This window comes from Saccopteryx bilineata, chromosome 2, assembly GCF_036850765.1.
Source record: "Saccopteryx bilineata isolate mSacBil1 chromosome 2, mSacBil1_pri_phased_curated, whole genome shotgun sequence".
Taxonomy (NCBI): domain Eukaryota; kingdom Metazoa; phylum Chordata; class Mammalia; order Chiroptera; family Emballonuridae; genus Saccopteryx; species Saccopteryx bilineata.
The window spans coordinates 5,262,219-5,533,500 of record NC_089491.1 but is presented as its reverse complement, the minus strand read 5'-3'; the positions used below and the strand labels follow the sequence as shown (position 1 = coordinate 5,533,500).

General features: G+C 54.6%; 4 protein-coding genes, 1 non-coding gene and 1 pseudogene across 8 annotated transcripts in view; 5 read left to right on the top strand and 1 right to left on the bottom strand.

Moving 5' to 3' along the window:
* FIBCD1 (fibrinogen C domain containing 1) overlaps positions 1-22,881 on the bottom strand; it is a 29,786-nt gene extending 6,905 nt beyond the window's left edge. Inside the window, exons 1-5 of the mRNA XM_066255935.1 lie at positions 22,603-22,881; positions 14,785-15,264; positions 11,494-11,653; positions 10,943-11,079; positions 1,330-1,426 (exon numbers count right to left, since the gene is read on the bottom strand). Of these exons, the coding sequence (XP_066112032.1) occupies positions 1,330-1,426; positions 10,943-11,079; positions 11,494-11,653; positions 14,785-15,264; positions 22,603-22,674 (946 nt within the window). The 5' untranslated portion in view covers positions 22,675-22,881. The remainder of the gene's footprint in view (positions 1-1,329; positions 1,427-10,942; positions 11,080-11,493; positions 11,654-14,784; positions 15,265-22,602) is intronic.
* A 45,761-nt stretch (positions 22,882-68,642) lies between these two features.
* On the top strand, positions 68,643-135,029 carry LAMC3 (laminin subunit gamma 3). The gene is made up of 28 exons (XM_066255938.1): positions 68,643-69,127; positions 83,560-83,864; positions 85,786-85,916; positions 90,722-90,888; positions 93,021-93,209; positions 93,287-93,404; positions 94,945-95,043; positions 98,032-98,168; positions 103,990-104,100; positions 106,997-107,189; positions 107,348-107,457; positions 109,531-109,749; positions 111,708-111,896; positions 114,056-114,301; positions 115,105-115,258; positions 115,929-116,071; positions 116,553-116,731; positions 117,013-117,154; positions 118,566-118,771; positions 119,133-119,209; positions 121,577-121,711; positions 122,792-122,939; positions 124,068-124,217; positions 126,298-126,400; positions 130,500-130,699; positions 131,561-131,707; positions 131,802-131,901; positions 133,448-135,029. The coding sequence occupies exons 1-28, from the start codon at positions 68,752-68,754 to the stop codon at positions 133,696-133,698; spliced, it is 4,725 nt and encodes a 1,574-aa protein (XP_066112035.1). The 5' UTR covers positions 68,643-68,751; the 3' UTR covers positions 133,699-135,029.
* Positions 135,030-137,964: 2,935 nt separating this feature from the next.
* On the top strand, positions 137,965-159,110 carry AIF1L (allograft inflammatory factor 1 like). The gene is made up of 6 exons (XM_066255934.1): positions 137,965-138,122; positions 138,333-138,394; positions 149,696-149,762; positions 151,533-151,574; positions 153,851-154,013; positions 156,921-159,110. The coding sequence occupies exons 1-6, from the start codon at positions 138,092-138,094 to the stop codon at positions 157,006-157,008; spliced, it is 453 nt and encodes a 150-aa protein (XP_066112031.1). The 5' UTR covers positions 137,965-138,091; the 3' UTR covers positions 157,009-159,110.
* Positions 159,111-160,871: 1,761 nt separating this feature from the next.
* On the top strand, positions 160,872-258,632 carry NUP214 (nucleoporin 214). Of its 4 annotated transcripts, none has more exons than XM_066255931.1 (36): positions 160,872-161,026; positions 165,154-165,346; positions 166,795-166,946; positions 167,760-167,958; positions 168,612-168,682; positions 169,898-169,961; positions 170,352-170,455; positions 174,518-174,624; positions 175,279-175,345; positions 178,125-178,251; positions 179,309-179,470; positions 184,420-184,882; positions 186,369-186,541; positions 188,933-189,027; positions 191,721-191,807; positions 192,014-192,163; positions 193,176-193,334; positions 196,496-196,599; positions 199,218-199,400; positions 200,059-200,144; positions 200,233-200,316; positions 202,246-202,506; positions 203,799-203,960; positions 209,251-209,350; positions 216,993-217,071; positions 217,764-217,842; positions 222,980-223,070; positions 224,805-224,866; positions 225,386-227,206; positions 229,483-229,553; positions 242,886-243,039; positions 249,922-250,074; positions 254,586-254,757; positions 256,703-256,842; positions 257,950-257,974; positions 258,405-258,632. In XM_066255931.1, the coding sequence occupies exons 1-36, from the start codon at positions 160,982-160,984 to the stop codon at positions 258,436-258,438; spliced, it is 6,279 nt and encodes a 2,092-aa protein (XP_066112028.1). In that variant the 5' UTR covers positions 160,872-160,981; the 3' UTR covers positions 258,439-258,632. The 4 variants fall into 4 exon arrangements, with proteins under 4 accessions (XP_066112028.1, XP_066112029.1, XP_066112027.1 ...); XM_066255932.1 differs by having other exon boundaries at positions 242,883-243,039; positions 249,922-250,065; XM_066255930.1 differs by having other exon boundaries at positions 242,883-243,039.
* LOC136327701 (U2 spliceosomal RNA) lies at positions 221,266-221,452 on the top strand. Its single transcript, XR_010729857.1, has one exon. It is a non-coding gene; the product is annotated as a U2 spliceosomal RNA (small nuclear RNA).
* On the top strand, positions 230,589-230,695 carry LOC136327731 (U2 spliceosomal RNA; annotated as a pseudogene).
* Positions 258,633-271,282: the final 12,650 nt, after the last annotated feature.

The following is a 271,282-nucleotide window of genomic DNA, read 5'->3' as shown; positions in this document are numbered from 1 at the left end:
CTGCAGTCCTGAAGTCCCCACTGGGGTGTCTGGCCTCCCCTGAAGCCAGCGCCTGGGTGCTGCTAGGGACACAGCAGAGGTCTGGGCAGAGAGGGTCCTGCCCTCAGATCTCAGGTCCAAGGAGACAGACATTAAGCGAATGACAGCTTAAATCACCACCCAGCTGCCTCTGCAAATGCCGGGGAGTGGGCACACACCTGGAGCCCATCCCAAGGCCAACCCGCCCCTTCTCCCAGGGGTTCCCCTGAAAGTCCTCACAGACTTGGGAGGCTCCAGGCCTTGGCACTCAGCTGTCCAGCTGGTGCTCACCACAGCGACACACCTCACACCTCTGCTGTCACCTCCTCTTGCTCCTGCAGGGCTGCTCCCACTCTCCCTGGGGAATGTTCCCAGGTGCCTGTGCCCAGGCAGCTGCAGTGGGACAGGTGTACCGTGGGGCGTGCCGGGCCATTCCAGTGATGGAGCGTGTCACTCCAATGCCGTGTGTTTGTTTTAACATATGTTACAATACACACGGGGGTGGCTGCTCGTGGGGGTACAGGGTTTCCTGATGGAGTGTAGAAAATGTTCTGGAATTAGATAGTGGTGATGGCCGCATAACTCTGCAGAGACACTAAAAGCCATTGAATTGTGCATTTTAACATGGCGATTAGAGCTCAAAGAGAAACCTTGAAACCTCACCTCGAGCCACAACCCACCCCCTCTCCAGACATGAAGGGCCTCCTCAGTCCTTGTGATTTAAATGAATGTTATTCCTTAGAATGCAATTATGTTAGGTATCCCAAATCTAAAACACTGGGTGAGTGTGAAGGTAAATAGTAGGTTAATGACAGTAGTAGTAATAATGTGGATCTAAGCTCCTTGAGCTGGTGGTGGGGAGCGTGTGGCTGCGCTTGGGACCGTTGGGAGCTGGGGCCCGGAGCTCTTTCGGGAGTCATGTCCTGAGCACAGCATCTGGCAACACTGACCTCCGAGGGCAGTTTTGGGAGTTGTCCTGGCTCTCCTGGTACATGGAACTGAACCCTATGCCTGCTCACAGCTCACCTTGACCCAGAACAGTGACCGGGTCCCAGGGCGTCCCCTACAGGAAAAGTCCACATCTCCATAAGACCCATCCTGGTGGCCACACATCCTGTGTCTTCCTGCTCCTTGACCTCGTCCACTCTCAATGTACTGACCCCCCTCCAACCCGAGCCTGTGAGCTGACCTGGGCGTGCCAGGCGAGGGAGATGAGCTGGCCATCTATCTGGGGAAGGCCCACTCCCCCGGTCTCCCAGTCCAGGATGGTGGGGGGGGGGGGCAGGCCACCTCTGCGGGCGGGGCTCTCACCTAACCAGTGCTCCCCGGTGAGCCTGCCGAAGCCGTCCCGGTAGGCCTCCCAGCCTCGAAAGAAGTTCACCGAGCCGTCCTCCCGCCGCTGAAAAACCTGCAACGGGAAGGGAGGCTAGCGAGCTGCCACCAGCCCCCCAGGCCCCTCCGTCCCCACATCTGTTTCTCTGTCCCACCTGCCCCCCTTCTGTCACCTGTCTGCTTGGGAGGGCAGGGACTGGGCCTCCCATTTTCCTCAGCAGCTCCCAGCATGGGGCCTGGGGCAGAGCTGGGATTCTGGAGTGTGGTGGCCCCAGGTGGGACTAGCTGAATGTCCCCAGGCCTCTTAAGATTTCTTCCCCGCAGGAAGAAATTGTGGGGTGGGGCGGGGCGGAGGAGACCCAGCTTCCAGGCCACCTCTGCTGCCTCACCGGGGGACCCTGAACCCGTCCAGTCCCTGCTTGGGCCTCAGTCTCCCAACTAGTCAAATAAGAGGGGTAGGCAAGGGTCCTAGTATCCTTCCCAGCTCAAAACCAAACTGGACAAAACCCCATTCTGGAGTTTTTGTACACCAAGGACACGAACACACATGCACATCCAGGCTTGGCCTCCAGAGCTCCCGCTCATCAAACACCTTTGCCAGCCCCCCACCCATAAAACAGCCCAGGCAGGGGTCCGTGGGCGCCTGGGAAACCGGAGCTCCAGCACCTCCCCCAGGAGCGCGGGAGGGTGCGGGTCGGCAGCAGCCTGCGGGCTGTGACTTGGGTGCCGACGAGCAGCCCAGCCGCCTCTGTTCGTCGTTTAATAACATGCCTGGTTTGGGAGTCAGGAATCCCATCGGTTAAATTGCTTTGAAATAAGTACCACGCTGGTCCCGGCCGGAGGTGCCCAGAGTGTTCACCAGATCCGCTGACAATCCCGTTCCCGCTCGCCCCCGCCCCGCGTTTTTCTGTTTAACAAGCCTTTTCCTCCCCATTTGCCGAGGCAGCACCACCGGCCGCCGCCGCCTCCATCTGGACCGTGCGCGCTGCTGGCGCTCTGGCCGCGGCTCTGGCGGCCGGCCGGTGTCATGACTCAGCAGCCCGACGCCAGCCGCCCGCAGCCGCCCCGGTGTGGGCCCTCCCGCGGGGGCTCGCGCCTGTCCCCGGGGCCGCTCTGACGTCGGGCAGCGGGAGGAAGGAGACCCCTCTTTCCCTGGCTCCGCGACCTGAAACCTCACCCGGCGCTGAAATGGGAACGCGGGCAGAAAGGGCCGGCGCGGCGGCAGCAGGGAATTCGATCAGGCTGGGAAGATCTGAGAGGAGCGGGAGCGTATTGACAGCTGCGGATTGCGACCCCGAGCACGCCCGCCCGCCCGCTGCCCGCCGCCCGCCCCCGGAAAGGCCTAATCCTGGCAGGAGCTCAGGCGCTCCCCCGAGGAGCAGGCAGCCTGTGTCTGTTGGGGCGGGGGATGGGCTGGGGCAGGAAGCTGGGGGTGGGGTGGGCACTGGTTAGGGACCTGGGCTCCAGAGTGCAGGGGAGTCGCTCCGTCCTCTGAACCTTGGTTGTCTCATCTGTGGAATGGGGATCCTAACAGCACCCCCCCCCCAGGCGGTAGCCATCCACTGATGATAATCTCAGGGCGGGCCTGGCACAGCCGGTCCTCGGTTAATGCCAGCTGGAGACAGCCCGGAGGCACAGGCTAGGCCATGGCACGGGTCTCCTCTCCTCCCCTTTCTTCTCAGCTCCTGCCCTTCCTTCCAGACCTGGGCCCTGTACCCTCTACGCCCTGAGCCGTCCCATCCGGGCCTGCCCCAGGCCTCTTTCTTTCCCTCAGACGTTTCCCTCAGCACCTCTGTACCACGTGCCCGCTGGGGAGACTGAGTCAGGGCCCTCAGGACAGAGGAACAGGGGAAGAGGCCTGGGCTCAGGGGACCCCCACCCAGAGGGGAAGCAGCACTGATCTGGGTGAGGAGGGAGGGACTCTGGGATGGGCTTGGAGGGGGGACAGGGTACGGGGTCCAATGTTTACCCACTGTGTGGCCGGGCAAGACACTTGTCCCTCACCCACTGAGAAGCCTCAGCTAGGAGTAAATTAAGGCACAGTGGCTGCTACCATTATTGCCATTGTTATTGTTTTCCTGTCACTACTATTAGGAAGTAGAAATTGGGGGTGCCAAGCTTCAGGCACGGGCAGGGGCAGGGCACAAAGCCCAAACAATGTGCCCACTGGGATGGACGGGCAGAGCGGCCGAGACCAGCTGGTGTCGAGAGCTAACCACAGCCGCTGCTCAGACAGGAGTCCTTCTTACCCCAACCCCCAGAGCCAAGGTTCTGTGTCCCCTGGCCCCCTCCTCCTTACTGTAGACAGAAGCTCGGACACTGGCCAGAGGCAGGCCACTGCAAGCGGCAAGGTGGGCAGTCGTGCCCTGAACCTAAGGCCCGGAAGAGCACCTGAAGGCCATTGTCCTACCACCCATGTCCACAGGCATGTTTGCCAGTGTTCGCCGTGAACCGGAACGTCCACTCGCTGGGCTGGGCCGGGCCGCTGTGTCTCCTTGCCAGCCCTCGCCTGCCAAGAGCTGGCCTGTCAGCCCACTGTCCTTGGCCCTCTCTTCCTACTGCCTTCCGGGCCTGGGCGCCCGTCACAGGCACGACCCCTCCCCAGGGGCCTGGTGCATGATCAGTGGGGGTGAGCGCATGTCTGGGGGCCCTGGACGCCCCGCCTGTCTCCCCCACCTGGGACAGGGCACAGCAGTCAGATCAGCGCGGCGGGCGTTCCTGACAATGTGGTTGGAGTCGACACCCCCTCAGAAGCCACAGCAGTTTTCTGCCAACATGGCCCCTTTAACCCGCGTGGTGACAAACTGCAGCCCCCCCCAAGGGGTTGAAACGTGCCTATGACATGGTTTTGCAGAAATGGCTCCAGACTTGTCACCTCAGGGAAGTGCACTTTACACGGTGACATACATTCACAGGTGTCTCTCCTTGAAACAGAAGCTTCCTAAAATGACCCCTGCCCTTCCTGAGAGGGATGGGCTCTAGCATTTCCTATCCTGTCTTATTCCATTCTTTAAAAACAGTGCTGAGCACAGCCCATTGAATTGATTTCACTGCCTGCCAACACATCACAACCTGTGGCCAACACTTCCCACAGGCTGTCCTTATTATCCCTTGGCGCAAACCCCAAGTGGCCAGGCGCGCTGGGTACGGGCTCAGATCTCAGACTTGGAACCCTGGCCTCGCTCTGGAGCCTGTGACAGCGCCATGTGCCAGCAAGTTCAAGTGCGAGCGCAGGCTGCCGCAGATCGGCCGCCGGGTCCCCGGTGTGCGGGGAAGTTTTCCCTGACTCCAAAGCTCAGGGTAGCCTGCACCCGCGGCTTCAGGTTTGTGGAAACCAGCTGGATTTCAGGGACACGAGATGGCAGGGTGCCACCATGCCCAAGGCCTCCACTACAGAGCGAGGGCCGGCCAGGAAGGCCGAACAGAGCGGGAAGTGAGTAGGGAATTCGTGCCTACTTCCCCCTTCCCTGCCCACCCACAGGACATAAATCCGGCTTAAGGGGAAAAGGAGAAGGGAAACAAAATAATGGCATTAATTTCGAGGCTAAAATATTCATCGGTCCAGCTCCTGGGGCATTACCGCCGTCGCGTTCTGGCTGGGAAGCAATTGATGGCGACGCGCGCACGGCCGCCGCGGCTGCCGCTTGGGCAGGTGCCACGAGTGGGAAGACAGACAGAGCCTGTTTTCTTGGTGCGGATTATTTCAAACCAGCTGCCCGGTGCGTCTTCCAAGCACAGCCGAGGGGGCCCAGACTCGGGAGCTGGGCCCACATGCTCCCACAGATGGCGCTCCGTGGTTTCAAAGGAAGCAGGACGGCCCTCCGGGGCGACGGGCAGGAGGAAGCGTGGCCGGCTGTCCCCCGTTCGTCAAACAGGCTCCAGGGAGCCATCTCACGCTCCGCAGGTCCGGCTCCTGCCAGGGTCCCATTCCCAGACCCGCCTGTCCGACCTGCTCCCAGTTGGCCTCCGTGCCTCCCAGGACCACCGCCCTCCTCAGCACAGACGGTCCCAAAGGGAAGGGTCCGCACTCCGCTCCTGCCTCTCATCGGGCAGATGAGAAAACAAAGGTTTGGAGAGGGGAGGCGAGCTCTGCAGAGCGGAGGCACCCCAAGGCTGGGGTGCGGGGGCTCGCTGAGGCCGTATAAGGGGGACTGGCGATGCACAAGTACAAAGACAGAGGGGTGACCTGTGGCTGAGGGGACTGAACATTGCTCCCCCACACCTGGGAGCCCACCTGGCCCACATCACAGCTGACCCAGGCCAGCCCACACTCCACAGTGGACTTGCGTCCTGGGCTGGCGCCTGGAGACCCGAACCTCTGTCCGGACTCCACTCAGCAGACGCTGTGGCCATCGAAGTCTCAGCTGTGTCTCTATAAAACTAAAGGTTGCTGCCTCAGGCCCTGTGTGCTGTCCCTGGGCTCACAGGGGTGACTCTGGCCCTTGGACAGCTCATAGCCCCAGGAGACATGGTTGAACAAGCCAGCAGTTACGGGGCAGAGCTACCTGGATCATGGCAGGTTCAATCTTTGTGCCTCAATTTCCTCGTCTGCAAACAGGAGATTATAACAGCCTTTGCCCACAAGGATTTGGTGCTGGTTACGTGTGCCGTGTGCCGGTTGATACATAGCATTCCGTAACGGTAACAGTTGTGGTTAAATCTGCTGGGAGCACTGGGGAAGATGAGCCATCACTGGAGTTGGGTGAGTGGTCCAGGAAAGCTTCCAGGAGGAAGAGGTGCCCAGTTAAACTGTTGATTGAGAAGGGCCTTGACAGGTAGAGCTGCTGTGGCCCAAAGAATGGAGGCTGGGTGGGTCCAGACCCTACAAGATGGGGAGGGGTTGTCTCTGCCACCTCAGAAGGGTCCTGAGGAGGCAGCGTCTGGGATTTTTCCTGGACTCTGATGGAGCCGCTGTGGAAACCAGGTACTGGCAGGGCAGTGTTGGTGGTGTGGCAGGGGCCGCCAGCCTCCGATTCTGGGGGGAGGCAGGGAAGGTTGTGGCAGAGGCCGAATCTTGTTTCTGGAGACCAAAGAACTGGGATGTGTGAGTGGAGGCAGCTCTTCCAAGGCAGCCCTTGGGGAGGCCCTGCCCGCTTTCCTGGGACGCAGCCACTCCTTAAATCCTGTCCAGACACCTCTAGGCATTGTTGGCCAAAGCACGAGTTCTAGAAAACCCCGGTTTTTCCACTCACAGGCCGTGTGGCCTCAGAGAAGCCACAACACTTCTGAGCCTCAGTTTCCCTCTCTATATAAAGGCACCGTCAGCAACCCCTTTGTTACTCTGCAGGGCTGCGGCAAAGATGCGGCAACATTAGCGCGTCAACCAGGCGGCACACAGTAGGTCCAACCATCTTAGTCTCCCTCCCCTCCTGAACCAGCTGCTGAGCTCAATGGGCGCCCGCCGTGTCTTTGACTGAAAACGGCGCCCCCCCAGGCACGGCTCCCCACCCACGTTTCCCGCCCTAGCAGCCAGTGCCGGGTACACGTCGCTCAGCACCATTTATCAGCTGTCAAAACACTGGCCACGACTTCACGGGCATTACTCCGGCTACCTTCAAAGTCCAAAATCTCCAGACCGCTCTGGACAGAGGCAGGTCGGTTGGTCAAGGGAAGGGGGGGTGGTTGTCACCACCGTGGTCATTATTAACATGCGCAGGCTCTGAGGACTCCCCACAACAGTGGCCGTCAGTGCCAAGCCAGCTGTGCGGCCTGAGGACACAGGAGCTCACTGATGTCACAGCAGGCCTCCCTGCCACCACACCCTCTGGGACAAGGAGGGCTGACCGCAGCCGCAACCCTCAACCCTCCGCAGGGAGGCGCTGTCACCCCCCCCCCCTGTACTCTGCAGTCCCGGGTCTCAGGCTGGGGGCTGGGCCAGGATCCGCCCGAGTGGTGAGGGAGCATTTCATCTCTGCCTGAGCCGATCCCACTTCTGGCTGGACTCCGCAGGCTGGTGGCTCCTTTGATGTTTTCTAAGCCAGGGAAGGATTTGCCTCCCCGCCTGGGGAGCTCAGGTAGAGGGGAATGGGGCGCTGCGAGGAGGGGAGGGTTTATCCCTTAGCGGAGCCAATTAGGGGTGTATCTGAGCCAGTGACCCTGCAGCAAGCAGGACGCCTGGCAGAGTGCAGTCACCATGCAGAAGGGGTTTTAGGCCACTTGGCTCATGGCATTGGGGGCCACTGGCTGCACTGGGGACCTGTGTAGGGGTGTGGAGCAGGGTTGATTCTACTTCAGGCCTCTGTGGTGAGGGGTGCTGAGCTGGACCCGAGTTCTGTGACCCCAACTGGTAATTTCACAAAGTGGAGGGTTTGGCAATCGCGTCTGCATGGCAGGGCCCCTACAGCAGATCTCGGTGGGGCAGACTGTGCCATGCCTCAGGGCAGAGAGGCAGGTGGTGGGGGCACCCCCCCAAGTAGGACCCTCCTTCGGACCACCCAAACCACTTCTGAACCCAACGCAGGCACCCATCCCGACCCTGCCCCAGAGAGGGGGGCCTTAACGATCAGCGTGACCCTGTGTGGCCTGGGGCACGGTGGCTTTCGGTGAGGTGAGCGTGGCGAGAAGGCTTGGGCTCAGCTAGGGCCAGCGGCCAGCGGCCGGATCGCTAAAAGGCCACCTTGAGGTGTGTGTCCAGCTGCGGCGGTGGCCTCCCCAGCCCAAGGAGGCCTTCATTCCTGGCCTCATTCCCATGTGGCGGCTCCCACTTTGAGGCAAGGACTCAGAGCCTGTGGAATTCACGCTCCCCACACCTGCTGTCCCCCTTGAGCCCACATTCTGGGTCATTCTCTCCCTGGGGAAATCCCACGGGTGGCCGGAGCCCCCCTGCCCTCCAAAGAAAGCCCAACCCCCATGTGTCCACACAACATGCGACCTCGCCCCTGTCCGCCCCCATCTTGTCCCGGGCCCCGCCAGCTCCATCGACCAGCTGCACAGGGTCAGCACGGTCCCAGAACGAGGTTCCCCATCTCCCGGCTCAACTCTGCACCTGCGTTCCCTTTGCCTGGAACGTGTTCTCACCTCACCCCCAGCATTTGCGCCCACACCTGGGAACCTCTCTTGGCCACCCCGGGCTGGGTTGGGGCTCTCTGGGCTCCCCCAAGCCCCCCAGTCCCATGGCTGACTTGTCCAGCTCCCGGCCAGGCCGGGACCTTGCTCTGGCCAGTGTGACCGTCAGTTCCACAGCCGTGCGTGAGGCTGGGCCTCAGAAGCCTGGGTGTGTGTGCTCCAGACAGGCCGCTCATTTGCTGGGTGCCCTTGGGCCAATCTCATGCCCGCTCCGAAGCTGCCCAGACAGCCTCCAGGGGTTGGCAGGGTCCTGGAGCTGTGCAGGGCAGGGCAGCGGTATATAGACTGTAACGTACCCCTGAGGCGGGCAGGGCTGCTGAGCCCTGTCCTCGCCCCCACCTGCCCCTGGTAAATGGTCTCAGTCGGAGTGTCTGGCCCCAGGCGCCCTGTCCACCAGGGAGAGCCATCCAAGGTCAGCACCCGAGGCCCAGTAGTCTGGACATGGCACCTAACGAGGACAGACGGTATTGGCAGTGGGGGAGTCCCCGGCAAACAACAATTGAGTTTCTGCGCCATTCGGTGTGGCAGGGAGGTGATCCTGACAGACGCCCAGAGGTATCGGGGAAAGGATTGCTTCTGACGGGGCCCAAATGGATATTAACGTTTATGGGCTGTGCAAGCACTTCTCAGCAGAGCTGGGCCTTTCTTCCTGGGCTGGGGTGGGTGTCTGGGTAACCCGCCCACCTCGTCCACTCCCCTCTGCTCACCCTGGAGCCCCGTCCCCAGGAATGGCCCGCCTCCTGGCCCATGTCTGAGCGATGTCCCAGGAGACTGACTTCGGTGCCCCCTCCGAGGGAAGACGCATGGCTCGGGTCAGCTCTCGATCTTCCATTAAATCTGTGCTAACCCTTAACTCTGATTTTTGGGTTCTGCCTGGTAGTTGGTGCTGTTCTTTCCGCCGAGGGCATCCCAGAGGCAAACACCATAACTCAGCTGTTCTGAGTCAGGGAAGCAAAAGTGCTTGGAGCCCCCCGAGGCGGATCCAGTGCAGTTAAAAGCTCTCCTCTGGAGCCTGCGCAGAGGTTGAGAGGTCCGTCCGTCTGTCTGGGCCTGCGCGGAGTCTCTGTGCTCTCACACCTCTGGCCCCTAACGGCAGACCCGCCCTCCTCCGGCACACACACCGTGCCCCCACCCGCCCGCCTCCCTGGGGCACCGCTGGGGCACTGGGGTTCTCACCACGTGACCCCTAGCCGGGCCTGGGGGGCTCTGTTTCTGGTTGTGTGGCCCTCAGCTGGTTCCCCAAACCGCCCCCCACACACACACACCGGCCTCCCTCTGCTTAAATCAGCCACTTTCTGATGCAGGTGGGTAGCCCCATTTCACAGCTGAGAAAACTGAGGCTCTGAGAGCTTCAGTAACTCATCCCAGATCCTACACCAGGCCTGTGCATGGATGTCGGAGCCCACGGTATACCCGCCGCGCTCTCCGCCTCCCTGGCCGCCCCAGCCCTGCCCCTGCCTGTCCGGGCCTCTCACGGTTCCCACGTCCCACCCAGGCAGGGGGCAAAGGCGCGAGGCGGCCAGGGAGGCACCGGCACCCCGCCAGGGGACCGGCGGGGTCTCACCTCCAGCAGCCACGCTGCCCCTTCCATCTCCTGCACACACCACGAGGATGACGCGACAGACGGTCAGCGTCCACGCGAGGATGACGCGGAAGACGGTCAGCGTCCACGCGAGGATGACGCGACAGACGGTCAGCGTCCACGCGAGGATGACGCGGAAGACGGTCAGCGTCCACGCGAGGATGACGCGACAGACGGTCAGCGTCCACGCGAGGATGACGCGACAGACGGTCAGCGTCCACGCGAGGATGACGCGGAAGACGGTCAGCGTCCACGCGAGGATGACGCGACAGACGGTCAGCGTCCACGCGAGGATGACGCGGAAGACGGTCAGCGTCCACGCGAGGATGACGCGGAAGACGGTCAGCGTCCACGCGAGGATGACGCGACAGACGGTCAGCGTCCACGCGAGGATGACGCGACAGACGGTCAGCGTCCACGCGAGGATGACGCGGAAGACGGTCAGCGTCCACGCGAGGATGACGCGACAGACGGTCAGCGTCCACGCGAGGATGACGCGACAGACGGTCAGCGTCCACGCGAGGATGACGCGGAAGACGGTCAGCGTCCACACATGCCAGATTTTGAACTCACATCAGCGACAGGCTCCCCGTTTCCTCCCATGGCCTGACCCCCAATGTGCCCGCCTTGCCCTGGAGCCGCTGCTCCGGGAGGACTCGCCCTCAGGAAGTGCAAGGTGGCTCCACAGACAGGCCACAGGTACCGGGTCTGGTGTCTGCTCCCAAGTGGCCCCCGAGGGTCAGCTCACACCTCCACTGGCCCCCCCGTGTGCAGGTGTCTGTTGGTGTGGAGCCCCCTGGTGAGATGACAGGCAGGTGAGTGTGGGCCAGGGGGCACCAGGCGGGGCTGGGCCAAGGGTGGGAGGCCGCCCGAGCTCCCAGGGCTCCCGGCCTTGGTCACCCCAGGGCCCGCCCTGCCCGGGGCTGGGCGGGGCTGGGGACTCACCGTCCAGCCACCGCCGTCCGTGCTCATGTCGCAGTAGACCTGGAAGCCGGCGGGGTCGTGCGTGGGGAAGACGGAGTAAACGCCGTCCTCCTGCCGACCGCTCAGGAGGACGTCCAGGCAGTCGCGGGGCCGAGAGCCTGCGACAGGGACGGCCTTCAGGGTGGCCCCCCCCCGCCGCCCGCGCCCCGCCCGCGCCCTCCTCCCCGGGCCTCTGACTTGTCTACCAGGCAACGTCCCGTGGGCTCCGCAGCCTCAGCCTTGGGGTCAGACCTTGGCTCTGCCACTCCCGGGGTGGGTTTGGGTATGTGAGCAGGCCCCCTGAACCTCGCTTTCCTCATCTGGAAAATGGGTGCAGTGAGCCCGCCTCGTCGGGCTGCGGGGCGGGGGGCTCAACAAGGGGGTGCCCTTGGGGTTCCCAGGGTGGCCGACTGCAGGAAGTTCATGGCAGACGGGCACCTGTGTTTCTTATCAGTGTGGCGGGTAGGGGACACGGGAAGTGGGGCAAAGCTGGAGCAAGTCGCCCAAAGGGGACAGCCCTCACCCTCACTCACCGTTGGCGCAGCCCCGGGGCCGCGACCCCCTGGCGGGCGCCCTCTGGAGGTCAGCCTTGACTCGGGGCCGGCTCAGCGCCCGGTCCCTGTGCAGGGCGTCCAGGACGTCGCTGACCAAGCTCACCAGGTGAGCCATGTGGCCTTGGCTGTCCGAGAGAAGCTGTGGAACACAGGGGTGGTCAGAGGGGGCAGGGGCTCCGGTGGGCACACGGCAGGACACCTGCTGGCAGGGTGGGCTCCCGGGGTGACAGCAGCCCCTGTCCTGCTCCGGCCCCAATCCAAGGCGGTCTGAGCCTGGGAGGCCAGATGATAGGGGCTCACATGGGAGGGTCTGGGGTCTGTCACCTCCCCTCCCCAGGATCCCGAGGGCTGCAGGACCACGAGGAGGGGAGGCCTGCCGTGGGCGGTCCGCAGCCAGCCAGAGGGCATGGAGCTTGCTGGGTCTTTATACAACGAGCCTGTCACCTGCCAGATAATAGCTTGTTTAAGGGAAAATAGGAATATACTGTGCCGTCAGTTTACAAAATGTGATTCCCGGCTGGTCAGGAAGCAGGGGCTTGCGAAGCTTTTAGCTTCCCTGTCAGTTTCTCCTCTGCTGAGCAGGTGATTCAGGGAGCACTGCGGCCCCAGGGCGCTAGGCAGAGCCGGGCCGGGGTGTCGGGCAAGCTTCCTCCTGATGCTGGTTTCTCCCTGGGCTTTAGCACAGCATGTAGTAGACAGGCCCATGGGAGAGCCCTGCAGAGGGGTGCAGGCAGCCCCCCAAGGGGCAGGGCATAGAAAGCAGGGTGTGTTGGGAGCAAAGATCACCGGGCTCATTGGTCAGGTCTCTAGGCTTCTGCCTGTGTTTCTCAGATGACACAAACACACAGGCACGAAAACCCTCCACTTAAACCAGCAAATGACTAAGGTTAGAAGGTACATATAAACATGCCCCGAATTAACGGGGAGAGGCCATCCCTGCGAGCTGAGCCACATGAATGCGTTAGAGAGGACTCGCAGCCTTCAGAAGCAGTGAAGCCAGAGCTGCTGCCGGCCACACGGAGCCTCCGGTTGCCCCTCCACAGAACGGGGTCGCAGTCCCTGCTCCTGCTTACTGACGAACACACAGGCAGGCCTAGCACGCGGGGGTCCCTCATGACTGCTGTGAGAGGGGCTCCCATGGCTGAAGCTTCAGGTGCGATTTCCACCGTAACAGAGACGCTGGTGGGCAGAGAGCACCTCAGGTGACCGCTGTGGGCCGAGCCCGCGCAGTCAGGACCCCGGCGCCCGGTCAGGGATGGACCACGTTGTCCTCATTGTACAGGTGGGGAGACCCACCCTGTGGAGGGCACCTGACATGCCCAAGGCCCCCAGGGAGACTGGAACCCTGAGCCAGGGGCGTCTCAGCCATCTGTGCACACGAGTCACCCTGGTGCTTCCTGAGCTGTTGGGACCTGGGGCGTTCGGGACAAGGTCCAGGGATGTGCCTTTGAACAAGCAGCTCTGGCAAGTCTGACAGGGTGCCTGTAGGCATTGCTTTGAGAATTGCAGGCCTGGGCTGACCGGCTGAGGTTCTGGGAAGCGTGGAGAGGAGCTAGCAGCCGGGTGACATGGCTCTGCGAGGCTCGCGGTCCCTGGAACCACCCCAGGTCTGTGGGAAACGAGTCTAATTAAACATTGCTCTGGGATGTAAATATATCAGGTGAGCCAAAGCACTCCTGGGCCCAGGAAAACTATCAGTCTTTTTTTTTTTTTTTTTTTACAGAGACAGGGAGAGAGTCAGAGAGAGGGATAGACAGGGACAGAGAGATGAGAAGCATCAATCATTAGTTTTTTGTTGCTCATTGCGACACCTTAGTTGTTCATTGATTGCTCTCTCATATGTGCCTTGACTGTGGGCCTTCAGCAGACCGAGTAACCCCTTGCTCGAGCCAGCGACCTTGGGTCCAAGCTGGTGAGCTTTTGCTCAAACCAGATGAGCCGGCGCTCAAGCTGGCGACCTCGGGGTCTCGAACCTGGGTCCTTGGCATCCCAGTCCGACGCTCTATCCACTGCGCCACCGCCTGGTCAGGCAAAACTATCAGTCTTGAAGGAGCAGCTCTAGGCCTCTCTTGGGCAAGTGGTAGAGACCCGAGGCCCCTCCCCAGCCCCTACTGCAGCCCTGAAGGCGGGGTGGCCGTGGGCCAGGCCTGGCTGACCAGGGGCTAAGCTGTGTGGAGAGCAAGGCGGGGGATCCTGGAAGTCTGGCGGTGGTGCCCTGAGCCTGCTGATGAGGGGCAGGGATGTGCAAACGTGGGTAGTAAGTCGCAGGGCCGCTGAGCACCCCACCCGGGAGAGGGAAGCCGCTTCCCATCAGTCACCCAGACAGGATGATGAGGACTATAATTCCTCCAGCTGCAGCCTTCAGAGGGAGGGGAGAGGCCCATTGCTCATATGCTGTTGGGTGACCGAGTGCCTGGTCATCCCCGGTGTCCGGAAGGGGCCGGGACTGCTGGCAGGCGTGGGGCTCAGTTCCTCGTCCCTCGGGACCTGAGTCACAGGGGTGATGGGGTGCAGGCTGGAGGCTGGGCCGGGCGTGACCTGGCTGGCCCCTGGGTCAATCACAGTCCTATTCTGGGCCTGTTTTTTTCCTAGTGGAAAATGGTGGAATCCACTGAGGTGCTCCAGATCCCTGGTCCCGTGAGGGGCAGTTCCTGCTGTGCTCCAGACACCGTCAGCGATGGAGACACTTCACCCAGGCCTGCCCAGCGTCTCCTAGGACCTGGCTGGCTCGGGCGCGGGCAGGGGGCAGAGGTGGTGGGGACAGGCTGAGGGGCTGCTGGGGCTCCCTCACTGGCCCCTCCTTCCCCGGAGAGCTGGGGCGTCGAACAGCAGTGAATGGGGGGCATCGGGGAGTGGGTGCAGCTCTCTCTCTGGCCATGTGCACCCCGGGGAGGGCTTGCCACCGGCCATGAGCCTCAGTTTGCTACTAAAGGTTGTGACCACCCCCACCGGCATCTTCCCTGCACTGGAGCCCTGTGAAGCCCCCCAAGCCTGGATCTGACCTGATGGCCGATGCCACGAGTACTACACAGCTAGTCAGGGGCACCAGGACAGTGTGTGGGAGACAGACTCCTGTCACCATCAGCCGGGTGGCGTTGGATAAGTGACCTCTCGGAGCCTCATCTGCTCATCTGTAGGAACAGCAACAGCCCCTGGTCCCGGGGCACCTGGGGACTTGGACCACAGACGTCTGGTGCGGGCACATGGCTGGCGTGCAGTGGCAGCCAGTCTAGCCTCCCACTGAGACCTCAAGCTCGACCTGCCCCTTACCTGGGTGAGGCGGGCGTGCTCGCTCTGCAGGACGCTGAGCCCCTGGCCCAGAGTGCCGTGCCCCTTCCGCAGTCCTGCGCACTCCGCCTGCAGCTCCGAGGCCCGGTCCAGCAGCCGGGGCAGCTGGTCAGCCAGCGTGTCCAGCAGCTCCCGCTCCTGCCCGCCCACCGGCTGAGGCTCAGCCTGGTGCTCGGTCAGCGCCTGCAGCACGGAGGCCTGGGCGCCCTCCAGGCGGGCAAAGCCATCAGCAAGGTCGGGGCAGCGCGGGTCAATGAGGATGCTGAGGCGTGAGCTCTCCGCTCTCTCCACGGTGACCAGGGCGCTGTTGGCACCAGCCGGCCCGGTGCTGACGACGGGCGGGGGCGCCGTGCCCGGCGCGGGAGCGTGGTTCAGGAAGAGCACGGTGCCGGTGACAGCCACGGCCAGCAGCACGGCCAGGGACAGCAGCACCGTGCACAGCACGTAGCCACAGCTCGGCCGCTGTGGGCCAGCCAGGGCACGAAGACACAGAGACGGACAGACAGACAGGAGAGAGAAGGAAGAGGCAGCGTCAGCAGCAGACCTGGCCCTCCAGCTCTGCCCCCTGAGGAGGACCCAGGCAGCCCCAGGTCGGGGCTCTGGACACAGCTCAGAGGATGCCCTTCTTGGGGACTGGGGGAAGGGAGTCAGAGAGACGGAGCAGGAGTGAGCGAGCCAGAGATGCTGGGAGATAGAGATGGAGAGGATGAAAAGAGAAACGACGGCAGACAGACAGATGCCAATGGACAGAGTGACCCCTGCCTTCTTCCCGGCCCTGCCCCGCCCCACTCAGCTGGCCCAAGGAGGGACTACCTTCCCCAGATGGGCTGGGCTATGGTCCCCACAGGGCGACCTTGAGTGAGGGACCTCACCTCTCAAAGCCTCCGTGTCCTCCCTGTAACATGGGGGCAAGGCTAACACGCCCCACCCTACCCCACCCCTGGGCACCCGCTGTGCAGACTCAGGGAGAGCTGTAAAAGTGACAGTAACAATGTTACAAATTGTCACTCTGTCTCAGCAGAATGAGCGCCCGTGAAGCTGCCAGGAGCCCCCGGCACAGGGGGGCCTCCGGAACACCCCTCTTCCCTCTCCTGTATCCTCCCCCTTCCCCCCACCCTCCACAGAGCAGCCCCCTCCCCTGCAGGATAAACAGAATAAACACCGAGGTGGGAAAGGGGCCTCCCCTGTTCTAAGGAGGCAGCTGTGCCTCCCAGAACAGAGAAAAGAGCGAGGCAGGCAAGAATGGAGGCACCCGGCCGGTGAGAACTTGAGCTAGGTCCGCACACGTGCTGGGGGCTAGCCACAAGGGAAGCTGGGACTCAAAGGAAGCACCGCGACACAGCAGCAAACCCAGACTCCCTGGATCGAATCTGGCACAGCCCAAAGGGCGCTTGAAGAACGCCACCAAGCATCTGACGCGTGGGGAAACTGAGACCCAGAGAGGGCAAGAGCCCTGCCCTGAGTCACACAGCAAATCAGAGGCAGAGCTCAGACTAGACTCCCAGCCTCCTGCCTCCTCCACCACTAACTAAATCCCGCCCCCCTCTCCGTTTTCAACTTTCTGGACTCCGATGAATCTCTAGATGAGTTAGTGTGCTGAAGCACTTAGCCCGGCTCCTGGCGCAACATGCGTGTGCAGTAAATATTAGCGGCTTTATTCTCTCGTGATCAATGTACCCAGAGCATGTGGAAGTGCTTGGTTTTTTATTATTTTCCACCCCAAGTGTTATTTCTGTGTGTCACTGATGCCAGGACGTGCCTTCTCTTTTTCACATTTTAACACCTCTGATGTTGGCAGCATCTTACAGCTGCAATTGACAACTTGCCTGCTTTCTTAGCGACACATAAAACAGTGGTTCCCCTTACCTCCTGTAACGGGTCTCCCTACGAGGAAATGCGGTGGAGCAAACAGCTCCTTTTCCATAAATGCCAATTCTCCAAGTAACCCCTGAGCATCCTGTTTGGCACTGCGGTGAGGGGAGAGGTACAGATAGACAGGCAGACCCCCAAGGAAGCCATCTGTGTTATTGGCGAGATGAGCGATTTTCAACCGGTGAGCCGCAAGAATTTTAACGCGTGCAATACCTGATCTGTGTAGTCAGGGGCACTGACCTCTTTCCCCTTAGGTTGTCAAATTAAACATGACAACAGCCGACACAACAACAGCCATCTGGTGTGAATGCCCTGTCTTGACCCATTAACATATAGGTCAGAAATAATAGAGTTGCATCTTATTGGTTACATCGCATAATAAGGTTGTATCTGATGGGTTCATTCTTGGTACCAGAAATCCTTATATACAAATAGAGGCACCTGGTTTTTTTAAAAAGTCCCTTTGGAGCAAAAAGGGTAGGCGATCATTTTTGGGGGGAGTGGAGGAGAATCAATCGAAATTATACATTTTGGGGGGGGTCAGATTGGCAAAAAATATATTTTTTGGTATGCGACAGTCACTGCAGGTCAGCAGCTTCCGGACCGACGGGCACCCCATTATCACCGCTGCTCTTTGAGTACATACCCTGTTCCTGCCACTGGAACTTCCGGATAACTCCCTGCTCTGGTTGGATTCACTTTGCAGATGGAAAAACTGAGGCTCAGAGAGCAGAAGATTCTGCCCAAGGTCACATGGAAGGCAAATGGTCCAGCCGATATTTGAACCAGGGGCCAGGTGACTCTGGAATTATACTGTGCCCAGGCTGCTCATTGAGCCATCCCACCACGCTTTGTCCTCTGCCTGAGTGTGACTGGGGTTTGAGAGACAAAGCCCTGTGTCAGCAAGTAGGTCTCTGTCAGGCCCCTCCGGGTCCATCAGGAGACACCTTGCCCGGAGCAGCTCAGAGCAATGTCCTCAAACTGAAGAGCACTAATGTCCCCAGCTGGTGAGGCAGAGTGGCCAGCTATGCTTCCCCCCAAGTGTCTCCAGGACCCTGGCCCACTTCTACTCAAGCCCCAGGTCCCTGGCGGGAAGGCAGGGGTCGTGGAGAAGGGGAGGGACTCAGGAAAGTTGCAGGGGGTCCCCTAGGGGCATGGGGACAATGGAACTTGGTGATGAAATGGGCCACTCAGCAGAGGAAAATTAGTCTTCAGAGATCACCTTAAACATGAAGTACTGCTCGCTTTTATAGGCTGCCGGTGACGTGCCTTGCAAAGAAATCTGCTCGAGGTAATAGGGGGGCTGTGGGCAGCGAGCAGCCCGACCCAGTGTGCCGCAGGGCCGGAGCTTATTAATCCGCGTTGGCTGTGGCGGAGCGCAGCGCCCACCCTGGAGTCTGCGCGGCGGCGGATGCACACAGGTCCCCCGTCCGGCTGCGAGGAGCCGGACACCGGGAAGTATCCCAGGAAGTCCGCGTGAGAGGAGGCCCCCTGCTGCTCCCACCATCTGCCTGAGCTCCCATCTGGAGTCATGTGGCTTCGTCCCCTGTGTGACCCCTCAGTGCTGGCCCACGGTTAGCCTGCCCAGGAAGCCCTGGCCGGTGTGCTGGGGTGTGCAGGGTGTAGGGAGACTCAGAGGTCCCTCAGCTGCAGGGTGACATCTGTCTCACCGCTTTCTTTGAGTCCCCAGTTTCTGGGAGTGGACACGGGGTCTAGCAGGGGGCAAGGAGACCTCGCTGCCTGGGTGCCCTGCTGACCCGTCCTGTCCAGCCCGCACCCTGCCTCTTCCATGTAATCTCAGGGAACTAGGTGACAGCTCTCCCCTGAGAGGGGCTGAGGCCGAACTCCTAGTCCAGCAGGACGAAGACGTCTCCCCGCAGGAAGGACAGGCAGCGTGAGACCCCGGTGCCGGCCACTCCCAACCCTCTCCTAGGCGCCGCCCCACTAGAGGCCAGGTGGCTGTTCAGGACCGGAACACGCCTCACTACGTCAGCTCATCAGCTCGAGAGCAACAGGACGGTGGGATGTGGCCTGTGGTCTGGCAGGGGCTCTCTGGTGGGCTGACGGGGTCAAGGGAGACAGTGGGAGGCCCAGCCCCGCCCCCAGCCCCTGGGGCAGTCCTCCTCGCCTCCCGGAAAAGCCCACCCCTGGGCATAGGGCTCCTGACCTGTACTGAACTCTGAGCCCCTGGCCCTGGAAGAGAGTGGTCCACATTCCCCTAGAGTGAGGGGCTGCTGTTATGCTCAAAGTCCTGGGAAGAGGGCCCGCGGCCTGTTCTACGAGCCCTTGGCCCAGGGAACCTGCAGGTGATGTACCCCCCCTTCCCCTCTCCGCCTCCCGGTCAGTCACAACATGGCTGGCTGACGAGCAAGAGGCCCCAAGAAGGGACCCCGAGGAGGGGCTCGGGAAGGGACAGGAGGAAGGAGTCCTTGACTTGTAGTCACCCCCCAGGGGGCTCTTTCTGCCTTTCTCCCTCCTCCTCTCCCAACCATGCCACACAGGCACCCCACCCCAACCCCCGGGGACCACGAGGAAAGAGGCGTCTTTTCATCGCTGAACCCATTATACTTTGTGACGACACCCGTCTGGTGAGTTTGTTCCCCCACGGGACTCTAAGCTCCCAGAGGCACCTCCTAGCTGAGCAGGGTCTCCAAAGTGTCATTCAGTGAATTCAATGCAGCGGGGTTTAGGTTAGACATCAGGAAGAACTTCTCAGTGAGAACTTGTCTTCTTTCTGGAATGTTTTTAGAAATTTTGAAAGTATCAAGAGAATGGCCTGGGCTAGGTCAGAGGTGGATTGCCCTCTGGGGTGACTTGGCTGGGGGGCTACTCAGAAGCAAGCCCCCCTCCACCCCAGGGAAGAGTTACATGGTGACTTCCTGCCCTGTACTCCAGGACTAGAAGAATCATGGCTATTTTTAGATCCTTCCATCTGAGCGACTGCAAACTCCCAGCCAACGTTCCAGCATCATCTCTCTCCCCAAGAGCACGCGAGCCCTTCTCTCCGCATGGAAGAAGGGAAACTCTGATGAAGTCGGCATCTTGCCCACGGTCACCCAGCAGAGCAGGAGCTGAGGCCAGAGGGGCCAGGACAGAGTGAGCCCAGGGCGTCCCCCCAAATGACGGATGCTCGGACACCAGCTTTTCATCGGCAGTGGACCTTGTAGTCTGGGGATCACGAGCAGCAGGCTGAGCAGAGAAAGGGTAGCTGGCCTGTCCTCCCTTCATCTTCCCTCCAAGGCTCAACGGCCACCTGGGAGAGACCCAGGTTCGAATCCCAGCTCCAGCCTCAGTTTTCTCTTAGCCTCAGTTTTCCCATCTGTCAAATGGGACCATCATCCCGGCCACCAACCTGCCAGGGTGGTTTTGACTAAGAAATGAGAGCTGTGGGGGTTAGGCCAGCTGGTACTCGGACTGTGGCGCTGGTGCCCCATTCTCCCAGAGAGAGACCCTCAGCCAGGCCCGGCTGGTGGGAGCTGGGTGGTCAGATCACTTTTCCTGGCGGGCAGAGGGGCCATCAGGACCCTGACAGCCTGCGAGAGGGGTCAGGCTGCTTTGAGAACCACCTTCCTGGAGGGTGCACCAGGCTTTACAGTTTGCAAAACACAAACACACCAGGACGTCACTTGACCCTCCTAACAGCTCTCCTCATGAGGCAAGGAGGGCGCGGGGACGGCGGTTCCATTTTATAGACGGCGAAGCCCAGGACCAGAGAGGGGGGTCACTTGTCCAGAACCACACAGCATGTCCACGGCCGAGACGCAACGGGAAGCAGGGCCCCCGGGGCCAGGCCGGAGGGAAGCGGGGCATGGGAAAGGCCTTCCTCCCCTCTGAAGCTTCAGACGAGCCGGGGGGCTGGAGCAGGGGGCAGCCTGGCAACACGCTGGGTCACCAAGGAGTTGCAAGGTGATGCAGTGTTTGATATTGGCCCAGGCCCCGGGGACTACAAACCCTCAGCCTCCTCTAATACCAAGGGGCAGACAGTAGGGCCCTGGCCCAGTGGCAGCTGGAAGATGTGTCCCTGGGGAGCAGCAGAGGCCCCGAAGCCACATTTCAAACAGATCCCCCAGAAGCCTCCTCCCTTTGAAACACAGCAGGACTTGCCGGCTCCTCTCCCACAGCACTTCCCACATGAGGCTCCGCGCAGTTCGACCCAACAAATATCCCTTAGCTCCCAACCCAAGCCACAGAAAGGGCAGGGGCCTGAGCCCAAGGGCGGACCCCAGGATGGGGGCCTAGAAGGAGCATGTGTCCAAAGGAAGCTCCTGATAGAGGAGAGACTCGGGGCTGGGGCACAAGGCAGCGAGATCAAAGCAGCTGAGCAGCACAGGGAAAATGCCAGTGGGACTTCGAGACACAGCCCCTGGGCATCAGGGAAAGCTTCCTGGAGGAGGTAGCGTTTAGTAGGTTTTCCCTGAGAGAAGGTGAGCACATGCTTATGTGCATTGAGGAGCCTGGTGTGACCCACAAGGTGGGACAACAAAGGGCGGAAATGAGTAGCTGGGTGTGGGACAGTACCTGAAAGGGGGCTCATCAAAAGGGAGAATGGGCCGGGCTGGGGACAGCCTTGAAGGACAAGTCTAGAAGGTAAGCCTGCTCTTGCTAAGAGGAGAGAAAGTCAGAGCAAGAGAAGACTATCTGGGGATGGCTGCGGCGTGGGCCTGACCTGGCAGGGAACAGACCTGTCCAGGAGGCACCCAGGAAGGCTCGGGTCAGACCTGGCTTCTAAGCCGGGCTGCGCTGCTAACATGCTGTGTGACTTGCGAATGTGTATCCCTGCCTTGTCCCCAGGCTTCTGCGGGAAGTGAGGTTGTGTGAATGGTTAGGAAAGAGCTTTGCAAACTGTAGAGGGCTGGGCCCCCACACCACGGCAGCCTCACTCCAACCAGAACGAGCAGGTTGCAGCTTCTGAGAGCAAGAGGCCGCCAAGGTCCGCCCCTGCCGCCCCCTCCTGCCGCTGCAAACACGAGCTGTTCCTTCCCCAATGACATCTGTCTGGGAGAAATTTGAAATTTAAAACGGGCAGCCCCATTAATTCCTCTCCTCGGTGAGCAGGCCTCCGCATCTTGCCTGCCTGCCCCAGTCCCTTGTCAGCCTGGCCTGGGGCGGCCCCAGGGCTGCACCTCCGCTCAACCTGCCTCCACTCTGGCCGGCCTGCGTCTCCAGCCTCCTCTCTGACCAGCCCTGGAGCTCTGCCCTCACCCTCTTTCGGTGCTCAGCCCTGGGCACCCCCCGGGCCTGCCCACTTCCATGGACCCTGAAGAGGCCACAGGAAGGGTAGAGTGAACAGAGCTGGAGCCCTCAGACCCGGGTTCAGATCCCAGCAGGGCTGTGTGGCCTCCAGCAGGAGCCACCTTCTCTGAGCCTTTCTCTCCTTGTCTCAAAGCTGGAGCATCCCCAACCTAGCATTCTCACAGGAGGCAAATATTTATTGATCTTCTACCGCGTGCGCGTGCGTGTGTGTGTGTGTGTGTGTGTGTGTGTGTGTGTTGGAGGGGGGGCTAGCTAAAGTGTGAGGATTCAGAGGAGATGAAGAGGAGGGTCAAGTCTTGGTCCTGAAGCTCAGGCTACCATGCCAGGCACCTGGCACAGGGTGACACACCGCTTAATAAGTGGGTAAAGGTTCCCACTGTAGAGGCGATGAAACAGGCTCAGCGAGAAGTCACTCAGCCAACTAAAGGGCTGGTCCCACTGTGAAATAACGGTCCCAAAGACCCATGGTAGCACCGGGAGTCTGCTGGAGGTGCAAGGGGGCCCTTCCTCCTGCAAGGGTACCGCCCTATTCCAAACCCCAAGTTCCATCCTCCTCTTCCAGAGGAGAAACGAGATTGCTCTCCAAACTCCAGCCCGGAGCTGGGTGTCCATCCCACCAACCGCAGCAGCCACCGCCCGGGCCGGAGTGTCTCCACGACCCTGGTCTGCGCGTACCTGAGGCTTGTCGCGCGGCCGATCCTCAAGTTGGGAAGCGCCGCCCATGGTCTTCCACCGGTCGTTGACCATCTTCTGGCAGGACGGCCAGGAACGGCGGCTGGAGCGCGCCGCTGCGGAGCGCAAAGGCGCCGAGGTGGGTGCAGGCTCGGGGCGCGTCCTTCCCGCCGGATCCCCGGCTTCGTGCCTCGCGCCAGGGAGGCCCGGGCCAGCAGGAGTGCGTGTGCAGGTGTGTGTGTGTGTGCGCGCGCGTGTGTGTGCACGGGCTTGTGTGCTGGTGGTGAGAGCGGGAGCGCGAGAGCCGCCCGCCTGCCCGCTGCTCGCGCTGCGCGCCGTACCCGCTCCCCGCTCCCGCGCCTCCCCTGCGCGCTCCTTTGCCTCCGCCCTCCCTCCTCCCTCCTCCTAAATCTCCGCTTTTTTTTTTCTTTTTTTTTGTCTCGGACTCTCTTTCCCTTTTATTGCTTCCCGGTCTCCCTCTGACACACACACTCACATACACACACTGCAGGCTTCGATAGTTACATTCCACCTCCAAAAGGCCAAGATAAAGGAGGCAGAACGGGACCCCGACATTGGGCCGGCAGGAGGGCAGCAAACGCCGCAAGCAGCCTGGCCGTCGCCCGCCCACATAAGGACCCGAGGACCCTCGTGGCGCCTCCTCACAAACTTCCTCCCGGGCCGGACTCGCACCAACTAACCGTGCGCCTGGGCGCGGCGCCGGGCTGGCCTCGTGGGCGCCCCCGCCCGGGCGTCGTGCGTCCCCCGGGAGCGGCGCGGCGGTCCTCGCGGTTCCAAAGGACGCAGAGCTCACCCCGGAACCCGGGCTGGGGGTAAGGGAAAGCGGCCGGCCAGAGTGCGCCCCCTGTGGATCTCCGAGGTCTCGTCCCGGGCCCGGGGTTTGTGCGCCCCGTCCGGGAGTCTCATGCCACGGGGAACAACTCCTGGGGACACTGCCGCACGAGGTTTGCCTTGGGGAAGGCTTGGCCAGAGCCCACAGACCTGCGTCCAGGCGCTCAGACGTGGCCAGACGGCCTGCGTGCTGAGCTGGGGTCCCCGCTGCCGCGACAGCCGCCCGCACCGCGGTCGCGAGTACGAGCCGCCCCGCGTTCTGCCCGCGCTCCCGGCGGATCGCCCGCGTTCCCCAGGCGCGCCCCGCGCCGTATCAGCCCCCGCCTCCTCCTCTGCAGGGCAGAAGAGGGATTTATGCCGGGAGGGGGCTTCTTAGTCGCCCCCTCCCACCTGCAGCACTTTTAAAAGCGTTGAGTCCTCCCGGAGCAGCCTTCTGAGGTAATTGACAAAGTCCCTAATCTGCCTCGTTAACAAGCTGCTATTGTGGCTTCTGACCGGGAGACGCCCACACGGCCCGACGCCGCGTTCCCCGCCAGCCGCGCTCTCCCCCGGCTGCCGCCAGAGCCAGGCCAACTGCCCCTCCCCCACCCCTCTCTGCAGCCCCTTATCTTCTGCTCCCCCAACTGCAGAACAGAACCCCCCTTGTCTCGCCCCCCGCTTCTCCCCAAAGCTGTTTTCCGGCTCCCGGAGCGCCTTGGCCCGCCACGCTGTTCCCTGGCACCGACTTCGTCTCTCCCCCACTGGCTGCCAGTCTGTCGTCACATCTTTGTCCCTCTCCCGGGTCCCGCACTGGTGGAGCAGGCTGCCAGGGGATGGGGGTTGCACCCTGGGGCAGAAAGCTGGGGTGGGAGGGGGGGGTGGTACGCTGTGTCCCATGCCATCTGAGTAGCCTGTTATTCACCCACTAGAAGCTGGGTTCACAATCCACCAGCTGTTTGTCCACAGCCTCTTGTTTCTTCCAAGGCTGCCTGCAGCCCCACTACACTGCCCACAAGGAGGCTGCCCAGTGCACTGCAGGATCCCATAGCACAGGCTGGGAGTCACCAGACCCGTTTGGAACCCTAATCCCGTGGCTCTTATTGGGCCCTGTTCCTATGGATTAAAGGGGTTGGCAGGTGACCTAGAGGGTTATTAGGGCAGAGAAATGTGGTGGGAAGCACAAGGCCTTGGCTGTGTGGCCTGGGGCAAGCTACTGTACCTCTCTGAGCCTCAGTTTCCCCACATGTACCAAGGGGTTATCAGCACCCTCTGCATTGGGGCTCTTGTGAAGTTCTGAGAGTTGATAGAAGCACCTGAGCAGGTTGCAAACTTTCCCGCTTTGACCTTGGGCAGATTTTCTGTCTTCTCCAGCCTCAGTTTCCTCATTGAACAAGAAATCACAGCCTCCCCCTTCTTAGTGGGGGATTGTGAGGTTGACAGGCACATGGCTGGGACTTTCTGTGATTCCAGTGTGAGGTGTAGAGGTAAGCCCCAGCGCTGTCTATGCACAGACGAAAGACCAACCGAGTGGGAGACCCTGAACCGAGATGCTGAGTGCGGGGAGGAGGATGCTAAGGCCAACAGAGGTTCTGGGCATGCACTCCAGGGAAGGCATCCTGGAGGAGGAGGGGCACATGCCAGACCCCCAAGGTGGGCACATCTGGATGTTGGGGAAGAAGGCACTGCGGGCCGTGAAGCCACACAGCCAAGGCAGAGAACGGAGAGCGACAACAGCCTGCAGCAGGTGCATGCAGCCAGGAGGACACTGGTTGGAGTATCCGCTCCCAGGCCTGCAGAGAGGTGGTTGGATGGGTAAGCGGGGGCCGCCTAGCGGCTCCTCCTGGCTCTGTTTGCTGTCGGGTTGTCTCACCTGTTCAGCCTCAGCTTCCTCACTTTCCTGCCTGCGGGGGTGCAGTAAACACACGTCTGGGTGGTGTTCACCCACCCCACCCCCAGCTCAGCACCCAGAAGAAGAGTCAGCCCTGGTGCAGCTTTAGCACGAGCCCACAGGTGTTTGGTCAGCGCTTTCCACGCAACACTCAGCCGACACACTTGGGGCACTGTCTGGGAAGAGGAGGGGGCCGCCCTCTGTTCACTGGCCCTAAGATCTAGGTGAACAAAAGCTTAGCTGACTCCACAGAGGGAACGGGGTTCCGCCCTCTGATTGCCTTTTGACATAGCGTGGGTCTGTCCTAGAGCCCCTGGGAGGAGCCCAGTTGTGCTCACTTGGCCAGGAGCTTCCGGCTTTCCAGCCAGCCCAAGACAAGACATTCAGGGACCAGCCAGGACCTGGGGGGGGGGGCGGCGGGAGCCTGGGACTTCCAGACTGAACCGCATTAGACCCAAGGCTGCCCTGGCACCTCTGACCGCCCTCTGCACTTCCACTCAGCCTCCTTTCTCTGGCTCCCCGATTCTGCCTGTGGCCACCTAGATGTGATGGCCCCAGCAGCATTTTTAGTTTAAATCTCAGAGAGAAGGTCTGTGACCCATCCTGCTGGTCATCCTGCTGGCTGACTCCCAGCCAGGACATGTCAATCATAGGTTATCAGCTGGCCAAAGACAGCTGACCTTGGACAGGTGCCCAGCGTATTGCACTGGAGGGCACAGCAGTGGGGGTCCTGATGCAGGCACATCCCTTAGCAGGGCATGGGTACAGGGCAGGCAGTGAGGCGTGCCAGCATCAGAGGGATGAAGGAGAGAGCCAGTGACAGACGAAAAAGAGCGGCCAGGGTTGTCAGATGACAACACTCAGCAGGCCTGCCCTTCGGCTGGCGTGGTCTGTGGAGCACCCCCCCACACACACTCAGCCCTGAGCTAGGCAGACACACTGCATCCTCGCAGCCACCTTCATGAGTGGGAGTGAGGGTTCTCCCCATTTTATGGATGAGAAACAGACACTGAAAGGTAAGTTACATAACTTGGATAACAGTGCTATTAGTAAAATGATATAATTAATAGCTACCCTCCTGTAAGCATTTTCATGTGCTGTATACCTTTCACTAATGATATATCTATTTCACCAAAAGCCTGTGGGTGTTATTAATATCCACATTTTATAGATGAGGCCGCTGAAGCTCAGAGAGGTTAAGTAACTTGATCAAGGTCACACAGCAACTAATGGGGCCAGAATTTGAGTTGGCACAGTCAGAGCCCTCCTCTCTTTCTCACTTGCTTCCTTCCTCTTGGTTGGCTAGAGCCGGGCCTGAGACATTCAGCGAGCATGGTGGAGCCGATGTGCAGCAGGGACACAGCGAATGTCGAAGGTGCTTGTCGCATTGGGCCTGGGGCACTAGCTGGTCAGGAGGTCGGGACCTCTGGCCCTCGTCCACTCAGCCTCGGCCCTGCTCTGCGAGGGGACTCGGCTCTCTCCGCAAAGCTGTTGCTACTTAACTCTGACAGTTGCATTTATCATTAAAAATAAATTTGTCTTGGCTTCCCGTGGCATGGAAAGCTACCGTGCGGTGATTCAATGGGCTTGTCAGCCCTCACTGTTAGGCACGAGGAGCTGAACAACTGGATGGTCTCCAACGCCAGCTCCTCATCTTCGGCAGCTGGAGCCAGAAATGTACAGTGGGCTGACATTTAATTTAGAATCCAACATACCTTGACATAAACCCATAATACAAAGACGGGGGTGGAGGGGGTGGGGCTGCCAAGCCCAGTGCCAGGGTTTGGGTGGGGGGAGTCCAAGTGACAGGATGGATTTCTTTCTTTCTTTTCATTTTTTATTTTGCTTTGTCAACACTGAGTGGGGCTGACAGATGAGAGGCCGTGCTCAAAGGCAAGAATTAGCGTGGAGAGAATGTGTGTGTGACCGTGGGCATGCACTTTTTGTGTGGATGCGCAGTGCATGGCAGGGGTGGTGGGTCTGTGCCCCAAGTCCACTAGGATGCGGTGTGTGGCATCTTCTGGCATGTTTGTCAGGTGTAACCAGAAAACCATGTGCCAAGGCTGGGGCCCTCCGGGCTCAGACTGGAGCCGGGGAGCAGGATGACTCAGCCGTGATGGTCAAGCCGGCACTGCCCATGTGTCTGTGTCCCCAGCCTCCCCACAGGCCCTCTGACACGTCATTGGTGCTCAATAAATACAGAGCAAGGAGGCAGTGAGTTCTTGTAAAAGCTAGAAGTGGCGTTCTGGTTTTTAATTCAGCAGAACGTCCAGGTGGACTAGGTGGGTGGAAAAGCTGAGACTTAAGGCTGATGGTGGCCGGGAGGGTGGGGTCCAGGAGGGAGGGGAGAAACCCGGGTGGGGGGAGGAGGTTAGGCTAACGCAGCTAGAAGGGGTGGAGTTGAGGGAGGAAGGGAAGAGAAGCAGAGGTAACATGGGAGGCAGAGGCTAGCAGAGCCCACCCAGCCAGGAGGGGCCAGAGGGGCTGGAGGAGTCCAGCATTCCGTCCAAGCAGGAACTCTGACCAGCAGGTGACACGGGCTCGAGCATTTGGCTGTCATTTCACCGAATGCTTGCCATGTACCAGGCACCCTGCAGGCAGCTTGGACTTTGTCACTGGCATCCTCAGGAGAACCCAGGAGGCAGATGCCATGATGATCCCGTTTCACAGACAAAGAAGCCACTCAGGTATGCGCAGGTCAACTACCTTGCTCAAGGCTACACGTCTCACAGACATCACAGCTTGCATTCACGAGCTCCGCTGTCTGATCCCTGAGCCCAGTTCTCCAGAACCCACAGGTGCAGAATTTGGGAAGCCCCACTCAGCGAGCACTCGGGTTGCAAGTACCTGTTATGAACGGAGGTGAGGGCTGGCTGTGGAAAACAAAAATGCGGTCGGTTTGGATGCAGCCAGTGGCCACCTCCCAGCCTCCACGTGGCCTGATGTTCAAACTGGCGTGTCTTCCGTGCACGGTTCCTTTGTATTCTGTGTGCTACAGCACACCGTGTACCCTGTCTGAAGTCTCAGGGCGCTGATCCTGTGTGTTGGCACCTCTGCCGGCTCTGACTCACGGTCTGTTTCCCTGCGTGTTTTGTAATTTTGGATGGTGCGCTCCATCTTTGTCAGCTTTTGCTGCGCGCCCGGTCTGTTCTGGCGTGTTTGTCCTGCCCCTGGGGGAGGCGCTTCTGTTTCCACTGGGCGTCGGAGGACAGTCTGGGGCCCCATGAGCGCTTGTGGTGCGCAGAGTCGATTCAGACCCCACATCTGCAGGAGAACGGGCCTGTGGTGGTTCGGTAATTGTGGAAACTCTTCCCTTACCGTCTTCCTTTCCTCCCTGCACGTGGAGTTCTCCCTGGTCTGCCCAGCTCGGCGCGGGTTCTCTGTCCTCCCCCTAATTGTTCTGTTTCTGGACCTGGTTGAGTTCCCTCTTTGTTTCCCCAGGATGCTTGTGAAACAGCGTATTTTGATTTTTGTAGGGTTTTTGTTGTTGTAGTTGTCTCGTCTACCATATTATTTAAAACGGAAGACCTTTATTCTCTCCTGTCTGACTTTAAGAACAAATGAAAGCCTCACTTACATATAATAACAGACCTTACGGGTAGGGCAGGATGAGTTTCAACTACCATGCCTGTCATTTCTGTGGCCCCCGAGAGCTCCCTCGGGTTCCTGCCCGGCCCACCACGACCCCCAGCCACACACCCCCTCCGCACGGTGCCCACTGCTCTGACTCCTATCACCACAGCTCCCTTTTGCCTTTTCTTAAACTTCTCCCAACAGAGCGAGGTGGCCTGTCCCCTTCCGGATCTGACTTCTCGCGCCCAAACCCAGGCTGGTGAGATCCGTCCGCGCGGTGAGTTCCGGCAGTGCATTCTTTGTCCTTGCCAGTAGTATTGCATTTACCGCGGCGCCACAATTTGTTTAACTCTTTTCCTGTTGATGGACGTCTGGGTTGTTTCCATGTGGGGCTGTTAGAACAGTGTTGGTGTGAACATTTGTACACAGGGCCTGGTGCACACATGGGCGCATTCCTTGGCTGTGTACTCAGGAATGGAATTGCTGGATGGCAGGGTGGGGGCACGTTAAACTTGGTGAGACGCCACTGAACGGCTTTCCAGCGTTGACACCACTATCGGTACATGGGGGTGCGGGTGCCCCGTAGCTCACACCTGGTTACCTCCCGGTGCTCCTTTGAGTGCCGGGGTGTGCGGTGGTGGCTCCAGTGTGTCTTCCGGGAACCCCTGTCCCTCACTCGCTCATTCGGCTCATTCATTCATTCACTTACTCGTTCCACAAACATTCACCACCGCCTCTCCCCCTCCCCCTAGTCCATCCAGGCTCTCGGGTTAGGGGATGGGCTGGGGTGCTTGTCTCCAGTGTCACACTGCCCACCACACATGTCCTGCCTTCCTATCACATCTGCCAGACAGCTGTCTTAAAACTGTGGCAGGGCCTGACCTGTGGTGGCGCAGTGGATGGGGCATCGACCTGGGGATGCTGAGGTCGCCGGTTCGAAGCCCTGGGCTTGCCTGGTCAAGGCACATATGGGAGTTGATGCTTCCAGTTCCTTCTCTCTCTCTCTCTCCTCTCTCTCCCTCTCTTTCTCTCTCCTCTCTAAAAATGAAAAAAAAAAAAAAAAAAACTGTGGCAGGGAGAAGCCACAGCGACTGGGTGGTTTAGTGGTTAGAGCGTCATCTCAGCATGCTAAGTTTGCGGGTTTGATCCCCCGTCAGGGCACATAAGGGGAGGCAACCACTGAGTGTGCAACTAAAATGGAACAACTAAGTGGAACAACGAGGTGAAGCTTCTCTCTCTTTCTTTTCCTCCTTTCCCCCTCTCTCAAATCAGTGGAAAAAGAAGCCCAGTGGCCGGGGAGGAGCTCGGCTGTCAGCTGTGCCTCTGAGGAAGTTGGTGTCTGGTCAAACCTCAGAAGTGTGCAGAAAGGCGTGTCAGTCTCTGCTATTCTAGTTCCCAGCCTGCTTCTCCCCATCTTTCCAGGTTGACCACCTGGCACCCACCAACAGCAAGGACCGAAGGGCTGGGACCCTTTGAAAACACAGCCGGATTGCTTCCCGATGTGGGGGGGGGGGGACACGGTGGGGGGGGGATGACTCACAGCCCACATCCTCATGAGAACAAGCCACGGTCATTCATCTGTAGGGAGAGTTTTTCCTCATCCTCCTCCTTCCCCTGCAGGTGGACTTTCCACCTGGCCCTGCCTTCCTAGGGCCCACAGCCCGGAGGGGCGGGGCTCCAGGTGCCTCCTATCTGGTGATGCTCCCATCTCACCTGGAGTGGCCGGTGAGGCTGGATGGAGAGGGCCTGGCAGGCAGGCAGGCCATGGCTCACACCCACCTGGGCTATTCCTCGGGGTAAGACCACCTCCAACCCCAGTGGGGATTTGACCGTCCCCCCACCACCACCTCACCCCGGTGCTCAAGAGCTGTGGCTCTCTCAGAATCCAGGCCCCTTCTGGAGCTACCTGGAGGCCCCCCCGCAACCAGCTGGGCTCGGGAGGAGGGCACTCATTCTCCCACTGCTTCCCCCACTTCCCGCCTCTCAAACACTGGTGAGTTCTTTCAACAAATATTTATTGAGTACTTGCTAGGTGGGGCTTAACTCCAGTGAGTCAACAAATGGTGATCCCAGCTCCCAGGGGAGAAGTAGGGGTGAAGGTCTGGAGGGAGCCTGCTGCAGGCAGAGGGGCTGGAGGTGCCAAGGCCCTGCGGTAGGAACAAGACTGATAACAGACGCACACGGTAGGCAGGGCGCAGAGGGGAGGCGGGGTGGAGGAGGAAGGGCAGGAGGCAAGTTTAGGTGCGGTGCCGAGCAATGGGAAGGCACTGGAGGATTGCAGGCGGGGCCGTGCTATGAGCTGATCCGCATTTGTACGGGTTCCTTTTGGCTGCTGTGTGGAGGACCGGCTCCCAGAGGGTCTGGGCGGAGGGCAGGGGCCAGCCAGAGGCTTTCCTGCAGTCATCTAGGCGAGAGACGGAGGCCGCTCAGGTCGAGGTGTTAGCAGTGGACACAGAGAGGAGGAGGCAGACAGGGGACACGTCTGCCTGGAGCCATTTGGCCTGGCCAATGGAGGGGGCTGGAGTGGATGTGGTGAGTGAGGTAGAGAGAGAGAGAGAGAGGGCCATGCTGAGGTCCAGGGCCCAAGCCCCAGGTGGAGGTGACACTGCTTACCGAGACAGGGCAGCCAGGGGAGGCGTGGTGGGGGGCTGGGGTCAGGAGTTCTGTCCGGGCCTGTTCGACCTCCCAGAAGGGCACGGAGCAGGTATTCATTGAATACCCGAGCCTGGGGTCCCGGGGAGAGAGGTCCAGGCTGGAGTCATCAGCTCGGAGCCCTGAAGACACAGGCACTCGGTGAACTCCGGGTAGATGGAGTCATTGCTCCCAGTTCCCCGCTCCCCGTTGGAGAGCTGCACACCCATGCCTTTTGCCCGGTGGCTCCACTATGCCTCCCGCTCCATCGACGCTGGACTTGGCTGTGTGACTTGCTTCGCAGTGAGGACGTGGGCAGGAGCAGAGCGCAGTGTTCTGAGCTGCCCTGCTCACTCATCAGCATGCCCTGCCCGGGAAGCCACTGCTCCCAGGAGGCTGAGAGACACGTGGCACAGGCTGAACTCAGCAGAGCCACACGCCGCTGGAAAGATGAGTGAGTGCTGTTGTCATAAGTCGGTGGCTTTTACACCCCATTATCGCAGGCACGGCCGACTAATACACCTAATACACAGGAGGGGACAGGACCCCTCTCTCCCGCTCCCAGGGCAGTAGGAAGGAGGGGATGAGGATTTAGCTCGGAATCTCGCCCACCGTAAGTGGTCAGCCAACACGAAATAGTATTACGGACGTGTAATTAACTGCGGATCTAAAGCACAGGTGCTTCCCAACTCCAGGCTCCCCGTGGTGGCCCCGCCCCGCAGCCTGCTCCCCTCTGTGTGTCTTCCTTCCATTTCATGTAGATATTTTTTTCCGGTGACAAAAATCACTATTCAGCACTGTGCCCAGAGGCAATCCTGGCTATCATGTTGGGGGGCTTCCTCCCAGTCCTTTTTCTATGGTAATTGCCAGAGACCCAGGACCAGCAGCGTCCCGGGAATCTAACTGTACCTCCTGACGCACGACGTGGACGAGAGGACGCTGGCGGTGTTTTTGTAAGCGGGCCCTCAGGGTCGAGATGGGGAAATAGCAGCAGTATTTATTCCACATTTGCCATGTGCCAGGGCAGCAGGCACCGTGGGATCTCCGCCCAAGGGGGCACCGGACACGGACCCTGGGACGTGCACTGATGGGGGTGCATGTGCCAGGGCAGCAGGCACCGTGGGATCTCTGCCCGAGGGGGCACTGGCACTCACCATTCTGGAACCTGCCAGGATTCCACTCCCCCTCACCCGCCTTGGCCAGTGAAGGATGGGAGTTGCAAAGGTAGAGGATAGATAGCCCTGCTCTGCCCCCTCGTCAGTGAGGGCGTGCCCACCTGTTCCCTTGAGTTGCCCTGGGGCGGGGGGGGGGGAGGGGGGGCTTGTGCCCCAGGTGCCCACAGCTGCCCTGAGACATAGCACATGGCTCCCTCCCTGCCCTCCCTCCCTGTCTCACCTCCTACCCCCCCCCTTTGCTGGGCTTCCTGGCCTCACCTCCAAATAAACCACTTGTATTTACATCTCCGCTTCTGGGGGGAGCCAACATAAAGCCACCAGGGGCGCATGCCAGCTCTCCTTGTGTCGCCCATTCTGTCACATCCGTCAGCAAATTCCAGGGCAACCCGTGTCTCTGTAGCGCCTGCGGCTTTATTGTGCACTGGACACGGACCCTGGGACGTGCACGGATGGGGGTGACAACGGGGTCTGTGTCCTGTCACGGGACCTGGCCCTCCATCTGCAGAAGGGCCTCAGGCTAAAGTGGGGACAGCCATTTCTGGCTCACATCGTCGTGTTTTACCAGATTAGGGTTATCCGATATGGACCATCTCCTAACCCAGTTGTGGGAATTTCCCTGTGGCCTTAAATACTCAACAACCCACTCTTTTTTTTCTTTTCTTTTTTTTTTTCATTTTTCTGAAGCTGGAAACAGGGAGAGACAGTCAGACAGACTCCCGCATGCGCCCGACCGGGATCCACCCCCCGGCACGCCCACCAGGGGCAACGCTCTGCCCACCGGGGGGCGATGCTCTGCCCATCCTGGGTGTCGCCATGTTGCGACCAGAGCCACTCTAGCGCCTGAGGCAGAGGCCACAGAGCCATTCTCAGTGCCCGGGCCATCTTTGCTCCAATGGAGCCTTGGCTGCAGGAGGGGAAGAGAGAGACAGAGAGGAAAGCGCGGCGGAGGGGTGGAGAAGCAAATGGGCGCTTCTCCTGTGTGCCCTGGCCGGGAATCGAACCCGGGTCCTCCGCACGCTAGGCCGACGCTCTACCGCTGAGCCAACCGGCCAGGGCCTCAACAACCCACTCTTAAGGCTAGGCCTATTCATGATGATATTAGCTAATCGGTAAGTACAGAAGGTCATCTGTGTGCCGGGACTTGAGCTTACGCGCTAGCTGTGCTGACTCGTCTAATGCTTACGGGGACCCAGAGCTAAGTCCTATTGTGTCCCATTGACAGAAGAGGAAACTGAGGCACAGAGGTTACGCAGCTGTAGATGGGAGATTTGTCCTCCAGGTCATCGGATTCCGGCACTGGGTGGGCGTCATGGTGTTTATAAACTTCTCTCATTTTTTGGACATTTATTTCTACTTTGTAGTTGTAAAGAATGCACAGCGAACAACCTTGCCCTCCCATCTCCCTCTGCCCTGCTAATTACTTCCTGAGGGTAGATTCCCAGGACAGGAATTACTGGGTCAAAGGGCAGGACCATCATTAAGACTCTTGATCCCATTGTCCTGGCCTGGCCTTCCCTTTGGGATCCCTCGCCTTCTTTCCCACACTGACTCGAGCCCAGCGTGGTTGTTGGGAAGTGTCCAGCCTTGGCCCCTGCCTGCCCGGCCCCTGATTGCCCGGGTCAGTACTTGACCTCCAGCCCAGTGTCCTGGCTCCTGTCCTGTGTCCCTGCAGAGGTGGTCTGAGGCTCTCAGTAAGGCAGCTTTCTCCCAGAAACAATGGGAAAGAGGATAATAATGGGGGGACTGTGATTGCTTCTGACACACAGTTGCTTGGTTATGATTTATGAATGAATGAATGAATGCGTGCATGCATGCCTGGGGGCCAGCTTCAGAGTGGCTCCTTGTGAATCAGCCAACCCACTCAGGAGTCCCCAGGGGCAGCCTCCCCCGCCCAGAGGGCAGCTTCCTTGTGCTGGGGGCGGGGACAAGTGGGGTGCACAGACCTGAACGGCTCCACCTGCAACCGAAGTCTTGTGGCCCCCCTGGTCTCAGCCCCTCTGTGGCCAGTACTTTCCTGCTGAGACGGGCGCTCCAGCCAGGGCCCCTTTGTTTAAGCCGAGGCCCTTGACTGGGACGCCTCAGAGCTCAGTTTCCACTTTGAACAAAAAAGGGAACAAAAGTGTGTACTTGTGCTGGTTATTGATCGCTACTTTACAGATTACCTCAGAGCTTAGCAGCTTGAAACAGCCGACATTTATTATATCATACAATTTATGAGGGTCAGGACTTCGGGAGCAGCTCGGCGGGGTGGTTCTGGTCTGGGTCCCTCAGGAGGCTACCATCAAGACGTGGGCCAGGGCCACGTCACCTGAAGGTTTGGCTGGGGCTGGAGGGTCCACCCTCAACATGGCGCACTCACGTGTCTGCTTGGCGGGAAGCCCCAGTTCCTTGTGTGTGGCTCAGGAAACCCTCACAGAAGCACTTGTCCCTGGGCAGGGACGCTGTGTCCCACCCAGACAGTGTGGACGGCGCCCCAGGTCGCTGTGAGGCTGCTGTCTTCATGCTGAGGAAGACACGCAGACATAGGTGGGGTGATGCTGGACGGACTGAGGGCCAAGTACTGAGAGGGTGGAGGAGAGGAAAGCTCCCTTTGGGTTTCCACGTCCACATCGCTGCGAGCAGTGGGGCCAGCCTGAGTCGTGGCCCCTCTCCTACTGTGTGGCCTTGAAGAAGTCACCCAACCTCTCTGAGCTCCGGGACAGTGAGCCTATTTCCTAAGAACGTCTTAAAGATTGTATGGGTTGAGCACATAAGGTGTCCTAGCCAAGCCCAAACTGGGGTCCAGAGTAGACCTGTTTGCAGCCCAATAGAGCTGGTGCCCCAGGAGCTCCAGGTGCGGGCACCTAATGCGGGAGGACTTGCTGCCCTAGGAGTCAGGAGGGTGAGGCGGGGTCGCCTGCAACAGTTGCTCAGGTTGTGCCCTGCACAAGGGCACCTGGCTGAGGAGGGTGGTGGGGGCAAAAAGGGGCACCTTCTTCTAACGCACCGAAGGCACCAGCAGGATGGTGGGTCCCAGAGCGTTGGGGTGTGGCTGGAGCCAAGGACGGGGGAGCATGGTGTGGGCTCGCCCGGGACAGTCACGTCAGCAGTGATTTCCAGGAAAGACTGAGACTCTACACATGAGCGCTTCTAAGGGGACGGTGGGTGGTTGCATTCGGCTCAGCAAAAGGAAGGAACCTTCTCTCTGTGTCAGATCTGAGATGTGATGGGAACTCAGCAGCCATGTGGATGTGGCTACCAAGGTCAGGTCCCCTCAGCAGCCACTGCCTCCTGAGGGCTGAGGAGAAGGCCAAGGCCAGGAGCCTGCACAGGAGCTTGTGGGTAGGACCTGCAGGTGCAGAACTTCAGCCACCTGCTCCTGGGGCCTTGAGAGCTGAAGACTCCAGCAGAGAACTCTGAGTGAAGGCTCGGGCCTGCTCTGCACCAGGTCAACCTCTAGAAGCACCTAGTTCATCCTGGGAGACCCATACATAGCTGCTATCCTCATCTTCCTTCTCATCACCATCGTCATCACCATCACCATCATCATCACCATCACCATCACCACCACTACCACCATCACCAACACCATCACCACCATCATCACCATCATCATCACCATCACCATCACCATCAGCACCATCAGCACCATCAGCACCACATCATTACCACCATCGTCATCACCATCACCATCACCACCACTACCACCATCACCAACACCATCACCACCATCATCACCACCATCATCACCATCATCATCACCATCACCATCACCATCACCATCACCATCACCACCACTACCACCATCACCAACACCATCACCACCATCATCACCATCATCATCGCCATTACTATCACCATCACCATCACCACCACCACCACCACCACCATCACCATCAGCACCACCAGCACCACATCATCATTACCACCATCACCATCATCATCACCATCAACACCATCACTACCACTATCACCATCATCATCATCATCACCACCATCACCTTGTTTCTGGGATAAAGGCAGTTCTCTGAACTGTTCTCCAGAGCAGCCTCCAGTAGACCCTGCAGCATCAGGGAGGGTGGTGGGCACAACCCCAGGTATACCACCACTGGGCCCCTTGCTCCTGGCTCTCCCCTTGGGGGCCTGCCATGCTACATTGGCTTGAGTTTAGGAGTGTTTGGAGCCCCCAAGGAATGTACCTCTAATAGAAGATTATGCTGCCAGCCCTGCCCACGTCTCAAAGCAGACCTTACATGTTACAAATGGTCCTGGGGCAAGGGAAGGGAGGTCCTGTCCCGGGCTCCTGCCGCGTCCCTGCCCTGTGCCTGTGCAAGGCAGACTGTTCCTTCTCTCCACAGTGCCCAGGTGATGGAAGACAGCCAGGAGTGTGGGGGCCATAGGGGCCGACTCAGGCTGTCAAGGGGTGCCAGGGGCCTCTCAGATGCCTCCAGCTCCTGGCACAAGATCTGTCCTGCCCAGATCCCCATGGTTGAGCCCTCGGCTCAGAGCAGACAGCCGTGCTAATCCCATCCAGGCTGGTGGCGGCCCCGGCCAGGAGGGGGAAGGGAGCTGTCTGGAAAACTGGGTTGGAGTCCCCATTAGTTGTGGATGTCACCGTGAGGCCACCAGGAGACTGTCCACACCCAGCTGGTCCCCGGGGGCCAGCCTTCGCACCCCAAAAGAAGGCAGCTGGCTATTAAAGAGATTCCTGGGAAGGGGCAAGGCAGCAGGAAGGCTAATCAAGCCATCCTGATTGTAATCGTCCGAAGGTGCTGGCCTCCCTCCTGAACGCGCAGCCCTGGGCCTGCCTCTGCAGCTCCCGCAGGGCTTCTCCCTGCTGGGGCCGTGCTGGGTAATGTTCTTTTGACATAACTCTATTTAAATTCACATTTCCATCATCCCCCAGAGGAGCCGGCAAGAGAGCTGAGCTGCGTGGTATAAGTCGGGAAAGGATTAGCCGGGGTGGGTGTTATTTTTTTACTTTCCCTCAGTGATGGGGATGGAGGTGCGTGCATGCGTGTGCGCGCGCGTGAGTGTGTGTGTTGGTGGGGGAGCTGTTCTAGAATCCTGTAGCATCGGAGTCCGTTAGAGCCGGTCAGCGCAAACCCCTCCGTGTGCAGATGGGGAGCGGAGGCCGCCCCACGCTCAGCACGCGCTGCAGAGCCCCCTCCGCGACTTGCCCTGACCAGAGCTTGGGGCAGGTGTCGCGGAAAGGCCTGGGGCCTGGGCCTTCGTCTCTCTGCTCGCAGGCGGCACCACATGGCGGCCGTGGAGGACCCCAGAGGCCAGCCCCTGTCCTGCTGCTCTGCTGAGCCTGGGGTCGGGGAGGGGAGCGGCAGCTCTGTCATGAGTCACCTTTCTCCGCAGCACAGCTGGGGCCTCATTTCCTCTGCGGGGGGCCTCTGGGGGCCGGCAGAGGCCGTGGCCTCTCAGGAGCAGAGGCGTGAGCAGGTGACGGGGGTTGGGGGGGGGTGCCCATCAGACGTGGGCCCAGGCACGGGGCCAGATCCAGCAATGTGGCTCTCGGGAGGCCAGGGCCCGAGTAGGGCTCTGTGGCCAGGGAGATGTGGCGTTGTGGGGACTGCAGGCGGGCTCCCGCCATGCCGAGGCCCCAGGGAGGCTCAGGCCCTCCCAGCATTCTGCTGCGGGGCCTGGAGGGCGGGAAGCTCGGGGCAGGAGACGGAGGCAGCGGGCGGTGGGAAGCTAGCTGCGTTTGGGATGAAACTCCCAGCCTTGCGAATGCCAGAAATGTTCAAAGAGGCATCTGGTTTTGTTTTTTTTCCAACTTCCCCCCTTATCAACAGCTTGGGTGCTGTGGAGGGGGCTGCAGCCCAGCCTGGATGTCCCCTCTGCCAAGAGGCTTTGCCACCATGATGACAGTGGTCCGTGTGTGAGCTCCTCCCCTCCTCCGAGCAGCCTGGCAGAACCCGGGGTGCCAGGTCCCCGTGGAAGCCCGGTGGCTCAGCCTCAATGATGTGTGGCTTCGGGCCAGTCCTTGTCTGAGACTGGTAGGAGGGGACTTCGGCTGTCCCTACGTGGGTTCCAGCCCAATGGATACATGGATCCTGTCCCCCAGGGCGAGAGGCATTCCTTCGGTGGCAGGGCTGGTGGGGTCCTCTCTTGCATGGATCCCAAGGCTCTGGGCTGCCACAACTTGTGTCCACTGTAGTCCCTCTCCTCTGCTCCCATAGACCCAAACTTTCTGACATGCCAGGGACTGTGCTGAGTCCTGATCAGGGCTCAGAGAGGCTGAGACAGTTACCTACTGTTGCACAGCCAAGAAGTATTCTCATCAGTACCTTGTGCTGCCCCCCATTCGGGTGTCCACCATGACCAGTCTGATGGCCCCAGGGAGGGTGGAGGACAGACCCTGGCTGAGTGTCAAGCACTCTGTGGTCTTGGTCAGTTGCCTCTCTGCAATTGTGCTCTGTGACTTCTATCAAGTCATGTCCTCTCTGTGGCTTCAGTTTCCCCTCTGCTACTAGGTCTGCCTCACGGGACCATTTCAGAGGTCACAGAAGAAAAAGGCTGTGCGGTCACTTTGCAAAGGGGTTGCACAGGCTCAGATGCTGATGGGCCGGCAGGGGTGCGAGGTGGCCCAGGGAAGGTGGATTGGTAGGGGCAGGGGGTCCCTCTATGCCACGTCCCTCTATGGGGCTGCCACTTTGTGTCCCTACCACAGGGGCCAGATATGAGGGTTAACATGGTGCAGTGCAGTCAGGCAGATGCGGGTTCCTGTGCTGGCCTTGCCACTTACTAACTGACCTTGAGCAAGTGACTTTGCCTCTCCGAGCCTCAGTTTCTTCATCTGTAAATGGGGTGATAATAATAATGCAAAAAGGCAAACCTCCTTGGTAGCCATGGAAATGGAATGAGATCAAGGTCTATCAACTTTTTAGCACAAGGCTTGGCACATAGCAGGGGCTCAATAAACATTGGCTGCTACTGTTATTATTATCAGTGCCATCATCACCACCATCACCACCACCACCACCATCACTACCACCATCATCATCATCATCCATCATCCATCATCATCATCATCACCACCACCACCACCATCATCTTCACCACCATCACCTTCACTACCACAACTCTCCACTACTTTTGCACAAAAGCCCTCATTTCTCCTCTTGAACCCTGACCCCACTCTCTCCATAGACCATTAGAGACACCCTGGCCCTGGGCTGAATCTGAGTGGGTCCTTGAGTGTGGGAACCCCCCACACAGCTCACGGGGCCCAGAGTTAATTCCTTGATATGAGGCGCTGGAGCCGTGCTGGACCAGGCCTGCCCCAAAGGGCCTGATTATGAAGCAGGTGCCCGTCGTCAGCTCAGACTTGCTGCCGGTGTCCCCTGCCTGTGCTCTGCTCCTCCTGACACCACGTATCACCCACACCAGAGCTGAGGGGCTCACGAAGTAGCTGGATGGGATGAACTCCCCATTGCCGCCTTCCGGGCTCTCGCCCCAGAGGTGCCCCAGGAGCCCCGGGCAGGTCCTCGTGGCAGAGCTGAGGACATGGGGAAGGGGTGAGGTTGCGGTTCTGTCAGATACAATTTGGCCGGGAACCCAGGAACCCTGTCCCAGACCCTGCTCTCACCCCTCAAGGCCCCCAAGGGAAATTGGTTCCAGAGATGATGATGGTGAATGGGAGGTGATGTGAGCCTTGACTGTGAATCCAATTCCAGAAGATTCCAGCTCAGGTCTAAGCTGCGCAGAGCAAAGTGGGCTGAGCGGCTGCTCATCTGACACCCAGGGGCCCATCTCGAGACTTTGCCAGGAAAGCCAAAGTCATTTGTCACCTCAGGCCCCAAGAGAAGGGGCCTTGGGACCAGGCTCAGATGTGGTTCCCTCACCCAGACGGCCTGCCGGGCCTCTGGGAATGGTGGAGCCTCGAGCCGGAGAAGAGAGGGAGAACGGAGCTGTCCGCGCGTGTGTGCTCTGACCCTTGAACACAGAGTGGCCTGCCCAGCAGGTGGCCTGCGTGGCAGACTTCCTCTGCCCCCTTGACAGGGAGAGCGGACACGAGGGGGCCTGAATCCTCTCCCCGGAAGCCAGAAGCCGGGACCCTGCCCTGGAACTGCCTGCCATTGAGCTCCCACGACTGGCTGGAGGGGCCAGGGCAGAAAGAGCAGGTGGCCTGAGGCCAGGATGGGCTTTGCTGCCCACGTGACCAGGGCCCGTGAACCTGCCCCTATCCCCGGACGCGGAATGAGAATCTCCCAGCTCCTAGAACCTTCCAACCACTGAGTCTCAAGACGAGAGAATCTTAGAATCATGAAATCACAGGCCTCCCAGGATGTTTGGGAGAAATTTTTTTTCCCCCTAAAAAGAGAGATAACAAATGGCAAAGGAATTTGGAAAGGCTTCCCAAACGCGAGGATGGCTGGTTCCTTTGTGCCATCTTGGAGGGTGGGTGTGGGGTGTCTGGTAGGGGGTGGGAACGCAGAGGGGGCTGGAGAGACTTCGAGAGGCTGCCAGGACACCTGCTTCTCCCTGAGAAAGAACACAGCCATGTGACACGCCCTCCAGATGTCTCCAAGCTCCCCTCCCTCCCTCCTCCTAACTCCTGTCCTTGCTGCTGCGTCCCTGCCGGCCGGGGACTGGGCTGTGACCAGGAGGAGACCCCTCCTCGGCTGCACTAGCCCATCTATCCGATGAGATCTCCGATTCCCTTTGAGCTGCAATGCTCTTGTTTAAATGCGATCTTGTACAGAACTGCTCAGTCTCACATCAGAGCTGTTCTGAGTGGGGTGTGAGGAGACTGAACGGGCCCAGGGCCCCTGCGGGGGCTCCCAGTGGCCTCCCTCAGCCCCTCCTGCCTTCAGCCCCCAAAGTTGCTGCAGAGCACCTGCGATTGTGAGCATGCCCGTAGCCCATGGCCGGGGGAGATGCTCTGTGGGCGCACCACCCGCACTTCTGCACATCGGAGAAGCCTCGATTCTAAGACGATGAGTTGAGCTCCTCAGATTCTAAGCGGGGTGGGCCTGGGCTCCCGCCGGCCTGGCCGGCAATGCTGCTCCTGTCCTGAGTACTGCTTTGGGGCCTGGGGGGCCAGAGCTGGGCCCAAAGCAGGTAATCAACAGAAGTTGAGGCAGTGGCACAGAATGGGGGTGCCCATCTGGTGTCTCCGCTGGAACCCAGGCCCCTGGGTGGTGCAGGGTCTGAGCCAGCACCCCTGGGCACTGGAGGGTCAGCCAGGCTTGTGTCTGTGGGGGAGGTGGGTCACCTGGGAGCCATCAGTGGCCTCTGTGATGTATGTGCTGAAGGAGAGACCCAGGCTGAGCCGGGACCCCCTCAGGGGTCTCACATGGTCAGGAAGGGTCCCCTGAGGAAATGACAAGGAAGGCTAACAGGTGTTACAGGTGAGGGAGGGAGCCATGGCTCTGTGATGGGGGCGGGGTGCCGACAAGGAGTACCAGAGGGCAGTGCAGCCGTGGGGGAGGGGAGGGAAGACAGTGTCGGAAACAGGAAAAGGAGAAGTGGGCATCAAGAGTGACCTCCCCCGCCCTGTGTCTAATCCAGGCGTTTTGATTCAGCTCAACAGGGAACCCCGGGCAAGGCCCAGGCTTGGGGACAGACCCTGGGGGAGCCCTCGCCACACGTCACGGGGAGGTCACGGAGGCAGTCAGCAGCCCAGGTGTGGGAAGCAGCTGACTGCAGTGCGGGTCGTGTGGTGCGTCATCTCTGTGTGGTGGGTACCCAGGCGAGAGACCCCAGTGAGGACAAGGAGGGGCAGGGGGCAGCTAGTGGCCCAAACGGGACATTAGTAGGCCTGGTGGGCCCCTTACTAGAAGCCCCCAGGGGCCCCCAGACATATCCAGGTGGCTCTGAGAGTCAGCTGAGGCCCCCAAGTCACGTGGCTGGCAAGGGAGCAGCAAAGTGAAGTCCTGAGGCTCATGTGACTTCATCAGAACTCCTGGCAGGCAGGCAGGCTGGGGCCCTTGGATTCAGGAGAGCCTGTGACAACCTCCCATGTCTGCCCCACGGCGTGGGGGCTCCCGGAAGCAGAGCCAGGCAGCCTGACTTGCGTCCCTGCGCACGCCGCGCCCCAGACAGCCCCGCGATACTGACGAGGAAGGGCGGCCCCCTTGCAGACCGCCCGCCTGCACCTGGCCCTGGCAGGAGCCTGCGGTGCCCAGTCACCCCCGGGGTGCCACAGCAGACAGATGAGGGAGCCCTGGCTGCCGTGGGCAGGGTGGCTTTCTGGCAGACCGCCCCCGCCCCCAGGGGGCTGTCTGGGACTTCTTTAAAGATGCTTTGTTAAGACTCATTAAATATGCATCGCCCCAGTTAAACTTTAATGTCCCACTTTGAGGTGTCACATTTTTCACCTCCTCCTGGGATGAGGGAGATTTCAGCCACCAAGAGCTGGTGTGTGGCTCTAGGGACCCAGGCAGGGACTGGGGGAGACGGCCTGAGCGTCCCCCGGCCAGTGCCTGGCAGTGACAAGCCATAGCTTGGCGATCGTGCCCCAGGCCTCACCCCTGTGTCCCCAGGCTGGTGGTTCCACCATTAATCAGAGTCACACCACGGGGGCACACGTTTCCCGGAAAGAGCCCAGCCTTGAGTCTTTTAGGCTTTGCCTGTTTGTCTCTGATTCCTTTTTTACAGCCCTTTAAAAGCTGTGAGCATTCCTCTTAGCTCACAGGCTGAACCAAAGCAGGCCAGAGCCGGGTTTGGCCTGTGGACCCTCTGAGCCCTGGGCTACAGTACTGTCCTGGGGCGGGAGAAATAAAGGGCTTTGGGGTCAGGCCACCCTGGCCCAGGAGCAGGAACCTTTAAAATAGCCACCTGCCTTGGCTCAGTGGTAGAGCGTCGGCCTGGCGTGCGGGAGTCCCGGGTTCAATTCCCGGCCAGGGCACACAGGAGAAGCGCCCATCTGCTTCTCTACCCCTCCTCCTCTCCTTCCTCTCTCTCTCTTTCCCTCCTGCAGCCAAGGCTCCATTGGAGCAAAGTTGGCCCAGGCGCTGAGGATGGCTCTGTGGCCTCTGCCTCAGGCGCTAGAATGGCTCCAGCTGCAATGGAGCAACACCCCAGATGGACAGAGCATTGCCCCCTGGTGGGCATGCCGGTGGATCCTGGTCGGGCGCATGCAGGAGTCTGTCTGACTGCCTCCCCGTTTCCAGCTTCAGAAAAATTAAAAAAAAAAAATAGCCACCTGCCTGCGCGCCTTCATTCCACCATCCGGGCAGGTGCCCACTGACCACAGTACAGGAGGAGACCGACCCTCCGCCTGGCCCTCTGACTCTGTTGTTCACCCCCGTCGCTGGGGGGGACCCCAACTCTCGGGGCTTCTGTTTTCTCTCTCTAAAGTGGAAGCACAAACAGGGCCTTGAAAACCTGTCCTGGGAAATCAGTGAGCCAGGGTGAGGGAGCACTGACCGGAGCAAGCCGGGCGGTCCTTCCACACGCTGCCCAGCAGCGGCCCGGGTCCGAAAACAAAACTACGGGCCAGGCCGCAGCGGACGGACACGGCCAGGCTGTCTGCCCTCACCGCTCGTGTTCAGCCTGGTGTCGCAAGTCCGAGCCAGAGCCGGTAGGCAGCAAAAGGAAGCGAGAAGCATCCGAATTGGAAAGGAAGAAGTAAAATGAACTCGTTCACAGGAGACAGGGACCGTGGACAACAATTCCAGGACAAGTGTGAAAAAGGAATAAAATACGTGCACATCGACTTTGCCAAGGAGATCGTAGACTTGTATACTGAAGACTACAGGATGTTGCTGAAAGGAACTAAAGAAGGCATACGTAAATGGAAAAACAACATCTAATGGTTATGGTTTGGAAGACCTGATATTGTTAAGATCGATACTACCGAAGGTGATTTACAGATTCAGTGTGTTTTTCAGAAAAAAAAAAAAATCCATCCTAAAATGTATATGGCATCTCAAGGGACTCCAAATGACTAAAAAATCTTGAAGAAGAAGCACAAAGTTGGGGGGCTCACAACTTCATACTTTCAAAAACAACCACAAAGCCTGACCGGTAGTGGCGCAGTGGGTAGAGCCCTGACCGGGCACTCCGAGGTCTCCGGTTCCAAGTCCCCAAGGTCGCCGGCTGGTGCAGTTGGAGTGTGTGATTCAGCTTGAGCACTGCCCCCCCCATGTCAAGGCACAAACAAGAAGCAACCAATGCACAACTAAAGTGCTGCAACTACAAGTTGATGCTTCTCTCTCTCTCTCTCTAAAAATCAATAAAAAAAAAAACTACTACAAAGTTACAGTAACCCAAACAGTGTGGTACTGGCATAAAGGACAGACCGGTGGGTTAGAATCGAGAGCCCGGAAATAAGCCCTCACACACATGACCAAATCATTTTGACAAAGGTACCAAGAGCCTTAAATGAAGGACAGTCTTTTCAACAAACGGAGCTGAGAAAACTGGATATCCACATGCAAAAAATAATAATAATAAAAAAGATATATATGTATATGAAATTGAATTCTTTACACCATACAAAGAGATTAACTCAAGAACTATTGAAGACCTAAAACTAGAAAATTCTTTTTTTTTTTTTTTTTTTTCTTTTTTTCTTTTTCTAAAGCTGGAAACTGGGAGAGACAGTCAGACAGACTCCCGCATGCGCCTGACCGGGATCCACCCGGCACGCCCACCAGGGGCGACGTTCTGCCCACCAGGGGGTGATGCTCTGCCCCTCCAGGGCGTCGCTCTGCCACCACCAGAGCCACTCTAGCGCCTGGGGCAGAGGCCAAGGAGGCATCCCCAGCGCCCAGGCCATCTTTGCTCCAATGGAGCCTTGGCTGCGGGAGGGGAAGAGAGAGACAGAGAGGAAGGAGGGGGGGGTGGAAAAGCAAATGGGCACTTCTCCTATGTGCCCTGGCCGGGAATCGAACCCAGGTCCCCCGCGCGCCAGGCCGACACTCTACCACTGAGCCAACTGGCCAGGGCCTAGAAAATTCTTAAAAGAAAAACCTAGGGCAAAATTTTCAGGACATTGACCTTGGCAATTACTTACTGGATATAACACCAAAGGCATAGGCAACAAAAGAAAAAAATAAACACTTTGCACTCCATGAAAAAAAGATTTTGTCTTATATTTTTCTGAAGTGAGAAGTGGAGAGGCAGAGAGACAGACTCCTGAATGCTCCCGACAGAGATCCACCCGCATGCCCACCAGGGGGCGATGCTCTGCCCATCTGGGGCATTACTCCATTGCAACCAGAGCCATTTTAGCACCTGAGGCAGAGGCCACGGAGCTATCCTCAGTGCCCGGGCCAACTTTGCTCCAATGGAGCCCTGGCTGCAGTGGGTGGTGGGGGGGAAGGTGAAGAGAGAGATAGAAAAGAGAAGGGGAAGAGTGGAGAAGCAGATGGGTGCCTTTCCTGTGTGCCCTGGTCACGAATCGAACCTGGGACTTTCGCACGCCAGGCCAATGCTCTACCACTGAGCCAACCGGCTAGGGCCTCCATGAAAAATTTTAAAATGTGCACTAAAAACATTCTGTGTCCTGTTCTCTGGGAAGGAGAAGGGGTGGTGACCACACGCTCCCCTGCCCGAGGGCCTGAGGACCAAGGACAGGGAGCCTGAGCCCCGTGGCCAGCAGCTTCACCCAGGATTCCCAAGGAGGCTCAGGCCCCCACCACGCTCCTCCTGGCCTCTTTGGATTCTCTCCCCAGGGCCCCCCATCACTGAAGTTGAAGTTCCCCATTCTCTGGGTGTGTCCCTGTGTCCCTGTCTCTCTCCGTCTCCGTGTGTCTCTGTTTCAGTGTATGTGTGTGGGGGGGTGAATGCCTCTCTCTGCATGTGCGTGTCTGTGTTATTATGTATTCATCTATCTGGGTCTGTCTCTTCCCTCCCCTCTCTCTCTGTCTTTCTGCCTGTATCTGTTCCTTCCCCCTCCCTCTCGCTCCCTCCCCTCCCATGGAATATCGACCAGCCTGGCTTATTAAGCCCCGTTATTTCTCAGAACATTTGCCTTTGAAATTTCGGCAGATGGGCCATGGCCTCGGCCAGCGCCTCGGACTGCCCAGGCCACACAGCCCGTGGGGGGCTCAACCAGAGGGGGCTGCCAGGTCCACCGCCCACACCCCATTTGTGCAGACTCCAGACCTGCCCTCCCGCAGCCTCTGCCAGCCCTGCCACTCCCAGGCTGTGGGCAGCCCGTGCCCGCGATGGCGGGTGGGGGGCAAAGCCGTCTGCCCTCTGGCTGGGAAGTCTCCGTAGGGGAAAGACTGTGCAAGTAGAGTTGATAGTCTCGCCACAGCAGCCTGGGGCCCGGGCCCCATTTGCCCAAGTCTGAACCCCCTTAAGGTTGTGCCATGGGAAAGGGGATCAACCTAGTTCTGTGAGCACTCAGAGGGTAAACTGAGGCACCAGAGAGTCAGGCCTGTCGTGGCTAACCCAGCCGTGCCGCAGAGGGGCGGCCTTTCTTCCAAAGCACTGCTGCCCAACCCCATGTGATGTCCCCTCCTCCAGTAGCCATCTAGAATCCCCGCCCTGGCCCCCATCTCCTGAGTGTCCCCTGTTTAAATGACAGTCCCTCCATCAGGTCTGGAGGCGGGGGGAGTAACTGAGGGCATTGGCCTGAGGCCTCCCCGAAGCCCTAGGACAACCCTTAGCATGGGTACTGTTTTACACCCATTTTACAGAGGAGAAGAGTGAGGTTTCCACCACACTGAACCGTGACTCGTCCAAGGTCACAGCCAGCACAGGTACTAGAAAGCCGAAGGTCTTTACCACCTGCCACCAGTGTGGGGATATGATCGAGGGCTCCAGGCCTGACTGCTGGAAGGGGGCAGGGATTTGGCACGTGAACCTCGGAGAGCCCAGACCCTGAGCCCAGGGCATCATGTGCAGCCAGGCCTCGGTGCAGGAAGGACCACCAGCTCTCAGTGATGCTGCCCTATGAGGGTCAGCGGCCTGTTCATGGGGGCGGGGTCTTTGTTGTTGTTGTTTAAGGTGGGTGTGGACCCCAGGAAAGGGGCTGCTTGCTCTGTTCCCCAGCTGAGCTGGCAGAGAAATTCAAATGTCTCTTTACGGACTCATGGCCACCCACGGTATCACCAATGCAAAGCATTCCCTCAGTCCTTCAGTGTCTGCTTACTTACTGCCTGCATTGTGCGAGGCACGGACAAGACTCAGGACACACAGTACCAAGGCACGGTCGTACCTGCATGGGGTTCTGTTCCTGTAGGGCGGGTGGCCAGTGAACAAGCAAATCACAGGTGGCCTGAGGCAGGAGGGACAGGGACCTGGCAGAGACTAGGGCATCTGAGGGAGGGTATGAAGTAAGGGGGCTTGCACGTGCGCGCGCACGCACACACACACACACACACACACGTACACACACTGTCCCCGGGCCCTGACTCTGAGCTCCAGAGCTCCTGGGCCCCCTCCACCCTCACACCTGCTGCTTAGTGCCACAGAGCCCTCTTCGATGTCTGAGGTGAGGCCCGAAGGAAGCGCGGGAGCCAGCCGGGCCAGGGTCACAGGGATGAGCGTTGTAGGCATCGGGAGCATCCGTGCAAAGGCCTGCAGCGGGAGTGTGGGTCTGAGGGGCTGAAGGAAGGCCGGTGGGTAGAGCACCTGGCCCCGAAGGGCGGCAGGCGTGGTGGGGCAGGGCGGCCCGCAGCCAGTGCACAGGGGGCTCTGTCCTCGGGGCGCTGAGGGGTGGCACCGGGTGGTGTAAGAGGCCTTGTCCCTGTGTGAATGGCCCTGTGAGGAGCAGGAAGGGGAGGAAGAGCCCGGGGCGGCCACCCCAGCCAGGTGTCCAGCCTGCGCAGAAGGAGGTAGGGGAAGAGGTTTGGAGGACAGTTAGGAGGCCGCCAGGGCCCACGGATGGGCTTTGTTTGTGAGAGAGGAAAAGGGGGAAGAGAGAGAAGCATCAACCTGTGTTCCACATGGTTGTGTACCCATTGATTGCTCCTCATATATGCCCTGACCGGGCCTCAAACCAGTGACCCCAGGGTCGAGCCAGTGACCTCGGCACTCCGGGAGGATGCTCCACCCACTACACCACCCACCAGAGTGACAGTTTGGTCTTTTGAAAAAAATCAATTGTCCCAGGGAGAGAAGAGAGCTGGTGTGTGTGTGTGTGTGTGTGTGTGTGAGAGAGAGAGAGAGAGAGAGAGAGAGAGAAAGTGCACGCATGCATGCACAGTGGGGGTGACAGGACTGGGTGTGAGTCTTTGAGTCCTGGCTGCCCCACTCCCAGGTGGCATGACCTGAGGTGGTGCCCTCATGCCCCCGAGCCTGCTTGCCTGTCTGCAGATGCCCTGCCAGCCCAGCAGGCTGGGAACAAGCCCAGCAGCCCAGTGGCTTAAAAGCACCAGGGTTGTTCCTCACTCGTACCTCCCGTCCACACGCGTGTGGGCCCCTGGAGCCAGCCCCACCGAATCGCTACCACACGCGGGGCCCTACACCCCCATTTCAATGTTCCGGCCCGGAAGTGACCCACACCCTGCACCGTCCTGTCCCCTTGGTTAAAACAAGTCACATACATATTTGAATCTAATTTGGAGAGGGCTGGGAGGTGAAAACCCCAGAGGAGGGTTCCAGGACACCCCCCCCCCAGCGCTGTGAGGGTTGCTGTGGACTTGTGTGTACTGACGCTCAGTACAGGAAAGGACCCCGGAGCCCGCCCCGCTGCACCCCCTCCCCCACCCCGTACCTCTGACCCCCCCTCCAGAGGGAGCTTGCCCTGGGGCTGCCTTTCCCAAACCCCAGTCTCCCCACAGATCCGTCATCAAATAACATCATTGGTAGAGCCCATTTGTTTTTTTTCAAATCAACTTGTGTTTGTTTCCTTTGCCACCCAAGGAGAGGGGCCCAACCCGAATTCAGGAGTGTCTAATTGTTCCTCTGCACGGGGAGTCTCCATGCTGCCCCCACCCCCCCACCCCACCCTGCCCCCAGAGTCCCGTTGCATGAATAATACATGAGTCACTGTGCTGTGTTTTCTGTGCTGAGTCCGTGTGCTAGAACATGAGACACTGTGGCGTAATAAAGGCCTGTGGTGTGTGTGTGCTGGGGTCACTTTGGCGCCTAGGAGATGCCTCCTGGCTTCCCGGCAGAGAGCAGTGGGTACAGGGAACCAGGCTCTGAGTGAGGACAGCGCCAGCTCTGGGGCAGGTGTGTGGCCTCCGTTGAGAGCCCAGGGCCTGGTGTCCGGCAAGGGCTTGGGTCCTGACTCTGTGACTTGCCAGGTATGTGACTTAGAGCAAGTGTGGAAGAGACTTCGGGGTCCTGACCAGGTCCCCTTGTGTCCCCTTACTGCTGCTGTAGCCCGTGTGCCCGCTTCTCAGACTTTGCTGCTAACAGTTCACGGGCACCGGCAGGTGGGGGGGTATGAAAGCCCAGTGCCGCAGCCCTGGGATGGGACATCCGCCAGGGGTACTCTCTGTGCTCCGGCGCCCCTCAGGGCATCAGGCTGAGCCCAGGGCCACCGGAAACCACACCCTTGTTGGGCTCTGTGCCTTGTCTGTCCTGCTTCTCCCATTCCTTCCACTTCTCCTGGGAGAGTTCCATCCCAAAATCACTGGCCCTGAAATCCGTGACTCGGGTTGGCTCCTGGAAGAACGTCCTACGATAACAGGTGACTGCCCCTCTGAGCCCCACCTACCTTGTCTGCAAAGTGGACATAACGCTCTCTAGAGCTCGCAGTTAGCACGAGGGTGTCAGCATTGGGGGGCTGGCACACAGTAAGTGCTCACGAAGTGAAACTCTTCCCATTCATATGGATCACATAGGAGCCTTTTTTTTTTTTTTTTTGTATTTTTCTGAAGCTGGAAATGAGGAGGCAGTCAGACAGACTCCCGCATGCGCCCGACCGGGATCCACCCGGCATGCCCACCAGGGGGCGATGCTCTGCCCATCCGGGGCGTCACTCTGTCGAGACCAGAGCCACTCTAACGCCTGGGGCAGAGGCCAAGGAGCCATCCCCAGAGCCCGGGCCATCTTTTGCTCCAATGGAGCCTCAGCTGCGGGAGGGGAAGAGAGAGACAGAGAGGAAGGAGAGGAGGAGGGGTGGAGAAGCAGATGGACGCTTCTCCTGTGTGCCCTGGCAAGGAATCGAACCCGGGACTTCTGCACGCCAAGCCGACGCTCTACCACTGAGCCAACTGGCCAGGGCCAGGAGTCTTTTTTTGACAGAGAGAGAGAGAGAGGGACAGACAGACAGGAAGGGAGAGAGATGAGAAGCTTCAATTCTTCGTTGCGGCGCCTTAGTTGTTCACTGATTGCTTTCTCATATGTGCCCTGACTTGGGGGGCTACAGCAGAGCGCGTGACTCCTTGCTTAAGGCAGTGACCTTGGGCTTCAAGCCAGTGACCTTTGGGCTCAAGCCAGTGACCATGGGGTCATGTCTATGATCGTATGTTGGAGCCAGTAACCTCGTGCTCAAGCTGGCAACCTCGGGGTTTCAAACCTGAGTCCTCTGTATCCCAGTCTGATGCTCTATCCACTGCGCCACCGCCTGGTCAGGCTAAGGAGTCTTGTCTGTCATGATACCGAGGAAGGAAACATTGCTCCTCAGATAGGGAGGGGTGTCCTGGGTCTCCTGCACAGTGGCAGGAAATGGCTTTAGAGAACATCTGTAGAGCCCCCTGGGTCCTATCCCACCTTGCCTTTCCCATCAGAGAAGTTCTCGTCCTTGGTTCTGTCCTTATAACACAACCCCCTTGACTCTTGGTCAAGGATTGATGCCTTAGAAGGTGGTCAGTTATGAGGCTGGTTTGGCCTCTGATGTGGTCATTTCCTGGCGATGTGGCCTAGGCCACATGGAGCTGTGAGTTAGATAGTGTGGCTGGTTTACTGTGAACCATCCTCACTATGGGGGTGGAGGGCAGGACACTCAACTGTCTCTCTACACAGAGGGCAGGGCCATGAGCGAGGGCAGCCTGGCCCCCTCCCCTGGGCCACCCACTTCTGCCAGGAAAGACCCAACTGGCTAGGCAGCCTGGAGCAAGTGACTCCACCTCCCTGGGCTGGCGTGGCCCCGTCTGTAAAGGAGGGACGTCCTGGAAGAACGGGTCCAGGCAGGATGACTCTCTCCCAAGAGCGGGGCGCACCAGGCCTCCCCTTCTGTAGCTCCTTCCAAGTTCAAGGGAGATGATTCCGCCATTTTAGAAGCTGGTTTAGCCTGACCAGGCGGTGGCGCAGTGGATAGAGCGTCGGACTGGGATGCAGAGGACCCAGGTTCGAGACCCTGAGGTCGCCAGCTTGAGCGTGGGCTCAACTGGTTTGAGCAAAAGCTCACCAGCTTGGACCCAAGGTCGCTGGCTTGAGCAAAGGGTCACTCGGTCTGCTGAAGGCCCGCGGTCAGGGCACATATGAGAAAGCAATCAATGAACAACTAAGGTGTTGCAATGTGCAACGAAAAACTAATAATTGATGCTTCTCATCTCTCCGTTCCTGTCTGTCTGTCCCTGTCTATCCCTCTCTCTGACTCTCTCTCTGTCTCTATAAAAAAAAAAAAAAAAGAAGAAGCTGGTTTAAAAAAGAAAAGGAGGAAGAGAAAAAGGAAGCTGGCCTGCCCCATAACCCTTCATAGTTCATTGTGTGAACATCTCAGTGAGGACAGGGTGAAGCCAACCCCCCGGTCCATGATATAATGGTGACATCAGCCCGTTGAAGGGGGCTGTCCACCAGAGCGAAGGGCTTCACGGCATCTCATTCGCCTCCCCAGGGGCTTCCTGTGACTCCACTGGGACTGAGGAGGAGAAGGCCACCCCTCAGCCGGGGAGCAGAGGGGACTCCAGCCAGCCCAGGGCTGGGCTAACCATTGGGCTGCTGTGCCCACCTCTTAGGAGCCTCAGGCCCTCCTCACTCGGAGCGTCAGACCCACGCTGGGTCCTTTGCCTCCGCCCCAGGCGGGGAGGGCATTCGGGACCCCAGGCCTCTCCCTACGGCATCCAGGCTTCAGGGAGCCGCCGTCCCCTCCCGGGCCTGGCTTCCCCACCCACTGGCCACTTCTCAAACCAGCAGTTGATTTTTCCTGCCGAAAAACATCCTTGGAGCTGCCTTTGCCTCTTATTAAGTCAGCAGCCCGAGGAAGGGGGGCCGTCTGCCTCTCCTCCCCTCACCTCTTCGCTGCCCCTTTCATCCCGGGGAAAACATCCCCATAGATGACTGACGGCAACCCAGCCCCAGTTACCATGACAACCTTCCCTCCAGCAGAAAGAAAGGAGAGGCTGGAGGGGATACCCCCACCCACTCCCACCCCCACCCCCGGCAGTCCCCACCACCTCCTGGGCCCCTCCAGGACAGGCCCACGCTGCGGCCAGGGGCCTGCCGGGCACCCCTGCGTGGGCGCCTTTCATCCGAGAGATGCCGCCTTCACGGTGGGTTTGACTCACTCGGGTTCCCAGGGGCGAGATAATTGAGGAGGGAGTGACGCTGAGACGGAACAGAATCCTGTCCGCTGTGGAGAAAGCGCAGTCACAGCTGCCTCCTCCTGCCGCCCGCCCACCGCCTCGTCAGGCCCCGCTCGGATCGGATCTGGGGGCCCGGCCCGGAGGAAGGACGGCTCAGGGGCCAAGACAGGGTCCTGAGGAATCAGACCAGCCTGGCTCTCTACCTTTTCTAAGCTGTGGGGCTTTCAGCAAATTACTTAACCTCTCTGAGCCCCAGCACTGACCTTCATGGGGTTGTTACTTCCTTCATGGGGTTGTTAAGACATGCAACAAGAGAGTGCAAACAACACCCGGTGGACAGGATGCCTGCGAGCCTGGCATCCAGAGGTTGCCTAGTAATGAGAAGTGCTGGCATGAATGGCAGGACTATTTCCTGCCCCAGCCCGGGCCTCCTGGGGGCGGAGCTCAGGAGGAAGCTGGCACTGAAGGGGACTGTCACTGAGGCTGAGCCTGCTGGGAACCAGGTCTTGCTCAGCGCCGGCTGCCACGCTGCCCGGGAGGGAGCATAAAGGCCCCCTTTGGTTTGACAGGTGAGGCTCTGAGCCAGTGCACCTGCCCGATAGCACTCAGCAGAGAGGGCAAGTCTGCGGGACTCCCTGGCCGGTGGGATTCACAGCCCAAGGTCGTCCACCTGCCCGCCTTCAAGTCGCCTACTTGGTGTGGCTGCTGGCAGCAGCGGGTGCAAGGCCTGCAGCAAACGCCGGGAGACGGGAGCATCCTTGTCGCCTGCGGCCCTTGGAGAGACCGTGCCTCTCATGGCCACCCGTCCTCCGGGGCTCTCCCTGCCAGAGACTGTGCTGCCTACCCCTCCTCCTGTCCTTGTGGTGACCTCAGAACTGTGGCAAAAGCCCCGGGAGTCGCACAGAATCCAATCACCTGTCATTAAGAGCCCTCCACAGCGGCCACCCTGACGGAGGACATGAAGAGCTCGGGACAGAAGGACTCAGTAAACCAATTAGCTGAATCCAATCAACGGGGGGTGGGTGGGGGGGATGGGGAAGGGAGCTGTGCTGGAGGGGGTCAGGCTGGCACAAGCCGAGACTGAATGAGGGGCCTGGCCACCCCCCCCCCCCCAGGGCTGCGGCGCTGCACAGCCCAGGAGGTGACAACGAGTAGCAAGGTGGGCATCCCAGCCGTGCTGGTCGGGAAGACACTCAGTCAGCGGAGAGGTTGACCCCCAAGTCTCTGGGCATGGCAAAACTGTTTCTGTATTAGGTTGGCATCTGTCATTCCCAAGAAGGGGTATAATTAATGGGCACATTCAAGAGAATCAAAACAGTCACATCAATACCTGTGTCTCAAGTGTGTGCAGTGGCCTATATTAAGTTGGGTGGTTTACGTATTTGTAACATTCAGGGAATTTTGCTGATGAAAGGAGCTGTCCAGACTTGTAACTCGCATTTAAACTATGAAATTGAGCGCTGCGCTTGATTAGGACATGGGATGGTAAGGTGCGTGCTCAGGAGGTTTGTAGCCATTGCTGGACACCAGCGTGTTCCTAGAGTCAGTGCGTTGGGCGTACAAATAATGCGCTAACCCACTCAAGAGGCAGGCTTCACCACCAGACCACTGAAGCCCTTAAAAAAACACCGAATATACTCAATGTGCTTATGCAGTTTCAGATATTGAAAGGAACTTGATTAACTAGTTTTGGACATGGGACCAAGCAAAAATCAAATGGCCCTTTAAAGGGTTTCAGCTGTGCTAAATTTATAAACAGAAATAGAACAGTAAGCTGGAAAGTAAATGTAAAAACTTAGAGAGCATAGCATTTTGGGGCCCTGGCCGGGTAGCTCAGTTGGTTAGAGCGTCATCCCAACATGTTGATGTGACATTGCGGGTTCGATCCCCGGTCAGGGCACATACAGGAATCGACCAATGACGGCATTAAGAGGTGAAACAAGTTGACATTTCTTGGTTTCTGTCTCTCTCTTCTCTCTTTTCCTCTTTCTCTAAAAAGCAATAAATTAAACAAGAAAGAATGGCATTTTTGAATACGTTACATTCACAAATAGAATGTTAATGTTTGAAAGCAACGCCATTGTCTGAGCAACCTTCTCTGGGCACAAAAGCCAGCCCAGGGGTGTCTATATACTCACAGGTACATTCCTATCTGCATTCAAAACTTACCCTTCCGTAAAATAAAAAAAAAAAAAAAAGGTATCCTTCTGTGTACCCCACCTGCCACGTCTGTTCCCAAGAGGTGATCTCTGGCGATGACAGTCTTGATGTACAAACAGGTTTGTGGTTAACAGGCCAAGGTCTGGCTTCGGTCAGAAACACTTGAGTCCTTTGATCCAGGCCTTGACCTTTGATCAAAGTCTCTAATGGTGGGGCCTGAAGTCCTTCCCATTCAAGGGGGGAGGGCTTGTCGAGTTCCAGAGATATTCAGAGAGTGTGCAAGGTCCCCAACAAGCTAACACTGCGATGGTGCTCGTTACACACCAGGAGTATAGCTGTTAACCTGGGGAACCACCACAACAACCCATTCCGCAGAAGAGAAACCCGGGGCAGACCTGGACACTGGCAGAGCTGGGTCTCGGCCCGAAAAGAGTCTGGCTGCGGAACCTGTCCCGTCCTTCAGCATCTTCCTGGACCCTCCTGCCACCTCTCAGAGAGTCGACGTTACTGTCCCGTGTGCAGATCAGTCAGCCGAAGCTTGGGCACCTGGAACCTTGCCCAAGGCCACCTGGTCTGCACAGGACAGAGCCACTGCAGCTTCTGGCCCTTCTGACATCTATCTGTGCGGCCCAAACCCAGTGGGGGAGGTGGGCTTGGGACGGCACTGGGGTGGTTTTACACTGAGTCAAGGCCAGTGTTTTGCAGGCGAAGGGCAGGGGCTCAGAGTGCATGTGGCGGTGGGATCCGGGCTGGTCTGGGGACCGGGGAAGGCTGTGTGGGTGCGGGGACCAGGGAGGGAGGTGTACCCTGACTTTGAACTTTCTCCAAAGAACAGCTGGAGGTGATTGAAGAGTTCTGAGCATGGAGGAGACATGTGTGTGCTTAGACTCAGGTTTGTAACCATTTGTGATGGAAGGGCAGCAGGAAGACGCAGGGGCTGCCACAGGCGTCCAGGCAGGGCGAGAGCCGGGCTGGTCTGGCGGTCCGCGGATTGATCCAGGCGGGTACGTCGCGAGCTGTTCAGGAGACAGCGGCGACAGGGTGTGTCAAGGATGGGCACTGGGGGTGGACCAGGTACGGAGGGATGCTTCTCTGCGGGGAGCCCCCTGGCCAGACACACCCGGCGTCCCACCCCAGGGGCTTCCACGGGCCTGGGCCGCTGCCCGTCCGAGGGCCAGAGGAGTGTGGCCTCAGGGGCCGACTGCGGCAAAGTGGCCCGCCAGGCCCCGCAGCCTGGCCCGAGGTGCCCTCGCAGCGACCTGAGTCGCTTAACTGCCGGCGGAGGAGTCCGGATAATTCGGTCTCTGTTTACGCCCACGGTGAGCGCCTCTGAATCTTTCATCTTGACTGCTGACTGTATCAAAATTCCCGTGGTAATTGGATCAGGTGCAGCACTTTCCATGAGGATATTAAATCAGGCCTTCTGCCCGCGTCCAGAACGATCCGTTTCAGAATATAAAGACGCGGGAGATGGCATTACCCAAGGTATTTTTCCTCCGTTAAACGCTCTCCCCCCCCCCCGCCCCCACCTCTTAATCATGGCAGCTCTTTATTTGTCGCCAAATAAATTGGGTCGTTCTCCCATCCCCCCAGTTATTAGCCAAAGGAGAGGAGCGATTCTCGTGGGTTGAGGAGGCAGAGCAGGGACCGTGCGGGAGATAGGCAGGCGTGTGGCATGGCCGAGCCCAGGTTTGCCCGGCTCTGTCCCTCGTCTAGGGGACCTGTGGGCTCAGGCGGAGTGGCCAACAACGTGGGATGCGGGGGGGGGCAGGGGAGCCCAACAAGCCCCTTCCCCCCAGTTTCTCCCTCGGGCCCCTGGGAGAGCCACGAGGGTGCTGGGCCCCCCGCGGGGATGGAGCCCTCATCAGCCGAACTCGAGGTGAAATGTGCTGACCGTCTGTAAAGCAGGGTGGGAGAGAAGCCCAAGGTCACAGCCGGAGTCCTGGGTGGGAGCGGGAAAGCAGCTCAGGGGCATTTAGTTGTTAAAATAAGTAAAAAGGAGGGGACGGTATTAAGGTCACATTAGAGGTTGAGGAGGCCGGGCCCAAACAAACAGCGCGCTGGAGCAGGACAGGGACTGCGGCCGCACAGCGTGCACGTGCGGAACGCCGCGGAGGCGTGCATGTTTAAACGGTAACTTTTATGGGAATCTCACCTCCGTTTTAAAAAAAAAGTGGCTCTGTCAGAACGCTGTGCTACTGACGCATTCTGACCACTCGCCCGATATTGATTGAGCCTCTGCTCCGTGCCAGGCACTGGTCTAGGCCCCAGGGTGTGACTGGGAACCAAGCACAGGGCTCAGCCTTGGGGAGCTGATGTCAGGGGTGCGGGGACAGACGACCACGCGGTGAGTGGGCTGGGGAGAAAAATGCAGCAGGCGAGGCAGGGAGGAGATGGGCAGCGGGTTCAGGGATGGTGGCCTTGAAGAGACCTCTGAGCAGTGACCGAAGGGGGCAGAGCAACCCTGTGGGCAGGGCAGCCAGGGAATGGCCGGAGGACAGCAAGGCCCAGACTCTTAGCAAGCCAGGTGCTGTTGGAGGGTTTCAAGCAGAGAGGGTCTTGACCCAACAACAGGGTCCCTCTGACTGCTTGGTGCAAGGGCAGGGGCCAGCTCAGGGGCCCCAAGTGCTTTTGGTAAAAGGTAGTGGTGGAAATGCAAATGAAACCTCAGAGGGATCTTAGAGGACATACCTACTAGAATGGCTAAAATTAAGAACAGAAAAAGCCACGTGTTGGCATGCCCCAGGAGCAGCAGAAACTCTCACACAATGCTGAGGGTGTATAAAAGGGCATGGATACTTTAAAGACATGCTTGGAAGTCTCTGGTAAAGGTAAACATACATCTACACCAGTGGTTCTCAAAGTGTGCGCCAGAGCACACTGGTGCACCCTAGAAGATTTCCAGGTGCACCCTATGGTATTCCAGAGAAATATGTGCCTGTCGGGGACCAAAATACCAACAGGGTTTTTGGAGTTTAGATTTTTTTTTTTTTTTTTCTGAAGCTGGAAACAGGGAGAGACAGTCAGACAGACTCCCGCATGCGCCCGACCGGGATCCACCCGGCACGCCCACCAGGGGCGACGCTCTGCCCACCAGGGGGCGATGCTCTGCCCATCCTGGGCGTCGCCATGTTGTGACCAGAGCCACTCTAGCTCCTGGGGCAGAGGCCACAGAGCCATCCCCAGCGCCCGGGCCATCTTTGCTCCAATGGAGCCTTGGCTGCGGGAGGGGAAGAGAGAGACAGAGAGGGAAAGCGTAGTGGAGGGGTGGAGAAGCAAATGGGCGCTTCTCCTGTGTGCCCTGGCCGGGAATCGAACCCGGGTCCTCCGCACGCTAGGCCGACGCTGGAGTTTAGATTTTTGAGGGACAGAAGTGTGGGGAATTGGCTGTAAGCTGACAGTCTGCCCAACCCCCCACATCACTTGCCTGATTAGGTTGCAAAAGGCTGTTAAGCTGTGGTGCTGGATTGTTTACACTACCCCCATGTTCCCCAGAAAGACTGGAGGCAAGTTTCTTCTATCCTTTGTTTGGTGGAAAGTTAAGATGATATATATGGTGGGGGTTTTCTGCACTCAACACAATTAAGAGTAAAAAGAGAGGAATTCTTCAATGTATTGACGAGGAAATGAGAGTTTGCCTTTCAAATATATGCCCAAACATTGAAGAAATCTCTAGGACACATCAGGCTCATGTTTCTCATAAACACAAGAATGAAAGAAACTTAACACATTTGTGCCAGGACCTGCCGAATTTACTAAATCTTACTAAGAATGTATTTATATATATATAAAGATAACTTTTTTGTTATTTAAAAATTTTTAATCCCTCTTTTTTATGAATTCTAAGAAACATAACTCAAAAAATGTAACAAAAAATGTTTTTTAATTCAGAAAAAATTTAATTTTGTTGTATTTATTTTGTTTAATTACCATAAAAGCATGCTTGGACTTTATTTTTTTCTTTGGTATTTGACTTACTCATTATAACATAGTTCTCAGAAATTTGTATATAGCGTGCCTACAATTATTTGTAGGATTTTAAATGCGCCCCGACTTCAAAAAGTTTGAGAGCCACTGATCTACCCTGTGAACACAACAATTCCACTCCCAGCTGTATACCCGAGGAAGATGAGCGCTTATATTCACAAAAAGAAACCCACAGCAAAAAGGACCTTCACAGCAACTTTCACAAGAGGCCCCAATTAGAAACAGCTCAGATGCCCGACCACAGGAGACTGGATGGACAGATCGCGGTGTATTCACACACTGGAATGCCACACAGGAACAGAAACAAGGAACCCCTGGTACACACAAGGACACGGACGGGTCTCATATACATGGATGTCCGACAAACAAGAGAACAGACACACAAGTTATAGGACGGCACTTTTCTGAAGTTCCCAGAACCTGCTAAGGGGTCTCCGGTGACAGGAGGGCAGCTCCCTTGGGAAAGGGGGTGATGACAAGGGAGGGAACATAAAGGGACTTCCTGGGGTGACCACGTGTTCTTGGCTCGATCCTGGTGGTGTTCCCCCATGTCCGTATGCATGTAAAAGTTCATCGAGCTAGACTTACTTGTGCATTTCCCTGAACGTATAATAAATTATACCTTGGAAGAATGGCAGAGAGAGATAGAGAGAAAGAGAGAGAGGGAGAGGGGGGAGAGAGAGAGAGAGAGAGAGAGAGAGATGTGGTAGGTGGGCAGAGGGCCTGGGGAAACCTTCCTCCCTGGGCTCTCTGCATCTGGCCGCAGGCCCTGGGATGCCGGCCACCTCCAGCCCTTTGCCGTGCACCCCGCCCCTTACCTCGGGCAGAGACAGCCAGGGTGAGCAGATGCCTCTCAGTGGGGGCAGGTGGCCTGAGGAAGCGGTTATTTCTTTTGGGGACCCAGCCCTGTTTGTCTAGCGGGGGAGGGGCCGGCAGCAAGCATCGTGGGACCAGACTCCTGATTATAACTTCATCACAGGCACTGGCTATTCCGGACGCACTGATATTTATGGAATAAATACGACGGGATTTATGGCCGTATCTCCCTCTGATGTCCCATCTGATATGCAATTCAATTTCTTTTATTGTCTTTGGGCTTTCGCCATGGAGGGGAATGCATAAATAAATAAATATATAGGCAAATGGCAGCCGGCAGGCCAGGCTGGGGCTGCCAGCCGGCCGTCTCTAGTCCCATATTAGGCCCATCGATCACGCGTTATGAAGCCGGAGCCTGTCCCCTGGCTGGGACGGGGAGCAGACGAGCTGGTCACTCTTCATTATTTAGGGGCTTCCACTGGCAGGCTGCCCTGCCTGCCCTCCGCCTGCCACCAGGCCATGGCATCCCAACTTGGGGCCCGAGCCGTAACTCTCTGCTGCTCTCTTGAAGGAGCCTCAGAGGCCCAGGTGTGCCCGTTCTCCTGTCACAGGCTGGTGACACGTGCCCCTGACTGGCTCCCCCGTAGGAATCCCCTGCCGAGTGGCCAAGCCGTGCTTCTGCTCTTCAGTCAGACCGGGTCTTCAAAGCTACCCACTGGCACCATGAGCTCTGGGAGCCTGGGCGAGTCACCCGACTCTGAACCTCACGTCCTCATCTGAGACCGGGGCGTGGGGGGCCTCAAATACGGGGGAAGCCCTACACACCGCCGAGGACACGGGGCCGGGCCTGCACTCCACACGCGCAGGCGATGACCACGCGCTTACCGTGTGAGGTGCCGAGGGAACCGACAGTGTCTGTCCTTGGCGAGGCCCCGTCCTGGGAGGACAGAGGGGCTAAGTGGCTGGAGCCTGGGGTCACCACGGATCCCCAGAACTGACCCAGGCCCCTGCCCCCTGTGGAGAAGCAGAACCCTGGGCTGTGGGGGGGATATCCAGAGTGGCCTGGGGGAGCTTCCAGACTGGCCTCCGTAGTCACTCCGTGCCCCCCACTGCGTGCCGACTCCCATGCCCAACTTGAGTGGCTCACAGTGCCCCTCCCCGTGCCTCTTGAAACTGTACCCAAGAGGCTAGCCTCCAGCCCAGGCCCCCGCCCCCAGTGCTCCCACATCTGTGTCTCGCCATCCCAGTGTCTCTGAGCCCTGCCGCAGCTCGAAGTTCCAGGCCCTGCACAGGCCTCCCTCCCCACCAGGCCCAGTGTCCCTCCCCCAGCTCAACTGGGCCACCCGCTGCTGCCCCAGCTCTCAGGTCTCCGGGCTCAGGAGAGTTCTGTACGAGGCCCAGCCCGGGGCCTGCCACACGCGCACACACCACACACATGCACCCCACATGCACACACACCCCACACGTGCACACACCACACACATGCACCCCACATGCACACACCCCCACACGTGCACACACCACACACATGCACCCCACATGCACACACACCCCACACGTGCACACACCACACACGTGCACACACCACACACATGCACAGACCACACACATGCACACACCCCACACGTGCACACACCACACACATGCACCCCACATGCACACACACCCCACACATGCACACACCCCACACGTGCACACACCACACACATGCACAGACCACACACATGCACACACCCCACACGTGCACACACCACACACGTGCACACACCCCAATACATGCATAGACCACTCACATGCACATGTACCACACGTGCACACGCACCACACACATGCATAGATCACGCACATGCACACACCCCACACACATGCACACACCCCACACACATGCACACACCCCACACACATGCACACACCCCACACATGCATAGACCACACACACCATACATGCATATGCACCACACATGCACACACACCCCACACATGCATAGACCACACAATGCACACACCCCACACATGCACACACCCCACACACAGATCCAGACAGAAGCCTGGCAGCTCCCGGCACATGCCTATGACACAGCATTGTGTCAAAGGTGACTTGGGAGACAGTTCCATTGTAGAGACGAATTTCCCCGCCAGCCAGTGGACAGACAGTAGGCCGTGAGCACACTGGTCTGCAGTGGGGTGGGATGGGAAGGGAGCTGCAGTGGAGGGCACGGCGTGTGTGAGTGCGCCACAGCCCCCGCAGAGCGCCAGGGATGCCACCGAAGGAACTCTAATCAGAGACTGTGGACTGTCCTAAACGAGGTTTACCCGGGAAACAGGGAGGTGGGGGAAGGCAAAGCAAGGGGGCTGCTAAGAAAATCAGAGAGAACTGGGTTCAGATCCTGCCTGGCTCCTCCCGGCCATGTCACTCTGGGTGGGTGACTTTGCTTCCCTGAGCCTCAGTTTCCCCAGGGGGCTGATGCCCTCTCCCCTCGGGATGATTCTGTAGTCAGGTGGGAGGGACAGAGCCTGTCCCAATGTGGGGGAGGGGGAGGGTCACCCCTTCAGGGGAGCGGCCCAAGGGGGTCCACCTGTGGGGCTCTCCATCCGCCTGCCTGTCCTCCGGGGGGCCCCCACAGCACCCCACGCCCTCCTGGGGGAGGCATAGATTTGGCAGCCCCCGCCGTTTTATTTTCCAGGCGCTCTTGCCTGGGCCTTGCATGGGCCCCAGCAGGCGGCATAAATTTCCTGCCTGCCGCCTAGGCAGAGAGGCATTAGCTCAGGCATCGGAATGCTAATGGGCTCCACGGGGTCCCAGGCCGAGAATCCCGCCTTTCCCTGACATTTGTAAAGTTCACGTTTTCCAACTGGAGCCACGTGAAGGGGGAGGCGGACTCCCACTTGTAGGTCGTCTGCATCTTGGGCCTCACCCCTCACCGCTCCTCCCTGCCCTTGGCCTTCACCCCTCACCCCTTTAAAGAGCCAGCACCGGGAGAAGAGCCCTCAGGAGCCTGAGTCTCGCTGCCAGACTCCTCCCTCCCACCTGCTCTCACACAGCCACTCAGCCACTTCACTGTTTATGGAGCACCGAGTGCTACACCTGCCTGGGTGGATGTCAGGGACAGAGCAGGAAGCCACAGGACTCTTGTCCTTTGGGACTGACAGTCTAGTGGGATAGAAGGACATGAGACTAATACGTGTTGGAAGTGCCGTGAAGTCAGGGGGCAGGGCATCAGGGAGGGCTTCCTGAGGAAGTGACATTATCCTGAGGTCTAGAGGAAGAACAGGTGTCAGTCTGGTAAGAAGAACATGTCAGGCAGAAGGACTGTCAGGAGCAAAGGTCCTGGGGTGGGTAGGAGGGGGCCTAGCCTGTCTGAGGGTCTGGAGGAGGCTGGCTGTGAGGCAGGGGTTCTGGGGTCTTGGAGTGAAGGTCCAAGCAGCCGCCATTATCCAAGGGCAATGGAACCCCCTGTAGGGCCCTGCCGGAACCCAGGGACAGACGGGGCTCTAACTTAAGCTTGGGGGTCCAGATTAAGAACCCCCAGGGCAGCCCTGGCCGGAGAGCTCAGTTGGTTAGAGCTTCATCCCAAAGTGCTGAGGTTGCTGGTTCGATCCCCAGTCAGGGCACATCGATGTTCCTCTCTCTCTCTCTCTCTCTCTAAAAGCAATAAATTAAAAAAAAAAAAATCCCAGGGCAGCTGGAGTGCAGAAGTTGTCACTTTCCTGAGCCTCCCCCTCCCTTGTCGGGCTCTGCTGCTGACTTATAATTGTTGTTTCCTTGTCCTCAGCAGAAAGAGCTCAGAAACGAAATTACTGTTTAAAGACAGCTTCCCTGCAGGGGGACCCGCTGGGGCGGACCAATGTCGGCGTCCAGCCGGTCACTCTGCCAGGCGTCTCTGTGCCCTGCTCCGCTGCTTTGCGCCCCGTGGGTAATGCATCTCCATTTATTCCCCCCACGAGTGTCTCTGCTGCCCACTCAGGCAGGGCGGGCAGCGCAGCAGTAAATGAGGCCAAGCCAGCCCCCATCCCCAGGGAGCTCACACAGTCTGGCGGGGGAGACAGACCGCAGACGAACAAGCAAGCACAAATGTGCGGAGTCAGGTGTGGCAAAGGTTGGGGCGGAAATGACTGGGCTGGGCTCAGGGGTAGGAAGGCGGGGAGGGCGGGGAGGAGGGCCCAGGAGAGCCTCTCCGTTCAGGGACACCGGGGCAGTGAGGGATGCCCACATCGGTGGGAACAGCGCCCCAGGCATCAGGAACGGCATGTGCAGAAGTCCTGAGGTGAGAACACACTTGGCTGTGTGGGAGAAGGAGGTCGGCGTGGCTGGATCCAAGTGGCCAAGGGGAGAGGGTAGTAGGTGTGGTCAGGAAAACGGAGAGGGGAGCGGTCAGGTGGGGCCTCCCGCTGGGAGAGTTGGGGGCGCAGAGCTGGGGGCAGAGGCTGTTTGAGGAGAACCCCGGGCAGGAGGAGCCCTCGCTCTAAGCATTCCTTCACGATCATTCATTCATACTCTCCACTTCTTATTCCATTCATCGTCATTCCTTCGTTTGCATTTAATCAGATTCGCTCATTTTAAAATTTATTATTTATTCAATCACCATCCATTTATTATTCACTCATCATCCTTTATTCATTTAGCAGGTGTTTTGTGGACCCCCCCCTCTCCTGCCTGCCAGGGGATGGGTCTGACCCCCCTGCCTGCCTTCAAGGGGCCCCTAATCCAGGGTGGGGGCAGCTGCACTGGGTGGGGGCAGCCGCACTGTTTATTCTTCTCACAGGATGGGTTCCACTGCTCTGGCATCCCTGGCTGGCCCCGTCTGTGGGCAGCACGTGGGGGCACTCGGGCTGTGTGTGGGCAGTGTCTGGGCATGGCAGGGCCACGTCTGTGCGGACCTGGCCATGGCGTGTCCTTGGGGGGTGCCAGGCCTGAGGGTTGCTGCCCTGGGCCCTGGGTATCCAGAGGAAGTGGGAGGGGCTGAGCAGGGGCCGGAGGCTGGGCCCAGAGCTGGACCCTCCCCGCCTCACTCTCCCAGCCCTGGGGCTTACTCACTCTGCTCACCCTGGGTTGTAATTGCCAGTTTATCACCCGGGCCCCCAGGGGCAGGGCCGGTGTCACCATTGTTCATCATCCTCTCCTCTGTGTCCAGCCCAGGGCCTATCAAATGGACTCGGTCAATGTTTGTCCAGTGAATGAATGAACGATGGACAGCCGCTGTTAACCTCCTCTGCAGCCCGGCCTCTGGCCCTGGCACCACCCAAAATGGGGGCGTTCTTTACCTGTCTGGGCCCCTCAGTGTCGAGGCCGCCGAGACTGACTCATCCACGCAGTTGCTGGACTGAGTGGTGGCAGGCCCCGAGGCCAGCCTTGTCCCTTGTCCTGTCCGAACTTGTTACCTCCAGGGAGAAGCTGTGCCGTGAAGGAGACAGGCGAGGAGCCCCTGTCAGCTCCCATCAGCCCTGCCTCCCATCCCGCCACGCAGGTCTCCGCTGTGCTGTCACCTTCGCTGGGAAGCCTCCCCTGATTGCCCAGACTCATCTGTTTCCAGTGTGGCTCTGATGATGACCTGTCACTGCCTAATTCATCATTTTGTTGCCTGGGTCACTGTCTCCCTAATTCCCTGAGGAGCCCTGTGAGGTTGTGGTGGGCACGCCGCCTGCAGCATGCCAACCCCGGTGCCCGGCACCGGGCAGGCCCAGAGCGGGAGCTCCCTGAGGGAAGGCAGGGAGGAGATGGGAGTGGAGGGGACAGAGGCTGCGGGGCCCGGCAAACTGTGGTGTGAATCCTGGCTCTGTTGCTAACTCGCAGGGTGGTCTCGGGCAAGAGCCTGCCTCTGGCTGAGCCTCAGTTTCCCTGTCTGCGCTTGCTCATGCAAGTGGTGAGCTCAGCCCAGGCCTGGCCCCCAGGAAGTCTCTGTGATGATCAGGTGGTCCTTGCTCAGAGGTTCAGGATGCCTCACGAGGCCATCACAACGCAGACAGAAGGGCTTGGGCCTGGCAGCAGAGTCCTGGGGGCCACGTGGAGCCAGTCGGTACACTCCCTCTCCCACGGTTCCCCACACAGCCTCGGAAGGCCCCCAGTGCTGACTTCCTGCTCTGCCCGCCTGTCTTCCGAGCGCATGACAGAAGGGTAGACTGAGGCCCAGGCGTGCGAACTTACAGCGCCTTGGAGCCAGGCAGGCATCGTGAGAAACCACCTGGACCAGCGCTTCGGCTGTCCGGATGGGGAAGAGGAGGCGTCCCAGAGGGGCAGGGCCCGCAGGGTGCCACAGTGAGCCCCGGCCAGCTGAGTCCCCTGCCCGTCCTCCAGGGCAGGACGCCAAGGCCCGGGGCGGGAGCTCCTCTCCCCTTGTGCTGGTGCCCCCATCCTAGGGCTCCAAAGAGGCCGTGGAGCTGTCAGGCGGGATCAGCAGGGCCCTGGCCCACTCTCCCCAGATTTAATTAACAGGCCTTTCATCTCTGGCTTGAAAAAAATCCACTATCTTCTGTCTTCTTAATTAATGTTCACTAAGCAAATCAGAACAGGGTTTTTCTCCTTGCTTTCCTCTCCTGGGTTTTAACCCGTGGTAGGTGGACTGGAAGGAAGGTGATGGGCACCTCGGTCGGCAGCCCCAAGCCAGGGGCCAAGCCTCTGCTGGGAATCCCCAGTCCCCAGGGTAGGCGCATCCCCCCATCAGCCACACAAAGACACCAGCCCCCTTCTCTCACACCGCCTCCATGCTGGTCCCCTGGATTACACCCCAGCCATCTTCCCAAAGGAAACTGACAGGACTCTGCTGCTCCAGAGCCTTCCCGAGCTCCCTGCCACCATTAGGATAACGAGTTAGGACAGGGGGAAGATTGTGGGGTTGGGTTCAACATTACAGGGAAACTGAGGCCATGGGTTTCAGGTCCTAAGTGTGCAGAGGGGGCTCCTGGCCCCAAGGCATACATGCCTTGGCTGGGGTCATGGTGGGTCCTGCTGGGCAGTGACACTCAGAGCCTTCTCTCAATGGAGAGCTGTCTTATTGGCCACTGTCCCAAATGGTGACTTCCAGTTCTCCTGGCTTATTCTGAGCCCCTTTCCTGCACTTACAGAACTGTTTACTGCCCTTTGTCACACAGATTTTGGGAGTTATACTGAGACTCTATGGGTGCACAGACACGCCCATGCCTAGTGGCCACCTAGATGACCTCAAGGATGAGAGAGACCAGGACACGTCTTGCTGTGGATGTTTCATTAGCAAACCACTTTCCCTCTTTGGGCCTCAGTTTCCCCATTTGTACAACCAGTGCCCTGGACCCAGTGAGTTCTGGTCTCAGGTGCATCGGCAATGCAGGGATGGCCAAGGTTTCGTTGGCCGCCAGGGGGCAGAAGGGCCAGTCTCGTAATGCGGCCAATGTCGCCACCTGGTGGTAGAATCTGGGTGAACACTTACAGCTGGACGGGGAGCGCTGGGAGGAGAAACTGGAAATGCAGGAAGCTCAGGGGGACCTGGAAGGAGACCTCCTGCAGCTCCGGACTAAGGCGGCCAGCAGGGGCAGGATGGCCCCCTCGCGGGTACCTGCCAGGAGCTGGGCAAGTTCAGCCAGCACCCAGCTGGCGCCTCTTGGAGGAGCCATCATCTCCCGCCCAGCCCCTGTAGAATCAGCCTTTGCCAGCCACGTGCTGGTTCCTACTTTTTCCCAGACATCCCCTGAGACACACTCAGTACAGGCCCTGGGGACACCCGGGTGAAGCACATGAGGTCCCTGCCCTACCACAAACTTACAGCCCTCAGTTCCCGCAGACCCCTCTCTAGGACGAGCTAGCTGGTCCCCCGCCTCACCCCCGAGGACCAGCTCCCCACCCAGAGCTGCAAACACACAACAGACCTGCCTACCTATTCACACCTCTGGACTTCTGCACGCTGTGCCTCCTGCCAGAGGCGCCCTTTCCCCTCCACAGCCTTTATGACTCAGTTTACTCCTCTGGGAAGCACCCTCCAGGCTGAACTAGCCACCCTACCTTCCCTGCACCCCAATACTCCCATGCACCTCCTTCTGTTACATCCTCTCAGCCTGCTCATTGAAATCGATGCTAAATTTTATCTTGTGTTTTTTCTGGCATATCTTGATAAGAACATATGGCTTTTCTCCTTTGATTTTCTAACTTTAATAAATGAGAAAAAAAGAGGCCTCCTCTGAGAAGGGGGCAGGGAAGGCATCTCAATGGTATCTGGGATGGGGTCGGGAACTGTCAGTCACAAATATCAGGTTAGAATCTCTTTGCTTTGATTGCGGAGAGAGTCGAGCAGCAGAAGCACTTTTCAGAGTTAATGGAGCAGTAGAAACGTGAGGAGCCATCCACGTTACTGCTAGACGGAGGCGTGCTAGGGAAAGACCCTGATGTCCCCTTTTATCTCGGGACTGAAAGGGGCCAGGTGAGCGGCTTCCCTTTAAGGAGCAGCTGTTGAAGCCTCACAATAGCAGAAATGAAGCTGCATGATGAGCAACCCCGTTTTGCAGACGGGGCGCGGAGGCTCAGAGGCTAGGGACCCCGAGCAGAGCCCGAGCGAGGCAGCTCGCGCTGCTCCCAAAACGGGCATTCCCGGGCGCGTCCGCCAGGTGGGGTCAGCGCCAAGGGACGGAGCGGCCGGGCGCTGGGTGTGCTGTCCGCCGTCGGTCCCTCCCGTCGTCCCTCCCAACCCGGCCTGGGTCCCGCCCGCCGGGGGAGGCGGTCTCTGGCGCCCCGCGGGATCCGCGCCCACCAGAGCCGAGTCAGGTTGGAGAGCCGGGCACGCACGGCCCGGAGCGCAGGGCGTCGAGGCCCTTGACCATGGCGGCGGCCGCGCTGCTGCTGGGCCTGGCGCTGCTGGCACCGCGGGCGGCCAGCGCGGGCATGGGCGCGTGTTACGACGGCGCGGGGCGCGCGCAGCGCTGCCTGCCGGTGTTCGAGAACGCGGCGTTCGGGCGCCTGGCCCAGGCCTCGCACACGTGCGGCAGCCCGCCCGAGGACTTCTGCCCGCACGTGGGCGCGCCAGGCGGCGCCGGGCCGCAGTGCCAGCGCTGCGACGCCGCGGACCCCCTGCGCCACCACAACGCCTCCTACCTCACCGACTTCCACAGCCAGGACGACAGTACCTGGTGGCAGAGCCCGACCATGGCCTTCGGCGTGCAGTACCCCACCTCGGTCAACATCACTCTCCGCCTGGGTGAGTGGGGCTGGAGGCACCTCCGCCATCTCACCCTCTGTCCCCACCCCATCGCGGGCCAGACGCCAGAGGCCGCCGCTGCTAGTGCTGCGCGCCCTGGGCTGGCTGCAGAACCCAGATGTGGGGGCTTCGGAATGGGACCTGGGCCCCAGTAGCTGGAAGGATAGACTGATGCGCGCCACCTGGGGTTGCAGGGGCGGGAAGCCTCCTGGGAGCCCTTTACAGAGCCGTGGACCAGGGTGCAAACACCATGCTCTGTAATGGTTGCTATGGGGAAGCAGGGGAGGTGACCTCTCACGCCGGGGTCTGCCCTCTAAGGCAGGAGCCCAATCTTGGGTCATAGACCCACCTCTGTGCCTCATTGAACCCCTGAGCCTGGGTGCAGTCTTTGGGGGTGTTCTGGGGTGGGAGCCCAGGAATTCGTCAGGGGGAAGGTTTAGCCCTCAGAGCAGGCGCATGCTTCATGCTGCTGTTGGGTAGCTGGACTGGATGGCGTGGCCTCTCTGCTCTGCCTGTGCCCCCCTCCACCCCACCCCATGCCAAGGTGCAGGGGTCTTAGATCCCCGGGACCAGAATCAAGAGTTCGGACCCAGTCCTTTGTTCCTGGGTTCTCCTCCATTGTGGGACTGGACTCCAAGTCCAGCCCAATCCAAGTCCTGCTGAAGCCCCCAGATGTCCCGGCACTGAGCTAAGCGTCTGACCTATTGTAGCCTCCACAACCTTTTCAGGGAGGGGATGTTTCCACTGGTCCGCACTCCCTTACCTGGGGTCCAAAATCTCCCTAAGCTTTGAAAACTCAAAAGTGTGTTTTTTAAATTTTTTATTGATTTTCATTTATTGTGCTTACATAGATTCAAGTGTTCCACCAAATATATCTCCCTCCCCCCACCCTCAAAGTATTTTTATAAAAACTTATTTTGGCTGCCAAATGTGACCCATGGCTGTTTATAGGCCTTGTTTATTCTACTTAGGGTGAATATTCATACATTTTGCTGCTGAGATCTCATTTGAGTGCAGCTTGTGGCCCCCAAACCCAGCTGGGGGGTGAACACAGTCCACGGTGAGAAGGGCTGGGTCACCTCTCTAAATTCTGAAAAGTCTGGCATGCAAAACACATCTAGAACCAAGCGGTTTGGAGAAGGGATTATGGAGCTGCATCCCCATTTTCCAGACGAGAACACTGAAGCTCAAAGAGGTTAGGTGTTTTCCCCAATGGCACGCAGCTGCTAAATGGCAGTCTGGATGGGAACATGTGTGTGCCATGTATCCAAGGTCAGAGCAAAAAGTCCTTGACAGAGTTCCATCAATGGTGTGGGCTCTCCCTAGCCCTGGAGTGCCTCGGGGAAGGTGGGAAGTGACATTCCAGTGGGGCGGGGGCCCTAAGCCCCTCAGCAGAGCATGTGGGTGCTGGTTGCCACTCCCAAGCCTTGTCCCCTTCGCTTGGCCTGTCCGGACCTCGATGTGGGACTTCTCCATGGGGTGTCGTCTCTACCCAGGCAGGCGACAGGAAACCAATGGGGGAGGAAGGCTGGGGGGGCTGGCTGGACAGGGCTGGCAGGACCCCAAGGCCACAGGGGAAAGAATCTGGGACAGGGTGGGGGTTGCGGAGGAGACGTGCTGTTCCATGACAGAGAGCGCGGGTTTGGCTGATTGGTTACATGTGTCGGTGGAATCCGGGGACAGGCAGAAGGCTCGGCCCAGGCACCAAGGTGGGAGGGGCGGGGAAGGGCCTGGATCTGGGGCAGTGCCCATCTCCCCAGCATGGGCTGTGTGCCCAGCCGTGTGCTTCAGTGTCCTTGAACTTGGCCTAGAGCACTGAGCAGCAGGTGGGTTCCATCCTTCGTAACCAGGGAACCTGAGTGTGAGACCTGCACTGAGCCAAGACCTCACACACACACACACACACACACACACACAGGTGTATCTCACTGAGCCAAGACCTCACACACACACACACACACACACACACACGTATCAGAGCACTGAGCAGCAGGTGGGTTCCTTCCTTCGTAACCAGGGAACCCGAGTCTGAGACCCGCACTGAGCCAAGACCTCTCTCTCTCACACACACTCACACACACACACACACACACATACGGGTGTATCTCACACACACACACACACACACTGGTGTATCTCACTGAGCCAAGACCACACACACACACACACACACACACACACAGGTGTATCTCACTGAGCCAAGACCTCACACACACACACACACACACACACACACTGGTGTAGCTCACTGAGCCAAGACCTCACACACACACACACACACACACACACACACTGGTGTAGCTCACTGAGCCAAGACCACACACACACACACACACACACAGGTGTAGCTCACTGAGCCAAGACCTTACACACACACACACACACACAGGTGTAGCTCACTGAGCCAAGACCTTACACACACACACACACACACACACACACAGGTGTATCTCACTGAGCCAAGACCTCACACACACACACACACACACACACACACACACACACACACAGGTGTAGCTCACTCTGCGCCAGTGCTCTTTGACTGTGTGTACCGCACGGAGCATATAGGAGGGCTCCACAAGCGTTTGTCCAGAGAATGAAGAAATGAATGAATGAATGAATGAATGACAATGTTGCCTCCTCCGTCCTGTGTTTCTGGGCCCAGCTCGGGGATCTGGGAGACAGCAAAGGATACAAATTACACCACGGGGCTTTGACTTGGCCCTGCACAGCCACTCGGTGGGCAAACGCCCTCCCTCTCCTGCCTCAGCTTCCCCCCTGGGAAGTGGGGATTAGAGCGGCCACCTCCCGGACGGTTTGCAGGTTCCATGAGCTCAGGTCAGCCAAATGCTCACCGGAGCTGTGACAGTCCTTGTGTGTGACCAGTGTCACTGCTGACAGCAGCTCGGGGCTGAGATTCCCTGGGGGAGGGGCTCTCCAAAGGGATTAAGAAATACTCGCCAAGTTGACCCACTTTTTTGTTCCATGGGACTTTGTTCCACACTAAGCCATGGATTGCGTAATATGGGGGAAGAAGACGTCTGGGGTTGTCACCGTATTCCCACTGGAGGCCCTGTGAACAGGGGAGGAGGGCTGAGGAGCCTCCTCTCCCCCCTGGTCCTCAGGCCACCTCTGCTGGCTCCATCCCCCTCTCCTCCACAGCTCTGTTCCTGGGAGGGGAGTGTGGGTGGCCGCCAGCCTCCGGGTCTCCTTGGGGGAGTGGGGGAGCTGCAGGGGAGAGAGAGGCAGTGGGTCAGCCCCCTGGTGGAGGTCGCTGCTTTCCCAGAGCCCCCTGCGAGCTCCAGCCATCTGTTCCAGATCCCGAGCTGCTGAGCCCGCCTTCCTGTCTGCGCTGAAAGGCGGCAGCGGGGTCTGGCGGCTAGCCGGTCACTGCGGGCCAGGGCAGAGGCGGCCTGGGCCCTGGGGGCGGGTCCGGGTGTGGATGGGGGAGGTGGATGGTTATCACGGGTCACAGACATAAAGCGGGGGGCTCTCACCACGTGCTGAGAACCCCACTGAGCTGGCACCCCCAACCCAGCACGATTCGTTCTTTTATAGACAGGGAAACTGAGGCTCTGAGGATGAAATCAGTTGCTGGGGTCACACAGCCATAAATGCAGACCCTGCCCCTCCCCCACCTGCCCCGCCCCTGGGAGTGATGCTGTCCCGGGCAGATCCAGGTGAGGAGGGTCCGAGCTTGGTGTTTGGCCAGGGTTGGGGGGATCTTTTTGTCCACTTTCTTGGATTCCTGAGAGCCTCCTGGGGTGACAGAAAGACCCTTGAGTTGCTCATCTCTGAGCAGATGAGTTCTGAGCCCCCGAGAGAAGGGGGTGTTGCGGGAGGGAGCTGGGGGGGGGGTCCCAGGGCAGCGCCCACTGCGCGTGTGCAGGCTGGCTTCACCGTGCATCGACTGGGTCACCTCCCTAGGCTGCGGGTGGCTGGGCCCCGGAACGATGTGGCCAGGGACTTGTGCTCTAGCAGCACACACAGGGGAAAGGGGCCTCGCTGAGATCTGGAGGCTGGCAGGAGCTGACAAGAACGAAGGGCATTTCAGGCCAAGGGGGCAGCAGGGGGAACCCAGGGGGCTGCGCGCTGTGTTCTCAGACCCGCACAGCCAGGCGGTTGGGGAGGGCGGGGTGAGGAGACAGTGGGACACTGCTCGGGTGACAGCCAAGGACCCGCCGGCCCCGAGGAGACCGAAGCCAGCTGGGTCCCCTGAACTCGGGCTTCGCAGCATCTTCCTGTGCAGTGGGCGGCCCTGTTTGCGTTGGCCGGGGCCAGCGCTCCGGGGCCAAGTCCTCCTTCCTGCTCCCTGGGGGTTCTGGCTGGAATGCTGGGCCCCAGGCAGGTCCGGGGGTCAAGGCAGCGGCCCTGGTTAGCCTCCAGCCACAGAAGCAGCCCCCCGTAACCCCGGGGCCTAGCCGGCCCTGGCTGCCTCCCCCCTCCTGGGCTTCCCAGGATTAACCCAGGAGCGGCAGGAGGGGGGCGTCCCAATGCCCAGGAAGAATGCAGACAGCCTCCGGATCGCCCCTACCCAGCGCCCACTCTGGCTGCAGCCAGCTGTCTCTCACGGGTGGTGGGATTCAAATAATTTAACAACCGGTTCTCCGCCCTAAGTATAAGAAAAGATATACCGAAATGTAGTTCATTATTTCATGCATTTAATACTTAAATAAGAGCAATAAAAGAGGTACACAAAACTAGGTTATGTTATAAGAAAGAGCTTTGAAATATTAATGAAAAAACATTAAATAATACCTGACAAAAAAAACAATAAAACTGTTATTTAAGGTATTTCCAGTGACAGCTTGTCACCCCCTGGTTGTCTGGCACTTTTTCTCTTGATGTTATATGTTTGTTTACTGAAGTAACAAATGCAAGTGAATTAAAATGTAGTATTTCATCAAAGGTATAATGAGTTTTATGAAATGAATAAATACTACAGGCGTGGTTCTGTCAAATTGTTTCCACCTGTGGACGGAACGAACATGACTGCCGGCTTAGGATACGCTGTTGCGCAGGTGAACGTTCAGAAAGAGTAAGGAATGTATCAATAAATGTGTGATTTCCACCTTGGGTGGCTGCCCGGGCGCCCACCTTAGACAGAACCCTGACGACAAGTGTCATTTTAACAACCGGTTCGCCGAACTCAACAAAAAATGAGGTATCGGTTCTGCCGAACCGGTACGAACCGGCTGAGGCCCCTGCCCGTCATTCAACAGGCTGGCAGCGAGCCATGACGGTCTCTGTTTCGTCCCGGGCTTTGTGTGTGTGGTCACACATTTGTCCTGTAGCGTGTCTCTCCCTGCCTGCCTCTGGATACCCCATGTCTCATTCGTGCACAGAGCAGCTGAGCACCTACTGTGTGCCTGTCCCGGTACCAAGCCCTGGTGACACAGCTGTTGACTGTGCTGTTGCCCCACTCGGCTTAGAGGCGACCTCCTCCAGGAAGTCCCCCGACCCCCAGGGTCAGGCAGAGGGCCCACCAAGGCGTTCTTGCAGCCCCTCGCCGTTCCCTGCCACCGTCTAGGCTGGGCTGCGTTGTGGCTTTGGCTTGTATGTGTCGGTCACGCTCCGAGCTGCAGAGGGGGATACCCGTGTCTGCAGCTGGACCCCCGTGCCCAGTGCAGGCCCCCTGTGCCGTGGTGCCCATAAATGCCACCTGGCCGGTGAATGCCATGCCAGCTAACATTTGGTCATAGGATTGTTTCAAGTACTTTGCAGGCGTTTGCTCATTAAACCGCTGTTACTGTTACGCGCTTTGTGCACATTGGGAAACTGAGTCACTACCTTCATGTCACGCGGTTCATCGGGAGGAGGTTAGGTGTTTTGGCCAAGGCCACAGAGCCTGGCCCTGGTGGAGCTGGGATACAAACCCCGGCACATCACCACTGCACCCCATTTCCCTGGAACAAGGGAGTAAACGGATGCGTGAACGAATGACTCCCTAGCTTTCCAGATACATCCAAACTCCTAAGCTGTGGCATTCACAAGGGCCCCAGCCATCCGCCTGGCCCTGCCCGGCGCCTGCTCCCCCAGGCTCCAGCCGCTCACCCACTCCCCTTCCCCGGCCCCCTTTCACCCCCATGCCAGCCTGCCACCCTCTGCCCCCTCCCATCGCATGCCCCTGACTTCGCCTGTTGGGATCGGTCGACAACATGTGGGACTCCACCTGCTTGTCTCGCCCAGACTCCCACCTGACAGGGTGACTCGAGCATCCTCTTGGATGTCAGCCCTCAGATGTCACCCAGGACCTCAAACTGAGGGTCCAAAAGTAAAGGCGCCCCTGTTCCGAGCAGCAGTGTTCACAATAGCCAAAGAGTGGAAGCCACCCCGTGTCCACTGATGAATGAAGAAGCAAAAGGTGGTCCGTCCACACCATTGACTATTACTCAGCCTCAAAAAGGAGAGGATCCTGACCCCGGCCACGACACAGGTGCACCTGGAGGACATGACGCTGGGTGACATAAGCCAGACACTGGAGCACACACGCTGCATGATTCTGCTTATACGAGCTCCCTAGAAGAGTCCAGATCACAGGCACAGGAGGGGGGAGTTGTTGAGTTGGTAGCGTTTCCTCTGGGGACCATGAAGAGGGTTCCGGAGATGGATGGCGGTAACCAGGGCCCAACAAGGTGAATGTACTTCATACCATGAACTGTGCACATCACGTGCCTGGCATTGTGGTCATGGGGTTCCCCGGCACCTAAATTGCCAAGCACTAGGGTGGGAGAGGGAGACAGGAGCTGTGGGCAGCAGACGACAGGGCTGGGGGCCCTGCGTGCCAGCCCTGCAGGCCAGGCACAGCTCCCCTCACCCTGTTCCGGTGCCCACAGTGGGCTGGGCAGCCTCACCCACACACTCCCAGCTCGACTTCCCGCCCTGCCCCCCTCCAGCCGCACCCTCATCCCCACCCCCACCCCCAGTCCACTGCTCTCCAGATGGCTTCAATTAAAGGGTTTTGTTTTGTTTCCATTTTCCCAAAATAAGCCTCCCTGTTCCGAGCTCATTCTGCTTGGCCAGTGCCGGATGTGGGCCGGCCTGGTTTTATGGCTGCACTGGTGTCTTTTTTGATGGGCTCTATGTCCCAGCTGGTAGGAGAGGACACGGCTCAGTTCTTGAGGTGCTGGCTTGGTGGCAGCCTTCTTGGGCACCAGCACGCCCTTCCCAGACAGCCCCTTCTCTCTGAGCACCCCAAGAGCCCTGAGTTGGGGCTCCGCCTCCCATGGAACGGAGAGGTTCAAGGCCTCGACTTGAGGGGCCGACAGGCCTGCATTTGGGGAGGCTCCGCAGTTTGCTGCATGACGTTGGGCGGGTCCCTCTTAGTAAAACACGCTAGGATGGGACTGCCTGGGGTTGTCTCGAGACACAGTGCGCGTAAAGCACTCGGCAAGGTGCCTGGCACGTAGTAGGCGCTCACTAAATGCTGGCTGTTGTTAAAAAGACTCGTTTGGGGGTCAGGACGCGCAGACACAGCCATGACTGTGTCGGCCTGCCTGTCGCAACGTGCCCATTGGATTATAAACTCGTCGAAAGCACAGAGCGCACCTTGTCTTTCTTCACGCATCCGGCCGGGCTTTAGTGAGCACCTACTATGCACCCGGCACTGTGCTGCGTGCGGAGCTCCACAGCCCTTCTCCCGGAGAGGTCACAGACTGGTGGGAGAGAGGCGCAGGTGTCTACACAGCAGCGCGAGGAAGCCCAACCTGGCTGGAAGAGCCCAGTGAGGCACCCAGACCTGCGGCTTCAAGGATGAGTAGCCATCAGCCAGGGAACGCGGGAGAAGGGCATTCAGCACTGGGCTGAGGCTGGGGCGTGGGGTCAGTCTGCTGAGCCAGGGGGGTGAGCAGGGTCACATGGGAGCCAGCCAGGTGAGGGGCAGGGTGAGCGGCGTTCCAGCTGAGGGGTCAGCTCGTGGGGCAGCAGGGAGGCGAGGTCCCTGTGCTACCAAGTAGCGTAGCCCCCAGGTGACAGTTGGGGATGACATTTTGGTCTAGTTTTCCTGCAGGGAACATAACCCATCCCAACATCACCCTGAAGCCTCATCCAGCCCCTGGGGTTTGCCAGGGTCTGGGTTGAAACTGCAGATTTAATTCTGTTGCTGTTTAGAAGATTTTATGTGTGTGGGGGGTGGGGGGGAGAGCGGGGAGGGAGGGTTCTTCCCCAGCCTTCAGGTCGCCTCTGGCAGAAACCGGTTTACCACAAAGCGAGGATTAAGCTGCATGCTTGGCTCTTCTAATTAACTCTTGTAACACGAAGTTCCTGCCGGGTCTCTGTGATGTTCCGGCACCTTCTCTCACCTCCTGGCTGGCGTGGAGGCGGAACAGCGGCGCCCGTGTTGCTTGTTTGCATGAAATCCCGGTGACTGTCTTTCTCCCCTCACTCTTCTAGCTGCCAGCTACCTTTTAAGTGGCTCCGGGCTCCCCTCCCGCGCGCGAGGCGGCTGGCTGTTAGATGTTTACGGAGGAGCCTGGCAGGCCCGCCTCCACAGCACCCTCTCCAGCCTCCTCTCGTGAGCCTGAGCGTGAGCGTGAGCGAGCCCACATCTGGGGCAAGTCCCTGCCTGGTTCCGCCCGCCCGACGCCTGCTGGCTCGAAGCAGCCACCAGGCTGCCCCCGGACGCTGGCTTCCTGAGCCACGCGCACTTTCTCCCCGAGGGCCGAGGGCTGTGGTGTTGCAGTGCCAAGCTGGCTGCAACAGAAGAACTTTGCAAAACATCTTAAAACAGAACGTGGCAAGGCGGTTGCTTAAAAAAAAAATAATTTTTTTTTTCTTAACTGTGTTTTCTCTGTTTTTTGTGTTTTTTTTTTTTTTTTTAAATGAAAGCAAGCTTCATGAGAGAAAATTGGGAAAATGCAGAACAATTAGGAAGGGAAGAAGTCACTCTGTGCTGAGGACAGTCACACTTTTTTGTTGGATGTCTTTTCTTGCCTATTTAGGGGTTTTTAAATATGATTTGATGGTTCTGAATGGTGGTGGGTCTTCTGTCTGTGGGTTTTTTGTTTTGTTTTTGTTGTTGTTTTTTTACAGAGACAGAGAGAAGGAGGGACAAATAGGGACAGACAGGTAGAAAGGGGGAGAGATGAGAAACATTAATTCTTCATTGCGGCACCTTAGTTGTTCACTGACTGCTTTCTCATATGTAGCCTTGACCAGGGGGCTACAGCAGAGTGAGTGACCCCTTGCTCAAGCCAGTGACCTTTGGGCTCAAGCCAGAGAGCATGGGATCATGTCTATGATTCCATGCTCAAGCCAGTGACCTCGTGCTCAAGCCAGCGACCTCAGGGTTTCGAACCTGGGTCCTCGCGTCCCAGTTTGATGCCCTCTCCACTGCGCCACCGCCTGGTCAGGCTCCTGTCTTTTTCGTTTTCAAACAACATTTTGACTCGAGCTTTCCCCCAGGATAGCGGACTGGTTGTCAGCTGTTACAGTGGCTTCAGTCATCCCCGAATTTCTGTCCTACAATTCACTGAACCCTTATGGTTTCAATTTTCCCCCTTATAGCGTCGCTGGGCGGAGACCAGGCCCAGAGCGGGTCTGCCTCGGGCCGGGCCGGGCCGGCCTGCCGTGCGTGGGTCCTGGACTTCCTGCAGGGAGGGTTTCACTGCACGAGTCTGGGTGATTTTGAGAGTGTGTTTATTACAGCTGGGGACAGTGTGCAGTGAAGGAAGGGCTCGGGGCAGAAGGGGCCGCAGGAGAGAGCCCGGGCAGGGCTGCTGTCCGCTCCCTGGGAAGTCTGAGAAAAGGGGACCTTGGAGACAGGGTCAGGGGGTCAGCCGGAGATGAGCCGCCGCTGCCCACTGCTCCCCTGGTTGCAAGTCTCCTGGGGTCCCTTAGAGCTTAAACATGTTCCAGAGCGAGCCTGCCCTGGGTCTGTCGAGGTCTTTCCTCTCCCTCCTGCGGGCCAGAGTCTCAGGGGAGGCCCCAGCAGAGCACGCACCGGCTTGCCAGGTGCGTCTGTAATGTGCTGACCCATCAGAAGGAGCATGCAGGGGTGTTTGGGTTGTTAGTCTTCGGTCCGCTTTACGGTTTTACTTTTATCTCGGGTCTGCCTGCCTCTAATCAGGTTTCTCTTTGTTATTTGTTGCCCCGACTTCGTCCGTCCTTGGGTGCGGCTGCCACAGATGGCGTTAATTGGTTCTCTGTCCTCTACCTTCCTGACCGGGGCGATTTATTCTCTGGTCAGGGAGGAGAGGTACAGACCATGTGTTCTCAAGTGTCCTTGGTTAGGGGAGATCACGTCAGGTTTTGGGGCCGTGTTTAATCGTCTTGTCTCAGTATTCCCACTCCCCTCGCCTAGCCGTTTCCTCGCTCCTCGCTGGCCTGCCTCGAGAGGAAGCGCCGTGATGAGCATTTTCCTGCTTGTAGGCTCCTTTCCGTGTTTGGATTCCCAGAAGTGGGATTCTTGTGCCCAAAGCCAGGGATCTTTTGTGGCTCTTGATCCATGTTGCCAAACCGCATTCCCAAAGGGCTGATATCCGTACATATATATAGCAATACATACAGCTATAAATAGATAGATATGCGTACATATTCAAATTTTTCTTTCATTGAGGTAAAATACGCATAACCTAAAATTTACCATCTTAACCATTTTTTTTTTTTTTTTGTATTTTTCTGAAGGGAGAAGCAAGGAGGCAGAGAGACAGACTCCTGCATGTGCCCGACCGAGCACTTTGCCCCCCGGGGGGCGATGCTCTGCCTATCTGGAGTGTTGCTCTGCTGCAACCAGAGCCATTCTAGTGCCTGAGGCAGAGGCCATGGAGCTGTCCTCAGCTCTCATGCCAACTTTGCTCCAATGGAGCCTTGGCTGCGGGAGGGGAAGAGAGAGACAGAGAGGAAGGAGAGGGGGAAGGGTGGAGAAGCAGATGGACGCTTCTCCTGTGTGCCCTGGCCGGGAATCAAACCCAGGACTTGCACACACCGGGGCGATGCTCTACCACTGAGCCAACCGGCCAGGGCCCCATCTTAACCATTTTTAAGAGTCCTATTCAGTGCCATTAAGAACATTCATTACTGCTGGCTGATTGGCTTAGTGGGCAGAGTGTCAGCCCAGCAGGCAGACATCCCAGGTTAGATTCTCGGTCAGGGCACACATGAGAAGCGACCATCTGCTTCTCTTCCCCTCCCTCTCCCCCTTCTCTCTCTCTTCCCCTCCTGCAGCCAGGGGCTCAGTTGGTTCAAGCATCAGTCTGAGGCATTGAGGATAGCTCGGTTGGTCTGAGTGTTGGCCTCAGGCATTGAAGATAGCTCGGTTGATTTGAGCATCGGCCCCAGACGGGGTTTGCCTGGTGGATCCCGGTTGGGGCACAGGAGTCTGTCTATCTCCCCTCCTTTTACTTCAAAAAAGAGAAAAAAGGCATTCACATTGTGGTGCCACCATCACCACCATTCATCCACAGAACTTTTTCATCTTCCCAAACCAAATCTCTGTGCCCATGAAATGCTAACTCCCATCCCCACCCCCGGCCCCTGGCGCCCACGGTCCCCCTCTCTGTCTCTGTGAATTTGACTCGTCCAGGGACTGCGTAGCAATGGGATCACGTCATATTTGCCTTGGCGACTGGCTGACTTCACTTAGCCTCAGGTCCTCAGGGCCCCGCCCTGTTGCAGGAGGGTCAGAGTTTCCTTGCGTTCTAAGGCTGAGAAAGAAATAGCCTGTGGTATGAACAGACCACATTTGGTCTGTCCGTCATCCGTGATGGACGCTGGGGTTGTTTCCCCTCCCCCCTCCTGGTGCATGTGAGCAGCGCTGCTGTGCACGTGGGCGTGCACATAGCCCTGCCAGGCCCTGCACCCCGTTCTTTTGGGTGTAGACCCTCAAGGGGCATTGCTGGATCGTGCGGGCATTCTATTTAAAAATTTTTGAGAAACCACCAAACTTTCTTCTTTGCAAATGCACCATTTTACATTCCCACCAACTGTGCAAATGGTTCCGATTTTCCCACATTCTCCCTAACACTTGTTATTACCTTTTTTAAAAAACGTATGATAACCGTCCTAATGGATGTGAGGTCCAGTGTGTGGAAATATATATAACAGCTGTATAGATACAATTAATTCACCATATAATTCACCTGTGTATAACAGCTATATAGATATGATTAAGTCACCTTATGTAACAGCTGTATGATAGAATTAATTCACCATATAATTCACCTACCATATTTCCCCATGTATAAGGTGCATCTTTATTCAAAAAGTTTGGCTTCTAAAACCTAGGTGCGTCTTATACAGTGGTTGTAGTTTTTTTACTTGCATTTCCCACTTTTTTGTGCTTGTTTTTACATTTATTATTGAAGACGGATTTGTCATCAGACACAGACGAGGGAGTTTTGACAGTGATGAGGAGTTGTATGAGTTCAATAACTTTATGTAATACTTTTTTTTTTTTCAAATTTCGGGCTCCAAAATTAAGGTGCATCTTATACACGGGAAATACAGTATATGTAACAGCAGTACAGAGATAGAATTAGTTCACCGTATCATTCACTCATTCAAAGTGCTCAGTTCAGTGGTTTTTGGGATATTTGTAGGGTTGTATGCCCACCACAGTCAGTTTTTGAACATTTTCCTCCCCCTCCCCCCACAAAGGAACCCTGTGCCCATTAGCAGCCGCGCCCTGCCCCCCGGAACCCCCGTTCCTTAGCCCTTGGCACCCACTCATCTACTTTCTGTCTATGGATTTGCCTGTTCGGGACGTTTAAGTGGAGTCACCTGCACCGCGTTGTCTTTGGTGATTAACTTCTCTCGTTTATTGTCACACCCTGGAGTCCCGCCCACGCTGTAGTGCAGGGGTCCCCAAACTGCGGCCCCCTGAGGCCATTTATCCGGCCCCCGCCGCACTTCTGGAAGGGGCACCTCTTTCATTGGTGGTCAGTGAGAGGAGCATAGTTCCCATTGAAATACTGGTTAGTTTGTTGATTTAAACTTACTTGTTCTTTATTTTAAATATTGTATTTGTTCCCATTTTGTTTTTTTTTAATTTAAAATAAGATATGTGCAGTGTGCATAGGGATTTGTTCATAGTTTTTTTTTTTATAGTCTGGCCCTCCAACGGTCTGAGGGACAGTGAACTGGCCCCCTGTGTAAAAAGTTTGGGGACCCCTGCTGTAATGTGTGTCTGGACAGACAGTCCCCGACCTCTGGCGGTTGGACTGACGCTTTGCCAGCTCTCCGAGGGTGCGAAAGCAATACGCATTGGGTGGAAACCCTAGTTTGAATTGCGAGTTTTGCCCTTGTCTCCGGGCTGACCATACGCACGCAGCAAGACGCCCTCGTGACGGCGGGCAGGGCGGCGAGGGCCAACAGCCGGCCCCCCACAGTGTACTGCGCTGCCAGCATTTGGGGGGGATGTTGTGTTGAGTGGTTTTACGTCGCACCATGTCTGCTGAGCACCCGGCTGGGCCTCCGGCTTCTGGTGAGATGACGAGGCAGGCGGTGACTCTTGAGATGAAACTCAAGATCGCAGCCCCGCTGTAGACTAACGTGCGTGCTCTGAGCCCACGGACGTGGGTTTGGCTGCGCTCTACGGTTAGGTGGCTTAGGTGTCGTACGTGCGTTTTTGACGTCCAATATTTTCAACTCGACGATGAGTTTGTCCGGACGGAACCCTGTCGTAAGTCGAGGAGCGTCTGTGCCGCATTCCTTTTTATTACCAAATATCGTTACATCGTCTGATACTCCTGGGGCAGGACGCTTCCAAGGCGACAGGACTCATCAGCGGCCCAGGAAGGAAGGCAAGGCGGGGTCCCCTGGCTGTGGCCACGAGGGGGTGTTTGGTGGAGACGGCGTTGCAAGAGCCGTTTCAGTGGAGTGGCCCAGAGAAGCTGAATTATCATGAATGGGGGGCGGGGGTTCAAGTTGGAGGATGAGGCCGTGGAGTCGGCAGGTAAATTTGGATCAGAAGAGAAGTTAGATGGATGTGGGAGGAAGGAGGGGTTCAGGGAGGACTGAGTTAGGATCGGGGGGTTTGGAACAGGGCTGTCTCCAGACACTGAAGACACTGGTCTGAGAGGGAAGGAGGTCAGAGCCACAGGTGGAAGGGTTTGGCTTTGTTGGGGCTTAGTCAAAGAAATAACTTTCTAACAGTAGAGTGGTCTTCTTCAGGGTGTGGCAGCATCTCATTGCTGGAGATACTTGAGCAGAGAGATGGCTGCCCGTCAGGGGTGCCGCCGTGCATATTCCTGAGCAGGGGGAGGCAGGGCGGTCTAGATCGGAGATGACAAGTACCTGGGAAGCCTGTCAGTGTTGTCCTATGTGTTGCCCTTAACAGGCATCACTAACGGATGGTGGCCCTCCCAGCACAGCGCTCCAGACAGCCTCCAACGACCCCAGAAAGCTTACACAGTGCCGCCGGGCTGCTCCTCCCGGGCCAGGACTCGGACTCTCCCTTCCCTTCTGTAAAGTGGGTCCGTGTCTTCCCGCTGCAGGGAAAGCTTACGAGATCACCTACGTGCGGCTGAAGTTCCACACCAGCCGCCCCGAGAGCTTCGCCATCTACAAGCGCAGCAGAGCGGGTGGCCCATGGGAACCCTACCAGTACTACAGCGCCTCCTGCTGGAAGACCTATGGCCGGCCCGAGGGCCACTTCCTGCGCCCCGGCCAGGACGAGCGCATGGCCTTCTGCACCTCCGAGTTCAGTGACATCTCCCCCCTGAATGGGGGCAACGTGGCCTTCTCCACCCTGGAGGGCCGGCCCAGCGCCTACAACTTCGAGGACAGCCCGGTGCTGCAGGTCAGAGAGGGGCCGGGCTGCGGGTGGGACATGGGGGGGGGGTGCCCGGGACCCCAGGAATGTCTAAAGTGGCCGCACACAGGGGTGCCTACGAGATCCCACGGTTTTCAGATTTTAAACAACAGAAGCCTTTTGTTTTGTGTCTAACCCTTCTGTGGACACCTGAGCATGGGCTGAGTAAAGGAGGGGCCTCGGGCAGGGAGAAGCGTCCCTCTCCAGGCCTCCTGCCTCAGAGCCCTGCTGCTCCCTGGAGCCGTGGGACAAGCACTGCCTCCCTTGATGACCCCTTCCTTCCTTTGGGGGTGGGGAAACCGAGGCCTGGAGCGGGGAGGGGGTTCTCCAGGGGCTCACAGGGTAGAAGGGGGCCCAGACCAGAACCCAGGTGTCCTGACTCCTGGCTGGTGCTCCTTCCAGAACCCCCGCTGAGGGCCTCGCTTCCTCTCTCTGTGAGCCCAGCTGGGCAACACGGAGCGGAACGCTGACCCTCCCTGAGCTTCCGTCTCCTCATCTGTTGAATGGCGGTAATCACAGTGCCTGCCCGTGAGGTGGATGTGAGGACCGAGCCACAGCCACCCCGTGTCAGCCACTGTTCCTCCCATAGACTGGTCTGAGTTCTGTAGCTAGCACTTTTTTGGGGGGGACAGAAAAGAATCTCAGAGCCCTCGGGGGCTCTGCTGCTGTGTTTCCCGCCCCCCCCCCCCCCGAGCCTTGGCTCCTCTGGGGCTCCGGGACCAGCAGCATCAGCAGCACCTGGGCCCTGGTGAGAAATGTGGAGTCTTGGGCCTCGCCCCGGACCTCAGAACCAGAAGGCCCTTTTTAACCAGATCCCTGAAGGCACCACTGACACTAGAGAAGTCACGTGGGAGAGATGGGGGGGGACACCTAAAACTCATCTGAGGCTCCCGCTGAGGGTTTCTGGTGCTGGGCCCCGCCTCCCCGGCTGAGGCATGCTTGGGCAGGGGCCCGAGGATCTCCGAGCAGGGGAGCAGCCAGAGGCCCAAGGCCCCAAGTCATGCCGGGGCGGAAGGATAAACTCTGCTGGGAAGGAGTTCGTGTTCTGTCCTGGTGGGCCTGATTGCTGAACCAGGAGCTCCTGGGCGGCGCTTAAACGCTAATTAAAATTCGGCCGGAGCGGCCTGATGATTATAACAAACAGCAGGCCGATGAAAATGTCAGCCTGCACGTGGGTTCTCTCCCCTCTCCCCACCGACTTTTCCGGGGGAAGCTGCTCATTCAGTGACCAGCAGGTATTTACTGAGCGCCTGCTGCGTGCGGGCAGAGCCCAGGGGCCGGAGATGCAGTGTGCAGAGGGTCCCCAAGTCCCTGCTCTTGTGGGGGTGTATGTTCTGGTGGGACCCACATCACCTGGGACAGGTGACCTGTCTGTGCGCGTCTGATCTTTGCCACGTGAAATGCCCATAAACCTAGGGCCTGCCCCATGCCAGGCCCAGCTGAGCAGGGTTGTGGGCTCCCCCTGCTGACCTCTAGAATGGGGGTGCAAGAGCCACTGGGAGAAGTCAGGTGGTCCCCACACAACAGGGTCACCACATACCGAGCACGTGCCAGACCCCACGCCTTGCTGCCGCCATCGGCCATCCTCCAAACGCCCTCTTGGGCCCAGCCCTGTTCCTTGTCCCATTTCACAGGTGGGGACAGGGCTACTCCAGGACATTGAGCAACTTCCCCAAAGTTGCACAGCCACTAAGTGGCCTGGCACCCAGGTTGGTGTCACACCCCCAACCCATAGGCTCCTGATTTCTGCAGTGTTCTTGGAATCTGTCTGAGCTTGGCCGGTCCCTGTGTCCCAGGAGACCCCCTAGGGCGGCCAGCTGGGCCTCTCAGCAGAGTGGGATGGGAGCAAGTACTCAGGAACCTGCTGACGGCAGCTCTTCCCCTTCCCTGTGCCCCCCTCCGACCTCAGGAGTGGGTCACCAGCACTGAGCTCCTCATCTCGCTGGACCGGCTCAACACGTTTGGGGACGACATCTTCAAGGACCCCAAGGTGCTGCAGTCCTACTATTATGCTGTGTCTGACTTCTCTGTGGGCGGCAGGTAGGTGGAAGGCAGGGCGGCAGGGACCGGGACCCCAGGACCCTGGTGCTGGCACAGAAGGTGGCTGCCATGTGGGTGTCACCCCACGTGGGTGGAGAGCGAAGAAGCTACTTCTGGTGCCCCGCAGAGAGTGAGAGGGTTCCTGGGCCTGGCATTCGAGGACTTCCTGGCTGCTTCCCGCCTCCCGGCCCGACTCCTGCAGTTTCTCCTGCAGCTTCTCCTGCATCAGCTGTTCCCACTTCCATGCGCGGGACACGCTGGGCCTTTGCACCTGCTGTTCTCTTCCTTGAAATCCCTTCCCTCTTCCTTTCTCTCTCCCTTCCTCCCTCCTTCCCTTCCCTTCCCTTCCCTTCCCTTCCCTTTCCTTCCTTCCTTCCTTCCTTCCTTCCTTCCTTCCTTCCTTCCTTCCTTCCTTCCTTCCTCTCTCCCTCCCTTCCTCCCTCTCTCCTTCCTTCCTTCCTTCCTTCCTTCCTTCCTTCCTTCCTCTCTCCCTCCCTTCCTCCCTCTCTCCTTCCTTCCTTCCTTCCTTCCTTCCTTCCTTCCTTTTCTTCCTTCCTTCCTTCTTTCCTTTCTCTCTCCCTTCCTCCCTCCTTCCCTTTCCTTCCTTTTTTCCTTCCTTCCTTCCTTCTTTCTTCCCTCCCTCCCTCCCTCCTTCCCCTTCCTTCCTTCCTTCCTTCCTTCCTTCCTTCCTTCCTTCCTTCCTTCCTTTCTCTCTCCCTTCCTCCCTCCTTCCCTTTCCTTCCTTTTTTCCTTCCTTCCTTCCTTTCTTCCTTCCTTCCTTCTTTCTTCCCTCCCTCCCTCCCTCCCTCCTTCCCCTTCCTTCCTTCCTTCCTTCCTTCCTTTTCTTCCTTCCTTCCTTCTTTCCTTTCTCTCTCCCTTCCTCCCTCCTTCCCTTTCCTTCCTTTTTTCCTTCCTTCCTTCCTTTCTTCCTTCCTTCCTTCTTTCTTCCCTCCCTCCCTCCCTCCCTCCTTCCCCTTCCTTCCTTCCTTCCTTCCTTCCTTCCTTCCTTCCTTCCTTCCTTCTTCCTTTCCTCCCTCCCTCCCTCCCTCCTTCCTTCCCTTTCCTTCCTTCCTTTCTTCCTTCCTTCCTTTTTTCCTTCCTTTCTTCCTTCTTCCCTCCCTCCCTCCCTCCCTTCATCCCTCCCTCCCTCTCTCCCTCCCCCTTCCCTCCCTCCATTTCTTCCTTCCATTTTTTCTTCTTTCCTCCCTTCCTCCCTCCCTCCCTCTCTCCCTTCTTTCCTTCCTTCTTTCCTTCCTTCCTTCCTTCCTACCTACCTACCTACCTACAGTTACCTTTATTCATGCCACAAAGTGGCACTTACACCGCGTGCAGCCCTGCTCCGTGTTCCCGTCTACCCGTCTACCGTAGCGCGCTCAAATCCCAGCCAGACTGACGCTCCTTGTGTCGTGCGCGTAAAGCCGGTTGATGGTGACCACGCACAGACTCAGGACTGAAACTTTCCAGGCTTTCCTTTCTCTATCAGCACTCCTGGCTTTATAAGCAGGGAATCCCATCAACCCCACTCCTGCCCAGCTCTCCTGGTAAACTGGGGTACAGTAGGGGTTCACAGGGACCCAAACATTTTTAAATGAGGCTTCGAGGCACCCAGCGCAGCTCAGAAGCGTTACCAGGACCCGGCCCTTGCTCATGCTGTCGGACTCCTGGTCCTGGTCCTGGTCCTGGTCCTGGTCCTGGTCCACCGTCTACTCCAGCGTCGCTCACTGCGTGTTGTTGGTCATCTATTTGAGCGTCTCCCCTCCTCAGGAATGAGCTGTTGACATTTTTAGGCCGGTCTCACTGGTGGCCACCGGGTACCGGGTATGCAAGGCGGGCAGCAGAACCAGGGGAGACAGAGAGGTTTCTTTTATTTATTTATTTATTGTATTTTTCTGAAGCTAGAAACGGGGAGAGACAGTCAGACAGACTCCCGCATGCGCCCGACCGGGATCCACCCGGCATGCCCACCAGGGGCAACGCTCTGCCCACCAGGGGGCGATGCTCTGCCCCTCCGGGGCGTCGCTCTGCTGCGACCAGAGCCACTCTAGTGCCTGGGGCAGAGGCCAAGGAGCCATCCCCAGTGCCGGGGCCATCTTTGCTTCCAATGGAGCCTTGGCTGTGGGAGGGGAAGAGAGAGACAGAGAGGAAGGAGAGGGGGAGGGGTGGAGAAGCAGATGGGCGCTTCTCCTGTGTGCCCTGGCCGGGAATCGAACCCGGGACTTCTGCACGCCAGGCCGACGCTCCACCACTGAGCCAACCGGCCAGGGCCGAGAGGTTTCTTCAACAGAAATGTCCGTCCGGTCCCTGCTCGGAAAGTAGAGGGGACGACAGACGTACCCTGCCCGGTCTTGTGGGGCAGCCGGCAGTAGTCGGTTTGGTCCCTGGTAAACACGGCAGCATGCCCCAGAATGACAAGGATGGAGGCCCGGGCAGGGTGTGCACAGGTCAGGGACGGTGCTCCGCAGACGGGGACCCGCCAAGGCTGGGGGAGGTGAGCACGTGTGGGACCTGGGACCTGGGACCTGAGGACCTAAGCGATGGCCCTGGGGCTGGAACGGAGGGCGGGCAGGTGGCCGGAAGGTTGTCAGGGCCGTGGAGGCAACTTCTTTTGATCCCACAATCCGAGGGAACTGTTACAGGTTGGGCCAGGGTCGGGCTGGAGTTATAAAATGCCCCGAGCCCCTGGCATCCGCGTGGGGAAGCAGAGGAGAGGGAACCGGCCGCCATGTTAGGTGGTGGCCGTGGGAGATGGCGGGAAAGTGTGTGATCGGAAAACCGTTTAGGGCGGGAAGTCAGTCTGACAGGGAGGGACGGCCAACGGGGTGGGAAGCAAGGGGCTTCCACAATTCAGGGACGCTTGGGGCGGAGAAGTCTGGGAAGGGACCTGCGGCCTGACTGCCTGCACGCTGCGTGTCTGCACCTTCATTGGAAGGCTGGGGCTTGGGGTGAAGGGGAAACGGGGGTGTCCGTGAGGGCCCCTCTGCTCCGCCTCCCCTGCCACTCCCGCACTTGATTCGGGTCAAACCACCCAGGAGGAGCGGTCTGCAAGGATGGCCGTGAACCCCAGTGCCTGCTTGCAGGGGGCTCTGGTGCAGAGGACTTCTGGGCCCCAGCTGCCAGAGCAGACCACCCTCAGTCCGGCAGCTGGCTGGGGACAGGTGGTCCAGCAGCCTGTGTTCCACCACAGCCTACACACATGTCATTTCTTCCTTTGGGGTCACAGGGCTTCGTGGGGAAGGGAAGTGTTTGCAGCAACCTCTCGGGGACATGGGTGGTCCCTTGTCCCAAGACTGCCTGGTGCCCATCTCACCCCTGCTGGAGATGCTGGGATGTGACCTATCTACCCGGGGCTCCCAGGGAGGCCTGGGGAGAAGGCAGTGCCCTGTGCCCCTCCCAAACCCTGAGTCCCCAAAGGAGAGAAAGCACCATGGCTGCTGGCAGGGGTCAGCGATTCTTCATCGCCCACTTGGGGCAGAGCGTGGGACACAGCTGACGGGGAGCCTCCAAGTGGCCTTAGGGAGCTGTCCAGGAACTCAGGGTCAGCGTGGAGTGGGAGAGAACGGCTCGGACTCTAGGTCTGCCACTTCACGTCCACCACTGCGTGGCCTGAGCCTCCGTTTGCTCATCTGTGAAATGGGGATAATTAGGGTCCCTCCCGCCACAGCAGGGGCTCCGGCGAGATGGGAACTAATGGCGGTGTTGTGGGCGGCACAGAGGGAGACTGGGAGCTGGAAGACATGCCGTCCTCTGAGGAGCTCGGTTGGGTGCTCAGGACGGCAGTGACGGCCCCTCCAGGCTGGGCTCAGCGGGGCACGGTCCCCAGAGCACCTCCTTGTTCCGGCCCAATTCCAGCTGTCTCCCGACCTGTGGGACACGAGCCAGGGTTGCCCTCCAAGGCGCAGACTCACTGGGGACGGGAGATGAGGGGGCTGTCCTCTGTCCGGAACAACCTCTTTTTTTTTTTTTTTTTTTTTTTTTTCTGAAGCTGGAAACAGGGAGAGACAGTCAGACAGACTCCCGCATGCGCCCGTCCGGGATCCACCCGGCACGCCCACCAGGGGCGACACTCTGCCCACCAGGGGGCGGTGCTCTGCCCATCCTGGGCGTCGCCATGTTGCGACCAGAGCCACTCTAGCGCCTGGGGCAGAGGCCACAGAGCCATCCCCAGCGCCCGGGCCATCTTTGCTCCAATGGAGCCTTGGCTGCGGGAGGGGAAGAGAGAGACAGAGAGGGAAGGCGCGGCGGAGGGGTGGAGAAGCAAATGGGCGCTTCTCCTGTGTGCCCTGGCCGGAAATCGAACCCGGGTCCTCCGCACACTAGGCTGACGCTCTACCGCTGAGCCAACCGGCCAGGGCCCGGAACAACCTCTTTCTCAGACGCAGAGGAGAAGGGCATGAGGCCCCTTCTACCCACCGCCCCGTGAGCTGCCCACTCTCAACCCGGGAGGCAGAGGACTTCCTCCTGCGTCCCTCTCGGCCCCTGGGGGGCTCTTTCGGGGCAGAAGCCTGCAGGCAGAGGCAGCCTCGCGAACTTGGCCATTACTAACCGGTGACCTTGGGCAGCCTCTCTGTGCCCCAGTGCCTCCGTCTGTGAGACGGGGAGGGGGGTTGTGGAGTGCACTGGGCTTGTATGTCAGCGGAGCTCAGCACTGCTGTGCTCGGCAGTTCTCGGTGACCCCCAGGCACGTAGAAGGGCTGGGTAAAGCGCCATGGTTGAGCGCACCGGGATGCAGGGCTCCCCGGTGATGATCCCCTCCTCGGCCGGAGCCCTCCTGGGCCCAGACCCCCGTCCTCCGTGTTCTTTCCCAGGTGCAAGTGTAACGGGCACGCCAGCGAGTGCGGCCCCGATGCGGCCGGCCGGCTGGTCTGCCAGTGCCAGCACAACACCACAGGTGTGGACTGCGAGCGCTGCCTGCCCTTCTTCCGGGACCGCCCGTGGGCGCGGGGCACGGCTGAGGCCGCCAAAGAGTGTCTGCGTGAGTGTCCTGGGACTCTGGGGCCAGGGCTGCAGGCCGGGAACAAACTCTCCGAGGCCTGGCTGGCGGGAAGGGGGGGGCTGCTCCTGGGTGGGCCCGGGGGCAGCTGTGCCCCTGAGTGCCCCTGGTGCTGCCGGGATGAGGAGGCACCGAAGGGAGTCAGGCGGTGGGCCCTGCTTCCCTGGCCCACCCCCACAGACAGCTCCCCCAGACTAAGTCCCCCACAGTGGAGGTGCCCATGGCGGGAGGGCGGGGAAGGTCCCCCAACGTGTTCCTTTGTTTCAGCTGCTCCAACCGCAACTGCTAATGAAAGCCAGGCCACCCTGGGTCCCAGAGGGTGCTGGGCTGCCCACCCAGCCTGTCCCGCAGACCCCAGCAGTTTTTCATGTCCCCTCCCCCTGTGATGTGGCTTTGACCACACGCTGGAGAGGGTGGGCTGTCATCCCTTCTCCGAGGAAGTGGGGCCGTGCATGGGGTGGGTGAGAGGACCCACCACCTTCCTCCCAGACTTCCCCTGTCCCCAAGCCGTGCCCTGTCTCCCAGACAGTCATCCGAGGGCTTCAGGCCCCCCGTGGAGCTGGCGTCACCGGGCCCCCGTCCCGGCTGTCACTGCCGCTGCCTGCAGGGGCATCTTCGTGTGCGGACTTGGCCTCTGGTTCCTCTGTCCTCCTGGGCTTGAGCCACTGGCCGCTGGAGCTGGGGTGGGGAGGGGACGGGCTGTTCCGTGGAAGGGTGCCATCGGCGGGAGCTGCCGAGGGCCGCCGTGACCCTAACGGATTCCTGCTGCCCGTGCTTCCTCCACCAGGAAGTCCTCCAGCACCAAGGACGCTGAGCTGGCTGGCTGGCTCACCCGTCCTGAGCCTGGGGCCATCTCCATGGTGGGGACACAAAAGGCCAGACTGCTTCTCTTGCCACATCCTCACCCCTGTTGTCACATCTCTGTCCTCCCAGTCAGCAACCTGGAAGCGGGGCTCCATGTCTGACCCCTCGCCGCCACCCCCAGTCCCGGCAGCCCCTGAGCCCCGAGAGCGGCCGAGTCCACGTCCCTCTGGCCCGTCTGCGTCCTCTGCAGCTGGTGCCCCCTCGCCCCTCCCCTGGGTGCTCCCTCCTGCCCGTGCCCGGCGCCCAGCCTCCTGCTGCCCCGGCTGCTTTCTGAAGTGCAGATATGGTTACATTCACCCCCGCTTACCCCTCGCACAGCGCCTGGCTCCGAGGTGAAGCCCGCTGCCTGGCCCCCCAGGATAGAGCTCTGCTGACCTCCTGACCTCATGACTGCCCCTGTACCCCACCTTGTCCTGCCACACTGCATAGCGTCCCCGTTCTCTTCCCTCCCCAGCACAGGACATGCTCTCCCCGGCACACGTTGGGCGAAGCTCGCTTCCCTGGCTGTCCACAGCTTATCCTCTGCTCGCACCTCCTGCCTGGGGCCCTCTCCCCATCCTCTCGCCTGCCCTCCTGCCCCGGCCAGCTCCTCCCTGCTCCTGCTTCAGAGGGCACTGCGGCTGTGACTTCCTCCAGGAAGGCCTGGCCCCTCCCCCTCCCGGGCCCCCTCCCTTAGCTCCCAGAGCCCCCACCTGCAGGATTTCCCGGGCTCGCTGCCTCTGGCCTCCATCCAACAGTGGGCGGCGCGATGTGGGAACTTGGCTCGTGCTGTTCGCTGGTTCCCCTGCTGCCCCCCCGGGCTCCCCACAGGAATTAAGACACAGTCCATTTGCAGTGCAATTTTTGGTGGTGTTTTTTTTTTTCAATGAATTAATGAGCAAATGAAGGGTGACGTGTGTTGTACATGGGTCTGAGCTACCTCATGATCACACAGTTAGAGGACCCACAAGAGATCCTGGGGTAAGCCACACTGCCCCTCTCGAAGGTGGCCTCTCTGTGACTCACAGCCGGGTGACTCTACTTCACAGACTGCCTGGAGGGTCCTGTGTTTTGGTTTACTTATTAATGGTGCCCCTTCTACTCATAAGAGTATCCTATTTCAATTGGTCTCTGTATGCTTGATCAAGCTGGGCCTGAACTCCATCTTTGGCCTTTCTCGAGCTGCCTGCTCACTCGGCCCAGGGAGACTGATTGGCATGGGTTCCACTCCAACCACGGCCACTGACACCCCCCCCACCTCCTGCCCACAGCTTGCAACTGCAGTGGCCGCTCTGAGCAGTGCGTGTTCGACCAGGCGCTCTTCCGCAGCACGGGCCACGGCGGGCGCTGCCTCCGCTGCCGTGACCACACGGCCGGGCCGCACTGCCAGCACTGCCAGGAGCACTTCTACCGCTGGACCCCGGGGACGCCCTGCCAGCCCTGCGACTGCCACGCCGCAGGTGAGTGGGCCCCGCTCCCCCGCTCCCGAGCCTCGCCCCGGTCCAGCCCCCGCTGCCTCCTGCCCTTCCTCCCTCAGGCTCCCTGCGCCTCCAGTGTGATGACTCGGGCACCTGCCCCTGCAAGGCCACGGTGACAGGCTGGAAGTGTGACCGCTGCCTGCCCGGGTTCCACTCACTCAGCGAGGGAGGCTGCAGGTGAGGGCGGCAGTCCTGTGGGTGTAGACGGCCCAGGAGAGGCTCCTGGAAGGTGTTTGGGCTGAGTGGGTGGTTGGCTGGAAGGATGCACGGATGGGTAAGTGAATAGGAGGGTGGGAGGGTGGATGGTGGCTGATGGATGGACAGGTGGACGGAAGGATGCACGATGGGTAAGTGAATAGGAGGGTGGGAGTGTGGATGGTGGCTGATGGATGGACAGGTGGATGGACGGATGCACGATGGGTAAGTGAATAGGAGGGTGGGAGGGTGGATGGTGGCTGATGGATGGACAGGTGGACGGACAGATGCACGGATGGGTAAGTGAATAGGAGCGTGGGAGGGTGGATGGTGGTTGATGGATGGACAGGTGGACGGAAGGATGCACGATGGGTAAGTGAATAGGAGGGTGGGAGGGTGGATGGTGGCTGATGGATGGACAGGTGGACGGAAGGATGCACGATGGGTAAGTGAATAGGAGGGTGGGAGGGTGGATGGTGGTTGATGGATGGACAGGTAGACGGAAGGATGCACGGATGGGTAAGTGAATAGGAGGGTGGGAGTGTGGGAGGGTGGATGGTGGCTGATGGATGGACAGGTGGACGGACAGATGCACGGATGGGTAAGTGAATAGGAGGGTGGGAGGGTGGATGGTGGCTGATGGATGGACAGGTGGACGGAAGGATGCACGATGGGTAAGTGAATAGGAGGGTGGGAGGGTGGATGGTGGCTGATGGATGGACAGGTGGACGGAAGGATGCACGGATGGGTAAGTGAATAGGAGGGTGGGAGGGTGGATGGTGGTTGATGGATGGACAGGTAGACGGAAGGATGCACGATGGGTAAGTGAATAGGAGGGTGGGAGGGTGGATGGTGGTTGATGGGTGGACAGGTGGACGGAAGGATGCACGATGGGTAAGTGAATAGGAGGGTGGGAGGGTGGATGGTGGTTGATGGATGGACAGGTAGACGGAAGGATGCACGATGGGTAAGTGAATAGGAGGGTGGGAGGGTGGATGGTGGTTGATGGGTGGACAGGTGGATGGACGGATGCACGATGGGTAAGTGAATAGGAGGGTGGGAGGGTGGATGGTGGTTGATGGATGGACAGGTAGACGGAAGGATGCACGGATGGGTAAGTGAATAGGAGGGTGGGAGGGTGGATGGTGGCTGATGGGTGGACAGGTGGACGGAAGGATGCACGGATGGGTAAGTGAATAGGAGGGTGGGAGGGTGGATGGTGGCTGATGGATGGACAGGTGGACGGAAGGATGCATGGATGGACGCGTGAGTGGATGGATGGGTGGATGGATGGATGGATGGATGGATGGGTGAGCAGAGGGATTGCTGTTCAGGTGTGGATGGAGCACTTCCTTGGCAAGGTGGGAACAATAGAGCGGGGCGAGGTTGCAGGCTACTGGGTCAGTGCCTCCTGGCCCTCAGGAACGACGAAGGTTGGAGAGATGCCTTCCGAGGAGGACGGGCCGTTCCTGTTCTGCAGCTGCTCATTGGACGCCTTTCTCCTGTCCTGTCTCTCTGGCAGACCCTGTACCTGCAATCCCGCTGGCAGCCTGGGCACCTGTGACCCCCACAGTGGGCGCTGCCCCTGCAAAGAGAATGTGGAAGGCGACCTGTGTGACAGGTAGGTGAGCGGATCTGCTGAGAAGCCTGGTGGAAGTGACCTCAGGGCTTGTGGTGGGGGGAGGAGCAGGGGGCGTGGACTGAGGCAACCTTACCACCTGGGACCCTTCCTGTAGCACCACGGATCTGCCACCTGGGAAGTTATCTAAAGGTTTTGTTCTACTTTTTGTGCTTTGATCTGTCACCACTGATGGTTCATAAGCCGTGAAAATACATCATTATTTCTAGCTCAGAATCCTGAAAAGAAATAGCTGGGAAGCATAGAAGAGAGCATTTGATCCAGGACAGCAAATACACGGTACTCATACCACACCCTCCCACCTTACACCCAGGGCAGACATCACTAGTGGAGTGCTACCGCAACCCTCCCACCTTACACCCAGGGCAGACATCACTAGTGGAGTGCTACCGCAACCCTCCCACCTTACACCCAGGGCAGACATCACTAGTGGAGTGCTACCACAAACTTCCCACCTTACACCCAGGGCAGACATCACTAATGGAGTGCTACCGCAACCCTCCCACCTTACACCCAGGGCAGACATCACTAGTGGAGTGCTACCACACCCTCCCACCTTACACCCAGGGCAGACATCACTAGTGGAGTGCTACCACAAACTTCCCACGTTACACCCAGGGCAGACATCACTAATGGAGTGCTACCGCAACCCTCCCACCTTACACCCAGGGCAGACATCACTAATGGAGTGCTACCGCAATCCTCCCACCTTACACCCAGGGCAGACATCACTAATGGAGTGCTACCGCAACCCTCCCACCTTACACCCAGGGCAGACATCACTAATGGAGTGCTACCGCAACCCTCCCACCTCATACCGAGGGCAGCCGTCACTCATGGGCACAGTGGTCTTTATTATGAGCCCTGTCATAACCTCAGAATCCCTCTCTGCCCTGCTCCAAGAAGCTCCTACTAAGCTGAGATTCAAGCCTATTTGCCATCCTATCATGGTACAAATGGAGCATCTAAAGCTCAACTAGGCAGAGGGCTTTCCAAAGTCTTCCTCCATGTGTTTGGGACCTTTGAGCCCCCGCAGTGCGGCTGGCTGACACACGTGCGTCTCCCCCTTGAGCACACACTATGTCTTCTCTCTGGCTTTGTCTCTGGCCTCCGAAGCCCTTGCAGCCAGCGCAGGGTCAGCCTGGGACACAGATTCTCTGGCCACAGTATTGCACTGTGGACTGTCCACTCTTGGCAGCCTGTGCCAAGCCTGCCCTGGTTCAGTGCCAAAGCCGCATGGCTGGCCCGGGCTTTGATCCTCACCATGGCCAGCCTCAGGTCACCCCCTGCCTTGTCCACTCGAGGCCTGTGGGCCCTGGGGTGGGAACTGGATTCCCTGTGCCTCTTCCTCCCGCTGAGACCCCTCAAGTGGAGGAGGCAGAGTGGAGTCGGAGAGCCAGAGCCCACTTGGGTCCCCCTCAGCTCTGCCGCACCCACCACCTGGCATCTTGAGCAGGTCCTCTCCCCGAGCCTCCGTCTGCCCATCTGTGAAATGGGAGTCCTGATGAGATGTGTTCCTCGGGACCTGCGGGGCATTGGGCCAGCAGTAGCTTCTCGGGAATCCGATTCCTCTATCAAATGGAGCCCCCCCGCCCCGGCTGCAGACCAGGAACCTGCTTGTAAAACACCTCCCTGGGGCTCCCTGGAGAAGTGGCTGGGCTGGGGCTGGGGTGGGGAAGGGCAGGATGAACCCGGGGAGTCTTGTCCTGCCAGATTAAAAACAAAAACAGACCAACCCCCCCCCCCAAAAAAAAACCAACAACCAAAGAAAACCAAACAAACAAAACCCAGCCTAGGATGGGGGGCTTGCGTCAAGAGGACACGGGCCAACCTGACAAGGCTCCCAGAGCTGGGACGACTTGGAAGACCAAATAAATAACGATAGTGCTGGATTATAACCCACAGTATAAAATAAATACCCACGAGTCCACACTGATATAAATAGATGCATGAATAAATAAATACACGCAGACAAGGGGACAAATCTTTGCAGAGGAATTCCTAAGTTATACAATGCAGAAGGAGCGAGGGAAATGTAAAATCACCGCTAGAATTGCGGAGTAGCGTCCCTGTGGGCAGAGGCTGCTGCTGAGTGCTGAAGTCAGTGGGCGGAACTTTAAGGAGAAGCAGGATATTGTCACAGCCCCAGAATATCTCCCTCTGCTGTGGATCCTTACTGTGGTGGGTCCAGGCCACATCCACCATCTTTGCTTCACCCTGCCCCCCCGGCAGGTGGAGCTTGATTCCCCTTGATTGACAGCCCGGCTGGATTCAGTGTCTTGCTCCTAACGACAGGATAGGACAGTTTTGCCGTGGAGAAACCTGGCCAGCAGCACCTGACACATGTGGGGAAGGTTAACGTGACCAGTGACGTCCCCTGGGTGTCACTTAACCCCGAAGTGTTGGGATGAGAAGGCCACTTCACCTCTGTTTCTTCCCCAAACCCATCACCCCGGCCTAATAATCATGAGAAAATGTCCTACATACAAACCCACATCGAGGGATGTTTGGTCTATTGCAAAATAGACCTGGCCGGTACTCTTCAAAAATGTGTCAGGGTCATGAAAGACCAGGGAAGACCGAGAAGCTGTTACAGATTGGGGGAGATTTAAGCCAGGACTAAGTGCAACATGGTGTCCTGGGTGGAATGTTGGCGAGAAAAAGACATTAGTGGGAAAGGAGGAGAATCCTAATAACGTCTGGAGCTTAGTAAGGAAGGTGAACCATGTGAGCTTCTTGGTTTTGATCAGTGTCCCGTGGAACCGGCTGGTGTTACTCAAGGGGGAGCTGGGGAAGGAGCCTATGGGACTCTGTGCTCTAGCTTTGCAACTCCTGGCTAAATCTGTGTGTGTGTGGGGGATGTTTGTAACATTTCTCCGGTGGGATCCTGAGCTTGCCTTAGTCCAGATGGGATCCCCGAACCTAGCACATGCGTTTGGCCCTGTGGGCATGTCCTGCTTCCAATTTCAGATGTCGCCCTGGGACCTTTAACCTGCAGCCCCACAACCCGGCCGGCTGCAGCAGCTGCTTCTGCCACGGCCACTCCAAGGTGTGCGCGGCCGCCGCGGGGTTCCAGGTGCTCCACGTTCTCTCCGACTTCCGCCAGGGTAAGAGGAGCCCCCACAGCCGCCTCCCAGGGGCCTCTCCCATCCCCCATGGAGCGCCCATCCTGCTCTGGGCAGTCCTGCAGGCTGCCTGACCCTGTGCCTCCCACAGGCCCACAGAGCCAGCCCTGCAGGGTGTGTCCCTCTGTGCCCCCACCCCGTGCTCCCAGCACCATCCTGCGCCCCTCGACTCCCTCCTGGCCCTGCCTCTTCCTCGGCCTCCAGCAGCCCCTATACTTGTGAGCAGGGTTGCGGGGCTGGGATTTGTCACCTTTGGATTCTGTGGGGAATTTCCAATCACTCAGGGGCAAGACTGGCCTCCTTAGTGTCCCAGTGCTGGGGATTTGGGCTCAATCCCCTGGCCTCCGTTTACTGGGCATATACATGCTCTACGCCAGGCCAGGCACCGTGCCCCTTTACAGGCAGGGGGCCTCGGGAGTGCCCGGCGGGAAGGTGGGGCCCCTGAGGCCCAGAAAAGGTAAGTCACAGAACCTGGTTGTTGGCACCGGGGTTTGTCAGCATCTGAATTCTGCTCTCAGCCGTTGGGCAGGTTCCCTCCCTGGGTCCAGGGGCTCCAGGGGCGTCACGGTGCCCTAGGTGCCCTAGGTCCCGAACTCCGGGCGGCCCAGGTGCATCTTTGGAGCAGGAAAGCGGTGGAGCTCTGAACTGCAGTAAATCCCAGCCTGTGTGGACCACTGCGGTGCCCCAAGGGCCCCCCCACCCCACATCTCCCCCCAGGGAGGAGGGCAGTGTCATCCAGGGATAGAAACGCAGACCTGGCTCTGGGGCGCCCCAGGAGTGGAGGCAGTGCGCCCTCTGCTGGACGCCCCCAGAAAGCAGGACAGAGAGGGGCTTGGAATGGGCCGGGTGGGGGTGGGGGTGGGGGTGGGGTGGGGTGGGGGTGTCACCAGGCTCAGGTGTGGAGGCAGTGCGCCCTCTGCTGGACGCCACCAGAAAGCAGGCCAGAGAGGGGCTTGGAATGGGCCGGGTGGGGGTGGGGTGGGGTGGGGGTGTCACCAGGCTCAGGTGTGGAGGCAGTGCGCCCTCTGCTGGACGCCACCAGAAGGCAGGACAGAGAGGGGCTCGGAATGGGCCAGGTGGGGGTGTCACCAGGCTCAGGAGTCCAGGATGTTAGTGTCACATGGGACTCATGTTATAGATTCTAAGAACAATACCATGGTCTGTTCTGACTTGGAGCAAGGCCCTAGGTTCATCTCACATTATCTCACAATCACCCTCGGACAGAAGTTCTCGAACTTTCTGCTCTCTGGATCCCTTTACCATCCTAAAAAATTTTTTTTTTAATTTTTATTTTTTTCATTTTTCTGAAGCTGGAAACAGGGAGAGACAGTCAGACAGACTCCCGCATGTGCCCAACCGGGATCCACCCGGCATGCCCACCATGGGGCGACGCTCTGCCCATCCTGGGCGTCGCCATGTTGCGACCAGAGCCACTCTAGCGCCTGAGGCAGAGGCCACAGAGCCATCCCCAGCGCCCGGGCCATCTTTGCTCCAATGGAGCCTTGGCTGCGGGAGGGGAAGAGAGAGGAAAGCGCGGCGGAGGGGTGGAGAGAGGGGAAGAGAGAGGAAAGCGCGGCGGAGGGGTGGAGAAGCAAATGGGCGCTTCTCCTGTGTGCCCTGGCCGGGAATCGAACCCGGGTCCTCCGCACGCTAGGCCAACGCTCTACCGCTGAGCCAACCGGCCAGGGCCCATCTTAAAATTTTTTGAAACCCTCCAAGTGCTTTTATTTATGTGGGTTGCTGATGTGACTATTTTCTGTATTAGAAATAAAAACAGTAGTTTGGAAATAGGTATATATACTAAAAAAAAAAAAAAATCCTACTAGTTGTAGTGAATTTATCATAAAAAAAATAATAGCCTGACCAGGCGGTGGCGCAGTGGATAGAGCATCAGACTGGGATGCAGAGGACCCAGGTTCGAGACCCCAAGGTTGCCAGTTTGAGCACGGGCTCATCTGGCTTGAGCAAAGCTCACCAGCTTGGACCCAAGGTTGCCGGCTCGAGCAAGGGGTTACTCCATCTGCTGAAGGCCCGCGGTCAAGGCACATATGAGAAAGCAACCAATGAACAACTAAGGTGTTGCAATGCGCAACAAAAAACTGATGATTGATGCTTCTCATCTCTCTCCGTTCCTGTCTATCCCTCTCTCTGACTCTCTCTCTGTCTCTGTAAAAAAAAATAAATAAATAAAATAATAATAATAATAATAACGCCCTGAAAAGTAACTTTTTAAAAGACCAAACATTTTGTGAGAAGAGTGCTACTCATTATGCATTTCTGCGTGTCTCCTGAGGGTCTGGCTTTAACAGAAGCCAGCTGACTCTCGCCGCGGCTTCTGCCGTGTCCGTTGTGAGATCACACGTCCTGTAGCCTCTGGAAAGCTCCACTTTGCTTCTGAGAGAGAGACTGAGAAATACAGGTAACAGCTTAGTGTTCCTAGGGAGACGGTTTGACTTCAGGGACCCCCTCCAGAGTCTCGGGGTTCTCCCGGGGTATTCAGACAGATTTTGGCTTCAGGGACCCCCTCCAGAGTCTCGGAGTTCTCCCGGGGTACTCAGATAGACTTTGACTTCAGCCTGACCAGACGGTGGCGCAGTGGATAGAGCGTGGGACTGGGATGCGGAAAGACCCAGGTTCAAGACCCCGAGGTCGCCAGCTTGAGCGCGCGCTCATCTGGTTTAAGCAAAAGCCCCCCAGCTTGAACCCAAGGTCGCTGGCTGGTCGCTGGCTCGAGCAGGGGGTTACTCGGTCTGCTGAAGGCCCGCGGTCAAGGCACATACGAGAAAGCAATCAATGAACAACTAAGGTGTCGCAATGCACAATGAAAAACTAATGATTGATGCTTCTCATCTCTCCATTCCTGTCTGTCTGTCCCTGTCTATCCCTCTCTCTGACTCTCTCTCTCTCTGTAAAAAATTAATTAATTAATTAAAAAAAAAAAAAAGATAGACTTTGACTTCAGGGACCCCCTCCAGAGTCTCGGGGTTCTCCCGGAGTACTCAGACAGACTTTGGCTTCAGGGACCCCCTCCAGAGTCTCGGGGTTCTCCCGGGGTACTCAGACTGACTTTGGTTTCAGGGGCCCCCTCCAGAGTCTCGGGGTTCTCCTGGGGTACTCAGACAGACTTTGGTTTCAGGGACCCCCTCCAGAGTCTCGGGGTTCTCCCGGGTACTCAGACTGACTTTGGTTTCAGGGACCCCCTCCAGAGTCTCGGGGTTCTCCCAGAGTACTCAGACAGACTTCGGCTTCAGGGACCCCCTCCAGAGTCTCGGGGTTCTCCCGGGTACTCAGACTGACTTTGGCTTCAGGGACCCCCTCCAGAGTCTCGGGGTTCTCCCAGAGTACTCAGACAGACTTCGGCTTCAGGGACCCCCTCCAGAGTCTCGGGGTTCTCCCGGAGTACTCAGACTGACTTTGGTTTCAGGGACCCCCTCCCAGAGTCTCGGGGTTCTCCCGGAGTACTCAGACAGACTTCGGCTTCAGGGACCCCCTGCAGAGTCTCGGGGTTCTCCCGGAGTACTCAGACTGACTTTGGTTTCAGGGACCCCCTCCCAGAGTCTCGGGGTTCTCCCGGAGTACTCAGACAGACTTCGGCTTCAGGGACCCCCTCCAGAGTCTCGGGGTTCTCCCGGAGTACTCAGACTGACTTTGGTTTCAGGGACCCCCTCCAGAGTCTCGGGGTTCTCCCGGGTACTCAGACAGACTTTGGCTTCAGGGACCCCCTCCAGAGTCTCGGGGTTCTCCCAGGGTACTCAGACGGACTTTGGCTTCAGGGACCCCCTCCAGAGTCTCAGGGTTCTCCCGGAGTACTCAGACAGACTTTGGCTTCAGGGACCCCCTCCAGAGTCTCGGGGTTCTCCTGGGGTACTCAGACAGACTTCGGCTTCAGGGACCCCCTCCGGAGTCTCAGGGTTCTCCGGGGTACTCAGACAGACTTTGACTTCAGGGACCCCCTCCCAGAGTCTCGGGGTTCTCCCGGAGTACTCAGACAGACTTTGACTTCAGGGACCCCCTCCAGAGTCTCGGGGTTCTCCCGGGTACTCAGACAGACTTTGGCTTCAGGGACCCCCTCCGGAGTCTCAGGGTTCTCCTGGGGTACTCAGACAGACTTCGGCTTCAGGGACCCCCTCCAGAGTCTCGGGGTTCTCCCGGGGTACTCAGACAGACTTCGGCTTCAGGGACCCCCTCCGGAGTCTCAGGGTTCTCCCGGAGTACTCAGACTGACTTTGGTTTCAGGGACCCCCTCCCAGAGTCTCGGGGTTCTCCCGGAGTACTCAGACAGACTTCGGCTTCAGGGACCCCCTCCAGAGTCTCGGGGTTCTCCCGGAGTACTCAGACTGACTTTGGTTTCAGGGACCCCCTCCAGAGTCTCGGGGTTCTCCCGGGTACTCAGACAGACTTTGGCTTCAGGGACCCCCTCCAGAGTCTCGGGGTTCTCCCAGGGTACTCAGACAGACTTTGGCTTCAGGGACCCCCTCCAGAGTCTCAGGGTTCTCCCGGAGTACTCAGACAGACTTTGGCTTCAGGGACCCCCTCCAGAGTCTCGGGGTTCTCCTGGGGTACTCAGACAGACTTCGGCTTCAGGGACCCCCTCCAGAGTCTCGGGGTTCTCCCAGGGTACTCAGACAGACTTTGACTTCAGGGACCCCCTCCCAGAGTCTCGGGGTTCTCCCGGAGTACTCAGACAGACTTTGACTTCAGGGACCCCCTCCCAGAGTCTCGGGGTTCTCCCGGAGTACTCAGACAGACTTTGACTTCAGGGACCCCCTCCCAGAGTCTCGGGGTTCTCCTGGGGTACTCGGACAGACTTTGACTTCAGGGACCCCCTCCAGAGTCTCGGGGTTCTCCCGGGTACTCAGACAGACTTTGGCTTCAGGGACCCCCTCTGGAGTCTCAGGGTTCTCCTGGGGTACTCAGACAGACTTCGGCTTCAGGGACCCCCTCCAGAGTCTCGGGGTTCTCCCGGAGTACTCAGACAGACTTTGACTTCAGGGACCCCCTCCCAGAGTCTCGGGGTTCTCCCGGAGTACTCAGACAGACTTCGGCTTCAGGGACCCCCTCCAGAGTCTCGGGGTTCTCCCGGGTACTCAGACAGACTTTGGCTTCAGGGACCCCCTCCGGAGTCTCAGGGTTCTCCGGGGTACTCAGACAGACTTTGAGAACTGGTACCGGGACCACACGTGCTTCACTGCCCGCAGTTTGCAGACGAGGAACCAGCTTCAGAGAGACTATGTAACTTACCCCATGTCACACAGCCAGGGAAGGGCAGAACTTAGTCTGGCACCGAAGAGCCTTGGACCTCTTCTTTCTGACCTCTTTCCCTTTCTTCATCCCGCTTTACCCCTCAGGTACCCCAAGGGGTTAGCCTCCACCCCGTCCCCCCCCCCCCGGCCCCTTGAGGTCCCTCGACTTTGCTTGGTATGACGGCTAGACGGCCTTCACCAGAGCAAGTGTGGACTGAACTGGGACTGGGGACCAGAGGCCTGGGTTCTCGTCCTGGCTTGACAGCTTCCTAGCTTCTCCTGGGGCTACCTCCCACCCACAGACCCCCACCCTGCCTCTGGGATGAGGGTCTGCGCTGGCCGGCTGTGGGCACCAAGCGTTTGCCGGCCCCAGCCAGCCCTCGTCCACACGCCGCACATGGCCTGTCTAGAGCAGTCTCTTCCCGCCCTGAGCCCGTGTTCAGGCTGTGCTCAGGCCTCCAGGCACCATCCTGTGGACCCAGAGAAAGGTGTGAAGGTGGAGGGGACAGAGGCCACCCTCCAGGGTCTCACGGGGGTCTCTGTGTGTGTTTGCTGTCCAGGAACAGATGGCTGGCGGGCCAGCAGCATGGGGAGTCGACAGCACCCTGCCCAGTGGAGCCCAGAGGGGCTCCTCCTGAGCCCAGAAGACAAGGAGGAACTCACGGCACCAGGTACCTCCAGCCAGAGGCAGGGCAGGACTGCCTTCTGTGTGTTTCCTATCGCTGCTCCGACAAACTGCCACCAACTTAGTGGCTGAAAACAGCACAAATTGGTCCTCTTCGTGTCCTGGAGGTCGGAAGTGTGAGATGGGTCTCACTGGGCTAAAATCCAGGTGTGGGCAGAGTTGTGTTTCCCAGAGGCTCTGGGGGAATCGGTTCCCTTGCCTTTTCCAGCTCCCAGAGGCCCCAGCAGCCCTTGGCTCACAACCTCTTCCTTTTGGCTTCAGAGCTGGTCTGGGCTTTCTCGTTTCTCATCATTCTGACGCCAACCCTCCTGCCTTCCTCTTCCTTTTTTTTTTTTGCATTTTTCTGAAGCTGGAAACGGGGAGGCAGTCAGACAGACTCCCGCATGCACCCGACCGGATCCACCCGGCATGCCCACCAAGGGGCAATGCTCTGCCCATCTGGGGTGTCACTCTGCCGCAATCAGAGCCATTCTAGCACCTGAGGCAGAGGCCACAGAGCCATCCTCAGCGCCCGGGCCATCTTTGCTCCAATGGAGCCTCGGCTGTGGGAGGGGAAGAGAGAGACAGACAGGAAGGAGAGGGGGAGGGGTGGAGAAGCAGATGGAAGCTTCTCCTGTGTGCCCTGGCCGGGAATCGAACCCAGGACCTCTGCACGCCAGGCCGACGCTCTACCACTGAGCCAACCGGCCAGGGCCTTTTTTTTTTTTTTTTTAAGTGACAGGCAAGGAGGCAGACTCCTGTATGGGCCCTGACTGGGATCCACGCAGCAAGCCCCTATTGGACAATGCTCTGCCCATCTGGGGCTGCTGCTCCGTTGCTTGGCAATCAAGCTATTTTAGTACCTGAGGCGAGACCATGGAGCCAACCTCAGCACCTGAGGCCAATTTGCTTGAACCATTCAAGCCATGGCTGCAGGAGGGGGAGAGAGAGAGAGAGAGAAGAGAGAGGAGAGAGAGGAGAGAGGGAGGGTGGAGAAGCAGATAGTCACTTCTCCTGTGTGCCCTGACTGGGAATCAAGCCTGGGACTTCCATATGCTGGGCTGATGCTCTACCACTGAGCCAACTGGCCAGGGCCCTTTTCCATCTTTTAGGGACCCTTGTGGCCACCTTGGGCTCAGCTGGACAATCCACATTAACCTCTCTGCTTTAAGGTCAGCTGATTAACAACCTGATTTCCATCTGCAGCCTTAATTGCCCCCACCATGCAACACAACATACTCTCAGGTCCCAGGGGTTGGGACATGGACACCCAGGGGGGTCGTTTTTCTTCCAACCATAAGCCCTATGGCACCTGCTGGAGTCCCTGCTTCCCGGGCACGGCACTGCCACCCAGTGCTCCTTCAGGCCACTGACGCGCCCAACACGACCCCTGTGCTCTTCTTATCGGCACCTCACCCTGCCAGGCACTGCACTCCATGCCTGGGTCTGTGGGATTCCTACAGAAGCAAGAAATTCTAGATTATTCTGAACCACACCCCCATCCACTAGGGAAGCTTTGGTCTCCTAGAAGCTATTAGCCCTAGAACCAGGAGCTTGGAGTCCATTCTTAGCTCTCCTGTGGCCAGATTTGGGGTCCACTGGCTCCCTGACCCAGTCCTGGCCTTTTCCTCCCTTTCCAAGAGGAGCCAAAGGTGGCAGACGGACATCTGAGGAGCTGTGTGGACGCCGTGCCCAAGGGCCCTGCAGCCAGGAAGCAAAGGATTGGGTCCTCCGGCTGCCCCGGGGGCAGGCGCTCCAAGCTCAGCAGCCCACGGACAGAAAACACGTTCTACTCCATGGATGCTTTGTTGACACCCTGGAGAAAAAGTAGTGATTCACTTGAGATAGGTTTGCTGGCTCTGTGCCGGGGCCGGGCGCACGGCAGTGGGCAGGGCCGGTGGACAAACTCTCCGTTTTCATCCACGTCTTGATATGCACACATTCTAGCAGCACCCCCCACCCCCCACCCCGTTCCCATGTGTCGGCGTCCGGAAGGACGGAGAGCAAGGGGCCTCGTGGTTCCCTTTCCTTCCGCGTCATGACTTCCAGCATGAGCTCCTCCAGAGGGCCAGCCCTCGAAAGGAAGGCGCTGATGCGCCCTGGTCCTCCTCTCTGCTGGAAGCCGGCGCTGACTCTGGCAGAAAGCGGGGCCTCTGGGGGCTGTCAGCGCCCCTGCCCAGTCACGTGTGTGGCATGTTTCCCTCGCCCTCGCTTTGAGTCTCGCTACCCTCTGAGTCCCTGTGGGCTCTGCCTCTGAGTGGGCAGCCGGGCGCCTTGGCCATGCGTGTCCTCTGCTCCCACACAGGCCCCGCGGTCCTGTCGGACCTCACCTACCCGACCCGAGTTCAGACATCAAAGCAGTGAGAATGTCGGGACGGTGACAGCAGGGCATTACACCGGGCATGCGGCCACTGTTGTATCTTTTTTTTTTTTTTTTTTTTTGTATTTTTCTGAAGCTAGAAACGGAGAGAGACAGTCAGACAGACTCCCACATGCGCCCGACCGGGATCCACCCGGCACGCCCACCAGGGGCGCCACTCTGCCCACCAGGGGGCGATGCTCTGCCCCTCTAGGGCTTCGCTCTGCGGGGACCAGAGCCATCCCCAGCACCCGGGCCATCTTTGCTCCAATGGAGCCTCGGCTGCAGGAGGGGAAGAGAGAGACAGAGAGGAGGGAGGGGGGTGGGGGTGGAGAAGCAAATGGGCGCTTCTCCTATGTGCCCTGGCCGGGAATCGAACCCGGGTCCCCCGCACACCAGGCCGACGCTCTACCACTGAGCCAACTGGCCAGGGCCACACTGTTGTATCTTGTTGGGACGTTTCATTGCCAGTAAAACCAACACAGGCCTTTAAAACCGGGCTAATGAAGTGAAGACACTCAAAGGCCTTTTCTCTTGTCTTCAGAGAAGTTCCTGGGTGACCAGCGTTTCAGCTATGGACAGCCCCTCACACTGACCTTCCAGGTGCCCCCCGGGGGCCCCCCTCTGCCCGTACAGCTGAGGCTGGAAGGGGCGGGCCTGGCCGTGACTCTGCGGTACTGCCGGCTGCTGGGCCCCCAGGACGCAGGGCAGCCCAAGGAGGTGCGGCTGGAGTTCCAGTAAGCGTCCTACTCCGTGCTGTGGGGGGTGGGCAGGTGGGCAGGCGGTCAGGTCCCTGAGGTTCAGGCATGCTGGGATGCCCCTGTGGTCTGGCGGCTTCATGGCCCCCCTGCCACCACCACCCTCGGGTTCTAGTTTGACCCCTCCCCCCTGCCAGGCTGCAAGAGACCTCGGAGGACGGGGACCCCCCGCTGCCCCCTTTCCACTTCCAGCGGCTGCTCTCCAACCTGACTGCTCTGCGCATCCGGACCCGCCCAAGCCCTTCCGGTCAGTGATGCTAGGGACACCCGAGAAGCAGCTGGTGGGGCTCCTCGTGGCTGATGGTTATTGTTCCCACATTACCGTGAGGGAAGCTGAGGCTGGCACACTTGCTCGAGGCCACCTAACCAGGAGGGCAGCAGTGGGTGCTGAAGACAGAGGCAGGGGCTGGACAGGTGGCGGGTCGGAGGATGGGCAACTCTAAGCAGCAGGCGTGTGGCCAGGGAAGCAGCCCTGACCTCTGCCATCACGTGGTGGCAGAGTCACCATTGCGAGGGGCCCGTTGTTGAGGCAGAACGCCCCCGAATTTGCTTCTAGGGGAAGATTTGCTCCTTGTGAGAACCTCTGGCTTAGGTGTCTGGCCTTCCCTGCGGCCTCTTTAAGTTCAGAGCTGGGAGGGGGGGCATGCGTCACCCAGCCCATTCCGGTTCCTTCTCTGGGCAGCTGTGGTTAGATGGCCTTCATCCCCACTGTCCTTCAAAGCCTCCCTGCTCCCCAGGTCTCTCGAGGGCCCCCTCGCTGAGGCTCCCGGCAGGAATTGCATTCACCCATTCCAGCAGCTTCCAGCGCTTTCCCGTCATTCCCTCAACTGTCTGTTAACCGCTGTTTATCAGGCACCCATGTGTGCCAGCCCACGCTGGGGGCTGGGGTGAACTGGAGAGGCAGGTGGACATACTGACCCTCCGTCTCACCCTACCCCCACACTGTCTCTTCCCACTGATAATGTTCTGGGGCGTTTCTCCCCGGACTTTTCTGTGTGCCTGACTCACGTCTCTGTTTTACAAACACGGCGGTCCCCCGGTTACGAACGAGATTGGTTCTGTAGGTTTGTTCTTAAGTTGAATTGGGATGTAAAGCTGGAACAGGTGCATTTACCTAACAAAGACAAACAGACAGTTGTCTTCACATGGTCTTTATTTTTACCTTTGTGTGCATATAAGTACTTAGAGATTCTCAAACCCATGGAACCTATCTCGTTCCTAACCCTGGACAGCCTGTATAGAAATAGGACCCGACACTACAGTATCCTGCAACTTGCTGTTTTCAGCTCACGTGTCTTGGAGGTTGATATTTGTCATTGCCCCGAGAAAAGCCTGGCTGGGCTGTCTCTCTGCACCGTGGACCATTCTGCGGTCTAGATGCTCTGTGAGGTTTTTATTTTTATTTTTTTGTTGGTTTGTTTGTTTTGTATTTTTCTGAAGCTGGAAACGGGGAGGCAGTCAGACAGACTCCCGCATGCGCCTGACCGGGATCCACCCGGCATGCCCACCAGGGGGCGATGCTCTGCCCATCTGGGGTGTTGCTCTGTTGCAATCAGAGCCATTCTAGCACCTGAGGCAGAGGCCACAGAGCCATCCTCAGTGCCCGGGCCAACTTTGCTCCAGTGGAGCCTTGGCTGCGGGAGGGGAAGAGAGAGACAGAGAGGAGGGAGAGAGGGAAGTGTGGAGAAGCAGATGGGTGCCTTTCCTGTGTGCCCTGGCTGGGAATTGAACCTGAGACTACCACACACCAGGCCGATGCTCTACCGCTGAGCCAACTGACCAGGGCCCTCCCCATTGATTCCCAGTCTGAGGGTTATGAACAGCATCGTTATTGTTTAAATGTACATGTCTTTCATAACCCCTGAGAATGAACGTCTTTCCATAAAATTTCCGGTTATAGCGATTTCTTGTCCTGAAAATTGCCTAATTCTCCTTTACTCTTTATTTGACTCTTTTTTATTTTTATATTTTAAATTTTCCATTGACTGGAGGGGGGGAGGGAGAAAGAGAGAGAGAGAGAGAGTGAGAGAGAAGCATCAACCCCTTGTTCCACTTGGTTGTTCCATCTAGCTGTGCACTCACTGGTTGCTTCTTGTATGGGCCCAGACTGGGAATCAAACCTGCGGCTCTGGCGCTCCGGGCAATGCTCGATCCGGCCAGGACCTGTTTGACTATTTTTTTAAAAATAAAAATTGATCCATGGGCCGCCTCTGTATAAGTGGACCAGTAACCCTTAGGCTGTCAGATGTGTGACTAGAAAGGCTTAGGGAAGAAACAGGTGCATGTCACTCTCTCTCTTCCCCCTCCCTTCCACTTCCAGGTCAAGTGTTCCTGACTGAAGTCCAGCTCAGGTCGGCCCAGCGAGGGCTTTCCCCCCCAGCCTCCTGGGTGGAGACCTGCTCCTGCCCCAAAGGATACGTGGGCCAGTTCTGTGAATCCTGTGCTCCAGGATACAAGAGGGAGACACCCTTGGGAGGTCCCTATGCCAGCTGTGTCCCCTGCACCTGTAATCGGCATGGTACCTGTGACCCTGACACAGGTGAGTCTCCCAACACCCCGTTGTAAGGCTACCTGGCTACCCCCAGGACAGGGTAAACAGTGTGCACGTGTGAGTGATCCCTAAAAACAGCAGTAATTAAACGTAGTCATCGAGTTCCCCCTCAGGCTGGGTGCCTGGTCTCCCACTACATCATTGAAGACGCAGAAATCCCCGAGATGCCAGGACCGGCTTCCAGGTCAGGGGCCTAAAGTGCAGGGAGGCCACATGGCCAGTAGATGGCAGAGCTGCTCCTCCCACAAGTTCACTACCTGCTGTTCGTCCCCACTGACTCAGAGGAAACCCAGAAAGACCTCCCCAGAGGTCACTGGACAGGACGTACTGGAGGGGGCTGGACACAGGCCTCTCACACCGGTCCTGGGAGGGTCAGCGCCTTGCTACTCTCCTGGAGCAGGTGGGATCTCGGAGAAGGGAGCGCCTGCTCAGCTCTCCTCGGGATCCCTCTGGAGCCAGGGAGGACAAGCACCTGCCCGTGAGAAGCCTTCCCCCATCTCCAGTCCTGTGCCCGTGGCAGGCATCACCAGCTGAGCCCAGATGGCGTAATCCTTCCGCACCATGCTCCAGGCAGCCCCTACTGAGGAAGCAGAGTCAGCTCAGGACATGACACCAGTTTGTCATCCCTCAGGGCCCCTGGCCATGCCACAGCTCCCTGCCCCGCAAGTCCTCATCTGTCCAGGGGGTGGGGCGGCCACTGCTACCACCCACCCTGGACGGAGCAGGAGTAATGAGCACGTGGGGCTACGCCACAGGGACAGTGGGCAGGCATGACCGGTCCCCTTGGGTCCCCCCTGCTGTTGCCACCGCCGCTGCACCTCCCCCTCTGGTTCCTTTTCTTTCCCCGTTCCGCTCAGCCCCAGCCTTGCCAACCGGCCTCATCACCCCGTCCCCGGCCGAGGCCGCCGTCCCGGTGCTGCCCGCTCTGAGCAGACTCCGGGTGCTGTGGGGCTGGAGGAGGGGGTTTGCAGAACCCCCCCATCACTAGACACCCATAGGCAGGGAGCCTCTGAGAACCAACAGGCCCCATGACCAGAGCCTCATGTCACGGCCAGAACCCTGGGTCCACGCCACTCTCCCCTTGGGCCCCGCAGCCGGGAGGACCTGGAGGGAGGGAGAAGGAAGACGGAGAGGAGTCCTTCGCTCTGGCGTCTGCTGGTTGGATTATAGGTTTTAGAATAGGAAATAAGAATGATAGCATTAAAAATAACTCTCTGTGCCAGGGACTGTGCAGGGCACTCTGGCTGCACGGTCTCCTTGAATCCCGACAGAAACCTTTGAGGTCAGAGCCCATTTGAGATCGTTGTGCCCGTTTTGCAGGTGAGGACACTGAGGTGCAGGGCGTTAGATGTTTTTTTTGTTTGGGGTTTTTTTTTGCATTTTTCCGAAGCTGGGAACTAGGAGGCAGTCAGACAGACTCCTGCATGCGCCCGACCGGGATCCACCCGGCAGGCCCACCAGGGGGCGATGCTCTGCCCCTCTGGGGCGTCGCTATGTCGCGACCAGAGCCACTCTAGCACCTGAGGCAGAGGCCACAGAGCCATCCCCAGCGCCCGGGCCATCTTTGCTCCAGTGGAGCCTTGGCTGCGGGAGGGGAAGAGAGAGACAGAGAGGAAGGAGAGGGGGAGGGGTGGAGAAGCAGATGGGCACTTCTCCTGTGTGCCCTGGCTGGGAATCGAACCCGGGACTCCTGCACGCCAGGCCGACGCTCTACCACTGAGCCAACTGGCCAGGGCCAACGTTAGGCGGTTTGATCAGGTTCACCTGGTGGACGTGAACCCCAGGTGGACCCTTCACCCCTGGGCCATGCTGCCTCCACTTTAGAAGGGCCCCCTCCCATTCTGCCGGGACGTGTTCTGTGACCCCCACCACCAGGCGCCCGCTCATTGTGTCTGGGGTGTCCTGGGCCCAGGCAGCGGTGAACAGGTGCTTGTCTTGCCCCTCAGGGATCTGCCTGTGCGGCCACCACACTGAGGGCCCGTCCTGTGAGCGCTGCTTGCCAGGCTTCCATGGCAACCCCTTCGCAGGCCACGCCGACGACTGCCAGCCTTGTCCGTGCCCTGGACAGTCGTCCTGCACGACCATCCCAGAGAGCAGGGAGGTGGTGTGCACCCACTGCCCGTTGGGCCAGAGAGGTGAGTGGCTTGTGCCCTGGGGTCCTGCCTCTACTTGGGCTCCAGGAGCGGGGTCCTGGGTGTGGAGGGTGGCAGCTGAGGGAGGGGGCAGGCCTGACCTCTGGGGACGCTGAGTCCCATCGCACCATAGCCAGGGCCCCGGGGCTGCTGTGAGTTCCTGGCAGAACTTGGGCCATTGAGCATATCCGGGTGAGATTTTGAAAATTCACAGAGCCTGGCTTAGTATCTTGGGGTGGAGCTCAGGAGGCTGTCTTCCCTGGCTGATGCATTAAGATGGAGAACTCCCGGTTAAACTTGCAGCTTTAGAAAACATCAGCAGATACTGTGTGACGCAGACATCCCTCCGTCCCCCATCCCCCGTCCCCCCTGCCACCGTTCCTCACTCCCCCTCTAGACTCGGGCCCATCCTAGACGTCTGGTTATTTTAAACGGCTTCATTGAGATCTTATGCACATACCCTACAATTTACCCTTTTAAAGCATAAAACCCAATCTTTATATCATATATATTCTGCTATTAACTTTTTTAATTATGGCAAAATGTATAGCATCAAGTTTGCCACTGTAACCACTTATAAGCGCGCAGTGCAGTGGTATGGGGCGCACTCGCATTGTTGTGCTGCCATCGCCACCGTCCGTCTCCAGAACTCCATCTTCCCGACTGAAGCGCCGTCCCCATTAGACACTAACGCCCCGCTCCGCCCTTGCCCTGCCCCTGGCACCCACTGTTCTTTCTGTCTCTGTGACTCCCGACTATTCCAGGGACCTCACATCCGTGAAACCATGCAGTCGCTGTTCCTTTCATGGCCGGTTGTTCCACTTGGCATAGCATTTCTAAGGTTCTCAGATGCCTGAGTCCAAGTTGGGTCCCTGTGGCTGCATCAGGACAGTCTGGTCCATCGGTCCCGTCAAATGTCTGCTTCGCTGGGGACCTGCCACTCGGACAGCCGTTCCCAGGCAGCCAGCAGTAGTGCTGGGGGCGGCCCCAGAGTAGGGACATCCCACCTCAGGACCTGCACCCCACCCCATCATCCTCCTGCCCTCCCGTTCCCCATATTCTCTGCTCCCTCAACTGTGGCTTCCTCCGGTCTGAGACACGCGTGGAGCCCAGCCCACTCCGTGAGAGTGTGAGCAGTTAGAGAAGCTCAGCTGACCCCAGCTGAGACATACCTGAGGGAGGATTTCGGGGAGCGGGGCATGGCTGTGTGCAGAGGGGACCACCCTGGGAGGGATGCCCGGGTGGACAGTGGCCCTGGCGCCCTGTGCTGGCCCTCGTCTTAATCACACCAAGTGTCCTTTGGTCCCGGCGAGAGCCCAGCACACAAAGAGTTCACCTGGTCCTGGACGATCTGAGCTGGGACTGACTGGGGTCAAGTTCTGATGCCCTCCTGCCCCTATCCTGCCCCTCGGCACCCCTGCCTCACCCAGCTCTAAGCGAATGGCTGGATCACTGAGGGGACTCATTCTTTACCACCAGCACCGTCCCGTCCCCACCCTCCCCCACCCCCACCCCCACCCCCCGCCCATCTTACCTCATTTCTGTGTCCGAGTCCCGGAGCCAGCCCTGGGCCTCTACTCTGAGCTCCGTTCAGACTCTTCTCTCCCGGTTTTTATTTTCTTTTCTCTCTTTTTCTGTCTTAGTGTATCCCTCCTTCCCCTTTTTAAGGTTGTCTGCCGTTAGTGATATTAACTTGATTGCAACTGAACGATGAGCTATGAGAACACAGGGCGCCCACAGCTCTCTTTGACAATGACAGTGGCTGTTAATTACATTATCAAATGAGTTATATTCGTAATGATTGAAACTGCCTGTGAAAGTGTGAAGAGGGACACACCGTGCGTGTGAGAGGAAGACAAGGTGCCCCTCATCCCACCACCCCCAGGGGACCATGGCTACAGTCGAGGTCTGTGGGTCCCCCCCTCCCTGGTTGTACGTTTCATGCAGACTTACAGAGAGAGGCAGGTGTGTTTCCCAGGAGCAGACTGACACTGCATGAAGCACATGGTACACACATGTTCTTTTATGTCCCATCTGTGCCCAGAGTGAACCTCCCAGGTCACAGCCCCCCGGAAGTCTCCCCATATGCCACCTCGCGTGGACCTGGCAGGCTGGCGTGCCTCATGCCCGCTCCTCCACACACAGTCTGTGCCTCTCTCTAGGGCGGCGCTGTGAGGTCTGTGATGATGGCTTCTTTGGGGACCCGCTGGGGCTCTCTGGGGACCCCCAACCCTGCCAGCGGTGCCAGTGCAACGGGAACGTGGACCCCAACGCCGTGGGTAACTGTGACCCCCTGTCTGGCCACTGCCTGCGTTGCCTGCACAACACAACGGGGGCTCACTGTGAGCACTGTCAGGAGGGCTTCTACGGGAGCGCCCTGGCCCCTCGGCCCGCGGACAAATGCGTGTGTGAGTACCCGCCTCCCGGACCCAGCCGGCCCGCTCTGCGGGGCTGTGCAGCTTGGGCAGGTTCCTCGCCTTCTCTGTTCCTTGTCCAGACAGCGCAAGGGTTTGCTCTTCTCCAGGGTCTCCCTCAGCCTTGGGATCTGGTCAGCTCTGATTGTGTGGCTTTTTTTCCTGCCTTGACCATTGAGCGCTCACCTCACACTCCCCAGTTAGTACGTAGGACTGTCCCGATGGCCTGAGGCACTTGTCACATTCCTCCTGCCCCTGAGCTTCCAGTCAGGCTGTGCCTCCTGGCTGAGGTGCGCTTCCACCCCTCTCTACTGCCTGGGCTAACCCTCAGCCCCGTGTCCCCCTCAGAGGCGTGGTGGGCAGCTGCAGGCAGGAGCTCAGCACCTGCCCCAGACGCGCTCCTGAGCCCTGGCTCCACGTGGCACCTGTCAGCACTCTGCTGGCCTCTTGTTTTCTGGGTCCCAGGAGAGCAGGGTTGAGTGTCCCGAACAGTGGATACAGGGGTCCATCTGCCTTTGATGCCCCCTGCCCCCAGCCGGGTCCCTGGCCTCCTCTCTGGCCAGCAGGGGCTCAGGGCGGGCTCAGCAGGCCCTCAGAGCTCTCTCTCCAGGGATGTAGCAAACAGGCTGAGGTCTGAGCCTGGCCCTAGAGCCTTTGTTCAGAAACAGCTTGGGAGTCCAGGCTGCCCGTGAGTCCTCTCCGTGGGCTGCCTGCCCTCTCTGCATTGGCTGGACCCCCGAAGCCTGGACAGATGGCTCCTGTGGGTTCCCAACTCCCTTTCCTGTTCCCACCTCCAGCCTGCAGCTGCAGCCCAGGGGGCTCGGTCAGTGGGCAGAGACCCTGCAACCCAGCGACTGGCCAGTGCTCCTGCCTGCCCCATGTCACCGGACGGGACTGTGGCCTCTGCAGCCCAGGCTTCTACGACCTCCAGCCCGGGCAGGGCTGCCGGAGGTGGGTGGGGCGAGGCTGCGGGTGCCCTTCCCCTCGGGTCTGCCCAAGGGGAGGAGAGCACCAGGGAGCCTCCAGAGGGGGGCCTGGCTTGGAACGTGCATCCCAGGCCCACTGCCAGGAACACGGTGTCCTACACCGACGGGGGACAAAGGGACAGTCCCTTGGGGGTCAGATCCACGGCCCTGCCAGCCCAGGATGCAGGCCAAGAGCAGCCCTATGGGACGTCCAGGTGGGCAGGGGGCCGGCTTGGTTTCTGATTCCCTTCTCAGTGACGTTGTCACTCGGTGACCTTTTGGCCGCAGCAGCACCTTAGACAGCATCTTTGGGGACCATTAGACTCCAGGGAAATGCCCAGTGAAGCAAACAAATTTCTTCTTTGCGTAACTTCTCAGAGCCTTGAATATGCTGATTGCATTGTGACTTTCCCATAGAGGAGTATAGTCTCCAAGATGTATATGTCCCCATAGCCATTGCGGTGGGGGGGGGGGGACATTTGTGAGACTGCTTCCTGGAACACAGCTTAGGGGAAGCTGTCTGACGTGGACCAACATGGAGATGGGGTCTTGTCAGCAGAGGGCGTGATCTGAAGGCCCCTCACCACGGCACCAGTGGCGGCTGGGCTGGGGGTCACCCAGAGCTTCCTCAGACCCAGGTCCTTCCCTTGTCACAGCTGTAAGTGCCACCCGCTGGGCTCCCAGGAGAACCAGTGCCACCCTAAGACGGGGCAGTGCCCCTGCCGCCCAGGCGTCCAGGGCCAGGCCTGCGACAGATGCCAGCTCGGCTTCTTCGGTTTCTCCATCAAAGGCTGCCGGGGTAAGGAGACCAGTCCTTCCTGGCCTGCCTGGAGGGCGTGGTCTGAGGTTTCTGGGCAAAGAGGGGACAGTGGCCATGCAGCAGGAGAGAGAACAGTCAGGCGCAGATGGGTCTCGGAGCAGCCCTGCAAACGTAGAGTGAGCGAGCAGAAGGTGCCCTGGGGACCAAGGATCTAATCCCAGATGCCGCTGCTCCATTCCTGTGTCCCTGGGCCCCTGCGTCACCGCCCTGGGGCCTCAGTTTCCTCCTTTGTGCAGTTAGAGTGCATGGTAATGCACTCTCAGATCCCGGGGACTCTGAAAGAGGTCAGCCTCCCGGGACCACCTCTGACCTCTGAATCCATTTCCCGGGAAGGACCCAGGAATGTATTTGGGCTGCCTAGGGGGTCCTGGAGCAGCCTGGTGTGAGGCTGCCGGGGACCTGGGGCTCCTGGTGCAGGGTGGCCATCCGGGTACCCAGCCTGTTCCGCCCTGGCCTGCAGCCTGCAGGTGTTCCCCACTGGGCTCCGCCTCGGCCCAGTGCCATGAGAACAGCACATGCGTGTGCCAGCCCGGCTTCGTGGGCTACAAGTGTGACCGCTGCCAGGACAACTTCTTCCTCACAGCCGACGGTGCCCAGTGCCAGGAGTGCCCGTCCTGCTATACCCTGGTGAAGGAGGAGGTGAGCCCGCCCTGCCCAGGCCGCGCCCAGGCCATGCCTAGGCCTGCTCCGTCTTCTGTTCATGCCCGCTCCGTTGTCAGGACAGAGGTGTGGTGGGCTGCATTCCTGCAGGCGCCGTGGGTTGGGGAAGGGAAGGGGCAGTGACAGGCACAGGGTGGGCAAGGCTGGTTCTCAGAGGTCTCGTGTGTCCTTAGCTGTGGGGCCCAGGGACCCTCAGGGAGAGCGGCCGGGCCGAAGCCAAGGGTGTTTCCAGGGAGTGTTTCCTTCCCTGTCACCTCCAGGCTGCCAAGCTAAAGGCCAGGCTGACCCTGCTGGAGAGGCGGCTACAGGGGTCCACCTGTGGCAGGCCCTGGGGACCAGTGGACATTCTGCAGGGAGAGGCCCCACCAGGGGACGTCTACCAGGGCCACCACCTGCTGCAAGGTACAGCGGGAGCCTGGGAGGCGAGGGGAGGGCTGGCTGCTCAGATCCCCCTTGGGGGCCCTTCAGCCTGGTCTCAGGGTGCTCTGAGGCTCCCAGGTCAGCCCCAGGAGAAGCTACTTGCTGGGAAAACCTCCTTGCTGAGGTGGGTTCCTCCTATGGTGCAGTCCTGTCTCCCCATGGACCTCTCCTCCAAGGCCCCTCGCCCAGTTGTACCTTGTAACTCTATTAGTATCATTGTCTTACTATAGCATTGATCCCCAAGCCCCCTCCCCCATCCAGACTGTAAGCTCAGTGAGACTCTAAGGCTGGGTTCATTCATTAACGCACTCACCCAGCAAGTAATTGTCGGGGCGCTGTCCCAGGTGCTGAACAGGTAAAGCTCCTGCTCTCTTATCTGTTGGCCATTTTGTTCACTGCTATCTCCCCAGAATAGAAAATAAATGAGGCCCTAGCCAGTTGGCTCAGTGGTACAGTGTTGGCCTGGCATGTGGATGTTCCAGGTTCAATTCCTGGTCAGGGCACACAGGAGAAGTGACCATCTGCTTCTCCATCTTTCCCTCTCTCTTCTCTATTTCTTTCTTTCTCTCTCTTTTCCCCTCCCACAGCCATGGCTCGAATAGTTTGAGTAAGTTGGCCTCAGGTACTGAGGATGACTCCATGGCCTCACCTTAGGTGCTAAAAATAGCTCAGTTGCTGAGCAATGGAGCAACAACCCCAGATGGGCAGAGCACACCTAGTAGGGGGCTTGCCAGGTGGATCCCGGTTTGGGAGGATGTGGGAGTCTGTCTCTCTGCCTCCCCACTTTTCACTTAAGAGTATTAAAAAATAAAAGACATAAATAGATAAAGGGGGGGGGTAAAAAAACTGCACCTAAAGCCAAGTGGAATCTGGCCTTAAGACACTGAAATTTAGGGAGCATTGAAAGCAAATTGGTTATTTTGTGAAATTTCATGTTCATAAGTACCTATCCATATTCCTTTAGCAGCCAGATATAAGTGAGCTGAGCACCTATTAGCAAGACTAATTATCCAATCAGGGAGCTACCCCATGCCGCGTGTTACAACGCCCGTTCTGAGCCACGCTGTAAATTACATTTCTGACTCGAGGTTGTTTTACTGCCGCCCCAGACTCAGGAGTTGCTTGTCACCACAAGCAAGCCTGGGTTCCCGCCAGCCCCCTGTCTGCAGCTGACTTCCTGTGTGGGGGACATTGGGTCTCTGGGCCTCAGCCTTTGCATCTGTAAAACTAAGAGGCTCTTCCTCGGGACCTGACTGGCGGTGCTCAGGCCTGGCGCTCAAGGGAAGCTGTGCCCAGGAGGAGTGGAGGGCGTGAACAGGGTCCGCTGAGGGCAGGGGGCTTTGTGTGAAACCTCCATCACTCCGTGACCCCCTGGACTGTGGGCTTTCTGCAGGGTTCCGGGAAGCCTTGCTGGTGCAGGTGACAGGCCTCGCGGATGCTGTAAAGACTGCCCGGGAGCAGCTGCAGGTGCTGAGCGAGAGTGCCCGCTGCGCCCAGGCCGGTGCCGAGAAGACCTGTGTCCAGCTGGCAGACCTGGAGGAGGCGCTGGAGTCCTCGGAAGAGGAAGTTCTGCATGCAGCCACCATCCTGGCATCTCTGGTACCCCAGGAAGCCCCCGTGCCAATGACCCAGTGACCTTGGGCATGCCTCCTTCCCCTTTTTGGGAGGCTCGGTTTCCTCATCTGCCAAAATGGGGGACACATAGAACCTCCTTCACTGGCTCAGGGAGCTAACGTGCACAAAGAATGGGGCCTAGCCCAAGCAGTGAGTGCCCAGCAAGCGGTAGGTGTCATCACTGTCCCTTCCTCGTTCGTGGGCCCTGCTCCCTGGATGCTGACTTCGAGCATTTCTGAAGCACCGTAATGGCACTGTACGGTTCTGCCCAACAGCTTCGCCGGGTGTGGCCCGCTGCCCTGCAGGGATGGGCCATCAGTGTTCTCTTCTCCTCTTTTCTCCAAAGGTGATTCCTCAGGAAGTCCCCGGCCAGCCCACCAACTGGAGCCGCCTGGCCACAGAAGCCCGCGCCCTTGCCAGGAGGTGAGTCCCCAGACCATGGGAACATGGTGAGGTCCTGCCCACATCATTACGAACAGAGCCCACCCCTTCTTCTCGGGGGTCCCAGGGTCAGAATCAGCCCCACAGGCATCCCGACCCTAGGGGTTGAAGCCAGATGAGGACAAGGTCTGCCTGGCTGGGGGGAAGTGTCACCACCGTGGGAAGGATAGGCATGTGAGGGCAGTATAAGCACCTCAGAGATGCTGGGGCCGGGGCACAACGGCACCTTGGCCAACCGAAGGCATCTGAGAGCATCTACTGTCTTTTTAAAAATAACAGCTTTAGTGAGATGAAATTTGCATGTCCTACAACCCACCTGTTTAAAGTGTACAACTCAGTTGTTCTCAAGTGTACTCATAGTTGTGCAACCATCCCTACAATCAACTGTAGAACATTTTCATCACCCCAAAACAAATCTGGTACCCATTAGGCTCCACTCTCCATGTCTCTTCAACCTCCCCTGCCCCTGGTGACTACTAATCTATAGAGTTACCTGTTGTGGACATTTCACGTACATGGAATCACACAATACATGGTCATTTGTTTTTGTTTTTGTTTTTTTCTTATTAAGCGAGAGGATGAGAGGCAAGGAGGCAGAGAGACAGACTCCCAAATGTGCCCCTACCAGGATCCACCAGGCAAGCCCACTAGGGGGCGATGCTCAGTTGCTTGGCAACTGAGCTATTTTAGCACCTGAGGGGAGGCCATGGAGCCATTTTCAGCGCCTGGAGCCAACTTTCTCAAACCAATCAAGCCACGGCTGCGGGAGGGGAAAAGAAAGAGATAAAGAGGGGGGGGGGGATAGAGAAGCCAATGGTCACTTCTTCTGTGTGCCCTGACCAGGAATCAAACCCAGGATTTCCACACACCAGGCTGACACTCTACCTCTGAGCCAGCCAGCCAGGGCCAATACATGGTCATTTGCATCTGACTTCTTCCACTTAGCAGAATGGTTTCAAGGACCACCTAGGTGTAGCATATACCAGTACTTCCTTCCTTTTTTTTTTTTTCTTTTGGTAATTTTTTGAAGTGAGAAGTGGGGAGGCAGACAGACAGACTCCTGCATGCACCCGATCGGGATCCACCCAGCATGTCCACCAGGGGGTGAAGCTCTGCCCATCTAGGGTGTTGTTCAGTTGCGACCAGAGCCATTCTAGCGCCTGACATGAAGGCCATGGAGCCATCCTCAGTGCTCGGGCCATCTTTGCTCCAATGGAGCCTTGGCTGTGTGAGGGGAAGAGAGAGATAAAGAGAAAGGAGAGGGGGAGGGGTGGAGAAGCAGATGGGCACTTCTCTGTGCCCTGACCAGGAATCGAACCCAGGACTTCCACATGCCAGGCCGACGCTCTACCGCTGAGCCAACCAGCCAGGGCCAGTACTTTCTTCCTTTTTTTTTTTTTTTTCTTTTTTTTTTTTCATTTTTCTGAAGCTGGAAACAGGGGGAGACAGTCAGACAGACTCCCACATGCGCCCGACCGGGATCCACCCGGCACGCCCACCAGGGGCGGTGCTCTGCCCCCCAGGGGGCGATGCTCTGCCCATCCCGGGCGTCGCCATATTGCGACCAGAGCCACTCTAGCGCCTGAGGCAGAGGCCACAGAGCCATGCCCAGCGCCCGGGCCATCTTTGCTCCAATGGAGCCTTGGCTGCAGGAGGGGAAGAGAGAGACAGAGAGGAAAGTGCGGCGGAGGGGTGGAGAAGCAAATGGGCGCTTCTCCTATGTGCCCTGGCCGGGAATCGAACCCGGGTCCTCCGCACGCTAGGCCGACGCTCTACCGCTTTCTTCCTTTTTACAACCAAATAATATTCATTGTGTGGCTGTGACACATTTTGTTTATCCAGTCATCATCCATTGATAGACATTTGGGTTGTGTCATCCATTGTCTTTCAGAAACAGCTTAAGATCCTCCAGACACAGAATCTGCCCCAGTTTTTCCCCTTCAGCTGTAGCATAGGGACCTTCGCCTCATTTTACAGATGAGAAAACAGATTGAGCTGTTAAGTAACTTGCTTAAGGACACACAGCTCGGAAGTGAGAGCATCAGGATTCAAACTCAGGCTCTCTTTACCCCCCTTTTCTCTGATGACCACATAATTTATTGTCCAAACAGAGGTTATATGCATAATAAAGGGCCCTAGTCCTCATTCTGCCAGGGCAACAGGCATAAGCTCTGTGTAACAGGGACGGGGGTGTGGGTCCCCGTCCTGTCTGTCTTTGTTGTGTGTCAAGCAGAAAGCATGGCTATACTCTGGGATAGCAGGAGGCCCAGGCCGTGGGGGGTGTGGGTTGGGGCCTAGGCCCCCTTCCTCACGAGCCCTTGGCCATGGTTGGTGGATATTCCCATACAGCCACAAGGACACTGCCGCCAAGATCAAGGCCACGGCTCAGAGGGCTCTGCAAGCCTCCAACACCAGTTACACGCTTCTCTGGGGTCTGGTGGAGGGCAGAGTGGCCCAGGAGGCTCAGCGGGGCCTGGAGGACAGGTGAGCCCTCCCAGGTGTGGATGGGAGCTTGGTCTGGCCTCCTGGAGTCGACGGGGCTGGCCAGAGGCTGCTGGTTGGGAGATGGCTTCTTTACCCTGGCAGTCTGTGCAGTGGGTCAGGATGTGTGGGGTCTTGGGCCCGACTGCTGCTGTTACAGGAACCCACTCATGCATGGGGGTGCAGCTCAGCCTCTCAACAGAAGGGATGACAACCTGAACAGAAGGGCCCTCCCTCCCCTGCCGTAGCCCCCAGCCCCACCCCAGGTCCCCAAGGTAGCTCCTCTCAGGCACCAGCTTCCTTTTTGGGCTCTACTTCTCTGCTGTGAGTGGCCCCTTTGTCAAAGGGTCAGAGGAGACCCACCAAGTTCTGCCTGAGCCCCAGGTGGACTTTCTAGCTGGGGGAATCTGATTGGCCCAGCTCAGATCAGGTAGCTAGACCTGAGCCAATCAGCCTGGCTGGGGTGAGGTCACATGACCCCCTGGGGAACAGAGGTGGTGGTGGGGGCTGGCTCTCTGAGAAGGGGTGAGGGGTGGGAGGGAGCTAGGTGGGGGTCTCCGCCCCAGCAGTGCCCACAGTTGGGCAGGCTTGGCTGCCTGGGTGTGGAGAGCTGGACAGGACAGGAAAGCTGTTCTAGTTGGTTGGTTGCAGCACCTCAGGGCTAAAGGGCCACAGAGTGGTCATGCAGCCCAGGAGTCTCCGTGTCCACGATCACCCAGGGGCACAGCCGAGCCAAGGCCAAGTCTGGGCCACTATCCCTTCCCCAACACCAGGCGTTTTCCTCTTCAAGATTCACCCAGAGGAGCCAAACACTTGCAAAATGTGTGATTCTCAAGTGGAAAGCAAGTGCGAGCCCTTCAGAAGAGCGTGTTTGAATCGAATGAATGAAGAAGCGAGAATGTGGCCCCTCCACTGCCTTTTCCATTCATTTGAAATCTGCAGAGTGGCGGCCAGTGTCTGAGGCCAGCTGCTGGTCTCTGCCTGGGAGGCTGGGAAAGGCCTGCAGAAGCTGAGGCCAGGGGCTGATGGGGAAGGAAGGCCCTACGCCCTGTTCCTTGGGCCATCCTGACTCTCTGCTCTCAGGTACCAGGAGGTCCAGGCGGCCCAGAGGGCACTGGGCATGGCTGTGGCAGAGGTGCTGCCGGAAGCAGAGGAGGTGCTGGCCGCCGTGCAGCAAGTTGGCGCCGATGCAGCCCTGCACCTGACCTCACGGGCTGCCCCTGCGGCACTGGTCAGCTTGGCCGTCCCTGGCGTTCTGCGTGGGGTGGGGACGGGGGCGAATGTGGCAGCTGGGAAACCAGTGTGGCCCAGGCAGAGAGGCAGATGCCGTGGCTTATTTTTAACTCTCCAGCAGTTGATAAAAAACAAGATAATCCACCTCCGGGGCTTGGCAGGGCGCCTGCCTGGCACGGAGTTAGCGCTCAGCGATCTGGGTTGGTGATTACAATAATAATATTGGGGCGGACCTCTTTTCTGGCACAGTGGCGTTAGCCGCGGCACTAGACTACTAGACGGACTTGGGATCCATCCCAGCTCCACTGCTCCAGCCGTGGCCTTGGTCACGGATTCTCCCTCCCTGTGCCTCAGTTACCTGTCTGTCAGGTGGAACTCAACCTTTGGGTTATTCAAGGGCTACCTATTCAAGGGGGAGATGGGTCAGTAATGCACAGGGTGGTCCTCGGTGCATGCCAGCCTCACCCCCCTCTGCACCTGCCGACCTGCGCTCGTCCCCTCTGGATAAATGAACTCCATTGTGTCTTCTCGGTGACCCTGGGTAGACCAGGGTAGGTTCTCCTCACCTCTCCAGTGCCTCCACCCAAAACTCAGGAAGTGAACTTTGGAGAAAAAAAAAACACCTACTAAGTTTATCCAAATGCATTTGGGGCAAAACGTGAGCAGGACTGAGCGGGCCCAGGTTGCTAACCGGGGTCTCTGCTTCTCCTCCGCGTGTTCAGATAGCAGGCAGTGACGCATTTGGCCTGAGCGCTGGTTCCCCAGGTGCTGCTGAGGCTGTGGGGTCACGTGCAGTCCCTGCACAGTGATGCTCTCTGTAGCCCGGAGAGTCTGAATCGGGGCGTCTAGCATCCCCCAGGTCTCAGCTAAGTGACCGTGGACCTGGGGGAGGAAGGGCAGGCCAGGGAGGTCAGCTGGCTTGCTCGAGGCTGCACTTCTAGAGATTGATGGGGCTGGAATCCGAGCCTCAAGAGACAGGCCTCACCCCTCGCCCTCGGCCCTCTGCTCCCCTGTGCCCACGTGGCCCTACCGCACTGTCCCCGCCCCTGACACGTCTCACCCCGGAGAGGATCTGCCCCACGGCCCTTGCTGCCGGGCCCTGCCTGAGCCCCCCATCTCCCTGCAGCCTCAGAGTCCCCGGGCTGGAGACTTGCGCCTGAAGGCACAGGCCCTGGAGGAGACGGTCACATCCAGGGAGCGCGTGGTCACCGCGGCTGCCCGGACCCTCAAGGAGGCTGCCCACACTGTGCTGCACGACACAGAGCCCCTCACACAGGTGGGTTTTTGTCCTTTGAGGCAGAACCTGGAGGTGGGCGGGCTGCCCTGGGGTGATCTGGGGGCGGGGTTATAGGGGAGGGAGAGGCAAAGACTCCAGCAGGTTCTTTTCATCCCTGTAGTACCTCCTCCTGAAACTCCAGAGACCCTCAGAGTCAGCTAGGGCAGGAGACAGGATGGACAGACAGAGGTCGGGATAGACAGACAGACAGACGGCAGCACCCAGAGCCACGCCTACCACCCTTAGTCAGCATTAGTTACAACTGGGATGGGTCTCATTCATTTTTTCGGTCATTAGCTCACCAGCCCACACACATGGTGTGGCGTCTACAGCCCAGAAGGAGAGATGGTGTTACATGAGCAGGGAGTCCAAATAGAGTTACGGGGTGAATTTAGCCTAGTCCAGTGGTGTCCAACCTATTCAAGTATAAAGACCTCTTCAAGTTCTTTTTTAATGTTTCATCTGGAAATAATTTTAGACTTTTAAAGAAAGGTTGCAAAGAGTATAAAGACTTCCCCTGTACCCTTCACACAAATCGCCCTTATGTCCAAGTTTCTACCTAACCACCAGGCGCGTGTCAAAATAAGGAAGTCAGCATGACTGGATACAATGAACGAACTAATCCTCCACCTGACTCCCCTCCGGGTACTTATCACAGAAGCGGCTTCTCTGTAGCCTTTCTTCATTTACCTTGAAAATCAGAGAAGGGATAAGGCTGTTTGTGAGAAGTGAGCCTGCATCTGAAGACCTGGGCCCCGTGCCCAGCACATCCTGGGGCACCTCTGCCCTGTCGGGGCCTGTAGGGTGGTACCTGCTGACTTGGCCCATTACCCTTGTCTGCGAGTGGGAATGCCAAGGAGAGAGGGGCCTCCCTGGGTCTCTGGAGTCAGGGCCAGAGGCAGAGCCCAGCGTGAGGGCCCCCCCCACCAGACAGCACCCCCCCTTCCTGCCCCTCCCACCCTGCTAAGCGTTCAGAGTCAGACTGAGACACAAGGGCTTCTGGGGCAGCATTTGTGATTCCTCAAACCCATATTATTTATTTATTATTTCTTTTATTGAGCTGAAATTCACGTGACACAAAATGAACCATTTTTTTTTTTTCCTTCTTTTTGTGTGTGTGTGTGACAGTGACAGAGAGAGTCAGAGAGACAGATAGGGACAGACAGACAGGAAAGGAGAGAGATGAGAAGCATCAATTCGTTGTTGCGGCACTTTAGTTGTTCATTGATTGATTTCTCATATGTGCCTGACTGCAGGGCCACAGCAGACCGAGTAACCCCTTGCTTGAGCCAGCGGCCTTGGGTCCAAGCTGGTGAGCCTTGCTCAAACCAGATAAGCCTACACTCAAGTTGGCGACCTCGGGGTCTCGAACCTGGGTCTTCTGCATCCCAGTCCGACGCTCTAGCCACTGCGCCACCGCCTGGTCAGGCAAATGAACCATTTTTAAGTGTGCAATGCAGTGGCGTTTAGCACAGTCACAGTGTAATACAACCACCACCTCTAACTAGTTCCAAAACATGCATCGCCCCAAAAGGAAGCCCCGTGCCTCTGAAGCTGTCACTCCTTACTCTCCCTTCTTTCACTTACCATGATTTTGAGGTTCCTCTACATTGTAGCATGCATCAGCAATGCATTCCTTTTCATGGCTAAATAATATCCCATTGCATGGATGAACTACAATACATTCTGCGAGTCCATTCGTCCATCCAACCCATGTTCCTCATCTGGTCCTGTTTTGGGGCCCTGGGGAAGAAACTGTCTATGGAAGTTGACCAAGAAACAGATTTGCTGTTTGAGATACAGCGGCGTTCCGAAAAGTAACCTTCAGTTGTCCTTCCTGCCTGTAGTGGTCTTATTTCCAACTTTAAGCTATTCTGGGGCAGATAACTTCTTGGGGGAGATACTCAGGCATTAACATTTGTATAAGAAAGCCCAGGAGTTCCTGCTAAACAGCATAATGAATTGGCAGAGTTTGGGTGATGTTTTAGGACATATCACATGTGGGTTCGGTGCCCACCTGGCCTGGCTCCAGGCAGTGCACCCGCAGGCTGCCTGCCCAGCCCCTCCCTTCTCTCTCCAGCTGCAGCATGAGGCCAGAGCCGCCCTGACCCGGGCTTCCTCGTCCGTCCAGGCCGCCACGGTGACCGTCACGGGAGCCAGAACTCTGCTGGCCGACCTGGAAGGTACGCGTGCCTCACTGAGCTCTAGGCTCATCGATGCACAAAGGCCCATGGCAGCCACCGGAACAGGCTTGGCTGCAGGGGACGGGTCCAACACGTGGGTATAAGCCAAGCAGACAACTCTCTCCCTCAGGACCTGTCCCGTGACGGCTTGTCTCTCCCCGTCGCACATGCGGCTCACTAGGTCCTTGCCCACGTGGCCATCCATCCCCAGACCCCATGCGGGAAGAGAAGTCGATGCCATCGGCGCTCCAGTCCTGGTCTGGTCCGCTCTGGCCAGGGCTCCCGTTACCTGGTACAGATATGACTGCCAAGGTCCAGTGTTGAGTTGGGGCTAGAGGTAGGGACACAGAGTTTCTCTTTGGAAGGGGAAGATGGGCCGATGCCCGACCAGGCCTCTTTTTGGAGCTTTAGGGAAAATGAGGCTAAGTGTTTCCATTTTACAGATGGACAGACCGAGGAAAGGAAGTGGGGGCTACCCCTGGATCAGAGCTCAGCTGAGTAGAAACCAGCCAGTGTTACAGTTCTTCCTCTCCGTGTCCCCCTGCAGGATGGGCTCCTGTGATGTCCTCTTAGCTCGAGAGAAGCCCCCCCCCTTTGTTTGTAGCTCTGTTCCAGTGAGCCAGATGAGGCGGGAACCCACCCTGAGCACCCGATGCAGCTCCAGCAGAGGGCCCAGACCCCCTGGGCAGCGGGTGAACTGGGCTTTGCCCCCTAGTCTCTAGGTTTCTCTGCACTTGGAAGTCCTGGGGACCCCTTGCTTAGGAGGCTTCCAGTGGGAAAGGCGTGGTGGTGTGGGCTTGTCTCTGATTCATGTTTAGGAAAATGTAAACTCAGTGACATACAATGATTGAATATTAGGGTTTTAGAACATTAGAATCATAAGGGGTCTTGAAATCATGTGCTGCAACCCCCTACCAGACAGGGGACTCATCTACCCTTAGCTTGCTTGCCTCCTATGACGGTGTGCTCACTACCTCACAAGGTATCACCTTCTCACTGTTGGGTGGTTCTGAGAATAAGAACATTCTTGCAGGTATTAAACGGAAGTCTGCCTCCCTGGCGTGGCACTGTAGTCCACACAAGGACGCCCCTCAGGCCTCTAACCGCAGGTTCTGTTCCCCATTCCCGCCCCTTTTCGGAGACACCCTCTCGTACCACCGGTTGGCCTGTGCTGGGGTGGCATTGAGGATGAAAGGAAACTTTGCCGAGTGAACTGTGGAGGAGGCTTCCCCCCCAGGGTGTGCTTCAGGGCCCCCGGCCTACAGTGTGCTCATCCGAGAGGGGGTTTGTGTTCAAGTAAGTTAGGAGATGCCTTATACTGTAGCACCCTCTGAGGCCTTACAGGGCACACCTTGGAATCCTAAAGGCCCTGCCTGACTGGTGGGGGCACAGTGGATAGAGCATCGACCCGGAATGCTGAGTTTCCCAGCTTGAAACACTGAGGTTGCCAGCTTGAGCGCCGGCTTACCAGTTTGAGCATGGGGTTGCTGGCTTAAGCACAGGATCATCAACATGATCCCAAGGTCGCTGGCTTGAAGTCCAAGTTTGCTGGCTTGAGCCCAAGGTCACTGGCTTAAGCAAGGGGCCAGGGGCTTACCTTGAGCCCCCTGGTTAAGGCACGTAGGAGAGAGCAATCAATGTACAACTAAAATGAAGCAAGTATGAATTGATGCTTCTCATCTCTCTCCTCCCTTCCTCTCTACCATCCTCACATTAAAAAAAATTTTTTTTAAATGAGAGAAGGGGAGATAGATTCCCCGCATGCACCTCAACCAGGATCCACCCAACAGCCCCCATCTGGGGCTGATGCTTGAATCAACCGAGCTATTCTCAGCACCTGAGGCCAATGCTCAGACCAACTGAGCTATCCTCAGTACCCAGGGCTGATGCTCAAACCAGTTGAGCCACTGACTATGAGAGAGGAGGAGAAGCAGATGTCACTTCTCCTGTGTGCCCTGACCAGGGATTGAACCTGGGATGTCCACAAGCCGGGCTGACACTCTATCCACTGAGCCAACTGGCCAAGGCCAAAAAAAGAATATTAAAGGCTTGAGAAATCCCACAATAAAGAAACCTGGTGCAAGCCCTGGCTGGATAACTCAGTTGGTTATAGCATCCTCTTGAAATGCAGAGGTTGCTGGTTCGATCCCCAGTCAGGGCACGTACAGGAACAGATTGATATTCTTGAATCTTTCTCCCTTTCTTCTCTGTTGCTAAAATCAATTTTTAAAGATTAAAGAAAAAGAAACCTGGTGCACTTGACACTTAATTGACATTTCTCCCTGACATTTCCTGACACCATGTAGAATTAGGACTCCATGGAGTACGCTTTAAGAAACGTCACTTTTACCCTGGCCGGTTGGCTCAGCGGTAGAGCGTCGGCCTAGCGTGTGGAGGACCCGGGTTCGATTCCCGGCCAGGGCACACAGGAGAAGCACCCATTTGCTTCTCCACCCCTCCGCCGCGCCTTCCTCTCTGTCTCTCTCTTCCCCTCCCACAGCCAAGGCTCCATTGGAGCAAAGATAGCCCGGGCACTGGGGATGGCTCTGTGGCCTCTGCCTCAGGTGCTAGAGTGACTCTGTTCACAACATGGCGATGCCCCGGAGGGGCAGAGCATTGCCCCCTGGTGGGCAGAGCCTTGCCCCATGGTGGGCGTGCCGGGTGGATCCCGGTCAGGCGCATGTGGGAGTCTGTCTGTCTCTCCCTGTTTCCAGCTTCAGAAAAATGCAAAAAAAAAAAAAAAAAAAGAAACGTCACTTTTGTGTAGAAGAAGCAAAATAAATCTAATTTCTGGGTTACCTTCATAAAGCAGTTATGTCATGTTGTACTCATAAAGATGAGAAGGCTTGATTCTTTTTAAAACTTGACTTTGTCTACTGTAATCAGTACTCCTTGAGATGAATTTCCCTTACAATCTTATCTGAAAGGGAGGGAAAAAGTCTCTTTCTTTACAGAAGGAAACTTCTTTCTTTTTTTTTTAACTTTTTTTTTTTAATTTTTATTTATTCATTTTTTAGAGAGGAGAGAGAGAGAGAGAAGCGGGGAGGAGCTGGAAGCATCAACTCCCATATGTGCCTTGACCAGGCAAGCCCAGGGTTTCAAACCGGCGACCTCAGCGTTCCAGGTCGATGCTTTATCCACTGCGCCACCACAGGTCAGGCCAGAAGGAAACTTCTTGTTAGATCCTAAAACATAATGAATTGTATTTCCCTTTTTGTCTTGGCTGCTAGGAAGCTCAGAGGTAAATAGAGCATTCACTACCGGCAATATTATTATCCTAATTTTCTCACACTTCTCACTCTTCCACTTCCCATCCTTGCCCCCCCCCCTCAACCCAGAGATGCAGGTGGCCCTCAGTTTTTCATTTTAATGGTTCAACTCTTGATTGACACCTGACGAGGCAGTGGCGCAGTGGATAGAGCGTCAGACTGGGATGAGGAGGACCCAGGTTCGAGACCCCGAGGTCGCCAGCTTGAGCGCAGGCTCATCTGGTTTAAGCAAAGTTCACCAGCCTGGACCCAAGGTTGCTGGCTCGAGCAAGGGGTTACTTGGTCTGCTGAAGGCCCGCAGTCAAGGCACATATGAGAAAGCAATCAATGAACAACTAAGGTGTTGCAATGAAAAACTGATGATTGATGCTTCTCATCTCTCTCCGTTCCTGTCTGTCTGTCCCTATCTATCCCTCTCTCTGTAAAAAAATAAAAAAGAAAATAAGAAAAAAGAGAGAGAGAGATCAACTCTTGATTGACTTATCACTCTAAGGGGCCTCGAAGCCTGTTTAGAAACAGGTAGTAGAGAAAAACAAAGAGCACAACAGATTTTGCTGGGTGGTGTGCTGTAGTTCCCCATCCCTAAGGGCGACCCAGGCATTGATCACCGTGCAGCTTGTGACTTTAGTACGGATGATGATAGAATATGAACCTTTAGTCCACTGGGCAGGATGTCTCACTTGTTTGTCTGCCCCCCTCCACTCCCATAAGCCTGAGTAGTTTATACTCAGATCATGTATCTCGACCTCCACGTGTGTTGTCTGAGGGGCTGGAGCTGGTCAAGCATCGGGAAGGCTCTCAAGCTCTGACCGCCTCGGCCGGGTTTGCAGGAATGAAGCCGCAGTTCCCTCGGCCCCAGGACCAGGCTGTGCTGAGGAGGAAGGCCGGCCTCGTCCGAGGCGGGCCCCTTGTGGATGCGAGGAAGAAGACCAAGCTCGCAGAGAGGATGCTGGGAAACGCGGCATCTGTCTCCTCCAGTGCGAAGAAAAAGGGCAAGGAAGCCGAGCTGTTGGCCAAGAGCAGCGCCAAGGTCAGGGACACACCTGTGGTGACAGTGGTATCCGTGGGAGGACTATCATACCAGAGCTGCCCCTGCAGATCCGCCCCTTCCCTACATGCAGCGCTGACTGTTCCGTGCTTACCAAGGGCTCGGTGGGTTCCAGGCTCTGAGCTCTGGAACGTCACGTGGCGGACCCTGTGGATTCCTCAAGAAATAGGTGTCATTGGGCCCTGGCCGGTTGGCTCAGCGGTAGAGCGTCGGCCTAGTGTGCGGAGGACCCGGGTTCGATTCCCGGCCAGGGCACACAGGAGAGGCGTCCATTTGCTTCTCCACCCCTCCACCGCGCTTTCCTCTCTGTCTCTCTCTTCCCCTCCCGCAGCCAAGGCTCCATTGGAGCAAAGATGGCCCGGGCGCTGGGGATGGCTCTGTGGCCTCTGCCTCAGGCGCTAGAGTGGCTCTGGTCGCAACATGGCGACGCCCAGGATGGGCAGAGCATCGCCCCCTGGTGGGCAGAGCGTCGCCCCATGGTGGGCGTGCCGGGTGGATCCCGGTCGGGCGCATGCGGGAGTCTGTCTGACTGTCTCTCCCCGTTTCCAGCTTCAGAAAAATGAAAAAAAAAAAAAGAAATAGGTGTCATTGCTGTCCCCATGGGACAGGGGAGGAACGTGGGGCTTGGCTGGTTCAGTAACGTAAATCACATAACCAGGACTCACACACAGTCCTGTCTGGCCTTATTCCCTAAGCCCCAGGCTGTTCTTTAATCGGGTCCCATTCTAATGGGTGTGTGTCTCACCATCTCTCGCTGACGCACCTGTCGTCACCATCGTGGTCTTTACCTAAGAGGATGTACTCTGTTCACCCTCTGCTTGCTGCACTGCCACCCACCCACAGCTCGCCAGGACTCTGCTGAAGGAGGGACAGCAGGAACGCCGCCACGCCAGCCGGCTCTCCAGCCAGACGCGGGCGATGCTCCGGCAGGCCTCCCGGCAGGCGCTGGCCTCAGGAGCGCGGAGACAGGCGCTGGAGGAGGCTGAGCAGGTCTGTGTGCCACAGCCTTTGCCCCGTGTCCTCGTGGCCCCAGAGCCAGTGGGGAGCCGCTCAAGCTCCTCCTCCTTCCTCCCCTCTCCCAAAGGCGGGTGCTGGGCTGAGCGAGATGGAACAGCGGATCCAGGAATCGCGCACCTCCCTGGAGAAGGACGTCAAGGCCTTGTCAGAGCTGCTTGCCAAGCTGGGTAAGGAGGGTCCGCGGCTGGGCCCTGACCCTCTGGGTTCCTGGGGCCCCTCCAGGGTCTTCCTGTGAACTCTACAGGAATAGACCTCTCTGGCTGTTATCCCTGTCATTCATTCATCCATCCATCCATCCATCCATTCATCCATCCATCCATCCATTCATCTTTCCATTCATTCATCCATCCATCCATCCATCCATCCATTCATCTTTCCATCCATTCGTTCATCCATCCATACATACATACATACATTCATCCATTCATTCATCCATCCACCCTTCATTCATTCATGCATGCTGGCACAGTGCTTGATCTGGGGACACAGGAGTGAACAACACTGCCTGGACCCTGTCCCTGTCCCTGCCTGTGGGGACCCCCAGGTAGGCAGGTAGAATGGAGGCTCTAACCCAATTCTGAATTTCCTCAGAGGCCAGGCTGTTTGGACTTGCTGGAGGATAGTGGGGCCACTCTGGGTATTTCCTGGGAGCAGGCACTGCCCGGGCATCAGAGTTCGGGCCCTCTGCCTCTCCCTGCCCCTGGTTCAGTTCTTTCAAGGAGGCCTTCATTCACTGCCCGGGAACTTTGAGACTGTGGGGAGCCCTGGGGCCTGCTTCCCAGGTCTGCAGCCCTTTCTGTCCCATGTGCTTCCCAGGACCTCATTCTAGAGCCAGAGACCCTTCTCCAGCGCGTGTTCTCCCCCACCCAGCACAGGCGGTCTCCGTAAATGTGGGCCCTTGGCGAGTGGGCGGGGCCTGTGGGGGCCAGGGGCATCATGGGCCTCCCACATAACGCTGCTTTATAGATGAGACCAGCTCTGGGTTTGCCCCAGGACTTCTTTTCAATTTTATTATTTTTTTTTTTTTGTGAAAGAGACAGAGAGAGACAGAGGGACAGATAGGGACAGACATACAGGAAGGGAGAGAGATGAGAAGCATCAATTCTTCGTTGTGGTTCCTTAGTCTCCTTATTTGTTCATTGACTGCTTTCTCACATGTGCCTTGACCAGGGGGCTGCAGCAGAGCGAGTGACCCCTTGCTCAAGCCATCAACCCCGGGCTCAAACCAGCGACCTTTGGGCTCAGGCCAGTGACTATGGGGTCATGTCTATGATCCCACACTCAAGCTGGTGACCCCACACTCAAGCTGGATGAGCCTGTGCTTGAGCCAGATGAGCCCGCGCTCAAGCTGGTGACCTTGGGGTTTCGAACCTGGGTCCTCTGCATCCCAGTCCGATGCTCTATCCACTGCGCCACCACCTGGTCAGGCAAGGACTTCTTTTTAAACAACAGTAGTAATACCAACAACAAAAATTAGCAGTTGCACAGTGCCATGTGTCAGGAGACAAGCTCCAGAGTCCGCGCATGAGCTCGGTGAGGTCCCCAGACCAGGCCTTCACCACACTGCCCTCTTGCCCCTCGCTTTCCCGGTGGACTGTGGGCAGTCAGTCTCCTGGAAGGTTCAGACTGGAAGGGCCTCTAGGGTGGGGGCTGAACAGGGTCCCAAGGACTTCAGGGAGCTGGCCCACACTGAAGCTCTCTGCCCCTCTGCAGGGTCGCTGGACACCCATCGAGCCCCAGCCCGGGCTCTGAACGAGACGCAGCAGGCTCTGGAGCACCTGAGACTGCGGCTAGGCCCGCCTGGGTCCCTGCAGGGGAGACTGAGGCTGTTGGAGCAGGAGTCTGAGCAGCAGGAGTTGCAGATCCAGAGCTTTGAGAGCGACCTCGCCGAGGTCCGGGCCGACAAGCAGAACTTGGAGGCCATTCTGCAGAATCTGCCCGAGAGCTGTGCCAGCTGGCAGTGAGTGCCCCCGGCCCAGGGCATGCATCACACCTGCAGGTGTGCCCAGAGCCCACGACTACGAACCCGCCCGCATGAACACACATTCCCTCCGAGTCTGTGCCCATATCCCCTGCATCCAGCAGGAGTCAGTGTGTGCATTCGGTTCCCCCCAGGTGTGTACACTCCCCCCCATGCACACCGCAGTGTCAGTAACACGTATGTACATGCACAAGCCCATCTGTGCACATGCATGCATCACAGTAATCCACACCTCCTTCTTGAGGGCCACTGTGTGCTGCCCCCCTGTGGGTGCTGGGATTGTTACGTTAACACGCTGTGTGGCACTGACGTGCTCACTCTCGTCACTCGCTCCTAAAAGCATGGGCCCGGACACGGTTGGGACCTGGGAGGCTGAGGGGGTGTCCGCAGAGATCCAGCGTGGGTTCAGCAAGAGCCAGAGCCCCAGCCCCAGAGCTGCCCTCTGTCCTACTGCAGCCCCCAGCCCCTGTCACCCCTACACACGCACACACACACACTAGCTCTGCACAAGCAAGGCACAGGCAAGCCAAGCTCTGTCCTACTGCAGCCCCCAGCCCCTGTCACCCCTACACACGCACACACACACACACACACACACACACTAGCTCTGCACAACCAAGGCACAGGCGAGCCAAGAAACACCAGACCCTAAGGGGTTCTCAGCAGTAGAACCTGAGTTCCAGGACACCCGGGGCCATGAAGCACCCTGCTGAGCCAGCGGGGGGGGCACCCAGGCAGGGAGATCATTGGGGGGTCCCACCCCACCCCCCACCCCAGCAGGGGGATCATTGGGGGGTCCCACCCCACCTCCCACCCCCACCCCTGCAGGGGGGTCATTGGCTTCATGGAATACTTCACTCTCAGGATCCTGTGCCCCTGTCAGCCTGTGGTCTGGGCCTCAAGGGCCTGGGTCAGCAGGCTCATGGAGCAGGGAGCTCCCCTTTGTGACCCCACTGAGCCCACATGGCCCGTGACTGATGGACACTTCCCAGACTGGCCCGGTGGCTCTGGGGCCCTGACCTGCTCTGAGGGAGGCCCCTGCTGGCTGTGGAGGCCTGACTGCCTTCGAGTCTGCCCTGCTGGGGAGTCCCACTGTGGACAGGCTCCCCGCTGGCCTCTGCCCAGGGCTCCCTGGCATTTCCTCCTGGCACTCCTCCCCTTTCTCGGCCCTCTCCAACAGATGGCAGGGCCTTGGCAGCAGGTCAGCGGGTGCTACAGGGGGCCCAGGCCCCGCCCACAGCTCCTCCTGCCCCCTGCAAGGCAGATGGGCAGCAGCCCGATTCTGTTGAATGGAAATAAAGGACCTCTTTACTAGCTGGGTCGTGTGCCTTCGGTCCTCTCAGGCTAGCTGGCAGCAGGGGCCCTGGCTGTGGGCACACAGGCGGCACACCCTGAGTGGGACACGCCCAGTGCCCAGGGAATGGGAGGAAGAACATGCATTGGTCCATCTTGGCCCACACAGTAGCAGGAGTGGCAGAAGCTGAGCCCACTGGCTTGGCCAGGATCTTCCCACTTCGGGGAGGGGGCGGTGTTGCTGCGGTCCTGTGACCATAGGCACCTGCCCTCTCTCCTCTGTTCCAGGGGGCTTGTTGGGCAAAGTTGAGGGGCTGGACAGTTTGAGGGGTGGGGTACAGAGACATCCTCAGCTGACCTCTGCTTCAGTCTGAAGACACTGAGGCAGGAAATGAACTCAAAACCAAGTGTCCCACAGCACTGAAAGGCTCAGGCAGGGGTTCTAGTGAGGAGGGGGAGGGCTTTGGGTCAGGTCCCAAGGAGTAGGGAGATGGAGGGGAACCTTCCAAGCAGGGGAGTCGGCAACAGCCCAGGGTTTATAAGGTGCGGGCGGACGTGGTCCGTACGGGTCATCCTGCAAACAGTTTGCAGGGGCAGTTTGTGCCGCCCTCGGGGCTCTTGGCCAGTTAGGCCTGAACGAAGTTGGTTTAAGCAGAAAAGGGGAGTTCCCATTCAGACGACATGGGAGGGTCTCCTGGAATCCCGGGGTGGGAAGGGCCGCCAAGCCTCTGAGAGAGCCCGGGCTGGAGCCAGAGCGGTCTCCCCGGCTGCCGGTCAGGGAGCTTCCCTCTCGGGCTCTGCCTCTGCTCTGGCCGCGTTCGCTCCGGGCCTGCCTCTCTGCAGAGCAGCTTTCTGGTGTTTCCCGCACTGGATGAGAGAAGAGGCTCCCACTGCTCCCACCACCACGGCACCGGGTCGACAAGTCATCAGGTCAAATCCTTGGCAGAAACAAGCTGGAAACTGTCCTGATTCCACCTTCCCAGGAAAGGTTGACCCAGCTCAGGCTAGGTCCCCCCACGCCCCACTCCTGTTCAGAATAACAAGGGTCTCTGTGTCCAAGGCTGTGTTGTGGGAGCTGGGCTGTGCTCCCCCCCCACAAACTTGCTGGGGGAGGGTGTTCAGGGAAGAGGTGTGCTCCTCCACGGAGAACCTGAAAACCGACCCAGGCAGGATGCACGGGAGGGGGGCGTGTGGTGAACATTATGGAGCTGGGAGAGACTGGGTAAGTTTGGGAGGGAGGACAGGGACAGGGAGGTCTAAACAGGAGGCTGTTGCTTTACAGTAAGTTTAATGATTGGTGTTTGGTGTTAGATGGTGCCAAAGAGATGAGGTTTTTGTCCCCAGCTCCCTCTACCCCTCACCAGCTTCCCTGCTGACAGAGGTACACAGCCTTCTGGTGCCTGCTCTTGGCATTAGACCCTTATCGACCAAGCCCAGTTCCAGCATCCCCGATGGGTGGAGGAGAACAGGCCGTCTCTCCATTCCACAGTGACGTACCTCCGGCCTGACATCTCATGACTCATGCGGTCCGGTCACGCCTGCTGCAGAGCCAGTCTCTGGCCCCAGAGGTGGGGCTGCGCTGCATGGAATGTGGCAGCTGTTGAACACCTGGCTAGCAATGCAGCCCGGCAGCTGAGCAGTGGGAGGTGGGGTGGCCCCTGCACTGCAGAAGGGCTAACCAGGGCCAGCCAGCCCCACTGGGCAGGGCAACAGGCCATCTGAGCCTGGTCTGGGTAGTGAGTTATGAGGGCTTTGCTCTAAGTAAATTCTCATCTCTGGTCTGCAGGTGGAACATCTTCCATCAACCAAGGGTTGTAACTCTTAAGCCTTTCTTCCCTCCAAGCTTTTACTTTTATTACTTGCTTAAACTCCGTGGAAGTAATGAGTTGTAACAGTCTCTGCTTGGTGACAGATGCTTGTTTCCTCCATTCTGCAGATCAGGAAACTGAGGCTCAGACAGGTCAAGTGACTTGCCCAAGATAACACAGCTTGGCCAGATCCAAATTTTAATGGTGAATAGGGAAGGAGAATGCCTGGATCCAATCCCCAGGGACATGCTCAGTGTGGGGGTGGGGGTGGGGTGGGGGTGGGGGTGGGGTGGGGGTGGGGGTGGGGGGGGCACATTGCAAGTGACCAAGTGTGCTATTTGCCCAGGACAGTCCCTGTCTGTGCTTGTGGCACTCATAACTGTTCTGAGTGCCAGTTTCCATTCTCAGAAACAACCTAATTTGGACAGGAAACTCCACAGTCACCCTGTTAGGAGTCCCAGGTTCCTGTGCCCTGGGTGCCACTGTGCGGGGAGTTAGAGGCTCGGGGTTGATGTATCATCCAGGCGGACTTGCACTCCGGGCTTCCTCTACCTGAATTTGCTCTTCTGTAAAACGGGAGTGCCGGATCCTATTTCAGAGAGTTTATGGAATAAACAACTTAAAAAATGTATCCGGTACTGATCTGACAAAGTGCCTGGCGCACAGTCCATGCTCAAGAAATAGGTTTTATTAACCAAACAGTAACTCATTCTGATTGATTTAGTGTCGCTAATGATGGCCCGGTGGCACTTTGTCATTATGCATTCTCCCCACCCTCCTCCTCCCAACCCCAACAAAACTAAACTTTTATTTTTCGTAAGCGCCTGGTTGGTGGCGCGTTCACTCCCGGCCGCCGCCACCCGCATTGGCTTCTTACAACCACCCAGAGTGCGAACTAGGATCGTCCCCGTTTTATTTCCGGGGAAACCACGGCCCAGGGCGGGAAAGGGGCTTGTGGAAGTCCCAGGAGAGCGGAAAGGGAGGCGCGCACGAGCGGTCCGCGCGCCGTGCATTTTCCGCATCCTCCAGCAGAGGGGCGGGCGGCAGTTTGCGTCTCCCGCATAATAGCCGCTTTGAGGCCAGCGGCCCGGCGGCGGGAGGGAAGGGAGGCGGGCCAGAGGGAAGGGTGGGTGGGGTGTGTCCGGCCACCCGCGCCTTCTCTCCGCCCCTCGGTCCTTCCGCCACAAACCGCGGGATCTCGGACCAGGCGCTGGTCCCTCCTCGTTACTCGCTGCGGCCGCGAAGTCCCGAGCCGGCGGGAGCCCCGTGCTCATCATGTCTGTCGCGCTCAGCAACAGGTTTCAAGGTAGGCGCTCTGTCCCCCGCTGTCCCTCAGCCTGCCCCGCCCCCGACACGCTGTCCCCGCGTCCCCCAGCCCGCGCGCGTTGTACCCCGCCCGCCACCTGTGCGCACCGAGCGAACAGTGGAGTCTGCAGCGCGCAGGAAGTGGACGCGGGTCCCGGGGATGCGCGGCCCAGGGAGACCCCCGCTTCCCGGGCTGTCTCTTTGTCTCCAGGAGGGAAGGCGTTCGGCTTACTCAAAGCTCGGCAGGAGAGGAGGCTGGCCGAGATCAACCGGGTAAGTGTGAGCCGCCACCTTCGCTTTTCTAGCCCCGCCGCAAGGACAGCTTGCGACTCGCTGGAGCTGCGCACCGCTCGTTTCTAAAGCTCCCAACGGCCCCTGGCTCCCACCTCCGTCTGTGAGGCTGTGCCCCCCTTCCTTTTCTTCCTCTGAGCTCCCCCCAATTTCCTCCCTCGGCCCCTGCCCCTGTGCCTCCGACTCCAGGTAGGTCCCCCTCCACCCCCTCCACTCAGCTCTGGCCCCGGCGTCTCGGGTTGCAAGTTGTTACTCTTAGACTGAGGAGGTAGGGCCGGGCCAGGAGCTCCAATACGGCCGGCCCGGGGCTTCCTGGAAGCCCTCCTAGGACCGGCTGCAGGGATTTGCTCCAAAAGGGACCCCTGAGGTCTCCCAGCAGTGCCCATTTTACAGCCGAGAGACGGAAGGGAGGCCCAGAGAGGCTAGGCAGCTGCCCAGCAAGCGTGGGTCAGGCTGCTGTTAGCACTTGGGCTCCAGACTCACAGGCTAGTGTCCTCTGTAGTGAATGCTGTCCTCCTGCCTGCCCCCTGCCCACCCTCACAACTCTTAACCACTCCAGCTTTTAGGGAAGGCTCCCAGGGAGCCTTGATGCTTTTTCTTATAAAGAAAGCCACCCAGCTGTACCAGATGCACAGTGGGAGCCCCATAAACGTTTGTGTAATGACCATGTAGATTTTAGACGATAAGGAAAAGTGTCCAGGCCTGCCAGGATTGGCCAGAGCTCAAAGGCAGCATAGCCAGGGGCTTTGGAGTTCTACATGATGTGGGCTCAGACTGGTCTCCGTCACTTACAAGCTTTGTGGTCTTTCCCGGGGGCCTCTCCTCACAGAGCGAGGGGAGGCATGCAGTGTGCTTGGTCCAGCAGACCGCACAAGGGAAGACCTTGTGTATGGTTTTAGGATTATTTCCTGAGCAGGACATCTACCAGGTGCCTTCCCACCTGGCCTCGGAGGCATGTCCCCGGAAACAAGGCTGAGCATTCCCCCTGCTGGCTCCCTTGGGCCACTGAACACCCAGGGTCTGAGCTCGGCTTTGAGTCCCAAAGTGGGAAGCTGATGGGGTCAGCAGAGTCTGTGGGGTGGGGCCAGGCACTGTGGCATGGTGGCAGTGTTTTAGTGGTAGGGCTTGCAGTCTTGATGTCCTCTTTGGTTTTCTTGGATTGTCTAGCTCTAGGCAGCCTGTCTGGTTTCATTCTATTGGCTATAGGAATCTTGTGGAGGACACTGGGGACCCTAAAGCCCCTCAATGCCATCCCCGCCCTGCCTGTTGGTGTCATGTTGAACACATCCAAAAGGCAGCTTGGATGTCTGGCTGGGATCTCAGGGGTCCAGGCTGCTGGGCTCCCTCCCTGTTCACTCTGCAGCCTGTAGGTCTGGGCTGTGCTTGCCCTCTGGACAGGAGCCTAGAACCCTGACCTCATACAGCCCCCTGGGCCACTGGGCCGGGCGGGTTCCAAGCTGGCCGAATCCACCCGCAGCCAGCAAGACCCTGAGCCAGAGACAGCTGGGGATGGAGGAGAGGGGGCTATAGTTGGACAAACCAGAGGAGCCGAGTGTGTGGGACGTCCTATGCCAACCCTGCCCTTGGAGGGGGGCAGATTGTAGGGAGGCCACAGGGTTGTTTTGGGAGGCGGCCTGGCTTGGCTCAGAAAGGGGAGAGCCCGTGCCTCTCAGGAGCTGGACCGGACAGCTCGACTGGAGAGGATGAGCAAGAAGGGGCTGTGTGTACCCACATCGGGGTCCCAGCGCCCAGAGAGGGCAAGCCGCCGATCAAAGCCACTCAGACAGCAGTGGCAGAGCTTGCGGGCCAGTGCCCTTTCCCTGCCCAGATGCTGTTCTGAGACCACCCTGTGCGCCAGGCTGCTGGGGCTCAGGCTCCGGGCCCCTGGAGGAAGGAGGCTCTAGGGTAAAACCGGAAACTTAAGCTCCCCCCCCCCCCCGCAGTAGATCAAGGTGGCCCCACCGTGGCTTAGAGTCACGAGGGGAAGGCAGAGGAAGGCAGAATGTTGTTGGCTCTGTGACCTTGGGCCAGGCACCTGAGACACGTAGTCGGGTTGCTGTGATTTCTAAGTGATGTGATCTATGTAAAGCACATCAGGGAAGCTGGCTGCTGTCGTGATTGTTGTCATTGGGTGTTTTAGGGCTTACAGGTGCTGGGCTGGGGTTTGCTGTGGCCCCTGCTGGCTGCTCCGCCTAGGCCCGGCCATTTCATCCGAAAGAGCCTCAGTCTCCCCCTGCCTGAAATGGGGACAGTGGTCCCTGCTCTGCTCCCAGTCCCTACAGCAGTCAGTGGAGGCGAGCGGGCGAAGCTCATTGCAGACTCCGAGGGAGTCCCTCTCTTTGAGGTTCTGTGTTCGGTTCACCCGTGGCCATGAGGTTCTCCAGAGTGGGCAAATTCTAGAGGGAACCATGTTAGCCGCCCAGACTGGCCTTCCTTTGGGGTTCAGCTTCATTGCCCCACTGGAGTGGGGCTTGTATGTCGGGGGCTGGACTGAGCACCTGCCCATTGACCTTGTGGAAGGCGGAGGCCGTGAGGGATGGGGCTTCATGCTCCCTGCATGTGCCTGGGCACCGCTGTGGCTGCTGCCTGGGGGCAGAGCCCAGCCTGGCTGGCAGCTCTGGGGGCTTCTAGGGCCATCATCCCAGTTCCTTTTGAGCTTTTCTCCCCCTCACCCCCAGAGTGGGCCCGCTTCCAGAGGGCAGCAGGGTAGCTAAGCCTTAGCTGTTGTTCTTATCAGGGATTCAGGAGTGAAAATAGACAAGAGGCTCAGGTGGGCCTAGAGGTCCTGGTGGAGCTGTGTGGAAATGCACTTTCTGGTTTCCATCTGTGTTTTGCTCTGATTTTCTGAGCACTTGGCATGTGCCAGGCAGTGTGCCAGGTGTGCTCTGGGCCTTATCTTGTGGAGTGCTCACTCTAACCCTGTGAGTATGTATTCCCATACAAGAACAAGACTCAGAGAGGGTGAGTCAGTCGCCCGGGTTTAAACAGCCACACTCGAACCCAGTCTAGTCTCTCCATCTCTGCACTTGATCGGGTCTCCCTCCGTGGATGCCCACCCCCACCTCTGTGCTGTGTGCGCATTCTCTGCGCTACTGGAGCGGACAGGATGTGCACACACCTCCTACTCCCCCCACATAGCTGACATTCTCTGAGCCCTGGTGGCATGGTAGCTGACCCCAGGCCGGCAGCCTCAGCCTTATATGGCAACAGAATACATTCTCCTCAGCTTCCCACGGGGGCAGAGAGAAGTGGCAGGGCTGGGTGGGCACTCCATTGGGCGCCCTTACCCTTGTGACCGCCGGCGGAACCTGCAGGACAGAGAAGGCTGCCGTCTGAGCCAGCCGGAGGCCAGGATCTTTAACAAAATAACGTGAGGTGTGACTGGTGCTGGGCCTGCATCATCTCACTGACGCCTGTCAAAGGAACGTCTGATTAGGAAGATAGGTGACAAGAATGTGTAAACATTGCCGTGGGACACGGCTTACTAGCCCTCCCATTTTAGAGATGAGGAAATAGAGGCTCAGCCAGGTGAAGTCACCTGCCCAAGGTCACCCAGCCAGGAAGTGACAGAGCTAGGAGTCTTTGAGTTCAGACACCGCCTGCGGCCTGCCCTGGCCCCTGTCCATCATGTGGCCACCGCCTAGCTGTGACACAGGCCTCTCTTGCTTATGTGGATAAAGATCTCTGGCTACCATCCCGTCCTCCCAGCCCTCCTGGGTCGAATGAAGGGCACGCAGCGTTCCCTGTGCCATTTAGGTGCCTCATGGTTATTTCAGAGCCCACGTGCCCTCTGTACTGGGAAGAGCCGGGCACAGCAGGCTGTGTGTCTCTGCCTGCAGGGGTATATGTCCCCGGCTCCCCCCCCCCAAGCCATGGGGGACCTCTGAGACCTGACCCAGGCGCTACACAGGTGTGTCTCTTTTCCTGTGTACTGGCAGTGCCACTGTGTCCCTGCCCAGGTGAATGTGCCCAGCTGGCATCGCTTGGTACCCGTCTCTCTTGCTCTTCCTTAATATATTATAAGGGAGATGGTGATAACTGGCCACGTGAGCCTCCGAGGATTCAGTGTCCCTGCAGGTCCAGCCAGTCACGACCTCAGTGTGGCCATGTCACAGGAAGCTAGAGATGGAATTTCTGCAGGGTCTGCTTAGTTTGTACAGCGGATGGGGTGTTTTTCTTCAGCTGCCCCATCTTTTGGCGAGGACACCGCGTCCGGATGAGGCCCCAGAGCTGCCGTGGGGAATGTGAGCCTGCTGTCCTGGCGGGTGCACGTTACAGGCTCCGTCTATGCGCCAGGCCCCAGGCTGGGCATTTGTGGCCCGGTCCTGGCCCTTTAAGAACTTGTAGGCTGCGTCAGAGGCCCCACGGCCTAGTATGGTACTGCCTGGCCTTGGGGTTTTCACCCAGGGTTTCAGCCACCAACCTCTTGGATGGCCTCCAAGATGGTGATATCTGCCCGCCCCAAAATTCTGCTGCAGCTAATACATAGAGACAAGCCTGGAGGGCCAGGAGCCAGCATCCGGGAGCAGGTGCTAGAGGTACTGGCCCAGAAGGAGAGTTGAGTCTGAGGTGGAGGTGGTAGGGGCAGTGGAGTCAGGCAGGTGGCAGGGACCTGGAGGCCAGGCCCAGCAGGGGCTGCCATCCTCTGCTGGTTGTGGAAAATAGCCCCTCTCGGGCATGAGCACTTGGATGGGGCTCCTGGGGGTCGGGGAAGATTCCGATACTTATCAGAGGTTGCAGCGCACCGCTGTGGCTGTGGGCGCTGTCCCCCGGGGCTGAGAGGGGAGCGCTCTCTTCCCTGTGGATGGCCTGTCACTGCTCGGTCAGCCAGGGGTCCAAGGACAAAGCAGAGCTTGCCTTTGAAGAGGGATGGCCTGGGGGTCAAAGCTTGTCAGGAGGACTCTGTGACATGCTGTGGAACAGAAAGGCGTGGCTGGGCCACTTCTCTGCCCTTCCCCTGCTCACAGTTGTGTCTTGGTGCGGCTCGAGTGTAGGCGATCCACATGCATGACAATAACTGGCAACACTTCGTACGTGTCTGTGCAGTTAGCTCATTTCATCCAGCCCAGTGAGGAGATGCTGTTACTATGACCCCATTTCATGGACGAGGAAACTGAGGCCCGAAGTGGTGAAGCAAGTTCCCCAGGGCCACAGACAGAGTGAGCGCTGGGTCTGGGATTTGAACCCAAGGAACGTGGTCCAACATCCCTCCCCCGGCCCCTCTGTCCCGCGCACCTGCGCTCAGGGAGTTTATGTGCGGCTTCCGACCGCTGTGGCTCTGGGCGAGACCTTTCCCTTCCGAGACCTCGGTCTCCTCGGCTATTGAACGGAGAGGACACGCTGGATGCTCTGTGGAGTCGCTTCCACGCTCTGTGACTCGGTGGGTGTTTTGACAGCTTTATCACCGTCTCAGGCCTCGCCCGTGGACACTGGCTGGAGAACCGAGACTGCTCAGCGCCCGGCTTCCTGTTTTTTGACTCCAGGCTCCTGCCTGCTTGCACTTCCTGGCTCGTTGCCAGCGACTGACCAGGCCACCAAGCCTCTGGACTTGTCCCTCTGCGTAATAGTCCGTCTCAGAGCCCCTGATACCTGGAGGCCGTAGAAACTTGGCATTTGGGGCAGTGGGCTGGAGCGTGAGCGGGGGATGGGAGGTGGGGAGCGAGCCATCCACACACACCCCGTCCCCTAGGGGGCTATAGAGTGGTCCCTGGCCTCTGCAGTAGCCTCCTTCTGCAGCTGCCCAAGAGGAAAGGTAACTCCCAGTATTGACTTTCTTCGCTCAGAAACCTGTAGTCAGGCCACCTGCTCCTTGTTCGGGGCAGGGAGGGGGCTGGGATGGCGAAGGGAGGGAGAGACCTTGAATTGTTAAAACTCGGCGAGCTTGAGCAAGTTGAGCAAGCTCTCTGGGTCTCAGTCATCCCCCTCTGTCCAGTGAGGCTGCCCAGAGAGGGGAGAGAGAAATCATGACCATCCTGAGGCAGGGAAGGCGGTTTGCTTTTCTGATCTAGTTACCAGGAGATGAGGGTCGGAGTGATGAGCTGCGGGGGGTGTAGGTGGATAGTGCGGATAGAAATGTTAGAAGAGAACAATGAACAGCTAACATGTATTTAGCATTTGCCAGGTGCCAGGCACTGTGTTAAGCACTTCATATGAATTGACTTACGTACCGTGGTTCCTTGGAACAAGCCTATGATATACTCGTATCCTTCCTACAGGTGGGGAAACTGAGGCACAGACCAATGAAGTCATGTTCACACAGCAACTAAATCAGACCTGGTAGTCAACCTGGTCCCTACCACCCACTCGTGGGCATTCTAGCTTTCATGGTGGGCGGTAGAGGAGCAACCAAAGTATAAATAAAAAGATAGATTTAACTATAGTAAGTTGTTTTATAAAGACTTATTCTGCCAAACTTAGAGAAAATCCGACACAAAGTACTTGGTAAGTAATTATTATTATATGCTTTAACTTGCTGTAACTCTGCTTTATAAATTTTATAAAGTAAAGTTACTTCCCTACTTTATAAATCACCATGACTGTGGAACCGGTGGGCGGTTAGAAAATTTTACTATTGATACTAACAGATACAGAAGTGGGCGGTAGGGATAAAAAGGTTGACTAGCCCTGGACTAAATGGTCGAAACCCAGGCACTCTGGCTCCAGCTTGCCCTCTTCTGGCGTCTGCTTTTGCTTTTCTTCCAAAGGGGGCTGGCTTCTATCTCTGTCCCTTCTGCCTGGGGCCCCAGAGTCAGGGCAGCCAGGAGTCCTGCAACTGGACAGATAGGATACCTGCCCCCTGGGCGTGGCTGGGCCCCAAGGCTGGGCAAGGGAATGTGGGGGGGCAGGTGCCTGAAGGGGCGGGAGCTGTGGGCTGTGCATGAGCAGGGACCAAGATTCTGAAGCTTGGAGGTGTGGTGGAGCCGGCAGGCCAACCCGGTCCCCGCTGCCCCCCTGCCTGCCCTGGCCCTGCTGGCGGCCCAGCCCACACAGCTGCCCCCAACCCAGGGCCAGCGAGAGCTGCCTGCCTACCCAGACACGAACGGGTCAGCTGTTTTTCCCACCCCTGGTCACTCTGTGGCTCAAGCGTTTGTCATTTTTGGCTCCAAGAAAAAAATGTGATTCCAATCTCCTAGTCGTCCCCCGCCCCCAGTCTCTCGTCACACATGTGCACACGCTTTAGCCAAGCTGACTTACCATTTCAGGGGTGAGAATGGAGAAGGTCACCCTAGCTGAATGGCAGGCTTCTCCATTCACTCAACAGATGTTTATTGAACCTCTACTACGTGCTGGGCAGTACTGGGTGCTAGGCACCCACGGGGCACGAGATGGTCAACACGTGGTCCGAGGGCCTGCCTCCTCCCGTCACCCTTCCCACGCCCGCTTCCTCGGGTCACCTACCCTTTCCAGCTCCGTGCAGGGGGGGAACCCCAGCGGCCTCTGCTGCTCAGTGTAATCCCGGCTTGGCCACTTGCTAGCTGTGCTGCTTTGAGCACGTTCCTGGTCCTCTCTTGAGTCTCGATTCAGTCGCTCATCCTGCAGATACTTATTGAGCACCTACGGTGTGGAACCTACATTCTCGCAGAGGGAGACCGATGAGGGACAGTATAAGCCAATAAATTGTGTTAGGAGGTGATTCACCCTGTGGAATAAAAGGAGACACACAGGAAGCTCGGGTGGGTTGGAAGTGGAGGCCGGGGTGGCTGTGGGCCCAGTGGACGGCGTTGGCCTCATTCAGAAGGTGGCAGTTGAGCAAAGGCTTAAAGGGGGCGAGAGAGAGTGCCAGGTAGGTATGTGGGGAGGGGACCCAGCCAGAGCAAACCGGCCATGGGGAGGAAGCGGGGCCCAGGGCTGGGTCCAGCGAAGGGGAGTCATGACTCAGCAGGTCACAGTTGCCCCTGCACCCTGGTTCTCGCTCTGTCGCCGCCTGGTTGTTCCGCATTCATCTCCGGTGTGACTCGTCTCCCACACAAGGCCCACATTCCGCCCGCCCCTTGAACCCTGTCTGCTCGGATTCCTAGAAGTGGTCAGTACACGTTACTCACGGGCTCTGGGCTGGGGCAGGACTTCTGGTCGACCAGAACGTGGGAGCTGGGACGGGCCCCGGCTCTCCTCTCCCTAGAAAGCCCCAGATGTTGGGCCGTTGCCTTCCCACGAAGGATTCCCCGTTCCTAACATGGGGCAGTGGGGGAACATCGGAGCAGTGTAGTGAGTTGAACGCAGGCTAGCCACGTGGGTTCCATTTAAAAATGCTGAGATTAGGAACTTCCTACTTTTATGAAATGTCCTTTTCTGAACTCATGGCAGCAGTCAGTGGTCTTTGTTTAGTCTTTACTTAGCAAAATGCAAATCTGGCAGCCTCGTGTAGGGCCTCTCCCTGCTCTTAACTTTTTTGGGAAATATTTCTTTATGCATTACCCCAGAGTCTGGGAATCACACGGCCTGTTTGTCCCTCTGCTGAACAGCTTTGCGATCTGTGACCCCGGGAGGCACCTGGTTTGCTCAGGGTCACAGACAAGAGTTAATTGTCCTGCTTTCTGGTCAGCAGTGGAAATGAGCTATAAGTGAGAGCCTGGAGGAAGGGAAATCCTGGCCAGAGCGAGCCAGGGGGGGCAGCGGGAGAAGTCTCCAGCCCCAGCTACGGGGAGGTAGGGCCGGGCATGGTGCATGGGAATGAGGCCCCAAGAGAGGCTGTGGGCAAGCCAGCTGGACCCCATGGCCCCTGGGGCTGCCCTCGACCTGCCTGCTGGAGGCACAGGACCTGGAGGCTGATAGGCCCAGATTCCAAATCAGTCCTGCATTTTCTCAGCTGCCCAGGGCTTTAGAAGTGTTATCTGACCCCTCTGGTGCTCTTGTTCTCAGGTGTAAAATTAGTGTAACAGTGAGGATTTAATGGGATAGCGTGGTTCCTGCCAAAAGCCAGGGGACCGTCCGGAGCCCCTCGACCCAGCGAGGGGAGGCACACTGGCAGGTGGGTTCCTCCATCCCTGTCGCAGGGTGCTGAGTTAGGGTGGAGACGCTTGAACCCGGGAAGGAGTCGTCCTATTCTCCCTCACACTAAACCAGGCCTGTTGCTCACTGAGCACCGACAGATGAGCTTGGTTATCCCCTGAGAGACAGGTGGTTCCCGAGGAGGTGGGTACGCTTGTGCCCATGTTGGTAAGCGTTGTGTCACAGTTGGTAAGGAGGGGACTGAGATCCAAACCCAGAGCGCTTTGTTACCATTTAGGTTTTTTGTCATTCTCTTGTTCTATATGCTTCAAGCCCCCTGGGGGTTTACACAACAGGCTGGAAAGGTAGTGAGTTCCCTGTCCTGGGACATGTGTAAGCACAGACCCAGTCATCAGTTAGGGGGAAACAGGAGGAATTTAGGAGCAGATTGAGTGATTGACCTAGGTGCCATTTAGTATCTCTTTATACACTCCCTATAATCTTAAGATAAGGACCTTATCTTATTTGCCTTGGTCTCACCTGCCCCCTGGCTGCCTAGAACACAGCAGTGTACCTGGGGTCCCTCAAAAACTGTTGTGTGAATGAGCATAGGCATGATGCCAGGCCCTGGCCAGTTGGCTCAGTGGATAGAGTGTCAGCCCGGCATGCGAAAGTCCCAGGTTCGATCCCCAGTCAGGGCACACATGAGCAGCGACCCTCTGCTTCTCCCCTGCTCCCCATCCCCCTTCTCTCCTCCTCTCGCAGCCAGTGGCTCAGTTGGTTTGAGCATCGGCCCTGGGTGCTGAGGATAGCTTGGTCTGTTTCTCTATCTCCCCTCCTCTCATTTAAAAAAAAAAAAAGAAATGGGTAGCGATGCCTATGTCAGCTCAGTAATGAGGGAAGTGTGGTCCAGAGAAGAGAGGGCATTTTCGGAGTCTCGTGCTAGGATGGGTATACACCCCCATCGCCACCCAGGTTCTAAGGCAGCTTTGAAGATTAGCAACAAGGCAAGTAAGATCCCTGGTCCTGTGCTGGCCTAGCAGTTGCTTACGAATGTGTCACCTTTTGTTCTAAAGCCGGCTGAAGGCCTGCTATCTGCCCATCTTTAAGGGTCGAGGTTGAGGATAGACTTGAAGTGAGACGGAGCTGACTTGAAGCTCTGGCTGTGTGAGCCTCAGTTTCCTCATCTGTAAAATGGGAAACCCTTGGTGCACTCTCCCTCTTGGGAACACCCCTGCACCTCTCCCGTCCCCCTCTCCCCCACCCCGGGCGCGTTACCTTTACCCTTCTGTCTTCTGCCTGAGCTCCAAGGGCCCTTCTTTGGCCACTGTCACTTGTCTCCTAAAACCCTATCTTCTGTGGCTCACTTCCCCTTTATGACTTTCTGAATAAAAATAAATACTTATATAATTAAATAAATCGAATGGGAAACTCTTGGATCCCCCTGTGGCATCCAAAGAGAGTGAGTGGGTAAGTGCTACATCCTGGGGGCTCTTGTGAGTGTCCCCTGGCCCTCCCCACCTGGTCCTGAAGGGACTCATCTGGGTCTCTCCCAGCCTCAGAGGGGAAGGGGGACAGACCTGTCCTACAGGCGAGGACACAGGGGAGAGGTAAGTGACCTCCCCGGCGATGTACAGTCGTGTTCTGGCTGGAGCAGAGGCTAGTAACATGACAGTGAGTGTTCACGGAGCACGAGCTCCATGCCAGGACTCAGACACGCACTCTCCTTGGATTCGCACACAAGTTGCGGGAGTCGCTACGATCATCACGCCCCTTTGGCGATAAAGCATGGGACACCCGGAGAGGAGTTAACATGCTCGGGTCACGTGCCTAAGACGTTAGTGCTGGAACCCGGCAGCTTGTCTTTAGGGCTCGTTGCTTCCTGGATCTCAGAGTGGGGTCCCCTGGGGGAAGCCCAGGCCCCTGCCCCGGTGACACTCAGAGTTTCGTTGGAAGGTGTCCCATCTTCTAGAGCGAATCCTTCGGGCCCCACCCCAGCTGCTGAGCACACTTCCCACCCACAGGCTGGACTCGGCAGGACTGCCCTGAGGGGTGACAGAAGGCCAGGACAGACCCTGGAGCCTCCCGCCCTGCCCCAGGAGCAGAGGCCCAGGGCGAGGGCCCGATGTGCGGGTGGGTGACAGAAGGCCAGGGCAGACCCTGGAGCCTCCCGCCCTGCCCCGGGAGCGGAGGCCCAGGGCGAGGGCCCGATGTGCGGGTGGGTGACAGAAGGCCAGGGCAGACCCTGGAGCCTCCTGTCCTGCCCCGAGAGCGGAGGCCCAGGGCGAGGGCCCGATGTGCGGGTGGGTGCGGCCCGCCGGCCCCTCGCTCAGCTCTGTGCTCTCGCCCCTGCAGGAGTTTCTCTGTGACCAGAAATACAGCGATGAAGAGGACCTCCCAGAGAAGCTCTCAGCCTTTAAAGGTACGCTGGGTTGCTGCCCCACCTCCCAGCCCCTCGACACCGGGCTGCACCCCTGTTTCATCCAGAACGCCCCTGTTCCCGGTGGGCTGCAGGACAGGGTGCCCAGCTGGAGGAGGCAGGCCCCTCCACTGGCCTCCAAGCCGCCCCCGGCCCCCTCGCCTCTCACCTGCGGGCCTCAGCCCGCCCCCCCACCCCAGCTCTCTCTCCCCGCAGCTGCCCCACGGGGCTCAGGTTGGCCTGTCGCCGCCGCCCCGGCCCTGCTCGCTCCCGGGGCCCCAGCTCACAATCGGCTCTTTGTAGCAGCCCTGGCCTCTCTCCCTCCACCGTGGAGCGTCTCGGGAGCCCCTGTGGAGAATGGACGCTTGTGTCTCGCAGTGGGGCAGGGGGCAGAGTTTCTGCCCATTGAATCCCGGCAGCACGGGATGAAAAGAAAACAGGGCCCGGGAGCCCGCGCACGGAGAGGGGGCAGCATAAAGGTCCCTCTGTTCCGGGCCCTGGCGCTTGGTTCCCTGCCAGCGGCTGGAGAAAGGAGAGGAGCCGTGCCCATAAGGGGCAGGCAGGCCCACCTTTCCGGCCGGGGAGATGCACCCGGGCGCGCTGGAGGACCGCGTGGACATCCGCGAGGCCTTGGCAGTGCGGGCAACCTCTCTGCTCCAAGGCAGAGAACCTGCCAGGTGCTCCCACTCTGCTCACCGCTTGGCTGTCCTTGGGCAGGACATCAGTGGCCAAGCTGTTGTTGAACATTGACCTGTGGGAAGCCCTTCAAAGGCAGTGTTGTGAGTTCCCTGAATCATCCCAATCCAACCGGGAGGGAGACGATGCCATCTTTAATTTATAGAAGAAGAAATTCAGGCTCAGAGAGGTGGGCTCATTTGCCTGGAGTCACACAGCTCACCTATGGCATAGCTGGGGGTTTGAACCCATACTGGTCTCATTCCAGAAGTCCTGCTCCTAACCATTATGCAACGGTGCTTTTTTACATTTAAAAAAAAAAAAAAAAAACTAAAACAACAGCACCCTCCTCCCTGCCCTGTCACCCGCCCCACCCTCCCGCATGCCAGCTGCTTACAGCAGCACCTCACGGAGGAGGGACCGTCCTTCCTCCTCTCTGCATACCAATGGGTCACTCTTCAGACTGGCTCTGGGAGAAGGGACAGAGGTCTCTGGGGTAGTAGATGCTTGTGTGTGTGTGTGGGGGGGTGCCCAATTAGGAAGAAGGCAGGGCTTGTGGGAAGGGTTCCCTTGGACACGGTGCATCCCACTTGGTGGGCAAGGGCAGGCCCACAGGCGTTTCTCCTGGAAGAGCGTCGGCTTCTCAGTGTGGACCATGACCCAGAGGTTCCGAACCACAGGGACTCCTCCTCAGCGGTCCCCACACCTGGCTGCCCGTCAGAGTCACCTGGGGCACTCTGAAAGCACACCAGTCCCCTCCCACACCGCCCTTCCCAGCCCCGCCGAGTCCGTATCCGGGGGCCAGGCTTGAATCTAGCTGGGAGGCTGCAGCCGCCCTCCTCGTCCAGTCGAGGGCCGGAGTGGCCTCCCGAGCACCTCTCTCCTCGGCGCCCACAAGGAGAGGCGGGCAAGCAGGACAAGCTCTGTCTTCAGAGACAGCTAAGATGATAGGACTCGTGTCGAGACCCCCATGTGAGGGGAGGAGTTAGGTGTGGGCTCCCCGAGGACCTGGCCATTGCCCTCAAGGGAGTCCCTGGGACCCCACAGGGGCCACTTTACTCTCTACGCTAACGCTAGTTTCTGCTCTGTGATTTTCAGAGAAGTACATGGAGTTTGACCTGAACAATGAAGGCGAGATTGGTGAGTGAGGCCTTGAGTGTGTCGGGGCACAAAGGTGTTTGTGGGTGGGCGATGTGAAGGTCCAGGGATCTCCAGAGACTCACCTGCGTGGGTGAGGTGTCGTGAGTGTGTCAAGCACACACAGAAAAACTTCCCGATGGGCTGGGCTAGCTGAGCCAGGTTGGAGCCTGTCTGCCTTTACCCTGGACCCATTCCCCCCCAAACTTCTCTTCCAACCATCTCCTGCCCCACCCCCTCACTGCCCACACCTCAGCCTCCCACTCCAGGGGACCCAGCATAGAGAGAGCGCCACTTGTGCCAGGGGCTGGAGGTGCTCATGCTGCTGACGCCCTGGCCTAGGGGGTGGGCATTTTCTTTGCCCCTAGGCCCCTCCTCCCATCTGTACACTGTCCTGCAGTTGACAAGTTGCCTTCACGTTCCCTCCTTCAGCAGACCCTGATCCTGTCCTGCCACCCAGAGGCTGGGGGTGACAGACGCCGATCCCATGGCACTTATACCCAGGACCATCTCTTGACCTGCACCAGTAACAGAACGACATGGTCAAGGCTGGTTTAATTATCCCCATTTTACAGATGAGGACACCGAGGCTCAGAGCGATGACGTGACTTGTTTGGGGCACGTGGTGGTTAAGCGGCAGGCCCAGGGCCTGACCCCTCCTCCACGTTTCTACGCCTCCTCTGTTGCCTCTCATGCTTGCCCCCTTTTGAATATTTTTCTTCTTTAGGAAAAAAAAAAAATATCAAGTTAATACAATTTTCATCATAAAAATGTTTTAGGAAGCGTAGCAGAGCACAAAGACGATACTATGTCACCCACAATCCCGACTCCCAGAGATAACTGCTATAAACAGTTCGGTTTATATCCTTCCACTCTTTGTTCTCATCACAAATGCTGTTTTATACCGTTTTTAGAAACTCCTTTAAAATATATATATATTTTAAAAATATATACATAGTGAGTATTTTAAAATATATACATAGTATTTTATATATAATTTATATATATATAAAATATATATATATTTTAAAATATACATAATTTTTAAAATATATATATATATATATAGTGAGTATTTTAACATATGATTAACTTTTCTTTTGAAATATACTGAGTGGCTGCATAACATTTCATTTATTCGGCCAACGCCTTAAAGTGTCGTCGATAATCCTCTGGAGCACATAATCGTACCTGAGTCTTTCTCCATATCCCTGATTATTTCTTAAGAGTAAATCTCAGAAATGAGACATCTGAGTCAAAGGCTTTTGTGAAGCGTGCTGCCCAATGGCCTTCCAGAAAGGTCTTGCCAATTTCGAGTCTGGCCAGCAGCTGTGGGAGACCTTTCACTTCTGCCTGCAGAAGGCTGCCCAGCTTTCTTTGAAATGCCCTGGACATCCTGGCACCTAGGGGCCTGGCACCAGTCCGGGCTGCCCGGCCTCTCGGGTGAGCTGGCACACCACTGCCTGGCCCTAAAATCAACCCCCTGCCGCACCCCCTTGTCCCGCCATCCTTTGCTGACCCCATTGTTCCGGGAACAATCCGAAGGAAATTGCCTCAGATCTTGGGAGCCCGGTGGTCAGAGTTGGCTGCGGCTCCTCGGGGTGTAGTGACTTTTTTGGTGCCTCCCTTGTTTGTTGGTTTTCCTGCTCGGCAGGGTATTTTTGGCACCCTCTCCCTTCTGGCTAAAAGAGTGCAGAGTGGGAGTGGCAGATGGGAGAAGCTGCCACCCAACCCCCTGGAGATGACTTTCTGTGCCTGAGAGCAGGCCATCTCCCTGACGCCACCTTCGCGGGGCAGTGACCTGCTGGATAGCTGGGCAGCGGGCCCATGCTCCCCCTCACCACGGGGAGTGCAGTGCAGTGCAGAACGGCCGCCCCACTGCTGTGCACCTGCTCCCTGCCAGGTGCTTCTCCTGCGTCGTCCCTCCCGATGATCCCATCAACCCATCTGATGGGAGCAGGGGTTCCGAGAGGTGAAGTAGCTTGCTGCAGGTCCCATAGCCAGAAATAGCAGAGCTGGATTCCAACCTGAGTCTATGCGACACTAGAAGCCCGTGCTCCTAACCACTAGTCATATTGCTCCGAAGGAAACTGGGGAAGGGTGTGATAGGCTCATTCTTCCTAGAGGAGCAAGGCCATTCATTGGCTGCGGTCTCCAGGGAGGGGCCGCCCTGCTGGGCTCCCTCCGGGTGTGGGGTCCGGAGGGAGCTTCTCCAGCTTCCCCATTAGCCCCCCCCCGCTGCCTGTCTCCCCTCAGTGGACCTGCTTTTCCTCCTGCAGACCTGATGTCTTTAAAGAGGATGATGGAGAAGCTTGGGGTCCCCAAGACCCACCTGGAGATAAGGAAGATGATCTCGGAGGTGACGGGTGGGGTCAGCGCTACCATCTCCTACCGAGACTTTGTGAACATGATGCTGGGGAAACGGTCGGCTGTCCTCAAGCTGTGAGTACTTCCCCCGTCTCTCCTAGGGCCTCAGGAGGCCAAGTCATTGTGTGTGGAGAGGCCCCTGGCTCGGGCACCCAGCCGCTCACCGGCCAGGAGGTAACTCACGGTGTGACCCGCTGGGCAAGGTGTTTCATTTCTCTGAACCCGACTTCCTTTCCCGCCGATGCCATGCTAGTCTGTACCTTGCTGGTGACGTTAGCCTGTAGTGGAAGGTCTGGCAGAGTCGGCACCCAGTAAGTGGCTCCTGGGATGACGCTGGCAATGCTGAGGATGACAGATCTACTGGCAAAACCCTGAACCTCAGTTCTCTCCTTTGTAAAGTGACTCGACCACCCCGTGGGGTTGTTGTGAGCGTAATGATGGAGTTAAAAGCCGGCTCTGAAGGGCGATAGAGTTCGCATGCTTTTCATGTGTAAGATAGAGATGTAATAAATACCTTTCGTGAAGCGTTGTCCTGAGGATTAATGAGCTAACGCACGTGGAGGGGCCAGCCCATACCTGGCTGATGGCGAACACCTGGTATGTGGTGGCTAAAATCACACTCCGGATGCAGGGACCTCCCCACTGAGGCGCTGCAGGGAAAGCCCTCGGAGAGTCTCGTGGTATTTGAGCTGAAAAGGACCTCTCACTTGGCTTTCAGGAAATAAGATTAACTTTTCTTCTTCCAAATGTACAAATGGCAAGTGTACCTGGCTCGTTTTACAGAAGAGGAAGTTAGGCTCCAGGAAGCTGAGTAACTGGGTCCTGAGCACACACTTTGGGCTGCTCAGAGCTTTTCGTGTGGGTGCAGAGGTCAGAGGGCACTGTGTGGAGGGCAGGTGGCAGCAATCAGAGCGACGATGCTATTAAAATGACACTGAAGATTTAGTGGACATTTACTCCGTGTCAGGCACTCGTCTGCATGTGGACTCTTTTGATTTATCACTTGTTTATTCTGCAAGTATTTACTGAGCACCAACTCTATGCCAGGAGTCATTCATTCTCGGTGCTGGGGTCACATGCGTTGCTAGCCTCCTCGTGGAGCTTACGTCCTAATGGAGACAAACAAAAACAAACAAAAACCCCAGATTGTAACAGTGTACTGCAAAAAAATAATAAATAAATATATATAGAAAGTGGGAAGAGGAATGAACAGAGATGATGTAATGGTGTGCAGGAAGGGTCTCGTTGAGAAGGCGACAATTGATCAGAGCCCTGAGTCAGGAAGATGGGAAGGGATGAGCCAAGTGAAGACCTGGGGAAAAGTATTCCAGGCAGCAGACACCACATGTGCAAAGGCCCTGAGGCAGAATCGTGTTCATATGTTCAAGGGATAGCACAGAGGCCAGTGTGTCTGGGGCATTAGTAAATACACTGAGTGAAGGATGAGTCTGCAGAGGTGGGCAGGGGTTTTGGGCCTCATGGGCCACCGTCAGACTTAGCATTCTGTAGCTGTGGAGGGATGCCACTGGAGTACGCTAAGCTAGGGACTGATTTTCAAAAGGTCCCCTCTGGCTGCAGCAGGGGTGAGAGTGGCAGCAGGGAAGCCTGTGCAGGTAAGAAATGAGGTTGCTCGCTGGGAGAGGCTGCCGTGGAGGTGGGTAGGAGCTCTTGGAATCAGGAGTGATCTAGGAGGTCGAGCTGGAAGCATTGCCTACATGCCCAAGACGTGGAGTGTCAAGGAGAGCGAGGAGTCTGCTGGGTCTGGAGTCTGGGGTCTGAGTAAGTGAGCGAGTGACCGTGCGGTTTGCTTGGAGGGAAGAGCCGGTGGGGAAGGTGGGAGCCAGGAATCCCATTTTTGATGTGCTCAAGGGAAGTGCCCTTCAGACACGGAGGAGAGAAGTCAAGGAGGGAGCTGGCGGTGCAGATCTGGAGCTCAGAGATAAGCTGTCTGGGGACTGTCACCCTTGGGAAGGGACTGGAAGAGCCCAGCCAGGGAATGACTACAGACAGAGTAGGGCACTGAAGCCTGGAACCGCTCCAGGACCTAAGCGCTCTGGTACCCGCACTTCCAGGTGGAAACGCCAGGCGTCGGCGTCGCCCGCTGGGAAGTAGTAGCAGGGCTGGGGCTCAAATCTAGAGGCTGCCCTGTGAACCTCTACTCTCCGAGCACTGGGAGGGTTTTGAAGATCAGAAGGGGTTTTTTTTTTTGTTTTTTTTTGCATTTTTCTGAAGCTGGAAACAGGGAGAGACAGTCAGACTCCCGCATGCGCCCGACCGGGATCCACCCGGCACGCCCACCAGGGGGCGATGCTCTGCCCACCAGGGGGCGATGCTCTGCCCATCCTGGGCATCGCCATGTTGCGACCAGAGCCACTCTAGCGCCTGGGGCAGAGGCCACAGAGCCATCCCCAGCGCCCGGGCCATCTTTGCTCCAGTGGAGCCTTGGCTGCGGGAGGGGAAGAGACAGACAGAGAGGAAGGCGCGGCGGAGGGGTGGAGAAGCAAATGGGCGCTTCTCCTATGTGCCCTGGCCGGGAATCGAACCCAGGTCCTCCGCACGCTAGGCCAACGCTCTACCGCTGAGCCAACCTTCCAGGGCCAGAAGGGGTTTTGAGCAGAGCCATGGCCCAGCCTAGTTCCACCTCCTCCAGGCAGCGTGGCTAGGGGTTAGGGGAAGGCACGTAGCCTAGAAGTCCCCTAGAGATCCGGAGTCTTGTCCCACTTGGACTGCTTGCGTGGCTCTGAGAAGTCACGGTGCCACTTTGCACCTCAATTTTCTTCTCTGTAAAAATAGGGCTGGGAGCCCCTTCCTTGTAGCGGCCGGCCGTGTTGGGCTTCTGAGAAGATACCGCTGGAAAATGGATGAAGGGTGTTTCGCTGAGGACCCTGCAAATGGAAGGCTGGATGAGCTTTCCCTGCGTGAGGGAAGGAGTCCTAATCCTGCTGTGTTTTGTTTTGTTTTTTTTCTCCATTTCCAAACCAGAGTCATGATGTTTGAAGGAAAAGCCAACGAGAGCAGCCCCAAGCCGGTTGGCCCCCCTCCAGAGAGAGACATTGCCAGCCTGCCCTGAGGACCCCGCCTGGACCTGCCCCTGCCCCTCCCTGCCCCTGTTCCTCCCTCCTGATCTCTCTGCCCTCTGGACTCATTGTGTTTTGTCTTATTTGGGCTTTTTTTTTTTTTTTTTTGGTCATTGGGCATGTTTGTTTTTTTTTTCATCTGCAGAATCAGTGATCTCTTTGTAAAGCACAAATTATCTGCCTTAAAAGGGCTCTGGGGCCCCTCCCTCTCTTCTTCCCTCCTTCCTCCCACCCCATCGCCAGTGCAGAAGGACTGACATCAAACCAAAAACCAGAAAGGACAAGGGGAGGGCAGGGAGGCTGGAAGCCTGTGATCCCCATGTTGGAGCAGGTCGTGTTCCTTCTTCCTGGAGGTCTGAGCTTAGTCCAGGTATGCTGGCCTGGCACTGGGGACAACCTCAGCCACTTTCAGAAGGCCTTAGGGTAGGGATAAGGCTGCAGGGCCCTGCTAGGACTTACCCAGACGCTCTGAGGTTCTAGCACTCTCAGGTGTCCCAGGATGTGGCCACTTACTGCCCCACCGCCCCACGTGATGCCCCCCCCAGGGCCATGTTTCTTCTCGTCCTCAATGAGGTGACAGAAGGAAGGAAGGAGGCAATATGAGCCCTTCAAGAAGGTTCTGGAAGAAATCCTCTGGCCTTTGCCCCCTGGCTACACCTGGCAGCTCAGAGGGAGCCCTGTCCCTCTGTAAGAGGCTTTGGAGGTAGAGGGGAGGCCAGGTGGGTCATCTCAGTCTAGTCCTACCTTGTAGGGGGGACGCTGAGGGCAACAGGATAGGAGAATGAAGACTAAAAAATACTCGTGGCAGAGTCAGCACAACTGTTCAGCCAAGACCTGAGAAACGAGGTTGCCTTTCTGACCCTGGTCTGCCTGCAAACTGACTGTGTTCCCCCCATTGGCCTTCCCACCTTGCATCATTCATTCATTCATTCATTCATTCATTCATCCATTTACTCAGTCACACAACAGGTATTTATTGACCGCCTGTTATAAGCTTTAAGTTCCCCTACTTTGTCCTGACATGTGCGGTGTCCACTGTCTAACTCACCTTGCCCTTTCCAAACCGCCCAAAGCCTTGAGCTTGGGGATTGGATTGGGGTCTCGCTGAGTCCTTGATTATGGACTCACAGGGTTTTATAGCCCCAATTCACCCTGTAGGTTGGCTGAGCCAGTTCTCTCCTGTCACCGGTGAGAAAACTGGGGTGGCCCACAGGGATTACGTGCCTTGCCCAAGGTCAGGGGTGACTCTGGAGATTGAATAGTCTAGACTGAAGCTCAGGCCTTCAGATGCCCTGCCTATGCTTCATCTATGCTTTGGGCTGCCCCCGTCTGGTGAAAACGAGGGAAGAGGCAGGGAGGAGCTGTCTCCTAGGTCAGCACTGGGCCAGAACTCATCGTCCCAGTGCCTCCAAGTCAGCATCAGGGTCTGGGTAAAGGCAAGGCCCGCCTCTGCAGTTCTGCATTCCCAAGAGCTTCTCAGCTAAGCCACTTCTCAGAACTCACACAAGCGTCACACTTGGCCTCATGCTGACTGAGCAGGAACCTCCGCCTTGACCCCACCTGTGTTTTGGAGTCCCTTACCTTTCCCACTCAGGACTTCGATGCGCTCATCCATTGAACATATTTATTAAGCCCCTGCTATGGGCCAAGAGCTAAGAACCCAGCAATGAAATAGACTCATGGAATCGAATGTCTAGTGAGGAAGTCGGACCTAGACAAGGACAGTGAGATGAAAGAAAAGGGGACTGATGATAGGGTGACTGTACTGCAATCCTGTGGGGACCAAGCTGGGCCCAAGACTAGGCAAGAGTCTTGGAGAAGCCTTTGGCAAACCTGAACTGGAAAAGGCTGGGTGCTGCTGGAGGCTGGAGCCTGTGTGAATTCCCTGTGGCTCCTCAATGACCCCTACTCAAGGGCCCAAGGAGCTGCCCTTTATAGCAGTTTGAGGGAGTGGAGCAGGTAGGGGATGGGAAAATGGCCAGGCTGGCTTAATCGGCTGGTCTCAACCAGTTCAGAAGCAAGATTATTTGTCCATGACTGGCTGGTCTTCAGGCTAAGGAGCTGCTCAGTTGCACAGGTCTAGTTGAAGTTTAAACCCCAGCAAAACAGTTCTCCCTGTAAATGTAAACTAACCCCACCCCTTCCCTGTCTTGGCTTTTTTCCCCCTGAGATCATAAGATAAGTAACTGCTTGTCCCCACCCCTTCCCTCTACCTCTCTGCTCTGGGACAGGATAATACCTTGGAGTAAGGTAGAGCTTTTCTTGACTACCCAGCATAGTCTGCGGACCTGATCCTCACTCAGAAAGGTGGGCAGAGCCAGCCAGGCTTACTTCAATTGGTCCAACAGTTGACAAGACCGGAGGAAAGCCTTAAGGGAGGAGAGAAAGTAGGTGTGTCCCCAGCTCTAGATAAGGGCAGGAAAGAGCTCTCATTGAATGGGAAGTGTCCTGGGAAACTCCCACCAGTTCCATCACCATTTCTTGGAATCCAACTCCTGGAGGGAGACCGGCTCAAGGGTGGTTCCTGGGAAAGGGAAGCTGCATGTATTTTAGGTTGTGGCTTATTGGCTCCAGGACTCTACTTTTCTGGCTAAGGGCTCAGCTTCTTAAAACTTCAGCTGTCTTCTTTCTGAAAGACCAAATCTAACTAATGTAACCAGAAACTTGGGGACTGCCAAGTGTGGCTTTGTCCCTGCAACTCAAAAGGAAGGAGTGCGTTGGGCAAGCTCAGGTGGATGCAGAATGTGTGTGCGCGTGCGTGTGAGTGTGTGTGGTGCGGGGTATCATCTCTACATACTGGAAATAAAACAGACAAACGTATCAATGTCTTGATTGGTGTATTTTGGGTTTGGGTTTCAGGGCTCAACCAGTTCTGAAGAGCTGGCTAATATAGTAAAGGATTGAATGAAATGTGTCTTGTAGGAGGCTCTGCTAAACACGGAACTTAATTTACTCCTCACGGCAACACAGAGACAGGTTCCATTTGTCATTCTTGTTTTATAAAAAGAGAAGCAGGCTTGGAGCAGATCCACAGTTTGCTGAAAACCAAATAGTAAGTGGGAGAAAACGCATCCCACCCCAACCCTGCTGCTCCAAGTTAAGAACCTCCGTCCTAGAGCATTTCTCATTTCAATAGTCCTCGATTAGCATACTCAGACCAGCTGAATTCTAATTCCGCCTCCACCGCTTTCTGACCGAGGGGCCCTGGGTAATTTTAACTTCTCTGTGCTTCCAGTCACTTCATCAATTAAATGGCAATGACTTGTAGGTGACTAGGATATCTTGAAGATGAAATAACACACTGAAAGTGTTTTTGCGGTTTCCAGGCTCTTGCTTCGTAAATTATTACCTTGAAAGTTGTAAAAGACAGCTTGATGCTTGCTGCTCTTTTAACCTTCCCGTTTAGTGTAGACAGGGAAGTCTCCGGTGGTGAGGCCCCTCCCCATCCACTTTCTGAACCTCTTTTCCTCCACTCCCCCACCCCCAACAAAGCCTCACTCAAGAGCTGTCCCTGGAAATATCTGTCAAGTTCCTAATTTGTCAGAATCGAGAATTATTAATAACCACCTCCCTGGAAGGATTACTCTGGGCGGGGTCTCAACCGAACACTGAATGTAGAGCGCTCGGGCACGCGCCATCCAATGAAAGAGACCAACACCAACCTTGCACGTTCTAGCTGGAAAGCGAAGACGCAGGTGGGCAGGGCTCCAAGGCTCCGCCCCCTCGGTTCGAGCCGGCCAATGGGAGGTGGCGTCCAGGAGAACGCGCGGCTTCAGAAGGTCCCTCAGCCTTCCTGGACCACGCGGTGGAAGAAAACGCGTGACGCCATCAAAGCGCGCCGGAAGTGCGGGTCGGCCGCGCGCCACTAGCGTTGAGAGAAGGAAGTTGGCCTCGGCGGGTTCTGGGCTGTGTGAGCAAGGCCGCGGGGGCAGCGGCGGCCTGCCTCGACCAACTGAGGGCGGCGCGATGGGAGACGAGATGGATGCCATGATCCCTGAGCGGTTGGTGAAGGTAAGAGCCTGGCCACGGCCTCCCTCCTTCCCTTAGTCGCAGCGTTGCCTTGGAGCCCCGCGGAACGGCGGGAGCGCGGGTGCCTTGCTGCCCCGCCTCCCGCCCGAACTTTTGCGGAGTTGAATTCTCACCTGCACGTCGAGTCCCGCCGAGTGCGGTTTCCCCCGCCCCTTGTTGGTCTCGCGCGCGCCACCGGAGCGGCTAGCTGCTTTCCTGTGGCGGTCAGAGTAGTGATGATACGATGTTTACTGTGTGCTAGGCATGTGTTAATTATACAGCCACCCAGGAAATAGTTGTCAATACAGCATAGAGGAGCAGGCCCAGGGCCGCAAGCCCAGGTCGCGGGTTCAATCCCGGATCAGGGCAGGCAGGGGAACCAACTAATTCCCCTGCCTGCTCAATTTAATAGAACACAATTTAATAGAACAACTAAGTGGAACAGCGAGTTGATGCTTCTCTCTCTCTCTCTCTCTCCTTTTATCCCTCCCTCTCTCCCTCCCTCTCCCCTTCTCTTTCCTCCTTCCCCCCTCGCCCCTACCCCCCTCTCCATCTCCCCTTCACCTCTTCCCCCTTTCCCTCACCCTTCCTTTCTCTCAGTCAATGGAAAACAATTATTTTATAAGGCAAAAAAATATAGAGGAGCAAATCAAGGTTCAGAAAGCAACTTACCCAAAGTCACAGAAAAGGAGGCAGAAATCTTTTTTTTTTTTTTTTTAATATCCTCTTTTGTTCAGTCTCATTGTACTGCTTGTAAGGTGGTCCAGGCTTGCCTGATGCAGAACCAGGACTCATCACTTACTTGTTCTACAATAAACTTTAGTTAATAAGAGGATTATTTTGGTACTGGAAATGTGCCTAAGTCAGGAAACTAAAGAGAGGGGTATGAGATCCCAATGATTGTTATAAACCCCTGAAAGGGAGGAAGATGCAGGAATATTTTAGGAAGGTGAATAAGAAATCACTGAAATGTATTTAGGGAGTAGTAATCCATACCTTAGAGCAGGGGTAGTCAACCTTTTTTTTTTTTTTTTTACAGAGACAGAGAGTCAGAGTGAGGGATAGACAGGGACAGACAGACAGGAACGGAGAGAGATGAGAAGCATCAATCATCAGTTTCTCGTTGCGCATTGTGACACCTTAGTTGTTCATTGATTGCTTTCTCATATGTGCCTTGACCATGGGCCTTCAGCAGACCGAATAACCCCTTGCTGGAGCCAGCGACCTTGGATCCAAGCTGGCGAGCTTTTTGCTCAAGCCAGATGAGCCCGCGCTCAATCTGGCAACCTCAGGGTCTCGAACCTGGGTCTTCCGCATCCCAGTCTGACGCTCTATCCACTGCGCCACCGCCTGGTCAGGCTAGTCAACCTTTTTATACCTACCACCCACTTTTGTAACTCTGTTAGTAGTAAAATTTTCTAACTGCCCACAGTAATGGTGATTTATAAAGTAGGGAAGGGGCCCTGGCCTGTTGGCTCAGCGGTAGAGCGTCGGCCTAGCGTGCGGAGGACCCGGGTTCGATTCCTGGCCAGGGCACATAGGAGAAGCGCCCATTTGCTTCTCCACCCCTCCGCTGCGCTTTCCTCTCTGTCTCTCTCTTCCCCTCCTGCTGCTGAGGCTCCATTGGAGCAAAGATGGCCCGGGCGCTGGGGATGGCTCTGTGGCCTCTGCCTCAGGCGCTAGAGTGGCTCTGGTCGCAACATGGCGACGCCCAGGATGGGCAGAGCATCGCCCCCTGGTGGGCAGAGCGTCGCCCCCTGGTGGGCGTGCCGGGTGGATCCCGGTCGGGCGCATGCGGGAGTCTGTCTGACTGTCTCTCCCTGTTTCCAGCTTCAGAAAAATGAAAAAAAAAATAAATAAATAAAAAATAAAGTAGGGAAGTAACTTTACTTTATAAAATTTATAAAGCAGAGTTACAGCAAGTTAAAGCATATAATAACTACTAACCAAGTACTTTATGTTGGATTTTCGCTAAGTTTGGCAGAATAAGTCTTTATAAAACAACTTACTATAGTTACATCTGTCTTTTTATTTATACTTTGGTTGCTCTGCTACCGCCCACCATGAAAGTTGGAACGCCCACTAGTGGGAGGTAGGGACCAGGTTGACTACCACTGCCTTAGAGAGTAGTGACTCTCTCTTCCTCCTGGGTGAGCCACCCAATGAGAGTGTGCCGTATTCCTCAGATATGGTGAGCAGAGGCGAAAAAAAAGGTTTCCACAGACTTAGAAGATGGTCGTCTCCCTTGGAGTTAACTGAATTCAACAGAAGGGAGAGCACTCTTATGTCTCTTTTGTCCCACTGACCACTTTGGTGTGACCGAGACCCCAGTAGGGTATTTGGGATTATCAGGTTGAGAATTACCAAAAAGACTGAGAATTTTATTCTCCTGTATGAAACCTTACTATGTTCTCACCTGGAGAGCTATGTGGATTTCCGATCACCATACTCCGTTGAAAATGAAGAGTATTTTATTAATATCTTAGAAAACATGCGTTAAACATTGACTCCAAGAAAATTATTCCGTGGGGTGTGTTAGGGATCCTTTATGAAACATTCAGTGTCCAAAAGTGAAGGCTGAGAAAGGCTGTCTTTGGCTCTTCCACTTTGGCATGTAAGCCAAAGGGGATTTATGTTCTTTTCACAAAAACCTCAACTTAAAGATAAGTTTAGAATGGAAGAAAAAATACACCTTTTATAGTACAACTTAATATAGTGGTTGGTAAACTTACAGAACTCTTTTACCAAGAAGTTGAAAATTGTCTTTGAAAGCACATAGATAAATTCATAGAAGACTAGGCGAGTCAAGCAGTGACAGGCAGTTGGGGCAGGCTCCCAGGCCCAAAGGGGAATGAAAATGGAAAGAAATGAAAACTGGACCTAGGTGGGGGCTGGAGGTGGCTCTGGGTGTGGCAGGGGTGATGGTGCACTTGTGGGGAAGCAGTGTTGTGAGTTTCCCCAGGTGGATGGATCAAGTTACGCTGGCCTCATAGCCAGGGTTTTGGACTTGAGACTGTATGTCTTGAACACCATGAAATTGACCATATGTAACTTTTTGGTGGTGGAATTGTGTTTAACATTTAGTGCGGGTAAGTCAGTTCTTGGGATTTAGTTATCTTTCTGTGGTCATTATTTCCATACATATTTGCTGAGTACTGCACTGGATATTTGAACTTACAGTGTAATAGGGTGATGGTTTCAGTATTTGGCAATTTATTCAGCACTATTCTGAGTCATGAGACAATGCATACTGTGAAATAAGACAAGATTATAAATAATGAAGTGCAGCTTGTGTCATGGTTAAGATGATAAATTAGGAATTCAGGAAAGGAAAAGTTCTGTGTGAGCTGGATTAATCAAGGAAGACTTCATAAAATAATTATTAAAAATTTAATTCATTGAGCCTCACTGGTGGTGGTGCAGTGGATAGAGCATTGACCTGGGACACTGAGGTCCCAGGTTCAAAGCCCCAAGGTCACCAGCTTGAATGTGAGGGTTTCGGCTTGAGTGTGGGATCATTAACCTGATCCCATGGTCGCTGGCTTCAGCCCAAAGGTTGCTGGCTTGAGCAAAGGGTCACTGGCTTGGCTGAAGGCCCCCTCTCCCCACATATGCGAAGCAATCAATGAACAGCTAAAGTGCTACAGCTACGATTTGATGTTTCTCATCTCCCTTTCTGTCGCTATCTTGTGCGCTTTCTCTCTTTCTCTTCCTCTCTCTTGCTAAAAAAAAAAAAAATATATATTGAGTCCCTGCCCAGGTGGCTCAGTGAACAAAGCAACAACCCTGCATGCAGAGGTTGCAGAGTCGAGCCCCAATCAGGCCACGAAGAAAAGCAGTCAGTAAGTACACAGCTAAATGGAACAACTTAGTGGAACAATGCATTGATGCTTCTCTCTCTCTCAAATGTAAAAATTTTTAAATGTTTATTTCACTGAATAAATATTAGTAAGTACTGTGCCAAGTATCACAATCCTCATAGGAAGCTTAAAAATGACTAAGCCATGGTTCTTGGCCTCGGGGTAATATGTATTTTTGGTTGTACTGGAATTGGGTCTACTTAAGTGTGACAGACATGATTTAATTTCCCATTTCCCCTGAATTGATCTTGTTTTGATCTCTCACAACAGGATTTTCAGTTTAGAACCCTGAGGAAGGTGAGAATCTTTGACTCCCCCGAAGAGCTGCCCAAGGAACGCTCCAGTCTGCTTGTTGTGTCCAACAAGTATGGCCTTGTCTTTGCTGGTGGAGCCAGCGGGTTGCAGATTTTTCCTACTAAAAATCTTCTTATTCAAAATAAACCTGGAGACACCGATAAGATAGGTAAGTGACTTGCTTTGTGTTGAGTAGTAGAGAGAGGACTGCACTGAAGTGCTAATGTCGTTTCTTCCCAAGAAATCATTCTAAGACTCAGAGGAACACTGTTGCTAGTCCTCAGGTTGAGCCCCAAGAATAAGTTCTAGGTCAGATGTTGGAAGCCTTTCTGGTTCTGTATAGTCTTTGTGTGTCTCCTTAGGTGTGGTGTTCCTCTGAGCTCAGGAAAGAAGAATTTACCATCCTGCCATGCGTTTCATTTTGCTCAGTTGAGCCCGGGTTCTGGCTTTCTTGGAGAAGGGTTTTGCTGCATGGCTTTTTTGTTGGCACAACAGTTCTATCCAAAGAAATGGGGGGGGGGGGGTGAATGAAACTTATAAGAAATAATATAGTTGGTCTTCCTCCACAGTTTCTGGTCACAGGTCCCACAACTCTTGGAATTTCCTAAGTGTTGCGCAGTGAGGGGGGGGTGTTGTTATGTTAATGATAATTTTGGAAAGCTCCTAAGGGTGGGGGTTGATTGCCAGTGGAACCAACCTTGTGATTAGAGGTTTGAACTCTCAGTTCACTGTCCCCCCCAAGGTTGAGCTAATCACCAGTGGTTGGTGATTTAATCAGTCATGCCAGTGTAATGAGACCCTCATAAAATCATAAAGCACCAGGAGGATGGTTTGCAGTGTTTCCGGGTTAGTGAACGTGCGGAGATGCAGAGAGAGCTGCGAGCGGAGAGCGCACGGGAGCTCCACAGGCATCCGCAGGCATGGCCTTGGAGCAGTTCCATCGGGCTGTGTCAGCGTCGTCTGCTATAATACACCGCTGAGCCAGTCGGCAACGTGCAGTGTTTCTCTGAGTTCTTTGAACAGTTCTGACAAATCAGTTAAGTCCAAGGAAGGGGTTGTGGGAGCTTTTGATTTATAACCAGTTGGTCAAGAAGTACAGGTAACAACGTGGACTTGCGGTTGGCATTCTGAGTCAGAAGGGTTTGTTGAAACCTCCAGTCCGCAGCCAGTTGGTCACAAACAGAGACCCTGAGCTTGCATTTAGGCTTAAAGAGTGTGTCGGGGGCGGAGCAGTCCTAGAGGACTGAACCCTTAACCTGTGGACTCTAATGCGATCCTTAGGTAAGTAGTGTCAGAATTGAATTGGTTTCTCAGATACCTGAAAATTGTTTGTTGGTGTGGGAAGACCCCCCCATGTTGGAATTGGGTCCGGAACCCACTTTGAGGACATTGTTTTCAACAAGGAGGATAGCCACAGTTAATTTCCCCAACTTGTATGAGGAAGAATTCCTGGGACATATCTGAGAAAACTAAGATTTATCGCCATGAGTAGATATCAGGGCTTCTTCATGCGTTTATGTAGATGCAAAAATTTTTCACATAGGCCTAGATAAAGGGGTTGTGACGCATGCTTAGAACATTCCATTTTTTGCTTTGTCTTTTTTTATGTTTTAATAGTTGATAAAGTTCAAGGCTTGCTAGTTCCTATGAAGTTCCCCGTACATCACCTGGCCCTGAGTTGTGACAACCTCACACTCTCTGTGTGCATGATGTCCAGTGACTATGGTTCCGTTATCGCTTTTTTTGATGTTCGCACATTCTCAAATGAGGTAAGCTACTGGCAACTCTTATGTCAACATGGGACCTAAGATTTCCTGGTATTGAATCATAACCTAGACATTCTTAGTTGACCCTTGAAGTCATTTTCAGATCAAAATAGGGATTTAAAAAATGTCTTGAGTTATAGAATCATAGATCTGTAAGGTAGAAGGGACTTTAAGAAATACTTTCATAATAAGACCTGCCCCAGTATTATCATTTCTCATTTACATATGAGACAGTGAAAGCCTAGGGCTCTTCTGGTGACTTGCCCGAGATCATAGAGTTAATGGATGTCGAAGTTACATCGTGGGTCTCTGTCTTCCTGATGCAGTGTTCTTCCATTCCCAGCAGTTTGGTAAAAATAATAATATTGAGTGTTCATGCCGACTGTTGCCAGGCCCTGCACTGGTGCTCTGCACGCCTTGTCTGTGCCTGCCAAGGCTGTGCCCACTACGTACTGTTGTCTTCACATTACAGATGGAGAAACAGGCCCAGAGAGTTCAAGTAACTGTCCCAGGGCCCATTGCTATTAAGCAGAGCCCCGATTTTAACCTAGTGTCTGCTCTTCATCGATTGTTTTTCATTTGTTTGTCCTCTGCTGGGAGTCCCTCCAGTGTGTTAGAATGGTGGATTGCCATTTTCCAAGTTGTGTTGAAATTGTAAGAAAGCGCTAATTGTGTAGAGCTAAAAGTTTTTTTCCTCACGTTCATGAAGAAAAGTGAACTGTAATTTGAGAAAACTGATATAATCAGTAATTTTCTTTGACTATTAAATATCTGTGTATTAATTTACTTTCTGTTTGGGGGCATTTGTTTTAAAAGGCTAAACAGCAGAAACGCCCATTTGCCTATCATAAGCTTTTGAAAGATGCAGGAGGCATGGTGATCGACATGAAGTGGAACCCCACCGTCCCCTCCATGGTGGCGATGTGTCTGGCTGATGGCAGCCTTGCTGTCCTACAAGTCACAGAAGCAGTGAAAGTGTGTGCAACACTTCCTTCCACAGTGGCGGTGACGTCTGGTGGGTGATGAGCACTTTCCCTTTGTACATACATAATGCTGATCTATTTAAACATTAATTTCTGGAAATAAAAGCAAATGGGTTTTTTGGTATATTTGTTAGTATTTGGTAGAAGTGGAGAGCATATTTAATTCCAGAGTTAACATCCTTGAAGCCGGACAGTAGATATGATTTAGCTTTAATGTACTCGAGTTTTCTGGAGAAAGAAATATTTTGGTACTGCTAGTCTAGAACTGTGTTTTTGAGAATAATTGTTTCTGTATCTAAATTTGTTGTGCTCTGAAAGTCATTTGTACCTTTTGGGGGAAAAGCATCAGAAGTATAAAATAGGAAAAAGACAACGATTTCTCGATATTTGAAACCATCTCTGGTCCCTTGTCTTATCTGAAGACAGCAGAGCTGCTCCTCTCCAGCTTTCTGGGCAGCACTCCAGGAAGGAGCGTGTTCAGTGGTCCGTTCGGGCCGGTGATATACCCAACGGCTTGTGTTGTCAAGGGGATCTTTTATTCCCTTTGCCGAGTAAGGACGGTCCTGAGTCCTCCACGGACGGAGAGAACCAGAGCTAGTGAGGATGTTGCTGTCTGGGTACGGCTCTCACCGGTTTGCTCCCCTTTCTTCAGTGTTTAATTGCTGGCATTCTCCTCTCTGCGCAGTGTGCTGGAGCCCCAAAGGGAAGCAGCTGGCAGTGGGCAAGCAGAATGGGACTGTGGTTCAGTATCTCCCCGTAAGTCTTGCTTCGGGTTTCAGAACTGTTCTCAGGGAAGTTACCCGCTGGTTTGAGGGTGGCTTGGGGATATCTTTGGTGGTTTTGTCTATGAAAATGTTATTTATTCTTATTGCAACAAATTCCTCGGTACACAAGTGAATGCAGAAAAGAGTAGAACTCCTTCCCTTCCTTCCCGTGGTCCAGCGTCCGGGGCGCCCTCTGTTCTGTGCAGTGGAGCCCTCCAGACTCTTGGAGATGCTCACACAGTTGTCTCTGTGTGCGTGCATTGTTTGTTTTCCTTTTTACATAAAATGCTACCGTATTCTATACATGGTTCCCCAACTTCATGTTCCCATAGAAACAGAGCTTAGGGGGAAAGGGAGTGGGGGAAAGGCACAGTCCCTGCAGGTTAAAGCAGTGTGTGTCCTCCAGCTGAGTCCATCTTCAAGGTCCCGTTTCTCTAACTGCAGGCCACACAGACAGTGGAGTCTTATGTTGTTGCGTGTTCCGTGTCATCCTGCCCCTGTAGTTTCCTGAGACAGTGTTCACAAATATTCTTCAGTATTAGTTGACAGACAGCCCATATGTCTGGTCAGGCCTGGATGGGAAGGAGGGTTCACAGGCGATGCCAGGACCCGTTCTGGTACCTGTAGCACCTGGAGATACTGTTCTCTGTGGGGCTGCCGAGCAGAGAATGAGACGATACAGGTTTGAGGTTAAGTTCTGTTATTTGTTATAGCAAAAAGTTATGTGACATTTAGTCCATATTTTAGGGCATTAGCCTGTAAAAAAGATAATGCAATGGGTTTAATTTTATTGGTGTGCTGTTTGCCTTTATAAAAAAAAATCCAAGAGTATATTTGGAGTCCTTTTTCTAACTCATTACATGTAGTCACTTCATTCTTTTCAGTGGCTGCATAGCAGTCCACTGTGTGGACATGCTTTAGTCTGTTCTTCTGCTCCATTACTGTTGGCTGGCTGTCGGGATGAGCACCTTTGCTCCTATAGATAGGGCCGCACTGAGCATCCCACGACTACATCTGAGCCCGGTGGTGTGAGTGTTTCTGTAGGTAGAGGTCGAGGTCGCCATCTACCCTTCTCTGTGTTCAGGCTCCCTTCTGGGGAAGGGAGACTTAGCTGGCTTCTAGGAGAGTATCTTGAATTTGACACTTTTGTTGGTTTAGGGTTTCTTTCATTTGACACTAATTTTTTTTTTTTCCAAATCTCTTTCAGACTTTGCAGGAAAAAAAAGTCATTCCTTGTCCTCCATTTTATGAGTCAGATCATCCTGTCAGAGGTAACACATCAGCGTTTTTTATTGAGTTGACCTTCAGTAGGGTGCTGTCTGTGTGACAGAAATTTCAAATCATGTGACATACTGATGTACCCACTCAGGAGTGTCGGTGCGTCCCGCATGAATACCCTCATCATGTCGGTTAGGTGACTAAGTCTCATGGTAGATGGCATTAACTGAATCCTGATTTGTTTTGTCAGAATTCTTCATAATTTTCCCTGATTATAATCCACCAGAAAAAATAAATACTACTTTGGGATAAATTTGGGCTTCTGATCAGTGAAATCTGGACCTTGATTAAAGCTATAGTAGGATTTTTTAATCCATAAGATATGAAATTTATAACATTGGGGCTATTTTAAACAAGGTGCTCTATTAGGATGTGTCTTTCAGTCCTAGATGTGCTGTGGATCGGGACGTATGTCTTCACAATCGTGTACGCCGCTGCGGATGGGACCTTGGAGACTTCTCCTGATGTGGTGATGGCTCTGCTCCCGGTGCGTGTGAGAAAAGGACGTCTCTGTTTTTTTGAGAATTATAGACGTCTTGAGAGAGTTAGAGGCTTGGGCTTCAGTTTCCTTTTCTTACTTGTAGTGAAGGTGCAACCTCATGTGTATGATTGCCACAGTGCACCTTTGGCCTGGGGACCAAAGTCACGTTACTGAGCCAGACAAGGGTCCGCTCACCCATTGCTCAGCAAAGCCAAACACTGAACGTGGAGGCTTGTCCTGGAGAAATTAAAGCCACTTTATCTATAGGTCACCTGCAAGGAGAATGGCTTCAAACCTGAACTCCCTCATGGCTTTTGTTTTGTTTTGTATTTTTCTGAAGTGAGAAACAGGGTGGAGGGGGCAGACAGACAGACTCCTGCATGTGCCCAACTGGGATCCACCCAACATGCCCACCAGGGGGTAGTGCTTGGCCCCTCTGGGGTATTGCTCCGTTGCAACCAGAGCCATTCTAGCACCGGAGGCAGAGGCCATGGAGCCAGCCTCAGCGCCCAGGCCAACTTTGCTCCAATGGAGCCTTGGCTGCAGGAGGGGAAGAGAGACAGAGAGAAAAGAGAGGGGGAGGGGTGGAGAAGCAGATGGGCGCTTTTCCTGTGTTCCCTGACCAGGAATCAAACCCGGGACTTCCACACACTGGGTTGATGCTCTACCACTGAGCCAACCGGCCAGGTCCCCTCATGGCTTTTAATCAGGGTGTTTAAAGGCAAAGATTGAGGGTAAGGAGTTAGAGGAAACAGAAGCTCTGGCCATGCAGGTTCTGATTGGAGAGTTTTGAACTTGGCCATCTGTGGTAAGACATGGTAAGGGGCTTCAGCCCTGGGGCTTCCTGCATAGCAGACACTTTGCTGCTGAAAGGGTTCTAGTCTTCAGGTTCCAGAGTTCAGGTTCTGATCGTGTTTTGGTCCTTTGGTTCCATGGGGGTTGGGGGGAGGGTGAAACCTTGGTTCCAGGTGCAGCTGGAGGTAGTGTCCTCTTGCACACATCTCGCTGCATGACTTAAAGTTAGTCTGTTGTCTCTGAAAGGCAGCTTGGTATCTTGTTAGAAGCAGGAAAGGACCATTCGAGGTGCTTCTGCAGTTACAATATGGGTTCCGCTAGGAGCACGTTCTATTATAAGGTGAAAAAACTCGTCAAACTTGCTTTTGCTTAAGCTGTAAACTGAGTAGATGTTAACCTGATTCGGCATTTTAGATAAGGAAGAAAATATCTTGAATTTTAAAATGGTTTCACTTAGTTATTCATCATCAGCTGTGTGTTAGATGCCTGCAGTGTGTTAGTCCCTGCTTTAAAGCTGAGAATGCAGCATCCTTGCTTTTGTGGATGTCACAATGTAATGGATGTGCCAGTCAAAAGGTAAGTGTAGGACCCAGGAATGATAAGGATGATGAGGGAAGTAGAGCAGGGTGAGGGACGGGGTGAGCGATGACCGGGGTGCCCCTGAGATTGGTGCTCGAGCACAGACTTTGAGACAGAGCCGTGTGAGCAGAGAGCCAAATGACGTGAGGGAGGGAAGTGTTTTGAAGACAGAAGAACGTTAGTATCTACAAAGTCTTCCTAAATTGCAATGCCACTTTAAAAAAACAGATGAGGCAAAACTTATATTTCCAAATCATGTTAACTTTAAAAGTTCAGAACACCATTTGAAAATACATGAGTAAATATCGAAATATAATAAGCATTGGAGTTATACTCTCTTTTACAACCATGTTTTACTTAGTAAATTGCAAACAACTTTCTGTGTCAAGTAAAATCTGATTTGGCTTTAAAAAGCTTTATTTAGCTCTGTTTTTAACTCTTTTGGTTGGGTTGCTGATCCATTTGAATTTTAAAATATGTTTATGACATGCCCCTCTTAACCACAGGTCTGTGTTCTGAGAAACACATCATGCAACATCACAGAGTCTGCACAGACCCAGACCCAGGTGATGTAGCCTCCTGCACACCTAGCCTGTGTGGTATAGCCTGTTGCTCTTCTGTGGTTTTGGCTAAGACATCCTGTATTAAAAGACATTAACAGGAGAAATACAAAAATTTAATAAATTTCCTGTGTACGTGGGAGAGACGCAGGAAAACTGAATAATTGGCTAGAATGGCGGAAGCCACCACCTTAAATACCAACTTAAGCTGAAGGCAAAGGGGGATGTTGGGTGTGTGGGGAGTCAGTTATGGGAGGTGACGAGGGGAAGCACGGGAACAGCAGGAGGTCGTGAGGCAGATTTATGTGGTTGTCTTCTGCATGGTAAGTTTCTAGAGATGAGGTCCTGTCCCTTTTCCTGCACAGAACCACCCTTTCTTTTTTTTTTTTTTTTTTTTTTTTTTTTCTTTTCATTTTTCTGAAGCTGGAAACGGGGAGAGACAGTCAGACAGACTCCCGCATGCGCCCGACCGGGATCCACCCGGCACGCCCACCAGGGGCGACGCTCTGCCCACCAGGGGGCGATGCTCTGCCCATCCTGGGCGTCGCCATATTGCGACCAGAGCCACTCTAGCGCCTGAGGCAGAGGCCATAGAGCCATCCCCAGCGCCCGGGCCATCTGTGCTCCAATGGAGCCTTAGCTGCGGGAGGGGAAGAGAGAGACAGAGAGGAAAGTGCGGCGGAGGGGTGGAGAAGCAAATGGGCGCTTCTCCTGTGTGCCCTGGCCGGGAATCCAGAACCACCCTTTCAAGTGGACATTTTCCTTATAAATATTTTACAAAGGTTGACTTTGCTTAGTTTTCAGAGCTTCTTCCATGTCTGCTCTTTCTTAAAACTAGCTCAAAATAATCGTTATGTCCAGTAGACATTTTGGGCTAACAAACTCTGTTCCCCTACAGCTCCTAGGTTACAACTTGTATAGCATGTCACTGTACGGAATACTGTAAGCAGGTGTAACCCAGTGGTATTTGTGTAAACGTTGCACTACAGTTTTATGATGGCCAAGATGTCAGGGCTACAACATCACTAGTCGATAGAAGTTTTACGGCTTTTTTGTACTCTTATGGGACCACTGTTGTATGTTTGATCTGTTGACCGAAATCCCATCATGCAACTCATGAATATGTTCCTTATTTCAAAATGTCATTAAGATTTTCTATTCCTGGCATAATAACACTAGCATGTATTTATTGAGGATTAACATTCCTCGTACTGTGCTAGCAGCTTTGTTATATGTATCGTTTGGTTTCACACAACAGCCTTTGATGTAGTTTTAGTAGCTGCATTATACCCATGAGAAAACTGCGTGTCAGGGAGGCGGAGGAACTTGTCCGTGCCTGTCCCAACGGCCTGGGGGCGACAGGCAGTTTGAAATCAGTTTGGTTGATGGCCATAATTCCTGTTCTTTTTTTTTTTTTTTTCATTTTTCTGAAGCTGGAAACAGGGAGAGACAGTCAGACAGACTCCCGCATGCGCCCGACCGGGATCCACCCGGCACGCCCACCAGGGGTGATGCTCTGCCCCTCCTGGGCGTCGCCATGTTGCGACCAGAGCCACTCTAGCGCCTGAGGCCATCTTTGCTCCAATGGAGCCTTGGCTGCGGGAGGGGAAGAGAGAGACAGAGAGGAAAGTGCAGCGGAGGGGTGGAGAAGCAAATGGGCGCTTCTCCTGTGTGCCCTGGCCGGGAATCGAACCTGGGTCCTCCGCACGCTAGGCCATTCCTGTTCTTTTTTTTCTTTTTTTTTTAATTTATTTTTTTTTAATTTATTTATTCATTTTTAGAGAGGAGAGAGACAGAGAGGGAGAGAGAGGAGAGAGAGACAGAAAGAGAGAAGGGGGAGGAGCTAGAAGCATCAACTCCCATATGTGCCTTGACCAGGCAAGCCCAGGGTTTCGAACCGGCAACCTCAGCATTTCCAGGTCGACGCTTTATCCACTGCGCCACCACAGGTCAGGCGCCATTCCTGTTCTTTATACTGCTCGATGCTGCCTTTATATCACATCCACATGTTTGGACACAGACTTTTTGAGTGAATTTTTCTCATAACACTTAAATGATTTTCTCGTTTTGAGGTTATTAGCTGCATAGGATTAAAGATCATGAACTGCGTTTTTTCTCGTTCTGGTCATCGTAGAAGAAAGAAGAGAAGCACCCAGAGGTGTTCGTGAACTTCATGGAGCCCTGCTACAGCTGCTGCACGGAGAGGCAGCACCACTACTATCTCAGTTACATCGAAGACTGGTGAGCCGAGCGCCGGGCGGGGTCCACCCCCGCTGTCCACTCACACCAGCGGCGTTTTTCCGGTTTTCAAATGTTTTCTATAAGAAAGGCAATGGAGGCTCGAGGTGCCGTGAACATATGTTCAGCTGACGCTGATCGTGCCTTTCTGGCTACTTCTTTAGTTCCCCAGCCTTGAATTATTTAGCTTAAATATGTGCTAATCTTAAAAATCCCTTTTCTTAATAACCCCAGTGACCATTTATGAAAATACTGATAAATTTAAGGAATGTATTAAAAGTTACATATACTCATGTATAGCAGGAGTTCCCCTCTGATAGATGACTTGAAGCAAAGCTCCTATTCCTCTGACTAGAGTAATCTGTGTGTAGGGTAGGATATTTACTATATGGGAAATTCTGACTTGATTCATTCGTGTCTGTCCTGTGTCTTAAGTCGGTGGGCAGTTAACTATAAGTCTCTAGGGCTTTGTCCTGTGAACTAAAGAGTTAAGTTTTACATCTGAAAATCTTTTCGCCTTTCTCCAATCATATAGAAAACTTACCTTTCTCCTTGGCAACTCAAGGCAGTCCTAATAGATACTTCCACAGACTTTGAGTCAAGTTAGAAGTGTTGCTGTGTTTGAATTTAATGGTTTCCTGGTTTTATTCTTTGAAGGGATTTAGTGTTGGTGGCATCTGCAGCTTCGCCAGAAGTTAGCATCCTCGCTCGACAGAGCGACCAGGTAAGTTCCTCTCTGATCATTTTTATGGGAAACTTCTGAGAAAGAGTTTGGAGGGAGTTACCTGAATGGTTAAGAATTAGACGAGGTGGCCTGACCTGTGGTGGCGCAGTGGATAAAGCGTCGACCTGGAAATGCTGAGGTCGCTGGTTCAAAACCCTGGGCTTGCCTGGTCAAGGCACATATGGGAGTTGATGCTTCCAGCTCCTCCCCCCTTCTCTCTCTCTGTCTCTCTCTCTGTCTCTCTCTCTCTGTCTGTCTCTCCCTCTCCTCTCTAAAATGAATAAATAAAAATAAATAAATAAAAGAATTAGACGAGGTAACATCCCTTTCATGAGGTCCTGCGTGAGAGCAACGCTTAAATGACCTAGTGTCTTGGACCAGATGGCTTCGCTGTTGTGCTGAGCAAACACAGGTGTCAGCATTAGCAGTTCTTCAGTGTCATCAAAAGCACTTCTGGCCTGACCAGGCGGTGGCACAGTAGATAGAGCATCGAACTGGGATGCAAAGGACCCAGGTTCGAGACCCCGAGGTCGCCAGCTTGAGCGCGGGCTCATTTGGTTTGAGCAAAAGCCCACCAGCTTGAACCCAAGGTCGCTGGCTTAAGCAAGGGGTTACTCGGTCTGCTGAAGGCCCACGGTCAGGGCACATATGAGAAAGCAATCAATGAACAACTAAGGTGTTGCAACGCGCAATGAAAATCTAATGATTGATGCTTCTCATCTCTCTTCGTTCCTGTCTGTCTGTCCCTGTCTATCCCTCTCTCTGACTCAATCTCTGTCTCTATAAAAAATAAATTAATTAATTAAATTTAAAATAAAAAACTTCTGTTCCTTCGCAGTCATCCATGGCCTGTGGGTTACACATACTATGTGTTTACCTCTGACAAGTGTGGGCCTGGATGTGTAAAGGCTTTTCCTGCCTTGCTCTGTTTTATGATTTTTATCTTCCTATTTCGTGAGCCAGCCCTTTCTGTTCAGTCACCTGTAACCCATCCGTGATAATGAGAGAGAAGCATGTCGTTCACCCCAAGCTGTAACTCACCAGACATACTTTCTGTTTCTCTTCAAGAAGGTACCAGAAAGCTGATAACGCCTGTGCACACAAGCACCCACCTTCCTCCTTCCACTTCGCCCTGCTGGTAGGCAGGGTGTGGGCTGAGGCGCGTGGTGGCTCACCTGAGCCGTGGTAGGCTGAAGAGGGATGCAGAGGAGCCATGGGGCCAGGGCAACTCACTTCAAACTCCGCCTTCAGCTTAAAAATGTCGTGCTCCCCATGCACACACGCTGCGACACTTCAGCTCTTCACCATTCGAATTTGTCCATCGTTGGGTGGCCAGGCTCTCACTCTGAATGCATGGCTGTCATCTGACCTGGTGGGCCACTCTGGGGTCACCAGGTCAGACATCGGCAGTCCAGTTCGCTCTTGGCTTGACTTTCGTAACGGTTTCCTAGACAGATATTTTATGTAAGGACACTGAATATGTACTTTTATCTTTACATTTTATCAAAATAATTTATGTGTAAACAAAAAAGCCAGCCCTGCTCCAGTCCAGGATTGTCCCTCGAGGGACTGTTTCTAACCTGTAAGTTTTTTCTGCTAACGGTCACCTCATCCGTAACCTGCATCCTCGCGAGTTACTCAGTATTGTTTCCAGGCCTTACTGGCTGGGACAGGAGCTGAGGACTTAGCTCGCATGTAACTTCAGATCCCTCCTCCTGCCTCTCAGCAGGGTGATAGCACTATTTCAGTGTCTTCTATTGGTTACCTTGGTGACCTTCATCTATTCCCCTTCCTTTCCGATGGTGCCACCACGTACTATACGCCTTGATCTTCCACTCTGTGAATGAGAGAGGAGCATCTCAGCACCTCCTCCCTTGCCTTTGGCTCACCTTCCCCCAGTCCTCTCCACTGTTAACATGTGTGTCTTGTCTTTGGCAATATCAGAACAGGTACTGTTAGCATTGTGTTTTGTAGTGACTTAAGTCTTTATTTTGTCTACAGGTTGTCTTTCAAAGTTAATTTTGTGTACATTATGAGTATGACTTTAATATAGCTAAGTCATGGAGTATGATTATGTTCCCTTTCCTGAACAGCTTCTTGTTTTTCTGTTACTCATTGAACGCTGTTCCCCTTTGATTCATGCTGCCCAGTTTTGGTCAACACTGAAAGTTAGACAAAATGTTAGTGATTTTTAAAAATCAGAAATCCTTTGTTGGAAGGAACAGAGTCCACTAGCAAATTTAAACCAAAGGGAGTTTATCAGAAAAACTCAGTGGTTTCTCAGAGGCAGGAAGACAGGCCCACACGGGGAGCTTGCACCTGGAACTGGGAAGACGAGAACTAGGTTCCTTTCTGTCTGGACCAGTGAGCACAGGCATCTGCCCCACTGTAGGCTTCTCGGCTCAGGACCACCATGAGATCCGCCGGGGGTCTGGGTCGCAATCCCAGACTGCTAGGAGCAGGTGTGACTGGCTTGGTGCAACTGTTGGGTGTACCCAGCAAGTTCAGGGTCCCACCTGGTTGTGGTGGGCAGGAGGCAGGATGTATGCACCAGGCAGGGACTTGGTATACCAGGAGCAGAGAGGTTGATTTGGAAAATGAATCCCTTGCTCCATGGGGTATTCATAGCTTTTAGACCATCTCCTGGATTTCAGAATCTTAGTCCACACATACATCTAGTCCAGATGAGCTTTTTTCTTCTTTCATATTTGAACGATGCTGGAAGCAGCCAATTCAAAGCTCTAACATGGCATTTTTTCTTTTTCTTTTTTTTTTTCAGATTAATTGGGAATCTTGGGAACTGGAGGATAATAGTCGAGCCGACCTGCCTGTGACAGATAAGAAAGAGGACTCCTTGCCCATGGGAGTTGCCATAGACTACACCAACCAAATGGAAATTGCTGTCAGTAAGTGTAGCCTGGGGTAGTTCAGTGCACTACTTCTAACACTGGTTATATTTAACGTCCAGGTCTATTTGTTCCTGACGGAATCTACTCTGCTGGGCACTTTGACCTCTGGTAGCACACTGTTTCTTGTAGAGTGACATAGAGTCCATGTGACAACACTAAACTAACTTGTGTGGACACCACAGAGGAGACCAAGGGCAGACATGCTCGGTGTCTGTCTGAATCGTTACACTTTAAAATATGGTGGAAGTCTAGACCATCTAGGGATTTCACAGTTTTGTTTCTCTGCCCACTCCAGTTCCCCAGGACCCCCAGAGGAGCAGTGCCCTATGCCTAGGCGGACGGCACAGCAGTACATGCTGTGAGGGCGCAGGTTGGAAACGGAGACCTCGGGCGCGTGGCCTCTAGCTGGGCCTGCATGTGTGCTCCGTGTCCAGCTTCTCCCTGCAGTGCTAGGTGGAGCTGTGCCCTGGGAAATGTGCACGTGCAGCGGAAGACGTGTTCTAGGTGCTTCCGTTAGTGGGGTGTCGCTGTCGGGCACCTCTTGCACCCTCCTTGCCCGAGCCAGGTCATTTGGCCTGATTAGCTTGTCTCTGAATCTCTTGAAGTCTTACTTGACAAAATCATGCCTATGATTCAGCTGTGAGTGAGTGTAGAGTAGCTTGACTCACCTAGAGTCCTGCTGTGTGTTCTAAAGAGTCCAGTCTGTCATGTGTCTGCTGACCCAGCTGCTTCCTGGAGATTCGGCAGTGCTGAGCCCACCTCTCTAACAGCAGGACCCTTGCAAACACTGGGGCTGCCCTGGGAGAGTCAGCTGCTCCCGAACTGCTCGGGGCCCCGCGCCAGCCCCACAGGGTGGCGGCCAGCTGGTCGTGGCGGTAGCTCTCTTGAAAGAGTGGCTGCAGGAAATGTGTCCAGATCTGAATCAGAGTGCTGACCGGGGCTCTTGTTGGGACGGCTCCATTGAGCCCCTTGTTGTTTAGGGCAGTCTTTCCCTCCCAGGCCAGGCCCTCCAGTGAACGTGGCTCTTTTTCACTTGCGTTTTCTTTTTCAACAGACGAAGAGAAGACTGTTCCTTCTGCTCCAGTTCTTATGTTACTTTCAACTGATGGTGTGCTTTGTCCATTTTATATGATCAATCTAAATCCTGGGGTCAGGGCCCTCATCAAGACACCAGAGCAGCTCTCTTTAGAAGGAGAGCGACAACCCAAGTCATCAGGTATGTCCCTCCCCCCTCTGGCAGGAAGGAAGTGCCGTGGGCTGGCACAGGACGATTCCCAAGGGTGAAAATACGTAAGAATGCCCGGCGGCTGTCTGTATCTGGCAGTCTGCGTCAGGGACAGGTTGTTTCCCAGGACAGACACGCACACACTCGCCTTCCCTTCCTCGCGGGCTTTATTCTCCAATCTGAACTCTGCTCTAGAAAACCAGTAAGCTCAGGTGACGGTGGGCCCCATCACGTAATTCATCACAGTATCCTATTACACTGCTCTGTCTTCTGTGGTCTAAAAGCCTCAAGACATGTTCAATCGTGAGGGGTCGGTTAAGTAAGTGATTGTACATTCATATAGTGAGTTCCGTGTGAACTATTAAAGTGTGTTATGTGTAGACAAGGGAAGAGTCGAAAATATCATGAAAAGCACTATATACTCTGATTTCTTTTTTATGAGAAAAGGGATTTTAAAATCAAAATAGTAATTTCTGATGATAGAAACATGGGCACTTTTTTTTCTTTTGTTTATAATTTAATTTTCTTCAGGTTTGTTTTCTCTTTATTTTTTTAGCAAGAGAGACAAAGAGAGGGACAGACAGGAAGGGAGAGAGATGAGAAGTATCAGTTCTTCATTTTGACACCTTAGATGTTCATTGATTTCCTTCTCATGTGTGCCCTGATCAGGGTGCTACATCAGAGTGAGTGAGCCCGTGCTCAAGCTGGCGACCTCAGGGATTCAAACCTGGGTCCTCTGCATCCCAGGCCGACACTTTATCCACTGCATCACCGCCTGGTGAAGCTGTTTTTTCATCTTTAAAAATAATAAATAGCCTGACCAGGTGGTGGCGCAGTGGATAGAGCGTCGGACTGGGATGCGGAAGGACCCAGGTTCGAGTCCCCGAGGTCGCCAGTTTGAGCGCGGGCTCATCTGGCTTGAGCAAAGAGCTCACCAGCTTAGACCCAAGGTCGCTGGCTCCAGCAAGGGGTCACTCGGTCTGCTGAAGGCCCGCGGTCAAGGCACATGTGAGAAAGCAATCAATGAACAACTAAGAAGTCGCAATGCGCAACGAGAAACTGATGATTGATGCTTCTCATCTCTCTCCGTTCCTGTCTGTCTGTCCCTGTCTATCTCTGCCTCTGTAAAATAAATAAATAAATAAATAAATATGTTTTTGGAGAAAAACTAGAAAGTACAAAAGTCAGATCATTTTAGAGTCTCGTCCAGCAGAACCCACACTCAGCGTTTTGGCACACACTCTTCATGTGCATAGTTGCACGCACAAATGATAATTTGTATTTCCAGGTTTTTCACAGTGTAACTATCACATCTGAGGACAAAATATAAAACTTTTTTAAAGGGGATTGCGTATTTTGAAATTTCACTAATATATTTTTTTAATTCTCTAAGTATTTAACTTAAGAATTTCTCTTCTAGTACAGCTAAAAATGCTGATAATGTAGTCACCTCCATATCTAAGAAAAAGAATGTTGGCCGGTTGGGTTGGGTAAGGATATTTTTCTCACGGCTCTCTAATGTAGAGTGAGCTGGACATCATCGGTGGAGCCAGGTACTTGGGCTCTTGCCAGTTGTCAGTGTGACCCCAAGTGCGACCCTAAGCCAGGTGGCTTGCATAGACTGTACCAGTGTTGTTGGTTGGGATACCTCGTTATCTATAGTGTATGTACACTGAGTTGTTTCTTTGTCCCATGAATTGCTATACCCACTTGCCTGGTCTGCCTGTAACAAACAGGGCACCTGTGAAGGCAGGGACCTGCGGGCTGATGTTTGTTTCTGAACACAGTTCACTGTGCAGGGCTTTGCTACTAGCTGATTAAACTCCCAAGCACAAGCAGGGGCCAGTGTTAAATGCCTCTTCTCTTGCGCTTGGTCCAGCAGTAGCAGCTGTGCTCAGACGAGTGGGAGAGAGCTAGGACGGGAGGAAATGTCCAGCCCGCTCTAGCTGCAGCCTGGCCGCGGTTTCAGGACACAGTGGTTCCACCCATTTCCAGCAATGCTGGTGTGAGAATGATCAGTGAGAGAGTGTGATAATTCTCAAAGGTTCCGTTTCTGGTTTTGTTTTTAATTGATTTAAAAGAGGAGAGAGGCCTGACCTGTGGTGGTGCAGTGGATAAAGCGTCGACCTCGAAATGCTGAGGTCGCCAGTTCGAAACCCTAGGCTTGCCTGGTCAAGGCACATATGGGAGTTGATGCTTCCAGCTCCTCCCCCTCTTCTCTCTCTCTGTCTCTCCTCTTTCTCTCTCTATCTCTCCCTCTCCTCTCTAAAAAAATGAATAAATAAATAAATAAAAGAGGAGAGAGAGAGAGAGAGAAGGGGAAATGGGAGCAGGAAGCATCAACTCATAGTAGTGGTTGCTTCTCATATGTACGTTGACCTCAAACAAGTCCGGGGTTTCCAACCAGCGACCTCAGCACTGCAGGTCAATGGTTCATCCACTGTGCCACCACAGGTCCGGCTCAAAGGTTCATTTTCATTCTCAGTGGAATATACTTTTCGTATTGGTCTACTGAATATGCGTGGAAGAAATTAGTATTTATGTGTGTGTCTTTGAAAAAATTAACTGTTGCTAGTTCCATATTTATTGTGTAAAATAAGTATTAAATAATAGATTTGCTTGCATTCTATACTTTCATAAAAGTGACAATTCAGAAAACAGTACTTCATACTTGTAGCCTAAGTATTTCATTACATTAGATATAGTGAGGTAAACTGTCATCTTGTCAATTTGGAAGAACCAAGACCAATTAATATACATGTATCGATAAGGCCTTGGCCAGATGGCTCAGTGGATAATGCATCGTCCCTGTTGTACTGTGAACCAGTGAGTGCACAACTAAATGGAACAACTAAGTGGGACACGTTGATATTTCTTTCTGCCCTCTCCTCTCCCACTTCCTTGCTATTTCACATCAATGAGAAAATTTTAAAAATAATAATTAAAAGTAAATGTATTGGCCCTGGCCAGTTGGCTCAGTGGTAGAGCGTTGGCCTGGCATGCAGGAGTCCCAGGTTTGATTCCCAGCCAGGGCACACAGGAGAAGCACCCATCTGCTTCTCCACCCCTTCCCCTCTCCTTCTTCTCTGTCTCTCTCTTCCCCTCCCACAGCCAAGGCTCCATTGGAGCAGAGTTGGCCCTGGCGCTGAGGATGGCTCTGTGGCCTCTGCCTCAGGCGCTAGAATGGCTCTGTTTGCAGCAGAACAACGCCCCAGATGGGCAGAGCATCGCCCCCTGGTGGGCATGCCGGGTGGATCCCAGTTGGGTGGGAGTCTGTCTGACTGCCTCCCCGTTTCCAACTTCAGAAAAATACAAAAAGAAAAAAAAAAGTAAATGTATCGCTAGAAAATAATGCTTTCTTATTTAGTTATTTAATTTAGAGAATTAACATATTTACTTTATAGAAAGTTTGCAAAGTAGAAAAACTTTTAAACCTACCTTTCGGGATATCCTCCTTCAGTATTTTCATAAACAGCTTTCTTCATGGTTACATTCCTATTGCATGCGTCATTGGTGTGCAGGGTTATCATTTCAGCTGGTAAGCCTCTTCCAGGCTCTTATGTGCACTCTGTGATTCATTTAACAGAGTGGCTGCTGAGTGGTTCATTGAATATGTTTACCATTTGGGTTGCCTTAAATGTCTTTCACTTTTTAGAAGTTATTTTCATAGACTTCATTCTTAGAATGAGTTGACTGGGTTCATTTTTTATAATTTTTGAGACGTAATGCTAAAATATTTTTTTAAAAGACTGTGCTAAATTAGGTACCTATTAGAAATAAAAGGGTTTCAGGCTTTACCCTTCCAAACATAGGAGTTTATAGATATTTAAATTTTGATAATTTAGAGGACAATTATGTGCCTTATTTAAATGTACATTTCTTTTATTAGATTAAATAAATTTACTTGTCATGAATTAGTTTCCCAGCTTATATCTATTTGAGTCTTGAAAATTTTTAATCTCGATTTGTATGAGGTTTTTGCTATAAACTTTTTTCTTTACTTTTTAGTTATGTAACTTTTTAATAGTCAAATCTGAATCTTTTTCTTCTGTGCGTTTTTTTTTTTCATTTCTAAATTTATTAAGTTAGACTCTCAGAGACAACTCGTTTTTTGCCTCCTTTGAGATAGTCTGTGTGCTTTTTTTTTTCATTTTAGAGAGGAGGGGGAGAGACAGAGATAGAGAGGTAGAGAGAGAGAAGGGGGGGGAGGAGCTGGAAGCATCAACTCCCATATGTGCCTTAACCAGGCAAACCCAGGGTTTCGAACCGGTGACCTCAGCATTTCCAGGTCGACGCTTTATCCACTGCGCCACCACAGGTCAGGCTTTTTTTTTTTTTTTAATTTATTCATTTTTAGAGTGGAGAGACAGAGAGGGAGAGAGAGGAGAGAGAGAGAAGGGGGGAGGAGCTAGAAGCATCAACTCCCATATGTGCCTTGACCAGGCAAGCCCAGGGTTTCAAACCGGCAATCTCAGCATTTCCAGGTCGACACTTTATCCACTGCGCCACCGCAGGTCAGGCTATGTGTGCTTTTACATGTATCTTTAATTCATCTGAACTTGCATTCGTGGCTGTTATGCAGTAGAGAGCTGAATGAAAGCTTTTCCTGATTGTGAAGGAAATGTTGCAGAATGACTTACCTTTCACCATGACACTGAGCATGTAAACGTTTTTCCTTGTCATTCAGCTGAGTGTGTAGGAAGTGCTGGAGCCTCTTGCCCTTCCCGTTCCCTGTTCCTTCTGAGTTCTGCACGCCTTACGTGGGCTGGTGGCTGAGGGAAGTACAATAGCAGCTCCATTTTCTTTTTCTCTTCGTGAACCAGGGCCTTTATTTTGGCTTCCTTCCACCACAAACCCTTTCCCCTGGCTTTCTGTTGTGTGGCCCTCTGCTGTGCCAATGTTAACACCTCCCTGCCTTTTCCCCATTTTTTTCACTGCAGGAAGTACTCCCACGACCCCAACCTTGCAAGCGCCACAGAAGCCCGAGTCCCCAGCAGCTCCTGTCCCTGGCCTACCTTCGCTGCCAGCTGCTGCCACCTCCACCTTCTCTCTGCCCTCTGCTGTGGGAGTCCCTACCGTGTTCTCCTTTGGTTTCTCGGCCTTGAAGTCTTCTGGTTCTGCCACCGAGGATCCCCCTCCGTACCCCAGTGGCTCTGACGCTTCCAAGGAAGTAGGGGGCTTCGGCACAAACACCTTCTTGTTCCCTGCTCCTCAGCCCCCACTGACGGCCCCGCCCACAGCCTCTCCCATGGTGCCCTCAGCCACTCCCTTCTCCTTTGGGCCATCGGGTTTTAAGCCTACCTTGGAGAGCACGCCAATGCCGAGTGCGTCCTCTCCAAACACCGGGATGAAGCCCTTCTTCCAGCCCTCGGCCTCTGCTGCCAAGGTCAACCTCAGCGAGAAGTGAGTGACACTTCAAGCTTGCTTCTTCCGTGGGGCGGGTAGAAATTGAGCGTGTTATGCCCTGCAAGCAGCCACTGAGGGTGGGGTTACTGAGATTTTCATTTCTAATAATAGCAAATGGTAAAAATTCAAACAACCTAAAAGGTTTGCATTTCATCAGTGGACAGTGTCCAGAAGGATCTCTTAGAATTTTTTTTTAATTATTAAAGGTTTAGAATGTAAACACTTGTCTTGCTGTTTCAGATTTCAAAGGTAGCAAATAGTCCTTATTTTTAAAAATGTAGCCATGCGGAGTATATATCCTGGAAGGGAAATGAATCTCTTGTTGCCCTTTTTCCCCCATTTGTCCCCCTTGACTCTCTCAGAGCTCTTTTCTACACAGCCACCAGTGACCTTGTGCACTTGTCACTGCATTAGATGACCCTCCTGCCTGACAGCCCCAGTGCTGCCCTCGCGCACAGTGCAGACCCCGTGGGGTGGCAGTCCAGCTCCCTGCAGATCGGTCCCCAGTGCTGCCTCCGCGCACGGTGCAGACCCCGTGGGGTGGCAGTCCAGCTCCCTGCAGATCGGTCCCCAGTGCTGCCTCCGCGCACAGTGCAGACCCCGTGGGGTGGCAGTCCAGCTCCCTGCAGATCGGTCCCCAGTGCTGCCCTCGCGCACAGTGCAGACCCCGTGGGGTGGCAGTCCAGCTCCCTGCAGATCGGTCCTCCCAGCTCACTCAGCCTGCTTTCTCTCCTGTGTCCGCTCGCTGTGTCCTTCCCACTCGAGTGTGAGCATCCTGAAGGAGCGCTCCCTCACACCTGTCGCCCTTCCCAGGGTAGCCATCGAGTGTGCACACCCCTGCTCTCCCCCCTCATCTGGACTCCTGTTGCTATGGAGGCGGTGCTGGCTGTTGTCACCGCTGCCCCGCCCCGCCGTCGTGTTCATGTTAAAGAATCACACGGCCACTTCATTCTAAGCACTGCCCAGTGTTCCCACTGTGGCTGTGTTATAACGTCCTTTCCCAGTGACGTCATGCCAAACGTTCAGTGTCCGGAGGCGTGTGCTGACAGTCCCCACAGATGACAAGCACCCTGGAAAGGGTGACCTGCTCTCCTCTTCCCTCTCACTCCTCAAGGGCTGCCCAAGCGAGCTCTCGGTCATTTCGTTGGCAAAAAGAGGATGCTAAACTCTAAGTGTAATTGAGTCCTGCCCTCGTTGGTTTTACTCAGATAATGGAACAGAAAATAAGTATTTCATATCATGATGAACTGTTTCATTTTCACTTTGCTTATTTGATGTTTTCATTGAATAATTCATTCCTAAATGGGCAGAAGATCAACAACAGTGTTTTCTTGCCGCTTTTACCTTTTATAAGAAATAGCTAAACATTTCCATTTTCTGAAGGCTGGACAGTGCGGATAGTGAGTTGTCCTTTGATGGCGTGGCTCGTGACCAGCGTGAAAGAGCCTCGGCCATTCTGATGCCCTCGGGCTGCTGTTTCCAGGTTCACGGCCATGCCCGCCTCCACGCCTGCGCAGAGCTCACAGAGTGCCCCCCCGCTGCTGCCCTTCTCCGCCTCCAAGCCGGCTTCCTCGGGGCCGCTCAGCCACCCCACGCCCCTCACGGTGCCCTCCGGTTCCACGTCCTCAAAGTCCTCCGCCTCGCCCTCAGCATCAGGTATGATTCTAAGCAAACTCCTTTCGAGCTCAGTCCCAAATTCTCAGATTAAAATTTTTACTAGTTATGAAGCCCAGCTGACATAGTTGGACACGATTATTTTTTCGTGCTTCCTGTATCTCACACTAACGTGCTGTGACTCATGCTCAGGGTTGGGAGTGTTCGCAGTGGCCTCAGGGCTGCCACGCTTGTCTCTCGGACGGTTCTGGTGAAGCTGTTGCCCTTGATGGTTCGAGGTGTTGTTGAGTGGGGTTTGTCTTCAGGGGGGCCCGTCCCACAAAGGGCCACTACAGAACCAGCTTTCAGCTGTGTTGAGGGAGAGAGCCGGCAGTGGCTCCATGCCCATTGCCACTGGTGGCCGTCTTAAATGTCCACCTTCAGCCCTACCGTAAACAGATTTATTAATAAAGACCGTAAGTGGGAATAATTATAGCTAGGTTTAAGTAAAGTACATTATGAAACTCCATGAGCAAATGTACCTCGCCCGTCCTTTTCCTATCAAACCTGCAGAAAGGTTGCAAAAATTGTATAATGGATACTCTATTCTTCACCAAAATTCAATACTTGCTAACATTGTGCATCTTTTTTTTTTTTTACACATTTTTATAAAACATTCGAGAGTTCGTTGCAGACATCATGAAATACTTCACATCTAAATACTTCACTATCCTAAAAACAAGGGTACCACAGTACTTGGTTGTGTGCAGGAAAATTAACAATAACCCAGTGCCTACATTTACCTTTCCCCAGGTATCCCAGTGATGTTTTTTCTGGGTTTTTCCCCTGTCCACGCCAGAAGCCCACAAGGAGTCACAGTCTGCTCTGACCGTGTCTCTCTGGGCCCAGGCTCACATGCTCTCCACCTGTTCTGTCTTCCGTGCCACCGACATTTGGGAAGAGGTCAGGCCAGCAGTTTTCTGGACTCTGTCCCTCAACTTGGATTTGATTGTTCCACTTGATGAGATTCAGGTTAACTGTTTTGAGCAGTCATAGGTGATATGTGGATCCCATTACATGATTGTTGGTCCTGACCTAAGGGATATTAATTTGGTCGTTTGGTTAAGGTGGTGTTTGCCAGATGTCTCAGTTTTTAGGTTGGTTATTGCCATGAATGCTGGCGGTAATACCTAGCCTGACATATTTAGGTAGCCATTTGGTATTTGAGTGTCGGGAATAATTTTGTTATAAATATCAAGCAGGCATTGATCTGTGAAATTCCTGAAATCATCTCTTTTTACCAGCTGCTCAGGAGAAAGGGCTGCTTTGTGGAGTTCGCCCAAGTCACCCCATTCTGGGACTTTCCATTAGGTTCTGAAAGGCATCCATGTAAGACCCTAGCAATTAAGAAGCCTTGTGTAAAGCTGGCGGCCGAGGCCAGGCAGGTCCACATTGGATTCGGGCAGACAGCCGAGGAACTGCGGAGCTGGAAAGGGTCGGGCCATTCGTTTAATAAAGTCTCACAAAGGTGGACAGGTACACAGGCAGGGGAAACCTTCACAACGGTGGACGATCACACAGGCAGGGAAAAACCTCTTCTCTGGCACACAGACAGCAAGAAAGGCCCCTCACAGTGGCAGGCAGGCAGGCAGTCGCAAATCGCTGTGCTGTTTGGTTGCACGGTAGGGACCAGGTTGACCAGCACTGCAAAAATGGGCAGTTTTTATAAAAAGTTTGACGACCCCTGCTAGGCACATTTACTTCTCCTTGTCTCCCTTTCTGCTGTTCACCGCGCAACCTCCTCCCCCACCACCACTGCCTTCCCCGCTGCCATTACTTAATTCTCTTAATTCTTCAAGTTTGGAAAGTGCTAGTTTATTGGCTCTCCCTCCCAAGTGCACATTAGACTCAGGGGGACCCATCCCCTAGTAGTTTAATCAGGCGCTCTGGGGGTGACACTTCAGTGTGGTGTTTTGGTGTGTTTGTTTTTTAAAGTGTTCTCCAGGCGATCGTAATGCCCAGCAGGGTAAGGCTTGTGTCAGAGGCTTCCAGGAGGGTCCGAAGACCCTCTAAGTTCTTACAAGGTGATGAGGATTATTGTTCTCACTAACGGTTTATTAAAACTGTACCCAGTACCCAGGGGTGCACAGGCAGCCTCTGTGGGGAGAGAGGAGGAGCCGATGGACCCTGCCCACAAACACCTAGCTGTTAGCAGAGCCGCTCGGGCTCTGTCTACTTCATAAAAGCGCTGCACATCTGAAAATGCAGTGTATGTGCTTTAGTTGTCTTGGAACGGAGGCTGACCACTGCGGGCATCACTCTTGCATGCAAAGATCATTCAAGGGGGCCAGAGACAATGAGAAACTTTTTCTTTAATTTGAGGAAAGGACATTTGTGATGGGAGAAATAATGGGAGTAACTGCTGTCTGTTTTAACTGACTTCTCATTCTGCAGGGCGATCTGCTCACGGTGGCCCAAGCCCAGTGCCCTCAATGGGGCAGAAGTCACCCAGGATAACACCCCCGGTGTCCAAGTCAGGCTCTCCCCAGGTACATTTAACATTAGCTCACAATCCTGTGCTTAGGAGTTTATTGCCGCAGACAGACATGTTTATAAAATGGATTATTATGTTTTAGAATGTATACTTTGCAGTAATGCTTAGGACTGTGTGATGGGAAATATGTGAGCTTTTGAGTATTTGTAATGTGTGCTCATAAGAGCCATTCATCTCAGCTCCTGAGTCCCACACTGTCTCCCTGCGGGCTTCCGAGCTTATGTATGTGACACTGTCATTGTCATCTCCTGATGCCTGAAAACACTGTAGCATCAGGGGGTTTTCTCTTACTCTCGAAGTATCCAAAAAATTGTACACAGTGCCCTTTTTCCTTACTATCTCAGGTTAGTTCACTTCTGTGGACGCATAGCACACACAGGGGGAAGGTACACATGGAATACACACACCTCAGTGAACTGTCACTGGCTGAGCACACCTTGGTAACCAGCACTGGGACTAAGAAATGGAACATGGCCGAGACCCCAGAATTCCCCTCATGTGCACCTTCTAGTCACTGCCCTTGCCAAAGGGCACTCAGCTATCCTGATTTCTAACAGCAGAGCTTAGTCTCGCCTGTTTGTACCTCTGTAAATGGAATCACATGGGATGTATTCTTACAACTGGCTGTTTTGCTCAACATTATGTTTGTGGGGTTTATTGGTACCATAGTGGTGACCATACTACCACGTGTTCGTTCTACCCTCTGTGGCATGCGAGTAGGTTCCAGTTTTAAGTTGCTGTGAGTAGTGTTGCTGTGACCATGCTCATTGATGTTTTTGGAATGACAGTGAGTGTCTGCACTTCTCTTGAGCGGGTAGATACCTACGAGTGGAATTGCTGGGTCATAGAATACACATTGATTCCTCTTTAGTAAATTTGGCCAGTCCACGTCCTCCCCAGTTTGATATTTTTCATCTTTTGTTGTATTTTGTGGTTTCAATGAGTATATCCCTGATGACCAGTAAAACAGAGCTTTTCCCCCATACAATTATTGGCTATGTGAATATCTTCTTCTATGAGGTGTCCCGAGTTTTTTCCCATTTTTTTATTGACTCTTCTTTTTCCTGCTTACTTGTGTCAGTTCCTTGTTTGGATACATACACATGCGCACACGCGCATACAGTGTAAGCACTTTCGCAGACTGAGTTGCTTCTCATTCTCTTGATGGTCTCTTAATCACTACACGTTCTTAATTTTAAGGCAGTTCACTATATGACTTTTTCTTTTATGATTAGTGCTTTTTGTGTTCTGTTTTAGAGACCACTTTATATTCCAAGGTCAAAATGATATTTTCCTATGTTTTGTACAAATTCTACTTTTCAGTTACAGTTCACATTACTCTGTGTGGGTTCCAGGTGTGCAGCACAGTAGTTAGACACTCATGTATTTTACAGAGCCCTCCCTTCCCGTATTTTTCTAAGAGCTTTACTATTTTACTTTTCATATTTAGAGCTGCAGTCTATCATCTCAGTTTACTTTTATGGCTCTACTTAAAGGTAATTTTATGTCAGTTTCCCCCTCGATTAGTTGAGTGTCCTCAGAACAGGAGCCGTGTCTTTCCTTCTGTCTGGCCTCCAGCCCACCCCCTTCCTGCCCTCAGCCCAGTACTGGCACAAGTAAACACTTCGTTTACAGGTCTGGCTTTTGGCATAATCCGTGACACATGGTATTTGTTAAGTAAACATTTACTGTTTTAATGAATGCTTATACATTCTAAAAGCTCTGGGTGTTAATTGATGACATTAAGTAATTGAAAAGTCATCTCAAATTATAACATCTCTGAAGCAGAATTCTTGATCTCTGTCTCCCAGGACCTAATCCTTTCTTGGGGTTCCCTTCTCAGTAAATAGCCCAACCAGGTGTTTGCTCAAGACCCAAACCCAGGCCCTCCCCCCGTCTGCACCAGTAGGTCTTCTCAGCTCTGCTAGACTCGGAGCCCCTCTGGTGTCATTGTTGCCTCTTACCTAGTCAGCCTCCTGACTGGTCTCCCTGCTCCCGCCTCGCACTTGTAGCCGTGCTCTACTTAGCAGCAATGGGGATCTTTTAAAATTGTAAATTAAGGAGTCATCTAAAGTCTTAAAACTTCACTGGTAGCTTTCCAACACAGAACAAAATCTAAACTCCTCGATGTAGCCTTACGTGGTCCGCTCCTGCCTGAGTCCAGCCCCCTCTGACCTCACTGCGCCCGCATTAACTTGGTCTGTGTCTTAAACACGCGGGCGTCTTTCAGGCCTCGGTCTTTGGCCTTGCCCTCCCCACTGCCTGCAGGGACGCCCCCAGCTCTTCCATAGCTCTCTCCTCCGCTCCGGGCAGTGCTCAGGGAGGGCTTCCTGGGCCGGCTCGTCTCAGGTCGTCCCCGTGTTCTCTTTATCTGTTCCTGTCTGTTTTTTTATATCATGTACCGCTGAAGCTTACCTGATTTGTTCACTTTTTCTTATCCCAGTAGAAGGTAAGTTTCATGAGCATAGGCACCCTGTTTATCTTGCTCAGCTCTACCTCCACTGTCTAAACCTGCCTTAGACCAAGTACATACCCAGTAAAAGGGTTCAAAAGAATGATTGTTGGAACAATGACCGTGTTACGGGAGTGACACTACCTATGGTAGGCATTGAACCTGCTGCTTCAAGAAGCCAGAACTTGGGGTATTGAATGCATTTTTAAAACTTTTTTTTTGGCCTTTTATTTCAGGCAAAGTCACTTCCGCCCCCTGTGTCAGAGAAGCAGGGCCATCAGTGGAAGGAGTCTGATCCTGTGATGGTCGGCATTGGGGAGGAGGTAAGTGGGCTCCTGCGTGTGTCCTTCCAGAAGTAGCTCTGACGGGGATGCATGGCTGGCTCTGCGCACAGACCCCCCCCCCCAGGCCCGCTTTGCTCTGGCATTGAACCTTTGGATAGCCCCAGTCTGTGCTGTTAACAAACCCGCAGCAGGGACAGGGCGGCCCTGCCAATCAGACCGAGCAGTCTCCTATGTGGCTCCCACAGATTGCGCACTTTCAGAAGGAGCTGGCGGAGCTGAAGGCGCGAACAGCGAAGGCCTCTTTCCAGGTGGGCACGACGGAGGAGCTGCGGCTGCTGCGGACGGAGGCGGGCGAGCTGCACGCCTTCCTCCTGGAGATCAGGGAGGCCACCGAGGTACGTGCGCTGGTGGGCGCCCGAGGGGACTCGCACCTGTAATGGGGGTACTCCTGGTACATGGGGGCGCGCACACTTCTCTTCATGGACCACTGGTGTTACTTCTTACGTGTGTGAGTCATTCACGGAGCAGTGCCCAAGTTCAGATCCCACCTTTGGCACTTAATAAGTTAGGTGGCTTTAGACAAGTTCATCCAGCTACTCTGTTTTAGTTTTCTCACGGAAAATGGGATAAAAATAGTTTCTGCCCCACTGACACAAGGCATTTCGTTATAAGCTGCAGATTGTTTAGGTATATTTGAAAATTTACTTTTGTAGTAAACTACATATAGTTATGTTATAGTAAAGTGTTAAGTTTAAAAAAAACAGCAACACTTCAGTCCATATGCAATATAAAAATACCAAATAGGTGTTATTAGTAGTAGTATTTATCATGTTACTGTTACTACTACTTAACTGTGTGCTGTGCTCTGTGCCAAACTCTTGACCTGTATTGTCTCATTTAATCCTCACAACTGCCCTGTGTGGTAGGCCCTGTTATCCTTTCTACTGTACCAGTTGGGAAACAGGCTCAGAAAAGTGAGATTGTGTGCCCAGAGCCACCCAGTTCTGAGCGCTGGCTCTGGGGTCCCAGGCACACCGCCTTGCTGCAGAGCTCTGGGTTAGACCTCCAGATGTTAGCACTGTCTCCACTTAGGGTTACAGCTGCTGTTGATACTTTTTAGTTTTCTGAGTGTCCGGTCATTAGAAATGTTTTTTAATGAGGAAGAGAAATAACTTTTAAAAAATGAATATTGGTTGAGTGAAAAAAAAAAGGCAAGGTAAAGATAAAAAGGAAAATGAACGTTGGTGTCTTTCTCCCTAAGCAGTGGGGTTCTTTTTGGCTGCTGACTCTGCAGATGCGCATCATGTTAACTGTTTGACAAGCGCCACCTTCCTTGATCTGGAACAGAGAGGTTCGTTTCTCAGGACTAGTACTTTCTCTGTCAAAACATCTTTGTTCCTCTTCCAGTCTCTTCATGGGGACATAAGTACCCTGAAAACAACTCTGCTCGAGGGCTTTGCCGGTGTCGAAGAAGCCCGAGAACAGAACGAGAGAAACCACGACTCTGGGTACCGGCACTTGCTCTACAAGAGGCCCCTGGATCCCAAGAGCGAAGCCCAGCTCCAGGTGGGGGTCCAGCCGGCGCCCTGTCTGCAGGCTCCGGGGCGTGCTCTTCAAGGCGCGTGTGTGGCTGACTCCCTCCCTTACGGGATTGTTCATTTCCTGTGAGAAATGTACATTATTCCCATAGACTTTCTTGACATGACAGAAAATGCACTCTTCCACATAATGCTTTTAGGATTAAACAAAAATTGAATCTTAATTACCATATTTTTTACTCCATAAGACACACCTAGTGTTTTTACTTTTTTTTTGTTTGTATTTTTCTGAAGTTGGCAACAGGGAGACAAACAGACTTCCACATGCGCCCGACCAGGATCCACCCGGCACGCCCACCAGGGGGCGATGCTCTGCCCATCCGGGGCATCGCTCTGTTGCAACCAGGGCCATTCTAGCACCTGAGACAGAGGCCATGGAGCCATCCTCAGCGCCCAGGCCAACTTTGCTCCAATGGAGCCTTGGCTGCAGGAGGGGAAGAGAGAGACAGAGAGGAAGGAGAGGGGGAGGGGTGGAGAAGCAGATGGGCGCTTCTCCTGTGTGCCCTGGCCGGGAATTGAACCTGGGACTCCTGCACACCAGGCCAACGCTCTACCACTGAGCCAGCCGGCCAGGGCCCACACCTAGTGTTTTAAGGAGGAAAATAAGAAAAAAAATATTCTGAACCAAATGGTGTATTAAAATATTTAATAAAATACCGTATTTTTTGCTCCATAAGATGCACAGGCATTTTTCCCTCCACTTTTGGGGAGAAAAGGTTCATCTTATGGAGCGAAAAATACATTAAACTTAAGTTGGTAGAAAGTATGCTGTTGAAAAAGGTACATTTAGAAATCAAGTCATCAATAATAATTATTGAAGTAGCAACTATTCATTGAGCACCAGGTATTCTGCTAGATGTTTTTACAAATTATTTCTAGTCTTTGAAACCATTGCTCTGTACGATGGGCGTTTGTGGTCCCGTTGTACAGATGAGGAAAGTGAGCCTCCTGGACGAAGCAGCTGCCCGGGTGATGGCGTGGGAGAGTGGAACCAGGGTGCAGACCTCCACCCACTGAGTTCCCCTGGACGCCGTACCTGGCAACACCACTTTTCTCACTGATCGTTAATTATTCTTGTTCTCTGCCTCTGTGAAATCTGGTTTTTGTTTTTGTCGTTTAGCTTATTCTAAATATGTATCACAAGCTTTGGAGGGATCATCTCCCACTCCCATGTAGTTGTCTAGAATCCCCAGCGGCATGGGGCACAGGTGGGCAGTGCTGGTCAGCCTCACCCAGTACCTGAGGGTCTGAGTGGAGGAAGTCCCTCCCCCTCAGCAGATCCACACCTGTGTTACTCCTAGTTGCTTCCTTCGACTGTGGGTGTTGACTCCCTTGGCAGGGAGTGCTAACCACCGGCCTGCCCCTCATCGAGTTACAGCCGCATGTGGCCTCCAGTTACACTCTTCCTACTGCCTTTTCACCTCGTGCTTTGTGTCCAAACTGAAAGAGGAGCAGAGGGCTTTTGAGCGACACTCTCCCCGTTCAGAAGGAAATCGTTTTTGTTGCCATTGTTGTTTTCCCCACAGTGCTAACTAGATCATATTTAGTGCGTGTCTTGTACGAGAGAAAGATACTGGACATGCCCAAGTCTCAGCACTGAAAGGTGCCGGGTGCCCGAGCCTGGGCAGTCGGGCTCCGAGCCTGCGCTCCTAACCGTGACGCTGCATGTGCAGTCAGCCCCTACGCTGGCTACGTGGCGAGGGGTGGGGGGGTGGACGCGGAAGTGCGGTGGAGCTTGCTGCTGTGGGGCTCCAGGTGGGGGCAGCTGCGCCGCAGAGAGGCAGGTTTGGGCCGGGCCTACAAAGAGAAGTTCTGCCAGGTGAGGTCAGGAGAGCGTTCAGCAGGAACGGCCTCAGCCTGTTCACGGAAGTCTGCTCACATTAGAGTGTTCAAAGCCAGGACGTCCTTGTGTCAAGTGCTAGTTGAAATTTATATTTCTGCTAAGGTGACTGCCACTTCCTGGAATCAGCCTGGCTCTCTTTAAATGACATTTCCTCTTTCTCAGTTGGGGCATACACCCTTACCCAAGAATGGTTTTGAAAATACATACATTCAAACATAGTAAGACCTTTGTGCCGACGGAGAGAGCTCTTCCCACTGTGCACACACTGTCTTCATTTGTGTACATTTTTAATGGACTGCACCTCTTTATTGTTAACTTCTCAGAGTCAAGTTGTATAGCCATGAAGGTTAAACTGGACCAAAATTTAAAATTATTGCAGGCCTTAAATAAGTTAATAGGTAAGGATTTTAATAATGAAAAATTCAATTGCTAGTGCTGGTGCTAGTCTTTGTTTTGGAGAAGATATGTTTTTCTCAGTTGGTGAGATGATGTCTGTGTTCTGTGTTATGAATAGACAGGGTCAGAATTCTTTTCGGCACTGTTTTGTAGGATGATTCTGTCTCTAGTACAGTTAATGTCCTGAGCGGGACAGCAGAACCCAACCAGACGCCGCGTCGCAGTTCCGGAGTGCGGTGGAAAATCCCCAGCCCGCGCGGAGAACTCTAGAGGGGCTGAAAGCTGACCCGGGAGCAGGGCAGTGGGGCTCATCCCCGGGGCCTGGGCCCCGCCCACTCGCTTCTATTTCCCTGCACTGCCTCCATCACACCCTCAGAGAGGTCGCGTTTCTGGACTTCACTGGGGTTATAGCGTTCTGATGATTACACTAAACCCTAGTACAGGAGTCCCCAAACTTTTTACACAGGGGGCCAGTTCACTGTCCCTCAGACTGTTGGAGGGCTGGACTATAAAAAAAACTATGAACAAATCCCTATGCACACTGCACAAATCTTATTTTAAAGTAAAAAAACAAAATGGGAGCAAATACAGTATTTAAAATAAAGAACAAGTAAATTTAAATGATCAAACTGACCAGTATTTCAATGGGAACTATGCTCCTCTCACTGACCACCAATGAAAGAGGTGCCCCTTCCGGAAGTGCAACGGGGCCGGATAAATGGCCTCAGGGGGCCGCATGTGGCCCGCGGGCCGTAGTTTGGGGACCCCTGCCCTAGTATGTTTTATGTCCGTTACGGTTCTCAATATAAAAATAATTAAGAATATTTTGTTTTGATACATTCTCCTCCAAGCTACTGGGAAACTGAGTCACTTTTATTTTTTTCTTGTAGGAAATTCGGCGCCTTCATCAATATGTGAAATTTGCTGTCCAAGATGTGAATGACGTTCTAGACTTGGAGTGGGACCAGCATCTGGAACAGAAGAGAAAACAGAAGTGAGCCCGGTCCCCTCCCCCGCAGGTGGTGGCAGACAGCGCGCTGCCTCCGGGAAAGATGAAGTGGGCGCTGATAGAGAAGAAAGCCTGGCTTTCTGTGCCCACTCCCCGGCCCCTCGCTCCCGCGCAGATGCGCGTTCTGCCTGGCTTTCTGTGCCCACTCCCCCGGCCCCTCTCTCCCGCGCAGACGCGCGTTCTGCCTGGCTTTCTGTGCCCACTCCCCCGGCCCCTCGCTCCCGCGCAGACGCGCGTTCTGCCTGGCTTTCTGTGCCCACTCCCCCGGCCCCTCGCTCCCGCGCAGACGCGCGTTCTGCCTGGCTTTCTGTGCCCACTCCCCCGGCCCCTCGCTCCCGCGCAGACGCGCGTTCTGCCTGGCTTTCTGTGCCCCCCCCCCCCCCGGCCCCTCGCTCCCACGCAGACGTGCGTTCTGCCTGGCTTTCTGTGCCCACTCCCCCGGCCCCTCGCTCCCACGCAGACGCGCGTTCTGCCTGGCTTTCTGTGCCCCCGCCCCCCGCCCCTCGCTCCCACGCAGACGCGCGTTCTGCCTGGCTTTCTGTGCCCACTCCCCCGGCCCCTCGCTCCCACGCAGACGCGCGTTCTGCCTGACTTTCTGTGCCCCCCCCCCCCCCCGGCCCCTCGCTCCCGCGCAGACGCGCGTTCTGCCTGGCTTTCTGTGCCCACTCCCCCGGCCCCTCGCTCCCGCGCAGACGCGCGTTCTGCCTGGCTTTCTGTGCCCACTCCCCCGGCCCCTCGCTCCCGCGCAGACGTGCGTTCTGCAGAAACAGCAGCGGTGCTCACACTTTACACAGAGGCGTCTGCATTGCAGCACAGGTCACGAAGGGGAAAATTGGATTGGACCTAATTGTCCAGAAGTCAAAGAAGCGGCTCACTAAGTCTATTCACTCTTTTTTTTCTTCTCAATGTAGACATAACTGTGGACTACTGTGTCCTCAAAAAAATCATACTAAATATCATTTTTGTTACATGGAATATACAAACTACATAATTATATGACTGGGTTATTAGGTGTAAAGAATGTAGAAAAGTAAGACGTACCAGTGGCTGCCTCAGTGTGGGTGGCGGTGGAAACAGAAGAGGCTGGAGGTGAATATGCCAAAAGGTCTTGGTGCACCTGCGAGATGGGGAAGAGGAATTGTTCTTTTTTTTTTTTATTTGTTTATTGATTGATTTTAGAGAGAAAGAGAGAGAGAAACATCAGTTGGTTACTCCCCTCGTCCATGCATTCACTGGTTGACTCTTGCATGTGCCCTAACTGGGGCTCAAACCCACAACCCTGGCTTGTCAGGACGATGCTCCAACCAAGCCACCCAGCCAAGGCCGGGGGAGTTTTTCTTTATACTTTTTCCGTATATTCCATATTTTTCTATTGAAGGAAACATTTCTGACTGGCGTGGCTAGTTAGAAGGGCATGGCGCATAATGACGGGTGTGGGAGAAGGACGAGGATGTCAAACACTGTAAGAGCAGTCGGGTGCCCACGAGAAACCTGGCAGACAGATCAGCCTGCAAAAGGCCCGATTTCTGAACCACTTACCCTGATGCGTGTGCTTCACCCGTGGCAGGAAACAAACCAGGAAATGAGCTGTTGACTTGTTTATAAAGCTCTGGGATCACAGAACTTTTAAGTGGGGCAGCCCAGGTGGGGTGTCAGGGGCAGGGCAGCATGTGCTTACACTTCAAGGGGCAGAATTCAATGTATTGTATCCCATGGAGAAAGGCTTTGTGCCCTACCTGCAGGATCTCAGCTTGGAAGGTAGATAGAGATGACTTCCCCTCAGACACTGGCTGGGGAGGATTCCTGAGCCTGTGGCCTGGAGCACCTGTCCCCTTGGGCTGTTGGGGCCCCTTAGAGGTTCCACAGCTCACCCCTAGTTCTGAATTCATGGTCAGCCCCCTGTGAGAGGGTGACTGGACCTGGCCGTGTGAACAGCCTGCTCTGCTAGACCCCTCTTTGCTAATGAAGAAGTTGGTTGTTTTTTATTTAATAGATGCATAATGATAACAGAGAAGCCAGGTTTTCTCCTTTATGACAGATTCATGGACTTTTTTTTAGTTCCCTTTCTGCAGAGATCAGATTTTTAAATCTGTATAATTATCTAGCATTTTTGTGTGTTAGGTCCTTCTCTAAGGATTACCTTGTGCCCTATGGAAATGAAAATTGATTTTGAACTGCCTGTCCCTTTCTTTATTCTCTGGGTGGGTTCCTCCCCGCCGCTGACTCGTGGACTGGCCCGCTGCTCTGGCTGCGCTGTGCAGAGATGACTGACTCCCACAGACGCGCAGGGAGCCTGGGCTTTCTCTTCTGATTGGCTATCATTTACACATGGAAAGCTCTGGATGCCGCAAGTGTACAGCTGAATGAATTTGTCTCCTCCATCTCTACCCTGACTCTGTCCACAGGCCTGGCCTTCTGTTACATTTCGTTCTCCTCAGGCTTTTGTCTCCTTTTTATGTGCTAGCAATTTCTTGAAGCTTTTTGTTCACTCCTGGTTCTCTGTTTTATTCTTTCCACCGTTCCAGTTGTAGTCTTTTTCTTTTCTGGGAGGCTTCTTTACTCAAACCTCTCACATTGTATTCTTTTCTCGTTGCTGTCAACAGACGCCTGCTTGTGCCTGAGCGAGAGACGCTGTTCAACACCCTGGCCAACAACCGGGAGATCATCAACCAGCAGAGGAAGCGGCTGAACCACCTGGTGGACAGTCTCCAGCAGCTGCAGCTTTATATCCACACGACGCAGCGGAGCATCTGCATGTCTGTGCAGCCCCAGAGCAGTGTTCACAGGTGTGCGGGAGACTGGGCCTCTTAGCGCTCCTTACACTTAGGGCCGAATGGTCGACCACATATTTGGAAGTAAGGTGGAATCGTCTTAAAGTGGTTCAGATATGGGTTTGAAAGTGACTCTGCTGTCTGTCACCTGTGTGACCCTGGTTAGGTTCCTTACTCTCTCTAATCTTCTATTACTTTGCTTAAAAAACGGGGAGAACAGTACCTGCCTCCTGGGATTATAAGAGAGTTCAGTCTAGAAAGCACCTAGTAGTGTGTTCGGTGAGGGAGGTGTTCCGTAGACGACCGCAGGCACTATCATAGTGGAATTATCTTAATGAAAATGAACTGATAAGAATTTTCATTTTGCTCGAGTGGAAACTTTCAGACCCTAGCAGTTAGACAGTTTCCCCTTGAGCTTCCCAGGGTGGACTTGTGTTTCTGCCTTTAGGCTGAACGTGTATCAATTGCCCTTTCTGCTGAAGCGCCCATGGGGGTGGGTGTAACATGGAGGTTGCCATCTCTTTCCTTTGGAGTGATTACGTCGATCGGTCAGATTGCCTGTTTCTCTACGGAGGATGCTCTCATTTCTGGCAATGATATTTAGGGTAGTGGACCCCCACTCCTCAGATTTCTCTGGTCACAGTAGTTTGTATAGAACACTGTCTGATTTCAGTTTTGACAGTGACCTGGAAAGCCTGCGTAATGCTCTGTTGAAAACCAGCATAGAGTCTCAGACCAAACCTTTGCCAAAGGTACCAGGTAAATGCATTTTCTCCAGTCCTTTAACTGTTTTCTTTCGTCTACTGAATGAGTTTTAAGCATTTATGGGTTCACGAATTTCTTGCAGCTAAACTGTCCCCTGTGAAACAGGCCCAGCTGAGAAGCTTTTTGGCCAAAAGGAAAACCCCACCAGTGAGATCCACTGCTCCAGGTAAAGGGACTGATCTGGAATTTTTTAGCATAAACCACAGTCTGTGGAGTGGGAGCAGTGCGTGTGTCTGTGTCTTCCTTTTGGCTCTTGGTAGGTAGAGCAGGTGTCCCCAGAGTCTGTTGTCCCAAGTGCAGGCGCAGGAAGCTGCGGTACACGCTCAGCAGCAGCCCAAGCAGGGGGTCCCGCTCCGTGGGGTGTGGCTTCTGCTTCAGACGCTTGACTTTTCTGATTTGTGTGCAGTTTTCAGTAAGATTACATTTGAAAAAAAGGGCTTTTTCTTAAGCAGATAGAAAAATATCCATAATTAGGGAATGATGGCCAAAGCACTGCTGAAAAGAAGCCATATAACTGATGGGGGAAAAACTTGTTTTTTGCTATTGAACCATCTCGATAACCACCTCAGTTTCCTTTGTTAATATGTGTCGTGTACAACATGAGGCATACCTGGGTGCTTTGCTTTAGTGCCCGTACCTGCTTTTTTCTTTGCAATTCTGTTTTGAGTTGAAATTGTTTTTTTTATACCACCAACAAATTTTTTTTTGGTAATTAAAATAGAAGGAAACTTAGTTTATTCTTACTGTATCACAATTTATTAATTTTTCTGTAGCCATATAAAGCTAAGTTAAGTATTAGTCACAGACAAGTGAAATTTTTTAATAACCTTTTTCATTATCTAAAGAATGCCTTCTCTTGGTAGGTAATTGGAAACATGTGGAAAAAAATATGAAGAATAATAAAAACTACCCTGATTCCTCAACCTCTAATGTAACATCAATTATGTCATTTTGGTTTACTTTTAAACTTTGCACATGTAATTTGATTTTTTGAAAATGAGGTTGGCCCTGACCAGACAGTGGTGCAGTGAGTAGAACGGTCAGCCTGAGATGCTTAGAACCCAGGTTTGAAACCCAGGGTCGCCAGCTCGAGTGCAGGCTCACCAGTGTGAGTGCAGGGTCACTGGCTTGGCTAGAGCCCCCTGGTCAGGGCACATATGAAAAGCAATCAGTGAACAACTAAAGTGCTGCAACTATGAGTTGATGCTTCTCATCTCTCTCCCTTCCTGTCTGTGTCTCTCTAAAAAAAAAGAGAAATTGGGACTATTATATTTATAATTTTGTATTTTTTTTTTTTAACACGCATTCTAAAATTCATTGTACAAAGTAAAATGTCACAAAGCCTTGATAGTTTCTAAATGGGAAAAAAACAAGGGCGGTCAGGATTAGTTTCAGTATTTGTTTTAAACTTAATTGATTCAAAAGAATTTGTTAGATTTATCTGGAAATGTGTAAGACAGGACTAAGGACTAAGGGCCTTCTGTTTCCTCCAGTTTGCCTCAGGCCTGTTCTTAGAAGCGTTTTGTTGGACAGGTGGTGGCAGTCGTTTGCTCCCTTTGCTGAAGCTTGTCTGTTCCCGTGCTGATGTTACTGTTCTGCCCGTGGGGACCTCTGGGGAGGGCACGCGGCCTTCCCGTTACACCAGTGTTCATCTTCTCTCGCTTAACATTTTTTAGTTTGACAGAGTGTTCTTGTCCTGCACAGCTCAGTATTTCAAAGCCCCAATTGAGCAGACCCCAAACCATCTTAATTTTTTAACGTGGTATTTTTTATTAATTGATTTTAGAGAGAGGAGTGAGCGGGAAGTGGAGACGGGAAGCGTCAGCTCCTAGTAGTAGTTGCTTCTTGTAAGTGCCTTGACCGGCAAGCCTGGGGTTTCAAACCTGCTACCTCAGCGTTCCAGGTCAACACTTCATCCACTGCGCCACCACAGGTCAGGCTCCGAGCCATCTCTGTTCACATTCAACAGCAGCCCCTTCCACTTACGTGATGATTCAGTTGTTTTACAAATGGGCTATTTCTCTGTCCACAGTGAAAACTGCATAGCGTTTGAACTGCTTCCTTCCTAACTCATGTTCCGTTTGCGACTTTGCAGCCAGCCTGTGTCAGTCCGCCTTCCTGTCTCAGAGATACTACGAAGACCTGGATGAAGCCAGCTCCACATCGTCCGTCGCCCAGTCTGTGGAGAGTGAAGATGCGCGGGCCCCCTGTAAAGATGAGGACGCAGGGGCCCCGGTTCCTCGGCACGCGCCTGTGGTTCGCACTCCTTCTGTCCAGCCCGGTCTCTTGCCCCCGGCAGCTCCGTTCGCTAAACCTAACCTGAGTCAGGGTCCACCTGGTGCAACGGGAACTTCAGGTAAGGGGTGGAAAGAGGTTTGCACGGAGCCTGATGAGAACACGATGCAGGGGGTAGAAGGTGTTATATGGAGTGGGACACGTGAAGTCAAGTCAACACAATGAAGTAAAAATAAAGTAAAAAATAAAACATGCAATACTTGACTATTTAGTCAGGGGCACTGACCTTTTTCCCCTTAGATCAGGGGTCGGGAACCTTTTTGGCTGAGAGAACCATAAACGCCACATATTTTAAAATGTAATTCTGTGAGAGCCATACAACGACCCATGTACATTAGGCATTATCCAATAAAAATTTGGTGTTGTCCCAGAGAACAGCTGTGATTGGCTCCACCCACCCGCAACCATGAACATGAGCGGTAGAAATGAATGGATTGTAATACATGAGAATGTTTTATATTTTTAATGTTATTATTTTTTTTATTAAAGATTTGTCTGCGAGACAGATGCAGCCATCAAAAAAGCCACATTTGGCTTGCGAGCCATAGGTTCCTGACCCATCTTAGATTGTTAAATCAAAAAATGACAACAACATAATAGTTGTCCAGTGTGAATGAACCAAAGTTATACCTAGTTTGGTTTGGTTTTGGTTCGGATTGGCAAAGTCTGTATTTAGGTGTACCACAGAATTTTAGTAATTAGTTTATGTGTGCCATGAGGTGAAAAAGGTTGAAAATTGTTGGTATAAAGCATTTTTAATTCATAGCCAGACCAGGCAGTGGCTCAGTGGATAGAGCATTGGACTGGGATACAGAGGACCCAGGTTTGAAATCCTAAGGTCACTGGCTTGAGTGCAGGCTCACCAGCTTGAGCGCAGGGGTCACTGGCTTGAGTGTGGGATCATAGATATGATCCCATGGTTGCTGGCTTGAGCCCAAAGGTTGCTGGCTTGAAGCTCAAGGTTGCTGGCTTGAGCAAGGGGTCACTCAATCTGCTGTAGCCCCCCCCCCCCCGTCAAGGCACATATGAGAAAGCAATCAATGAACAACTAAGACTAAGGAGCAGCAATGAAGAATTGATGCTTCTCATCTCTCTCCCTGCCTGCCTGTCTGTCCTTATCTGTCCCTCTGTCTCTGTCACACACACACACCAAAAAAAGTATTTTAGTTCATGGAAGTGGGCTGCTTTGGAAGATGGAGACGCCCACCTGCTGACTGGTGCTCCTCTGTGCTGGTGTTGAAGGGCCCTTCATGGCAGCTTTTCTCTGCAAGTTAACATGGAGAATTGAACACTGTAACTTTTATGATTTTCTCTTCTCTGAGCTCTCCCATTTACTTTTTTTATTTCCCTCAGTGTCTACGTCTGCTAGCAAAATCGTCCCTCAAGGGGCTGATAGCACAATGCTCGCAACAAAAACCGTGAAGCATGGAGCACCGGGTCCTTCCCACCCCATTCCAGCTCCGCAGGCGGCTGCGGCAGCAGCGCTGCGGCGGCAGATGGCCAGCCAGGTGCCAGGTGAGCTGGAGCCCACGCCTACGCGGGGGCTGGGTGAGTCCTCTGCACCGTGGGCCAGACAGCAGGTGCCCGAGACACCTGGCTCTCCGCGGCTGTTCAGAAGAGAAGACTGCTGTGACAATGCTCTCTCCTGGTTGGCAGAGAGATCCGAGAACTCAGACTAGGTTTAAAACTGTTCCCTTTTAAGGGGAGGTGTAGGGTCTGCCACATTCGGATAAGGAGGCAGTCTGATTTTTTTTTTTTTTTTTTGTATTTTTCTGAAGTTGGAAATGGGGAGGCAGTCCGACCAGGATCCACCCGGCATGCCCACCAGGGGGCAATGCTCTGCCCATCTGGGGCGTCGCTCTGTCGTGACCAGAGCCACTCTAGCGCCTGGGGCAGAGGCCAAGGAGCCATCCCCAGCGCCCGGGCTAATTTTGCTCCAATGGAGCCTTGGTTAAGGGAGGGGAAGAGAGAGAGAGGAAGGAGAGGGGGAGGGGTGGAGAAGCAGATGGGCGCTTCCGTGTGCCCTGGCCAGGAATCGAACCCGGGACTCCTACACGCCAGGCCGATGCTTGATTTTTTTGATGGAGTTGTTAATTCCTACTTTTGAATAATGTCTCCTTTAAGCCTAAATTAATCTTAGCAATTAGATCACCTAATAGCATTCAAATTGTGTCATGTTATCTCAGGCTTTCGGCTGTTCGGTGAGTGTGGGTGCTAGTGTGCCCATTGGCTTTTGAGTGGTGTGAGGTATAGAGAGGTGCAGGTGACCCAAACGATAAGGAGCAGAACCCAGGCTCCAGCCCAAGGTCTTTCCATTGCAGTACGGCGTCTTCTAGGATGGCAGGTGTAGCCTTTACAGAGGACGCCACCGAGCACTTGCATTTTGTAAACGCACTTGTATTAAAAGCCGCCTTTAAACAGCATCCTTACTACAGTTGGCAGCAATTTATATTCTATCCTACAGGGAAGCAGCTTTCAAAGAAAAAGTAAAAGGACATTACAACAAAGAAAATACATTTACAAAGTCTTGTAACCCTCAAGGCTGGTTTAGAGCTGAGGTGATGCTATTTTAGCTTTGTGCTTAAAGTAACAGAGTCCTTGAATTATGAAAGGTGCTTCCCTAGTCTCTCACTGTCGATTTGTCCGTCTGCTTATTTTGTTTATACCCATGTGTTACAAGACCACGAGACATTGAAACTATAGTTCTGTCTGGTCTGACAGGAACCCTCTCCGGAGGTCCATCTCCCCAGGGGCCCTTCACATTTAGCAGTGGCCTAATTATCGCTACGCCTCGGGACAGAGATGGTCGCACTGAGTGGGGCTTGTCAGAGAGCATGGATGTGTGCTCGCGCAGGTGGGGGGCCCAGGCAGTTAGAAAGGGAAACACATGAGCAAGTGTGATGTGTTCAGTAAATTTCATCTTGACCTTCACAGCAAAGAAATTAAGATTAACAAATTAAATATGCAGTGCCATACTTCCTTTGAGCAACACTTCCTTCCATTAGAACCACTCACTTGCAAATTGCTTTTTATTATAATACCAGCAGTACCAGAGGAAAAAAGGGGGAAAAGAGCCTCATGTCCTTAAAAAGACATGCTCACGGCCCTGGCCGGTTGGCTCAGTGGTAGAGCGTCGGCCTGGCGTGCGGAAGTCCCAGGTTCGATTCCTGGCCAGGGCACACAGGAGAGGCGCCCATCCGCTTCTCCACCCCTCCCCCTCTCCTTCCTCTCTGTCTCTCTCTTCCCCTTCTGCAGCCAAGGCTCCATTGGAGCAAAAGATGGCCCGGGCGCTGGGGATGGCTCCTTGGCCTCTGCCCCAGGCGCTAGAGTGGCTCTGGTCGCGACAAAGCGACGCCCCGGAGGGGCAGAGCATCGCCCCCTGGTGGGCGTGCCGGGTGGATCCCGGTCGGGTGCATGCAGGAGTCTGTCTGTCTATCCCCGTTTCCAGCTTCAGAAAAAGTACAAAAAAAAAAAAGACATGCTCACCTCGCAAATCTCATCTCTTCTAGGGGTAATAAATAATGCACTGCACAGTACTTAGTGGCCAAGATACCTTTTGCCACACCAAATTGTCACACATAACTTGGACTTTTTTTCTTTATTTGGTGCAAAAAAATGCTTAAAATGCAGAGGACACCGCTACAACCAACGACTATGATCCAGCCCTAAAATGTCAGGAGTGCAAGGCTGAGGGGCTGCTGTAGATCAGATGCTTCTGTTCTAGCTGAATGAAGCTATTTCTTAGTTCTATCACTGCTTAGAATACAGTTTTTTAAAAGACTAAAATGATGGTGATTTGATTTAGACAAAAAAAGAATTACCATTATACTGTGAGAAAAGATTTCTAAGAAAAGTTCAAATAGTAAAACCCTTAGAAAGGCTTCTGAAATAGATATGAAAGAGCATAAACAAGATGACTTCCACATTCTTCGAGCCTTCTGAGAGAATAGAATCCTTTGATGTTCCCTTTAAACATTACTTGGACCAAGCGGAATCTTGGCATTGTGCTGAACAAATCTAAAGTCACGCTGATGGGAGTTGATTATTTATAAACTGAAAATCTGCCAGAATTGAAGATTATTCTGCTCTCAGCAGGAGGTGGTGTGATACCTATTCTCATTTTGGAAGCAAAAATCTCTAAGGTGTAGGCACCTTTGAATGGGAAAGGTGAAGTGTGTGCCACGTGGACAGGAAGTTTTGGTTGCTCCTCAGAAGGAGGGGGACAGGCGGTTGCCACGGAGCCTCGTTCTGCCCAGGGGGCAGCTCTCCTCAGAAGGAGGGGGACAGACGGCTGCCACGGAGCCTCGTTCTGCCCAGGGGGCAGCTCTCCTCAGAAGGAGGGGGACAGACGGCTGCCACGAAGCCTCGTTCTGCCCAGGGGGCAGCTCTCCTCAGAAGGAGGGGGAGAGACGGCTGCCACGAAGCCTCGTTCTGCCCAGGGGGCAGCTCTCTTCAGAAGGAGGGGGAGAGACGGCTGCCACGAAGCCTCGTTCTGCCCAGGGGGCAGCTCTCTTCAGAAGGAGGGGGAGAGACGGCTGCCACGGAGCCTCGTTCTGCCCAGGGGGCAGCTCTCCTCAGAAGGAGGGGGAGAGACGGCTGCCACGAAGCCTCGTTCTGCCCAGGGGGCAGCTCTCCTCAGAAGGAGGGGGACAGACGGCTGCCACGAAGCCTCGTTCTGCCCAGGGGGCAGCTCTCCTCGGAGGGGGACAGACGGCTGCCTTGGAGCCTCGTTCTGCCCAGGCTGCAGCTCTCTTCAGAAGGAGGGGGACAGACGGCTGCCACGAAGCCTCGTTCTGCCCAGGGGGCAGCTCTCCTCAGAAGGAGGGGGACAGACGGCTGCCACGAAGCCTCGTTCTGCCCAGGGGGCAGCTCTCTTCAGAAGGAGGGGGAGAGACGGCTGCCACGAAGCCTCGTTCTGCCCAGGGGGCAGCTCTCTTCAGAAGGAGGGGGAGAGACGGCTGCCACGAAGCCTCGTTCTGCCCAGGGGGCAGCTCTCTTCAGAAGGAGGGGGAGAGACGGCTGCCACGAAGCCTCGTTCTGCCCAGGGGGCAGCTCTCTTCAGAAGGAGGGGGAGAGACGGCTGCCACGAAGCCTCGTTCTGCCCAGGGGGCAGCTCTCCTCAGAAGGAGGGGGACAGACGGCTGCCACGAAGCCTCGTTCTGCCCAGGGGGCAGCTCTCCTCGGAGGGGGACAGACGGCTGCCTTGGAGCCTCGTTCTGCCCAGGCTGCAGCTCTCTTCAGAAGGAGGGGGACAGACGGCTGCCACGAAGCCTCGTTCTGCCCAGGGGGCAGCTCTCCTCAGAAGGAGGGGGACAGACGGCTGCCTTGGAGCCTCGTTCTGCCCAGGCTGCAGCTCTCTTCAGAAGGAGGGGGACAGACGGCTGCCACGAAGCCTCGTTCTGCCCAGGGGGCAGCTCTCCTCAGAAGGAGGGGGACAGACGGCTGCCACGAAGCCTCGTTCTGCCCAGGGGGCAGCTCTCTTCAGAAGGAGGGGGAGAGACGGCTGCCACGAAGCCTCGTTCTGCCCAGGGGGCAGCTCTCCTCAGAAGGAGGGGGACAGACGGCTGCCACGAAGCCTCGTTCTGCCCAGGGGGCAGCTCTCCTCGGAGGGGGACAGACGGCTGCCTTGGAGCCTCGTTTCTGCCCAGGCTGCAGCTCTCTTCAGAAGGAGGGGGACAGACGGCTGCCACGAAGCCTCGTTCTGCCCAGGGGGCAGCTCTCCTCAGAAGGAGGGGGACAGACGGCTGCCACGAAGCCTCGTTCTGCCCAGGGGGCAGCTCTCTTCAGAAGGAGGGGGACAGACGGCTGCCACGAAGCCTCGTTCTGCCCAGGGGGCAGCTCTCCTCAGAAGGAGGGGGACAGACGGCTGCCACGAAGCCTCGTTCTGCCCAGGGGGCAGCTCTCCTCAGAAGGAGGGGGACAGACGGCTGCCTTGGAGCCTCGTTCTGCCCAGGGGGCAGCTCTCTTCAGAAGGAGGGGGACAGACGGCTACCACGAAGCCTCGTTCTGCCCAGGGGGCAGCTCTCCTCAGAAGGAGGGGGACAGACGGCTGCCTTGGAGCCTCGTTCTGCCCAGGCTGCAGCTCTCAGTTTTGCCAAGTGTGTAGGTGAGATCCGAGAGCTTTGCTCAGGCCTTCTGAATAGTTCATAATCCAATGTCATTAAGTCTTGGGAGATGGATTTAAGTTATAAGATGAGAAAAGAGACAAGAAACAAGCCTAAGACGAGTAAGTGGGTGTCGCGTTAATCTCAGTTGCTTTCCCTTAACACAAGCTCTTGGCCTTCCCTCGGTTCTTGTCCAGGCTGCGTTTGGCACATTTTACCCACTGGGTTCGGCTCACTAGGCCGTGAGCGCCTTTGGAGAAGAAACTCTGAGTTAGGCGTTTTTCATATCCCCAGTTCCTTCCAGTCTGGCAGTAGAAAGCCCATGGGAAGAGTGGTTGAGTGGATGGGTGGCTGAAATCCTTGGTCTGAATGCCCCTAATCCTCTGGCTCTTTCTGCACCTTTCAAGGTGAGCCAGCAATGTGGCAAGTAAGCTCAGCTCTGCTCTATGAAATCTAGCGAGGGAATGCTGTTTCCCTGAACTAGGGCATCTGATTCAATTGCATGAAGCCTTGTCTCATCATCTTTATGAATGGAGGAGGCCAGGCGGTCCACTGAACACAGCTGTGGAACTCCCGGGAGTAGATTTCGTTCCAGTAGTAAGATGCATTCTGCTTGAGTTTGTGTCCTGGTTATTTACTTATGGCTGGACTTTTTGATCCCCCCTTCAATTAATATGCCTCTCTTTCCTCTGTTTCAATAGCTGTCAGTACGTTGACGGAATCAACTTTGAAGACTGTCCCTCAAGTGGTAAACGTGCAGGAATTGAAGAACAACCCTTCCCTCGGCTCTGCAGCGATGGGGTATGTTAGCCTTTGCCGAGAGTCTGCAGTGAATTATTCTGTCGTAGTGAGGCGCTGCCTGCAGGGGGCGCATTGCTGATGACACAGGGTGCTTAGTTTTCCTGCAGAACTTTGGGTTATAGGAGGAGCGGACAGCTAATCTTGAGTACACAGTTGGGTTTTCAGATTGTCTTCTTCAACTTGACAGTGACAGTTGCCTCATAAGCCTTTAAAGTCTGTGTTAGTGACACCCAGTGTACTGTTTGTCATGTGGCCTACATGTGGTGCACAGGGGTTTCAAATCAGGTGGAGGGCTTGACTTTTTTCTTTTTAATGCTCTTGCCAGAGTTGATGCTTCAGTTCTGTTGCAGACTTGATTCTGAAAACTCAGCGGTGATCTTGAGATTGACAGTCTCCTTCCTCATTTCCTCACTCCAGGCATTTCTGTTCCTTCAAGTTTATTTTGCCTTTTTTTTTCTTTTTTTTTACAGAGTCAGAGAGGGATAGATAGGGACAGACAGACAAGAACGGAGAGATGAGAAGCATCAATCATCAGTTTTTCGTTGTGAGACCTTAGTTCATTGATTGCTTCCTCATATGTCCCTTGACCGCAGGCCTTCAGCAGACCGAGTAACCCCTTGCTCGAGCCAGCTACCTTGGGCTCAAGCTGGTGAGCTTTTTGCTCAAACCAGATGAGCCCTCGCTCAAGCTGGCGACCTCGGAGTCTCAACCCTGAGTCCTCAGTATCCCAGTCCAATGCTCTATCCACTGCACCACCGCCTGGCCAGGCTCTTGCCTTTTGTATGAAAACAAAACCAAACCATTTCTTAGAGGGCAGCAGCCCTGTTTGGAGACTCCCAGCTTCTCTTCTTTGCCATATTCGAGGCTGGGTCCTTGTTGCCAGGGCTTGCTTCTCTTTGGTCTCAGTCTCTTAGAATCCAGGGCACCGGCTCCCTCCCGCAGTTCTGGGCAGCGCCGTTCATAGGCTGTGCCTGCCCCATGGCTCTGTGTCTTTTGTTGCTGTGGCCTCTTTAGTCCAGCCCAGCCTCCTCTGTGGCATAGGGAAGAGTTGAGGGACATTTCCTCAGGTTGAATGTAGGGATTGTGAGGACCAGTGTCGTTCAGGGAACTAGTGTCTGAGACCAGTGTCGTTCAGGGAATTAGTGTCTGGTGCCCATGGGAAGTCCAGCGGCAAGAAGAGCAGCCACAGAAGAGGTTGTGGGTTCAATCCCCGGTCAAGGCACATACAGGAACAGATTGATGTCTCTTATTCTCTCTTTCTCTCTCTCTGTCCCTTCCCTCTCTCTTTAAAGTCAATAAATTAGAAATTTTAAAATACAGAAAAAAGAAGAAGAGCAGCCCCAGACCTTATGTTTTTTCCACATCATGCCCACTCTCCCCTACCCCAGGCCTGCGCCCTGTCCTGTTCTGGCTTTACCAAGTGGCCCTGCCTCCCTAGTCCACTGGCCTTCTCTTTTTTCTCCAGTGGTCCATTTATCAGCACTGCCTGTTCAGGAATTTCATAGTTAGCTTGATGCCATACTAACAGACAAAAACAAGCCTACCCACGTTTGTAGCTTGTAGTGACCTTGAAGCTTTGGTATGCTGTTGAAGACCAAGATGGCATTTGTGGTGGTTGCGAACTTCTCAAGGGAAAAAAATGTGCATTAGAGGCTGGGAATTGTGGCCAGATTCCCAGTGTAGAAAAGGCAAAGAAGAGCCACAGAAAGACAATATTACATACGAGGAAAATCCAGCTTAATGGTGAAAAATGCAGTCGGGCATTTCTGAGATATTTTAGCCACTAACCACACCACGAGAAATAGCTCTTGGTGATTTCACTTTGCCTTTTCTCAGGCTTCATGTCCCTCGAGGGTCCCTCTGAGTGATCTTTGGTAAGGGCTTTCTTAGAGGGACAGTTCTTTCTGACCAGAAAAATAGGCACAGAGATTAAAAAGGAATCTTTCCCTTCCTTTCCCCACAGAATTGGACTCTGGTGCAGTTATTTAATTTGAATGCCCAGTATACTGCCTGGAATGTAGTTTCTTTGAAAGAACCGTTTATCAAATAATATGTAAACTCTAAGCATAATTGATTGATAAATGGAAATTCGTATTGACCATCTCCCTCAATAGAAAGCTTCAGAGGAAAATATATTCATCATAAAATTACTGAATTTTAGATTCTATTAAGCAGTAGTTTCCTAAGTGTATTTTTTTTTTTTTTTTTGTATTTTTCTGAAGCTGGAAACGGGGAGAGACAGTCAGACAGACTCCCACATGCGCCCCACCGGGATCCACCCGGAACGCCCACCAGGGGGCGATGCTCTGCCCCTCTGGGCGTCGCTCTGTCCGACCAGAGCCACTGTAGCGCCTGGGGCAGAGGCCAAGGAGCCATCCCCAGAGCCCGGACCATCTTTGCTCCAATGGAGCCTTGCTGCAGAAGGGGAAGAGAGAGACAGAGAGGAAGGAGAGGGGGAGGGGTGGAGAAGCAGATGGGTGCTTCTCCTGTGTGCCCTGGCTGGGAATCGAACCCAGGACTTCTGCATGCCAGGCCGACGCTCTACCACTGAGCCAACCGGCCAGGGCCCTAAGTATATTTTAAGTATTTAATTTTCATGTGACAAGTACTATACGGTGAGCTGACATATTTCTGCCATTGATATGTTTTGTGTTCATTGGCTTCGCCTGTTATATTCACTGACTGACCGTCCTTTCTAAGGGAGAGGGTTTATCTGAAGCAAACCTATGGCTGTCGGGCTCCTGAGCAGAGCGCAGTCCCTTGGGGCGTCTGCTGTGAGCACAGTGCTGCCCTAGGTGTGAAGGGCACAGTAGTGACCAAGTCACACCAAGTCCCTGCTTTCCTGGCACTTACATTTCAGCCAGAAGACAGCCCAAAACTGGCAGTTATGCACAGTTCTTCAGTTGCAGTGCGGTAAGTTCAGTGAAGGAGAACCGGGTGCTAAGCAGGCATGCAGGACCCAGTCTGGTGGCGTCTGGGCAGGCGGGGGCGTTGGGGAGGAGACGGTGTGCTAGCTGAAAGCTCACCGCTGGCCAGAAGTGGCTCGGCAGAGTGCAGGGGAGAGTGCTCTGGGCGGTGCGGAATGTTGGATGGCCGGGGCCCGGCGGGGCAGAGCGGGCTGGACAGGAGGTTCCGAGAGGGCCAGTGTGGCCGGGGCCCGGCGGGGCAGAGCAGGCTGGATGGGAGGTTCCGAGAGGGCCAGTGTGGCCAGCAGGATGTGGGCTGGGAGAGGGTGGGACCGTATAAGGTGGGATTTTTGGTTGGTTGGTTGGTTTTTACTGAAACACACCAGACACATCATTCCTTTCAGGAATTTTGTTATTCGTTTCCTCATTTTTTTCAAGTGACTTAGCATTTTCTATGTGCCACACAGTGTGTGAGGTGCTAGGTGTAGAGCAGTTAGCAAAGCAGACCTGTGAACAGCCCTGCCCTGGTCACGGAGAGACAGTGATGAGTGAAATAGATCAGTGACATATCATAGATGATGACAGGCATGGTGGAGAAATTTTAAAGAGGAAAGAGGTGCCCTGGCCGGTTGGCTCAGTGGTAGAGCGTCGGCTTGGCGTGCAGGAGTCCTGGGTTCGATTCCCGGCCAGGGCACACAGGAGAAGCGCCCATCTGCTTCTCCACCCTTCCCCCTCTCCTTTCTCTCTGTCTCTCTCTTCCCCTCCCACAGCCAAGGCTCCATTGGAGCAAAGTTGGCCCGGGCACTGAGGATGGCTCTATGGCCTCTGCCTCAGGCGCTAAAATGGCTCTGGTTGCAACAGAGCGACGCCCCAGATGGGCAGAGCATCGCCCCCTGGTGGGCATGCCGGGTGGATCCCTGTCGGGCGCATGCGGGAGTCTGACTACCTCTCCATTTCCAACTTCAGAAAAAGACAAAAAAAAAAAAAGAAAGGGGTTCAGGGATAATTGTCTGCACGTGTGTTGCAGTTTTAATTTTTTTTGTTGTTCTTTCTTTCTGAAGCTGGAAATGGGGAGAGACAGTCAGACAGACTCCCGCATGCGCCTGACCGGGATCCACCCGGCACGCCCACCAGGGCCCACGCTCTGCCCACCAGGGGGTGATGCTCTGCCCCTCCGGGGCGTCGCTCTGCCGCAACCAGAGCCACTCCAGCACCTGGGGCAGAGGCCAAGGAGCCATCCCCAGCGCCCGGGCCATCCTTGCTCCAATGGAGCCTTGGCTGCGGGAGGGGAAGAGAGAGACAGAGAGGAAGGAGGGGGGAGGGGTGGAGAAGCAAATGGGCGCTTCTCCTATGTGCCCTGGCCAGGAATTGAACCCGGGTCCCCTGCACGCCAGGCCGACGCTCTACTGCTGAGCCAACCGGCCAGAGCCATGTTGCAGTTTTAAATGAGGTGGCCAAAGGAGGTGCTTCTCACACCTAGTTAGTGGCTCAAATGTTCTGGAAATACCAGACCATAGTTCTTCCACCATTAAGCTGGATTTTTCTGTCTTTCATAACATTCTGCCTATTGGTGGCTTTTGACACTTGACATTTGGATAAAGACTAAGCGGCCAGCGAGCAGGTCTCATGGATATCCTAAGAAAAGAGCGCCAACCCCGCGTCTTGTAGTGGGAAGCATGTCTGGCAGGTTTAGGAAAGAACCAGGTGGCCCTGGCAGCTGGAGAGGAGGCGGGGGCGGGGGGCTCCTACAGGGGGCGGGGCATCCAGCAAGCTTGGGCCAGACTCCACAATCACTGAATGTTTTATGAGCAGTTGAGTGACCAGCTTTGTTTTTTGTTTGTTTTTTTAACTTTAGCAATGTTTTAAAACTGAAGCATGATTACAAAAAAGAATGAAATCTCGCTATTTGCGACATGGATAGACCTAGAGGGTATTAGGCTAAGTGAAGTAAGTTAGATAAAGACAAATGTGTATCCTTTTGTTTATGTGTGGAATCTAAGAAACTAAACAATTGAACAAACAGAAGAGACTCATAGATACAGAAAAACTGATGGTTGCCAGAGGGTTGGGCCGTGGGGGTATGGGCAAAAAGGGGAAGGGGAAGAACTACCTTACAGTTAGTTACAAGTAAGTCATAGGGATATAAGGCACAGCATAGTAATAACAGTAATGTCACGGTAATTTTGCACAGGAACAGATGGATAGTGGACATTCTGTGGTGTTCACTTTAGAAGGTGTGTAAGTGTGAAATCTCACTGTGTTATATACCCGAAACTAATATAATATTGCAGGTCAACTATACTTTAATTAAAAAGAGCTTTTACATTCCAGAATAAAGTTAGACATGAAAAAAAATAAAATTGAGACCTAACTTACAGTAAAATTCATCTTTTTTAGAGTATAATTCTTCTGTGCTCTGATAAGTGCAGCTAGGTGCATAGGACCTGTGGTTTTAGCAGGAAGCCTCTGGTCCTATATTGAGATTCGATCAGAAGGGCCAGCGTGGGGACACTGGACACAGGACAGTTAGGGCGCTTTTCCTTTTCTTATTGTGGTGAAATATACATATATAACAAAATTTACCATTTTAGCCATTTTTAAGTGTACAGTTCAGTGACATTGTTACATGTACAGTGTTGTATAACCTTTACCACTCTTAATTCCAGAACTTTGTCATTGTGCTGACCAGAAACTGGGTACCCATTAAACAGTCACTGTTCACTCCCCTTCCCTCCAGCCCCTGGTAACTTCTCTTCTACTCTCTGTCTCTGATAATTTGCTTATTGTTGATGCCTCATATTGGTGGAACCGTATAATATTTGTCCTTTTGTGTCTGGCATATTTCACTTGAAGATTCAAGATTCATCTGTTTTTAGCATATGTCAGAATTTCATCCCTTGTCTGACTGAATAAGAAATACTCCGCTGTGTGCATGTCCCCCATTCATCTATTCATGCACACTTGGGTGTTTCCCCCTTTTGGCTGTCTTAAATAATGCTACAGTAATGTTTGTGTACAAGTATCTGTTTGAGCCCCTGCTTTTAATTATTTTGGGTAATATTTTAGGAGTGGAATTGCTAGATTACGCAGTATTTCTTTTTTTTGTTTTTTTCTTTTCCAAAGAGGAGGGGAGATAGAGAGACAGACTCCCACATGCACCCCAACCGGGATTCACCCGGCATGCCCACTGGGGGGCGGTGCTCTGCCCATCTGGGGCCATGCTCGCGAGTGAGCTATTTTGAGTCACTGAGGTGGAGGCTCCACAGAGCCATCCTCACTCAGCACCTGGGCCGATGTGCTCAAACCAACCAAGCCATGGCTATGGGAAGGGGAAGAGAGAGAAAGTGAGAGAGAAAGAGGAGGGGTGGAGAAGCAGATGATCGTGTCTCCTGTGTGCCCTGACTAGGAATTGAACCTGGGACATCCACACACTGGGGCAACGCTCTACCATTGAGCCAACTGGCCAGGGCCAACTATTTCTGTGTAGCTTTTTGAGTTAAATGTAGTTCAAACTGGTAAAAAAGTACTTGCGCTTTTTTATATTTCCAACAATGGATGAGTGTTCCAATTCCTCCACATCCCCACCAACATTGTCACTGTCATGTGCTGCGTAGAAAGGGCACAGTGTGGTGGGTAGAGAGGGTGTTACATTGACACTTGAAACCATCTCAACTCAGTGAATTAAAAATACATAGAATAAAAGAGCATGTATTTTGTTCTTATTGGTTGGAGTGTTCTAGAAATGTTAATTAAGTTAAGGTGTTTAAGAGCTTTCCTGTTTTATTCCAACAGAGAATCTGGGTATGCTTGTAAGAGTGTTGCTAATATTTTTTCTATGAGGCATGGGCTTATTTTTGTCCTTCCTCTTCCAGGTTTTTTTGTTTTTGTTTTTTGTGCGAGAAACAGAGAGAGGAACAGATAGGGACAGACAAGCAGGAAGGGAGAGAAACGAGAAGCATCAATTCTTTGTTGCGGCTGCTTAGTTGTTCTGACAACTGGCTGACAGAGGACAGAAAATTGATTGAAAAAATTGATCCCAAGAGCCGCCAGTTGAACTTTCATCTGTGATTGCATTGAACTGGTGACTTTTTCCTCACGAATTAACACTTAAATAATTTTTGAAATCACACTTTGCTGCATCTCATGTGCAGGGCTGACAACAGATAGTGAGCGCTCCTTCTCTAAACAGGGCTGCACTCTGATTCTCTGGCACAGGCGCAGGTTGGCCACAGGCCGTGCACGTTCGAATCTCTCGTGTGCCACAGAGTGGGTGCGCACTCTGCCCTCGGGGCGGCTCTGAGAAGCTGAGCTCTTTCTGGAAGTCCTTCAAGCCATATGTGGTGCCGGGGATCCCAGAGGTCCTGTGAACGTTCCCAGGCTAGGAAACAGGGTCAAGGATTCCCCACAGGGTCTGGAACTGGGGCTGGGGGACGGGCGTAGATGGAGAGGGCTTACTCTCCAGGTAAGAAACAGACCTGCTTCTGACTAGAGTGTTTTTAGGATTGCTGGAAGAAAATAAGTGTTAAGTTTACTGCTTTGACTTTCATAATAAAGACCCAAATTCCATTTAAAGAATTTATCCTTCAATCTGAAAAATGCCCCATGACCTTGGTTGGGGTCCGGACATCTGTCCTCTGCCCAGGTTGGCGCCGCTCACTGGACCAAGAGCAGCTGAAGGGTGAGTGCGCTCTCCGCCAGTCGTGCGTTCCTCCTGACGCCCGCCTTCTCTTTTTCAGTCCCTCGCTGCCGTACCCTGCAGCCAAAGCCCCTTACCCCATGCTGGCTCCAGCGGCTGCCAGCAGCCACGCTAAGCAGGTACGTGACTGTTCCTGCTTTGTGAAATATCATGCAGTGTGACTAAGGCAATCCTGTGTTAAGTCCTCACTTCGTGTTAAATAAGCTGGAAATCTGACCCTGACCTGGGACCCTTTCCCCACAGTTTAGACCAGTCTTGGTGTAGCAGGCCCGGTCAGGACCTGATGCTATCTCCATGGCCACTGGGTGTTCTGCATTTAGCACTCATGGGGCACAGTTCTCCTACCTTGTGTGTCTATGGGGAGTTTGGGTCTCAGTAATTTCCCTTTAACATCATCTTCGTGAATCCACGCGACAGCCCTGTGTGACAGACAAGACAGGAGTTTAGATATGTCTCACCTATGAGAAGCCTCGGCTCATGTGACTAACGCAGGAGGAGCCCATGGCTAGCACATTTCAGTGTCTTTTACGGGCCAAGCACTGTGCTGGGCCCTGAGAGAAAGCTACACACTAGAGGGTGTGGCCCTGCTTTGTTGGCACTTGCAGAATGAGGATTCCGTCCTCTGATAGGATTCTATATGTGACAAGCATTTAAAAATATTGGCTTCACTTGAAACTTTAAAAAATTATTTGAACTAAATAAATGTGTTTATGCTTGTTTATTAAAAAATGTGTTATCATTTAACATGTTCCTTTATTCCAAAGGATGATTACTGGGTTCTCATATATGTTTTGCTTGTGTTCTCTTACAGGGGTTACTAGTCAATTCCATGAAGCAGTCTGGGCCCACGCCAGCCTCCGCGCAGTCGTCATCCAGTGATAAAACTTCAGGTTGGTTTGCATTTTTGTTTTGGTTAAACTACAGGTGAGACTCTGCCACGGAAGTTATTTTCTAGACCCCAGACAGAACCGAGTGGAGAGATCAGAAGGCCTCGTGGGTGAGGCTCTCCAGGACGTTAGGGAGCCCTTCTGCAGCTCTGTAGACTTGTGACACGAGGGCAGCAAGGCGAAGCTCTCCTTTAAATGTGTGTTCCGGAAAGGAGCAGGTATGCTGTCCTCCCGGCCTTGCTGGGTGGTCCGTGCACGGAGGGCTGGATTAGAGCACGGCCACTGCTCCTCTACTGGGAGGGGCGAACACTTCTCTAGGTTCACCATGACAATTCAAAGTCTAGTTAAATGCAAAAAGTAAACTGGTCTCTTACAATATAAGATTTCGGAGTAGATGGAATGTCAGTATTAAAAGATTTTATGACTTGACATATTTTCAACACTTACTCAAGCATAATTATTTGCAAAAATTAGTTTTGCCATGGGTGCTTTGCCAGGCATCCACATTGCCCAGGGGCAACCTGAGGCAGGAGTATCCTTTTATGTATAACAATTTTAATACGGGACCCTCCGCAGCACCCCTTTGCTGGCCTCTTTCCCGTCACCCGCTTCCTGTGACCTGTGTTACCTCCTGCTCCAGAGGTTTTGTGCCCCCTGTGTGCCATGTTTTTACAGCACTCTGGACTCTGGTGTTTATTCTGATTCATGTGTTTGAGCAGTCTTCAAGCTAATTTGGTTAGAGATGCTGAACTTCACATGTTAGCGATCTGCTTTCCACAGTCTCTCCTCAGTCATCCACTCAAACCTTTCTGTCATCAGAGGCTGTCTGTTGGATATTGGTTTGTCTTCACCAAATACTCCTTGACTCAGAAGACAAACCACAGCCATGTAAAGCAGAGCTGTGCTCTAGCACTGGGGTTACTACACAGTCACGATCGCTGTCATGTGACCTTGCATGAGAAGTGCAAAGCCACGGTCACTGTTGCGTGACCTCATGTGACAGGTGCACAGCCACAGTCACTGTCACGTGACCTCGCGACAGGTGCGCAGCCATGGTCACTGTCACGTGGCCTCGCATGAGAAGTGCACAGCCACAGTCGCTGTCACATGACCTTGCATGAGAGGTGCACAGCCATGGTCGCTGTCGTGTGACCACGTGTGGGAGGAGCACAGCCACGGTCACTGTCACGTGACCACGTGTGGGAGGAGCACAGCCATGGTCGCTGTCATGTGACCACGTGTGGGAGGAGCACAGCCATGGTCGCTGTCGTGTGACCACGTGTGGGAGGAGCACAGCCACGGTCACTGTCACGTGACCATGCGTGAGAGGAAGGCAGAGCACCTTCTGCCAAGGAGCTGAAGACTCAGGCTAGAAGGAAGAGTTTAGTGCAATTGTCAAGGACCTTTGAATCATGTAGGGCAGGAGTCCCCTTTTTACACAAGGGGCCAGTTCACTATTTCTCAGACCAGTGGAGGGCCGGACTATAAAAAAAACTATGAACAAATCCCTATGCACACTGCACATATCTTATTTTAAAGTAAAAATACAAAACGGGAACAAATACAATATTTAAAATAATGAACAAGTAAATTTAAATCAACAAACTGACCAGTATTTCAATGGGAACTATGCTCCTCTCACTGACCACCAATGAAAGAGGTGCCCCTTCGGAAGTGTGGCAGGGGCTGGATAAATGGCCTCGGGGCCGCATGCGGCCTGCGGGCCATAGTTTGGGGACCCCTGATGTAGGGTTCAAAATAATTTTTTTTCAATTTCTGGTTAATATTTTAGAAAATAATTTTGGAAGATAATACATCCTAACTTCTTCCAAGAACCTCACTGGAGAGGTATTTTGTTTTTACTCCTGAAATAGAGTCAAGATCTAAGGGGCTTTGCTTCGTACATGTCTTATGCAGTTGGTATGAGATTTATCATTTAGTGTAAGTGTGAAGTAGTTTCTTCCATCACCAGGTGTTTACTTCTGTATTCACTTGCAGGATAATAAAAAAAGGACTTTTGGTGATGGGGCAGGGATTTTCCTGAGAAATAATATTTAAGAATTTGCCAAAGCCTGCCTGACCAGGCGGTGGCGCAGTGGATAGAGCGTCAGACTGGGATGCCGAGGACCCAGGTTCGAGGCCCCGAGGTCGCCAGCTTGAGCAAGAGCTCATCTGGTTTGAGCAAAAAGCTCACCAGCTTGGACCCAAGGTTGCTGGCTCGAGCAAGGGGTTACTCGGTCTGCTGTAGCCCCACAGTCAAGGCACATATGAGAAAGCAATCAATGAACAACTAACGTGTAGCAACACTCAACGAAAAACTAATGATTGATGCTTCTCATCTCTCCATTCCTGTCTGTCTGTCCCTGTCTATCCCTCTCTCTGACTCTGTCTCTGTAATTAAAAAATAAAAAAACGAATTTGCCAAAGCCTGACCAGGCAGTGGTGCAGTGCATAGAGTGTCAGACTGGGATGCAAAGGACCCAGGCTCGAAACCCCGAGGTCACCAGATTGAGTGTAGGCTCACCAGCTTGAGCACGGGGTCGCTGGCTAGAGCGTGGGATCATAGACATGACCCCACAATCGCTGGGCTTGAGCCCACGGTCTCTGGCTTGAGCAAGGGGTCACTCGCTCTGCTGGAGCCCCCCTCTCCCATCAAGGCACATACGAGAAAGCAATCAATGAACAACTAAGGAGCTGCAACAAAGAATTGATTCTTCTCATCTCTCTCACTTCCTCACTTCCTGTTTCTCTGTCCCTATCTGTTCCTCTCTCTGTCTCTGTCACACACACACACACAAAAAGAATTTGCCAAAAAAAAATTTTTTAAAAAGGAACATATCTGAGCCTGCCTGGGCGGTGGCGCAGTGGATAGAGCGTCGGACTGGGATGCGGAAGACCCAGGTTCTAGACCCCGAGGTCGCCAGCTTGAGTGCGGGCTTATCTGGTTTGAGCAAAAGCTCACCAGGTTGGGCCCAAGGTCACTGGCTCGAGCAAGGGGTTGCTCGGTATGCTGAATGCCCACAGTCAAGGCACGTATGAGAAGGCAATCAATGAACAATTAAGGTGTTGCAATGCGCAATGAAAAACTAATAATTGATGCTTCTCATCTCTCCGTTCCTGTCTGTCCCTGTCTATCTCTCTCTGACTCTCTCTCTGTCTCTGTAAAAAAAAAAGAAAGAAAAAAGGAGCATATCTGAAACATTATTTATTAATAATGGAGCCTGACCTGTGCTGGTACAGTGGGTAAAGATAAAACAGGCTTGCCCAGTCAAGGTACCTATGGGAGTTGATGCCTCCTGTTCCTCCCGCTTTCCCTCTTTCTCTCTCACCCCTTTCTAAAATGAATAAGTAAAAATAAAAAATAAAATAAAACCAAATTTAATAATGGAAATACCTTCATTATTTTTCTGTTCATAAAAGTATTACATTGCCTCTTGGCCTTTTGGCTAAGATCAAGTGTAGTATCTGTTCTTACCAGTTTAATAAAAGGATTACAGGTCCACAAAAGAGTATGGAGTAGAGATAGTGTAGCAGGTGAGAGCTACCTGTACATCCCATGTGGCAGAGATGACGACCCCACCAATTTGATATGTATCTCTCGAGTGGACTTCATTGTTGTTTTTAAACAGAAGGAGGTGTATCTTGTATACACTGATTGGTGGTCGTTTCTCCCTGTCCCTCCCCCCGTACTGTAAATATCCTGTTCATCTTTGCAAGTGCAGCTCTCCCTCCCTCATCGATATGGCGCTCCCCATTCAGCTTACCAATATTCAGCTGATAGTTTAACTTGTTTCTGGTGTTTCAAGATCATAAGCAGTCCTGCATTGAATATCCTTGCCCACACCACATTGGCTTATAATATATAGTTTTAAAAATAATCTTGCCTGACCAGGCGGTGGCGCAGTGGATGGAGCGTCAGACTGGGATGCAGAGGACCCAGGTTCGAGACCCCGAGGTCGCCAGCTTGAGCACAGGCTCATCTGGTTTGAGCAAAGCTCACAAGCTTGGACCCAAGGTCACTGGCTCAAGCAAGGGGTTACTCAGTCTGCTGAAGGCCCGCGGTCAAGGCACATATGGGAGAGCAATCAATGAACAACTAAGGTGTTGCGACGCACAACAAAAAAAAACTAATAATTGATGCTTCTCATCTCTCCGTTCCTGTCTGTCTGTCCCTGTCTATCCCTCTCTCTGACTCTGTCTCTGTAAAAAATAAATAAATAAATAAAAAATTAAAAAAAAAAAATAATAATCTTACTGGCCCTGGCCAGGTAGCTTGTTTGGTTAGAGCGTCGTCCTGATACACCAAGATTGCAAGTTCAGTCCCCAGTCGGGGCACATGCAAGAATCAGCCAGTGATGCATAAATAAGTGGGCAACAAATGTTTCTCTCTCTTTCCTCTCTAAAATCAACAAATAAAACAAGTTTTTTTCAAACCTCAAAAGAAGGCACTTATTTTGTTGTTTGTTTTGGGTTATTTTAAATGTAGTTTTCTCGTTCCCCTCCCCCTTTAAAAGTAGAGTCATCAGGGAAAGGTCGACGTAAAGGCCCAAACTGGGGACGAGCAGTTGTGTGAAGCCGAACGTGGGGAAGGTGCTGCGCTGCACTGGCAGCTTCCTGCACGTCTCTGCATTACAGCCATCATGGTTACCTCCGTCAGTTAAAAAAAAAAAGGAAACTAATCTGCTAAATACAAAAACTGCTATGGCAAATACAGAAATAGAGAAAATGGATAGCCAAGAAGTCACTACTCGGAGATACGTAGTTAATATAAACTGTTCTCTTTATTATTTTTTCCTTCGGTATGTATTGCTTTTTATAAAGCTAATAATTATAAAGCTACTTATAAAGCTTAACATTTTAGCTGCACTAGAATTATTTTGATCTCTTTCCTGGAAAGGAGATTGTTGTGGTCTTGGTTTGGAATTAACGTTCACAGAGCCAAAGAGCGAGCTCAGAGACCCTGAGCGTGACTTAGGCCACACGCGCGCCCCGTGGTTGGTTGCGTGGAGTGCACGGGTGGCCCGCAGGCACGGCAGGGCTGCTCTGTGTGTGCCACACAGCCGGTGTCACGAGACTGGCTGACGGGAACCGTGTTTCTAACTACCTTTTTGTAACGTTCTCATTTTTTCCCTAATTTTAGGGCCAGGGACCACCAAGGTAGAAACTGCTGTGACTTCCACCCCATCTGCTGTTGGGCAGTTCAGCAAGCATTTCTCATTTTCTCCGTCTGGGTTAGTAACGAACGTAACTTTTGTGGCAGATCCCTAGCAATCTGGAGAGAGAGTTTCCCCAGATCTTCTCATCAGCAAGGTGCTTATTAAATGTTCACGAGCCCCGAGTGCTTAACGCTACATCTGGCAATAGTGGCAGTAGCTTGGTGTCCTGATGTAAATCTGTTTCCCCTTTCTGATTCAAGTTCACATGTGTTATTACATATTTACTTGTTCTGCTTTTTAGGCTGAGCCTCGGTGTCTTTGGGTCGTGGGGCTGTGTCAGACTCGGTACTTAATCTGGTCTGTCGTACTGAGTGAGGTCTTGTCTTTCCGGCCCGTGTGGACTGGCTCACTGCCCTGAGAGGTCGGTGTGCTGCTCCTCTGAGAGAAGGCTGCGGGTCAGCCGTGGAGGGCTACCGGCCACTGTGGACGCCTCGGAACGTTGCCCGGCATCCTGTCCCTTCAGAGGTCGGGTTGGGCTCTGTGTGGCGGAGGTGAAGACACACCCAGAGGTTTTTTGCCGTTGTGGGGCGGCATGTTTGGCCCAGGAGATGAGCCTCTTCCCCTTTCCATGGAGGCGGCTGTAACCGGGACCATGGACCACGCCCTCTTCTCTGGTGCTGACGCGCTTCCTGCGCACTTTTCAGGCCTCCCTCATCCACGGGAAAGAGGCTGTTAGAGCAGGTTTTGAGGAGAGGTATATATTATAGTATTTTCTCTCTCCTCTGAATCACTGTGCTGTGCTTCCCAGAGGTGGTTTGGAGCAGATTGAGAGGAGGTCCGTGCCAGGAGTGAGTGCGTCTTCTGCAGACGCTGCTGGTCAGTCGTCTGTGACCTGGGACGGCTCTTCCCGTTCTCACAACAGGCCAGAAAGCTTTGGGTCATCAGGCCAGGGGCCGACCTTTATTAGATAAAATTTCTTCACCAAGGTTGAGACAGAAAAAGGATTTTTCTTAATCACGGTAAACGTTTAACACGTTCTTTTAGATGGTCTTTGACCATTCAACAAAGGCCATGCTGAGTTTAAAAAATAGATCTAAATTCTTACATTGTGTATTATACTTGATGGGCTTGGTTTCTTACATTTTAAAGTCATACATTGACTTAAACTTGCTACCTGAGCTTTTATCACTGTGAACAGTGTGTTCCGGCTCCCACCGTGCTGAGTTTTCCTCTGGCTGTGTTGTTCTCACTCGCCGTGGAAGGAAATGTACTGAGGGAGAGGGGCGGTAGGAGTTCGGAAGAGTTTTTGAACTGAAGGTTCCCAGCCCAGAACCAAGAGTTGTGTCCAAACAGCAGAGACAGCAGCTTCTCTTTCAGGACCCCCGCCCTCTCCCCTAGTAGCGCGCTGTCCCGACGTGCTCTTTGCTGTTGGGGCGGGTGTGGGAGGTGCTCGGTCACCCAGCCTGGCTTGTCTCCTCGCCAGGCAGGCCCTCTGCGGTCGCCACCCTTCCCGCGTGCACGTTCCTGTGCACATCCACCACCACCGCTTTGTCTTCCTTGGGACAGGGCTGCCCCCACGCCTCTGCCGGGACAGCCCAGCCATCCCTCCGTCCACGGCCTTCTCAGCTGCCCCTCCCCCACACACAGACAGCCTCTCGCGGCCTCACAGATGTGCTTTTTCTCTGTGGTTGATGTGCTAGATTGTAAGTTCCCAGAGAGATCATGGGAATGCATTAGAAAGTACAGTATCAAAGGGGCATGTTTGCTTTAGGTGTGTTTCTTTTTAACATCTCTTCTTCCACTCCCTAGGACTGTCTTTAATTTTGGGTTAATCACACCGGCACCGTCTTCTAATTTCACTGCCACACCAGGTATGGTCTCTGCGCTGCCCAGCATCGATCGCTTCTGCGTTCCCCGACGAGTGCGGGGTTTCCGTATGGATGTGTTGTCATTTTACTTGCTGCTGAGTCTTGCCTCAAGTGCTTGTAATAAATGTAGTGCTGGTGTTATCCGTTAGAACGGGCTGGTCCGTGGGCGAGCTCTGGGCCGAGAACGTCACTGAGGAAAGCACACATGGGGGAGGACAAGGAAAGGTGCCTTTTTATTTCTCATTTAGGGTAATTAATGTCCATTTCAAGTATCCTAGACATGGTGTACTTGTTGTGATTTACTGGTTGTAAAAAGATAGCTATGCCTCCCACGTCAGAGAGACGGTGCAGGCAGCAGACGTTCCTGCAGAGAAGCACTGACTGTCCCCCCCAGGGGTGGCTGCACTAGCACCAGCCACCCCAGTGCATCAGGGCGGAGACTGGCTTAGAGATGGTCAGTGGAGACGTGACAGGTCATTGCTGCTAAGTCCAACCCATCTCCTAACTTCTTTTCCTTACCAGGGGCGGCACCCCCGTCTAAAGAATCAAACCAGCCGGATACATCCTCGTTTGGCGGAGGAGGCAAGCCTTTAACCGAGATCGCTCCTGAGAGCTCCTCTCCCTCGGCGGTGACAACAGCGTCAGCCTCCCCCGGGGCTGCCTTTGCTCAGCCAGGAGAATCGGCTGCGTCGAGCAGCAGGCCTGTGGCTCCTTCTGGACTCACTCTCTCCACCCCTGCCAGCAAGCTGGAAGCCCCGCCATCCAAGCTGGGAGAGCTTCTGTTTCCGAGCTCTCTGGCTGGTGAGACTCTGGGGAGCTTCTCAGGCCTGCGAGTCGGCCAAGCGGAGGACGCCACCACACCGGCCAGTAAGGCCCCATCTGCAAGCCTGACTAGTGCCCAGCCGGCCAAGGCAGCCCCCGCCGCCTCGGGCTTTAACTTCTCTGGCCCTCCCGTGTTGGGGAAGCCTGTGGAGCCTCCTGTGACTTCCTCGGTGACTGCTGCCACAGCGCCCCCCGCAGGCAGCAGCACAAGCACTAGCGGTGCGGTGACTGGTGTCTTCAGCAGTCTGCCCCTCACCAGTGCAGGGTCCTCTGGGGTCCTCAGTTTTGGTGGGCTGTCTCTGAGTGGTAGCAAGTCTACTTTTTCATTTGGAAGCCAACAGACGAGTAGTTCAGTGCCCTCATCAGCCCTACCATCGGCCACCACTGCCACCTCCCTTCCCACATGCTTCCCCACGTTGTCATTTGGTGGCCTCCTGGGTTCAGCGTCTGCCCCCACCCTACCTGCGTCCTCTGCTAAGAGCACAGAGGAGGCAACATCCCCTCTGCCCGAGAAGCCGGGCAGCAGCGAGGTCTCGGCACTGGCAGCCTCACTTCTGGGGCTGCAGCAGTCAACCGCTCTGCCTCCAGCTCCTCTGCAGACTCCCGACTTCGTAAAGAAAGCGCCTGCCCCAGCCCAGCCCACGGGCAGCAGCCCCGGCACCACAGCGTCTGGTCCCAGTTTCCTAGCGCCTTCTGCAGAGGCCACTCCAGCAGCCACCGAGGGCCCTGACACCAAGACAGAGCCGGCATCTCCTGCTTCCTCCCTGTCCGTGCCTGGGCAGGCTGCTGTCACAGCAGCTGTGGCCCCAAGTGCAGGCCCTGGGGCCGCAGAAACATCAAGTTCTTCCCCCACGACCACCAGCGCCGTTTCCAGTGGTGCTCCAAGCCCGGCTGCAGACACGGCGGTGTTTGGAACTGTCACTTGTGGCTCCTCCGTCTTTCCTCAGCCACCTGCTGCCAGTTCCAGCTCAGCTTTCAGCCAGCTCACCAGCAGCACGGCCACCGCTCCCTCGACCACGCCTGTGTTTGGGCAGGTGGCAGCCAGCACCACACCGATCCTGTTCGGGCAGCAGACTGGCAGCACAGCTAGCACGGCGACGGCCACGCCGCAGGCCAGCAGCTCAGGGTTCGGCAGCCCAGCCTTCGGCACCTCGGTCACGGTGGGCTTCGGACAGACGGCCTTCGGGCAGGCCCCGGCCTTCGGGCAGTCGACCAGCAGCGCGGGGAACAGCTTCTCCTTCAGCCAGCCCGGCTTCGGCTCTGGCCCTGCCTTTGGGCAGCCCGCATCCTCCACGTCCACCAGCGGGAACGTCTTCGGAGCCCCTCCAAGCTCCAGCAGTTCCAGCTCTTTCTCGTTTGGCCAGTCTTCTGCCAACACAGGAGGGACGGTGTTTGTCCAAGGCAACCCCCCTGCTTTTGGTCAGAGCCCTGGCTTTGGGCAGGGAACCTCTGTCTTCGGGAGCACCTCGGCCCCCTCCACGACAGCGTCACCCTCTGGGTTTAGCTTTTGTCAAGCTTCAGGTAAGAGTTTATGGACCCTTTGAACCTGTCCCCCTCTGTATTACTTGAAGCATTTGCAACAAATCTGTATTACTTTTGTAATTAAAAGAAAAAAAGGGAAAGCAAAGGCTCCAAAGGTCGCGGAGAGGTGCAGGGCTCTGGGGTCCTGGGTCACTGTGGCCCAGCGCTGCTCAGGGAGTGCTCCGCTCAGGAGCCACCGCAGTGCCAACGGCACGGGTCACAGAAAGCTCACACTCACGGCAAGTGACGCACGGCTCAGAAATAGGAAGTTTTTAATTCAGAAGTCACTTTAGAAGTCATTGTGTCCAAAACTGTCAGGCCATAAGGTGACCGATCTGTTGGCATCAAGTACTAACGGAGGCAGAACTGCACCCCGAGCCCTCGGTCCGTCCACGGCCTGCCAGCATGTTCCCTTTCCTCCAACACCAGCTTTCTACGTATAGAAAGTTTGGTCTTTTATATTTTCAATCTTGTAATTTTTATTTTTTATTTCTTATTGATTGATTTTAGAGAGGAAGAGAGGGAGAGAGAAGCATTCATTTTTTTGTTTCTCTTCATTGTGCATTCATTGTTCGTTTCCTACATGTGCCCTGACCAGGGATCAAACCCTCAACCTCAGTGTTTCGGGATGACGCTCGAACCAACTGAGCTAATCAGCCAGTGCCTCAGTGTTATCATTTAAAAAGAAAAAAAACCACCCAAATGTCTCAATCTAACTTTTTTCTTTTTTTAATTTATTTATTTTTTACAGAAACAGTGAGTCAGAGAGAGGGATAGACAGGGACAGACAGACAGGAACGGAGAGAGATGAGAAGCATCAATCATTAGTTTTTCATTGCGCGTTGCAACACCTTAGTTGTTCATTGATTGCTTTCTCATGTGTGCCTTGACTGTGGGCCTTCAGCAGACCGAGTAAGCCCTTGCTGGAGCCAGCAACCTTGGGTTCAAGCTGGTGGGCTTTTGCTCAAACCAGATGAGCCTGCGCTCAAGCTGGCGACCTCGGAGTCTCGAACCTGGGTCTTCTGCATCCCAGTCCGACGCTCTATCCACTGCGCCACCGCCTGGTCAGGCTACTTTTTTCTTTTTTAAAGTAAAATGCAACCTTTTACTTCCAAAAGTTGTATATGAGGGATTAAACTCATATACAATCCCCGAGCAGCTCCTTTTACTTCTAAAAGTTGCAATAGAACAACTTGAAAATCTTTTTCTAAGTCTTGCTTTCTGATAGTTTTGAAAGGCATTTCTTCAGCAAGTAGGCCCTGCAGGAAAATGAAGATCACTGATTTCTGGGTGGGCAGGATTCCACGTGACCACTAACTCATTCCTTTGGTGATAACTTATTTGAAAATGGTTCGTAATTTATTAGAAAGGGAATCTCTTCTTTCCTTCCTTCAACAAATGTTTGTTATGCTCCCACGAAGTTTGGCCACGGGGACAGCATGGTGAAGGTAGTTTTGATGTCCACCTGCTGGTCTGCAGAGGCTCGTGGCTGATGTGAGTGATGGCCAATGTGGTAGCTTGGCCTAGAAAGCGGACAAAGGAGCAGGCCTTGTGAGTCTCGGAAAGGAGTGGAGTATTGTATTCAACACGATCTCTAGTGCATCCTGTGTTCATTCAGTGCCTGAGAATCCCTCATACACAAGTTTAATCAAATTTCGACATAACTAAAAGTCTTGGGAGCAATCTTTCTTCACCCAGCAGCTGTGGGAAGGTGCCTGAGCCATCACTCCAGCCCTGGTGGAGGAATTAAACTCGCCTGAGCTTCCCTGCCCAGACCAGCAACAAGTGAGCGCAGGCCTCCCGCCTTCCGACTGCTTGTTGCAATGTAGCTGTGCCTGGTCTTCCCGGGCCCTGTGCAAGCAGCGCCTCGACTGCATTAGGCCACATCGAAGGAGGATGCACTACCCTAGAAGAATGTGGAAACCAGGGAGTAGAAATGTTCGTAAGGTCGGTCATGGGAAAGATCTCTTGGCCACTACACGTCTAGGAAACAGCTGCTCAGAGAGTATATTGTCATGGTCCCCACCTCCCTGGGGTTTGGTAGGAGACAGGATTCAGTCCTTGTGACTTCAGAATTTATACTATTAGAAAAAAGTTAGCAGTGCAAGGTTATATTTACTTGTATTTTTCTCCATTTCATACATAGGAAGACATTTTATTCATGGGTTGATGTATTGTGGGCTATCTTAGCAAACTGAAAGCCTTTTAAAAAGAAAATCCACTTTGATGTTGTAAAAGACTTCCACTTAAACGTTTGTTTTCTTTTTCTTTTGTAGGTTTCGGCTCTAGTAATGCTGGCTCTTTGTTTGGTCAAGCGCCCAGCACTGGTGGAACGGTCTTTGGCCAGGTAAATACGTATGTTGACCTCTGTTCATGTTGATAGCAAACCCATCCACGTTGTTCCGATAGATCAGGGGTTGGGAACCTATGGCTCATGAGCCAGATGTGGCTCTTTTGATGGCTGCATCTGGCTCACAGACAAATCTTTTTTAAAAAATAATAACGTTAAAAATATAAAAACATTCTCATGTATTACAATCCATTCATTTCCTACCGCTCATGTTCATGGTTGCAGGTGGCTGGAGCCAATCACAGCTGTCCTCCAGGACAACACCAAATTTTTATTGGATAATGCGTAACATACACGGGTCGTTGTTTGGCTCTCACCGAATTACATTTTAAAATATGTGGCGTTCATGGCTCTCTCAGCCAAACAGGTTCCCAGCCCCTACGATAGATGCTATAAGCAGTTTGTGTTGAACACCTCCCCCCAGCAGACAGCTGATATAGTCTGAGCTCCACCTTCCTAGCTCCCTCAGGACACAGAAGTCTCGGCAACTGATTGGAGAGAATCACTACAATTTTGATCCTTCTTTAAAAGCATATTGCCTGGTTTCCATCGTCCTCTGCCTGTTCTGTTAGGCCAGGGGTTGCAGACTATGGCCCATGGGCTAAATCTGCTCCTGGACCTTGTCCTTTTTTTTTTTTTTTCCCCCTTAAGGTCATTGAGCTAAAAATGCTTGTTACCTTTTTAAATGGTTATTTAAACAGAAAGAAGAAGAATGTACAACAGAAATCAGGGGCTCCTTGCAGTGACCTAAGCTGTATTGATTTCTTATTTGGTGGCTATCTATGTACTGGGTGTCATTTTAAGTGCTTCCTACAAATTGATTCATGTCCTTAGTCAGTACTTCTGAAAGTTGGGTACCGTTACTGTCCTCATTTGACAGACGGGGACACCAAGAAGCCAGGGAGGTCGCTGCTGTTAGATTACAGTGACCTCACAAGGGGTCCCTCTGAAGAAAGGTGTTCTGAGACGTCAGAAATTACTTTCTCAGAGTGGACTTGGTGTTTGTCCACTAGTTAATAAAGCGACAGGCAGAGCACCTCTCGGCCTTTTGGCTAAAATCAAGTGAGGTATCTGTTCTTCTCAGTTTAAATTGGTAGTATAGTATTTGTTTTATGTACGTCTTCAGTAGGAGATTTTCTTTGTCATTTTTGTCCTTTGAAGATGGGCTCTGCTGTAATCAGTGACCCTGGACAGAGAGAAGTAAAACTTCTGATCTCTCTGGTTCTGGGGGTGGCAGATTAGATCGTTCAAACCGAGTTCCCCACTGAAAATGGCTCAGAGTGCTAGGTAGAACGTAAAAGCCATAGTCTTAAAAGTACTGGTAAGCTAACAAGCTATTTTGCCAAGCCAAATTCAAAAGCAAATGGGAATCTAGGGGAGTGAGTGGAACCCAGAACTCAGTTGTGCCCTGAGAGCATTCATTGATCTGAGAAAATCTGGATTTCCTATTTGAATAACTCCAGCGGGCAGAAATCACTAACCAAGGTCTGTGTGCCGTGAGCACTCCTCCCACAGCGAGCCAGGACTCTGGATCCCCAGCCCCAGCCTGCGGGTGTGGCTGACACCGTCTCAGGCGGTGCTGTGTGCACGTGTCTAGCAAAAGCAGCAGGCGCTCTGAAGAAAAGTAACTTTACCCTTGGCCTCAAATAATTGATTTTATTAAAGTACAGATGGCATACAATATTATGTTAATTTCAGGGTTCATTGTGGTGATTCAACATTTATCTCACCACGCTAAGTTTAGGAACCATCTGTCACCATTTAAACTTGTCACATTATTATTGACTATAATCTCCTTTACCTCAAATAATGTTTAAGGACATTGATTCCCATACCTAAATTAGTCACAAAGGAAACAAGGAACTATGATCAAGAGTCAGAATAAACAGCAGACATACATTGCCGACTTCTTAGGCTATAAAACATGTGTGTTTTACATGTTTAGAAGAAAGGAAAACAAACTTAAAAATACCAGTAAAGAATAGGAAATTACAAGTATCATAGCTGCTTTGAAAAAGAACCAAATAGAACTTGTATCAAGTTTCATATCAGCAATTAGACCCAGGTGAAGACAACAGTAATACACTAGACCACTAATCAGTGAACTACTTCTGTGAAGAGTCAGATGGTGAACAGTTTAGACTTTGAGGGCATGGTTATGTTGCCATAAAGCTTTATTTACGAAAGCAGCAGGCTGGATTTGGCCCGTGGACTATAGTTGGCTGATCCTTGAACTAGAAGGTAGGTCAGATGAAGTTATCTGGACTGCCTCATGGAGAGCAAAAGAAAAAAGGAAGATGCAAAAGAAGGAGCAAAAACCTTAAAAGAAGGAATTCACATACACTTAATCAGAAGGAGGAGAGAGATAAAGATTGTGTGGCAAAACATTAGAAGAGAAAAAGACAAACTTCTAAAACCAGTAGAAAAAGAGTAGCCCTGGCCAGTTGGCTCAGTGGTAGAGCGTCGGCCTGGCGTGCGGAAGTCCCGGGTTCGATTCCCGGCCAGGGCACACAGAAGAGGCACCCATCTGCTTCTCCACCCCTTCCTTTCTCCTTCCTCTCTGTCTCTCTCTTCCCCTCCCGCAGCCGAGACTCCGTTGAAGCAAAAGATGGCCTGGGCGCTGGGGATGGCTCCTTGGCCTCTGCCCCAGGCGCTAGAGTGGCTCTGGTCGCGGCAGAGCAACGCCCCAGATGGGCAGAGCATCGCCCCCTGGTGGGCATGCCGGGTGGATCCCGGTCGGGCGCATGCGGGAGTCTGACTGCGTCCCAGTTTCCAGCTTCAGAAAGATACAAAAAAAAAAAAGAAAGAAAAAGAGTTAGCCACAGGGTCAGAAACCCCACAAATGCCCACCAGAATGTATGAAAGGAAATTGATTCTAAGATCTAGCGAAGTGAAACTGCAGAACTACCAAGATAAAATATTAAAAGTGCTTGGAGGAAAAACAAACAGGTTCCTTTCAAAGGAGAGTTAGTGAGACTGACTGTTTACTTCTCAGCAGTGATAATGAAAGCAGAGACAGTCTACCTACCCAGAATTTCTAAACTCAGCAAAAAATATTTTTTCAGTATCCAGTCAAAGCAGTTTTCAGATAGATACTGGGAGAATTTATGTGTCAGGCCTCCTGAAGGAAACTTTTTTGTTGTTTTTTTTAAGAAGAGGAGAGATAATAAGGCAGACTCCCATATGTGTCCTGACCAGGATCTACCCATCCACCTGGCAACCCTCTCTGGGACCAATAATCGAGTAATGAGCTATTTTTAGCACCTGGGCTTGATTCGCTCCAAAGGTGCTATTCTCAGTGCCCGAGGCCACATGACAGATATTGTAAAAATGAATGAATTGTTAAGTAGTAGGGTGGCCTCAGAAGATATAAGGATGCAAGACAGATTCTGGCTAGGTTGTAAAAGTCCTTTACTCTTGTTAAAACACACCCAAAAAAAGGTAGTGTAAAAAATCACACTCAGCCTGACCTGTGGTGGTGCAGTGAATAAAGCATCTACCTAGAAATGCTGAGGTTGCCAGTTCGAAACCCTGGGCTTGCCTGGTCAAGGTACAAATGGGAGTTGATGCTTCCAGCTCCTCCCCCCTTCTCTCTCTCTGTCTCTCCTCTCTCTCTCTCTCTCTCTCTCTCTCTCTCCCTCTCCCTCTCCCTCTCCTCTCTAAAATGAATAAATAAAAAAAATTTTTTTAACTTATTTAAAAAAATAAAAATAAATCACACTCAGTGAGTTTTAGAATTATCTCATGCTGTATAGTAAATTACCTCAAAACCTAGTAGCATTTATCTCTTTAGCATTTGTTTGTTTAATATTTTTTTGTTTATCTCTGGTGGTTGGCCTGGCTATTGGTTCAGACTTTAACAAGAGCTTTTGACTAGAACATCTACATGTGACTTCTCTGTGTGGCCTGGGCTTTCTCACATGGTGGCTGGATTCCTAGGAGGACTATTCCAATAAAGAGGGAGTCAGGCAGAAGCTGTGTCACCTTTTATGACCTATCCTCAGACGTCTCAGAGTGTCGTTTATGCTACACCCTCTTAGTTAGGGCAGCCACAAGTCTCGCCTGGGTCCAGGGGGCAGGGACATAGGCTGTACTTCTTGCTCTAGAAGAGCATATGAGTCTAGAAGTATTGCTGTGGAAATACTTCCATCTTTGGAAAATAGACTCTGTCACTGTGAATTGATTATCAGAGAGGGGAGCCCATCATAGGTGAGCACGATGGTCTAGCAGCTTCCAGGGGCACACTTCAGGTCTGCGTTTGGCAAGGCGGGAAAGGGGCCTTGCTGAAGACGAGGAGATGTGCCGGCTGGAGAGGAAGCTAGAAGAAGCTTTTGGGAACAACGGGGGCAAGTAAAACAAATGACCAGTGAGCACATGAAAAGATAAGCATAGCATTAAACTCGAGGAAAATTGAAATCAAAACCATATTATGATAGTATGTTACACCCACTAGGATGACTATAATTTAAAAAAACAAAATTAACAAGATAGCGAAGAGATTGGAACCCTCGTGCCTTGCTGGTTGGGATGTAAAAGGGTGCAGCCACTATAGAAAAGTTTAGTGGTTCCTCAAAAAGCTAACCAGAATTGTCACATGACCCACCGTTTCCACTTTGAGGTATATACTCTGAGGCGTTGAAAGCAGGAACTCAGACACTTCTTTGCTGATGTGCGTTGTAGCATTATTTACAATGGGTTCAAAGTAGAAACTGCAAGTGTCCGTCAGCAGATGACTGGATAAGCAAAGCATATATAGATCCGATGGAAGATTATTCAACCTTCAAAAGTAATAACGTTTTGATTCATATTACATATGAATAAGCCTTGAATACACAGTGCTAATTATAATAAACCCGACATAAAAGAACAAATATTGTAGAATTTGATTTATATGAGATCTTTCGAATAGGTTAATTCAAAAGTAATCATTTAGGCCCTGGCCGGTTGGCTCAGCGGTAGAGCGTCGGCCTAGCGTGCGGAGGACCCGGGTTCGATTCCCGGCCAGGGCACACAGGAGAAGCGCCCATTTGCTTCTCCACCCCTCCGCCGCGCTTTCCTCTCTGTCTCTCTCTTCCCCTCCCGCAGCCAAGGCTCCATTGGAGCAAAGATGGCCCGGGCGCTGGGGATGGCTCTGTGGCCTCTGCCTCAGGCGCTAGAGTGGCTCTGGTCGCAATATGGCGACGCCCAGGATGGGCAGAGCATCGCCCCCTGGTGGGCAGAGCGTCGCCCCTGGTGGGCGTGCCGGGTGGATCCCGGTCGGGCGCATGCGGGAGTCTGTCTGACTGTCTCTCCCTGTTTCCAGCTTCAGAAAAATGGGGAAAAAAAATAAATAAAAAAAAAAAAAAAAAAAAAGTAATCATTTAAAGATGACTTCATAAGTAGAGTTATATGCGTGTAGAAATTTTGTTTGAGATGATGAGGAAGTTCTAGAAATAACAGTATATTGTATTCTTAAAATAGTAAGTTTTCTATTATGTATATTTACCACAATAAAAGATAAGGATAAAAAAGATTAAAAATTATTTTCAAAACAAAAGGAATAAGTAAATTTATAGAGCCAAAAATTAGAGATTACCAGGGGACAGAGGAGGAAGGGTGAGGAGTTATTGCTTAATGGTTACAGAATTTGGGTTCTTGTGATGAAAACGTTTAGAAATAGATAGTGGTAATGGTTGTACAACATTGTGACTATAATTATGCCACTGACTTGTTTATTTTATTTACATATATATTTATATACAACTTTTAAAACTTAATAATGTAATATACCAAAAACCATTGAATTTTGTACTTTAAATCAGTGAGTTGTGTGGTATATGAATTATATCACAATAAAGCTAGTTTTTTTTATTTTTTGTTTTTTTGAGAAAAACAGATTAGGGTCTGAAAGACTTGCACATACAACAGTAATTTGTTCCAGTATGAGCTCCTCCTGGCTCGCCCCTCCCCAGCTGTTGCTGCGGAAAGGGAAGTAAGGGCAAGACGAAACTGGAAGAACTTGCAGCGCAGCTGCCCTCTGGCCACGGCTCAAACACACAGTAAGACACGAACCCTAAGCAAAGGCTAGGACTAGCCAGAGGTCAGCGACTCGGTTCCCATTCAACACAACACTTAGTGAAGTCTGAAGGAGTACCTCCTTACTTTAGGCTCCAGATGAAAGAGAGGAGTCTCACTCTCTAGACAGGGGTCCCCAAACTTTTTACACAGGGGGCCAGTTCACTGTCCCTCAGACTGTTGGAAGGCGGCCACATACAGTGCTCCTCTCACTGACCACCAATGAAAGAGGTGCCCCTTCTGGAAGTGCGGGGTGGGGGGCGGATGCGGCCCCGTAGTTTGGGGACGCCTGCTCTAGAAGAAACATTAGGTGTTCTTCGTCACCACACAGCTCTTTTTTTATATACAAATACCAGGATACCGTCCCTAAAGTAATTGCATGTAACATGCAAAGAAGCAAAAATAAAAGGGGACTTCACAATCATATTTTGGAAATCAGCAAAAAAACCTACAGATGATCCAGCTATTGGAACGGTCAGATGGAGACTGAAATAACTATTGTACTCAAGTATTCACAAGAAAAATAAAGGAATGGTTGGTTAGGAGTCTCAGCAAACAAATAGGAATTACAAACACAAAGGGAAACAGATCTGTCTCTGAAGTGTAAGTCCTAGTGTCTGAAAGTAAACAATGATTCAGGCTAATAGCAGAGCTAGTGAATCCTATCAGACAGGGAACTTGAAGACTTGTCAACAGAAATGATCTACAATGAAGCTCAGAGAGATGAAAAAGGCAACATTAATGACCTGCACAGCAATATCCAGCAGTCTGTGTCTGTTGTGTTTGTAATCAGAGTCCCAGAAGGAGAGAAGACAGAATGAGATAGAAAAAAGTATTTGAAAAAAATTGTGGCCAGTCTTTTCCAGATTTGCAGTCTTTTCCAGATTTGTTGCAAAACAGGAATCCAAAACTTTTTTTTTTTTTTTTACAGAGGCAGAGATAGACAGGGACAGACAGACAGGAACGGAGAGAGATGAGAAGCATCAATCATCAGTTTCTCGTTGCGCATTGAGACTTCTTAGTTGTTCATTGATTGCTTTCTCACATGTGCCTTGACCGCGGGCCTTCAGCAGACCGAGTAACCCCCTGCTGGAGCCAGCGACCTTGGGTCCAAGCTGGTGAGCTCTTTGCTCAAGCCAGATGAGCCCGCGCTCAAGCTGGGACCTCAGGGTCTCGAACCTGGGTCCTTCCACATCCCAGTCCGACGCTCTATCCACTGCACCACCACCTGGTCAGGCTGGAATCCACAACTCTTAAGATCTGGGAATCCCAAACAGAATAAATACTAGAAAACCACACCTAGACACATCATAGCTAAACTAAGCTTCTGAAAACCAAATGTTAAAGGAGAAATTTTAAAGCAGCTAAAGAAATTTTAAAGCAGCTAAAGACTTAGGACATACAGGGAAACAATGTATTGTGTGACCGTAACAAAATTTTAAATATATTACAGCCGTAGCAAAAATATCTTTGCCGCCTGACCTGTGGTGGCGCAGTGGATAAAGCGTTAACCTGGAAACGCTGAGGTTGCCGGTTCAAAGCCCTGGGCTTGCCTGGTCAAGGCACATATGGGAGTTGATGCTTCCAGCTCCTCCCCCTTCTCTCTCTCTCCTCTCTATAATGAATAAATAAAATCTTTTAAAAAACAATAAATAAATAAATGAAACGGACCACCAAAAAATATATATATATATCTTTGCCACCTTGGAGTAGCACCTTCTCAACTAGCATTCACTCTGTCCCCCAGGGGAATTTCACAGTCACAATGACTAGGGAACATGTTTGGCCCTCCGGAGTGAGGCATTCTACTAGCATCTAGGCCAGGGATGCGGCAAAACCTTTATCCAGCCCAGAAAGGCAGCAATGCCACTGTTAGAAACCATTAGGTAGATAAAGGTTTCTAAGAACACTAACCATAAAAAAAGAAAATTGAAAAACTGGGCTTCATTAAAATTACAAACTAATATTGTTCACCAAAAGACTTGTTATAAAAATGAAAAGGCAGGGTATATATTGGGAGAAAATATTTATAACATCAAACCGAAGGGCTTCTGTCTAGAATGTAGAGTGAGCAAAAGTAGGTTACAGTTGTGTGTACATGAAATACATAGTTTATTCTTGTGTTATTATGTATTGTTATTCTCCATAAGAACAGCAGTAAACCAACTTTTTACCCTACCCTGTATAAAGAACTCCTGTGAATCAAAAATAAAGAGAACTCATTTTTAAAAGCAAGCAAAATACTTGGAGAGATACTTTACAAACGGGGATATGCAAATGGCCAGTGAGCACAGGAAAACTAGCTGTCTTGTTAGTCATCAGAGAAATGCACGTTAAAACCACAGTGAGGTAGTACTCCACACCTGCTGGAATTATTAAAATTTAAGAACTAACATCAGGTGCAGAAAAGCTCTAGAGCAGCTAGATTTCTGAATGTGCCGCTGGTGGGCATGTAAAACAAACAGCCCAGTCACTCTGGAAAATCATGTGGCAATTTCTTAGTGAGTTAAATATACCCTGAATTTATGGTGTAGCAATTCCGGTCCTAGGTCTTTACCCAAAAGAAAAAGTATGTTCACAGAAAGACTTGTATAGGAATGTTCATGGCAGCTTGTTTATGACCGCCCGCACTGGGAACAGTTCAGCTGTTTACTCCCAGGAGAGTAGTAAACGCTGGCACCCTCAGCGATGCAGTCCTGCTCAGCAACAGAAAGGGAAGAATGACTAACACATGGAGTAACACGGATGAGCTCAGAACTAAGTATGTTGGTTCTAGCCAGGTCAGCTAGGCAAAAAGAAAAAAGACAAGACATCTAAATTGGAAAGGAAGAAGCAAAACTATGTCTCTATGTATCTGTAGATAATGTCATGAAAACCCTAAGGAATCCAGTGAAAAACAATTGGGACTAAGAAATGGGTTTGCCAAGTTAGGACACAGGATCAATATATAAAATCAATTATTTTTCTTATCTGTATCAAACCATCTAAAATTGAAATTAAGAAAAATCTCATTTTTAACAGCATCAAAAAGTAAAATACTTTTAAGGAATGAATTTAGCAGTACAAAACATATATTCTAAATACTATAAAAACATTGTTTGATGGAATTTAAGATGTTCTAAATCAGGCGTCCCCAAACCTCAGCCTGGCATGCGGCCCCCTGAGGTCATTTATCCGCCCTGCCCCCCCCCCGCACTTCCGGAAGGGGCACCTCTTTCATTGGTGGTCAGTGAGAGGAGCACTTTATGTGGCAGCCCTCCAATGTCTGAGTGACAGTGAACTGGCCCCCTGTGTAAAAAGTTTGGGGACCTCTGATCTAAATAAAATGGAAGGATAACCCATGTTCCTGGAGCAGAAGATACCATATTGTTAAAATGACAATACTTAGCTAGTAAATTATAGAACCAGATCGGTCCAGATTAAATCATTCATGCAGGTGTTCGGTGATGTACCAAACTGTCTATGTTTGATAGAGAGAGTCTTTATTAACACAGTTTAATTTCAGGGTGCTTTAAATACTAAGAAAAGAATGCGGCAGGATGATTAATCAGGCAAGATCATTTAGGTTAGATATTTAGGAAATGCCTTTCTGAAAAAGTGTAAGAAGTGTCTCTCTTACATTTGTTTCTTTGAAGTAGGATCGTATCAGGTTCACACACTGAGATTGGTTGATAGGTCTCCTAAATCTCTTTGTGAAGATTACCCTGCTGTGTGTCTCTTTCTCTTCTTTTTCCTCATAATTCAGTTGTTGAACAAAGCAGGCCATTTGTTCTGGAGAGTTCCCTGTGGTCTGGGTTCCGAGTGCTTCCCTTTGGCGGAGCTCCCAGCTTAACTTGCTCCTCTGCCCTCTGCTACTCACTGCTACGTGGCGGGCGCTGGGGTCTCCAGGCTCGATGGGATTCAGATGGGGGGGCACTATTATGTTGAGTCTTGAACATTAACTCCCTATTTAATCATATCAAAGCATTAATTGTTTACACATGATAATGGTATGGTTATTGTTTACGTGTTAGAGATTTATGTTGAGAATCAGTGGATGAGATGATGAGATGTCAGGGATTTGCATCATACTAAGAGTGAAATGGGGGCGCCATGCAGTAAACATGGTTATAGACGATCCCAGTGGCTGTGTGTTCATTATGGAAACCGGATGATGAGTTCATGGAAGGTGCCTTATATTCTTCCACTGATTGTTTTACACATTTTGAGATATTCCGTAATTTAAAGGTTTTTTAAAATTATGTTTATTGATTTTTAGAGAGAGAGAGAGGAAGGGAGAAAGAAAGCGAGAAACACTGATTCAGATATTTATGCATTTATTGGTTGATTCTTGTTGTATGTGCTCTGACCGGGGATTGAACCTGCATCCTTGGTGTATTCGGACCTCACTCTAACCAACTGAGCTACCTGGGTGGGGCTACATAATTTAAAATTTTAAAAGCAATTGTTTATAGCAATTAAAATAAAGGGGGTTCACCTGACCAGGCAGTGGCGCAGTGGATAGAGCGTCAGACTGGGATGCGGAAGGACCCAGGTTCGAGACCTCGAGGTCGCCAGCTTGAGCACGGGCTCATCTGGTTTGAGCAAAAAGCTCCCCAGCTCGGACCCAAAGTCACTGGCTCGAGCAGGGGGTTACTTGGTCTGCTGAAGGCCCACGGTCAAGGCACATATGAGAAAACAATCAATGAACAACTAAGGTGTCACAACGAGAAACTGATGATTGATGCTTCTCATCTCTGTCCATTACTGTCTGTCTGTCCCTGCCTATCCCTCTCTCTGTCTCTGTAAAAAAATAAAAATAAAGGGGGTTCTCTCTAACCCATTTATGAGGGTGTAATAATTGTCCGTTCACTTCAGTGGTGTGCTGTTCTATTCATTTCTATAGGTAGCCATTATTTTTCAAGTTATATACATTTTTTTTTTGACAGAGAGAGGGACAGATAGACCAGAAGAGAGATAAGAAGCATCAGTTCTTTGTTGCGGCATCTTAGTTATTTGTTGATTACTTCTTCATTGATTACTTTCTCACAGGTGCCTTGACTGGGGGAGGAGGGTGCTGCAGCAGAGCGAGTGGCTCCTTGCTTAAGCCAGCGACCTTGGGATCATATCTATGATCCCACGCTCAAGCCAGTGATTCCGAGCTCAAGCTGGTGAGCCTGCGCTCAAGCTGGCGACCTCAGGGCTTCGAACCTGGTCCTCTGTGTCCTAGTTTGATGTTCTATCCACTGTGCCACTGCCTGGTCAGGCTCAAGTTATATTTTTAAAATTAGGTTAAACCATTTGAAATTGCTTTTTTTTTGAAGGACTAAATGTCCATATCCTGGCAATTTCCGGTATTTCCAGGTGATGCGTGGAAGTTGGCTTTAAAAATTTCTACAGTCACAGAGTAGTTGTCATGTCTTCCTTGCGGAGTCAGTTCACTAGTTATTAAAGCCTATGCTGTTATGATTGGATTAGATTCCAGGTTTTAAAAAGCAGTGACTCATTATTAAATGGTTGTAATAAATTGTTACTTTTTTTTTTAAGTTTAAGAAAAATGAGAGCGACAACATTAAGTACATTGCCCTCAAGTAAAAATTAGATTGTTGCATTCCAGGTACAAAAAAGTGGTATAATGATACCGAAGTGGATCGTGATAAAAGATGATATCTGGAGACAGACAAGGGCCCGACCAGGCAGGGTCTCTCCTAGAATGTTTAAACAGGAGGGAAGTGATCTGGCGGCCGTCCTAAAGTACTGGTCTAGCTGCTGTGGAGCCGAGATGACCGTGGAGCAGAGCGTGGGTTCCCTGGTGGAGTCCGGGGAAAGTGAGGGCTGGGGGCGTAGCCCAGGGCGCTGGCTGTGCACTGCGGTTCCGAGGTGGCCCCCTGGCAGCTTGACTTCTGGGGGGATTAAATGATGTGAAAGTACATAGGGAAGTGCCTAGCAACCGGAAGGCACTTGGTCATTGACCCCTTAGTGCCACTGTTGACATACTGAATATTTCAGGTCCTGTTCTGAAATACACTCTGCTTCCTGGCTCATAGCACTTGGCGTTTCGAGGCGAGTGGGTCATTCCCATGTTACGGAAGGGGGACTTCTACATCACTCGCCCCCCCCCCCTTTTTTTTTTTTTTTTGTATTTTTCTGAAGCTGGAAACGGGGAGAGACAGTCAGACTCCCGCATGCGCCCGACCGGGATCCACCCGGCACGCCCACCAGGGGCGAAGCTCTGCCCACCAGGGGGCGATGCTCTGCCCCTCCCGGGACATAGCTCTGTTGCGACCAGAGCCACTCTAGCGCCTGGGGCAGAGGCCGAGGAGCCATCCCCAGCGCCCGGGCCATCTTTGCTCCAATGGAGCCTCGGCTGCGGGAGGGGAAGAGAGAGACAGAGAGGAAGAGGAAGAGGGGTGGAGAAGCAGATGGGCACTTCTCCTGTGTGCCCTGGCCGGGAATCAAACCCGGGACTTCTGCACGCCAGGCCGAGGCTCTACCACTGAGGCCCTTTGAAGGGGGCTCCCGAAAGGTTCTTAGACACCACGACCCGTTTCTAAAAGCCCATCTTATTCCACGTTATCAGCCAAGGACGTCATCTCACACTTAACTCTAATATTACTGGTCCCTCAGAGCTAGCCCTGGTCTTCCTTCTAGAAACAATCTCCAGACAGAAATAACATGTGTGGTGCCTGGTGCAGCTTTGAGTCAGCGTGCGCCCCAAGTTAGCAGCAGCCTCCGAACGTAAGATCTGCAGACTTGGACAGAATTCAGCTGTGGTCATCACTTCAACAATGGAGCCAATTTAAGCTTATTTTGGCAGCACTGGGGAAGTCATTATGAAAGAAAAGTGCACATATTGGGAGAAAAGAGAGTGTAAGTCACTTATCAGCAGTTGCTGATGAGTTCAGCCGAACACTAGAGAATTCAAAATACGAGGCGCTCTCATAATAGCCTGGAAATGGTTGTACACTTTTTCATTTGGGGGAACTCTTGAGTTGGTTCCCTTGCCCCTGGCATCGTGTCAGCAGAGACGGCAGACTGCAGGGCAGACATTTGAAGTGCTCACCCCTGTAAGTCGTGTTTTCAGAGGACCGTGCACATGGCCTGGCTGAGCGCTCCGGCCGTGCAGGACGCCTGTGCAGAGCCAGCTTCCCTGTGGTTGTGAGGGCACCTGCCCCAGGACTACTCCGACCTCTCCCGCTTTCCATTCATGGAGCTGCGAGCCTCCTGTGCGCGGATGGGGCCGTTTCCAGCAACCTCTCATCCTCTCTCACTTCCTGTCCCCTTTGTCTGTAGCAGCCCTCGCCCTCCAGCGGCGGCGTGTTCGGCTCTGGAAACACGGGAAGAGGGGGCGGTTTCTTCAGCGGCCTTGGAGGGAAACCCAGCCAGGATGCAGCCAACAAAAACCCATTCAGCGCGGCCAGCGGGGGCTTCGGATCGACAGCCTCTCCAAGTAAGCTGAGAAAGTTTTCCCAGCCCCTCTAACCCCCAAGGCCACTGTCATCCTCGTGGCCATTGTCGATGCATCGGTGACAAGCATAGAAAGGGAAGGAAAGGTCTAGAGGGGCCATTTAAAAGATCTACCCGAAAGCAGTGTGATCTGTTTTGATTTTGTTTTTTATTTTTGGTTTTTTAATGAGATGTCCTATATAATCATGAAAAGACATCAGAGCTGCAGGGAGAGGGTTGAAATGCATTGGGCTCGACAGGACTGGAGACGAATGCAGGCAGACAGGCGTGAATGAGAGGGTGGAGAGTGGGCAGGCAGGCGCGGGAGGCTCGTCGGGCTCTCCTGTGTGCCTCGCTCGCCATGACTCGGCTTGAAGATCCAGCCCCGGGGGGGGTGTCACCCACACGGTGACGCCTTTGTTACTTCTCACATCTCACCCTTGTGTCTTATTTCAAATGAGGCTATAGCCTTCTGCTGGCACGTTCTTCAGCTGATTTTTAAAATCCTCTGTTGATCTTTCTCCTCCTGGTTAGAAACGAAAGGAATTTATTCACTTATATATTTACAATGTATATATCCCACTGCTGATGGAGGCTGAGATGGGAAGTTGGGAGCCTGTGTCTGACTTTAGTGTCACATCTGTTGTGCAGCACAAGAGCTCAGTGACTCAAGGGCTCGTGTCCTACGCACAGGACAAACAGTGTTTCCTTAGTATTAAGGCTCATGTAGTTAACAGCACAGCTCTCCACCCTGAGTCTCCTGGACTCAGACCTGTTATCTTGCTGTCACTGCCCATCTGGTAGTATAAAAAGAAAGATTACAGGCCCTAGCCAGCTGGCTCAGCGGTAGAGCACTGGCCCAGTGTGTGGAAGTCCCAGGTTCAGTTCCTGGCCAGGGCACACAGGAGAAGCGCCCATCTGCTTCTCCACCCTTCCCCCTCTTCTTCCTCTCTGTCTCTCTCTTCCCCTCCTGCAGCCAAGGCTCCATAGGAGCAAAGTTGGCCCGGGTGCTGACGGCTCAGTGGCCTCCGCCTCAGGCACTAGAATGGCTCCTGCCCCAATTAAGCAACACCTCAGGTGGTCAGAGCATCGCCCCCTGGAGGGCATGCCGGGTGGATCCTGGTTGGGCGCATGCAGAAGTCTATCTCTCTGCCTCCCCGCTTCTCACTTCAGAAGAAAGAGAGAGAGAGAAAATAAGAAACAAAAAGAGAGAGAAAGAAAGAAAGAGAAAGAAAGAAAGATTACAGTCAGCAGACCCCGTACCTCTTAATTTGTATCACTGTGTAATGGGAAATTTTTGTTCTTCGGCTTACATCTGCAGGAGGAACGTAGAGCCCTAGAATTATGGGCTCTTAGACACCGAGTCTTGTCGTTTTCAAAAACCACTTCTGCAGATGAACTCTTAATTACTCGGGAGCAGGTCAGAGCCGGAGGCACAGCTGGCTGGTTTGCCCGGCACAGCCCCGCAGGGCCTCGCGCACACACTGTGAAAGCGGACACTTGTACCCAGCACTCTCCATTTTCCAATAAGAAACAAGCTTTAGGTGGTGAGCTGATTGCTTTGGGTTTTTTAAGTCACAAGCCAGAAAGTGGCAGATCTGGAATTCAGCTACACCTCCCATAATGTGCCACACAGCATCTGGCACAGAAGAGGCACTTGACGTGCTAGTGAGAAATGTGAGCTTAGCCCCTAGGAAGGTCATCATCTGCCAGGTCGTGTTACTCACCCATTTGTTAAAACTTAGGCTCGACATAGCCTAGTAGAAATCCCTTTCCTTCTGGCTGAGTCACTTCTCATGCCGTGGCTCTTAACCTGTCCAGGAGCTGCCTTCTTTCGGTGGGCTGGCGCTGGCCCACGGGAGCCTGCTGTGCCCGTCTCCCCTTGCTTCATGTTCAGTCCGCCAGGGAGTGTGTGTTTACACCCCGCAGGTGGGACAGTGCTCTCCTGGCCTGTTGGTCACTGGCACATCGTTATGATTCTTTTCTTCTGGTTTAAAATAAACACATCTCTTCTTGGTACCGGACACCTGCTGGTCTCTTCTAAACCTTGGCATTTGTTACCCAGCAGTTTAATTGTATGCCTCAGGGAAGTTTAAGTGAATTTCAGAGGGTACAGGAAAGACTTAACAATTGTTTCTGTTTGTTTTTAAAAACTAAATGTCTGGCCTGACCAGGTGGTGGCGTAGTGGATAGAGCGGAGGACCCAGGTTCGAGACCCCGAGGTCACCAGCTTGAGCACGAGCTCGTCGGGTTTGAGCAAAAAGCTCACGAGCTTGAGCCCAAGGACGCTGGCTTGAGCAGGGGGTCACTCGGTCTGCTGTAGCCCCCTGGTCAAGGCGCATATGAGAAAGCAATCAATGAACAACTAAGGAACCACAACGAAGACTTGATGATTCTCATCTCTCTCCCTTCCTGTCTGTCCCTGTCTGTCCCTCTCTCTGACTCTCTCTGTCCCTAACACACAAAACAAACAAAAAAACCTAAATGGCTTGATGGTGACAGGGACAGGAGCCTTCATAGTCCTTAGGACCAAGTTCAGGCTAAGAGGGAAGAACAGTGGGCAAGCAGGAGCTGGAAGCATCTGGGGAGGCCGCTGTCCTGGCCACCGAACTCAGGGTGCTCTCTGCAGATCACCAGGGGCAGCCTCTTCCTCCTTGGGTGACTGTGACATTTGATACTTTTGGGTCTTGCTTCCCTAGACTGTATGGATATGCATTCCGGGTCCTCTTCCTGCCTCTCAAAGAACCCCTTCCCTTTTCTTCTTTTTTCTCTGTCGTTATGGGGTGTGTTCCCCCGTGTCATCTGGGCATTACAGTAGCCACCCAACTCCCCTTTCTGCCTCTAGTTTCTCCCACTGCGGTCTGGAAGTCCATACCAAACTGAGTGACAAGACTGCTTTTGCTTGGCCGCTCTCTACTCAAACCCATTTGGCAGCTTCCCACTGACTGTGGCATCAAGTCCAGCTCCTCAGGCTGAAGTTAGGGCCCTCTGAGCTGGCCCCAATGGTTTTCTGACTGACTCAGTTCCCCCAACACATTCTCCCTCCTTCAGTGCTAGGGTCCACCCTGCTCCCTCCACACCACCCACTGACCCTGCCCTTCCTGCGAGGGTGAATGGAAATCTCTGCCTCTGTGCTGCGTGGACTCGGATCACGTGGGCCCACAGCGATTTCCTCGTGTGGAATCCCGCAGCCCTGGTGTTCCATTCCTGGGGAGACGGGGAGCAGAGGGGAAGTAACCTGCTGTGTGCCAGGGGCTCCACCTGTGGTCTGATCACGTCTTACAACAGCAGTTTCCCTGTGGCCATCCCCATTTCATCGACAAGGACAGGGAAGGGATGTGGACTTACGGAGGTGACAGGCTTTGAGTGGCGTAGCCAGTGTTTAACCTGCGTGTGTTTCCAGGGCTCGGCTCCAGCACGTTGCCTCAAGAGGTCTTCCTGGCTGCACAGTGTGACGTCGCAACCCCCAGGGGGCAGGGCGGCCCTGTGCTTGTTCCTCAGGGCATCACACATTCCTCCTCGCAGACACATATCTGAGCACAGATAGAGGAACCCGCAGTTCCCTCTGTGACGTGTAGGCCCCGGCGGCCTGGGCCTGAGGCTGCCCTGTCAGCCGGAGGAAGAGGGCGGGGACTGAGCAGAGCCCAGGGAAGGCAAGCTGCAGGCCTGCGGCCGAGCCGGCATGCTCAGTGTGTGGATGCTGCCTCCCCCCCAGGGCTCCCTTCCACCTCCCCAGGCACAGTGCCCAGCACACTGAACCCACGGGTCATTTACAACTCGCGCCACAGTGGCTTGTCACTTGTAAGAACCTGCTGCCTCCCAGGTCTCACTGAGGACACTGCTGGACCCATCCTTGGCGCATTTTTTCCTGTATAGGGACCTGAAGACATTTGAGAATGAAAAGGCCACTTGATGAGACTTTTTTGGGCTCACAAAGCTCCCTCTATGACTGTTTTTTAAGAAAATGTCTTGGGCCTGACCAGGCAGTGGCACAGTGGACAGAGTGTTGGACTGGGATGTGGAGGACCCGGGTTCAGACCCCGAGGTCGCCAGCTTGAGTGCGGGTTCAGCTAGTTTGAGCAGAAGCTCACCAGCTTGGACCCAAGGTCGCTGGCTTGAGCAAGGGGTTACTTGGTCTGCTGTAGCCCCTCCCCCCCCCCCGGGTCAAGGCACATATGAGAAAGCAATCAATGAACAATTAAGGAGCCGCAATGAAGAACTGATACTTCTCATCTCTCTCCCTTCCTGTCTGTCTGTCCCTATCTGTTCCTCTCCCTCTCTCTGTTTCTGTTACAAAATTAATTAATTAATTAAATTGAAGAAGAAAATGTCTTGGAAGTTGTCCTGGACAGGTGCTTCTTGAGGTCCCTTTGTCAGGACATGTTCAGTTCTTGTGTGGTGACTGGGTGACTGGAGACCTGCAGAATGACGTGGGACTGGTCTCTGATGACATTAGGCTACGCTAGTATTCTCGCCAGATGAAAGACCTGGCAGGACGGCTGTGCCAGCGGGCAGGCCCGGAGCGGACGCCACTTTCACCTGCACTGTCCGGAGTGCGCGGCGGCAGCCGGCCGGCTCACAAGAGTTTCCTACAGTGGAATACTGTTTTAGTGCCCAACAGAGTCCCTGTGCCGTGTTTTCAAGAACTAGAGACTGTTACTTGGGGGCCGTTCAGAGACCGCCGAGAAGTACATTGTTGACCACAGAAACAGGCGCAGACAGTTTTCTGCCGCTTGGGTCAGGGCAGCTACACAGATCCTGGAACGGCTCAGTATGCCCGGCCCCTTTTGAGACTGCAAGTGACAGCTGTTACAGCTTGAATGGTTGAGTTCTCGGGATCTTCACAGAATGAAAAGGATTGATTCTCTGCACCTGACCTACTCTGTGTTTTTTATGTCGGATATGAACGAGATATGGATGGCAGGAGGAAGAGTTAAAGAAACAGGAAGTTGTATTTCCTGAGGCCATACTATGTGCCAGACGAGGTGCGTTCCTCACACGGTCTCATCCCCTCTCCACAGCAGCTTTGCGTGGTCACAGCCGCTCTGCCCGTTTTGTGTGTGTGGGAACTGGGCTCAGGAAAGTGTAAGCGCTTGCCCGGCATCATGGATACTGGGTATGCTGAGCTGGGTCTGAATGCAGAATGCACGCTTATTCGCTTGTTCGTTGTGGTATGCTGTGAGCACCCTAAAGACAAAGGGTTCTAAAGGGATACAGGGCCCCAAAGCCTTGGAAAACTTCTCTGTCTCTCAGGAATTTAAGCCTCCCAGCGCTGTCCCAGCAAAATCCTTCACCTCTGCATTTTGAGTTTCTCCCAGAGGAGATCTAGCCCCTCGTCGTGCATATGAATTCGTTTGCTATTTGAAATTGTGCATCGTTAGCACTGAGTCAAAAAATTGCAGCCCTCTGTTCTTGAAAGTTCGAGTTAGAAGAATGACTGAGAAGGCTGTTCTTGTCTCCATTGTCCAACGGACTGCCATTGAGGGAGTCAGAGGTGACCTTCAACTAGCTCGTCAAGGGAAATTTCGATTACAGTTTTCAAGAGGACTCCCCCAGGGGACAGATAACCCTGTGTACCCGAAATAGGGGTTAACCACTGCCGCTGTCAGGACCTGGCATGCCCAGCCAGGCTCTCAGACTGTTGGCACTGGTTTTAGCAGGTGCCCGGGATAGTCAAGGCTCTGTTTTTTTGTTAGTTTGTTTTTGAGGTGGTCTTGTCTCTGAGGGAAGGCTGCTCACTTCCCAGATTGTAGATCGAGCACTGCAGTAGAAGTTTTACCAGTCACATCTCACACGGGGAAGCAGCAACAGAGTGGAGAGGGAGGTACCTGGGAACTGACAAGTTAGGGTGGACCCCCCCTTCAGACAGCTTGACTTTGAGAGTGAGTGGCTCCCTCCCCTCCCCCCTCCCCCCTCCCCTCCCCTGCCTCCTGTCACCTTCACTGTGAGTGAGCAGCGCCTGGCCACTGCTGGGGGTGGCCCGGCCTGGTGCAGATGTTTGTGCTTCTCATTTGGCAGCATGGAGTCAGCTCTCTACCCGCCCCCCAGAGCTGATCTCTTCAGCCTCCTCTTTCTGCTTCTGCCTTTGGGCCTTCACCCCATTTCGGGGTAGCTTGCTCCTCCACGCCTCCTGCGGGCACAAACTCAATAAAACCAAGAACTCTCGCCAGCTGGGTGTTAGTCGTTAGTTTCCTTCCATTGTTGGAGTGGGTTCAGCACGTATTGGAAGGAGTGCCCCTCTAGACACGCGTTGGAAAGGTCAGGAGCTTCCCCTGAACCTCAGAAAGAGCAAATCAGACGGGAAGTCTTGCTGGCCTCGCTTACATTCTCATGGGATCCACTGGCTGCCACCAGATCGATGGCGGGAGGCCCTGGGTGTCGCTGGTCTGCCATGCTCGGGGCAGACCAGGCTGCGGCAAGCATGCCGACTGGACCATAGAAGCGGAGTGCCCGGCACCGTGCCCCTTGCTGTGGATTTGCTCTAACTCTGTTTTCTCCAGTTTGACAAAAGTTGAAGCTGGTCCTCGTGAGGAGGTTGTTTAGAATAAAAGTCCGGTGTGAAGCTGCTCTGGTCCAATACCTGTGCGAGCGCAGGCGGGCGTCTGTGAAGGACCCTCCTCTCTGGAGCCCGTTGTGCCTGTAGGGTCGTGTCAGGAAGTCCTCAGCCTGGCTACCAGAGTGATTAAACACTGGTCCGTAGGGTGCATGCCCACCAGAGAAGGGGTCCATTCTCTTCAGTTCAGCGCCCTTGAGCCCTGGGCTCCCCTGTCACTCACTCTCTTCTCCCAGAACACCCAGCGAGGTTTCTTCCTTCTGTTCTTAGAAGTAAATAAGGACAGGACCCTTTCCCCCTCTGACCTCCCACACCCGTGTCTCACCTCCTCAGATACCTCTAACCTGTTCGGAAACAGTGGGGCCAAGACGTTTGGCGGCTTTGGCAGCTCGTCGTTCGGCGAGCAGAAACCCACGGGCACTTTCAGCGCCGGAGGCGGAAGCGTGGCGTCCCAGGGCTTCGGGTTCTCCACCCCGAGTAAGACAGGTACTTGTGTCTGTAGCAGCCGTGGGCGCTTGTAGACGTGTGTTCGCGTGTGCACAGGTAGCTGGAGGGGGATCTAGGTGTCTCGCGGGAGTAGATGGAGTGTGGGTGAAGGGACCCCCACACACACGGTGTACTTACTGAGCTCTGCGATGTTCCTGACACTGTTCTAGGCCTGCTGAGACTGCAGAGAAGCACAGAATGCATATAACGTAGCCCTTGAGAGAGCTTTGAGTCTTCCAAGGGAAGAAAATGTAGATAACCTAGCAGTTGCAGAGTGGCCAGAATAAGGGGACAGAGAAGAAAGTGGTAACCGATGGTAACTGAGGTATAAGTAAGAGAGCGTCCCGGGTCACGGTGCCTGGGTGCCCGGTGTCTGTCCCAGGCAGGGCAGTGTGTAACTTCTGTCTGCGTCATTGTCCTTTCTTTTCCAAATCACTTTGTTTTTGCCTTTTTTCCCCCTCATTAAATTTATTGGTTGACACTAGTTAACAAGATTATACAGGTTTCAGGTGCACAATCCTACAACACATCTGTACACTGTCCTGTGTGTTCACCACCCCGAGTCGGTTTTTTTTCCTTTGAGTGTAATAAACATGAATATATTAGGTATACGTGTACTACATATACAATGTCCAAATACTTGCATGTCAGCATACAGCTCGGTTTATTTTTACAGTTTGACCATACCCATGTAATTAAGAATAAAGAATATTTTCAGCACTATGTTTTATCCCAGCATTACTTTGAAAGTATATGTTTATGAACTGTGACTTTTTATAATCATGCATTGGATTTAGAATTAAAATTTTTAGAAAACATTGTATGTTTAGACACAAAAGCTGACTTCATTTCTGTCAACTGCCTCTCTGTCCTGTTCCTGTCTCGCAGATCTACAGGTTATGTGGACAGTTGTGTGAAAGGCTTTCTTTCAGGCTGGGGCAGAGGGGAGTGTTTGGTGAGACAGCAGTTCTCTTAAGCAGGCCCGCTGTGGGTGAGTGGCAGGCACTCCTCCCTCGGGTGTGTGGTAGGCCGAAATTCTGCCAACTCCAGAGGAAAGCTTCTACCTGTGGGCCAGGTGCACAGGCAGCTCCGACTCAGGACTGTCCCGGATTGGCACCGGGACTTCTCCTTCTAGAGCCCAAGTGGCTGTGGGCCCTAGATGCACAGTGCACCTCTGCTCGCTGGTGACTGGGTGCCTCAGTCTTGGGTTGCCAGTTACTGTTCCTCTTTCTAGACCTTACAAGGGACGAGAAACAGCATTGCAGCTTTATTCTGCCCCCAACCTTCCCTGCAGTGATTGACTTAAAAATGAAAGGGCTACAAGCTCTCATTCCTCGTTAACAAGGCAAATATTATTTGACTAAGAGATTTTAGTGCATTAATCACATTAATCATCAAGACTTTCTCTTTTTTTTTTTTTTTTAAGGAATATGGTAGTGTTTTCTTTGACTCCTCTGTTTTTCTTATATGTTGTTCTTTATCCTGGGATCGGGTCCCAATTGATTTGAGAATCTGATGCTTTTAAAATTTCAATCTTAGGTAAAATGTAACTTCCTTTAAGAATATTTTTCCTGCCCTGGCCGGTTGGCTCAGCAGTAGAGCTTCAGCCTGGCGTTTAGAAGTCCCGGGTTCAATTCCCAGCCAGGGCACACAGGAGAAGCGCCCATCTGCTTCTCCATCCTTCCCCCTTTCCTTTCTCTCTGTCTCTCTCTTCCCCTCCTGCAGCCAAGGCTCCATTGGAGCAGAGTTGGCCCGGGCACTGAGGATGGCTCCATGGCCTCCACCTCAAGCACTAGAATGGCTCTGGTTGCAACCGAGCAACGCCCCAGATCGGCAGAGCATCGCCCCCTGGTGGGCATGCCGGGTGGATCCTGGTCGGGCACATGCGGGAGTCTATCTCTCTGCCTCCCCGCTTCTCACTTTAGAAAAAAAAGCAAACAAGAATATTTTTCCTATTTGATTATTTGCCCCATGAAACCACCTGATTTGAGGACTCGAACAGAGAAAGCTGCCTGAGCCAGTCCCCGAAAGAGTGAAGGTGAGGTGGGGAAGCCTGCCACCCTGTGCCTGTGGAGGTGCGTCTGCAGGGTGCCCAGTGCTCAGAGCGCTCTTCCAGCACAGGGGGTGCCGCAGAGCTTTGGGGGGCTGCTTCCAATCCAGCTGCCGCCTCTCTGCCAAGGCAGCACTGAAGCCCAAGGCATCAGGGTCATTGCTTTCTGCTTTCAGAGGGACTTTGGACGGGTCTTTGAGCAATTCGACAGTGCCCGTCTTCCCTAGTACAGTGCATTAGGACATAACACTGCTGGGATTGATTCAAGGAGGACAGGAGGGACAGTCTGGAAATGTCCTTGCTGCCGTCCCAGTTCGTTGGGTTCACCCCGCTGACCTGTGGCTGGCATTGCTGAAGGACTGGGAGTGGTTAGCTGACAGGTGGTCTCGTGAGTCAACTCAGCCCATTCCAGGCCCAGCTCCACTGGTGACCGGCTAGCCAGACATGAGCTGCAGAGCCTCAGTTTTCTCCCCTGTGAAGTGGGGATCCCGGGTTTATTGGGAGGATAAAAACAGACTGCCACGCAGCCCCTGGCACTGCCAGGGCTCTGAGTAAGTCAGATACTTTTGTTTAGTGGTGATTAGTACATTTCTATTTCTTCAGGAGAAGAGAATCACGAAAGTACGGCATCTAATAAAATTGACCGCTCCTAGCATCAGGGGCGAGTTGCCTGTCTCCAGAAATAAGACCAGAATGACCATTCTCTTCCTGTTTCACTTCGCTGTGACTCAGGTGTGCTTGGGGCGTTGTGTGTGCACGTGTGTGTGTGACCCCCTCCTCTACCCGGTCCAGTTTACTTTCTGTATCATTGTGACTTCTCATTTTCCACTCACCTTCCACCAAGAAGTCTGAATAATATGGGTGACGAGGTACTAGATGCAGCCCTGTGTGTCTAGGAAGAAAGCGTAACTAGATCTGCAATCAGTCTTAAATAATTCAACCCCGAGGGTTTTTTAGCACTTTTTTTTCCAGTCCGTTATATTTGTAACCCAACAGTCCCCGTTATCGTGGCTTGGAATTTCACTCAAGGTTTTAAAATACAGACTGTTAACCCAAACGTGAGCTTGAGCGGAAAGGATCCTCCCTGTGGTGCGGCCCCGCGGGTGGCCCGTAAGCAGATGGATGAGTCAAGAAGAAGGGACAGGCAGCTGCCAGTGCAGCTGGTGGGCCTTTGTGGGCCTTTGCTGGCCCGGGTGGTGGAAGCTTGTGGTGGGATTAGGCATCCAATGAGAGGCCTGATTGCTCCCTCTGCGTGGGATTCACTTTGTCTGGTCCCCTTAGGCTCCTAGGACACCATTTGCTCAGCGTGTGGCCCCAAGGCCTCGCTCATCTTCAGAAATACCCCCTTAGAGCATGTTGTTTGTACGATCCATTTCATTCTATTCTACAGACACCGAGGGTCTCTGCTGATGGCCTGGAGTGATTTACACAGTGTCTGGGCTCTGGGGACCTTTCTGAGAGCAAAAGAGACACTCAGGGAAGGCTGGCTCATACTCCCACCCTGGAGATCTCTGTCGGTCGGAGCCGGCTGCCGTGGCCACCTACCCCTTGACGCAGTGGCCACCCGGCCGGCTTGTGCTCGTGGGAGCGCACGCCGTGAGCCTGCGAGGTTGCCTGGGGCTCGGACAGCTCCCCTCTCAGCTGGCAGGCTGTCTTATCTCCAGTGCACACTGCTGTACCACGTTTGTACAGCCGCCTTCATCCAGAAAAGAAATGCAGTGTGCTTGTTTATTGAGTAGCTCCTACTGCAAAGAGAAAGCATTTAAACACAGGTCCTCTGGACAGAGAGAGAGACTGCGAAACTGCGATGAGAGATGCGGAGCCATCGGCTCTAAATAAGTAACCAGCCCCTGGCCACATGCCCGCGCTGAGCGCTTGCCCTCGCGGCTGGAGCCCAGGTCGCAGGCTCTCCCGAGAGGGGACATGAGCGTCTAACGCTGTGCGCTGGGCTTTCCCGAAGCCTGGCCCCAGGCCTGTGCGCTGGTCAGTCCAGAGTCTGCCTGTCATCTCGGGCAGCTGCATAGGAGTCGGAGTTTTGAGGATGATTTTACAACGAGGAGTCTCACAACAGGGCAGCAGACCGGAAATGTGCCGAGTAGGTTCTCGGTGGCGCTCTGATTTGACAAAACGTGGCGTGGCCTGGTCCAGCTCATCTCTGGGAGGGTCCAGGGATCTCAGACAAATGGGGTCTGCTGGGTTCTTAGAATTCCAAGGAGCTCTCCCGAGTGGGCCCCAGACTTCTCTGCTAGAAATGGAGGGAGGCAGTGGGGTGGTTCGGTTTGCTTTGGTTTTAATTATCGTTTTGCTGGTAGAAGGGGCGTTGCCTCTCGTTAGTCCTTTGTATGTGACCATCTAACGTGTCTTTCCTTCTCTTCTCTCTTTTGGTTTGGTGCTCACCGTCCTCTCTTCCTGTCCCCCCTCTCTTTCCCCGCTTCTGTTTGTTTGCCTCTGTTTTGCTCAGGTGGCTTCGGTGCTGCTCCAGTGTTTGGCAGCCCTCCTACTTTTGGGGGATCCCCTGGGTTTGGAGGGGTGCCAGCATTCGGTTCAGCCCCAGCCTTTACAAGCCCTCTGGGCTCGACGGGAGGCAAAGTGTTCGGAGAGGGCACTGCGGCCGCCAGCGCAGGAGGATTCGGGTAAGCGCCTGGGACCCGGGGGGCCTGTGGGGCCGGGGACCCAGTCCAGCCAGCCCGTGCCCTGGGGCCTGGCGCTCTGGGCTTGAAAAGGACGTTCTTGCATGTTCCCTACTCTGGACCTTGAGCTGAGGGCCCCTCCGTCAAGATCAGCAGACAGGTCGCTCCAGGATTCCTCTTCCCCTTGGGGAAGACATTTCTGCCAAGCCAGACTCCAGGTACATGAGGGGACACAGCCACGTGACTTCCCTGATGTGCAGAGCACTGGTTGACAGCCCTGTCACTCTGCTGGAGCTAAATGGTCAGTTAAAGGAAGAAAGCTAGTCCTGCCATGGCTCCTTTGCCATCAAGATTGCCCTTTGTGTGGTCACTGGTACGACGAAATTCTGAACAAACTGTTCTCACCAGTTCTCTCCTCCTGGGTTGTTGTCGTTAGACCACTGTCCTTGAGTAAGCCACTCCTTGTGTCCCTTCCTCCAGTCTGGAGCCCCGAAAAGGGTATCCGGCCCACAGTCCCCCAGGCTGGCTTCCATGGGAGGCACCAGCTGGGCCCCCGCATGTTTGAGAGTCTCCATGACCACTCAGGTTTCGAAGCCACTCTGACGGCCTTGTGCACATCCGCCCTGAAAGTGCCGTTAGGCATGGGCTTCTAAGGGCCCAGATACTTCGTTTAGCTGCCAAAACCTCAAGGAGAAAATAGCTCTCATTGCATCATGAAGTCTCGATGAAATCTATGTGGTCATGACGTCCAAGTGCCTCATTCAGATGAGGTCTATGGTGTCTGAAATGAATGGTATAATAAGCCTCTTGCCCTTGGCACTGGTTCAGGGCATGCAAAGCTAAAACTGGGGAGAAGGAGGCATTGTGGCAGTCCTGGGGTAAGTGATGAGGTAGTACCATCTTTATCCTGAAAATAGACTTAGGTTCTTACTCATACCCTTTTCCCTCCGTGAGGAACCTGGTGCAGAAAGGGAGGCAGGTCCCAAGGAAAGCGAACGTCCCTTCGGCTTTCGTGTAGACACTAATGGGTTTTTTCAGTTTCCCCCAGGAAACCCCCAGAGTTCAAGTGAAGGCAGGCTTTTAAAGGCATGCTGGGACGAGCGGCCCAGTGTCCTCAGCAGGCTGGAGGGGCCCGCGCCCTCCCCGACCGCCACGCAGAGCACTGCAGTGCTGGCGGCGCATTGACTGGGGTTCAGCGTTTTATTGACGGACTTGGCAACCATCCCTTTTCTTCGCCAGCAGCAGAGCCATGTTCTGCCGTGGAGGGGCTCTCCCGCGAGCCCTGGCTGCTGGTCAGGTCCGCTTTGTAGAAAAGGACTGGCAAGGACCTGCAGAAGATTTCCACACGACATCCACGTGGGCCCGTGTCATCCCCTCTGTTAGGTCCCTGGTCTCTGGTCCCACAGACGGTGGAGGAGTTCCCGCGGCTGTGTCTGAGAGGCCCGGGGCAGGGGTGGGACTGTAGCCGACCCGGCCAGACCGTGAGCACAGGGCCAGGGTGGTCTGCGCATAGGGACACCCCCTCAGCGTGGAAGGAACACGGGATCAGGTCCAGAGAGAGGAGGAGAGGCAGGCAGAAGGGTGTCGCTAATGAGGAGGGCTGAAACGAAGCAGTGGAGAACTACTGGAAGCAGAACAAAACTACGGAGTCCAGGACTGCTCCCTCCCCAGGCGGCCTGAGCGTCCAGCGCGGGCACAACCGACACGCTGGGCAGGCGGCCTTCTGTGTCGTTCTGTCACCTTCCTCCCCAGAGTAGAGATGGTTTGCTCTGGGCTCTGGCCTCTTCCTTCCGAGAGGCTGCTGGTGCGGACCAAGCGTGTCTCCTTGAGTCATGTGTCGAGCGTGAGGACTCGCGAGGCCGCCTGAGGCTGCAGGCGCGGGTGCGGGCGCAGACACGGGCACAGCCGGGCCGCGCTGCGCTGACTGCACCACTTTCTCACTGCGCAGGTTTGGGAACAGCAGCAGCACCACGTCTTTCGGCAACCTCGCCAGTCAGAACGCGCCGACGTTTGGGTCGCTGTCCCAGCAGACTTCAGGCTTCGGGACCCAGAGCGGGGGCTTCTCTGGCTTTGGATCTGGCTCAGCAGGTAGGAGACAGCCCCCCTCACAGGGTCCCTCCTGCCTGCCCCTCGGCGGTGCCCACGACCCTCGCCAGAGGAAGGAGTGGTGCTTACCTGGCTCTTCAGGGGGGTGTTTTAAAAGCTGAAAGTGCTTGAAGGACAGAGGTACTTTGTAGGTTTTAATTAGACTTGTAACATTGTACCATTTCTTACCAAATTTTCCTCAAGATTTGAGAACATGAAATAATTACCGTCTTGTTAGATCTTGGTTTAGAATTCTAAGCCAGCAGACAAAAAAGAGTAGAGACTTCACAAAATGTCTTTCATTTGTTTAACGTTCTGCTTCTTCAGATAGTGGAGCAAAAATGTTCTGTTTTTTTGTTTTTGTTTTTGTTGTTTGTTTTTTGTTTTTTTACAGAGGCAGAGATAGACAGGGACAGACAGACAGGAACGGAGAGAGATGAGAAGCATCAATCATCAGTTTCTTGTTGCGCGTTGCGACTTCTTAGTTGTTCATTGATTGCTTTCTCACATGTGCCTTGACTATGGGCCTTCAGCAGACCGAGTAACCCCCTGCTGGAGCCAGCGACCTTGGGTCCAAGCTGGTGAGCTCTTTGCTCAAGCCAGATGAGCCCGCGCTCAAGCTGGTGAGCTCGGGGTCTCGAACCTGGGTCCTTCCGCATCCCAGTCCGATGCTCTATCCACTGCGCCACCACCTGGTCAGGCAAAAAATGTTCTGTTTTTATCTTGGCAACACATTGAGAGGCACAGAAATTAGGCATCGTTGCTGTTGTACAAATGAAGACACAAAAATTCCAAGGGGCCAGTTTGCCCCGAGGCCCAGACAGTGAGCAGCAGAGCCGGGCCCGGAACCCAAGGCCCTGCCTCTGTGGCCTCGAGCAGAGCACCTGGGTCTGTGTGGCACGGGGGAGCTGAGCAAGAGGGCCAGCCCAGGACCCTCTGCCCGCACCGGGGGGCGGGGGGCTGAAACAACCTGAAGTCAGCTCACCTTCCTGCCAGCCTGCAGGAGGGCTTTCCACAGGGAACAAAGGGAGGAGAGACTCGGCCGAGGGTCCACCTTGTTCATTCAAGTGTGTGTATGTTTTAACTTGACCCTTTTCGTCTTTTTTGCAGCATTCAACTTTGGATCATCTAACTCGTAAGTATCTCGTTTTGAGTCACTAAGTAAGAATGGAAGAGTGTGGTGTGTGAGAACATTGGACTAAGTTTTTGCTGCTTGTACATTCTTCCTGTTTGAAAAGCCTGTCCTGGAAGCATGGGGGTTCCGTGGCAGGTTGGGGGTCTGTGGGTTTGCTGGTCTTGGCCAGCGTGTGGCAGGAGGTGCCAGGCCAAGGCTCCTGCAGGGCCGTGCATGAGAGAGACGGGCCGTTTGGGCAGAGACTGGCAGGCAGGACTCGAGAGAGGCCTGTCCCCTGGGTTCCAGGCCCGTCAGCTGCCTGGTCTTCCTTTTGGTCCTCACTCTGTGCTCCTGTTTAGAACCGCAGGACAGGAAAACCCCGCGCCTGCACTCTGAGCGCGACAGTTGTGTGAGCGGGAAGCTGACCTGCCTCTCCGGCGCTTCCTTGCAGGTCTGTCCAGGGCTTCGGTGGCTGGAGAAGCTGAGTGGGTGTCGGTGTGCCTCTCGGTTCCTGTGACGACCGCATTCCCAGCTCCTCTTCCCTGAGCGGCACCGAAGCAGGCCTCCAAAGTGGACGCTCACATTGACTCACTCCCAGAAAGAACAGAAACCAGAACTCGAGCGCTGTTTTTAGTTCCCCCTCCACCCCACCCCCCCGTTATTAAACTGTTTGGGTTTGTTTGCATACAGAACATCAGTGGGTTTTCTTCGGTTCACAGCCACGGGAGAGGTCTCCTCTTTCTGTGCTCTGGGAGGCTGTGCAGCCTTCCCTCCGCCGCCGTCAGACTAGCACAAGGTCCTCACCCTCTCGGCCCTCGGGCTCTCCACAGAGGGCAGAAGTTGAGTGCTGGCTTGTCACCTTTTTTTTTTTTTTTTTTGTATTTTTTTTTTTGTATTTTTTTCTGAAGCTGGAAACGGGGAGAGACAGTCAGACAGACTCCTGCATGTGCCCGACCGGGATCCACCCGGCATGCCTGTCAGGGGTCGATGCTCTGCCCCTCCAGGGCGTCGCTTGTTGTGACCAGAGCCACTCTAGCGCCTGGGGCAGAGGCCAAGGAGCCATCCCCAGCGCCCGGGCCATCTTTACTCCAATGGAGCCTCGGCTGCGGGAGGGGAAGAGAGAGAGAGGAAGGAGAGGGGGAGGGGTAGAGAAACAGATGGGCGCTTCTCCTGTGTGCCCTGGCCGGGAATCGAACCCGGGACCTCTGCACACCAGGCCGACGCTCTTACCACTGAGCCAACCGGCCAGGGCCCTTGTCACCTTTTTGAGGCAATAATTTGTATCCCTGTTTTGTGTCCTCTTTGCTGTTGGGTATCAGGACCCTCAGGGTGCCAACTTTCTTATTGGGTGGAGGGGCAGAAACTCACACAGGTGTCCACAGTGTCAGAAGAGGCAGTTGTGCCTTCGAGTTTAGGTGGCTGTGAGCAAACCTGCGGAACAGACCAGTGAGTGCGGGGACAGGTGTGCTGGCCGTGGGCGGACCCGCTGTCCTCCTCTGGCCATGGGCACTGTCACACAGCCTGTTTCTACTGCCTGCAGAGGCGGGGCAGTTGATGAAGACAGCCTTCATCTCTAGTGAGTGACGGTGACGTTGGTACCCACGCCTGGCCACAGTCTGTTAACTGCATTGCGATGCCCCTTGGGCAAACCCGGGAGGCGAGAAGGTGTTGCCACGTCCGGATAGACCCTGGACCAGAACCGCAGTCTCGTAAAGCGCCTGTCACGCGGTGCTTCGGGTCTGGGCAGCTGCTGCTTCGGCCGGTGGTGTGACAGTTGCTGACAAGGGCTGCCTCGCATCCAGAGGAGGTGTGGGAATTCATTATCTGTCCGGCCCAGGGCATGCCAGGCCTTCAGCTTGGGTCACAGCAGGGAGCATCGGAAAGGGACTGTTGTGGAGAGTTTTACGCATTGGGAAGTTGTATTTTGAAAGTTCCGTGTACTTTTTGAGGAGGGTAGGTCTCATCGGAGCCCCCTGTGCCGCAGCCTGGCCTGCCGGCCCCACTCTGCTGGTGGCTCGGTCACAGAGCCCCAGCCCTGCGGGTGCTGGTCACATAGGACTGGACTTGGGCATTGCGTTCAGTGGTTTCTCCCACCTGTCCGGGGGGGGGGGTGGTCGTGCGCAACACCCACTGCTGGGTTCCAGGAACCCCGTGGCAGAACTGGACCCGTGGCATCCTGGTCCCCCACCGGCTCTGTGGGGTTGAGAGAAGAGCAGAGTCTGTCCATACCGCCAGCAGCTAGGGCGCCTGCCTCTGGCAGGGAGCTTGAACCGCCGCAGTCGAATGTGCACGGTTTTGGCCCTTGCGGGACAAAAGAGCCCTGCTCCACCTGTTCTCACACAAGGCCCCTCAGCCGTGGAACAGAGGACAGTCCCCAGCACCTACCAGCCACACACAGGGCTTGTTCCTGCCGCAGAAGAGCCCCTTAGTCTGCACAGGAGCTGTCCTGAGACACAGGAACTCAGGTTCTGATGGGGAAGCTCATGGGGAGGCGCCTCGCTATAAAGGGAGCAGTGTGACCAGGGACTGCTAGGAGCTGTCCTGAGACACGGACACTCGGGTTCTGATGGGGAAGCCCATGGGGAGGGGCCTCGCTGTAAAGGGAGCAGTGTGACCAGGGACTGCCGCCTGGGCCTGTCATCCTGTCACCTTCACGCAGACCCAGCCGTCTCTCCTGCCCATCTGTTTCCCCCAAGGCTCTTTTTTATAAATAGAAGCTGGTTTGGCCTAAACCCTTGACCTCAAATTCTGTGCCTTAATCCTCCGCTGAGGTGGCATGTGACATCTCTCCACGAGGCCGTGTCAGCTGTGCCCAGGCAGATACCGCCCGGGCGCGCTGGCGGCAGCCGCGCTGGGGAATGCAGGGCTGGCGCGCGGGCCCCTCACAGCTCCTTCTTTGGGGTCAGTTATACTGGTAGGTGGCAGGGGTCATCGCAGAGCGCGGCCAGTACGCAGCCCCTGAAACCCAAGCTCCCAGGGAGAAGCGGGGGCGGGGAGGGAGGGGATGTGAGCCTTCCCTGGTGGGGGAGGGGGAGGCAGAGCGAGGTGAGAGTGGGGACTGTCCCCGGGAGGGGAGGGCACCACGGCTGCCCCTCACTCTCAGAGGGCCGGCTGCAGGGGTCGGTAGGCAGGCCGAGCTGGCTTCGCTTGTGTCTGCTTGTGTAACTCAGGAAGGGCAGGAAGGAAAGGGGGAGGCATGTTGACAAGCGGCCGTGCTCTGCTTGGCTTTTCCAGATGTAAATGCCACGTGAGCATAATCGGTGCTTCCGAAGGCAGCACAGTGATAGAGGCCGTGAGTCGGGCTTCTCAAGGACAGGAAGAACCCACATGACTCAGTGGGTGTGTCCACGTCCCCTTCGTGCTGACGCACCTGAGCAGTGCCCCCCGGCGCCATCCTGCCGGGCCCAGGAGGGCCTGCTCCTGGCCCTCCGCGCCGCTTTCTGTCCGGCAGCCTCCAGGGAAGTTCTGGGTTGGGCACCACGGAAAGAGTGTGGTCCGTGCAAGCCCCCGACCCCCGCCCTCACAAGCTCTGAGGCCGGAACGAGGCTCTGGCGGTCAGAAGGGCTTCCCCTCAGTGGTGAATGGAGGCTGGAAGACCAGTCTTGCCGGGTGGGGACGCACATGGAGGGCCTGGCTTATGGCTCTCACCTCCCAGGACCTGCCCTACATTCGGGATAAGCAGTCCGGGGGTGGGGGGTGGCACCGTCCACCTGGTTGCAGACCCCTTCCCGACCCAGCACCACAGTGGTGAGGGTCAGCCCTTGCCCAGTCCCGAGGCTCAGACCTGGCAGGGCGGTTCAGGCCCCCGAGTCTCGTCTGACAGCTGTGCGGGTGCTTCCAGTGCAGACAGCCTGCGGACTGCGCGTCCTGAGAAAGTGTTTCCCGTGATAACGGAATAGTAGCCTCTGGCATCTGAAAGAGTCCAGCTCCCCTGGACGAACTTACACTGCTCAAAAAAGTTAGGGGATTTATTATTGCTTCATCTTCATTTCAAAATGTCCCCTAACTTTTGTGAGCAGTGTGTTTTGCCACTAATCCAGGGTAAGGGGTCTTCCTGAAACTAATGACACCGAGTTCACTTGCAACTGCCTTGTGGGCACTGTTGGGCAGATAAAATATATTATGCTCACTTTGTTACAGATGACGTTGCCCACGTGAGGCCGTCGCCCAGGTGATATTAATGTGTGTTGGGGATCGTTGTAGCCTGGGGCTTGGTTTTGGGATTAAGCCTTTCCCACCCTTTTTGATGTGCGGTGGTACAATCCAATCATGCCTCAGAGAAGTGACTCTACTAGAGACATCCCTATTTTGTATATTGGATTAGAGGTTGTGAAGCTACAATATAAAATGGGGGCAGAACAGAGTTTGTGCGCTTGGTTCCTGAGGTTAGCATGAGAGAGCAGAGAAAGTAGAGCCAGCAGCGGGAGGAGGCCACGTGGAGGAGGCCAGGAGAAGCAGCCAAGATGGCGGAGTGCTGAGTGAGATGCCAGTTTGTGTAGAGTTTGTATCTGGGATAAGGAAGGAGATGGGGAACTGAGGAGAATAAGGCTGGTGAGCTAGAAACCTTTGATTCTAGGAAACTCAGATAAGTCAGTGGCTTTGTGAGCACTGAATGTGACTGGGTTTTGGAGCCCAGTGTGTATTTTTACTTGCCCGCCGGGTGCAAGCTAGGATTGGGGGCTATGGCCCATCTGCTTTTGGCTCCACTGTTTCTTTACCGACTCTCCGAATCCAATGCGAACCTGCATGGGCAAGGCGGCTGTGATTCTGGCCCTGGCCGTGCCTGCTGGCTTTACAGGCACCTGCACAAAAAATATAAAATATAAAAGCACAGGCGGGCTGTCCCCTTCTTCCCATTCGGACAGCGTCCAACCGCCTCCTCTGGGGAGCCTCCCGCCCTCGGGACAGCCATGGTCCCTGTGGCAGTGCTGTGGTAGGAATGCGGTCCCTGTGTCCTGCCGAGCATGGCTCCCAGTCTTTCCTTTCTCTCCAGTTCTGTCAGCTCGTGGGCTCCCTTCTCCATTTCTCACAAAACCCTGGGCAGCACTGCGGGGCGTTTGCTGGTTCTTACACCCTCGTTCCTGCTGCGCGGAAGGCAGGGCGGGTGTCTGCCTCCCACTCCCAGCCCCGACCCCTGTCCCGTCACTCCCGTGCGGACCAAAGCCACCGGCATGCGGTCATTTTAGCCCTAAACTCCTGCTGTCTTCATAGTGTTTCCTCAGGGAAGTTTGTTCTTGGCCAAAACCAAAGGGCTTCCTGGTCACACAAGTTGGGGAAAGAATGGACAGAACAAAATTGAATAGTTCTATTTAAGACTCTCTTGGGGCCTGACCAGGCGGTGGCGCAGTGGATAGAGCGTCAGACTGGGATGCGGAGGACCCAGGTTCGAGACCCCGAGGTCACCAGCTTGAGTGCGGGCTCATCTGGCTTGAGCAAAGCTCACCAGCTTGGACCCAAGGTCACTGGCTCGAGCAAGGGGTCACTAGGTCTGCTGTAGCCCCCCGGTCAAGGCACATATGAGAAAGCAATCAATGAACAACTAAGGTGTCGCCACGAAAAACTGATGATTGATGCTTCTCATCTCTCCGTTCTTGTCTGTCTGTCCCTATCTATCCCTCTCTCTGACTCTCTCTGTCTCTAAAAAAAAAAAAAAAAAGACTCTCCTGGGTCTTTAACATTCATATGTGCTTTGTAAAGTCAATGAAGTGAAGTCCAAATCGCTTTGACCTTGGAAGCTTTCTGCTGGCCCCAGAATCCTTGTCGTCCTGGGATCGGCATCACTGTTGATGTCACTGGACACAAGTATCACTTCCTGCAGGTTTCTAACATGTTCTTCCTTGTACAGGGGACCCTTGAGCAGTGCGGGTGTGGACGGCGCAGGTCCATCCACCCATGGAGCTAAGGGGACCGACGCCGTTCACGCCCTTGTGAGGGGCAGCTGTATTTTTTATCCTCAGTTGGGAATCCACGTGCCTAGAGGGCTGACTTCAGTTACCATGGGTGGTCGGCACCCTTACCCACACCCGCTTACGTTGTGTAAGGGTCAGCTATTCAATTATAATAGTAGTGATCATTCGTTAGGTGACACTTCGTGTGGTCGGCAGCTCGCTGGGTCTCCAGCCAGAGGAGTCCGGCCGCCTCCTGCCCTGTGCCGGGCCTGGCCCACCACCCATTCCCAGAGAGTCATTTATTTTAGAAGAAACGCCTGGCCACTTGTGCCGGGACACTGCTGAGCCCCTCACCACCACACAGCCGCCCCGCCGGCCCTGGGCACGGGCCACAGCCAGCATTCCGCCTGTTGTGCAGTTATGTCCCCTCCTGCCAGCTCCAGCCTTGTGTGTGCTTGTCTGTCTGAGCTATGACCTTGGGGACAGAGGGCAGAGGTGGAGGTAAACTTGAGCCCCCGTGGGCGTGCATCGTGCACAGTGGGGCCTGCAGGGCGCTTTCTGGTGAAGGTGATCAGGGCCCCGGGGGAAGCAGCTGGCTCCACGCCCTCTGGCCGTTTAATCCCCTCCTTCCTGCGCTGGCTCTTCCGGGGTCTGGCTTTGAGGTTTCCCAGAGTCCCACAGGAGGTCAGCCGCAGACCTGCTGAGGCGGCTGTGGCTCCATTGTTCAGCCCCTCTATGCTTATAAATAGAACCTCGTCCATTCCTCAGCCCTGGCCGGAGATTCTCCACATTGTTTTCAGCCCTAGACCAGCAGCTGCAAAGAAAGAGGCTTTGTGCTGGAGGGGGCGGCAGGCAGGAGCTCGGGCAGCGCACTGCAGGGAGTGGAGCTCACCTCTCCCCCCACGGACCCCCTCTCTCTCTGGGACCCAGGGACATGGAAAAGGAGGTGCGTCCCACCCTCCCAGGACTGCTCCTTCCAGACGTGCCCAAGCGTGGCCTCCCCCCAGGAACCCTCACCGTGGCCCGCGGTCATACGCCTGGCCCGTCTGCTTCCAGCCCACTCCCTTTGCCTCTCCAGTCCCTCTGCACATGCTCTGTCCCTGCCCTCCCAGTCCAGGGCGCCCTCGTGTGTCCCTGCTTGTCCTGTGGGTCTCAGTGTGACCCGTCCCGCTGGCCCGAATGCCTTCCTGGCCGCCTGCCCCACTCCAACCCCCAGCTCCAGGTCTCAGTGTGACCCGTCCCGCTGGCCCCGCTCAGAGCCCCAGCTCCAGGTCTCAGTGTGACCCATCCCACTGGCCCCTTTCAGACCCCCAGCTCTGGGTCTCAGTGTGACCCATCCCACTGGCCCCTTTCAGACCCCCAGCTCTGGGTCTCAGTGTGACCCATCCCACTGGCCCCTTTCAGACCCCCAGCTCTGGGTCTCAGTGTGACCCATCCCACTGGCCCCTTTCAGACCCGCAGCTCCAGGTCTGAGTGTGACCCATCCCACTGGCCCCGTTCAGACCCCCAGCTCTGGGTCTCAGTGTGACCCGTCCCACTGGCCACACTCAGACCCCCAGCTCCGGGTCTCAGTGTGACCCGTCCCACTGGCCCCGCTCAGACGCCCAGCTCCGGGTCTCAGTGTGACCCGTCCCACTGGCCGCACTCAGACCCCCAGCTCCGGGTCTCAGTGTGACCCGTCCCACTGGCCGTGCTCTGACCCCCAGCTCTGGGTCTCAGTGTGACCCATCCCACTGGCCCGGATGCCTTCCTGGCCACCTGCCCCGCTCCAACCCCCACCTCCGGGTCTCAGTGTGACCCGTCCCACTGGCCGCGCTCTGACCCCCAGCTCCGGGTCTCAGTGTGACCCGTCCCACTGGCCGCGCTCAGACCCCCAGCTCCGGGTCTCAGTGTGACCCGTCCCACTGGCCGCGCTCAGACCCCCAGCTCCGGGTCTCAGTGTGACCCGTCCCACTGGCCGCGCTCAGACCCCCAGCTCCGGGTCTCAGTGTGACCCGTCCCACTGGCCCCGCTCAGACCCCCAGCTCCGGGTCTCAGTGTGACCCGTCCCACTGGCCCCGCTCAGACCCCCAGCTCCGGGTCTCAGTGTGACCCGTCCCACTGGCCGCGCTCTGACCCCCAGCTCCGGGTCTCAGTGTGACCCGTCCCACTGGCCGCGCTCAGACCCCCAGCTCCGGGTCTCAGTGTGACCCGTCCCACTGGCCCCGCTCAGACCCCCAGCTCCGGGTCTCAGTGTGACCCGTCCCTCTGGCCGCGCTCAGACCCCCAGCTCCGGGTCTCAGTGTGACCCGTCCCTCTGGCCGCGCTCAGACCCCCAGCTCCGGGTCTCAGTGTGACCCGTCCCTCTGGCCACGCTCAGACCCCCAGCTCCGGGTCTCAGTGTGACCCGTCCCTCTGGCCGCGCTCAGACCCCCAGCTCCGGGTCTCAGTGTGACCCGTCCCTCTGGCCACGCTCAGACCCCCAGCTCCGGGTCTCAGTGTGACCCGTCCCACTGGCCGCGCTCAGACCCCCAGCTCCGGGTCTCAGTGTGACCCGTCCCTCTGGCCGCGCTCAGACCCCCAGCTCCGGGTCTCAGTGTGACCCGTCCCACTGGCCCCGCTCAGACCCCCAGCTCCGGGTCTCAGTGTGACCCATCCCACTGGCCCCTTTCAGACCCCCAGCTCTGGGTCTCAGTGTGACCCATCCCACTGGCCCCTTTCAGACCCCCAGCTCTGGGTCTCAGTGTGACCCATCCCACTGGCCCCTTTCAGACCCGCAGCTCCAGGTCTGAGTGTGACCCATCCCACTGGCCCCGTTCAGACCCCCAGCTCTGGGTCTCAGTGTGACCCGTCCCACTGGCCGCACTCAGACCCCCAGCTCCGGGTCTCAGTGTGACCCGTCCCACTGGCCCCGCTCAGACCCCCAGCTCCGGGTCTCAGTGTGACCCGTCCCACTGGCCGTGCTCTGACCCCCAGCTCTGGGTCTCAGTGTGACCCATCCCACTGGCCCGGATGCCTTCCTGGCCACCTGCCCCGCTCCAACCCCCAGCTCCAGGTCTCAGTGTGACCCGTCCCACTGGCCCCGCTCAGAGCCCCACCTCCGGGTCTCAGTGTGACCCGTCCCACTGGCCCCGCTCAGACCCCCAGCTCCGGGTCTCAGTGTGACCCGTCCCACTGGCCGCGCTCAGACCCCCAGCTCCGGGTCTCAGTGTGACCCGTCCCACTGGCCGCGCTCAGACCCCCAGCTCCGGGTCTCAGTGTGACCCGTCCCACTGGCCGCGCTCAGACCCCCAGCTCCGGGTCTCAGTGTGACCCGTCCCACTGGCCGCGCTCAGACCCCCAGCTCCGGGTCTCAGTGTGACCCGTCCCACTGGCCCCGCTCAGACCCCCAGCTCCGGGTCTCAGTGTGACCCGTCCCTCTGGCCGCGCTCAGACCCCCAGCTCCGGGTCTCAGTGTGACCCGTCCCTCTGGCCGCGCTCAGACCCCCAGCTCCGGGTCTCAGTGTGACCCGTCCCACTGGCCGCGCTCAGACCCCCAGCTCCGGGTCTCAGTGTGACCCGTCCCACTGGCCCCGCTCAGACCCCCAGCTCTGGGTCTCAGTGTGACCCGTCCCTCTGGCCGCGCTCAGACCCCCAGCTCCGGGTCTCAGTGTGACCCGTCCCACTGGCCCCGCTCAGACCCCCAGCTCTGGGTCTCAGTGTGACCCGTCCCACCAGCCCGGACACCTTCCTGGCCGCCCACTCCGCTCAGACCCCCAGCTCCAGCTCCACATCCTGTTCTGTCCTGCACACTGCTGTTATGAAGCCTTTGTCACAGTCATTCATCTGAGTGGCTGTTTAATTTTATTCAGTCAGACGCCCCTTTCCCTGAACAGTAAGCTCCCTACAGACAGGGACCATGCAGGCCTTGTCTCAGCAGCCCCGGACAGCCCCTAACAGCAAGAAGTTGGGACTCCAGGGTAAATGCCACCCTCGAGTGACTTCCCAGACTCCCTCAAAAGCCAGACCCCAACCAAGGATGACGGGGCTGGGGGGGGGGCGCTATTACAGAGGTTCAAGAGCATGAAGCCAGCCGCTCACACCAAGGCTCGTGAGCTCACGGCCCTGGTCCTCTGGTTCTCATCAGCTTAGGGAGGCGCTTAGCTTGCGGCCAGAGCAGCTGTCTGGGGCACACCTTGGGTGAGGGTGAACGCTCCCGGGACACAGACCTGGGGAGGAGGCCGTCCTTTGACAATTTGTAGCTGGAACAACGTGTGCCATCTGACTCGAGCTAAAACGGTGTTGGTGCCACCACTCGCAGGGTAGGTGTGCACAAGGCACAGGGTAGGTGTGCACAAGGCACAGGGTAGTGCCTGGCACAGCCATGGTCGTCTCACAGGTGGCCTGGCTTCACAGAGAGGAACTGGGAGCTGTAGCAGCTCAGCCACGTGGACAAGCTCCAGTGCCCCCTGGCCCCGAGTGCACGCCCACCACATTTCCATCCAGCCCCCCGAGCTGAACTGCAGCACTCACTCCCAGACCAGGACCAGGACCCCAGAGCAGGGCAGGTCCTAGGACTGAGAGATAGATACCTTGCCCTCCGCCCCTAACCCCCTCCCCCAGCCACTCTGCCACAGGCGGGTGCAGGGCTGGCCCCGGGGAGGAGTCACCTGCACCCCTGGCCCTGTCTGCAGGTTCTCTCCCTGCAGGCGAGAATGGCCGTGCACATTTACCATCCCCCTTGCTCAGTTACCATCCTCGACTCCAGCGGCCGAGAGGCACAGGGTGGGGTCAGGAGGAGCAGGAACGGCTGGCCTGCGGAGTTTGAGTCACTGGCTGCAGCTGATGGAGTGGGCTGTGTGAGCTGATGGAGCAGCTTGATAGACACCAGCCAGTGTTGTCAGAAGCATTTAGAATTCCCAAGTCTTGGGCTGTTGACTCTTAAATCTCTTTCATCCTGTGTTTTTGGGAACAAGGATTTGCCCCAGTGCGAGGACACGGGGCCCTGAACTAGATTACGAGGTCCTCCGTGTGGTAGTTTGGCGGTGCAGCCCGAGTTCCTCCCACCCAGGGCCCCCGGGGGCCGAGCTCCCGTTTACCAGGTGGTAACAGTGTTCTGAGTGGAGTCCAGGCCTGGGTCCTCTTGGGCACCCAGGCTTCAGGCATCTGACCTGGCTGACCCCGGCACCTGTTGGCAGGCTCTTCTCTCTTCGTTTTGAGCCATTCTGGAAACGAATCAACATCATCTCTGAGACGCCCTAGCCAAGTGTTGCTCAGGCTGTGCTGGGTGCTTGTCACCTCACAGGTGATGGGACCAAGGTCCTCACCCCGGGGCATTTGTCCGTGTGTCGTACTTCCTGTGCGTGGCCCCCCTGCCGGTCCCTCGTCAGCACCGCACGGGGGTCATGCTTCCTCCCGACGGCCGGTTGGCCTGCCTGCTCCAGCCACACGCTTGTCACACAGGCCGTGGCTCACCGAGTGTGTCGCTGGCTGTAAGTGTATGTTCAGGGTAGAGGCTGTCCCTTCTGTGGCCCTGGCACGAGCAAAGGATTCCCACGTGGGAATCAAGCCCAGAGCTTTAAGACTGGAGTATATCCTGTTTGACATCCTCCTTGAATACAGAAGGGAACTGAGACCCAAAGAGGGGAAGAAAGAGACTCAGTCCAGCTTGTCAGTTAAGACCCTGGGTGTGCCTGGGCTTGAGCCCCATCCTTGCTGTGTTATTTCAGGCAAGTCACTTAACCTTTCTGAGCCCCATTCATATATCTAGAAAGAGGGACTGGAAATACCTTCATCTAGATTTGTTGAGGATTAAATGAGATAAAGCTGGCATTATCATCCTCATCTTTTATTAGAATGAGAACAGAATGCTAAGTTCCCCATTCCTGACCCGTTTCTCTTTTACTGCACATAATGACCCTTGTACTAGTACATATACGGCTGTGTGCTTCCTGTACTGTATAGTAATGACCCAGCATTAGTATTGGCTATGTACTGGAGTCATGATCTGGAGTTAGTACAGTGTGTCCGTAAAGTCATGGTGCACTTTTGACCGGTCACAGGAAAGCAACAAAAGATGATAGAAATGTGAAATCTGCAAATAAAAGGAAAACTCTCCCAGTTTCTGTAGGATGATGTGGCAGCATGTGCGCATGCGCAGATGATGACATAACACCGTGTATACAGCGGAGCAGCCCACGGTCATGCCAGTTGAGATGTGGACGGTACAGAGGAAAGTTCAGTGTGTTCTGTGGCTCACTAAATTCAAATCCGTGACCAAAGTGCAATGTGAATATCGGCGCGTTTATAATGAAGCACCACCACATAGGAATAACATTACTCGGTGGGATAAGCAGTTGAAGGAAACCGGCAGTTTGGTGGAGAAACCCCGCTCTGGTAGGCCATCAGTCAGTGACGAGTCTGTAGAGGCTATACGGGATAGCTACCTGAGGAGCCCTAAAAAATCTGTGCATGAGCCCACATCCAACTGCACTGAATAGGTATGAAACGGGGAGAGTTTTCCTTTTATTTGGTGCAGATTTCACATTTCTATCTTTTTTTTTTTTTTTTTTTTTCTGAAGCTGGAAACAGGGAGAGACAGTCAGACAGACTCCCGCATGAGCCCAACTGGGATCCACCCGGCACGCCCACCAGGGGCGATGCTCTGCCCACCAGGGGGCGATGCTCTGCCCATCCTGGGCGTCGCCATGTTGCGACCAGAGCCACTCCAGCGCCTGGGGCAGAGGCCACAGAGCCATCCCCAGCGCCCGGGCCATCTTTGCTCCAATGGAGCCTTGGCTGAGGGAGGGGAAGAGAGAGACAGAGAGGGAAAGCACGGCGGAGGGGTGGAGAAGCAAATGGGCGCTTCTCCTGTGTGCCCTAGCTGGGAATCGAACCCGGGTCCTCCGCACGCTAGGCCGACGCTCTACCGCTGAGCTAACCGGCCAGGGCACATTTCTATCTTTTGTTGCTTTCCTGTGACCGGTCAAAAGTGCACTATGACTTGACGGACACACTGTATATGGCTATGTACCGTACTATATACCGTTTCCCCGAAAATAAGTGTCTTATACTAATTTTTGCTCCTAAACATGGTAGGTCTTATTTTCAGGGGAGGCCTTATATTTCTAAGCTTGAAAAAAATTGCTCCTGACCTGTGGTGGCACAGTGGATAAAGCGTCAACCTGGAATGCTGAGGTCACCAGTTTGAAACCCCAGGCTTGCCTGGTCAGGGCACATATGGGAGTTGATGCTTCCTGACCCCTGCTCCCTCCCCCCCCCTTTCTCTCTTTCTCTCGATCTCCTCTCTATTTCTGTAATAAAAATGAATAAAAAATATCTAAAAAAGAAAAATATTGCACTAGGTCTTATTTTCGGGGGATATCTTATTTTAGGGGAAAGGGGTAGTAATGACCTGGTGTTAGTATGTGGCTATAATCGGGCAGCTAAAATGAGTCACTCGCTCCGTTAGCTGTGCACACTC

Bases quoted from the DNA above. Each gene is read 5' to 3' on its own strand.
- LAMC3 (XM_066255938.1), top strand. From the start codon at position 68,752: ATGGCGGCGGCCGCGCTGCTGCTGGGCCTGGCGCTGCTGGCACCGCGG. The intron at 107,190-107,347 runs GTAAGCGTCCTA...CCCCCCTGCCAG, and splicing joins GAGGTGCGGCTGGAGTTCCA to GCTGCAAGAGACCTCGGAGG. The intron at 131,902-133,447 runs GTAAGGAGGGTC...GCCCCTCTGCAG, and splicing joins AGAGCTGCTTGCCAAGCTGG to GGTCGCTGGACACCCATCGA.
- AIF1L (XM_066255934.1), top strand. From the start codon at position 138,092: ATGTCTGTCGCGCTCAGCAACAGGTTTCAAG. The intron at 138,123-138,332 runs GTAGGCGCTCTG...CTTTGTCTCCAG, and splicing joins GCTCAGCAACAGGTTTCAAG to GAGGGAAGGCGTTCGGCTTA. The intron at 151,575-153,850 runs GTGAGTGAGGCC...TTCCTCCTGCAG, and splicing joins GAACAATGAAGGCGAGATTG to ACCTGATGTCTTTAAAGAGG.
- NUP214 (XM_066255930.1), top strand. From the start codon at position 160,982: ATGGGAGACGAGATGGATGCCATGATCCCTGAGCGGTTGGTGAAG. The intron at 184,883-186,368 runs GTGAGTGACACT...TGCTGTTTCCAG, and splicing joins AAGGTCAACCTCAGCGAGAA to GTTCACGGCCATGCCCGCCT. The intron at 224,867-225,385 runs GTATGGTCTCTG...TTTCCTTACCAG, and splicing joins TAATTTCACTGCCACACCAG to GGGCGGCACCCCCGTCTAAA.